Genomic DNA, 288,358 nt, shown 5'->3' on the forward strand with positions numbered 1-288,358 from the left:
TAGAACAGTATTAATTTACATTATTAGATTTTATCTTTTCATAAACTCCAATAATGTAAGAAATTGTTTAAGTCCTTTTTCAATGCGTACTGCATAATCCAAGGGTAGTTTCCAAAGATTAATAAAGACACTAGAGAGAAAATTAAAATACATATTTTATTGTTTTTGGTTTATCTTGAAGTGGAAGCTAATGGATACACTTTCTCAAATCCTCAGATGGGAGGTTGGAATCAAAGTAAACACCACTGGTAGAAACAGCTGCAATTTTCTCTTCAGCATGACTTTATCTGTGTAAGTGTGGCTGGAGGTTTTTGTTTTGTTTTTCTTCTTTAAAAAGAGTCTTGAAAAAATTTTTGAAGCAGTCCTATAGATCATATACAGATCAACTAAAACCTTTCTTTTTGCTGTTTATATGTTGCTTCAGTAGCTAATTTCAGAAAAGGAGTTTGCAGTTAAATTTGTTGGAGCACACTACATCTGCTCAATTTCAGTCAGAGTCCAATGGTGTTGCCAAAAGGCTGCATTGGAATTATAAGAGAATGTTCTCTAGACTCAAATAGATGTAGGACAGGCTCCATAATAGAAACTCTTGGGTCACCAAATCTGGCAAGAATGTGCCTGAAAGACTGTATCACAGAAAAAAATAACTGGATTTGGGTCCAAATATAACAAAATATCTCCAGAGTTTTTAAAGAAAACAACTTAATCTTAAATTCATTTGAAGAAAAAAAAGTTAATGGGATTACAAGGATGGTGATTTCTTTTAATAAAAAAAGTGAGTTGAAACTTTTGAGAATTTCAAGAAAGATCATGGAAATCCAGTACTTATTATAAGGATATTTAATAAATTTGAGATTAAAGTAGATTTGAATTAACAGAGTGATGTTCTTTGGGGTCATGACTTTGTTTGAGAATCTGATGAAAATTGTAAATTTTCTACCACAAAGTGTATACCACTACAGATACACAGAAATTTGGCATATATTTCCAGGGATTCAGCTATCCCCATGAATTCTTTCTTGAACTTGAAGTTAAATATATATCTATATCTATATCTATCTATATATATCTATCTATCTATATATCTATCTATATATCTATCTATATATATATATATATATATATATATATATATATATATATATATATATATATAACTTCTGCCATGGATAAGAAATATTAGGACTATTTCTAGGAACAAAAAGGAAGAAGAGAACTTTTCTACATGAATCAAGTTGTGACATTTCATTCTTTGAATGAATTGACCATGACATGAAGCTTCTTTGGGAGAGCTCTCTTAACTATTCTCTTTCAACATCATCTGCTAGCCCACTTTGCACCTGGAAAACACCCAATCACTCTTTATCACATAGATTTCTTTTATTTCCTTTACAGTAGTTGATACAAAAAGACTTCATTATTTTTTCTGCAGTCTGTTCCTACCAGAATGTAAACCAACAAAGACCTTTTATCTGATGACAGCTAGATTCCCAGCATCAAGAGCATTGGATAGAACATAGTTCTGCTTTGTAATTATTTTTCAAATAAATATTTCATCATTAAGTAGTTTTAAAATTGTAAACTACCCATTGGCAATATATACAAATTCATGTGAAGTCAGGATGGTCTAGACAAATGGCTGGCTAGATATGTATTACTGCAATATGATAAACTTCTACAGCATGCTTAAGCTTCAAATGACTAATGCTTCATTTAGCTAATTTCTTGCTCCCTTTTCAGACTTTTGTCATATATTTTGGGAAATGTCTGCTGATATGCAATATTTCCAAGTCTGAATTGTTGTAGGAAATGGCATATTGTAGCAATATTTTAGTCACAAAAATTGATGCAAGCTCTTTTGGGTAGAGTGTGACTTGGGTGGGAATGCAACTTGGTTTTGAACTGCATATGTGTATCTGATTTTATCAGCAAACTTCTTGCTGCTCTGAGATATTCCTAAGAACTCTTCCTCATTCATTCTGTTGCTTCAGATCTCCAGGAATAATGTTTCAAGTTTGTGAAACATTATAGTCATGACAGTGTGTACTCTTGACAAGGTGCAATTCTTTGTCTTCTTTTATATCATTTCATGTCATGTTTAACCATAATTAATATTCATGAAGCTCATTTGGCACTTAAAAACTGGGCTTCCAAGGGGATACATTTTATGACAACTAGTTTGACATTTTGGAGACCAGACAGACCCTAAACAAGATTAAAATTCTAAGCCTGATGAAGCAGATCAACTAAAAGGGATAAACTGCATAGCATAATTTCAAGATGTGAATCACATAAATCAATTTGGTCAATCCAGTTCAAAGGAGGATTTTCTTTCTATTCAACTAAATAGTAGAGTGAATAGTTTTCTATTATTTACTTAAGAGATTTTCATTAACTGAATTCATTATTTCTTAGAAAAATAATGAAAATGGTTTAGTGACATTGTTTTTTTCTTCCATATACTACAATTTTTCATTGTGTATTTTCTAGTACAATTTTTCAACAAAAAAACAAACTTTATTAAGCCCTAAGCCTTCTCTGAAGCCATTGATCATGACAAATTATTAGTTAATAGTTTTATGCTGAATAAGTTAAATTTTAGAAACCCAAACTATTCCACAAGCTTGAGTTCAGTGTTAGCTGAGACTGAAGGCTATTTAGTGACTGACTCTGGATCTTTTTAGGGATAACTCTTTCTTTCTAAGCTATAAGCAGTCAGTGATTTAGACTTTATATCCTCCTGTGGCACTCAAATTTGAATCCATGCTCTGTGACTCTATTACTGGCCTGGCCAGTTTATAGCAGTTGTTCTTGTGGTTCACTTGTGATGATGGAAAAGGTGAAGTAGACTTTATCTCAAAATGTTTGATAGTGTCACAGGAATTTAAATTGTGTATGTGGCAAAAGATATAATAGTAATACTTACCTTATCAAGTCAGCAACATGCCAGTTTTGATTCTATTTTCAAATATATTCTATTTCTAAAAGGCTTGGCTTTTAGAAACTCTAAAATGGCTTTATTTTTCACAATTGCTTTTACTTGAATGAATACGTTATATTTGCTGTCAGTTTCATTCAATTTAACATTTTTCAGAAAATTTGGTAAACCTAAGTGCTAAGAAGAGCAGATAAGTTTTTTTTTTAATCTATTCTTTAAGGAAAATAATGCTCAAGAATTATTACATGTAAAACTTACCTTAATAGGGGGATAGCTAGTTTTATTATGAAATGAACATTGAATAATTTTATGTAGTTACATTTTAAAAAATGATTATTTTGGCTGAAAATTTGTAGTTCTGACCTTGTTAATAATTCTCAAATAATACCTGTTTCTTCTTAGGAATAAGAATAAAAAAGAAGTTAACATAATTTGTGAAGAAAAGATTTCGTCAGAGATAATACTGTTAATTATAAAGGCAAGATGACTCTGAGTATAGAGATAGGAATCAGAGTTTTTGAATTTGTGATAAATCATAACTAATCACTCATTATTCTATGTGTATAATGCATCTGCTGTTATTTTCTCTTTTATTTCTACACATTTAGTGATGCACTGAAATAATATCATTTTCTGAACTTGTAGATATAAGTTTAGGTACAAGTAATAAGCATTGTGATTCAAGTGCCACAAATACAAATAACACACAAACACAATCAAACCATGAACAGATTATTATTTGAATGACATGGAAGTTTGTCAATGATTTGGTTAATTCAGAAAAATACCAGTTACACAGTTCACTTACGGTTAAGAGTTTCTGAGTTTGGATTTCTTTACATCTTGGATAATATGGATGATTTAAAAATACTTATTATTTCCCTCATAAAATTTATTTTATATGTTGGAGATTAAGAAAAAACAGTATCTAGATTAAGTTCTTATCTATTTCAGGCACAAAACGGATGATACTTTAAGAAAAATGTTTTCAAACTATAAATGTTTGATGCAAGTCCCATTTTTAAACTTGTTACCCGCTTCTAGTGACAATAAAGTTTGTGCTTGCTCCAGCAGCACATACACTATAAATTATCTATGGGGTGATAAAATCTTAGATAGGAAACAATAAGTTGCTTTACAAGCTTCACACGGCACAAATAAGCTGTGATTATCCATATTTTGCATGTACACGATACCATATAATTATTTAAAAAACAAATAATGAAGATATTCTATTAGCGGCCATCTACTTAAAAATTAATTCATTTCTGAAATCAATGTGATGTTCTTTCCTTATACAAACTCGATATACAAAGTATTGAGTTAGTATTTTTGTGGTATGTGTACTATGACAAGTTAAACTCCTAAATTTTCCAACACTCTTTTTAAAAGAGAAGACAACACTGCAAAGGACCCAAAGTGGTCATTAAATCATGCTAACATTATTGTAGGCAAAAAGAAAACAAAAAGAAATTCTTATTAAACCTTATCAGTTTCAAGATTGGATTTTTAAATCCTACAATTTTGAAAGGGAGATATTTGAGAAGGATGTTTTACTTGTGACATTTAAAATAAATAACATTTAAATATTAGCATTTCTTTATACAATGCTTTATTTGCAGTATTATGTCCTATTTTTAAAGAAAATGTGGAATGACATATGTGTTAAACTAAATATTTATGACTATTTAAGATATATAATATTTAATATAGAATATATTTTTAAAATTGCAAAATCAATCCATGTTAATTTCTATAAAGCTGCCTTAAGGAAATCTTTTTAATATAATGTATGGAAAGTTTATCCAAACTCAATGACATGTTTGATATATAGATATATGTTTGGTAGAATAATGAACAAAATATCACTAAAGTTTTCCTTTTTTTTGGATACATTATTTCTGCATGTACAATGAATCAGATAACAAGGGGTTACCTTCTCTCTCACTTTCTGAGTTCGTTATTTATACATTTGAAACCAAACAGACAAATCCCAAGTCTCTTCATCATTGTCTTTTGCATAAGCCCTGACAATAACTCTTCAGAACTCAAAGTCTAAATCTACAGGACATTATAGAAATTTTCTTTTTTTAAGAGTATTTATGTGCTTCATGTACTTTTAGATACAAGGAATTACATTATTGCAAGTTGTGTGTAAAATAAAATATATTTAATAAATAATATATTTCATTAATAAAGAACCAAAAATGTGTTTGGTGTATAATATATAAGTAATTCAACCCAAATTCAAAATTTGTGACTCATCTGCATCTTTTGCAAGCAACCATATGGACTGCTTTCTGTGAACAAAGAAACTTGACTGCATTGAATCAGTTGTTGCATTCAACGTCAGTGGTCCATTGAATTTGGGGTAAAATAAAAGCTCTTATGTAAGATAGCTGCTTTGATTTTCTTTTTAGTTTATGATTGTGTAAGGGGTAAGCCAAGAAGTCTCTTCTTTACTATTTCTTGAAAATTGACTCAAATAATTACTGAGATTAAATTTCAATCTATTTTATAAAAAATATTATGTACTTTCACAGAAGTGAAGAAATACAATTGCACAATGGTGGTTACAATGATAGAAATACATATTGCCAATAAAATGTTAGCAAGAGATTTAAAAATGACTGTACAGCACCGCATCAGAGAATTCTGTTAACAGCAAAATGATTAATACTATTTTTCTATACAAATGAAATCTTTTTTAGTAGTAAATGGGGAAAAAGCTTTTTTTTTTTTCCTTAACCCTAATTCCTACTAAAATATTTCCTGATGTGGAGCAACAGACAGTAAAAAAAAATGACAGTTTTTAAAAAAAGGAAATGACATTCATGCATGTAAGCCAACATTAGTCTCTGACTCTAATATAAGGCAGATCATTAATCTTTTGCAAAACTATGACTTTAGCCACTTAAGCTCTTTTTAGTGCTTTTCATGACAATGACATGATAGGCCTTGTAAATTCAGGGGTTAAGATGTGTTTTGAACACATTAATTTAGACACACTCAGCAGACTTTTGAAACACCAAATTTATAATAAAAAAATGTTCTGTTTTGGAGAAATGATGGAAAATTATAATAAAAAAACAGAAGGGCTCCTATTGAGTTTATCACAAATGACAGTGTTTAGATCAATGAAAATAAATCACATGTGCCTATGTGTCATCCTCAGTCTTAATGATGTGGAAAAGGGTGACATTGAACAAGACCTGGTGGCCATTGTTCCAGGCATAAAGAGCTCTATCTCTTGCATTGTAGTCAAGCATGGATATGTGAAAGTATTGGTTATGAAAGGGAATGTCTGTGTATTCATATGTGGAGGTTTTGGTGGAATATGAATAATACACCTTAGCTCCAGTTAAGTGGGAGTTGGTGACATACAGTGTCCCACAGATCATGAAAGATTCCCCTGCACTTCTCTTGGGGTAGCCAGTGCTCCAGCTCTTCATCACTTCCAAGGTATCTTGGTTAAGTTGGCTGATGACAATATTGCCTGCATTCTGGTTAGTGGCATACACAGCCCACAGCCCAATTTCATCAGCCATCAGGTCGATGTCAGAGAATCCACCCCAGGTGTAGGGGTAAACGTTGTGAAAACCAGCATATTCCAGGCTTCGTTGAGCCAGCACTCTCCCCAAATCGAAGCTATATTTGATGATAATATTACTCTGGTATTTGTTAAAATAGAGTGAGCCATTGTAGACAACATGGTTAGTTCCTGCCCACTTGAAAGGGAGGTTGTATGTTCTTGATTCAGCCCCACTGACAAAGTCTGCAATTGACTTGTACTCACGGACAATTTTATTGTTAGTATAACTGTCCATATACCAGACCTGAGAAGAAGGAAAAAAACAAAAGGAGTGACTCAATTTTCTACTTTTAAGATAATTCCAAAATAAAGACAGTCAGCACATATTAATATCATGATTCTTAGAATTGGAAAGTAAATCATTTACGAATGACCTGCAGCAATGTGATAGTATTACAAGGTTTTCTAAAAATATTGGATTTCTCTATGTGGAAAAGAAGCAACTGAGTTTACTGTCTTGGAGTTGATGTGCTTTTTGCTTTTTTTTTTTTTTTTTTTTTTTTTTTTTTTGGTCTTCTTTGCTTTATTTTTTGGCTATTTAAGCCATTATCACTCAGTGGACCAAGCATAGGTTAATGTAAATCAAATCACCTGATGGATCAATGTGATTACTGATAACTGACCAAAATACAATCTTCAGCAAATTATTTTTATTCCATCCCTTGCTTTGAAAAAAAATATGTTCTAATTTCATATTTCTAATTTCTACTCATTTCTACTTCATGGGTACCACAGAACTTTCTGGTAACTTTTGTTCACTGGATCAGCTTAAAGGTACAACTACCTTGTGACAAACTTATTAATGTACATATAAATAGTGCGAACATTGCCAACTTATGAAATGCCTCCCCAAAGTTTCAGTGTTATTTCTTTTAAAACTATCTCTAGATTCCAGGGGCATATTAGTTTATTTAGAAAACGGTCAGCTCTTGAGTCTTTTTTACTTAGTAATGTTGTTTTCAAACTAAAGAGCATGTTTTATAAACAATATATACAGAAATATACAGAAAACATTGTACACTAGAAATTAGCACATTTCAGCCATAAAACAAGACTAAAATCAATAAAACTTGGACTTTTTGTACTGGTGGCTTATGAGATAGAACATTTTACTAAAATAAACTTGGTGTGTATTTTTAGATAGTAGTAACAAATGGAAAATATTTGCAAGTGATGTTAACACTTTTCAAGTTGAAATTAATATCCCTGAAGAAAACAAATAACCCAGAAGAGAACAGTATAAATAAAATATAACTCTAAGCAAAGAAAGTTGTGGAAGCAACATACTCTATTATTTTTTTCAGATGCTAAAGGATCTGTCATCCAAGCGCCAAATCGAGTTCCAGATGTCTTGACTGTCACAGGGCCTGTGATTTTCATCAACTTGCCACATGCTGAAATTAGAAAAACATAAATATGTTGGGAAAACCCAGTAAATGATTCCAACAAACACATACACTCTTACCAGAAGCAAAGGAAGTGATCATAAAACAAGACAAATTTGTGGGATTAATATCCCATTTCCCAAATCAATGATCATTGGTATTGGTTGGCTATGAATACAACAATAAGTTGAACCATGGGTGGTTGCTTTTTCAATGCTCTAAATCAAAGTACGGAATTTTAAGTGGGCAATAATTTGAATAATTTGGAAAACCATTATCATTTTATCAATATGAAAGCTGTTTCTTTTAAGAAGTCAGAAAAATCAAATGAATTGCCCTCGGAACTGTGCACCTGATCACCAATATCCCCGGTCTCTCCTTCCAACACCCTGTGACCGCGGATAACTTATAGAAGCCAGAACAAACTTTACAAGCTGGTTTTTAATTTGTGTTCATGAAGCTCCCATGAAGAAATTCTAATGCAGTATAACAATAAAAAAATTCCACCAGTCTTCCAGAAAGAAGTAGAGTTTTGAAGAACAAATGTATAGGTTACAGGACCTGATAAACATCCAAAGAATGAAACTTCAAAATCTCAAGCCCTAAACCCCAAAGTCACATATAATAAAAGATGTAGAAATGAAATAAATAATGAAAAATATTATTTTCTTGAAAAAAATATAATATTTTTTAACATCTTAGCAATGATAACTTCCAAAATATCAAAACCCCACCAAACAGAAACCCAGAAATTTTTGTGAGATTTTTAATTTTTTACCATGAGAATTTGTTTATTTTGCAAGTGATTTTTAATTCTTCCACCATAATTTCCTCATGTTTTTAGATTACCATATCTGTTTTCTAGACTTTTAAGACATTGAATAGAATTTGTCTTAAATAAAAAGGGAAAAAACATTCTTTCTGCTGAATCATATCACATTTAACTTAAAAATTATGAATGTTTTGAATATTAAGAATTGAAGCTCCTGGAATCAAGGTCACATTTATCTGTAGGTACCAATCTAGCCCTGAGGTCTAAATAGGAAAATGTCTCTTATAAACCATAACAAAACTCTCACCTCAAAATAAAGCATTCTGAAATGTATACAATTATTTCCATATTCAATAGCTTTATAGTATCCAGAAAGCCAGGGTTTATAGAAATGATAAACAAAGTAGTCTACATTCAGAAACAGGTTCTAATACCCATTTATACCAAAATAATAAAACTTGAAACCCAGTACCCTGTGCAGAAATCTGTTCTATTCCTAGCCCATATAAAACCACCATTTTTAAAAACACAGATCCTGAGACTTCCAGTAAATGCTAGCCAGAGCTATCATCTGAACAAAGAAAACTCCAGTAAGATTAGCTTTAACACTTTATTTGAATGGAGGATATGATTCAAACTGAATCAACAAGGGCTCCTGGGGTTGCTGGTACCATTTCTGGGAGTATGGTAACACGCACTTGGTTTCCATCGAGTGCGTAGCCATAGTTGTGTGATTCAAATCAGCTTTGACTTAGGCAGAGGGAGATCTCAGACCCAGCCAAAGTGGCTCTGTTAAACAGCAAAATTTTAAAGTGCACATTTTGAAAGGAAATCTTACTGCCGATAAATGTTGACGATTGGTCTCAATCAAGGAATAGTCTTTCCGGTTTATCCCATGTTTCTTTTCTTTTTTTTTTCCCTTTCATTCTTTTTTCACTGTTTTGGGGTTGTTTGTTCTGTTTCTTTTATCCTCCTTTGTCAATTAATAGAACTGATAAATTTCTAGTTTCTGTTGGCTCCTACCTGTCCTGATTAGGGAAGAACAAATATTCTAAGCCAAATCAAGGACAAAAGTAATTCTAGCTAAAACTTATTTTGGCCCATTTTTCTATATATTTTCCTCCTAAGAATGATTTGTAACTGGCAGGATACAGAGCTGTGCAGTTAAGAAAATGATGCATGGTGACATATTTTGTACCATTACTTTAGTAATACTACAAATTTAGTCATTTCTAGCATTTCAAGAAATCTGAATAGAAAATATTTTCCCCCTTTGTGAAAAGAAAATTAAATGTGATGGCATTGTTATATAGTGAATGGCTTCATAATTTCATCAGACCTGATAAACCAGGCTAATTATTCAGAAGAACTTATGACATTATCTATATTAAATAGTAAGACCCTCCAGGATAAAACCTATTTGGAATATATCAGTTAAATTTGCTATAAACACATTAAAAATATATAAATAAATCACTATCAATTTGAACTAGAAAAAAGTTAATGGAACTAGTTGAGCATATGATCATAATATATAAGAAGTGAAGGTAATATGATAATTAATGTGATCCTACCTAAATATTTCTAAGTAAACATGATTAGAGCATGAAAATTTCAAGTGTTAGTAGATTGAGATAAATTGAAACGCATATGACTCCTTTCCTCCAAATACCACACAACTTAATTTTTTCTTACACATGAGAAAGTAATTCTGACTTAAAATGTTGGACTAATATGTGCCTTTATCTACTTGATCTTTTATGATCATTAAAATAATAATAAAACATGAAAAAAAAACTAAGAAAATAGTATGAGAGCCATAAGTGGAGAAAAAGTTTTACCAAATTTCTAGAAGGTAGAGGTGATGGAGGGGTCATTTGGGTATAAGATGTAATAACATTCATTAGTCTATGCAAAGGAGAGGACAGCTGAGGAGAGAGAGGCCCTGCCTTGAAGACAGGTTACAGTAAGAGACTCAAAAAATGGGTAAAAAGTGCTGGGAGTAAGATAGAGCCCTAGAAACAAGGACAGCACTGAAAACTAGTCTTAAAATCTATTGACTCTACTGGGTATGGTGACCCACACCTGTAATTTCAGCCACTCAGGAAGCTGAGATAGGAGGAGGGTAAGTTCAAGGTCAGCCTCAGCCATTCAGCAAGTCCTTGTCTTAGAATAAAATATAAAATGGGCTAGGTCTGTGGCTCAATGGTTAAGCCCCCTTCTTGGTTCATTTCTTGGTACCAAAAATAAATGAATAAATAAATAAAAAAATCTACTGATTCCATATTCACCCCTACATACCAAATTGCAGAAGTCAGGTTAAAAAAGAAAGTAGAAAATTGTGTCAATTACTTGGGAAGACTTTGAGTAACTAACATAAGTATGAGAGGCCCAGAACACAGGTTCCTGTGTCATGACAATGGTCATCTCCCTACCTACCAACGGTGGGGAGAAGTGTCAACCCTACCTAAATACATGGAATTTCCATGGAGATTATCATTCAGATTTTAAAAATTTAATGGTTAACATAGGTGCCGAGGTAGCTTCAAAAAGTTAAAATGAGACTGATCAAGGTAAATATGCAAAAAAAAAAAAAAAAAAAAAACAGGGTCCCAATGAAAGAGCCTAACAGAGCAGAAGAGCCCCTGGCATCTTCAGAGACATGTGTACATTGTGTACTGTGGACTGGGATAAAAAAGCACAGAACAGGTACTGAAAACTAAAAATATAGCTAAATTAAAAAAAATGGTTTGTAGAAGATAAAATGAGGTATCCAAAAACATTAAAATTAAAAAGAAAAAAATGAAAATAAGAAAAAAAACTTGGAGGCATATAGGTGGGATTTATAAGCTCCAACATCTGAAGAATAAGTATTCAAGAATAAAAGGGAAGAGGGAAACAAAAAAAAATTGTTAAAGAAATTCTACAGGGAATTTATTTAGTTATGAAATCTAGATATTCAAGTTAAAAGGGCATATCATATAAATTTTAAAAGATCTACTCTTAACAGAATTTCTGTGAAATGATAGAAGATTCAGAATAAATTCTAAGCCAACAAGAATTAGACTGAAATTGTTTCTTATCACCCATATTGGATGCCAAGAGATACGGATCAGAGCCCTTATATTTAGGAAGAAAAAACAGATAAAGATAAAACAAGGGTTATTCATCTATTAATTTATTTATTTTGGAACTGGGTACTGAACCTAGGGGCACTTAATGACTGAACTACTTCCCCAATCCTTTTTACCTTGTCTGACCTCAAACTTGAGATTCTCCTGCATCAGTGTTTTCAATTGCTGAGAATACAGGCAGGCTTTTCTGTCATGCAAACTTTCAAAAAGTTCATCTACACTACACTCATTTTTTTTTTTTTTAGATGTTACTTAATGAAAGGGCTGCAGATGTAGCTCAGTGGTAAAGACCTTGTCTTGGTATGCTTGCCTTGGATTCAATCCTAAGCACCACAAAAAGGGGGAAGGGGCAAAAAAAAAAAAGATGAAAACACTTAGTTACTTTAGGAGCTACTGCAGCAAAATAACTGAATAAACCCAAACAGAGGAAGACAAGATCAGGGAAACAGTGACTTCCTGTCCAAAATGGCAGCTGTGTAATAGGCCTTGAGAACATTTGATCCAGAATGGAAACAGATCTGAGAGGGAGGTTTCAGCAATGGTTGTGGAGATATAAATCACCTCGACCATTATGGAAAACAGTATGAATGCTACTAAAAAAATTAAAAATAAAACTAACATATGATCCAATAATCCCACTACTGGCTATCCAACCAAAGGAAATGAAATCTGTATGACAAATAGACCTCTGTTCTCCCATATTCATTGCACCACTATTCACAATAGCCAAGAGATGAAAACAACCTAATGTCCATCAACTGATGAATGGATAGAGAAAATGAGGTATGGATATACCATGAAATACCATCAGCCATAAGAAGAATGAAATCCTATTATTTGCACAATGCAGCTAGACTGTAGATCTTTAAGTAAGCCAAGCACAATAAGCCTTGTTTCACTCATGTGGCATCTAAAAAAGCTAATTGCACAGAAATTGAGAGTGCACTGGTGTTTATCAGAGATTGGCAGAGTGGGGAGAGGGAGAAATGGAGAAAAGTTGATAGTTAATTCCTAAGTTATAGTTACATAAGAGTAAGAAATTCTGGTGTACTATTGCACAGTAGGGTGATAATAGGTAACAGTAATGTACTGAGAACTTCAAAAAGAAGGGTTTTGAAAGCTTTCCCTATAAAGAAATGATAAATGTTTGAGAAGCTTGATATATTTAACCTAATTTAAACATATACAATATGTAAATGTGTCAAAACATCATGTTACTCTCATCACATATAATTTTTATATTTTATGGTTTATATACCAGTTGAGAAATAAATCAACTTTAAGTAAATGTGATATAAGTGGAATTCATCTACAGATAGACTGTAGGAAAAACTGGATATGGTACCAGCAAATTGATGCCAGGTGCAGTGGCACAGGCCTATAATTCCAGCAGCTTGAGGGACTGAGGCAGGAAGATCAAAATTCAAAGCCAGCCTCAGTAACAGTGAGGAGCTAAGCAACTCAGTGAAACCCTGCCTTTAAATAAAATACAAAATAGGGCTGGGGATGTGGCTCAGTGGTTGAGTGTCCCTGAGTTTAATACCCAGCACACACACACACACACAAAATTGATGCATATAAAAATATGTCATCTTAATTTAACTCTAGTATTGGTTACTTTGAATGGCACATATGTTATTGGACTTAGGCATAAACATCATCATCATAATGTAAACATGCATGTTCAACTTGTAGAGTCAATCCATTAACTCACTGCAGAATAACTGAGAGACCGTTCACCCACTCTGTGATTATATAAAAGACAATGTTTCAATAATATGAAATATATTGTTAGGAAACTGTATATATATGATATTATAAACTGAAATATATAATATTTCAATATATTGTTAGGAAACTGTAGATTGTGAGAAGAGATGGGAAGGCAAGAGCCTTCATATTTAAAACACATGGTTGTAAGGCATTTTTCCTATTTTCATTTGATGAAAATAATGAAGTTACAAATATGAATCTTGAAATTACAAAATTGATATAGGTCAGACTATGAATAGTTAATAACACATATTTTAAAAAGACATGAAAAAGAAAGTAGGATTGCCTAAGTTATCAAAATCTTCATTTTGCAGAATAAAAAGTTGGTAACAATGTCTAAAAATGATTTTAAAAGTAGAAAAATCAACATATTATAAGAAATATACATTTTAAAACTTGGGCCCTTAAAATTAACCTGTTAAATGTGATTACCTTTGGGGAACAGAGCTGAAGGTGATTACTACTTTTCATTCCAAGCCTTTTTTATTGTAAACATACAATTTTCTAGCCATGTGTACAATATTTAAATTATAATTTAAAAGGCTGAAATAACTACCAAAATTTCATAGCTGTTAAATTTTAAAAGTAAAATAATAACATTTACATACTGTCTGTTGAAAAATAATTTCCAAGTTTCATGTGCCATGCTTCCTCACAGGGATAAGAAGAAGGTAGAAATGGGATGTAAATAGTCTGCAGAAATGGAAGCTACAAATAGCCTTCGTTTTAATTTGGTTTCCATCCTGTAAGGATTAGACTGAAATTGTGTTTTTTAAACTTCCAGTTCTGTTTTAAAATTGACATAAAAATCTCTTTTTGAATTATTTCATTCTTAAAATTTTTTAAAAAACCTATGAATTATTACAATTTTCAGTTAATTTCATGTAGATGCTAATTTTTCTGTGAAAAATACATGTGAAGTCTTAGAAAGGACAAGTTGAATTGAGTTGTATTTCTCATTAGGTCTTATTGATTTGGTCCTGCATGTAAGTTATTGGTGGTTATCTTTTCTGTATAAAGGAAATTTATCCCTATAATCTAGTAAATCAATCTAATTTGCAAACTTTAACTCTGTGAGATTTTAGTGAGTGGACATATAAGTTAGATAAAAATCAATTTTCAAGGCTCCAAATACAGATATTTTATACCTAGGCTGTGGCCAGAGAAGATTCTATGAACATTTATGAAGTTTATGTCTTGCATTCTTCCATTCTTCTATGTTTAATCCTCTCTCCATTGTTTTCCTCTATGTATGGGATCAATTAGCTCTCTCCCATCTCCCCAGCAGCTTACAATATGCAACGCCATTATTTGTCTTCTTGGCATCACCCTGTATTTGACCTCAGTTCATCACAAATTTTCATCCTGGAGTCACATCCTTTGAATAATATTAATCTAAGAAGCACACTTGAAGTGATGAGCTAATGATGCAAAGTGTTCACAATTTAAAAATAATAACTGTATTTTAAAAGTGTCCTTCAGTTTCTTTATCTAAAATAGTATATTAAAAATTTTGGCCTCCATAGCAATTAAGTTGCTTAAAACCCCAAATAGATCCATGATAGCTATGTGTACAAATGTCCTTTGCTCTTTTCACTACATAGTGAACAAAAGTACATTTCATATAATTCTTCCACATTGGATGACCTTGGAGGTGTGGTCTTTTGGCTAATGGACTCTTTTCTATGTACCTGGTTTGGTAAAAGAAACCAATGTTTGTTCTAGACAACTGTACTTTAGAAAGTGAATCCTTAAGTGTTTAAAGAAAGGACTTTGGAATGTGACCTTCAAGTAAGGGTGTTTCATTCACTCATTTATTCATTCATCCAGCTAAGTTACTGAACAAGAAGTGATGTTCTAGACACTAACATTATAGTGATAAGCAAAACATGATACTTCTATCCTGAGGAATCTTAAATTTTGATGGACAGAGAAAATAAGTAAACAGACTAAACGTGTCATGTAAGAATATATTTAAAGCAGATATTTCAGTAGGGCAACTGGATGAAGTGATTGGAGAAGGCAGGGGCAAGACCTTAATCTGAGGTCTAATTGACAAGGAGTCAGCCACAGACTCACCAATTGAATGGAATACTCTTTAGGAATTTTGTTTATTTAACTAGTAAGTCACTTAGTGGATTTAGTAGATCATCTAGAGGAAGAAAGAATCTGAAAATGATGGGAAATACTAGTTAAAGGGTCCAACCGCTTGGATTTGGATCCTGATTCTATCTCCAACACTCTAAGGAACTTGAACAATTGCTTAACTTCTCAATGCTTCATGTGTAACAACAGTAATAAAATAAATCTCAAAATGCTATTGAGAAGATTAAGAAATGCTACGTGTTTAGAAGAGTGTTTGGGACATAGTCAAGTATGGAAAAAAAAATTGGCTATTATCAGTGCTCTTGGAAAAGCCCTAAATTGATGAAGATTGGAGACATGAATAGTCCACATCATGAGGCTTGTAGAATCAGAGTGAATATATGGTGTTATTTCAGATATGATTAAAAATGATAAAGACTTTACAAAAGGAGAGAGAGAAAATGACAGAATGTGAGGTGTATTAAGTAGATCCCTCTATTTACCATGTGGAAAATTAACTGTAGAGGGAAAGAGTATGGGAGAAAGCTCCAAGAAGAGGGTAGCACATTGGTTTAGGTGAGAGATATAGAAGCAGTGATGGACATACAGAAAAGTGTGTGAATTTGGGGTTTGTTTTTAAAGACATAGTTGATAAGATTAGTTATTTTTTTATTAGATGCAAGGATGGAGGCCAAAGGGGGGAATATAAAATCTCTTAAATAATCTAGGCTAACATTAAGAGTTTTGACTTGTTCCATTGGGCAGATTATAGTACCATTTACTCAGATGAAATGAGTGAGGGAGAAATGAATGTGGAAAGGTAAGATCAAGAGTCCAATGCAGATTATTTTACATTGTTCATGACTATTACACATGCCAGTGGGGATTGTGTACAAATCTAGGGAGTAGCCATCTTTTGAGACACAGTATTAACAGTCTGCAGCATGATGGTGACAGTGAAAGCCAGGACGGTTTGTTGCCTCAGAGATGTAGAACAGAGCTTTGCAAGTCACAATATTTATAGGCCCCAGCAAAGGAGCCCAAGAAACAGCTACAGGTAAGATACAAGAAATTCTATGATCAAAAAACACAGAAAGAAGAATGTGTTTTAAGAAGGGTGCAGTATTGACCTGTGGTGAAAATAACTGAAAAGATTATAACTAAAGAAGAAGCTTTAGTAATTTTTTTTTAAGGTAAAAGTAGGAAACAGGGGTGGGGGAACATGAGGTCATGGGAAGTTTTTAGTGCTGTACTGATGTCATTGTTGTTTCTAAAAGGATTTTTTTTTTTTTTGTCTCTAAAAATCTAGTAGAGGGGGAACAGCAAATGATGCAAAAGAATGTAATTCAATAAATGAAGGCCATGAGCAGGTGGTAACTCATGGTAGTAACCATGAGTAATCATGCCTGTGTCTTCTTTAGTGTGTGTGTGTGTGTGTGTGTGTGTGTGTGTGTGTGTGTGTCTGCATGTCTGCCTGCCTGTCTGACTTATTTCCATTAATTTTCCAAGAATGTTCTTTGTGAAGTACACTTCATCCACGTTATAACTCTGAGGCAAGAACTGGGAAATTGGATTTCTAATCTAGGCCACGCCATCCAATCATCATGTAATGTTGACAATGTGCTTTTTTTCTGGAGTGGAGTTTCCTTGTCTACAAAATGGAACTTCGGAAGCCTGACATTTTGTCATTTTAACTAAAGGAACAATGAGTCGATAGTGGATCAATAAAGTTTTATATGCTGGTGAGGAGAAAGTACTACATTTGTGATTGTGATCAGACAAACAAAAGAATCATCATCAGCATGAGGGAGACCACCATCACCATCATCATAAGTCTTTATCCTCAGGAAGCAAAATCGCACTAAGTGCTGTCATCGTTGATTTCTTCCCAGGAGAAACTCCCTTTACAACCAGTTATCAATTTATTAAGCCAAAATTCATCTTATCAAATGAAATTTGTAAAATTCAAGTTTTAGGAATTTATAAAACTGGCTGCTTTTCCAATTATAATTTTGTGGACCGTAGTGTCAAGAACACAGATATAAAATGTTCATAGTATTTAATCTGTGATTCTCCATTTTGGGAAATGAGGATAAGAAAATCAGAAATTAAAATCAGACTTAATTTCTCAAAATATAGCCTCAACTCTATCCATTGAAATCGTAAAAATAAAATAAGCAATAACATTTTTATTTCTCAGCTCCCCCAAACTTGCTTTTGTTCAAGTAAATCATTATCTTTTCTCATTTTATTCTCACTTTCTTGTGGACAAGGGAACTCAGACAAAAAGGATAATTTCCCCAAATGCCTGGAAGACAAAGGTTTCTGCAAAGGTAAACGGTGAAGAACGAAATTAGGAGTCTTGCTTCATTGGTTTTCTCTTGCTGTGCTTTTCTGTCTGCAGTGAGATGTTATGAAAATATTAGCTTTCATAATACATTGCATGTGTACATTTTGTATATTCAGAAAATGTACTGAATAGGTTACTGAGGAAAGTGACCATTTTATTTCTCTGATGATATTTATATATTACATTTTTTATGATGTTACAATCCATATTTATCAATCAGTAGCTGAGGAAAAGATATCATTTGGGATTCATCTGGAAGATCAGTTGTTTAGACCAATGAAGCATAAAAACCATCTGTCCTCTCCTTTGTTTTTTTCTTTAATATGTAAATAAAATATCCTAGATTAACAACTTCAGGATTTGAATCCTAAGGCTGTACCCATATAAGTAATTTAGTAGAGTAATAAATATGTTTTATGGACAGAATGGTTTCTGTATTTCTACTTATGACCATTGGAGAACTCATGCAGCAAGAAAGGGTATTATTTGATTTTTAAAGTCCATTAAAGCTATTTAAAATAAGTTTGTCTCCACCATATATTTTGGCATACTATAAAATCCTCTTACATCATTTATATTTTTATTTGTATGTCTAGACTTACCAATTACACTTTTGAGAAAAATATGAGGATAAGAATAAACAGAGCATTAGAATAATTTTCCAGTGGGTTTTTGGTGAATGAGATCAAGAATAATATGAATATGTCTAAATAACTCACTTTTTCCAAAATTAACACAATTTTATCCTTTTGCTTATTTAAAATATTGCCTCAAAAGTAAAATAAAACATTCACAGTATTTAATCTGTGATTCTCCATTTTAGGAACTGAGGATAAGAAAATCATAAATTAAAATCAAGCTTTATTTCTCACAATATTGCCTCAACCTCACCTCTTCCTTTTATCTTTTCTGGGATAAAACTTATGAGTATATCTTTAAGGAAAAGCTTACTAAATATCAAAACATAATGGAAAATTGTGTTATGAAATCCCAAATAATTTGGAAATTCATGTTTGCGTCTGGAAATACAAAATTATATCCTTAAAGCATTTAAAAATTATTTGTAATCTACAAATATTTAGGACATTTAAAAAGGAAGATTAATCAGTTTATGGTAAAATTTACAAATTACTCAAAGTGTGGTTAAAATAACTAGGGTTTAAGTTTTAAAAGAAAAAAAAAATCATCAAGTGCATGGACACAGGACAAAGTCCTATTCTATGCTACAGTTTAGAATTTGGGGTTGAGTAGGACCTAGTAGGTTGGGGTTGAGTAGGACTGTCTTTGGTACATGACTTGTTTGAAGTCCTTCTCAATTTACTTGAAGAAATATTCTTATCAAGTACCCCTATTGCATGTGAATTAAATCTCACTCATCTCCAACACAAGCACAATAGTTTGACTTTGCTTTTATTCCCGCTTTCAGTGAGACTTTCAGTGTGCCTTGCTTTAAGTGCTAGATAGAGCAAAATACCTGGAGTTTTGGAAAGCAATTCCTCATTGCCATAAGGGATGGAGCAGAGGACAGCAAACACAAAGGTGAAAAAATGCTGTGCTTTTGTTATCATCTTTCCCAAAAGCTTTTTGGTTTTGTATAAGGTATAATGATGTTTTATAGTTGACATGTGCTGATTTTTTGAAAGCAACTTCAAACTGTATATTTTAAAAATTAAATTTGCTCTTAAACACTTTGCAGACATTAATTTCTGCCTACTGTGTTTCAGGTGGATTGTTAGAGTCCCCAAGGATTCAGCAAGGATAGACCCTGACCTCTCAGTGCCCAATGTGCTTACAAGGGTGTAATACTTAAAAAAAAAAAAAAAAAGTATTTTTTTGTAAAATGTTTCTTGTAGAAGGTAAGTGCCTTGTCAGAGTGGGCTACAAGTCTCTGGGAGACCATTCCAGGGAAGACCAACCTTAGAGAGCAATCAGTGAAAGCCCCTCAGAAGAATTGGTGTCCTGTGTGTGTGTGTGTGTGTGTGTGTGTGTGTGTGTAAGAGGAAAAATGATTAGACTTTAGATAGGTAAAGGGAGGAGGGAAAATGTTCCATGAAAATGGAGAGAAAGTCCAATGTTCAGGAGAATGAAAATATGTACGATTGAAAAACTGACACACGGGAATGGCTGAAGCCACGCTGAGTGGCTGGTGAGAAGTTGGAAAGGGCCGGAGACACAGGCAGACACATTTCATCAAGACAAACCATGCAGAGGAATCTGGATTCAATTTTAAAAGCAAATCCTTTAAATACAGGTGTAATTTGACTAGATTTGTATTTGAGAAAGATTACACTAAATATTCAGTGTGGTGGAGAGGGATTCCCTTCAGCTAAACCTAGTGGGAGGCCATTGCAGTGATCCAATTGAAAAAAGAGGAGTGATGCTTCGCATCAGGGCAGTGCAAGTGGAAAAACAGACATAAGATGGCTTTCAGAGACAGGTGAGAAGGGCGTAAATGAGGTTGTGACTGCAGAGGGGAATGAGAACCCGGGGGAATCAAGAATGACTTTTGGCATTTTTTTTTTCTTTGCCACAATTGGGTGGATGGTGACTCCATCATTAAACTGAACTTATTAAGGTATCTACAGAATTTCCCATAAAAGGCATCATGGATGGAAAAGGAATTTGTCTGTGTGTCTTTGGAAGTTATAAATTATAATTTCTAACATAAATTTTCTGAGCATGCGTTTTCCTTAAATTGTCAATGCTAATGTCTAAACCAGAGTTCTTTCTGAGGTTAGAGCAAGCACATGTAAAACAGCTAGCACAGTGTCAAGCAGCAACCCCCTGGTGTTACCCTAGCTGTTTATTTAGGTTCTTGTCCCCACTAGATGGAGATGGTCTCCTGTTCATCTTTGGATCTGCAAATACCTAGCAAAGTCCAAAAGTATTTGTTGGATGTACATAGAAGATCATTGGCACACAGAAAATTTGTTTACCTATTTTAAAAACTATTTGGGCATCCGTGTAGCAAACACAGTTTTTCACCGTGACCTTGTTTCTAATGTTACTGGTATGTCTGTTAAATGTGAAGTCTCAAACTGTTGTTTAAATAGAAAGATACAATCAGTGCTTCACTAGATGGCACCAAATCATTGCCCTAAAATAGAACTAACAAGAGGGAATGGGGGGCAGAGGACCGGAAAGCTGAAAAGTCTGATTATAAACTACATTAAATATCTATTGGTGATCTCAGGGGGTGTGTAAGAGCTTTAACCATGCGTTTTCAGTCAAATTCTCACATGCATGTAATTATATTCCTCATGTCTAGGAATGTGATATGATTTAATTAAGCACAGGGGACTTTGTTCTATTCAGTCTCTCATAGGAGGAAATTAAGTACTTAGGAAAGAACATTTCTGCACCTCACTCAGGCCACAAAGGTGCATTGCTGTTGAAGCATTTTTTTTTTTTTTTCATTTCTATTTTCTCCCAACCTTTAATTCTCTGTTAGAAATAAACTAAATGGTGCCCTGGTGGTCTCAATGACTTGTGATTCCCACAGTGCCTTATTTACTATCTGGAAATAACTCAGACCTTGAAGGCAAGGAAGGTTTTTTAACCTCTTAAAATTCATGTGATGGACCCTATGACATTTTACTTGAAAGAAAATCTACTGAAAAAGTGAGGGGAAATGCATGCATCAATGTTGCAATTTTATTCTCTCTCTCAATACATTTCTACCCTCTGCTAATTGGCTGTGTGGGTTGAGAGGCTTCTGTGAAGAGTGAAGATGCCATTGATGAATGAGCCTTCTTGCTCTTGTTACTACATTGCTGATACTATAATTATCCAATGTCTCACTCTAGATCTCAGCTGCATAGCAACTGTACTTTAATCCTTTGAGAACCCTTGACATCTTTAAAAAAAAAAAAAAAAACTTTTTCCTATACTTTCTGTTAATGGTCCTGATGTTAATTAGTATTTGTTCTCTCTCTCTCAAGTCCTTTTTTGATATTTGGACATGTATAAAATAATGGACATGGAGTTAAAGGATTCTTACAGAAGAATTGATCCAACCTATTATCGATTGCCAGGAAATGTAAAGATTAGGTCGAGTTTTAATCAAATTATAATCTAATGCCACAGTAAAAATTATTTATGCATATATACACACATATATGTATATTTCTCATATATAGGTATATATATATATATATATATATATATATATATATATATATATATATATACATGCTTCAATGTTGCAATTTTATTCTATCAAAATACATTTCTACCCTCTGCTAATTGGCTGTGTGTGTTGAGAGGCATATATATATATATATATATATATATATATATATATAAAATGCACACACACAGACACACACATATATATATATATATTATGCACACACACAGATATATATATATATATATATATATATATATATATATATATATATATATATATCTTGAGATACCCTCTTTTAACTGAAGTTAGATACCCTCTTTTAACTTCTTTTTTAATGGGAAATATGAATTTATTCATTTTTATGGGACTCTATGACTCTGGAAATGTTTTCTTCACTGTACTTAACTGATAGGATCCTCTCTGCTCAGAGATGTTCAATAAATGATTATTTGGTACAAATATGGAAGGATGGACAAAACTACCCAGTTCTTCAGACAAAAAGCATAAAAGAGTTAGGTTTTCTGTCTGTGGTATGGGTGTCTCTGTTAAGTAAGTAGGTAGCTGGGCTGTGGATAATCAAGAGGATTTCAAAAAATATAAGAAATACAGTCAGGCCTTTGTATCCATAGGTTCTGCATCCTTATATTCAACAAACTTTAAATCAAAAATTACTTGGAAAAAAACAACTCCATCTACACTGAAAATGAACAGAGTTATTTTTTTGTCATTATTCCCTAAACTTCAGTATAACAGCTGTTTGCATAGTATTAACATTCTGTTAGGTTTTATAAGTAGTCTAGAGATGATTTAAAGTATATGGGATGATGGGCATAGGTTACGTGAAAATACTATGCTCTTTTATATAAGGAACTCGAGTAACTGCAGATTTGGGTATATGTAAGGTTCCTGGAACTAATTCCCCACAGGTGCTAAGAAACTACTCTATTTTCAATATTTTATAGGGGTATCTATAACTCAACTCAAACAGCAATCATCTCATTAAATGAGAAAGTTGAATACTGATTTTATTATTGCTTGATATTTGCATTATTATATTGACTACTAGAATTTTTATTTTAGATTAGTTAAAATCATAATTGTAGGCCCTTGGTTTAATCTGCAGCATTGTAAAATAAAATAATAAAAATATTGATAAATTCAGTTATTCAATTGTCTAAAACCTTGTCATCTATGGAGGAAATGAATAAAATGATGCATGATGATACATATATATAATAAATATATGTCATAAATAGCTAATAATGTGTGTGTGTATGAACAAATTCTAAGGCTTAGAGACACCATAGAAATATTATCATAGTTCAGTAAGAATAAGAAAGATGGATTTTACTCTACTTAGATTAAGCTTCTTTGTCTTAAATGTCATTTTCACTATTGAAGGATATTAAGCATACAGAATTATAAATGAATTGAAAGAAACAAATTGTTATAATTAGAATGAGATATACTCCATGTTTGTATAAATGTATCAAAATATACTCTCCTGCCATGTGGATCTAAAAAGAACAAATAAAATTTTTAAAAATTGTGGAAAGATAAAATAAAGCACCACCAACAAAAAAAAAAGAAAAGAAAAGAAAAGAAAAAAAGAGTGAGGGGTGTGTGGGATTATCTGTAATAGAGATGACTTCCAGCTCAGTATATTCAGAGAGAATAAATATAGAAGTAATGTTCGGGGTTGGGAATATGACTAAAGCGGTAGCGTGCTCGCCTGGCATGCATGCATGCGACCCGGGTTCGATCCTCAGCACCACATACAAACAAAGATGTTGTGTCCGCCAAAAAAAACTAAAAAATAAATATTAAAATTCTCTCTCTCCAAAAAAAAAATAAATAAATAAAAAAGAAGTAATGTTCATTTCTAAAGTTGAGCAAATCCCAAATTTTCCATGTTACTTATTCAAAAACATAACTGACATATTTAGGATACAAGGAGTTATTACCTAGCACAATTTTGTTGCCTGTCTTGGCTTTAGGAAAAGCTATTTGTACTTGGCAGGTGCCTGGTCTCGCATGCAATGCCTCTGTACTTGGGTTCATTGTAAGATGCTAGGGACAAAAGAGTGAATAGCTTCTCAGGGACTGATTTTTTTTTTTTTTAATTAATAACAAAGGGGCCTCTTTGAAAACAAGAAAAAGCTCAGACACCAACCCTGATGCTGTTATTTAGCAGAATTTCCTTAATCAGATTCTTTATTACCTGTTAAAATATGTATTTGGATTCTTCTTTGTAACCTCTTAAAGTGACACTAAGTTATTCTTGGTTTGAGGTGTTTATTTTTTTGTACTGGGGACTGAACCTAGGGGCACTTAACCACTGAGCCACATCCCCAGTCCTTTTTTATTTTTTATTTTGATGCAGGGATTCCCTAAATTGCTTAGGGCCTCCCTAATTTGCTGAGGCTGGCCTCAAACTTACAATTCTCCCGCCTCAGCCTCCTGAGTCATTGGGATTCCAAGCTTGTGCCACCAAGCCAGGCTGAGATTTTCTTATCTTACTTGATGGAGACATCATCTGATAAGCTAGCTAACTACTATGGCATTGGACTCAAGTTATTTCTTCATTTAAAAAGAATAGAATATAACAGTAGAGTTTCTTTATGTCAGCAATGTTTGCCTATTGCATATTAACCATAGACATTAAAATTTGAATTATAAAACCACAGCATATAGAAGAGAGATTTAATAGTTATATCAAATAAGCAATGTTTACCTATTGAATTATAAAACCACAGCATATAGAAGAGAGATTTAAGAGTTACATCAAATAGATAAATTTTCTCTGGTTTAGTCTTAATCACACCTATGCTATTTTGATTTAACTATCCTGGTTAAAAGGAAACTTTTCTTAAATTAACAAGTAAACTAAGTCATTCTTTGACACTTGAAATAGCTAATAATCTATATAAAAATTTAGGAATGATTCCTATGATGTCTTAAAGAATTGATTTATTCAGCAAATATTTATTAATTTTTCTTTGCCAGGAAATTTTCTAGGCATTGGGGCATACATGCAGAGTGAATATGATATACATTGTTGATGTTCTCTCAGAACAAAAGTCTACCAGAACATTAATTACACATGTGATAATAATAAAACATAGAAAACATAACTTTAACATTCTTATTAGGTGTATGTATAATATGTCAAAATACACTCTATTGTCATATGTATCTAAAAAAAATTATTTTTTTTAAGGAGAGCATAATTTTTAGTGAAATATAAGGGTCTGGGAGTGCCTATCAGGGACAGATGGGAAGATAATGACAGATTCTGCAACATAATACATTCAAACCTGAAGAAATAAATACGGGTTTATCACAGATGGGAGTGACAGAGAAAGGCTCAAAGGGGGAAGAGTACTTCGGGAGCAGGAACGCACAGAGTATAAGGCCCATGTGACCAGGATACAGTGTGCTAGGGGATAAATCTAGAAAAGGAGGGAGGACCACAATGGAGGGGCCTCAAAAGCCATGGACCATGTGCCAGAAACGTGGAATCCATGGGAGGTTTTTAGCAGAGCAAAATAATTGCACATTTGTACTTCAGAAAATCCTTTTGTCAATAGTGTGGACAATGGATTAGTGAGAGCAAGAACCAGAGTCATGAAATCACTGAAGTTGGCTTTTGGCAGCAATAGATGTAAAACTGGACATGGGCCAATGGGAAACTAAGGGCTGAGGATTCCCGTGCATGGGCTGTACTTCGGGTTTACCTTATTTTCTTGTGATTAGTTTTGTTATATTTTCTTAGAAATCCTGGGATGACTAATGTGTGGCCTTCGATGTGGAGATTCCCTACATTTTTTTGAGACTGTGATACCTGAATGCTACATTTTGTATTTTACCTTTTTTTTTCATCATTCAAAGCACTTTGCAAAATCATCCTCAAAGTGTTTTTACAAATCATGCAACTTTTATTTTAAATATTTATTCACTGAAGTCTTTTTTACCAGAAAGTAATTTTTTAAGTGTTTTCCTTCTTTTCCCCACTTAGTTCTATAACACTGGTTATTGAGAGCACACTGGTTACTGAGTTACCCTCCCTGTCATGTCACATCAAATCAACACCTAAACCCTAATTCTAAATGGACTCACAACCTCTCTCACGCAATTCATGACCACGTGTTAATTTTGCATTCAAGTCGCAGACTTGTCCCATGATGAATTCAATTAAACAACTACCTCATGAATGCAAGGGAAAAATTGAAAACCCAGAGCAGACAGAACCATACATTTTAAGAGGCAAGAATGAGAGTCCATAACCCATGCCACATGCTTGATCCTTGAGGAGTGGTACTATCTACGGAAGTAGGTGCTTCCTTTTTATTTATTTATTTTTTTATTAGATCAGCGCAGTAGTGGGTAATTCTGCCTAGTGGAGGAATTGTTTCATTTTGTTTTTATTTTTTTCTGTTTCACACTTATTTTCAGAGCACTTTCCTTCTTGCCAATCTATACTTTCTCCTCTACCAGAAATTCTTCCCCTCCCTCTAGCCAAGTAATGATTGACCATTATATTTTTAAAATAAAACAAAACTTATCTCCACTAGTGTAGCCAATGGAGTTGACTGCATTTGCCAGACTAATTATTTCAAGCCACAAATGGCAACATGATGCCCTACAATCAGAAGACCTGAGTACCTGGGAATGCTTAAGGCATTAAGGGACACCTAAAAGCAGTCACTGGCTTTCCTACAATTAGGTATTCTATGATTATCTGAAAAACATAAAGAGGAAGTGTTTTAAAACTACTTAAAAATACAACTTAGAAAAATCCAAGTATAACACTCACTCAGCTTTTTCATGCAGTCACGAAGTCTGGTTTCCAAGTTGAGCACCCTCTGATGTAGTTCCTCATAGTCATAGGCACCGATTTCTTCCTGGATCCCGGTGAGGACAGCAGACAGATTCCTAATTTCCTCCTTGAACTGAGTGATCAGCTTGGCATCTGTTTTGTACTGCTCCAGCACAGGAATCAAGGGCAAGAGCTCATCCATCTTCTCTTTCAACTCCTGTGGGAAGCAGCAATTGTTCCTGAGAATTGTTTAAAGCAGATCAAGCAGCTCCAGTCTTTTTATTATGAAACATAAAGGAGATTATTAAAACAGCTTCAAAATTCCTTAATGATTTCTGCTTGAAATTAGGTATTTTCTGAAAACCTAATTGGCTCCATGATCATTAGTAATAAATCCACTTATCTTGCATTTCTCACACAAAACAACTGCTCTTTAAATGGCTACATGCTCTTCTACAAAACAAATTGATACTTATCATAATTAGAAAAAAAAAAAAAAACTTCCTAAGGTAGCAATTATGGGTTTTTGTGTTATCTCACTCTCTGGTAGCATTTTATAAAGTAACAATGCATCATCTGATTAACAAATAGGAACAGGATCCTTTCTCTAATTATGCATGAAGTTTGAAGGAAATTATCAGTCAAATATCTTATTACTAAACTTATTTAAGATTAATTATCTACCTACTTAGTATCCATGATGTAGGAAGACAGCAGGAAATTTTGGATTCAGGATCAACTTTTTCCTCACACTTAGATTTTTTTCTAATCATGACTATTTATTTGTTCATCCTTCCATTGTTCTCAGGTATTCCTAGCTCATTTTATTTTATTTTATTTTATTTTTATTTATTTTATTTTTAAAGAGAGAGTGGGTGAGAGAGAGAGTGGGGGAGGGAGAAAGAGAGAGAGAGAATCTTTTTAATATTTATTTTTTAGTTCTCGGCGGACACAACATCTTTGTTTGTATGTGGTGCTGAGGATCGAACCCGGGGCGCATGCACGCCAGGCGAGCGCGCTACCGCTTGAGCCACATCCCCAGCCCCCTAGCTCATTTTAATATCCATCTTAGTACGACTTCATTAGGAAGGTAAGTTCAGCAAGTATAATAAATCATGGAAAGCTTCCCAAAGCTCAAAGAAATGTATGTTGCTATTTACCATTTTGAATTATTGCCTATTCTCTGACTCCATTTGTCTTAGCATAGATAATTTAGAGGTCTTCATGTAAGGTAGAATTGCCTACCCATGAAGTCATTAACTCTTTAAGGGACCATGGTACATAATTTATGTAACAGACAAGGAAGTTTCAGAGCTGGTAGAATTTTTTCTCTCTTTCACAAACATATACCATACCTGCATCTACCGCTGAGTTATATCCCCAGCCCTATTTTTTATTTTGGGGACTTACTAAGTTGTTGAGGTTGGCCTCAAATTTGCAATTCTCCTGCATCAGCCTCCCAAGGTAGCTGGGATTATAGGCATGTGCCAACAAGCCCAGTAAGTTGTTTAAAACTTAAGTTGAGGTTTTTCATTTATCTTTGTGGAGGCAGGGTCTTACTGTGTGGCCCAGGCTGGTCTCGAACTCATGGACATAAGCACTCCCCTTCCCACCGCCACTTCAGCCTCTGGAATAGCTGGGACTACAAATGGATGCCATCAGAACCAGTTTTAAGCATTGGTTTTTAACAAGAGAACAAGAAGTATATTGTCAAAGCTGTGTCCCTTATGCGTAGGCATCACAGGTGGGTAATTTCACCTGAAATTTCTAGAAGTGCCACCTTAACTTTTTCCCTTTAACTTGGTGGGTAGTAGTCAACAAAAATATTTCAGGAGTTTAATTCAATTGTGAATTTATTGCAAATGATATAATTTGTAAAAAGAGGTACCATTCATGATTGTTTGAAAATAATACATAGGGACTGTCAGAAACCATATTGTATACTAAGAAGCTGAAAATTGTATTTTAAAATAATTTAGAAATGTCACTATTATAAGTGCATTGAAATAGCAGGAGCTCCCATTGCTTCCCTGATTTATGGGCTTGTATTTCTTGTGTAGAAATTTCTACTCGTTCTATAAATTCAGAAATCTTTGATTTGTGTACATGTACATGCTAAGTGGTAGGGTAGAGAATCTTAGTAATGAGAAAAATGCATAAATATTACAGTCAAGAAGCAGAATCATGGCTTTTCTCATTTTAGTGGATCATTTTGAAATAAACTTATTAGTTCAAATGTTTTGTGGCAACCCTAAAGGGAGATACAATTGTTTCATTAGGCTTTTAATGATAAGAGTTCTGTTGGTACTATTTGCTACATATTATAAAACCTATTACAATCAGGTTTTACATCTTACTATGGGCATATTTAAAAGAGAGCAATTCAATGTTAAAATTTTGGTAGCTTTTATTCCCTCCTGAATTAAATAAGTATTTTTATATTTTCAAAACTTTATAATTAGGTTTTGGCAATCAACTTTGAAACTCTGGAAATTTATCAGAAAGCGGTAGAGTGTCCAACCAATGCACATATCAAATATATAAAAGATTAAATTATAGTACCCCTGATCTATGTTTGCTAATCCTATCTCAAATTTCACTTTCTAATACCTAGCTCTCACAGTAACAGAATATCTTGCCAAACAACAATCCTGTCCTATAGGAATGATAATGTCGTGTTTGAAGGCTAGCTCAAGCTTTTCATCCAGAAGACCACAGAAGGAAAAATCAACCTAGAAGTTTTGATAAGATGAAAGCGGTGCATCAGAGAAGGGGTTTTTTTTTTTTTTTTAAAGGTATTTTTCAAAGTTAATCTTGACTTTGGAACATTCATTTCTTCTTCTTAAATATGGTACCTCAACACCTAAGGCAAAATCTGACTCACAGTGGGACTTCCTGAATAAATTCAACAAGCATGTTGAACACTTGATTATTATTGTGATTTTCAATTTAGACAGCTCAAGTTTACTTGAAGAGATACTGTGCTATTAGCAGTAAGAGCCATGAACCTAGACTTTGTCAGTTCAAATCTTTATTCTGATATATGACCCTGAAAAAACCACTCAACTTCTTTATACAATATAACCAAATGGGAACAAAAATAGTGATTACTTTTCAGGATTATTGTGAGGACTAAATTAATTAATATATTTAACATGTTCTCGACTGTGTCTTGAATTGTATGATGGTTCAGAAAAACAAGTATTGCTTTTATTAATACTGCTATTGGGATTTTGAAATTTAATTTCAGCATATGTGTGGTTTATACAAACAAAAAAGTACAAGTCACTATATCACATAGCTATTTCTATTGGCAGCCTGGTTGCTGCTAGGCAAATTATATACTAAGAAAATTATTTTTATGAATTTCCCTCAGCTTTGCTCCTTTGTTACCAGTCTTCTCACCAAAGGTATAATATACTTTCTCACGCATCCCCAGTTTTGTCAACCCAGATACCTGAAATTGTCCCTTGGGTTCACAGTTCCCACTGCATCTCCATCGGTACCAGACCACCTGAGCTCCTCCTCTTCTGTGTGCTGCGCCTTTCTGGAACTGTGCCCTCTGCAGCTGAAGCACCAGCTTACCATTTCCTACTTTGTTAATGACCTCAGCTTTGGATTCCCATTATTGTTCTACTATGTATATCCTAACTCTGAGCGTCAAAAGTTGAAACTATAAATCATTTAATCTTCTTCATTCCCTTTATAATTTAAGATTTTTTTTTTTTTTTTTTGGTCTTGGGGTAGGGGTAGGGTCACTTCTACAACTGCTTTCTTGAATACTGCCAAATCTTAAAACTCTTCCCCAGATCTTCTCTAAACAAAATCATCCACTTTTCCCTTGTGCTCTAAAGTGATGCTGATGGCTCTATTAACCATCAGTTTCACTTGACTCTCAGCTATCTTTTGCTGAAGAGGGACCATGGATTACACATCCAACACAGAATCCAGCCCTACCTTGCACAGTGTGTGTGATCAATAAATTAGGGTTAAATTTTATTCTTTTGCTGCTTAGGCTTATATTCTTCTACTGACCAATTCTCATAAATTCTCTCTTCATCCAGTTCACACTTTTATTTCTTACAATCTTTAAATTTACTTTATCCCTTAGGTCTTGTTTGAACTTGTTCTAAGTTTTTAATCTTCTGAGTTTGCTTATTTCTTCAAAGTAAATCCCACAGTTCTTCACTTTAGTTTCAACTGTCAATAACCTCAATTTGCTTGCCCTCCTTTCTGTCTGCTGTGACTTAAAATTGGCTCAGTGTAAAACTTGTGTCATCTACACCTTTCCTTATAAAATCTCAGGAGGAAATTCCAGATCATGACAGTTTCTGCCACATGAAAATGTGCTCTGCAGGGACCCTGTTGTATGTTCCTGGCTAGTTCCCCACTGTTCTTTCCTTGACCATGTGCTGGAACTCAGTTCTACCCTCCTAGCATTGTCAGTGAATCTCACTTTCTAATGTGTAAGAAAAATTTAAGCTGTTACCTGGGCAACCACAATGTGTTGTATAAACTTTTATGCTATGCTTTCATAAGGTAGATTACTTATTTTTAATATAGGCTCAATGGCTTTATCAGATCCACTTTGTTTTTTAATTTAATGCTTAAAACACTCCTTTTCCCTTTTTCAGTATTCCTAGGTAATGACCAGTTAAAATCTAAAAAAAAAAAAAAAAAAAAAGACTTTGTATAAAACAATTCTCTTTTAATATGCTGGTTTGAATGAATGGTTTTATAATTTATCTCCTTTATATTTCTCCTCATATGAGCAAGGCATTAAAATCATCAGAAGAACTCTGATAATTTATTGATTTTCCTTAGGCTTTCCCCTTATCTTAGCTATTGAAGTGCCTGTAAATCTACCCAGAAACTCCCCCTAGCTCAAGAAGAATGAGGCTTTTATTTATACCAGCTAATGGTCAGTTTTAGTGAAGAGATGATTGACGTCCCCAGTAAATCTTTAACCTTGCACCTGTGGCCCAGCACACAATTATTTCTAGCTGAGTGCCACACTGGCTGTCTATGGCACTCGGTGTCTCTTTTGGATTGACAAGATTGCAGAAGTCAAACCTACTTGAAAATGCTTGGTCATTAGTGTCTTCCGATCATCTTCAATCTGCCGAAACTTGGCCTTCAGGCCTTTCATTTGGGTTTCCATTTTTAAAACATATTGGAAATCTCTCTGAGTTCTCAAGTTTAAGACTTCAATAGACTGGGACATATTCTGAACCTGTTGAACAAAAATATTGGTGTACATTATTGTCTGTTTGTAAGTATATACAATCACTACCCAACTACCCCAAACAGCATTAACCTAAAGAACTGGAAGTGTCAAGTTCATAATGGTGTGTCCACATGTCAAATTTTCAGAAAGTCCATCCTCCATGAAAAAAACATTCAAAGAATACAGTAAGAGAAAATTACAACTAGAAAGTATGTAAAAGACATTGATATTTTTTCATTAGAAATGACTGAATATAAATAAGTATTTAATATATTAGAAAATAAATTTTAAAAATGAATTTTCATTATGTGTTTTTTTTATAAGCTTTTAACAGCCCAACCTAATATATGGAAAATAAGTTGTTTCTGGCTAGATGCAATGGCACATGATTTTAATCCCAGTGACTTGGGAGGCTGAGGCAAGAGGATCACAAGTTACAAGCCAGCCTCAGCAATTTAGGCCCTAAGCCCCTTAGCAAGATCCTGTCTTAAAATAAAAATAAATAAATAAATAAATAAATAAATAGTGTTTCTGTATTAATTCTGACTTCTTAAATATCAGAGATGCTTAGCAATTATGGATGGTACTCAAGTTTCTAAAAGGCCTAAAATGCAATAATTCCAGTACAATTACTTCTGATGGATCTGAAGTACTCCCAGGGGTGAGACCAGAATTGACCAGACAATTGGTAGCAGTCCTGGACACCTTCTAAATTAGGTTAGCATACTGCTTAAGGCACCTGGAAAATAGCAACGACATCAATTGTTTGGTGGACTAGTAGTTAATACATGATAATCTGATGGCACCATCTTAAGTTCAAGGAGTTCCAGGTTCTAGAGAAGTAGAAATAGGTGACCCACAAAGCATGCAGAAGTGAGGAGGAAGAAAGGCTGCCCTAATTTTAGTAGCAGCAAAAACCTGAAAACAAAGGAAAAGCTTCAAAAAGCTTCAAATAGGAAGCTGTAAAGTGAATTGAGCAATAGAAAATGGATGAGCTATATCCTAAAGAATACAGTAGGTTTCTACACACGTCTTACTCAAGAGCATCATCTTCAGAACTACAACTTTGGCATCACCTGGGAGCTTGACCTATATGCAGAACCTTGAGGCCTATCCTAGAGCTACTGAGTTAGAATCTGCATTTTCTCAAAATTCCCAAGTGCAACTGTAAAGCTTGAGAAGCACTGCTCACTACTCATCCCAGAGGCATTTCCATGAGAAAAGCAAAGGTACAGATCTTCACATAATTTGATCCATTTATTCTAAATTGAATACACTTATAAAAGAAAATAGGCTATATAAGGAAAAAAATCGTGAAGAAACAGATAGAAGGATTAGAACAATATATGTTAGGTTATTAATATTAATTATTTGGGGAAAGGAAAGACAATAAATACAGAGAAAGATCTCTGGTTACACATATATGTACATAATACAGATATAAGTCCTTTGCCATAGAATTATAGATTTTATTTGCAAAAATGAATATATGAAATTATGGGCACAAAAAAAGAGATAGGATTTTAAGCAATTTTTACTTTGTTTCATATATTTGTATGTGGATTCACTTATTTTTTAATGAATATGCTTATTTAATCAGTAAAATGTGATTTTTTTAAAAAAACATACGTGAATTTCAAGTGAGTGATTTGTTCAGAGACATATTTTTCCATTAGATATAGTTGCCAAGCTCAGTGCACCAGCCTGCTGTAAAAAGCCCCTGGTTGATCCATTTCCTTACAATCACTATGGTCAGGAAAAGCAGTGAACTCTGTGCCTTGCCCTGTCTGGTTTCTTCCACTTTTCTATGTCAGACAAGTCAATTTTCCTTCTCTCTCTCTTCTGCTGTCTTGATTCATGGTCTTGCCCTATATGAATCCTGTCTCTTCAGGACATATCACAGTCTGGCTTATATTAAAACTGTGTAATGTGAGTCTGGGACCCAGCCAAGAAAGTGGTTCTTGCTCCGTGATCCCCTGAGGTTAGAAGCTGTGTTTTACCCATATCTTTTACTTCCAAGATGTTTCACAAAACCAGAGACAGAATAAAAGTGCTCAATAAATATCTATTGAGCAAAATTAATTTGGGTTTTCCATGGTAATAAAGGGTAATTAGGATCTTCATATTTTAAGGAGAGTCTCCCAGTCCCCCGGATCCCACCACTAGTTAGGCTACAGCAGTACCTTAAACTACAAAATCACTCTTCGTTCACTATAATTCTTACATTCAGAAAGCTTCAATTTTTTTTTTCTTTTAGTGCAGCACAAAATTACTGAGACAACAGTGAAAGCATGGCAACCCCATCATGGATAAATGTAGTGCTTTTAAAGTAATTTTCTAACTTCATTTATGGTTAAGCATGAATAAAGGAAAGCCATTTGTGGTAAGGAAACTGACTACCCATTTAAATACGACATTTGTCTGTGAAGATACCCATCATTAGTATAGCTCACATCCTCCTAAGAATTCTGTATACTTAGGCAGAGTACATGCAATTAGAAAATGATGGACAGCGAAGGCTTTCTGAATACGGTTCAAATAGCCTGTCTTTTATTTTACCTCAAGCTCACCTTATCAAGTTAATTTTCAATTTAATTTGTGTGGTGAGAAAAATGCATGGAGAGAGTTTTTATTGAAACTTGTAACTTTTGGTACTGCACAGTCATGTATAAGAGCTACATTTGAGACAGAGTTTAGAGATGGAACTGTCTAGTTGGACAATATTTGGTTGTCTTCACCTTTTCCTGTGGGCTGTACCCAGGATTAGTTTCCTACTGGTTATGAAGACCCACTGAGCATTAATTTTCTGGTGACACAGGACTAGATTCCCATTGGTCCACTTGTAGAAAGGAGACTGGTCTGCTGGGTTTCTTTTTCATTTGCTAGTCCCTGAAGTTGTTTTGTATTAACTTTCTGTACATGTCTCTATACTTACACCTTCTATACAAAGTTTGGCAAACCCATTGAGCCTTTCACAGATTATTCTTTTGAAATCTTTATCTTGATTCTTTGTATAAACAGAATATCTGAAGCTTTTCTGAACTTAAATGCAAATTAACTAACATTTTTACTCTAATTCATAATTAGCACCGAGGCCACTTGAAAAAAAAATATTCTGTGGATCAATATATTTGGAAAGCCTTAAGTGAAGAATAACAAGTCTTTTGATTGTGGAACTTCCCAGAAACTTTATTGTTAAATCATGTTTTGGAAATCTTCAAGGTGAAGTATAATATTCAGTGATTTTAATGGTGAGGATGTTGCCAACATCCTATTCCAAAATTCACACTTTTGAAAATACAAGCAAGACATCTTCAACTTTACAGAGAAAATTCATCACTAACGAATATTTTTTAAGTGAACAATTTTGGTCCTGGCATATTAAGAACTGAAATATCATGAAATTAATATTCAGAAATATACATGTTGCTTGACAGGGCATCACTTAATAAGTATGTAGACCACCAGCAGCATTCTGGGTGCTGCTAAGAAAATGAAACCGATCAAAAAACAAACTGGTTGACTTTTTAACCTCAAAAAACACAAGTTTCCTTTTTTATAAACTTGAAAAATAATTACCTCTTCTGTAAGAAGTAAATGAAGTAGATCAAAGTATAGTCTAAAACATAACAATAATGGTAACTATTACTATTAACATTAATCTGTTAACCAAAATTCCCTTTTGTTGACTAAATCCATTTTGTTGGTTAATGGTTGAACAGGCTCCTTAAAGGTCATGCTCTTGACCATAAATGAAAAAGAGAGTTCAGCAAAGGACTGGCTCAGTCTGAAAAATAACATGTTTTTCAGACATCTTTGGATCATGGCAGCGAACAAGTGCTCTGTCCCTTCTGCAGGCTACTGTAGGATAATGCACGCAATTAACTGATCCTCTTTTGGTAAAAAAACTTACCTTATGGTAAATCCAATCAATCTAGCTTGTGGTGACTTTGATTTTGTCAATCAATTTTGTGTAATTTCTGTTATTAAGGTATTGATAAAGTGAAGACATGGGTATCATTAAGTTATTGATGAGTGAAGCAATGATTTTCTAGAATTTCTTTAAAACTTTCAGATGGACTACTTATTAGATGACGTGGTTTACATTAATTTTCATGACTGTTTTCAACCAAACTCCCACTCCTGCTCTCTTGCCTTATTCATCCTTCACTAATTTCTAATTCTGTCATATCTCTGAAATACATTTCACTTTGGACCTGTAGAGAGAATTATTCACTTTCTGACATTCATACTTTATTTGAAAATTTTCAATGGATTTTTGAAGAGATGTTTGAGTCCATGTGTGACTATGTACATGCAGTGCTGTAGTGAATGATAGTAATACATAAGATGCTGAGAAACATTTTCTTAGGCACCATAACTTTCTCAGCATAGTTGATGTAGAAAGAAGATATTTCTGCCACACACTACAGTGCATGTATGTAACCCCCAGTGACTCAGAAGGCTGAGGTAGGAAGATTGAGAGCCTGAGGCCAGTTTGGTAAGATCCTGTTAGGTAAGATCCTGTCTCAAAAAATAAAAAGGACTGGATGTGTGACTACATGTAGAACCCATGGTTTCGATCCCCAGTATTGAGAGGGGGCTTGCTTGAAAGGAAAAAAAAACCAAAAAACAAATTTCTGTGTAGAAGAAAAGATTGGGATAGACTGTCAGTAATTTGAGTGAAAGTTTAATTTAATAAAAAACCAAAATTAGATTTGAGATGAAATCATTTTCTAACATTATTTTCTGGCTACCCAAGCAAAATAAAATATAATACTCAATTTTTTTCATAGGAAAAAAGAAAATCAAGATTGAAAAACGATGTCCCCAAATAATCATAATTTATTTGTCATGACTTCTAACCAGTAAGAGGCACATTCACTAGGTATTAATTTCAACAAAAATGACATGTTCTTGTCTAGGGACAGATACTGAAGAAGCAGGGAGAATGGGATCTTGTCTATAAAGGAGGCTTGAGAGGACAGAGTCAATAGGTGATGTTAGCTTCAAATTCAAGGGAAAGGGAAACAAACCAGGCTTTGTGTGAAAAACATGAAAAAACTCTTCTTAAAATCTTAGAACATTGGTAGAGTTTGAAATGATGTACACAGAGCTAGCTCATCATCACTGTGTGGCAGGTGGAAGAAAGTTACTGTACCTTGCCTTGAAGTAATGAAGCCTTATCTGTACACTAACAAGCTAGATGTGTTTCCCCCCCCAGCTTCTCTTAATTTTATATCAAAACAGTTCCTATTCAATGCCATAAATGTGTGTATGACCATGGAAATGATATTGCAGTGAATTGGTGAGCGTGATATCCTCTAAAACACATATTACCTAATCTATCTTAGTATCCCTGATGATATTTGAAATTCAAACATGTTGTCATCCTTGCCTCATTCTGACCACCCCAGCTGTCCTACTATATTCAGAGACCAGCACAGTGAAAGTCTGAATAGGGATAATTGAAAGAACCATTCATTGGGTTTTTCTCTCCCTAACTAAACATAAATAACCTTTCATGAGCTGACTTTTATCTGTAAAAGAGAATAAATCAAGGGCATTCTGCATTTGATTGTTATGGATCCGGTTTAAGTAAATTATGGAGAGAATGGTATTGAATGAAATTGAAGAGCTTAATGTTCAAAGGAATGACTTAGAGAATGATGACAAATACTCAGAATTATTCATTATCTCTCCAGATAGCTTGCATATTGCATTCCATTATTTTAACTTCCTTGCAAGATTGTTAATGGAATCCAAAAGTATGAGCTCAAAGAGTCTAGTGTGATCCTGAGAGTTAAGGCTGAATATCTGACAGTGACAAGACTTCCTGCTGCTTTTTTTTAAACCCCCCTTTAAAGAGAGACTTACAGGATATTAAGACATCATGGTAGAAAGCCTGTCTTATGAATGAGACATTCGGAATGGTAAAAAGTTATAGAAATAGAACAGTATAGAAGGAAGCTTGAGATAACCCTTTCAAAGAGCAGAAAAAGCTGATTTGAAACGACAAAAATCAGAAGGATCTTCCTCACCATTTTCCTTTTCAAAGAATGGTAGATTTTAATTAAAATATTCATAGGGGACAGAGGATACCTACCTTTTCCAGGAGCTGGCGGAGTTGCCGGCTTTTGGCATCCCGGGAACATAGATTTTGCTCTGGAGCAACCACTGTACAAATGCACCGCCCATCGGGATCCTGCGCTGAGCTGTACACTTGCCACCCTTCTTTGGGACTAATCTGAGTCTGAGAAAACCAATAGCAAACACACAAAACACAGACTACTGTTATAGGATAATGAGAAAGTGGGTTTGCAGCATCTTAAGCAAAACATTTGTTTTGAAGAAGTTTGTGTTTTCATCCTTTAAAGACAAGAGATTAAGCAATGTACACACACGCAATGCAGCCCGATTCAGTCATATCTGCCTTATCCATTTTAAAAGGTCTGTCTTCTTCAGTTTCCATATTATTACAGATCTCCCACCATTTCCTAAATGCCTTTTGTCATATTTTGACATATTAATGAAACTTTAGAAACATCTCTAATCACTTACTCATGTATGACTTGTCTTTCTACACTAGATCTGGTAGCTCAACCTTCTCAACAGTAATTGGCAATTCCTAAGGCATTTCTTTCTGATTAGTATCAATAAATGACATTCTGAAACAAAGCCCTGTCCTAAGGAACTTCTCACACATTAAAGACCTGATTATTGATAAAGTGGGAAAGATATCACATGATGACATAGGGTAAAATAAATCAGCACCATTTTGCAAAGATCTCAGAGGGTTTAAAGAGGTTTTTTCCTTACTTTTTAAATTTTCCTTTTGTTTCTTTTGCTGGGCAGAGTCTTCCAAATTAATCTTCTAATAACTTTAGTCAGTTATCACCTTGCCTCTCTAGCCTAAAGCAGTAGCATTCCCATTCTATTGCAGTGTGTCTCCTACTCATGTTTGTCATTTAACCTCCTGCCCAGTCCAACAGGACACTCCACGGCAGCCAGACTAGTCTGAGCATGAGGTTTAAGCTTCCATGTCCCCCCATGTCTCTGTGTGACATTGCTTATGTTGTTCCTCCTGTTTGGAATCTTCCCTTATGAACCATGAATTTATTCAGCCCTTGTGGTTTCCACCCATTTTGAAGAATTGTCTGTGCTATTCCTTGGGCATTTAAATGTATATTTACAGTATTGTTATTTGCCTTTCACCTGCCTATGAGCAGGTATTAGAAATGTGGATATTTTCTATCTACCCTATATATACTCCATCAAGTAAAAAAATAGCTGTCTTTACTTTTTGTCTAATTATTTATCAAGAATATCAGAAGATCCAAATAATGTAATATCCAGGCATGGTTATCAATTACCCAACCTCAAGTATTTTGTTACCACAACAGAAACCAGACTAAGACACTAAGTATGCAGTCCTCCAGAAACATTAATATCAATAATAACTATAAATTAGTTCTTACTGATGATCATTTTTCTAACTAAAGATTTGCCTGACATAATTAAGCCTAATTCCAAATCAAAACTCCTGTAGTTTAAGCAATGTACTGAAGTTGTGCTTTAAAAGAAACATTTAGGTTCATTCAGAATTAAAAACAATTTTTAGTCTTTAAACATCCACAGAAAGAAAACAAACTGGAATACCTGCTTACGAAAGGATATTTACTAGTGTCAGGGTTCTATATCTTTAATCTCAGCTACTTGGGAGGCTGAGGCAGGAGGATCACAGGTTCAAGGTTGGCCTGAGTAAAATTAGTAAGATCTTATCTCAAAATGAAATAAAAAGGGCTGGAGGTGTAGAATGCTCAGTAGTAGAGAGTTCATGTGCAACTCCCTTCGTTTAATCCCTGGTACCCCTTCCCCCAAAAAAGACCACCAATGAGCCTGTTTTCATTATGTCACTGGAAGAAAGTCACAATGAGTATATTTGAAACAGTGTAATCTGAAAGTGTCTGTATTAACAAATTTGAAGGTTCATTTTTGTAGTTGCTCTTAATTTTCTGCTAACAGTTTCCTTCATTAAGCTGGGAATATGTCTCTGTGGTAAAGCACTTGCCTAGCATGGGTGAGTCCCTAGGTTCTATTCCCAGCACTATAAAAAATAAATGAAGTCTATAAGAGGATGTGCATAGGTTCCATGCAAATATCATATTTTTTAAAAAATTCCTAGCATTGTACAACATAAGTTATTATAGATGCCCTGGTGCGGGACTCATTTCTATAACTGCTGGGAGTGACTCATTTCTCAGTTACTCAGTCTTTGGGGATTCCCTTGGCTGAAGAATGCTGCATCATTCAAGGTCAGGCTGCTTTCGAGGGGACAGCTCATTTCCATTCAGACCAAGAAGCAGTCAAATCAGCAAGAAATATTATTATTCCCATTTCACAGAAAATGCAATGAGTTAATTTTCCCGAGAACACACAGTCTGCATGTGGTGGCAATAGGATGTGAAGCCAGGTGGCACATTCCAGAGAGGCACCATACGAGAGAAATATAATGAGAACACATGTGTCACTGAAAATTTTCCAGTAACCACATTTTAAAAAGTCAAAAGAAACAAGTGAAACTAAATTTCAGTAACATATTTTAACTCAAGTGATCCAAAATGTCATGATTTTAACATGTAGTTTTACAAAAATTGTTCATGAGATAATTCATATTCTCTTTTTAAAAAAATATTGTAATAAGTCTTTCAATTGAGTGCATATCTTACACTTATGGTACATCTCAATTTGACTTGGCCACTTCTCAGGATTCCATAGTGATAGCGGCATGTGGCCTCCTTTATGGACAGTATATCAAATTCAAATTCCTTTAAATTCCTATGTTATATCCATATATATGGTGCTAAACATGCATATAGTTATTTTTAGAGATTAATCTTATGATTATTGAAAAAGTCACCTGCCAGCCACCTGCCAGATGTTATATAGACAAACCACCCATTTTGTGTCTGAATTTGTTTTTCCTATGGAAATATGAGATAAATCAGTGGTCCACCTTCTGGCTCAATTCTGACCTTACTTATACAGTCAGAATCAGAATTTTTTAGCCTTCTAGCTTTCCTTCTGTTTGCTGAAAGTGAGCAGATAGGAAGGTATTTCTCACACGCTCAGGCAAAGAGGGAGATGACTTCATTGTCTCATCTCCTGTTTTGTCCCAGCCCAGCTCATGACACACTAACTATAGAATGACACCCACGTCTTTTTCTTTTCAAGGCCTTTAATAACCATGACAGGGTGCTATTGGACATTCTAACAACAATGATAAATGAATATTGGGGAAGCCCTAAACTAAAAACTCAGGAAACTCACAAAGATATCATAATCTTTGTCCTTGATCTATTATGAAAAGCCAATATTGCCTGACCTATCTTATTAGTCTCCTCTGACTTCTTTATATTTAGTTCCTAGAAGTCTCGTATGCTTCCTTTTATTCCCAAGAGGTCAGACTCATTAACATAACCTCTTTTTTCATATCCTATTCACCGTTTTTTTCCCCTTAGCATTTTTGCCTGAACTTCCAGTTAGAATAGAAAGGTATTCTTAGAATTAAATATTGTTAAAATTAGATAAGATCTTAAAAATCCTTGGATTATTCTTTTTGTGTTACAGAAGAAGTCCAGAGATTATCTACATAATGGAGATAGAAGCACATTCGCAGAGTAGTTTCAATGATACAATTAAAGGTTTGACCCGAGTACCTGGGCAGAGACCCTGTGAGTTTCTCCTAGCATTGGACACAAAACTCAAATATGTCATAAAATTAAGACTTGTTACTAGAATAAATTTAGCTTTTGGATAAAGGGCAGGGGCCATCCAATTATAATATTAAAATATTTTAAAAGCAGTGCAAACACTGACTGTTAAGCCCAGCAGCATTAATATTGACATGTACTTGCCAAGTGTTTGGCTAACTTGGTGGAGCTTATCCTTACAGGGTTGGGTGTCAGTTGCTGTCTGGAATGAGGCTAGAGGGAAAGGTGAATAACGTTTGATGTTCATTTAGTTTCCTACCTGAAGATCAGCTTAATAAAAGTGGAGTCTTAAGACTTGTTTGTACTTCCAATTGTCTTCTTGTAAGAATCACTGAAAAGAGACATGACCTTCTCTACTCCAGTTAGTTTGAAACTGAACTATAAAAAGTCACCTTTTTGGCAAGAAAAAGGTAACTTGAAAGAGGAAAAATCTAATTTAAAAGACAAGTTCCTAACAGTCCTGTGGATTTTGATAGAGACCTCTATGTTGAGGTCAGCAATAAATAGAGGAAGCTTTATGAACATTTTGAATGCTCTGTTTTAGGTCACCCATGCTGACATTAAAAAAAAGAAGCAAAATAAAATCAAGACCTCAGATGGAAGGACGTACTTAGATGTTTTGTGGATACCTATGAGAAAAGATCTGCTCCAATTTTAACATATGAGAGCAATTATTCAGGGGTAAATAAAACTCATGTAATAGTGAGATTGACATTTTTGTAAAAATATCCATTTTTGGCAATTCACGCTTATTATTGCCTTAAATATCTTAATACTCCTGTGGACTAGTTGATGTTATTCTGTCCATTTTACTGCTGAAGAAACTGTAACATAGAGACAGGAAGAAACTTGCTTAAGGTCATAAAGGGGGTAGTCAGAAAAACTGGGGTTTGTGCTTTTATACAGTCTGAACCACCAATAATTTCAATTCACCTTAATTTAGGATGACATAGACCCTTAGACCAATTTCAATGCTATTGCGAAGCTCAATATTTGGAGGGTGCATATAGTTTATTACTTACTACAGCATTAAAAATCACAGTGATTACTGATGCAGCACTGTTTGAAACTTTTGTGTTAATTAGAAGAACTAAATGAACTATTTAGCAGTTTTTAATATCACAAAATTCATGAAATATTTAAGAATGTTCTAAATAGGAGAAGTAAAATGATAATTTTAACAATTGTATTTCAAGTCCATATGTTTTGCTTGTAATTTAATTACAAAGCTCTGCTTCATAAATCTAAAACAACCATGAGAGAGTTCTTCCAAAATTTCAGGGGGTTCATATCAGAGAAGAAGGTCCTGCCAGGCATTGGGGTACATGCCTATAATCCCAGCAATTTGTGAAGCTGAGGTGGGAGAATCTCAAGTTCAAGGCCATCCTCAACAATTTAATGAGAACCTGTCTCAAAAAATAAGAAGGGCTAGGGATGAGGCTCAGTGTGAAACATCCGCCAGTTCAATCCTCTGTATGAGGATGGGGATCTTGAGACCTAAAAGGTGAAAGTAAAAAGTAAATCAAATATCCTGCATTTCAGTAATTTTGTCCTACATTCCTTCTCTTATATTAGTCTCATTTCTTTTGAACCAACTACCCTTGGAAATAAGTAATATCTTGTTTCACTCATAAGGAAACTGAAACTCAAATATTTTGAGCATTTTTATTTGTTTATTTATTTATTTTTGTCCTGTTACTGACATATGTGAGACTTATGTCAGTTTCTCTAACTTTCAGCCCAGAGCAACCAAGCTCACCCTGTGCAGATAACTTCACCAAGGCCATAATCAGGGCTTTAGTTAAGACAGATCGCTCTGCAGTTGATGGAGGTGAAGCCCCCAGTGGAACACAGGGTTAAGTGAGTGTTAGAAGGGTTCTTGTCTCACCCAAAGAATGGAGTATGCAGATGCCTGAGGGTAAGAGTTTAATAGCAGATTTATTAGAAGCTAGGAAAACTCCCACAGCGTGAGAGGAGTCCCAAAGAGGATACTGTTGGTGGTTCTCTGTCTAGAAGTTTTTATACTGTTTTGATGAGGAACTAATCTTTCATTGAGAGCCCCCTTGATTGTTCTCTTTCTCTGACCCAATTAAAAGTGTACAATCTTAATTTCTTACTCCCCTAATGGGATGATTTAATATGCTTGTTAACCTGAGTTTGTCCTGTACTTGTTCCTTAAGACAAAAGAATTGCTAGGGTTCAAAACAACTCTTTGAGGTTGACTAATGTTAGAGTAGTTAAGGAAGCCTAGGCAACAACAATGTATGGGCGTCCAAGCTTGAGTGAGGCCTTCCAGTCAGGCAGTTAGAAACAAACAAACAAAATCAAACACAAGCTTTAGCCTAGGGTTTTCATCTGAGGTGGTGGTCCTGCTTCACCAGACAGGGAGAGGACATTGTCCAGTGTGGAAGCAAGTGACTCTCATCACCCCCAGAGGAACAGTTAGAGTCCTTACTCTAACTACTCAGCAAGAGGCAACCAGATATTCTGTAGAAGGTTCTATAATAACTTTCAAGGCCTAGATGGAGGGGCAGGCAAAGAGATCAATTCTGAACCTTTGAACAGGAAAAAAAAAAAAAAAGTAAACTGTTTGTATATTGTTAGATTTAATCTTTTATCCTGATTTTATGGGCATTTCACAAAATCTGAACTGAAGCAAGAGGGAATAAGGGATTAAGCTACCAAAAGTAGTGTACAGGGCTGGGATTCTGGCTCAGTGGTAGAGTGCTTGCTTAGCATGTGTGAGGCCCTGGGTTCTATTCTCAGCACCACATAAAAATAAATAAATAAAATAAAAGTCCATCAATGACTAATATATATATATATATATTATATAAGGTGGGACAAGTAATCCAAAAGAAACCCAATTATTAAAACCTAATTGAACCTGATACGGTGTCGAATGCCTGTAATCCCAGTGGTTTGGGAGGCTGAGACAGGAGAATCACGAGTTCAAAGCCAGACTTAGCAACTTCTAGGCACTAAGCAACTCAGTGAGACCCTGTCTCTAAAATACAAAATAGAGCTGGGGATGTGGCTCCCAGGTTGAGTACCCTGAGTTCAATCACCTATCCAAAACAAAAACAAAAACAACAAAAAAAAAAAACTACTTGATTTAGAGAGGAGATGTGCCTAAGTATCACCTATAAAAAAACAATAAAAAAAAAAAAAAACAACCTACTTGACTTAGAGAGGAGATGTGCCTAAGTAATGAAAACCCCTTATAAGCTTTCTGTCTAAGGGAACATTTAGTCTCAGAGCAAAATGTGGCATAGCATGCCAGTTGTTGGGTATGTGTGAGACTCCCTGCTGAAGTTAAGTTTCTGTCTCCCAAGAACATCACTTAATCCCTTAACCCTCCCCCTCCTCCCCAAAGGGCGCCAAATTCAAAAATTTTCTCGACCTGTCCGCTCACCTTTCCTGAGTCACCCTGCCAATCAGCACCCGCCATGTCACTTACACAACCCTTCTTAAGCCAAAGCTTGTAAATTCAAGCTCTCTGCCCTCCTCCTCTCTTCCTCTCTGCCCCTTCTTTCTCTCCTCTCTCTGCTCTCTTCCTCTCCCTCTCTGCCCTCCTCCTCTCCTCTCTCTGCCTCTCCTTTTCTTAACCTTTCTGGCAGCCCCCAATAAAATCTCTTGGTTGAATCTTCATCTGGGGTGAGTCATTCACCTTTCACCAATGGCTTCAGTTGTGGAGAGAAGTGAGAAAAGGAATTAGAGAGAGGTTGAAAGACCACACTAAAGGACACTATGTTCTGGAGGATGTGTCAATAACGATGTCACTGCACAGCAATTTTCTTGCCATTACTCATAAGAATACTTGGGACTAAAATAAATGAATATTTCTCACTAAAGACCTCTGGACTTTAAGGATGAAAAAACAATGAAAGACATTAAATTTAGGTTGTTCATCTCTGCTTATCTCCAGAAATCACAGTGAACTTCCCCTATATGTGTTCCTGTTCCCACTTGCCTACCCATTATTAGGATTTCATCATTCATAGGCAGCCACTTCCACAGGTGGAAAGCTAAGGAGTGTGATCTGGACTTCTCTCTAATTTTCCCTCTTTGGCTCTGCTTCTGCTTCAGGCATTTAATGATAAGTCTTTCCTCTCATCCTTTGAATGATTCATGTATAAAAATGCAATATATCACATTTTCTGTAGCTTTCAACATTTTCCTTTCTCTGAACCAATGCCCTTCCTTATTTTGCTAAGTTGCCCTATCACAAAGCAGACATCTCCTAATGATTTGGAGAGGAAAAACAGTTGTGTAAAAACATGAAAGTTGGCCAGGTGACGCAAGTTAAACTACTTGGGAAGCTGGGGCAGCAGGATGACAAGTTCAAGGCCTGCCTGGACAATTTAGGGAGACCCCATCTCAAAACAAAATATTAAAAAGAGCAGGGAATGTGGCTCAGTATTAGAGCACTTGCTTAGAATGTGTGAGACCCCAGATTCCATTCCCTTTACCAAAAACAAAACCAAACCCAGAAAAGTGAGACATTTTTTTTTTTCACTTAGGACTAAAACAACAGTGGTTAGTTGAAGATAAGAAACTTGAAGGGTATTGACAGTCTGTTTCAGGGTACTCTATTCATTTTACAGAACTTTAAGTTGACTAATTCAACAAAGTAGTTATTTATGAGGACAAGCCAGCTAGATGTTTGAAAATGTAGCAAAACAAATTGCTTCTGCCCACAGGCCCCTTGCAGGTCTTTTCCTACCACAGCCAGCGGTAGGGCTGACTGTTTGAGAACAGCTGGTGTCTGCCCAGGTCCTCTCTGCTTTAATTGCCCTTCTCCAGGTTCTTCCTGGTGTGGAGTCCACAGCAGGTGGCTTTTCTCAGAAGCTCAGTCTCCAGGGGAAGCTACTCTGCATCTGAGAGAAGCACCAGAGGGAGCCTGAGGCCAAGGAGGAACTTTCTCAGCTCAGACACCAGTTCAGTGGACAGTTTAGAGGGAAAACATAAAAAAGCAAAACAAAACAACCACCACCTAAATAATAAAGGAGAAAAACAGTATCAAACAAGAAAACAAGAAGAGTAAAGGAAGGTTTCAGGATTGGGAGGAAAAATAAGATGGAGTTTATCACCTAATAAGAGTTATCACCTAATAACTACCTACTGATAAAAACCATCTTGGAATTTTAAAACCTGTTTCAGCTTTTGAGACAATCAAATGTACACGTCCATTTCAAAGGCATCTCTGTCATAAACAAGTTTAAGTGCCATGCAATGATTCAGACTCTATCCTTCTTTTTCAGGTCATTTGAAACAACCATTTTTTGGGGGTGGTGGTGGTGAGTGGTGGTGAATTCACTATCCTCCTGCCTCAGCATTTTGATTAGCTGGGAATACAGACAGGTATGTGGGCCCATGCTGAGTTTTGAAACTATCATTTTAAAGAAAGACTATGTGAATATTTATATCACTCTTTTTCTTTTATTTTTGCCATCAATACATTTGCCATCAACACATCAATATAAATTTTAAGACCTATGCATGGTGAATACAAAATTGCAGACTCATCTCTTTCACACCATTTAAAGTTATATGGTGGGGCAGGAAACTTGAGAAGAGCTGGCTCAGTCCTTTGTAACTACACCTGCAGAGGCAAGAAACTATTCATCCTTTTAAGGGAAGACTCTTGCCAGCCCCCTGCATGGAAACAGTAGTAAGGTGCCTGGCGGAACTACTTGAGAGGCAGAGGGAATAACTCCCTGTCCAGAAAACCTCCTTCACTACTCTGCCACAAAGCCCTTTTCTTCTTTATAAATACAAAAACCTTGGGGATGTGTGGGACATGGTTGATTTTGTATCTTTTTCCTGACTCTGTGAGATCAAGGAGATGAGGAAAGCTATTTTAAAGGATGGGAGTGTTAGTGTGTAGGAGAGAGTGAAATCTGGGGACACAGAAAACAATCCAGCCAGCAGGAAGTACCCAGTTAGTCACTAGAGGCCAGGAGGGGTAAGGGACAGCAAAGGAGGTGGTGGGAGAGGGAACTACACTGGGCAGGGTTGTAGTCTTATTTATTTATGTGTTTTTTATTTTGTACTGGGGAACAGCACAAAATCCAGACATGCTTTTTTTTTTTTTTTTTTTTTTACTGAGCTATATCCCCAGTCCTTTTTTATTTATTTTGAGCTAGGGTTTCATTAAATTCTGGATAAATTTCTGAGGAGGGTTTCAAATTTGCAATCCTTTTGCCTCAGCCTCCTGAGTTTCTGGGGTTATAGTTGAGGGCCAAGGCATCCAGCTCAGGACTATAGACTTGTGACCTAATTCTACACTTGTTTTGCCATTAACCATCAGGGTGAAATCTGATTGGTTACTTTACACATTTTGAGTCAGTTTCCCCACTTGCAGAATGATGAGGTTGGGTTAGATTAATTATATTTCCAATTAAACTTCTGAGAGCTCTAAGGTTTCCAGGGATTGATTGTGTGGGAAGAAAGCAGATGGTAGAGACCCAGTAAATTCTTCCTCCCACCATCTATCATTTGACCCATGACCTGTTTTACATATTAGAGTTTCACTTCAAGTTCCATTGAGAAAATATTTATTCTGCACATATTATCTAAGATTTGTAAAACAAAACAAAACAACAACCACAAAAAAACTCTCTTGCTAAAGATAGTGTGAAAATTAGCAGCCCAGATAGTTTCTGAGATCCTTTCCCCTTTTCCAGCATCAATTTTTTTTAATATTTATTTTTTAGTTGTAGCTAGATACAATACCTTTATTTTATTTATTTATTCTTATGTGGTGCTGAGGTTTGAACCCAGGGCTTTGCATGTGCGAGGCGAGCTCTCTACCACTGAGCCCCAGCTCTAGCCCCCCAGCATCAATGTTTTATGCTCTTAATCTAATACAGATTTGTTCATGTTTTACCATGGAAATTCTAAGGTATAATTGGGAACAGATTATTCTTCTGTAAAGCATACCAAAGAGGGGGAAAAAAGGATAAAAAGCTTTTGCAATCTGGTTTACCATCACAAAGAATGCATTTTACTGAGTTACTATAACTAACCACAGTGAGAACTCTCCTGAATATTTTTTATTGTTGTTGTTTATTTGTTTGTTTGCAAAAGAAGGGAACCCAAAGTAAGAATTGATGTGTTATAATATGCATACACTAATTGTAGTGCTTTATGTTTTTCGACCAATGAATTTTCAACCAGAAACTAAAGAAAACTAATTTACTTTAAACTCATAAGGTAAAAGATGTTCTTAAAAAAGGTCATGTATAATTTTGGAAATTTGATTCTCTTTATTCTACAGCAATAGAAAATAAGCAACTTACCATTTATAAACAAAGATATACATCTCAGAACTAAGGTGTCAAGTTTGTAATACGACTTAGTCATTGGTTTCTTAGTTTAAAATCACATTTCTGAAAGAGTTAGTTCAACAACTATGCTGTTGGAAGCAATCAGGTACTTGGAAAAACTGGGATCAGTAAATATTAAATAATCTAAATCTCTTTGTGTTACTAATACATGTTGAGAGCATATCATACATTATTTGTAACTGTAAATCTCTTTTACATTCCTGCTTCCAGATCATGTCGTGCAGGTATGGAATTGATTCTCAATAATGGAGTCATGCAGGTACCATGAGGGACCAAGGGAAATAGAAATGTAAAAAGAAGTCAAAGTGTGCCTCACATTTACTCTTCTGATGCTTTCAGCACTGGGAGAAGCTGGAAAACTATGTAACTAATTAATCTGACTATACTCAGTTAATTACACATTAATTGATAGATTAATTATTAGTAGTAACTGCAAACAATTTTTAAAAATGACTGACTTTTTATGGTTCACTGGAGTAATCCCCATAAAGGTAAAAAAGACTCAAATCCTAATTGTTTCTGTACCTTTTATTTGACAGTAGAGAAATTTTTGTCCAGAATATTCCTTTATTTCTATTTTTAAATGATTATCTGAAAAAAACAATAGTTTTTATTCTTCTTTAAAATATCTCACAGTGCTACTAACCAACCTTACTTCAAACTATTAGAATAGATTTATTGAAATATGAACAGGATTTAAAAGCCATTAATTTTAGATGAATGTACACTATACTAGATAGACTTGTGATATGAAAAGTCTTTATAAAATATTAATCAAAACATGAAGATGTTTTTATCAGTAAGTTTTCTATTCATGTTTCTTGGTTCTCTTAAAGTTCTTTTTGGCAGGATTTAAATTGAGGTTTTTCTTCTTTTGCTTTTTTTTTATTATTCATTTATGCTTAAAAACTGTTGGTTTCTCTAGCTGAATTCATTACAAACACTCATAGGCATTGCATTCCAAGGAAAAGCCTGCTGTAGTAAATCTAAATTAGGCAGAAAATACTCTAACATCTCATTCTGTAGGAAAAATTATACAGATTTCACAAGTATTTCAAGAATCAAAATAATAAGGAACAAAACATAATTCTTTAAGAATCCTTCCAAATCTCAAATTAACATAGTTAAACCAAAGCTTTTAATTCTTAAGTATTTAATGTGTCAGTATTTTCTTTTAGTTTCTCAGGGTTTTTTTTACCCCCTGGGTGTAATTTTAAAGTACTCATAAATAAATATCCAAGACTAAAGTTACAATTATAAATAATATATCTTTGAAGTCAACCTATGAATAGAGAGCAAAATCTCAACCCTTACCATTCACAAAATTAATGCACTTACTTCGCAAGATGGCCAAACACCCCCGAGTGACTTACTAAGGTATCTGGTGTCCACAGCCTCGTGGTGTTCAGTCCTACCAAGGACGGGAGGGTTTGGGACATCCAGTTTGAGATCATTGCCATGGTACTAAGCACAGCGCCCAGCTTCAGCAGTGGAGGGCTCATTGCTGTGGAGCTAATGAGTTTTCATAGTGACTGCTAAGATCCCAGCCTGGCTCTGGTGGGAGGTGTGACTGCCGCAGCCACATCTACAGCATGAATAGAGATGACTTCCCCAGCCCTTTTCACCCAGGAAAGCTGACGGAACTCCTTCCCCACCCTCGTGGGAAATGCCCTGCCCTGCTTTTCCTCCCTTATTGGACAATTTGCTGGATCATCAAACAAAATATTCTTGATAGAGCTTCGTAATCATTAGAGCAGAGGTGGGAGGTCAGGGGAAACGTGAGCTTTTCCATCTCCACTGTACTCAGTCACCATCAACAGAGTCCATTTCCTCTGGGGTTTGTTTGAATATAATCAGCTGCTCTTTATCTTTCACAGAAAAAGACACGTCTAAATGGAGGTCTGCCAAAGTACACATTTCAGACACCAAACTTAATATCTACAGATTTCTCTGGATCAGGGGCAACCGGCTTTCAGGAGGAGCATAAAAACAAAGTCTGCAAATAATTTCCAAGATGATCAGATAGTGCAAGTAGGAAATCATTTTTTCAAACAGTAACCTAAAATTAGCATCCTTGCTTTAAAAGTACAGTTGAAGATTGATAGCTGTTGCCTGTGGCAAACATTCCTTTTAGGCACCTTACACCTGAACAGACAGAAAAGGCAGCCTTGGAGAACAACTTTTGTTAAAGAAATTGCATGTTTCACTTTTGCCCTTGAGAATGTAGGCTTTGCTTCTAGGTGCTCAGTCACACAGCAAGCTCAGTTAACTCTATTTTCACCTTGTGAGGAATGACAACAGATACCAAAAGGCTGTGTCTGGAGAGAATGTGTGATTTATTAAAGGAACTTGGAACTGGGAAGTCTGGGGGTCTGTTCATCCTCCTCTAGTTGGTTGAGACTGGCCAGTAACTGTAACTTCTTCATATGTAGTGTTTTCTTGCAATATAAGGCAGTTGACTCCATGCTCTCCAAGGCCACTTTCAGCTGTAGAAATCAATAATTTGTTCATTAGAACTCTTGGCAAATGTGGTATATTGAATCCAGGGCACATGAGTAATGTAATAATAATAATAATAACAACAACAACAATATTATTATTATTATTATTTTACAATTACTATAATTGCCCATATTCAAATCTTAGGTTGTGAGAGATAAATCAGAGGTTGACAGGATAAATCAGAGGCCATAGTCTTTTTCTATCTATCTACATGTGATGTGTAAATATATACATATATAGGTACACGTTTGTGTGTGTGTGTATATCTATCTATCTATATATATACTCACACATACATGTGTACATTTGTGCTGTATATATACATATAAATATATAAACACATATATGTGCACTATATATATACACCTATGTACATAAGCACTATATATAAGTATTATATATATAAGCATTTATATATAAGCACTAGATATATATTAATACCTACAGATATTTCAGGGTCAAGGCAACATGCTTTCAGAAAGAGCATGAAAACAAAGTCTGCAAGTAATTTCCAAGATGATTGATTACTGAGAATAGGAAACCTTTAGATATGTATGTATATAATATATAAGTGTATATATTAAAGTAAAATATATGGAGAGAAGACATGAATGGAAGCATGACTGAAGGAAAATCAAATGAAAAGGAAAAATATTACTTGATTTTTTAGGAGAATTTCGAAATTATTTGCATTTAGGGTTTTTAGCTAAAGAGATATATTTTTCTCAACAGTATTGGCAGGAAAAATAAAGAAACTGTCTTTAACAAAATTGAGAGAGATACATATTTATAGTTTGTATGTGTACTTTATTCTCAATAATAGCTTTAAACTAAGGTAGATGCTAAGAGACTCTTCAAATCGTCTTTGCATCTATTACCTTGGAATCTAGGCTATTATTTTTCTTTAAAATATATCTAAATAATTTTAGTTGGCCCTTGTTTTTTAACCATGGTGCCCAGAAAACCAATTACTATTTCTTTTTTATCTTTCAAATATTATGTCCTATGAGGACATATAAGGATTAAAACACAATAGCTTATGTGTTAAGCAATAGAAGAGTCATAGAAAGGACGTGAAAGTCTACACTACTGTTACAATGTGGTAGAGATGAAACACAAAGTGGATTTACAAATCAAAAGTTTTGAAAAATACACCTGGAATTCTCCCTGACTAAAAAGGAGGGGGTATCTTTCTAAAAGCTTAATTTCCGAAATTGCAAATTAATATACATGCAATTACTGGATAATTTTAGAAGCAATGTGGCAGGTGGTAATTATACTTATTAATGAACTATCAGTCAACAAAATAATAGCATCTTTAGAAGAATATAAGATTGAATGTCAGGGGAAAACAAGGCTGTTATTTCCAAATTAAAAAGAAAGAAAGAAAGAAAAACAATATAAATGGAATGCTTCTTTTAATTTCCCAGAGATGCAAATAACTATACTAAAGAATAGAAAGTGAACAATGGTGAAAGTTTATGAATTGATGATGTTTATGAAAACATAAAAGTTAAAATGTGTTGCTTTCAGAACAGGTTTAAATGGAATACATGGAAATAGTAAAGCTCCAATATAATGATTTTTAGTTGTGAGAAATAAAAATAACTACAATTTGAAAAAAGCTAAATAATTTTCAGTACTCTCATAATCTACCAAAGTGATTTTCATTATAAAAGTTAAGTCCTAGGTGGGACTTAAATGGTGACTCACACCTATTATTCCAGTGACTCAGGAGGCTGAGGTAGGATGATCACAAGATCAAGGTCAATCTTGACAATTTGGCAAGAACCTATCATCTCAAAATAAAGTTAAAAAGGACTAGGTATGTGGATCAGTGGTGCAGTGCTCCTGGTTTAATCCCCAGTACCATAGAAGAAAACAGCAAAAAAAGTGGCATCATAGTTTGCAGGTGGAGGAAGGGATGTTTCTTTATAAAAGTAGCAATCTGTGTTCAGGGAAAGAAGCCCAGTGATCGCAGAAGTTCTAGAGTGTAGAATAATGATCATGGAATAAGTGGCAAAAATTGAGGCTAAAACTGGCTGTCACCATCTGCGAGGCTTGAGGGCTACCCAAAAGTATTTAGACTAATTCTGGTATGTATTTCAAGGGTTTAACGCAAAGCAACAAGGTCATTAGTTTTATGTTGTGAATTATTACTTGGGCATTTTTATGATGCAAGTTACATAGGCATGGGCTTCAGGGAGAGCAACCCAAGTCAGAGACAGCAAGTTCACTTATTCTTATGGTGTAGGTGAGGAAAAGTTAGGTCTTAGAATGAGAAACTATTGGTGGAATTTAGAAGAATAAATCCACAAAGATTTGCAGAAGAATTGGCATCCTTGGTGATTAAATAGTGAGAGAGAAGTTACCTGGGTTAATTTCCAGGTTTGGGTTTGGGTGATGAGTGTCATTCATTAGGATAAGAAATACAAGTAGGAATACAACTTTAGGGAAAAAATAGAATTTCTTGTCACATACCCAGTATGAGTCACCTTTGGTACAGTGGGTCTATCAAAGGGGGATGTACCCACACCTGAAGTCTAGAAAAGAGTTAATTTACCTATAAGATTATTGGGCTAGTGATGATAATGTGAACACCGGAGATGACAAAAATATTTGGCTTACCACAGTCTTACAATACCTAAAGTTCTATTTTAGGCTTTAAGTCAAGACATCTCTAGGTTTATACAGTGTTTTTAAAAAATAACAACTAAAACAACCTTTTTGCTAGTCAAGAGTGAATGTATTTCTAAGTCTAGTAATTTAACAGAAAATGTGACCTGACTACACACTCACTTATTTTCTTTTTAGAATACCATAGTGAATCAATAACCATAAAACCTACAACCATGCATTATTGCTCATGGAATGCTGATAGATAGTGATTAATATATTTATTCATTAGATTTTTTATGGTAGCCTGTCTTTTTGATATCCAGAGAGTATTTCATGATAGACCTGCATAATAAATAATTAATAAGCAAATAAATATTAAGTGAGAAAGACTTATAGGTCACCTTATATAATATTGTCATGTTCTGTCATTGGATTTTTTTCTCCCTGATTTGTAGCACAAAAGCTTAATGTTGTTTTCATTCTCAATATATATTTCCTACTTTGAAGGCTATTTGTGTATTAGATGTTTATAGGTTTCTGGGGATCACAGCTTAGGCATATATGAAAATTTAAACATATTTTAAAAAAACATTCACCCAAAATATGGTAGACAATAATGAGTTAGTGAGAAGATTGTGGCCCAAAAGTTTGATTTTTTACAAAATAAGTTAAGGACTAAGATTAATTGCCAACCTGTAGAAATTTTGAGAAAGAACAGTCTATATGTACTTTATTTTTGTAATATTTTTTTTTAAATGTACAGATGATTTGAGGCAGAGGGGAAAGTGGCTGTTATGGTTTGGATGTGAGATGTTCCCACAAGCTCATGTGTGAGACAATGCAAGAAGGTTCAGAGGAGAAGTAATTGGGTTGTGAACTTCTTAACCCAATTAATAAATTAATACCCTGTAGGTATACCCCAACTGAGTATTAACAGAAGTTAGGGTGTGGCTGGAGGAGGTGGGAATTGGGACATGGCTTTGGGGTATATATATATTTATATCTGGCAAGTGGTCTCTGTTTCCTGATCATCATGTGATCACAAATTGAAAGAGACTAAAGAGACATTACAATTAAAGGGGGAAGGACTGTTGTACATTAAGATGGTCTACAACTTGAAAAGGATTGTGATTTTTCTAATGGTGATTTTCCCTCCTCCACACTCTTCTACCACGATGTTCTGCCTCACCTCAAGTCCCAAGGAATGGAGCCAGCCTTTTATGAACTAAGACCTCTGAAACCTTGAGGCCTCAAATAAACTTTTTCTCCTCTATAATCGTGCTGATCAGATCCTTTTAGTCACAACAATAAAAAGCTTATTAAAATAGTGGCTTATTAGATATAGTTGTCAAGATGCAACTACAGGAGTTAAAGGAACTATTGAAGAAGGAGCAAAAAGAGTAAAAAGAGAAAAGAATAACAGTATGAGATTTCTTGGAAAATTGGAAATGGAACCACCATTTGACCCAGCTATCCCTCTTCTCAGTCTACCCAAAGGACTTAAAAACAGCATATTACAGGGACACAGCCACATCAATGTTTATAGCAGCACAATTCACAATAGTTAAACTGTGGAACCAACCTAGATGCCCTTCGATAGATGAATGGATTAAAAAAATGTGGCCTATATACACAATGGAATATTACTCAGTAATAAAAGAGAGTAAAATCAAGGCATTTGCAGTAAATGGTTGAAGTTGGAGAAGATAATGCTAAGTGAAGTTAGCCAATCCCCCCAAAACAAATGCCAAAAGGTTTCCTTGATATAAGGAGGCTGATTCATAGTGGGATAGGGAGCGGGACCATGGGAGGAATGGACGAACTCTGGATAGGGCAGAGGGGTTGGAGGACAAGGGAGGGGGCATGGGGTTAGCAATGATGGTGAAATATGATGATCACTATTATCCAAAGTACATGTATGAAGACATGAATTGCTATGAATATACTTTGTATACAACCAGAGATATGAAAAACTATACTCTATATGTGTAATAAGAATTGTAATGCATTCTGCTGTCATATGTAAATTAAAAAAAGGTAGCTGAAAAACAACAACAACAACAACAAAAATAAAAATAAAGGAGGTAAGTGAGAACACTGCAAGATGGCTGTATTGAGTGACTGAAAACAGCTACACCAGAGTGATCTCTTGAAAAAACAGTGTGCTCTCGTTCGCAAGTTAAGTGGGAAAAGTAGAAAGAGTAGATAAAAATAGAAGAAGGTGGGAGACAGAGTGCTGTTGAAATCCCTTTAGGGATGTGATGTACACTGGGCAGGGTTATTGTAGGGAGTGACCTCATAAATAAACAGCTCTCCTGTGACTTAAAGGTGGTTTAGATTCTTCCACTTATTAGTGAGAGACATTGACTAAGTTAGTCTAAGTCTCCATTTTCCTCATCTGTAAAGTGGGAATGAAAGATCTATGTGAAACAATTATTTGGAAGATTGGGAGAGAAAGCATATTTGAAAGTGCTGGTAGCACATCAGACACTCAATAAATTGCAGTTCTGTCTTTGGTAACAAATGACCTAATGGGGGCAGGCAAAAAAGAGTAGAGCAGCTGTAGGAACAATTATGTCTTTAAAAGGTGGGAAGTTTTAAAACTTTGCAAGGGGTAGCTCAATCAAGTTTGAAGTATATACTGTCTTGCAAAGAAATCACTATGGGTGAAGAGAATAATGGGCATAACCCCCAAGTCACTTTGGTGTTGTAGGGCTAATAGTCCAACACCCTGTAGAGGAAAGTGATGATTGATGATCTTGATTTGTCCTTCACTGAGATGTTGCAGCAACTGAAAGACAACTTCCCTCAGGTTGGACTACCATAGCCACCTTCCTACCTCACCTTGTGCCCACATATTCTACCTTCTCTTCTGTTGCCAAAGATAAATTATTCATATTCCTAGGTTAGGCCTGATCTCCCTGCTGTGCACTAAATCAATGACTTTCAGATTATAGTGCATAAGAATTACCTAGAAGCTTATTAAGATTCATATCCTTGGGTTCCCTCCAGGAGACTATGACATAGCAAATAGCAAATAGGCAGCACAATTTGCATTTCTAACAAGCTCCCAAGTGATGCTGATGCTTCATTCCTGGTCCATGTTTTGAGTAGACCACCTGGATCACATTTCTCTCTTATTCAAAAGACAACTTTCTTGATTCTTTCCTCTTTTTTCCAATAGGAGTAAATTTTCTCTCTTTAAGGGTTCATCCCCAGAGGCATACAAGCTCCTATTTTAAGTACACATAAAGTTTTCTTACTTTCTTTTTTTAAAGTGCTGGTGTTGTGACCTAGGGTCTCACACCTGCTAAGTAAGTGTTCTAACCACTGTTCAAGTTTGCGTGTGAGGTATTCCCCCAAACTTCCTGTATTAATGCAGACGTTTTCAGAAGTGAATAATTGGATTGTGAGGTCTGTAATCTAAGCAGTCCATCCAAGCTTGAATGAAGGGCATTGTAACTGTATGCAGGTGGGTCATGGCTGGAGGAAGTGGGTATTCACTGGGGGACATGCCCTGAAAGGGTTTGTATTCCTTGCTGCCCCCTTTCCCCACTTCTATCTCTCTCTGCTTTCTGGATGCCATGAATAGAGCAGTGTCACTTCACTATGTCTTTCTCCCATGATGTTTGGCCTCAAGGTGGGCCAGAACAATGGAGTCTACCATGGATTTAAACCTCTGAAACCATGAGCAAAAATAAACTTTTCCTCTGGTAAATTTTCTTGTCAGATATTTTGGTCACAGTGATGAAAACCTGACTAACACAGTCCCTTTAAAGAAAAGTTTTGTGGCCCTACTTTCTCTCCAGATATCTATTTCTTAGCCTCCCTTTATAACAAACCTTATGAAAAGAGTTGTCTATAATCACTATGTAATTTCTCTCCTCCTACTCAGCTTTTTTCCCTCTCTCTCTTTCTTTCTTTCACAATATCGCTTTTATAAGGATATCAACAACCCTACATTACTTAATCTAGCAGTCAATTCTCAGACCTCAACTTCCTTGACCTATAGCCATTTCATCAGAGTTTTACTTTCTCCTCCTTGAAATAATTTCTCACTTGGCTTCCAGAATATGACACTCACCTAGTTTTCCTCCAACTTTCTGACCTCTCTTTATGTCTCCTTTGCTGGTTCTTCCTCATCTATATGCTAATGACTCCCAAATTCATTTCTTCCTCACAGACCTCTCCTATCAATTCAGACTTGCATATCCAATTATCTACTTGACATCTCCACTTCGATGTTTAATAGGCATCTTAAATTGAACATGTTAAAAAATGAACTCCTGATATGGCTTTCCCACCCCCAGCAAACAAAATAAAATAAAACCCAGACAAATAAACAAACAAACAAAAAACTTTTCCATGAAAGCCACTCCCTGTGATCTTCTCAGTTTCAGTTAATTGATAACTTCATTGTTGTCTAGGCAGAAATTTCGATTTCAACCTTTATCCCCTCACCCCTCACAAAACTTCTTGTCAATTCTATTAGTAAGTCTTTGAGTTTCTACTATCAAAATATATCTGGAATTCGTCTGTTTTACAACATTGCCATCGCTACCATACTCATTCAAGCCACCAGCATCTCTCACTTAGATTAATTCAAAAGCCACCTTGAACTTGTGCCACTTTATCCCATTTGTAACCTCCTAGCCTTAATGTTCCTGTTAAAAGGTAAGTCAGATTATTCTGATTGCTTAAAACTCTTTAATAGGTTTCCATCTTACTCTTGGTAAAAGTATTTAGATTAAACTCTAAAGTTGTATATAATCTGTTTTAGTCAGTTTTTTTTTTTTTTTCCACTGTTGTGACTGAAGGACCCAACCAGAACAACTGTAGAGAAAGAAAAGTTTATCTGGAGGCACATGGTTTCAGAAGTCATAGTCCATAGAAGGCTGGCTCCATTCCTTGGGGCTCAAGGTGAGGCAGGACATCAAGGCAGAAGAGTGTGGCAGAGGGAAACCGCTCACAGGATAATCAAAAGTAGAAAAAAAGTCAATTCTCCAGGTAGTATATCCCCCATTGTTATGCCCCCCAATGAACCACTTCCTCCAGCTACTCCCCACCAGCCTTCATTTATCACTCAGTTAATCCCATCAAGGATTAATTTTTCTGGTTAGGTTAAGGCTATAACCCTATCATTTTCCCTCCAAACTTTGCATTCTCTCACACATGAGCTTTTGGGGGACTTCTAAACCATAACATTAATCTGACCTCCTCCTGTATCTGTGATCCACTACCACTCTCCCCTTTTTTCATGCACTAACTGCTCCTTAAAGATGAAATTAATATTTTACCAGTGCATGGGGGGGCGGTGGTTGGGGGATGGAGGGGTGGCCGTTCCACCAGCTCTTTTCTGGTGAAATTTCAATCTCCCAAATATCATCTCACTTCCTTGTTTTTAAATTTCATTCAGAAGTCTCTTTTCCACAGATCTTTGTGAACACACCAGCTAAAATTTCTGCTCTTTTCATCTAATCGTTTCATATTGTCTTTTGCTGTTCTGCTTTCTCCTTAAAACTAGCTAGCATACTATATGTTTTATTTATTTACCCTAATTATTATCTTTTTTCTTTTTTTTTCCTCTAGAAACTAAGCTCATGAGAGCAGAGATGTTGTCTGTTCTGTTCACTGGGCTAGTCTTAATTTCTAAGACAGAGCATAGCATATAGTAGGTTCTCAATAATTTTTTTATTAAATACATGACTAAATGAATATATTTCCATTTCTTCCTGTCATGTTCTCACATTTAAAAATGTGACTGATTTTAGAGCAAATTGATAATAGAGCCTATTCTTGCAAAAACAAGTCAGTATGATGTATTCAGTCATTGCATGCTGCATGTATTTTTGCGTGCATGTGTTGGATGTATTTGTGAGTTATGGATAGTGCAGAGTATTGAAACATTATGCTGTTACAAATTTAGAAAGCAAACATTTTTGGTGTAAACCAAGAAGTCCTGGCCCCAATTCTTGTTCTGTCTTTTCTTGGTAAGACTCAAGGAACCTTTAGTATGAAAGTGATCTGTCTTCCTCTTGCCTTTGGCAAGTTGTGTTGGCCTGGAACACCACAGGAAAGACTGCAGACTATGGAAAGGATGGGGTTTATAAAAACCATTTCATTCTCTATACGTCTATCAAAATATCACCTTGTATACCTTAAATATGTATGATAAAATTTATATGAAAGAAAAAGCAGAATAAAAATGAATTAGAGAAGATAGACCTCTGAATGTTGAATCATCCATCTCTTCTTTACTTTGCCCTTGGCAGTCAATTAGGGACCACTCATGCTTCTAGAATTCAGGGCTCTGCCCTTTTTGCCTTGAGCTTTCAGCATTGGCTGTAAAGTGCTCACTAATGAATGAATGAATTTAGAGTAAAAAAAAAAAAAAAAAACATTAGCAGAGTTCTTTAAAGGAGGGATTTCTGTCTTCTCATCTTTGCCTTCATCTGTGAAGCTGACTGAAGCTCCGGAAGCCCTGGGGATCCTCGACTGGCAGCTGTTGTTGCTACTTCAAAGGAGAAAAAAATGGATGTGTGAGGGAGGGAGGAATATATTCAGGGCAAACATGTTTTCTTCTTCTTCTTCTTCTTTTTTTTCCCCCTGACTTTCTACTCAAAATTGAACAAGTGGGGAAAATATAAATCCAGGATTAAGCTAGAGGAATAAAAAAAAAGGAGGATGTAGGGTGTGTGGTGGAGAGAGAGAGAATCTGCTTAGTCACTGCCTGGTTCTGGGTTTTGGTTTTCAACTGGGAAATGAAGATATTAAACTGAATTTCCTTCCATCCCACAGAGCTGAAGCGCTCAGTCTGTCCCTGCTGTCATACGTAGATCTCGTGGCACCACCTGACTGCTGCCTCTGTGACCTCTCAGAGCCATGGTCATTCCATGTGTAGACTGGGGTAATTAGAGAAGCTAACTCTTTGGGGTTTTGTGAGGATAAAATAAATTGCCACACCTAATGTACTTGATGCATGATATGCTAAGGTTTGCCTTGATTGTTCCAAGGAAAAACATGTTTACATGTTTTTTCTTCATCTCCATGGAAGAAAGAATAAGGGCAGAAGTTGTTAGGGATAGAGAAAGGAAGGTCATCAAATATATGATAACACACCAATATAAAGGTTTGTCTTCAAGAGTTTTGAAAGCACAGAGCGTGGTGTAGCCATGGTATGATCCCAGCTATTTAGGAGGTTGAAGTGGGAGACTAACTTAAGCTCAGGAGTTTGAGACTAGCATAGGCTATATAGGGAGACCCCATCTTAAAATAATAATAATAATAAAATAAATTAAAAAAATAAAGTGCATAAAGATTCATCTTTTGCTCATGGGGCCTGATTCTTAGCCGCACTCTAGAAAATATCTAAAAAAAAGTTCCTCCCACAGGCCCTCACTCCAGGGGCTTCTTACTTAAGCCAAGAATTGTTCTAAGAATTTCACGCGAGTGCACTAATTAAATTCTCACCCAACCCTAGGGGGAGGATATTATTATAACAAGTTTACAGATGGGGAACCGAGCACTCAGAGGTTAAGTATATTAGCTGGGGTCACATGACTAATAAATGCCTAGCATGTGACCACTGGCCCCACTCTAGATGGTATGGTCTTTTTTATTACAGGTCTTACACACACAATACAAAACCCGAACTGGTTTCAAGTTTTGTGTTCTTCAAATAATTGGAATTGTCTGGGTGAAGCATTATAGCCTAGTCATTTTCATGGTCTTTGGAGATGATGGATAAAGCTGAATGCAAAAATTAAGAGGGCTCTGTTTGTGGCTCCGTGGTAGAGCACTGGCCTATCAGGTGTGAAGCACTGGGTTCCATTCTCAGAACCACACATATAAAAATGAATAAAATAAAGGTTCATTAACACCTAAAAAATATTTTTTTTTCTTTTCAGAAATTGAAAGGAACACATCTTCACTCACTGAGTCTGTCCTGACTGTGACAGAGCAGAGCTCTCACCAGAGAGATACTAGCTCAGGTGGAGCTTTCGTCCCTGCTCCCTTTTCATTGGAATCTATTTTCAGGTTGCCCTAATTCACCTGACTCACCAAGGCAGGCTGAGGTGTTAAATTATTGCCAAAAGCTTTTCTGGAAGAAATTGTTTAGGAAGAGAAATCTCAAAGAGGTTGGGAAATTGCCTGGTGATCAGAAAGCAGAGTGTTTCAGGGGTACCGTGAAAGAACAAAATTGGATCTTCAAATGTGCAATTTTCTGAAAAGTTGTTATAAGTTGTTTCATAAAGCTTATCTCCCTCATGGAATTTGAAATGTATAGTTAGCAGGAACCCCAAATCTGGTGGTAGTAAACAACTCCAAACATCAAAGTATAAAAGAAGATTACATTTGTAGCCTGCTCAACAAATCCACATACGTAGCCGACCTGCAGAGCTGCCTTTTATGTAGTAGCATTAGCTATCCTATTTTTCATTATTGTCCCCTCATCAGTATGTATAGTCAAGGTTGTTTTGTGATTTGAAAGCTCTAGGCAGAAAAACATCGTTGAATATAAACTCTGGAAATCTGGATTTGGAATAAAGTAGGCACACATTGTCGTTGAAAATCTTGTGAGATTTATGCAGTTTTGCAAAAGAAGTTCACAAAAACAGTTGAGACCACATGATTAAAACAACCACCACCTAGATAAAGCTGTAAAAACTCACCTTTAAATTTCTTTTTTTTTTATTTCAGTGCAATTACAAATATCAACCCTGCAAAAACAGTTTTAAAAGGATGTAACTGACTTGACTTAGATACCGCTCCTTTTGTGAGTAATTATCTAATAGGGCTTCAATGATGTACAGAACAGATAAGTAAGGAAAAGGTGTTGACAGCCAGGTGCAGTGGTGCTTATCTGCATTCCCAATTATTTGCTACTCTGGAGGCTGAAGCAGAAGGATTGAAAGTTCCAGGCCAAACTAAGCAATTTGGCAAAATTCTGCCTCAAAAACAAAAAATAAAATAAGATAAATAAATACAGGGCTGAGGATATAGCTCATTGATAACAGCACCTTGGTTTAATCCCTATTACCTAAAAAAAGAAAAAAAGATAACAAAGAAAAATTACTGACAAAGTTTGCCTCTTATTATTGGGGTTAAATAGTTGGTTTTTTTTTATTTTTAGTATATATTATCTCCACATTTCTAGCATACTTGTGCATTCTTTTATGTTTCCTAAAAAACATAAAACAAAAGTATATCATTACTTTTTCATTTTTCTGGTAAAGGTACTGATCTATTTAATATTTGTTGGGGCAAGAACCATAATATGCTGAAAATTACAAGATTGGTACCTCCTTTTTTTTCTAGCTTCCCTTTAATCACTGAATTTCAGTTTTTACAAATGATCTTAGGACAATTCAGGTCACTAAGGTTTTGTGGGAGGAATAGTTCTTGTACATGAAGAACAATTAGCTGCTTCATTTTTTGTAAATAACTATTGGCTGGATTAACAAACATTGTAACAAAGAGAAGTAAAGCCATAGATCACTGCATCTGTATTTACAAGAAGCCATAAACAAACGTGCATTTCTTCTTTATCAGGATGACTTTAGTAGATGTATGAACATTAAGGCAGTGATGATTCTTAAACAATGAAAATCTAAGTTAAGGCTTTATGAAACCCTTATTCATAGGCAACTGTGACCAAAGCAAACATATCTACTAGGTCTTATTCATTTGCTCAGAAATGTTATTAATCCATTACCAATTCTCTTTCAGACATATGGGATAAGCATTATTACAAACCATCAATTTACTTTAATGAATCATTAGTTTCCTTCTTCTTAAGTTCTGTTTTGAGTATTTAGCTTTCAGCAGCACAAGCATGTGCCATAGAAAGAACACAGCATTTTGGGGTAAACTTTGAGAACACACAGGCTGCACATGCCTGAGAGTTAGGCAACAATTAAGAATTCAGCCCAGCATGGTGGCACATACCTGTCGCTCAAGAGTCTGAGAATCTCAAGTTTAAAGCCAACTTGAGCAACTTAGCGAGGCCCTAAATAACTTATTTTGAGACTATGTCTCAAAATAAAAAGGGCTGAAGATGTCATTCAGTGGTTACGTGTCCATAGGTTTAATCCCCAGTACCAAGAAAAAAGAGAACAAACAAACAAACAAACAAAAACCAGGATGTGCTAACTAGAGAACCCCCAAAGCATACTTGATGGTGTTCTTGTCTCAAAGCAGAAAATATTCTTGATTACTGAAGCAATTTTGATACTTTAGATGAACTTATTCTGTAATTTCTAGCCTCAAGACACAAATGATATAATTGCTAGACCTGTGTTTCTTTATTCAAGGAAAAAATGGGTGGTGAATGGAAAGAAAAGTAACTTTAAAATAACCGCAGATTGCATTCTTGCCTTATCAAACTTAGAAGTGTCAAGTTTTGAAATATGGGGTTGGAGGGATATTGTCTTCTTTCCCTATATTTTTAACATTGAGGACAAAAGTCAGATGCAGCCTGTAGGTGCATGGTGGGAAACAGCTCCAGAGCCGCACTCTGGCTTGCTGTGGAGTACAAGAATTTTATACTTAAATGTTGATATTTGATAAGTTTATATGTAAATGTTGATATTTGATAAGTTTATATGTAAATTTTGAAAAGATATTTGATCTTTATCCCTAGTAGTAGAGGACTCAAAATCCTTGTCATCTCTAGCATTTTTTTTTTTTTTTGCATGCTAATGAGATCATTGGTAGCTGGCAGCCCCTATGTAGCTTTAGGATGGGGACTGGTCACAGACCAAGATATGATTAGAGGGGTGAGATATCTTCAGCCACACCCTGCCCTACCCCCTACCTTTTGGGAGGGAAAGAGGATGAAGGCTAAGTTGATCATGGCCAGTGAGTTGATCAATCATGCCCTTGAAGTTTCAATAAAGGCCCAAAGGACTGGGTTTAGCTGAAAATGTGGATGCCTGGAGATGGCCCTCCTGGCAAGGGCGTGGAAGCCAGTTCCTTCCCACATACTTCATCCTGTGCATTTCTTCATCTGAAAATTGGAATCTCTTTTTTTTGGGGGGGGATAATTTTCCACTCTGGAAATATTTGAGAGAGCAAGCGATTATGTATGTTAGAACCAAATAGTTTCAATCTTGCATGTAGAGAGAGAAGTAAAAGAAGGAATGCTTGGTGGGAAGAAGGCTTACTAAGATGTGGTGAAATGATCGGGAAGACTCCAATGGAAAAGATAATGTTTGAGCTGGTTTTACAGATTCAGCTGGTAATTCCTAACTCAGGGAAACTGACAATGAAATCTATTATGGGCCCTAAAATAAGAAAAAAACTTAGTCATAAGGGATTTTTGGTCCTATGCTCCAAATTATAGACATTTATGTACATATTTCATGGTTGAGAATGTAGCTCAGTGGGAGAGCCCTTGCCTGGTAGGTGTGTGGATGTGGGGTCAATCCCCAGCACAACACACACACCTCAGCCCACGCTTTGTCAATATACCATCTTTTACTCTAGTATTTTACATTTTGACCTCTCTTTCCATTAGTAAAATAAAATCAAGATGTTCATCTAGATCACAGTGTAGGACTACTGAGTGTAGAAAGTGAAACGGAAATGATCACTATGATGAAAATAGTCTTTTACTTGAGCAGGAAGGCAGACAAATAGAAATGTCAGAGACCTTGAAAGTCCTTGCATTATCAAGAAAATAGTTTTACAAATACATGGAAATGTCAACAAGAATTAGTTGGAATTCTGATACTTTACATATAATGAGCCACAAAATACAGTGCTAAATTTTTAATTCTTATAAATTAAATTCTAAATTTTTAATTCTTCTTGTCAAATCTCTACAAAAGGTAAACAGACATATATGACGATGAGGGTGGAGAGGCCTGACAGTGTTGAGAGTAGACTGCTTTGCTAAGTTCTCTCTTTCTCTCACACACATGCCCTCCCTTCCCTCTTTCCCCTATTCTCTCCTTCCTTCCTTAAGCCCCATCTTCTTTTATCCTTATTTTCTTCCTCCCTTTCTCCCTCTCCTCTTTTTTTTCCATTTTCCAGGTGCCTTATATTGGAGTAGGATTGAATAGAGTTTGAGGTGAATTTGGTGTCCTCCCTATGTTTTTGTTTTGTTTGTGTGGGGCTGGAGATTGAACTCAAGGCCTCTGGCAAGCTAGTGAATTGTTCAGCCACTAAGCAACACAGTTAGCCTGTGCTCCCTACTTTTAAACATATCCTAGAATGTATAGATACAATTTACACATAGGTAATTCTACATTTGTACTTCATATTTGGAAGTTTTGTTTTACTTCTCCACTCATTCAGCACCATTAAAAAACAAACAAACAAACAAAAGATCAAACATGCATGGTTAGACTATAATTGACCTTAAGTGCAATCTGTAGGATTTTTATACAGTTATTGAATTTAAAACTGGAGACTACTTATAAATGGTATTTGATAATGTTAGTTTGCCATTCATGTGAACATCATTAATGTTTTCTTCTTCCAAAAGTGATTAATAAATATGTCAATGATAAAAATGTTTCCTCTTATGTGTATTCCCTGTGAATAGTATATTCGTTAATATACATCAAAATATACATTTGTAGGCTGGGGACTTAGCTCAGTGGCAGAGACCTTGCCTAGCATGAATCTAAACCGAAGCTTTAGAATCTAAACCTAAGCCTTGGTTTAGGTTCCCAGCACTACAAAGAGAGAGAGAGAGAGAGAGAGAGAGAAGAAGAAGAAGAAGAAGAAGAAGAAGAAGAAGAAGAAGAAGAAGAAGAAGAAAGAGAGTGAGACACACATGTAAGTCAATATTTTTCTACAAAATTATATTTAGAATTATTTGAGGAGCAAGTTTTAATTCATGGTGAATCATTTATGCATTCAACAGACATTTATTGATCATCCTCTCTATATGCTTGACAGTAAATGCTACAAATCAAAGACTAACAAAATTCACCTTCATTCAAAATCTCACATTCTTGTGGGAGCAATATAGGAACAAGGGAATCACATACCTGTGACAGTAATTTCAATGTAATGATGTGTAGTGGGCACAGAGCTCATTTGGTCATGGGCACACCACGACATGTAAGTAATTGAATTCTGATTGGGGGAGATGAAAAAGGTTTCAGAGGACAGTCAGATTGGAGACACTCCACAGGATTTCCCAGGTAGATCTCAACAGCCTGTGAGAATGCTCCACTGAAGGATATTATTTAGGAGATCTGAGTAGCTTGGAGTGGGGAGAGGGAAAGAGTACCTGCTAAGGTAAAAAGAGGGAAGAGATTTGGAGAGGGAGTAGGTACTTGTGGCTGTCTAAGGAGAAGATTAGTCATTTCTCCAACTATGTCTTTGAAAAATTGTAGGGGAATGCTATGGCTTCAAAATAGATAGTGTCCCCCAAAGGTACATATGTGAAAGGCTTGGACCCAGGGTAATAGTACTGGGAGAAAGTGGGGCATAGTGAGAGATTATCAGCTCATTTCGAGCATGCCCGGAAGGACACTGTGGGACCCTGACCCAACCTGTCTTTTTTTTCTCTTCCTGGATCATGATGTCAATGATTTGATTCACCATCTGCTCCCCACCATTCTCTTTTAATACACCCACCAGAGGCTTATAGCTGTGGGCCCACTGGATCTTAGACTGGAAACTCCAGAACTGAAAGCTAAATCATCTTTTCTCTTTATAAGTTACTTGCTTCAGATACTTTTTCTTAGTAACACAAACCTGGCTAATACAGGGAATGGATACAAAATTAATCTGTTAGAGGAAGATTGTTTAGCAGCACTGCAATAAATTCTAGAGGATGAGTAAAAGGTGAGAATGACAGAAAGGAGAACCGTTAGGGAGCTATTTCAGTGCCAAGGTAAGAGTTAAGAGAAACAAAGATGAAGGATACAGCATGGTCTAGCACTGCTATGGTTTAGGTAAGTATCTCTCAAAGGCCCATGTTACAGACTTAGCCCACAGTTTGGACCATGGGAAGGTGGTGGAAACTTCACAGGGGAAGCCCAGTGGGAGGGCATCAAAGAATTGGGGCATGCCCTTGATTCAGATTGTGGCCCAATCTCTTCTGTTTTCTCTCTTTGCTTCCTGGCCATGAGGTGAATGGTTTTGCTCTGTCACACACATCCACCATGATGTTCTGCCTCTTCACAGGCTCAAAATAATAGAGTCAATCAATGTTTGGCTGAAACATCCAAAACTGACCAAAATAACCCTTTTCTCTTTATAAGTTCAGTACCCCAGTTATGTGCTTGGTGATGGAGAGCTGCCAACATAGACATGTTACATAGTATTCTGTGGAAGCAAAAAGAGAGAAGAAGACAAGGGTGTTCTCTGGGAACTATGTAGAACAGTGCTTCTTAAACATTCAGGAGCATATGAATCTTGGGGATCTGGTAAAAAATGTAGAGTTTGTTTCAGAAGCAAGAAGGCTCCTCTGAGTGATGCATTTCAGTGTGCTCCAAGGTGGTGCTGAAGGAGCTGCCAATAGATCATGCTTTAAGTAGAAGGTCTTGGAGGTGCATTTCAGTGTGCTCCAAGGTGGTGCTGAAGGAGCTGCTCAATAGATCATGCTTTAAGTAGAAGGTCTTGGAAGCCATCCCAAAGAGGGTGGTTCCAAGCAGAGCACTGATATGCAGGGTTAACATGAAGGAGGCACTGTCAAAAGTCATGGTGGGGGAGTCACCTCTACACGGGAAGTCACGATAAGGATTGTCTAAGCAGGCACATGCTTCTTACCAAGAAAGGGGTTCAGGAGTTTTTACCATCGAATGATAATTGTTAACAGAATCAGACCTTTATAGTAATTTAGCATGAATAAAGAATAAATGAAGTCTTAATTTGTATGTATGCATTTATGTTATTTTTTAAAAAAACTCATCATTTGGTTTTACAGTAAAATTCATAAAGAAGTTCATTTTTGCAAAGCTCTTCAAGGACTTTCTTAATTTTGAGGGTCCTCTTTTATTCTTTTGATATTCAAATAACTTTCTTTTGAACCATCTATCCCATAATTTTTCCTCTTCAATTATTGAAGAGTATAGATTTCCATCTGCTCTTTAGTAATTCCTTTGCATTTGGTCAGACAAGTTCTCTTACAATACTTTCATCAATTTCATTAAAATCAAGTGTCTGTTACATGATAACAATTTACTTCTATTACATTTCCATTGACTAACATTTTGGATAATTATAGCATCCAACAGTCAGTGGCTCAAGATAGATTCTACTGCTAGATGGCAATATCTTAGTGGTATTTAGAGGTGATTCATTAAATACAATAGCATATAATTAAACTCTGAGTATTTCTGAGTTGTGACAGACTTTTCTGCCTTGTGTAGTTTCATGGTGGCAGGACCCGGGTGACACATCCTTGAATAACTGCAATTCAGGGTAGGTAGAGGTTTAGACAGGGTAGATAACCACTGATGTACTCTGATTTGGGGATAGAGATGGAAAAGAAAAAGAAGATTGGTGTTTTCCCATAATCCACTCATTTTAGGGAAGGGCTCTAGGACTATAAGTAGAAGGGTTAAATCACATTTTCGGCAGATATTTAAATTTAAAATGCTGTTGACTTGGCTGTTGTTCCATTGGTCAGGAGAGGATGATCAGGAAAGATCTGGAGTGTCAGGTGCTGCCTACAGGTTACTAGTGTTAGCATCTAAGTATAGGCTCTAGGTATTCAGAAAGCCCCATGAAACACTGAGTCTGCAGAAGGGGTAGGCAAAAAGGCAAGCTTGAAAAGATGCCAGTTAGCAGTTGAACAGGATAAAACTGTACCTATGTGACAGTGAATACAGAGGTCAGGAAGCCTGTATTCTTGTCCTAATTCCCCATTCAAAATTAGTAGCATGACATGCCTTAGTTTCCTTTGAATCTCCAACATCATCAACTTCTGTGCATAATGTTAAGATCATGGACTTTAACATCATATGGGCCTGGGTTGCAAGTTCATTTTTATTACTTCCTGGGGGATTCTTAGTAAGTTAAGTATTTTTCTGAACCTCATTTTACCTTTCTTTAAATTAATGATTGAATTATCTACTAATGGAGTTTATGTGATAATGAATGCTAAGGCCATACCCACAGTTCAACAATGTTATTTTTTTTTTTTTTACCTTGTCACATTAAGGAATATTGCACAGAAGAAGCACCATTGAGCCTCTAATCAAAGAAAGAAAGAAACAGTGTAGAGCTAAAAGACAGGACTGGTGAAAGGATGGAGTTTAGGCATTGTTTAAGTAATGCAATCTTGATAGCGCCAAAAATGAGCAATGCTCTATGTGAAGAGTTTAACATCAGTCCTGAGTTGAGAAGTGGACTCTGGTTTCTGTTTCCTTGGAAACTACAAAGTTAAGATAAATGTTGAGTATTGTGTCTGAAAACCCTTATCTGAAGCTTTGCACCTGGGTTGAAAATTGAGGTTGCTTCTCAGTGTCAAAGTGACTGAAATCCTCCAGGCAAGAGTGGGTTATTCCATTTTTACTGATCTGATTTCAAAAGGCAAAGTTTCTAATAGTCTGTGATTTTAGAGAACAAAGTGTCTCAGCACTACATCTCTTGGTAAAGTAACTAAAGCACTATTAACAGGCCAACCCCATAGGCTTGTAAAAGAAAGCAGACAATGTATTATGAAGTACTAATACAGTGTCTGTCTTGTAAGCAAGAGTTATTCTTATTATTGTTATTGCTGCTCAGCTGTCCTTTCACAAATAAACCTCCCGTAATAAAATTGGCTGCTGAGTTGAAGTGTTCAACTTTAGTCACTGAAAACTATAATTTCAAAAACCTAATCAGTTGGTAAAGGGATGGACTTCAAGAACCCTGCTTCAAACAGTGGTCTGGATTCAGAACAATGACCTATTGCTTTTGTACTAGAGATTTCCTGTCCCCATTTCACCAGACGTGCTATTCGATTAAGAGGTTTGGAGTAAAGTGTGCATTTGCACTTTTCAAAAGCTCCTGATTTTGATGTGCAACCACATTTCAGAAACACTCATGTAACTGAATGAGCATGCCGAAACATCCTAGTGTACATGCTGTTCCCAAATGATTAGGAGTAGCTTTGAGCATCAGACAATATGGCTTAAATGTTATCTAGCCTAGATTTCACTCAATATTGGAATGCCCTTTCCCACATCTTTGATACATTAATTTTTCAACTTGAATACTTTTAGTGTTATCAAAATCAATCCTATGCAGCTAACTGCTTCCATGTTAAGTACTGCTACTCATTAGTAAGCCCTCATTACACTCATGCTCTATTCAGAGTACTAATTCTGCTTTCTGATGAACCAAATTAGAGGTCTAATTCTGTTACCTATTGGTTCTTCTTATATCAAGTTCCCTAAACTTGTCTGCTTCTGGGAAGAATATTTTCAGACTTCTGATCATTTATCTTGCAAGATGCTTTAAGAATGTTCATCCCCTGTTCATTCTCATGTGGGCACACTTGTTGGGCGATACTGCTATGATCAAAAGGGAATGACATAATCTGATGCACTCCAGGTTGATGTGATGAGCCTAAATCAGAGAAGTAAAGACGCTCATTTATAAAAAATGGCAATATATTTTTCCTCTTGTAAAACGAATAAAAATGATCACAATATAAATATATTATCCTTTCCATAAGGAATTATAATTATAACTGACACATGGAAACCCTTCTATTCTATCCCACAAATGTTATTTGTTAATGTGAAATCCAGTTGGAGAAAATATGGCAATTTTGCACTTATGATAATATATGTTTTAGTGATGGATCACATTTAAATTTTCTCATTACTACACACAATGATTTAAAGTACATGACATTTTTATATCCCATTAAAGATTTGCTAGGCCAGGATTTCTGTAGACATCTAGAGAATTTCAGAGTCTTACAGTATTGATCTCCTGCAACTTTCTGCTTCAGAAGTGGGCTGAAACTCAGTAGGGAGGATGGTATATAGGCCATGAGTGTTTTTTCTTCTGTTTTGGGACTTTGAAATTTAGTTTCAATTTTAGCCTTTGCCCCTTTCTCCTTATGCTCCTTATGATCTCAAGCATATTTAATTGGCTCATATGCAATTGGTTAATTAGGGGGAAAATGCCAGTATGATGCAAATATATATTGGTGTATACATAATTTTTTCAAATTTAGCATTTTGTACCAAAAAAACAGAGGCAAGGTGTACTATCAGCTGAAAGCAGCAAACTGCGGAGTTATAGGATTCTTGAAATGATGATAATTAAGCTAACATTATTTCCTCTCATGATTTGGACATGTACTTTGTCTGTTTTGCTTGTACAAACAGACTTCCTGATTGCTTGCATCTTGGCACTGAACTCTGTAGCTCTGCTGTCTCAATCTACCCTTCCATTCCTTTTCATCAGGTGATCTTCAGCTTTTCCTGAAATATTTTCTTATTTGTTAGAAATTTAAGGTTTTTTAAAAATTGTGGCATGAGAATACAGTTATTGTTTTTGTTAGTTCCCTCAGGAAATCACATAGGATTTGAGTTGTGATCTATTTTCTTATAGCCTTTCTTATAGGAAGACCACATGAGGTTTTCTTCAGGAATGATTATTTTGCATTTTTCTTGATCAGGTTTCTCCCAGCCAGCAGAGACAGTGCAGTGGAGAGGGTTTTGTGATGCTGAGGTCCTCTGAAACTCCCTCTGAAGCCTTCACCTTCTCCCTCTCAAACATTTATAGTCAACCTCAATATTAGTGCTCATATGTCTCACCAAAAGAAAAATCATTGGCTGAATATATGAGACCTTTATCTCTTAGTCCAGGACCCATAAGCTGCTTCATACCATCATATACAGAGATTGGCCCATAAAAATATTTTTTTTCATGATCTCCCCATTTCTATCCCCAGCTCAATGACCTCTAACCTATTTCACTCAGCTTTATCCAAGATGATTTTGCTTGGCTCCCATTTTTGACTTAGAGCCCCAATGTTCTCAGTATTTATGTCCTTTTTTTTTACGTAGAATTCACTTGGACTCTCCTCAAGTCTTTGCATCATGAGCTTTTTATGTATTTTCTCATTTATTCTGTCTTTCTTGCTCCGATTCTGAGGACTATAGCCCTCTTCCAGGCTGATTTGTCAGCAGTGTCTCTGGTTCAAATAACCTTGGCCAATCCTCAAGTCAAAGCTGATTTAGAAAGACTGTCATGGGAGAACATAATGCCACCTTTGATCCTGCAGGCTCACTTTCAAAGTCACTCTGCTTTCCAATAAATCTATGCTTATTCAATCTTTACATTTGTAAAAAACAATCTATGTATTAACAGAAGCACAGAGTAGAATTAAATCTACAACCTCAGGCCCTCTAGGCTTTTGCTTCTTGAATAATGTTTTTAAATATTATTCTATATTCTGGTATGTTATCCAAGTTGATGGTATTATGTTGCAAGTGGGAGAATGCTAGTATAGAAGGTCAAGGCCCATTAATTCCTTCAGATCAGTGACAGGTCATTCAGGAGTATTTTGTGCCAATGTACTATATGACAACTTTTTACTTTAAAATTATTAATATTCATCCTACCATTTCCAACAGCCCTATAAAATCAGAGTCCAGACAAATCCTGGGAGATACTGGCTGTGGTGCCATGAGTCCAGGGCTGTTAATGCCCATGTTGACTCAGAATAGGCAAAGTTCAAAGACGTCTAGGTTGAAATTATATAACCTAAAATTATTACACAACATTTAACTGAACTAGATTTGATTTTAAAAGAAAATAGAGAGGTTTTATTAACATCTTGAAGAACTCACACAACATTTCTATTTGGTGTGATTTTTATTTTATCTGGTCAGAATCTTTCTCAAAGAGAAAGTTAGTCCAGTGATTTGCTATTATATACAACAAAGCTGTTTGCTTCTCCAAAAACACACAAAAAGAAAACAGCAATCATATTTCACTAGCTGAAGGAATCTGTCATATGTAAAGCACTAATGACCATTCATTTTGCATTTAAAATACAGCCGAGACAAAATATCTCTAATTTTCAGAAAGTTGTTTCCTCAGCCAAAAGTATTTAAAGAAACATTAGTAAATAAGAATAAATATGGTATAATTATTTCTACTTTTTTTTAAAAATGTAATTGCTCTGCTGTATTAGAAGATCACTACTTTTTATCCTTGTCAGTAAATTCATTTTGGACAATAATGTATTTTTATGATGATATTAAATTAAATAAAACTGCTTTAAATATATTTATCATATTTTTAGTTTGCCCAAATAAAGTACTTAAAATATTATTGCCCAAATACTATAATTTATATGTTGAATCAATGTATAATAAAATTTAAAAGTACATAATATCACATCTTTTTTAGTTTATAGTGATTAGTACCTTAATTTAAATGCTTGCCTTCATAAAATTATGAATAGTTTGTTAAATGTCAGAGTACATTAGGAATGCAATCTGCAGTTTAAAATCTGGTTAATGTTAATTGGAAAAACAGCTATAAAAGAACATGCAAAATTAAATAACATTTAATAGTACTTAATGTAGACTTAGTAAATTATGCAAATAAGTATTCATCTATTCATATTAATGTTTATTATATATGCATTCTACATGAAAAAAATTTCAAGTTAGGTAAAATTGAAATTCAATATGTAATGATCACTTATTATTTATTCAAATATTTGAAGTTGTTTTATAAATAATAAGCATGGCTCAGTAATGGGATGCAGTTTTACTAATTTCAAATTTTGAGTGTGTGTGTGATTTAAAATATTTATTTGATTTTACTATATGTTGTGCCTGAGAGGAAAACAAGCATGAGATATTACATTTTAATGGAGTTAAAGGGTATTGCCATTCTTAAAAATTCAAGCATTCAGCTCATGGCAGGCATGGACAATGATGAGTTACTGGTCTGCACTTTCATGCAATCAATGGGATAGCATTGCAACAGAACATTATAACATAACTCTAATTTACAAGACTGTATGGGTAGCTGTATTGCCTACATCTTAAACAGACTTTTGTGATCAATTTAAATTGTTATACTGTTAGGGATGAGTAAATAGAGGCCAAGATAAGTTAAAAACAAGATCACTCACACAGAAATAGTTGATTCTTTGATTTACCAAAGCTAGGGATTATCATTATTGGTAATTTTATTATTTGTAATCTTCTATGACTAAAGCATCTTGCTGTTAGAACCTCTTTACTAACCTGCAATTGACTGTCACTGAGACATTACAAGAGTGTCATGTTCTTAATGTCTTAACTGTTGTTAGTATGGAGCATTCCTTGGCAGAACCTCATTATGTCTATAAAACAAATCTAAACTTGAATGTAATTTTCCCTAATCCAGCTGTTCTCATATATGGTAGATGTGGTCACGAAAGCAGGTGAGGTCATAGTTATTTACCCCACCAGGTCAGTGTAACTCAAGGATGCAGAGTTTGTAACCTAGTCTCTGAGACTTGGGTGAAAATTCTGGCTGTGCTACCTAATAATAGGTAAACTATTAGAAGATAATTTCATCAATAAATATCTCAGTTACCTAAAGTTATCATGGAGGTTGTTATGGAATAATTGTCAAGCCAAAATTCTTATGGTAGTGTCTGAAATATACTAATATTAAAAAATATTAGCTATCACCAACACTAACATCCCTAACACATTTTTTTGATAAATATTCCTAATAAATAGCATGCAGTCAATGAATAATTGTGAAAATTTACTTGGTAATTACAAAACAATTACTTTGCCTACCTCACACAGTGTGGATATGATCTCTGCACCTGAAAATTTAAAAGTTCTCTGAGACATGAGTAGCTCTGGGGATGTTGTAAATACCTTAAATGCCTTCTATAATTCACCAGCAGCATCATGTTCACCTTTGTCCTTCACAATGAGCCCAAGCAGGGGCTTAGCTATCATTTACAACACTGATGGCTAGTGTCATATTTTTTCCCATCAATAACATTGAGATTAGTGAAAATGAAATTATCCACCCATGAATTCGCTACAGATCCACAGCTGCCTCATGGTCCTAGTATGAGATTCCCAGATTTTTATGAAGCATAAGTAATCTCTAGCTTTTCAACTGCTTATTGTATCACCTCACACATCACAATGTATGTCTTGCCCTAATTACTAAGTTTCTGATGTCTTTATGCCCTTACATATGTTTTCTTCTTAGAGAATGCTAGTAGGATACTAACCCATTAAAATTCAACTCAAAGTGTATTTCCTATCTGAAGATTTTCACAACTCCTAGCCTTAAGCAAAATCAGGAGAGAGCAGGGGTCTTCTCTTTCTTACAGCAGGTCCCTGTGGAGGTAGAAAGGTCAGAATTACTGCAGGAGATTTTTTAAATTCACATGTTCTGGGGGCTTTCCTTCTTCCAAATGTTGTGAGACTGAATCAAAAAATGTACAATACAAAATTTTTCTCAGGTACCTTTATTAAAGAATCTACTATTTCCATTTCCTATGATCTGGTACAGAAGCACACATTCTTGGTTTACTCTTACTTACTCCTGGCTATATAGTCACCTTATTTTATACTTTTTTACTCCTACATTTTTACTCATGCTGAATATCTTGAGAACAGGAACCTTTCACCCACTTAAATCCCAAGAAAGTATAATATTAAACACCTGAAGGAACTCATTCAGTGTGTTTTCATATTGATGTAAGAATGAATATATTCTAGGATCATATTCTTTATTTTATTGTCACTAAACCACAAGCCTCAAATAGGATAACAAAAGACACATTTTTTTTTAAAAGCTCAAATGGAGAAAACAATCTAAGCATTAAAGTTCTAATACTTTGTTTCATAAACAAGCCTCCAGGTCATCGTTTGTTTATTTATTTTTTGTATACAGAATTATAATAAGATTGGTTTCCTGGTATTCTTACAATAAATTAAGAAAACTGTGTGGTATTAGTTGACATCCTCTGCAGAAAGATGCACTATCAGCAGTAAGAATTGATTGCCTGACAGGCTATCAATAGACACAAACCCTGAAATAGACACAAATCTTAAAACAGCTGAGAAGTTTGGTGTATTTTAATTCAATAGCAAACATCTCCCTAGACATGTCACCCAGGCACAACTGAAACAGCAGAGCAATGGGGTTGTGTAGGCACAACATAATGAGACAAATGCTGTCACAGAAGACGAATAATTACTGTGGGATCACAAAGGGAGCTCCTCACTTTGAGTTGAAGAGTTATGAAACCTATGAGAGATACGACAGTTAAGCTGAGTCTTAAAGAACAGGTAGCAGGGATGAAAGCAGAAGTTTAACAAAGACCCCAGAGTGTTTGGAGGGGAGTGAGAAATTCAGTGTCCTTCAGTGTAGGCACATGAAAATTAGAGATGAGTTGGGAGAAGCTGAAGAGTAGGCCATCCTAGGATATCTGAACTCACATGACTGGCAACATGTGGTATGTAATGATTTTACTGAGATAGTGGCATGACTGAATTTACTTCTTAGTTTTAGAAAAACACAGAGGATGAGTAGAGAGCCAATTTGGTAGGTTACTAGTTATATGGATCATGAATAAAAGTATTTTTAAAGGTCTGAAAAAAAAGGCTTGAGACAAAAGATGTACTAAAAAGATATTTAGGATTGACTAGATTGAAAAAAAAAAAAAAAGGAACGAATGAAAACCCTCAAGGATGATGCCCATATAAAGATAGGAAAATCAAGATGCAACCCAGGGTTGGCAGAAAGCAATGCCTGCAGCTTTGAGCATGCAGAGAATGGATGGAATGCAGTGGGCCATACCAGTGGAACTGTGAGGAAACAGAAATATGAGCTAGAGATTTGGAAAGTTGTTGGAGCCGGAGCTTCATATCTGATCACTATTACTCAGGAGAGGAGATGCTCTCCACCAAGAAACAGTTACAGAGAGGAAACAAAAATCACAACCACAGACGGAACACTAAGAGAGAGCATCACTTCAGAGATAAGCAGAGAGACAGGATGACCAAGTGCAAAAAGAAATGCTAGGAAAAGTCAGAAGAGAAGTAGGGGAGAGGTTCGCCCTGTGTGCAAGCAGAGTGTTAAGGTATCAGTGGTGTCACACGTCCTGGTAGCAAAACAATTACTGCATCAAAAAGTGTCAGATCGACTCATTAGTTTGGTTTCTTTGGAGGACTGGAAGAGCTGTTCATAAAAAGAATGCCGAAAAAAGGCTGATGTGAGCCTTAGTATGTAAACAGCAATATCAAGTGCTATTTGGTGATGTTTATGGGAAAAGTCAGATGATGTTGAATTATATATGGGAGTTTTTCTTTGTATATATGGGAGTTTTGAGTGATTCTGAAAGGAGAAGTTTTTCAATAAAATTTATTATCCTGGACACCATTCAGCTTTAATAAGCATATGTCTGCCACCTGAAGTTAAGTCTTACACTTTTCCTTAGAGGGAACTGTTTTTTTTTAAATTAATTAATTAGTTTTAATTAGGTATTTATGGCAGCAGAATGAATTTTGGTTCATGTACACAATTGCAGCACAACTTTACATTTCTATGGTTGTCCACAATGTAGTGTGGCACATGCATTCTCCCTCGCCTCCCTTCCCTTTGTCCAATCAGGATTCTTCCATTTTCCTCCATGCCTCCTCCCTCCCCATTATGGATAGGGAACTAGTTTTTACAAAGGAAAATTGCAACTTTTCATCTTTTAAAAATAGTAAAAGCTATTTATGTGTTTTCCCTAGAAAGATTTCAGTTGTTCTGGTTTAATCTCATTTCTTCAGAAGTTTGACTTTCCAACTTAAATGATGATTACTGATAATTATTCTGTAATGAAACCTCAACATGGTGTCAACAATCTAGGCAACATGGAATGCGAATAAAACTCTGGTATCTGATTACTATGATTTACTAATGAAGATGAACACGTTGCTGTTTCCAAAGCCTTGTTCTATTGCTTTTACTTTTGTTGCTTATTCTCTAACTTAAAAAGTAAAAGCCAAAACATAAATAAGTTCTGGAAAAAGTATTGATTTTTCAGAATATTTTTAAAAAATTAAACTGATTTTAATTGCCACAGAGTCATAGGCTCTGTAGCTGAATGAGCACATGGGTTACGTGGTAGGTAGTAGGATGCTCAAAGCCTATTATGAACAGTTATGCTTCAATGGATACTTACAATTTTAGAAAATAAAATTTATATTTTCATGAGCAAATAGAATTGATAAAATTTGAGTAAGTCTATCAAAATGCCACTATAAAATATAGTTCTTTTAGTATAAATAAACCTGAAGTAGGGCGATTGGTCTCATAGAACGTGCTAATAAAAACATGAGGACCCTGTGTCCTTTTACATCTCTTGAAAGCTTCCATCAGTTGCTCAACTGCAACTATGAATTCATTTACAGGGGCATAAGGAGGAAAGAGGCTCAAGAAAATTCCCAAAGTAACTTAACTTTGTATTCCCACCGTTTGGTACACTTCAATGTATTTTGTATGGGGAAATTGTCTTTTGATATGTAAAGTTCAGGCGTGTAAAATAATAGGCTAATAAGGATATAAGATTTATATTAAAAATAAAAGAAAAACATAAATATTATAATATAATCATGTAAGTCATTTGTAGCAATTTTATTCTGCACCACAGGAAGATATTTTAATGATGAATGCCAAATTGGAAACTTTCCAGGCTTTTTATCTATTTATGTATTCAAAAGGATTAAATCTTAGAGGCAATTACACACACACACACAAAAAAAAAAAAAAAAAAAAACCCTCTGCCCACACATGCCCACAAAAGGGCATGTACACAGATGCAGTTCACGATACTTTCCATCCAGCATGTTATACTTTAAAACACAGACACGTGTCAGACTAGCCCAGAGGGAAACCAGAAGTTCTGCAGCACCACATGGGGTCCCTGATTGAAAAATAGTAATTTTAATGCCTTCACTTCATCTTAGAGCCTTCAAAGTTCTTCCGTTTGATCCTCAGAGTAGCCTTGAAAAATCTATACTCTCTTAATCTAAAGAAAAGGCAAGTGGCTCAGGTGGTTTGCAACTGTTTTAAATTCAATTCTTTCAATTCCTGGTGTGTTTCTTCCCTATTTTGATATAACAGTTAAGTATAGGGTCTGTATAACCAGATGGATTGCGTTCAAATCATGTTTCTGCTGTTTAGCTTAGTCACAATACCAGTGGACCTTTCTCAGTTTTCTCTGATGTTGGATGAAGAAAATAATGGTACTAAGGTTATGGTGTGGGCTACATTTTGTAATATCTGTGTAGCATTTAAATGTTGCCAGATTAATTAAACACTCATAAATTATCACTATTCCCAAATAATTTATATTGTGTTTATTAAAATGAGTTTCCTCTAACTTTATGCTCTAGCAGAGAAAGTATCTTGACTATTAAAATGTAATATGTCTTCTCCAATATTTAGTGGTTTTTCTTCTTTTCACTTACAGTGATTATTATTATTTTGTTTTTGCAGGCTGAAAACAGGCATAATCTCCATACCTTTGTAGTCCTTAAATTCTATGAGTTTGAAAAAGAGATCTGGAACTTTTTCAATACAGTTTTCCATCAATGGTGGTTTTTGAAACTGCTTTTTCCCCCCTCCCTGTTGACCATGTGGTTTTCAAGATTAATTATATTTTGAATTATATTCACTATTAGATAAGTAAATAGATGCCCATCAGACTGACACAGAGGAATATCAGGAGAAATTACAATAAATTTCTGTTGAGTGGAATGTTGTCTCCACCACTATTTCATTAAATCATGTTGGCTGTAGAGTTAACGCTCTTCATGTTTAGGATGGAAATTCTGATATATCTCTTGGATTTTTATTTGAACTGCAGGCAGCTGTTGCAAATGGAAAATTTCTTTCTTTCTTGTATCTGAACTATGTAATAAAATTCTAGTAATGCTATACTAATAATGATGATTACGAAAGTGACAAATATTCATTGAACATCTGTTAAATGTCAGACACGATGTTAATAATTTTGATATATACCAAGTAAGTCGATCACTGCAAAAATTAAACAAAGCAAGTGTTATTTTTATATTTTCAGCTGAAGAATTTGAGGTTCACTAATCTTTTTTTTAAATACGATTTTAGTTGTAGATGGACACAATATCTTTATTTTTTTTTTATGTAGTGCTGAGGATAGAACCTAGTGCCTTACACTTGTAAGACAAGTGCTCTACCACTGAGCCACAACCTTATCCCTGGTTCACCAATATTAAAAACCTTACCCAGGGTCACATAGCATATCTGGTAATACTCCCCCCACCAATACTACAGATTAAACTCAGAGGCATTCTACAACTGAAACTTTATATATCCCCAAGCTCCTTTTACACACACACACACACACACACACACACACAGGCATATGTGTGTGTGTGTATATTTTTTTCCAAATTCAAATTTTGAGAAAGGGTCTTGCCCAGACTGACCTTGAATTGCCTCATCCTCCACTATGCTTGGCTATAACTAGTAATATTTTATTTCCAATGCTGTAAATGTTGTCCTGTTTTGTGATATTGTATGAATTATTGAATAGGAGAACAGATTTTCTGCAAGTCTACCTTTAAGAAATAAGAACAAGGATCTACACTCACCTTCCCCAACTGCTTAAGTAGTTTCCAAATGGTCAGTTGGAATCTTTTTCATGCTGAGTTAAATAAAAGCAGAAATTATACTGACGGTTATTATAGAGCTATAAATGCCAACTTTTCTTATTTATTGATTAAACTTTCTGACTTACAATGACTGAATCTGCTCATGACTAAGATTTTTGTTAAGTAGAATTATTTCTGACCTCAAAGTCCTGAGTTAAATCTATTTAAAAAAGTAAGTTTATGAAACAACGTAATTAAATTCACTCTAAATGGAGAAAAAATAGAATAACTGTATACAATGGAATTTTTAAAAGATAATTTCATTTAGATTGGGAGAAAGGGTACTCAGATGATAATGAGTAATTAGAAAAAGCAATTAGAATACTTTTTCTATTTGAATAGGGAAACTATTGTGTATGATACTAGAAGGGTGGATATATGTCATTGTATTTTTGTAAAATGTACACAGACTTTACAACACAAATAGTGGACTTTAAAGTAAACTATGAATTTGAGTTAATAATAATGTATCAATATTGGCTAGTTAGTATTAACATGTATGTGAGGTGGCAGGAATATATGAGAACACTACTTTCTAAAGAATTTTCCTGCAAGCCTAAAACAACTCTAAAATATAGTCTACTAATCTTAAAAATCAAAATACAAATTTTAAGACAGAATGAATATGAATTGTGTATAAAAATTGTGACATATAGTCCCCATACTAAATTTTGTAAAACCATATTTACTACAAGGTCATTTGTCCCCATGTTGAAGCCATTACAAGAACCCAAAAATATTTCTATAGAAATGAATTGGAAGATATCATCTATTCTTATAACTAACTTCCAGTCATCTAGCCAGAATGACCTTGCCTATTTTGAAACAACTATAGGGAAAGACCTCACCATCATTTAAGTAAGTGCTACAATCTAGATTTCAGTTAAATAACAAAATGATTTAATTTCTCTTGAAAAACAATTTGGGCAAAAATGAGAAAACTATTTACGTAAATGGCTGGTTTGCTCATGCTAAAAGACAATTTATCAGAATTCTCTGGCAGATTCAGTTTTGCTCTCTTAATTTATTTACCATGCTTCAGATTAAAGGATTTCAGAAATAACACAAGAGGATTGTAAATATTTAAAAGATGGTACCTTAGATCAGCAATTCCTAAGATTCTCTGGGTTTAAAATTTATTTCCCCTTATACTTAAAATGAAGATTGGGATGGCTCATAAATATTCATTTCATGAATATCTTTCCATGACTCTTTTCCTACAGCAGGAGCCACCTGCTCTGAGGAGCCTTGGAGTGCAAAGTATATTAGAGGGAATTGGCAAATGCCAGAGGACAGTGGTGCCAAAGATCCGATGGCTTCTGGAGCTCCCTGCTCCACATAGCAAGTCCCAGAGCACCCAGGCATGGAACACTGACAGAAGTGATAGTTTCTGGGCCACGACATAAAGGCATGCTCTCCAAGATGACATAGAGAGAATTTATGTATTTCTGGATGAAGAATTGCTAAAATAATAAATGTTACATCCAGAGGTTTAGGATGATCAGTTAAATAGCTCAAGCTCTGTGCTTAGTTTGTAATTGTTGGTTTTAGGATGGAAGTGAATTTAAGCCTGGCCAAAGCAAGGACATGATTTTAACATTAAAACTCCAAGTTAAACCCTGTTTTTCATTTAGTTTATAAGTGCTTTTATATTTAACTTACTCATTTTTTTCCAAAACAATTATCCTTCCTTAATTCTCTGTGTTAAAATATTGCAGAAAGCTATGTTGTGTGTCTCAGGGTTTCAGTATGAGATTCAAGAAATCATTGAGTCACATAATTGTGTTCAGAATGCCTTGAAAGTAGGTAGCAGTGTCCTTCAGAGCGATGGATGATGCAAGGTGAAAATTACCATATCTAGATTCTTTATCTAGCTCTGTGACTCTTAGATTAAAATTTTGGTTTTTCAACTAGAAAAGTAAAACATCGTCAATTTATACACTATCTGAAACATATACTCATTAGTGAATGGATCCTTCATCAAGCTGTTTTCAACAAGAAAGAAAGTTTCTTTGTGAATAAAATAGTAGCATGAAAACATCAGTCACTAAATATGCATATAGTTGCAATTTTTCACTGCTGATCAATGCTACAAGTCATGATTAGTTTTAATTTGTTGTTAATTTGGAAGAGCCTAGAGGTGAGCCAAAACCTTAAAAATTTCAAAGTTTCTGTTCATTTAAGATAAACCTCTAAGAATGACCTCATCAGTATTCTATGGGGAAAACCAGATTTCTTCTTCTATCTGATTCCTTCTCATTCCTGTAGGACTTCTTGACTCTGATTATTGTCCTTTGACTTCAATTTTATAAACTGGAGATGAGGAGACAAAAATAGAGAACAAGTATTTTGTTCTGATTACAGATGCTCAAATTCCATCAATAACAGTAAAACATAGTAGAAACCATTTTTTTTTAAGTGCTCTGTTTTCAAAAAACATTACTACACAAAATAAAGAGCATAGCAGGAGTTACCTTTGGATATTTGCATATTTTGAAAAAATGTAGAAAAATCATTTTGGACTATAAGAAGGAGAATAAATAAATAGGCAAAACCTATCCTGGACTTTTGGATTTCAATGCTACTTTTGATACTTGCCTATTTTTTAAATTAAATGCCAACAATAAATTTTTTTGTGTGTGTATGTATTCTCACTAAAAAATGATCTTAGTTTAAATATTTTAAAGGAAATGTGTTGGTTAAATGGCATTTAAATATTTAACTTTATTAAAATACATATTTTTCATATTTTAATTAAAGCATTTTTATTAAAGTTTAGTTGTAAGTTTAATAACATTGTGATAAAGTATTATTAACATATTCTCAGAGTTTGCTGGATACTTTCTTTTCTATTTGATAATTGTGAAACTGTGTTAGGGTACATATGACTGGGGTCATGGCTTTAGTTAGACTTAGGAAGGGAGAGGACTTTGTAAGCATCCTATCGGAGCACAGTGGCATTCAATTGTCCCAGAGAAGCTACACCTGGGCACCAAGGCTTTTATTTCAGTGCATAACTCATGAGTCTAGGGAAAGACCAAAAGTGTGATTTTATATTTTAGAAAGAAGCACCCATCAGGGAAGTCTAGGTAATAATTTTAATTAAACAAGTGATGCAAAGTTTTTATTCCATGTGGGTATATTAATTAGCCTAGGCTTCACTTTGGGGTATTGAGTGGTAGGTGCTGATGGTGCAGCATACCTGAGGTAACTTCTCCAGGCTATTCTGTATGGAAATGGTAAGTGCTGGAGGAAGCAGACGTAAACTTTCCATGAAGAGCTCACAAGGCATTCAAATATGTTGGGTCAGCCCATTGAACTATTGCACCAAAGGGAAATTGACTCCTAAAAACGGATAAATTTGTATTTATGTCTACTACAAAGATGAATGATGGTACTATGTGTAGCACTGATGCTCTTACACTGACTTGAGATTGGTGATTAGAGGTAATAGCAGGGGTGAAAAAAATAAAGTCAAGTTTCCAGCATCAAACTTGACTCTTGCCAGAAGCCATTACTTGTAAGCTAGCAGCATCTTTGGTAGCCATGCATCCTCTGGGTTCATCTTTTGAGTGAAGGCAGCAAAGTTTTAGGAAACAGGCTCAAGATGGTAGTCAAAAACTCTTACTGTAGATCTTTAGAGAACAAAGGCAACTACAGACTCTGAAAACTGATTCAGAATTGGCTTTGGTACAAATTTGGTTTTGCACATCAGGATCAGCTGTAGTTCAATTAGCAGAAACCAGAACTTTAATCAATCAGTAATTTTTGTCCCTCAGAGAAATTGTATGAGCTGCAACATATACTAAGACTGAACCACATTTGTTGAAATATAGACCACTAATGTTTGTGAAAAGGGGATAAGCTAAATTATCAGTTCAGTGTTAAGACTCTAATAATAAAGCTAAAAGAAAACTACAACTTCTTCAGAGAATGTCATGAAGTCCCTGTGGATTATGGTACCATTCTTTTGTCAAAGATTAATTAGATTCCACTTTTGTCAAAAACACAGAAAATATGGCTTACAATTTTTCAAATAATCACTATACTTTCCTTACAGTGTTAGGTTTATAGCATTTTTGAGTGTACAACATAGTTTGAATAGTGATTTCCAAATTTATTCACAGTTCTTCCTATCCTTGATATCTCCATCTCATATAAAGGAAAAAATTCTCAAAATTAAGCCTCTTTCAGTTCAATATTTTAATGGCTTTCCTATATTGTACATTATTTGGCACCATGCTCTGTCATTTCAGCTTCTCTTTATGAAATACATTGTCTGATTTTGTTAGATAGTTCACATTTCTTACTTGAATTTGATGAGCTGTTTTGCTTTTAGATGTAATATATTGGGTCTGGATCCCAAGTCCTTTTTATTTTTTCCTTATGTCGAACATGACTGAAATATTACTAATACACATAATAAAAGTAGGTTTATAAAAAAGCCTAGATTTATCTATGGATTGATTGAATGCCTTTTTAATAAATACAGTTCTGAGTAGCAAATATCCAAATATCTTCTATTCTGTATTCAGAAAAAAATCGAAGAACAGTGGAGACAAAGATTACTTGGTAAATGTAATTTTTGAGTTTCTTAAGTATTCAGTCAGCAGTTACTTCTCTATGAATTTGTAAAAATAAAAAGAAAAAGCCCTAAAAATTTTCTAAATATTTAATGTCATATATAGCATTTTGATGAAAACATGTACAAGTTATTAACTACTTGCTCATTGATTACAAGTTTAGTCATAAACCTCAGGAAAATTCATGCCAGTTAATATAGTTTTACTAGGCTTATATACTGAGCAGGAAAAGTTAGTTATAGTAGCATATACAGTTATATTTTATGTATTTATATTTAGCACATTTATCAGATCTTAAAATATCATGGAGTATAAGATGTAACATTAAGATTAACAATGCCAATGGGAGAATATTATATTAAACATAAATATTGATTGTATAATAATCTAATTTTCAGAAATGTTATGTCTAAAACTGTGTATATGTTAAAATCAGCAAAATATTAGCTCTAGTAATATTTTATAATAATCAGCACTATATTATTTCTACTATGAATATTGGTATAGATAGATAGATAGATAGATAGATGATAGATAGATAGATAGATAGATAGATAGATTAGAGATGCTCCGTCAGTTCTAAGAGTGCTATGTAAACCCCTCTTTGTGTTCTTGCAAACCCCAGTCAGCAGTCAGCACAGCCTTTCCATCCTGCAACTGTGGCTGTCTATGAGACAGCCCTGATTTGGTACCATGAGAGCTCTAGGACCTGGAGAACGTCTTTATCTACTAGGACAACTCTGATATAATTCTGGCAAGGCATAAGGAGATGCAGTGAGAGATGTTGGCTATGAACATAACATCTGTTTCATTTGGGAGAGAAGGTAACAATCTAGACTCTCTGGACCATGCTGGATGACATTGTCCAAATACTAGGAGTGAATACCCTTTGAAGGCCTGACCAATCTCAATCAAGCAAGGACAGCTGCCAAGGATGGTGAAGTGCTGGAAAATACCTGCCAATTCTTTGGAATCAGTCTCCTGGGAAGAAGTCTGATCTCTCTTCTGCAGAAACAGCAGAGAGGATCTACTAAGACATAGATCATGCTGAAGATCAGCTCCCCTTCTGTGAGTGTCTAAATAGCACTGTTGCCTGGTCTTGCCCTTTTAGGATGAGTAAATAGTTCACAGGTCAGGAAGGTGAAACATGTACTGATTGCAGGCTAAGACAGAAGTCCAAAGGGAGTTGTAAATATCTGGAGTGTCTCTCTCTAGAAACCATCATGAGCCTAAGATTACTAATTGGTATACCAATTGTGTGTGAGTCAGAAAAGAACTTGAAATCCACCAACGTAAGCATTTCCTTGGGGACCAAGTGACTGAGTGCACAGCCATATATGGTTCTAAACTAGTATATGGTTCTAAGCTAGCTGCTTAGAACCATATAAAAAAAGAGTAGGGATCAGACAGCTACGAACACATAGTTTTCCTTGCCCACAAACATATTCCTGTTATACATCTTTTTTCACATGTGACACTACTGATATGTCAGAATCTCAAATTGTAGCTGCAGATGGAAGAATGAAGTATCCATTATTGTTTCTCTCCCATTTTGAAATGTTGTCTTATATGTTTAATTCCCTTAATAAATCTGCTCATAATGCTCCAGGACATGTTTCCTTAGTTCAAGACTCTTGGTAGTGTTTTCTTTACTTGGAGCCTGCTTGTGTAGACAGGAAGGACCTAAGACATGATTAATGAAGATAGGGCCCATTATTCCTAGTGGTCAATATTTTGGTATGGTGTCTCAGGAGGCCATTGTCATTCCAGTGGACTAGAGGATGAATGCAACCTGTACTGTAACTAAAGAACAATAACAACAAACAATCAAACAATCAAATAAAAAAGAACAACCAACCTAACCCATGTTTCCACCTTGCCCCCCAAAAGCCTTGTTAGGTCAAACTTGAACGTTGTTTTGCTGTACTTCTGGTTTCGTTTTTTAAAAAATCTATGTGTGTAATTAAAAAAAATGGAAATTCTTTTAGATTTCTGACAGATAAAATATGTAGCCTTAAAAAATTCAAGCTATTCTTTACTCCATCATGGTATGAATTTGATATATGGGCACAAGAGGGTACATATAAATTGGGAAGGTATTCTATTTTTCCTTCTTTGTGCATACAAAAATGGGAAGGGCTCCCTCACCACCTGATACTTGCAACGTGTCAGAAAGGTGAGGGAGAAGAAAATGTTCAAGGCATGAGAAAGAAAGAGAAAAGCAAAGAGACTTAAACTAAAGGAAAATTAATACTTGGGTTTGTTTGTTTTCTAGAACTGAAGCACAACTTTGGGCTCAAATAATGATGTATAAATCTTGGAGACAGAAGAGGCTGACCAGTAGTTAAGTTGGGGGTGGAAAATTTTGTAAATACACCAAATAAAAAGCTGACGTTTCACATCTGGTTGAGTCCCAGAGCAGAAAAATATTGAAATTCACCTGGAGATGTTAGAAAGTAGGCTTAAGGGCATGAACAGTGAGTTGAGGGAGCCAGTCACTGGCTATGGCAATCACGCCTGCTGGGACATCAGACATGCAAGTGGAGAAGCATCGTGGATGACCCCAGGAGCCATGTGACTGCAACTATATGAAAGATCTGATGTGAAATCACAGAGCTCAGGCCCATCAGCTCACAGAGCTAGAGAGAAAATAAATCATTGTGTGAAGCCACTTAATTTGGAGTGGTTTGTTACACAGAGAAAATTGGAGCACACTTCTTTATCAGATTAATATTAAGACCATATTTTTCTCTTTTTTATCATTTTCAATTTATTCAGCAAGCGTTTATTAAATGCCATGTACTGGGACAGGCTCTCAGTATAAATGAAGTAAATAAAATACCACACTGTATCATTTTTATCCAGTGGATTACATACAATGTACCCTCAATTATATGATTTCTTGTCTTAAGAAACCCTGAGAATAGAAATTAGTGAATAGTTTAGTATTTGTTATTTTCACAGCTAACTACTCTAATACAATGAATTAATTTAGAGTAATTTTTCAAATAATCTATGGGATTGGGGGGTCATTTAAAAATAAAAAATGATTCATTAGAATAATATAGTTATGATTCAAATTTCATATAACCTCTTCAAATATATTGCATAACCTCTTTTGGGTGAGGCTTTAATAATTGAGACTGTGAAATCAAGAAATTTGAAGATTCAACCTTATAAAAAAATTTTATTGTGGAATAAAGCACAATAAACAGAATAAAACAATAAATTGTACATTAGGAGAAAATAAAATAATTATACATCTATAACAGAAAATGCTAAAAATTTTTAATATTCAAATACATCTGTTTTTTATAGTAAAATCTCAAAATCCAGTAGAAAAATAGATAAGAAATATGGAAATATAATTCATGGAATAAGAAATGAAAATGGGAAGAAAATGTGATAATATATTTAAACTTAAGATTGAAAAACAAAAGTTTGAAAAAATCTCGGATTATTAACATGATACCTCAAGAGTGAGATAGTTAAATTGTAGAAACAGGCAATGTCCTACATAGTTTGGTTGGCAGTGCCTATTAAAATTCTATCAATCCCACAGTTGAGTTGATTATAAAGGAAAAACTGTCAGCACATAAAGATGTATCTGTCATGTTTACTGCTGCATTATTTGAAGTAACACAAATGCCAATTACAAAATAATAATTAAATAAATTGTCACTTCCATATCGTGTTGTGGTTTACAGCTATTAATATTTGTGGGATTTTTTTTTCACAATCATTGACTTGGAAAAATATTTATATTACATTAAATGGGAAAACCAAATTGTAAGGAAATTATGGTATGATTCATTTTTTACTGGTTTAAAAATAAAGAGAACTACAGAGATATGAAAATACACCCATAATTTATATATTTTGTATACTGATCTAGCATAGAAAATTTACATAGTATAGAAATTAAATATAAATCTGTTAGTATTAATTAAGTGTAAGAGATTAGAGGGAGGAAATTTTTTTTTCTATAATAATCTGTAATATTTAAATATATTATTTAAAAAGCTCCAGTAGCTTATCATTTCAGATTATTTGAACCTACAATTACACTTCTCAGAAGCCATCCTAAGAAAAAAAATGAAAAGCCAGGACAAACAATTGTAAAGTAAATATCATCATCTGTATATAATACAATAACTAAATAAAAAGCATCCTAAGATGTAAATCACAGGGAACTGATTAAATGAATCATATTGCAGTCTTATATATTAATAGATATTAATCCTTGATTTTGAAGAGCTTTCAATGAAAAATAATTAGGATGCAATATTAAGTATGAATAGAAGTATAATCATTGCACACAAGTAATAATGTTAACAATGCTTAAAATAAATGTGACAATTATACAATTATACTGGTAAGCACACTCAGTCACGTATAGAAAGGAAAACAATTTGGAAGGAAATATTGTGATGCACTCTTGTTAGTATTAAGAGTCACCTTAAATGCTTTTGTGCAAGTTCTTAAATTGTTATGATAAGTATCTACTGAGTTAATAAATATCCAAAAGAATATATCACAGACAATGTGAAAATATTATAATGATTCAGGAACTTTGTGAATTGTTTAAATGGAAGTTAGTTGATTATTCTTACAAACAAGATAAAACTTTGTTTCTGATATCTTTATAAAACAGTTAATTATTACATATTTATCCAAAAAGACTTACTCTGCAGAAAATGAAACCAACCAACCAAATAAACAGCAACAACAACAAAACTCTTTTGAAATTTGACTTCAGTTATATAGAAAACATGGAAAATCCTGAATTCTAAAACTCAATAAAAAAAGAACTCAAGAAATAATTTGGGAAGATTCAATTTCTATACTAATAAAAAGACATCATGATTAAATAAATTCAAGACAAGGGAACAGATTAACACTGTTAAAACAAATCAATCTTCAATCGGTAAATACTTCCACTTTCAGTTAATACATGGATCTTTCAAGTCTTGTGTAATACAGCATAATTTCAGCCTAACCAAATATTTGAACAATCTGAGAACTTGATTTAATAAAACAGTCTTTTCCAATAAGCTATGAGTAATACTTTAGTTTTCAGAGAAATTTAACAAATTTATGTTCATAATTAGTCTGGTTGAACTAATGTCAGCACCCTGCAGATAGTTCTTTGTAGGAGAGTATTACTCCTATCCAGCCCTCAAAGTTTAGAAGGATTTATCCAGAGATTTTAAATTTGTACTAGTTAATCCATCCCATGAATCATTAATTTAGCATGTAAAATGTATGGTGCTTTTTTGGTTGGGTAAGGCATAGCAATTTACATCCTTTGGAGAAATGTAAAGGGGAAATTTTAAAAAAAAATCATTAGTTTTGGAAGAAATAATATAATCTTATCAAGTATTCCTTATAAAAAGATAGACATTATATGAGTAACATGCCAGTTGTTACTAGATGAATATTAAAATAAAGGTAATAAAAATAAAATGCTTGCAACAGAACAAAATAACAAAAATATTCATGAGTTGTTGATTACTTACAGTTATCACAGTAATTTATTTTTTCTAGTTTGTCAGTTTCTCATATAGGATCCCCATTTTAAGTGAATGTCTTTTTAAGTTAAGTCATAAGCCCACACTCAATGTTTTCATGATGTGATAAATAATAAAGACCACTATTTATATGCATTAGCTCATCTACATTAATGCCGATTTCATTTTTGTAAAGCCAAGCATGGTGCTTATATATATATTAAAGAAAATAGGTGGCAGTGGCTAAATTTCTGATGAGTTTATGCAAAGCTACTTAAATTTAATATTCATTACTACTGTTTAGAATTCCAGGTTTGGCATGCACTTTATTTTCTACAAAAATCATGAAATGCAGTTACATTTTAGTGTGTATTAGAACCATATGAAATTTCTATTTTTTAATCATATAAAGGTAGAATGTGATCAATTTGAATGGTTTGACCTAGTACTTATTTCTCTCACATCTCAATTTTGCACTTTCATGCAGTACAAATGGTAGAATCAGACACATGCTTTTTATTTTTTTAGTAAATAATTAATTTTAATCATGTAAAGCAAGATTTTTGTTCCATATTAGCTCAAATTATTCATATTTTGCATGGCTCTACTGAACAAGAATGATGTTGTACACTCAATGAGACTCTATTAATTCCGAAAATAAACCATTCTGCAATTTATTTTTCGTACCCAAACTATACAGGTGTGGTGAGCCAGAGAGGTAAGGGTCTGGCCCCAGTTCTGCACTAGGATACCTACAGCAGCTTGAAAATATGCTAAAACTTTTGTATTCCCTACAAATCCTACTAATGGGATGGTGAATATACAAATTGTAGCAGATAAAACTGATCACATTTATGGATCTATTAAGACTTAATCTATAGAAATTTAGAAGCCTCAACTACTAACCAGAAGTCTGCAAACTGAAAGTTTCACATTTATAGAACAGTTTCATGTTTTTCTGGTGTTTTTTCCAACCTTTATAGAAAAGAATGATCCTTTTTTACTCTAGAATTGGAAAATTTTTCTCTTCTCTCCTTTCTCTTCATTTCAATGACTAAGATTATTGAAAGAAAGAAATTTTCCTTACTCATACTTTAAAAATGGTAAAAATTTTATATTGCATGCAAAACATAACCTCTATTTTGACTGCCATTCAAATCTTCCTAGTACCCATGAGTTGCTCTGAGCATTATCAAAGGTGATAATAGTTCTTTACCAAGGGCAGAATCTGCTTAGAAGAAAATATTTGTCTTCCCTACAACCTTTAGTTATTTAATAATCAAAGGTAATTGTATTCAGAACCTGCTATCCTTTCATCAATATTTTTGGTTAATGTTAGAATTAGTTAGGATTAGAGTTTTTCTAAGTAGGTGGGCAATATGGTAGAATTTACATTAATTTTTATTCATTCATTCTGTTGATGAATCTCAATCCTAAGTCTTTGATCGCTTGTGTAGGTGAAATCATCCTTAAAGATCTATATAAACCAATTTTGTGTTTCTAAGAAAGCTGTCAAACTGAACAAGTTGAACATGGCCAAGAATGCTCTCTTCATTTTTGATATTGAAAGATTTTAAATGTGGTTTTCAGGGCATGTGTTTAGAGATATATCACAGTCAGCCAAAAATATAAACTAAGTACAAGGGAGATGACTATTTCCAATTGTTATTTAGTACTTAAAAAAATTTATTTTGAAATATTTACAATTAATGCTGAGACAAATAAAATGCTCGGCATATAAATCATGTGGTTTATTAAATCTGTTATGATATTTAGTAATTTAAACTCTCAGAATAATTTTTATGGTAGATTAACTTTAATTCACTTTATCCTATATAAACTCTAAGAGAACTGTAATTTCTCAGACTGTGTTATTTAATATTTCCAATTTTAAGGAGAAATAGAGTTTATAGAATAATGAATATAAATTTTAGTACTTGTTTTCATAGCATATGCAAATTTTCCTCTTAGTATTTATTTTAAATATGTTTCACAGTCCAGTAGCTGTAACCATAATAAAAACTATAACAGTATTTCAACAACTTGAGCTATTTGTTCATAACCATGTAACTTCAAGTTTCTTTAACACAGATCAGGTGTACTAAAATGACAGTATCCTTCTTTTTTTAAAAAATTTTGATTACAATTCATATTACACATATAGAGCACAATTTTTCATGTCTTTGGTTGTACACAAAGCAGAGTCACATCCTTCGTGTCTTCTTACATGTACTTAGGGTAGTGATGACCATCACATTCCACCATCTTTCTATCCCTATGCCCCTCTGTTTCCCTCCCTCCCCTTTTCCCCTTTATCCTATCTAGAGTTCATTTAATCCTCCCATCCTCCCTCCCCACAGCATATTATGGATCAGCAACCTTAAATCAGAGAAATCATTCAGCATTTGTTTTTTGGGGACCGGCTAATTTCACTTATCATTATATTCTCCAGCTTCATCTATTTACCTGCAAATGCCATGATTTTATTCTCTTTTAATGCTGAATAATATTCCATTGTGTATATATGCCACATTTTCTGTATCTATTTATCTACTGAAGGGCATCTGGTATGGTTAAGCTTGCTATCCACACACTTGAGAACATGTTATGCAAAAGGAACTGAAAATATATACATCGTCTAGAAATACTTGAGAGATTTCTTTGTTGTTCTATAAGAATATAGAAGAAAGTACCATAGTATTGAGCCATTCACCTTTCCCAGAGAGAATAAATATGAATACCAATAGATGTAAACACCAGGCTTACCTTCAACTCAGCTCGGGGTGGAGAGACTAAATATGATCAATGGACTCAGGTTCTTAACCTCATTATTTTAAATCCTCTCATGAGTGTCATTATGTCCTTGCACATGCTGCATAACCTTTATTTCCAACCTCAATTAATGAGTTTTACTTCTTGATCAGTTTTACCATGGCTCTGAACTAAATTCCTTTTTGTTTACTTATTGGAAATTGATTGGCCTTTGACATAAAAGTTTTTAAAAACACATACTATTACCAACACAAGACAGGAAATATGATGTGCTCATAACAAAATGTTCTTTCTAAATGAAATATGTGAAATGTTTCATTTCACATTTTCTAAGAATTTTTATTAATCTCATACACACACAAGAGTTTTTAATGTATTTTGTCTTTCTGTTATAAGCGGACTTTCTCCTATGGAGTCCAATTTAGACCTTTGACCCATGTCAAGACACTTTTTGAAGGCTGCTGAGTATTTTGGAAAGTCCCCGGGGCCATGGTTTATCAATTATATGGTTTCACTATTATTAGGTTGTTAAATCAATTTAATGAATCTTGAATAGGTTTTGACATTGAAATGGAATAGAATACAATAGATCAGATTAAATTTCAAAATTCATTATAAATGTAAGAATTGTAAAAATTTTTGTGTGTTATGGTTTAGATGTGAGGTATCCTATAAAAACTCATGTGTCAAACAATGCAAGACCATTCAGAGGGGAAATGATTGGGTTATAAGAGCCTCAACCCAGTCAGTGAATTAATCCCCTGATAATAGGGATCAACTGAATGGTAATTGAAGGTGGGTAGGATATGGTTGGAAGAGGTTTGTCATTAGGAGTTTGCACATATATATATATATATATATATATATATATATATATATAGAGAGAGAGAGAGAGAGAGAGAGAGAGCGCTGAATTTAGTTCTTTCTGCTCTCTGATCATCATGTTAACTGCTTCCCTCCACATACTCCTCTACCATGATGTTCAGCTTCAACTTCATCCCCAAGAAATGGAGTTGACTGATATGAACTTAGATCTCTAAAACAGTGAGACTCCAATTAACTTTCCTCCTTAAAACTGTTCTTGTCAGGCCTTTTAGTCACAATAGTGAATAAGCTTACTAAAATAGTGCATGTTGTCCTAAAATATATTGACTTTATAAAAATTTTTAAAAAATACATACCATTACCAACACAAGACAGCAGTAATTAGGATGTACTCATAACAAAATGTTCCTTCTAAAACTTATTAAAGTTTCAATAATTTGTATTTTTATATGTTCACATAAACTTTGTTAAATGGCTAAACATCACTCAATGGTAGAATACTGAATTACAATGCTAAAAGTAAACTCTATTTCCCAATTTCAGTTTCGAATGCCAAATTATAATATCCTCACTAACTCTTTTAACTAGTTTCTAGAATAGTCCTCAAGTGAACATGAACATTAAAACCAGTTGAAAGTTCATGGAATTAAAGTGTATATTTTTATTGGTTCTTTTTATTGATACATAACATTAAATTCATTTTGATACAATTATAATTGTGTGGAATATAATTTACTCTAGTTTAGTCCCCAGTACTTTCACTTTACCTCCCTCCTACCTCCCCCTGTTCCCTTCTCTCTATTTTACTGATATTTCTGCTATTTACTTAGTTTTTTTTTTTTAAATTAGTGCCTAGTGGATAAACATAAAGGTAAAATTCATTGTAGTATATTCATATATGTACGTGGGCAAGTTAGGTCAGATTCATTCCACTGTTTTTCTCTTATTATGTTCCTCCTCTCTCCCATCAAACCCATTCTACTCCACTGATCTTCCTTTTATTTTGATAGAATCCCCCCACCTTTTTTTAAAGTGTGTATTTTTAATAATCAGTTTGTAACTGTAGAATTCCATAGAGGTAGTCAGTAGATCAAGTAACATTGTGCTGAAGCTTTAAATGGTATAATATTAGACATAGTTACATATTCATCAACCTTTAGAAAACCAAAGAAAATCTTCTCTATTAAAACATTAAATTAATCAGTAATTGATTTGTTCTGGAATATATAGCTAAAGATACAGATTAATGTAATTCAAGCAACCCATCTGATACAAGTAGGAAAATAGTTATTTCTAGAGTAAATACAGTTGTTAAGATTATGATTAGAAATATGGTTTGTAAGATCATAAGAAGGAAAAAACCCTCCTGTTTCTAATACAAGTTTCTGAGATTTCTTATAAATTATATTATCAATTAATGTATTTCAATTGAGCATTGATGACTAGCTTGAGAAACTGAAATGGATCTGAGAACAATATTTCTTTTCTTTTTTTATTCTAGGCATTTATTTGTTAGATTTTTTTATGTAAGAAAAATTTCCAAAGAAACAATTTACCTTCTACTAATATTTATCTAGACTAGAACTATCTTTAGTTTATTAAATAAATAAATACACCCTCCCCTCAGTTTTAGAGAAGTTGAGGAGTTATCTCATATTTTTAGTTTTAGAGGATGATTTTTAAATATTTAATATTTTGAACATGCTTTATGGAAACAGTATCCCATGAAACATCCTGTTTCCTTCTGCAGAATTTTTAATACTGTGCTTTACTGCATCACAGCATTAATGTAATTCTACTTGGAAAAGAGCAAGTTTATTTCACAAGTAGAATTTTTCTCAATAAGGTTTTAATTTATAAATAAGAAACTTATGTCAAGAAGAAATATTTCTATTTTTTTTGGGGGGGGTGATACCAGGGATTGAACTCAGGGGTACTCAATCATTGAGCCACACCCCCCACCTTAGTTTGTATTTTATTTAGAGACAGGGTCTTACTGAGTTGCTTAGCATCTCAATTTTTGCTGAGGCTGCTATTGAACTCGCAATCCTCCTGCCTTGGTCTCCCAAGCTCCTGAAATTACAGGTGTGTGCCACAGCTCTTGGTACAAGATAAAAATATTTCTTGATTATATAATGGTTCTTAACCATGTTAGGATATAGGAGAAGTTAAAAAGTAGTTGCTTGGCCTTTTCAAACTGCATCACAATTTCAAATGACCCCCAAAAGCAAGGATTTGATGGATAAGGACATTTAAGTCGAGAAAATTGATGGCAATTCTATGTGCTTTGGCATTTCCACATGCCAGACAAGAGAAAGAAAAAAAAATTTTCTCTATATTAAAGCTTTAAAGACCATAAAGAAACATGAATAAGATATTTAAAAATGAGTGATTTTAAAATCTTTCATGGCAAGTCAACATCTGTGTTCTTATCTAAGGTATAGATGATTCATAGGTGATTTTTTTTTTTCCCAAATGGAGTAGGTATGACCTGTGCCAGGTACACCTCAGAGTGCAGATTGATTTGATAATGCAGTCTAGTTCTTAGGGTTTGAAAAGGAGATATTTTTTTCCAAAACGTCTAATTGAGGCCTAATTATAATAGCTATATTTTTGCTCACCATTGGTCAAATCTTGTGCCAGTTGCTTTAAAATATTGTTGAAGTTAATCTTCAAAAAACCTTTGAAGTTGGGTAATGCAATCTCCTTTTGATAGATGAGAAAACAGGAGATGTAATCAGTGTAAGCAACTCACCTAAGGTCATATTCCTAGTAAACTGCAGATCCAGGATTTGATATTTGACTGATTATGAACACATGCAACAACAGCAGTTTTATTTGTGAAACCATTAAAAGTTTTTCAATTACAGAGAGTAATTCAATGTAATTCTAAATGGTGTTCAAACTTGACTTTTCTGTGTTTAGGTGATTATACTGAGTAATTTGAGGAATTTTACACCAGCAAGTACATATTTATAATAAAAAAAGGAATAGTACCAGTAGAAAATCCTAAACCTGTAGTTAATTCATCCATTCAACAAACACTTATATCGGTATTATAAATATACAAAGGGAAAGGAAATTAGATTAGGTACCTATTGCTGTGACAAAACAATTAAACTCCTGATATACAGTAGGTTCCTTTCTAGACCACTGCAATAAAGTAAATATAACACAATAAAGTGACTTGTATTGCTTTTCTTGGTTTTCCAGGGTACATAAAGCTCATGATTACATTATACTGTAGTGTATTAAGTATGTTATTGCATTTTTTTCTTTTTTTGGTACCAGAGATTGAACCCAGGGGTGATTAACTACTGAGTCACATCCCTGGCCCATTTAGTATTTATTTAGAGACAGGGTCTCACAGAGTTGCTTAGGGCATTGCTAAGTTGCTGAGGCTAGCTTTGAACTCATAGTCCTCCTGCCTCAGCCTCCCAAGCTGCTGGGATTACAGGCATGTGTCACTGCGCCCTGCTGTTATTGTAGTCTTTATTTTAAGATAGTAATGAATACCTTAATTAAAAATACTTTATTGCTAAAAATGCTAATGATCATATGAGTCTTCAGTGAGTTGTAATCTTTGTTGGAGAAGCATCTTGTCCTGAGGTTGACGGAGCACAGTGATGGTTGCTAAAGGGAGTGGTGACTGTGGCACTTTCTTAAAATAACATGACAATGAGATTTACAACACTGATTGATGTTCCCCAGAAAGATTTCTCTGTAGCATTCAGCACTATTTGATAGCATTTTATCTACATTAGAACTTCTTTCAAAATTGGAATCCATCCTTTTAATCCCTGTCCATGCTTTATCAACGAAATATATCTAATACTCTAAATCCCCTGTTGTTATTTGTGCATAACATCTTCAGGAGAAGCAGATTCTTGTTAATAAAACCCTTTTTGCTCATCCATTAGCAGTAACTCCTTATCCCTTAAAGTTTTATCATGTCACATCTTCAAGCTCCTTTTTAATTCTGGTTTTCTTGTTCTTTCCATCCTGTCTGCGGTTAGTTCCTCCACTGAAGTCTTAAATTTCTCAAAGTCATGCATGAGGGTTGGAGTCAACTTCTTCCAAATTTCTGTTAATTTTGGAAGTTTGATGTCCTTTCATGAATTATGAATGTTCTGGATGTCATCCAGAATCCTTTCCAGAAGGTTTTTAATTAACTTTTCATATATATCAGAAGAATCACTATCTTTGGTATCTATATACTTACAAATGTATTTCTTAAATATTTAGGCTTGATAGCAAAAATTACTTCTTGATTCCTGGGCTACAGAGTGGATGTTGTGTTTGCAAGCATGAAAACAACATTAATCTCATTTTACATCTCCATCAGAGCTCTTGGATGACCAGGTGCATTGTGAATGAGGATCAATATTTTGAAAGGAACCTTCTCTGAGTTATAGTTTCCAACAGTTGGCTTAAAATACTTGGTAAACCATGTTGTAAGCAGATGCTCTATCATCCAGGGTTTCTTTTCTCTTTTGTAGTGTATTAGTAGAGTAAGTTTACTATAATTTTTAATGTCACTAGGACTTCTAGAAGGATAAATGAGCATTGATATTGACAGCTGCATTAGCCCCTAACAAGAGAGACACCCTGACCTTTGAGGCTTTGAAACCAGGCATTGATTTCTCCTCTCTAGCCATGAAAGTCCTACTTGGCATCTTCATACAATATAAGGCTGTTTTGTTTACATTAAAAGCCTTCTTATCCCGATAGCCACACTCATTATTCTTCTAAGCCAGATCTTCTGCATACCTTGCTGCTGCTTCTACTATAATATTTGCTTCTTCACTTTCACTTTTGTGTTATGTCACTGGTTTCTTTCTTTAAAACTCATAAACTAACTTCTGCTAGCTTCAAACATTTATTTTGCAGCTTCATTACCTCTCTTAACCTTCATAGAATTACAGAGAGCTAGAGATTTATTCTGGATTATGCTTTGGCTTAAGGAAATATATTAGCTGGTTTGATTTTCTATCCATACTACAAAAAATTTCTGTATATCAGTAACAAGTTTTTTTTTCTCCCTTTGTTATCACTCATGGTTCACTGAGCTCCATTTTTAATTTCCTTTAAGGACTTTTCTTTGCATTCACAGTTATGCTCGCTGCTTGGCACAGGAAGCCTAGACTTTAGTCTCTCAGCTTTCTTCCTTACTCAGCTTAATCACTTTTAACTTTTGATTTTCAGAAGGGAACATTCAATTCTTCCTTTTGCTGGAGATTTGAGGCCATTTCAGGGTTTTAAATTGTACTAAATTTAGTGTTTTAGTGTATTAGAAATAAGAGAGCCCAAGAAAAGGGAGATAGGTGACCAGCTAGTCAATGGAGCAGTCAGAGCCGCATAACATTTTATAATTTCATGTTTTATATGGGCATGGTTCCAAAACAATTGCAATAATAATATCAAATATAACTGATCGTATATTATCATGGCAGATACAGCAATCATTAAAGACTTTGAAATATATTAAGAATGACCAACATGTGTCACAAAGCCATGTACTAAGCATATGTTGTTGGAAAAACATGAGCACTAATTGACATGCTCTATAAAGGAGTGCCACAATAAAACCAGAGTATCCAGAGAATCTAAGAAGCATAATAAGGTGAAGCATAATAAAATAAAATATGGATTTCCAAACCTAATTGCTTAAACAACAGACATTTATTATCCCACATTTTCTGTGACAGGAGCCTAGGCACAGCTCAGGAGATAAAGGTCTCTCACAAGGCTACAATTAAGGCTGAGAGTGTGACCCTATCTGAAGGCAGAGTGGAGGAAAAGACCTTCTTCTAAGGTCATTCACGTGATTGTTTGCAGGATCAGGTCCTAGCAGGTTTCTGGATTGAAGACAATGTTTCTTTGCTATCTATTGGCCAGAGGTGGACCTCATATCCTTGCTGTACAGGCTCTCTAGCAAGCTTAAAACACTAAAGCTGGTTTCCCCCTGGAAAGCAAATGATAGAATAAGAGCAGGTTAAAAAGAATAAAGAGGGAAAAGAATGCTTCCAAGTCTTTTTGCCATGCTACCACATCTGCATCTGAGAGTTCATAAAAAGAAGACATTGGATGAACTTCCATATTAAAGCAGGTTGAATCATTCAAAGGCAGACATTCTTACCAGGAGGCAGAAATCTTTATGGGGACAATGGAGAAGATGCCTATCACAGCAGATAGTTCCTGGTAAGTATTTTGCATACAATAAAGAATCTTACAAATTACCATGTATTTTATCTCATGGATTTAATCTATAGGAATCACCCCAAAGCAAATAAATGAAAGATTTTTTTTTCTGAACACACTTATTGAGGAATAAATCACAAGAAATATAAATCTGAAATTTCAATAAAAATGAATTAAATAAATTGTAGGTTTAGTATGTAAATAAGTAACTTATACTTGGAAATTATATTTTATTTAACATTTAAGATTGAATATTTTATTTACTAACTTGGTTTTGGTATTTAATATTGGCTCATTAAAGAAGAGTTTCTTATAACATGACCTTAGAATTTACAGTTAGATAGTAGAAGTTCACACTTGGCAAGAACTTTTATAAGGCTCATTTGAAATAGAATATTACCTTCATCTGCTTAACTTTTTCCTGTTATTTTTATAGCTTCACATTATATTACCCATGAATTTCCATATGTGTTTGATGTCTCCCTAACTAGAATGCTAGTTTCAGCATGGCAGGAAGTTTGTTTGTTTTGTTTATTTCTGTGTACCAATCATAGATATAGACTTCAGGAATATTAACTGAAGAAATGGATAAAATGTGTGCACAAGTTTCTTTGGGTTCATACCTAACCAGCCTGCAAGTGTTTGGCATATTTGACCAAGAACATTTTTCCAGAGAATGCAAATGCTTGAGCTAAGGACAAGCTGGAGTTAGAGAAAGGCCAGGCCTCTGGATTGTCAGAGATATATGTCTAAATGTATATTCGATCTTGCATAGCAGCTTGAGATCTGAGTACTAGGAAGAAGGTACTCAGTGGGTTTCAATTTGATTTTGGGAGATAAAAGATGAGGAGTCAAGATGATTGAATACAAAGGCAGTCAAGTGCTCAACATGGGCAAATCATGGGGCAGAGATAGATAAAGGAAGAAGTGAAGCCAGGAAAGATTGATAACAATAAAGAAAATATTAGAGTTAGTGGCTTGGAAAACTCAATGATATCAAAGAATAGATAAGAGAGTCAGAATTTGGAGATTATGATTGAGATGAGGAGCACATTTGTGCTGACAAGAATATATTTTTTCGTTGATGTAGATGGCTAAAGTGTGTTGGGGATGAAGGTTAATGGAATCTATTTTGAGAACATTCTAAAGTATTGATTGTATAGATTTCGTGAAATTTTAGAAAATATTTTCAGAGGTGGTTGTCAATACTTAAACAAATTACTAAACTTACTTCAAAAATTAGGTGAAATGCAATAGTTGGTAATGGCAGTTCTGGCTTTTCTATTCCCTCTACTTCTATTTATCTTTGGTTATATTCTTGCACAGGAGTTCACTTACAAAATTTGAACTCATATTATTTCTTAGATCCTGTTATGTGGCATGAAAGAATACAAACACAAACCTGAGGCTATTTCTTCATTTAATAAACTGATTAAGGCTAATACTGGGCACGATAAGCACATAACATTATAAGAAGTTTACACTGTTTGCAAAACAGCCAGTTGCCACACCAGATGAAAAGATCAAGAAGACTTGAGTAGAATTATATTTGATTTGACTCTTGAAGTATACATAAAATTTTATCAATCACATAAGATGAAAGTGAAATTTTAGAAGGATGCAAAAACTTGTGGGAAACCAGTGCAGAAGGTATTTTGGAACGATTGAATCATCTACATATTTATAAGATGTAGAGATGTGGCTCAGGAAAAGTAAGATAGGTAGATAATCAGGCAGGCTAGCAATAAAGGCTGGGCTTAGTTACCGAACACTCTAAAGATGGTCAATGACTTGATTAGCAAAATGTAAAATGATAATTAAGCAGAATAGAAACAGCAACACTAACCAGTAGTCTATTGCAACAGTCCCAGAAAGGACTAATAAGAGCCCCAACTAGAATAATGGAAGTATGAGTAACAGAGGTTGTGGATGAAGAAAAGTGGTGATTTGTAGATCTGATAAATATGTGGCTATGGGGCATTCAGAGAGAAGGATGTTAAAAATTAGTCTCATTTGAATCTGTAAAATAGTGGTACTTTAACAGAAATAGGAAAGTCAGGGGAAAAGTCATAGGCATTTATGCTTTCTGGTGTAATTGGAATGCTAAAGCTAAATCAACATAAGGAGGTACAATATTCAATTTAAATTTTAAGCTAGGAACTCAGGAGTGAGGTCATAATTACGGTTTCAGATTCAGGAATCATCTTCATAGAGACAACAGTCAAAACTTTCAGGATGAATAAAATTATCAATTAGTAGAGAGCAGAGAGCTAAAAACAGAGCACATCTGAGACAAGAGACATTGCTATTGGAAGATTGAAGAAGGAAGAGGAGCTGGTGCTAGAAACAGAAGTAAAGCTAAGAAGGAAAAAGGGGAAATGATAATGGAATTGTGGGGCGAGGAGACAGTGCAAGAAGGAGGTGGGATTGGTGATTGGGAGGTCTATGGTAGTTTGGAGAAAATCATTTCAATGTAATGTTAGAAATAGCTTCAATACAATATTCAATAGACCTTGTTAATAGAATAAACCCACACCAAGTCCGGACTATGAGGGTTAAATTTGAGGAGTAAGTAATTCTGAGAAAGTGGAGGCATCAAGATATGATCTATTTCTATAAGTTTGGCAGCAAGGCAAGAGGACAGATGGTGTGGGAGCTTGAAATAGTAGCAGTAGAAGGAAGAAATGAAAAAAATGAGTATGTTTGTCATCCAAAAGGGAAGGAACTATGTAGTAGAGAGGGAAAGATTGAAAATAGATCTGTAACCAAGAGGAAATAGAAAATTTAGAATAGGAAAGGCTATCAGCACAGATTAAAAGAGAAATATTTGCAAGAAAGAAGGTACCTGTTATTCAATATACAGAAAGAGAAATGGGAATTCCAGAAATAATTGATGTTTTAGGAAACATCAGTTGGTTGGTTCTAGTTACAGTAATAAATTAAAAAATAGCTACTATTTGTTTAAGGATTAGTATTTGCCAGGAACCATGCTTAACGGTTTACATGTATTAACTCATTCAATCATTTCAGCAGATTTGGAATATGTATCATAACATCCCCATTTTAAATGTAGAAAAATGAACCGTTAGGGAATGTAACTTGTTCAAGGCTCTCAGTGAGAAGCAGTCCTCTGAATCGAACCTGACTCTGGCTCCAAAGCTTAGACTCTTGGCCACCATGGTGAATGAGTGGGATTAGAATATATGAAGAATGGAAACATGAACTCCCCACTGAACGGCAGTTAAAAGAATTTGCCAGAAACAGCGGCAGTCCACCCAACAGCATGGCTTTGTGATATGTTGTGTTTAGTATGTTTTTGTGATTTGCAGCAGAATTTTATAGAGAAGATAGTGAAGAATTTCAGGAGTTATTATGCAAGTATTGCAGAAGAACAGTGAGAAGAAAATTCTAAGGTAAGAGTTGACATCTGTTTGAAATGATTGATATTAGAGTCCAATCTGGAGTGGAAAAGAAGGGAAGTTTACAGAAAGCAACTAATGGAAGCACAGGAAATAAGCAACATTCTGAGCTTCACAAGAACAACAAAGGCAGAATATTGGGTATGAGAGAATGAAAAACTGTGTTAAGAGACAAGTTTTATTCTTTCTAAAAATACTTGTGTGCCAAATAGTTGGCACTGTGATAAGCCCTGCATACGCAAAGGTTAATTAGACATAGTTCTGCTTGAGAGAAAAGGTTTAATATGATTGAAATAGAATGGAAATGGGGGTCACTGTAGTCATGGAGCTAACGAACATGAGGCCAAAGATAGACAGGGATTTCAGTCAGTGCATAATGTTAACTCTTGAGTTGGAAAGGCAGATAAAATTGACTTTAGAATGATTATGTGCTATGTATTTTTGTTTTATTTTATGCCTTGCTTGTGATTAGTGGTGCCTAAAGACTGCTTGCTGATGACTTCTGTGAAAGTCTCTGATTTCTTGCCTGCCCTGTCAAGGAAAATTTAGCTTTGAAAAGATTTTGCAAACATATAGTTTTATAATTTCATTATATGCTCTTCTTAACAGAATTTGAATCTGAAAAAAACCCTTTGAAACAAAACTTTGTAATTAAAAAAAATTTCCACTATAATAATGCTTATAAATTATTATAAATTTTAGCTACTTTGAAATATGATAGGAAGTACGATTATAATAAAGAAATAAAGATCTAATTATAATAAAGATACATGATTACTTTATTTGTTATGATTCTGGACATCTCTCCACTTTGTTCCATTTTTTTCCCACATTTAGAGTTCTTTTGTTATTCAGAAGGCTTTGGATATAGAATAAAGATATTTCCTTATTTCAAAACAGCCAAATTTTCAAACATTCCCCTTTCAACCATTATTTTCTAGGAAGGGTAGACAATTGTGGAATTATTTTTCTGCTGACTCAGTCATCATTATAGTTTGCCAAGTTATAGTTCTTCCTATTGTATAGTCTACCATCACACACTTACTTGTGAAAACTATTTAGGATCATCAAAAAATAAATGGAAGAAGCCAAAAGGCAATGCTTTTGAGTGATTGAAGATGGGAAAAGATATGGCTGGGGTAAATTGGAATAGAACTTTAAAACTAACCATGTCAGGCAGGAGGAGGAAAAAAAGTCGACTTTATTTTAGAAACTAGTCAGAAGTTATTTGTAACATTTAGCAGGGAGGGGAAAGAGAGGGAAGTTCCATTTTTCATTTCTGAAGATGCAGCTGCTATCTGCAAGTCCTAGCCTGACACATGGCCCACAGTTCTACAGAAAGAACAGATGAAGATGAGTATGTCAATTCCTAACTTTTCAGTAACCTGGAATATATTATTTATTCTTTCATATGTGGAGGAAAGCTGAATCTCCTTCAACACTTGAAAAAATGGTTGATAAATACATGAAAACTGCAATGCACCAAAGTGTGAACCGAATTGCAAAAAGCTGGCGACCAGAACTACAATTCAATGATGACAAATGGTTGTTTCCCAAAGATATTTCTTTCTTGGAAGGTAAAAATTAATGGCAAAAAAAAATGAAGGCAAGCAACTTTCTCCCTGTCACAGAAAATATCTCCTAAAATTATAGAAAGCAGCTACCCAGAAAAAATAAATAAATAAAGCTGCTGACATCAATTTTCCCCCACCTGTTTACCTGTACTTTCCACACTCAGAGCAACAGCACCAGCACCCAGCTATTGGGTCCAATCACTCCCTTTATCATGCAGTGGATGCAGATAAAACCTTGTGGTCTTTGAATAGAATAGGAGGTAGAAAGTAAAAAGTCCTGAAGTGGTATTTGTCAAAAGTTCTTGCTCTAAGGTAAAATAAAAGGAAACTTTCTAAATATTTCCAAAATAGGTTTTGGTACTGAGGTTGTGGCAGCTAGGGATTTGATGGATGTGCATTGTCAGGACATCTATTTTGCATGTTTCTGGGTTATCACTAGTAAACCTTTAAACAGTTTTTCTTATTCCTGTGCATCTTCTTGAGCTTCCATTCCATGCCCTTTCTGCATTGCGAAACTCTAATTCAACCATGGAAGAAAACACCTCCCCCAGTTTTGAAACAATGAGAGTGGATGTGAAGACAGGAAGCATTCATTGGATTGCAATTGACTCAACTAAACTTCCTGGAACATCAAAATCTCATTAAAAGCAGCCATTAAATAAAAATATCACTTAAGATACACTCAATGATGGATTCAGGCCAAATGTAATTTAATACTCTATATCGAGACTGGGTATGGAAAACTGTTAACTCATGCCTATGTTCTATTGCCAAAAGAGTTATTTTACTTTAGATCTATTTACTTTTTGAAAGAAGCCTGCAATTTGCTCTGTCAGGGTTCCCCTGTAGATTTAAGAAAGTTATAGAGTAAACTTCTCAGCAGGGAGTGATCATTGAGCTAACAGTTGGTTTCCTGGGAATAAATAAAACCTGTGAAACTGAGATGACTATATTGCAAGGAGAAAGTGCTGTGGAAATTGTGATCCCTGGCTTTCAGAATTGTGACTGGCCACTAATGCATGAAACCACAGCGATGGCCTGTATTCTCACGACAGAGTTACTGGCAGCAGAGAGATCTGTGAAAATCCTCAACAGTTGGTCCAAACCAACCTTTAAGCTTTGATGCATAATTCAGAATCAGGAGTAATCTGCCTGTAACTTGAAGCAGAGGACCACAATTCTCAGCAGAGCAACCAGGGAATGATCTACACTCATCACATTAACTTTGTATGGGTTTTCTTTCCCTTTACTGTCTGGTTAAATCATCAGTAGCCAGTGAGGACCAAGAAAAACTCATTCTCCCACATCTCTTCTATTTTCTAAGTAGAGCAGAAAAAGGTCTGAATTTAGAACTCTTTCTTGAAGAGTCAGGGGAGAAATAATTAACTCTTCTCCATGAACTGGATCTAAATCAACTGGACTAGTAATTCAGCTCTGTAGAAACCAGTGTTGAGATTCTCTTGAGGACATGACTTTTATCATCACATGTCCTTTTAATTCTTTGCTGTTGAATGTACTTATAAAATACATGCGATTTTTATATCATTGCTAAATTATTGAATTGAAATAACATACATATACAAATGACATAGATCTCAGTTTAAATCAAATTTTACCAAAAGTGGGAAATGTCTGAATTCAAATGGTGTCTCCATATTTCCAACTATATATTACTTAGCATTTTTATATTTAGTCTCATGCTTTTATATTACCATTATGCATGTAAGAAAACTGAAGTACAATGAACTTAAATACATTTCCATGGTTAGAAAGATAATAAATGAAAACTGGGTCTATAATTAGAATCCTTTGATTAATGTTTTTAAAATCATAAGTGAGTCCTACCATTTTTTAAATCCAAACAATGAAATCATGAACAAACTTGAGATCTTTCAGGACCCACAAAGCTAGAGCAAGAATGAATCTCTTAACCTAAGCAATGGCAACTCACAGATAGAAATTACACAATTTCTTGACAAAAGTGAAGTTTTTGACAGGCGAAATGGATATGTACCTGTCAGCTTGGTACATTTGACAGCTAGACACATTCACTTGACTTCTAATGATCTGCATTACCTTCGGTGACCAGATTTGAATATGACCTACATATGTAGTCATGCTCCATATGTTAAGAGTCAATGATGAACAGGATATACTGGGATGGTCCTATAGGGTATATTGGAGCTGAAAAATTCCTATTGCCTAGTGGCATCATAGTTGTTGTAATGTTGTTTGTTAGTGGTGCTGGAGTAAACCTGTGCTACATCATAAAAAAGTATAGCATGCATAATTATATGCAGTACATGGTACTCGATTATGACAGTTAATTATATTTCTGGCTTATTTATCTATTATTCTATAATTTTATCATTATTTTAGAATGTTCTTCTACTTATTCAAAAGATGTTTACTATTAAACAGTATGCTATGTAATGTTGGCAGCAGCCTCATGCATCTCTTGATAACTTCATTTTCTCTTGTGCTTGCTTTGATCTTACATTGTTTCGTTCATCATTGTTCCAGGAACTATAACCTATGATACATATAAACATGCATGTACACATGTGTACACATATGTGTGTTTTATATCAACTATATAAACTAGGTGAGTACTCTACTATACCATTTAGATTTGTGTAACTGCATTCCTCCATCTTGGCATAAGGATGAAATTGTCAAACAATGTACTTCTCAGTTTGTATTTTGATCCTTAAGTGACATATCAATATGTATGGTTTATGCATATCAATTTAGAATAAGATATATAAAAACACATGCACACATATGCAAACGTGCATAGATATGTTGTTTTCAAACCAAATTAGCAGAAGTTTTCCATTAGGATACTTATCCATTATTTTTCATATCTACTTTAATATTTTTCATATTTAAGATCTTAATTTTGAAAGTTTTCTGTGGCAAATTTTTAAAAAAGGATTAAAATTAAAGATAAGTTTAACTTTCTGATATGTGAGCTTAGACTAGGTTCCCATTTATATTAGCAATTGAAACTTCTAACATGTCTTTAAAAAAATTTGCCTTTGGGGCTGGGAATGTACCTCAGTGGTAGAGTACTTGCCTAGCATACACAAGATCCTAGGCTCAACGCCCAGTACTGCAAGAAGAAACAAACAAACAAAACCTTTGGCATAGGATTATGATAAAATCAGAAATTGATTGAGATATCTCCTAAATACAAAGTCATTTAGTGACAGGGCCGTCACCTGCCTAGGTGCCATCACCTGCACAGAATGGGATGCTGGCTTTAAAATCTCTCTATTTCTGCTTGACCACACTTTATCTCATCTGTGCAAAGCATAGAGGAAAATAACTTGGGTCTCTCTGACTTTGATATTTATTTGTGTGGTTTTAATTAGCAGAATTGTAGCAGGAACAAGGTCACTAATCAGGGATATCAAAAGTGGGGGTATCTCACAGTCAGTTCCAAATCACCCATTTCTAAACATTTATGCATTTTCAAAGTTTCTTTTTACATTATATATAATTGAAATTAACACAACATCAAAGTTCTTTTGGACACTGTCTGCTGTCAGGCTAACTTCTAATAGAGGCAAAAGTGCCTGATCCATCTGGGATGTTGCATGGATACCTATTTTAAGTTGAGAATATTCTTTTTGAAAAAGAAATAAAGTACTTTACTTTAGTAAACTAAAATATTTGTAATTTTTTCTATGTCAAATTAAACTTTGTACATATCCATCAGTTTCTACTCATTTACTATTATTTTCTTTATATGCAACCCACGAATATATTATGAGAAAATATAATATTCAGTATTTATAAAATCAATCTACTTAGAATTTTTTTCTTCATGAAATATGTCAATACAATTCAAAATCTAATACTCTGATACAGTTTAATTTTTACATGGTGTTCTACTCATTATAAATGGATTTTCCTCCTTAATTTTATTTAATCATAGTCCATGCCTGTGAGGAATAAATTTTGATCTTTGTTTATAGATGTGACAGATGAATTAGAGTGTAAGTGATATGATAAAACACACCAACAGAATTAAATCCTCTCTCAATATCTTTATTGTTCTTGATTATGCTCTATTAATTAACACCAGATAAACAGCTATAATTAAAAAAAAAATAAAGAGAAAGTGTTACTCAGAATAGTCCAGTCTAAATCAATGAGTAGCAGAGAGAGTAAATGATATGTAATAGGACTTCTTGAGTATCTTTGAACCTTCTGTTGGAAGGAGAGAAAGTGGATAGAAATCATCTAGGCCAGGTGATTATCAATGATGTGACACTGCACACATACTTGTACTTTTAGTATTTATAGGGTATTTATGAATAGCACAATGAGCTATTAGCGAACCAGAGCCAGGAGTAAAAATGGGTTGTTCAGGTTGAGTAGTGGTCTCCAAAAAGACATGTCCATGAGAGGTTTATTAGACCATTTCTGTGTCCTATTTCCACCGTTACCTTTCCCTCTTTGACTCTTGTTATGGATTTGTTTCTTCCATTTTGCTTTATGTGGCATCACACTCTGTCTTGGGCTTCTCGGTTGCCACTGTGAGACACCTGTGGACCCCACTCTGTCATCTGATTGCTTTGGGAGGCTTACCAAAAGCAAGGCCACAGGTCTTACAGGTATAAGGACAGTTCTATACAGTAATAATAATTTTTAAATCTTCTAGGTCCCTCAAGACTTTTTAATGTTTCATAGATAGGTAAGCAAACACACTGTTCTTAATTGGTTTTAGGAATAATGCTATTTTTATATAGTGGCATCATAGTTAATAGATAATCTTTAATAGATAATCTTTCAGCATCCATTGAGTTTCCCAGGAATATTTTCACATATAAATGGAGAAAAGATTATATTTTATTTGTTTTGGAACTTTACCAAGACTAGTTCACTATTTTTAATGTTGCCCAGTGACTAATCAAGTGTGTTTTGTTGGCAACAATATGTGAATTACCCATACACACATGATTAATCTTTCTTTGTTAACCGTCCTATGTATAGTCATCCTGATGTAAGTGCGAGTACCTGATTACTTAATTATACATTTTTAATACTGAAACACACTTGATTTCATTATAATTATCTTATAGATCTTAGTTATATTACAATTAGATAGTTATATAGGATTTTGAAATGTTGATGCTGGCAGGTTATGTTATTTGTTTTGTAGTTTGATGATTTTTTTTTTCAAATGATTGCTTTGGAACATTAAGAAAATTTGCAATAAAAAGAGTGGATATTGATTTGAAAAACCTCCTGAGTTAGATGATGTAAAGGTACACTTGATGTCTAAGTAAACTACAGTATCATCCAATAATATTCTTTGTACCATAGAAGCATAACCAGGCCCTGTCTGATCATTATGCATAAGATTTTCTTCTTCCTCCATTCCGCCTTTCTTTAACAGGATTTTCTCATCTTATTCTCTCCTCTTTCTCTTCTCTTCTTCCTGTCTTGAAGATGCTTCATCTCTACTGTTAAATAATCCTGTTCACCATCAGTAGATGTTTATTGAGTATCTATCTGTAAAAGGTACATTCTGAATGAACTAAAAAGATATAAGTTCAACATTTTGTTCTCAAAACTTTAGCAGAAACACGAACTGCACAACATAACAAACAGACTTAACATCATAGTTAATTGTGTCAATTTCCTGACTTTCTCCTTTGGTTAGTCTTTTTTGCATGTCTTTTTAATTTTTTTTCTTGTTCGTGTTTTCTTAGATTGTGTAGTCCTGAGGGATTGGGATCGTATTTAAATAATTCTCTTTCTACAGATCTTAAAATAGCACAATGCAGAATTAGTACTTGAAAATTCTTTTTGATGAGTGAGTGAAGTTATGTATGCCTAAATCTCTGATAGAAATCACCACTATTTCCAAATTACATAAAGGCTATATTTAAAGCTTCTGAAATGGAGCAATTAGTAAGATTCAGTGATGCCTTTGGGGAATTCAGAATTCTAGTGAACATTTTTTTTTATTACAATCCAGAAAAGATGGTCACTCCACAAAGTATTGACATTGTAGTGTTAAAACTATTTGAAAGGAAAACATGACAATGTCATAGCGACTCATGGTGATATTTTATGAATCTCATTATTTTTTCATGCATAGCTGCCCTGTGAGTGCAGGCATTATAAATCAAGTCAATGATTTACTGGGGACTCAGTGGGTATCCTTTGAACAAAGTGAAGTAAATATCTGATAGGACAAAGGCATCATCTCCTGCAAATTAAAATAAATGTGGTTATATTTGAAAAATGATAACAGAAGATAGGAGGAAAGAAGAGTAGAATATTAGAATGAAATTTTTAATTTAAAGATAGAACATAGTATATTTTTAAAAAATAATAATCAGATCCAGAAGAGCAGCACTCAAGTCTTGACTATGCTTTCAGTTTCACTATAAAGTTAGGGTCTGTGGTAAAAGATAGAAATGTTTGGAGCTTTATGGACCCTTATTTGCTGTTGGCAGGAAGAAATGGTATTTACATTAAAGACTCTGATGATGTGGCTATTTAATAATGATACCAAGGGAAAAAAAGGAAGTGAAATTACATGTTTTGGATTTCCAGTTTCATATTACCCAATTTCAACCATGCAGCAGTCTTCTGAGGTTGTCAGCAGGTTAGCAAATACCTTGGAGCACTAATGATTAAAAAAAATAAAAGAATAAGCTGTACACACATGGTTACTGTTTTAAGGAATTCATATACACACAGAGGTAACTGCCCAACATTTATTTATTTATTTTTTTTAAGCAGTCTTACCACATTGCCTAAGCTGGCTTTGAAGTCAAAATTCCCCAGTAGCTAGGATTACAGGTACGTGCCACTACACTCTATCTCTTGCTGAACCCTTGAGAGAAGGAAATCCAGGCTAAGTCAGATTTAAAAGCTAGCATGAAACCATCAGTCTGTGAGTTGCAGAGGAAAGACTTTTGAGTCTAGACTTTATTTGAGTGTTCACATTCACCTAAACTTGTAAGATTTCAAATTACTTCATTGAATTCTGATACCTTTAATTTCTAACCTTAACTAGATTTCAAAGGTGTTTTGTTTAAAAATGTGACTTGTGTTGCTATTTTTCATTCTGAGTAATAAGTTATTAATACTGCAAATGCCATAAGCAGTGATGTTTGGCAATGAGTCATGTAGACCCTCTGCCAGGAGAAGGAGTTTACCAGACACCTCCCAGCTCTGGCTGACATTCTCTTGGCCCACATGTTTATAGTAATTGCTCTGGCAATGAGCTATGCAGTCATAATCTGAAAGCCTCTTTTCTTGGCTGTATCACATGACTTTTAGGGTTTCTCTGCTTCAGGAATTCCCTGCTGCTATCTTTTGTAATGCCTCTGGGAACCCACAAGGACATATGCACTCATGTACATGTAAACCAGGAAGTTAAATCTATGGCTTAACTCACAAATCTTAACCAAGGAGAAACTTGAGACAGAACATGACTTCTCAGAGGATTGTCAGGACTGAGCCCCATTTGTCATTACTGAACCTTTACAGCAGTCCTATGAGGTAAATTTTAAGGATGAAAAAACTGAAATTTAGGGATATAAAGCAAAATGCTCAAAGTTGCAGTTTTTTATTGGACAACTACCAGCTTGAACTACACTTTTATGCAATGTAAGAAATGCAGCAAGGCTGAATGTGTTGGCTAAAGAGGCATGCAGGGCAGGGGTTGAGAAGACTATAGGGATGCCAACAGAGAGATGGGTATACCCGAGGTACCTCAAATCCAGTGTCTTTCAAGTTGATATGATTTGCTTCTACCAGATGATGTCTCTACCCACAATCTCTCATCATCCACCTTACATGCTAACATATTTTTCTGCATTGGATATTTATTAGGTCTTCAGGATGTGTTCAAATATAAATACCTTCTGGAAAATCATTATAAATTAAACTGTAAAAAGTGCTATGTTTCAGCTGTCTGAAAGCAATAGTTTTCAAAGTATAAAATCAAGTACCATGATACTAAAAACACAGGGAAGAAATGGAACTAAAAGAGGTAAAGGAGCTACAAAGTCAAAATTTCACTTTCATTTATTTTCTTAAGGTTTGTCCTAATAGTAACTCTAAGGAGTATGAAATTTTAAAGCAAAGAAGACTAATTAGTAGGAAAACCTTCTTGTTTGAACAGTCTTGCAAGTGTTTAAGGAGCAAAGCAATTTCTAAAGCAGTGCTCCAAGTTTAGCTTTCTAACTTTAGTTAGGATATAAAGAAATAATTATATATCTGGCTTAGTCATAATTGCACCATCTTCTCTCTCATGAAAGGCTACAGATTATGTAACTGCAGCTATTGATTTGCCACATCAGACATTTTAATTGAAAGGTTAAGAGGAAGCTGGATCAGCAAAGTTTGAGGTTACTAATTCTGCATTAAATAATTTGATACTTAAAGTTCCTTAACAGATAAGACACCAAGAATTTTATAAGAAAGCTTTCATCTCTAAGAAGAGGAATATTACTACTACCAGTCAAGAGAAGATATTTAAAATCTGTACTGAAATGACATCAACTTTATATAACCTTAGCTTATGAGTAGGATTGTTTTGTCATTATTTATCATTATTTGTTTTTGAAGATTGCTTGTGTTACAGATAGCACAAGACCCCACTGCCACTTTAGAGTTGACATTATTTTAATTGGCATTGACATTTGGGATATGTAGTTGAAAGTAATGTCAAGATAATCATCAGTAGATATTGGCATCCAGAGGTTAAAAGTTCAGCCCTTAATCCTAAAAGTCCTCCTGAACAAAAGATCAATACCCACTATTCAACTGTCAAAACCACTGATATCGTCAAGACCATTAAGTAGCCAAGAAAGTAATACCTCTCATCACCATTAGGATTGGAAATAATCTAAAAATGTTGTCACCAGCGTAAATGATTTAAATACTTCAAGGGAAAAAAAAAAGGAATTAGATAAAAAAATGTGAAATAAAAGGGACTAGAAAAGATACAATGTGGCTTGTTCATAGAACTCATTTTGAAACTCCAAATATAATCCCTGCATATTGAATTAACTAATTGTCCGCTGGAAGCACAAAACTGAACATCAATCATATAAAACTAAATATTTACAGTGATGCTGATAAAAATCTGTTTTTGGCAATATTTTCCAAGTAGGCTGCATGTTCCTTATATTATTCCTTTTCCAGAAAGAATTGGAACACATGTAATTAGTTAAATAAACTTTGAGCTGCCAGTGTCACATGACAGGGCACCAACATCTGCTGGTTCTTGGTCATCCTCCCACTTTGCCTTGCAGAAAACATTGTCATGTAGCCATCATCTAAATCAGGCTCTCCATCTCTTTGCTCCCAAGCACAGTGCCCCTACTTGATTCCTGAGGATTTACCACATGTTTTGGATATTTTTTTTAAATTTAAATACCCAGTAGATTGGGTACATTACTAAGGATAAGGCTGGTGTCCTGTACAACCTGGTAACTCACTGCTGTTCCACAATTATTTGTTGGGTGACAGTGCCTGGACTGGACTGAGTCACAAATTCAGAACTTAACCTGACAGACTCTCCACCCCTGACCATTCAGCTTTTAGAACACTATTCTATAGAATTGGATTAGCTCACTGCTTTGGGGTGAGGTTGCAGTGCCCTTTGCCACCATGGCTATCATTTCCAATAACACTGTGATGCTAGAAATTGCTCAGGAAAGAACATGATAAAATGGGAATCAAGTGGCAGGCATTTAAACTCTACAGGCACAGATAAAGGGTGAAGAGACTGCCTGGGGCTTCTCCAGCCTTTCATCTATTGTAGTGGTCAAAATAATAAAAGAATTTTTGATAGTCTGAAGCAAAGTAGTTGAAATTTATAAATACATATACTCCCGATGTACAGTTATGAAAGCATATTTGACAGAAAGAAGTTGGGAAATCTTTTTGTAGAGCAGTAATTTAAATGTTGACAGTTTGGCTAATGTTTATATTATTCATCACTTGGTGTTTGAAGAGGATACTTTTTTAAAATTTTGATTTCACTACTCATTTGGTTGATTAGAGTATGTATATTGCAGATAAAGTCAGAAAATGCTAATCATTCCAGAACTCCCCCAAACCAGGCACATTCCAACATTATGTGAACTAGGTTCACACTACACAGTGAATTGAGTACATTGGGTGTTCACCATGCTTGTTGCCCAGGACTTCATAGTATATGTTAGGATACAAAGTTGTATAAAATAGATCAGTTTGATTTTTTTTTTTTTTTTTTTTTTGGTACTGGAGATTTAACTCAGGCATGCTTTACCACTGAGCTACATCCCCAATCCTTTTTGTTTTATTTCGAGACAGGATCTCACTAGATTGCATAGGATCTCACTAAGCTGCTGAGGCTGACTTTGAACTCGAAATCCTCCTTCCTCAGCCTCCTGAGTTGTGGAATTATAGGCATGTATCACCTCACCTGGCTGGTCCATTTGATTTTTAAGTGACAAGTTATATAGGAAAATATCAATGTTTTGTGGTAACTGGGGCATCATGCTATCAGAAAATACTAGAATTTTTTAGTGTTTTTCATTTAACCAGCTTGAATTATTATTTATGAAACAATGTTTGGTTTGGCTTTTTGAAAATTGACTGTAAATAATTTTTATGCAGTTATTCTCTTAGGATTTTATCTGTTTAAAGAAAACATTTTTCAAACAAAGACACAAAGAGGGTTCTGTTATTTAGAAGTAAATAAGGAAGCATGCTATTGAAACAATAAAGCACTTTATCCTAAAATTTATGCTTATTTTTTTAAAAAAACTGTTTTCTAAAGGCTTAAGGATAATGATTTGCTAGAGCTAAAAGTACAATAAATAGTTCTTCTCTTTTGACTAGAACTAGTTCAAATTCCCTTCTATAAAATAAGTTGACAAGTGCCCTAAACAGGGAGCAACTGATGAATGTTAAAATAAAATAATAATCATCTTTGCAAGGTGGAATGGTTTCCCATCCTATAGCTGGAAACCACACAAAGTTGAGGATATTCCAGCTTTGGCATCTTTTCAGATGTCTATTTCTATATACTCGCCAATTCACTGGGAACTTTCTATCCTGAAAATAGATCATTGTAATGTCCTCAGTAAAAAGGCCCATTGTTGAATTAATGCCAGATTTATCTGTGCTTTTAAAATTATTATGAGTGTTAGCACAGCTATTAATAACAGCTCTTTGTAATTTTCAAAGAGCCTCATTTAATTCTTTCAGCAACTGGGAGATGTTTAAAGATGTGTGATTGTTCTCATTGTACATGTAGAAACTAAGTCTTAAAGATGGAATTGACCCAACCAGTTACATGACTGGACACTGGGATCCACATGTCAGAAATCTTGTCAATTGAAAAAACAATGAAATATTTATTAAACAGTTACTTAATATTGATAAACATTTGTCACTTTCAGTTTAAAAACAGTTATTGTTTTCTATGAGTTTAATTTGTGTCAGGTAGTTTAACTACCCTGTATTTGAAAGTCCAAACCAAATTTCAAAAGTAGAGAGGTGAAATGATGAATTTTCAACTCAGGTCTGACTTCTAAGTTCAAGGTAATCCTCACACTCTCTGTAGCAGATACAGTGTCTCCCCTTTCTCATAATTCTGAAGATGATATATCACAAGGAAAGACTGATTGGAGAACTGACACTCTGGATGGCCCATTTTCCAATTGTCATGATTATAGACAATAATTTTGAAATATGTGGTTAAATTTCCTATCACACTAAAGAGAGTACTTTGGAGTTCTTTGTTGAAAATGGTTTCCTTTCAATACCACAGTACTATTATTTTTATTCTTACTTGGCATACTCTTTATATAGATAGTAAAGAAAGAAGATTGATTAGAATTTATGCTGAGTGAATGTTATCTTTAAAAATAAGTCATTAGCTGGTGAGGTGGTACACACCTGTGATCCCAGTGGCTCTGAAGGCTGAGGCAGAATGTTCAAAGTCAAGTTCAAGGCTAACTTCCACAACTTAGTGAGACCCTGTCTCAAAATAGAAAATTAAAAAAGGGTTGGAGATTGGCCTAGTGGTTAAGAACCCTGAGTTTAATCCCTGGTACCACAAAAATTTAATGTAATTAATGTCAAAGAGCTTTTAAAGTTATTTGAGAGATCTGGGTAATTGGTTTATTATTATGCATCTACTGTAAGCCAGATGTTATGCTACATACTGAGTATACCTTTGGCAAAGAGGAAAGCACATTAGCAAATGAAATATGTATGTTAGATTTCACAATACTTGGAGCACCACAACATTATGAAAAAGATCAAATTAGATCTTTAATACATGTTAAGTTTATATGAGTAAAAATGTTTCACTGAGCTAAGAAGAATTAGATCATATGTGTAAAGGAACCAAAACCAGGAAACCAATTCAGTAGATGAACATTCTTTAATATAAAACAATCATTTGGATAATTTTATGATGTATTATTTATTCATGTTAATAATTTATTTGAGATTACAATATTGTTATGTGTATCAAGAGTAGAAGTTAATGCATTTTAGAGCTAAATCAAGGGTTAAGATAGCATTGAATTTTAATACTACTTCCAAATTGAAAGGTCATATGTTATGGTGACAAGATTTCACCAAAGAGCTAAAGTGGAATACATCATGGTTTATGAAAGTAGCTGAAGATTTTGTGGCATGTGATAGGGAAATTATTTTCAATAACACTATTTTTTAATTAATTGTTTTTACTCTTCTTTATTTGACACTACACTAAAAAATTTAAAAATAAAAACAGCAGTAAATACCATAGTTTACAAATCACAGTTTATTATTATTGCAAAAGAAATGATAAATTACTTTATAACTTTCCTCATGATTAAAAATATATTAGACTTGTGTTAATCAAATAATGTATTTCTTCTTGTGTTCAGGCATCATAAGTAGCATTTTCTTCATCAGTAGGATCATATAATTTATAATTACTCAAGGTATCTTTCATTTATGTTGATAAATTAATTTAGTCTGGAAAGAATGGATGATAAATACCACATTACACCCTTCTTCCCTTTAGAAATTACTTCTGTACATTCAGTTTTATAATTACCACTCTAGTTTTAATATACTATATAAATATTAATCAATTTGCCCAAAGAAAGTCAATAATCATTTATTGAGCAACTACAATAGTTATTTTGGGATTTCTAAAATATAGAGATGATCAAAAGCAGAGACTGTCTTCAAGGAGTGTACAATTTACTGAGGAATCTAGAAAAATATAGCACAAATATGATAATAACAATGATATATATCTCATACTGACACTCCTGACTCTTATTTTTTAATTCTTTTTTTTTTTTTTAATTTTCTTGGTACTGAGACTTGAATCCCTGGGGCACTTTACTGCTGACCTATATCCCCCAACCCTCTTATATTTATTTTGAGACAGGATCTCTATATAAGTTACTTAGGGCCTCAATAATTTCCTGAAGTGGACCCTGAACTTGCAATCCTCCTGCATCAGCTTCCTGAGTTTCTGAGATTATAGGTATGTACCACTGTGCCTCCTGGCCTTTTCACTCATAAAGAACCTGTTATTGTGGTAGGCATACCAAGACTATCCAAGATAATCATCCCATCTTAAAAATCCTTAATTTAATCACATCTGCAAATTCTTCTTCTTTTTCCATGTAAGGAAACACATTCACAGGTTATGGGGATTAGGTTGTGGACTTTTTATTTTTCTTTTGTGTGTGTGTGTGTGTGTGTGTGTGTGTGTGTGTAAATGAGCACATTATTCTGCCTACCATACTTGGCTAAGTATGGTGAAGGGATTCGTACTTGTGATGTTAGATGTATACATTGACACACCTCAAAATTCACCAGTTTGTCTTAATCTATTGACATTACAATCATTTAAATAATAAGTAGGCAGATTATAAGGCCCAAATTTCACATAGTCAGTGAAATAAGCAAGGAAAATTTCCCATCCTATTTCAGGTTTCAAAAGAAGGAAGCAAATATTTTGTCAATGTATGGAGTAAGTCTTAGTTAATAGATTTACATATAATGTTTCCTATTCAATCATGCCAACCACCTAAATGGTGAACCTCTGCCCTTATCTGCTTGATCTCATCAATATCTGATGCCAGTGATCATTCTCTTCTCCTTGAAACATGTTCTTAATGTGACATTCAAAAACTTGGACTTTCTTGATTTTCCTACTATCTCACCAACTATTTGCTTCTCTTTCTTAACTCCCTGACCTGTGATGACAGATTACACAGGATCAATTTTTGGATTTTTTTTCTTCTCTACTCATATCAAAGTGAGATTATCTATTCTCAGATTGTAATATTATCCATATGTCACCTGTCCCTTCTATAGTTTAGATCTGGCCTGTCCTCAGAAGCTTCTTGTGCTGAAGGCTTGGTATCCAGCTGGGAGCACTATCAGGAGGTAGTAGAAATGAATTGGAGGAAGTAGGCTGATTGGCTGAGGGGAGGACGCCTTAGAAGAGTATATCTTGTCCTAGGCCCTTCTGCTCTTTCTCTTTGTTTCCCTTCTACCATTATGTGAGCAGCCTCTACTGCCATGTGCTTCTACCTCCATGATAGTCTGCCTTACTTCAGGCCCAAAGCAATGGAACCAGCTGACCTTGAACTGAACCTTCTGAAACTACTAACCAAAATAAATCTTTATTCCTTTAAGTTGATTTTCTCAGGTACTTTGTCACAGTGAAAGAAAGCTAACCCAGCTCCTAACATTTATTTCCAATCCAGAACTCTTCCGGTGCTCCCAATCTGTGTACCTAAAATCCCTATTTAATATCTATAGTTGGATCTCCACAGGCATAATGCACTCAGCACCTCTGAAACTACATTGTTTATCCCCTGACCTCCCACCACCCCAAAAAAATGGCACCACGAATCTTCCCTATATCATCAGTGTTACGGTTTAGATATGAGGTATCTCCCAAAAAGTTCATGTGTGAGACAGTTCAAGAGAGTTTAGAGGTGAAATGATTGGGTTTTGAGGGCCTTAACCTAGTCAGTGCATTAGTCTACTTGAATGAATTAACTAGGTAATAACTGTAGGCAGGTAAGGTGTAGCTGGAGGAGTTGGGTCATTGGGTGGTGGATGACTTTGGGGTATATATTTAGTCCTTGGTGAGGAAAGCAGCTCTCTCTGCTTCTTGATTTGTCTTTCCCTGAGCTACCTTCCTCCTCCACGGGAGCAATGGAGTTGGCTCTCCATGGACTGAGACTTCTGAAACCCTGAGCACCAAATAAACTCTTCTTCCTCTAAAATTATTCTTGTCAGGTCTTTGAGTCACAGGGATGGAAAAAAGCTGACTAAAGCACTCAGTAAATGGCAACTCTGTTCTTTCATATGCGCAGGTCAAAGTCAGTATAAGCAACTTCACTCCTTCCTTTCTCTTACTCTTCCTGTTCAACCCATGAGCAAATCCTGCTGACTCTGCTTTAATCACAGTTCCAGAGTAGAGACACTGCTCACTGCAGCCATCACCACCACCTCTCCTTCACTTGGATTATTTCCATAGCTCCCTAAATGATCTCCCTACTTCTATTACCTCTCTGTCTCGTATTTTCCAACCCACCAGGCATACAAATCAAGTAAAAATTTGAGTTAAATAATTTATTTAATCTGTGCACAACCTTTCAAATGTACTTGACTCATTCAGAGTGAAGTCCAAAGTGGATAGTGGCCTATAAATTCCTATGTTTTCTAGGTCTCCATTACCTACCTGAGTTTATCATACAGCTTTTCACATGTTCTTCCTCCTTCCGGAATATTCATTTTTTTTAGATGTTTCTATGGCTTGTTCCCTAACATTTTTAATCCCTTTCTCAAATGCCAATCTCAATATTAGATCTACCCTTATAATAGCTACCTTTTCCTTCATTAATCTAGAATGTCCTATTCTAGGCTTTATTGTCTTTTTCAGAGCAACTAATACAATATAGCATTCTACATCTACTGCATTTACTTATTTATTATTTACTGTACCCTTCTTCTCTCTAGAAGGTAAACCCCATGATGGAAGTGGGTATTTGTCTGTTTATGGCTCCATTTCAGGAACAGACTCTGGCAAAGCAAAGGTATTTGTTAAGTGGGAGAATATATCTACTCCTAGACTTAATGTGAAGGGCAGGGGGTTTATTTTTCTTGCTTGCATTTAATATCAGATATCAAAGGAATTTGCAGGCTGGATAATGGTAAGTTGCTGGTGACTTGACAATTTGGGTTCACTTGAGAGGCACAAGAGGTGTGAGATTAAGTATGTTTCTGCTTCTGTCTGTGGTGCCTTAGTAAACAACAGAGCCCTCAACAGTCCTTTCCTCACTGTCAGTTGGGCTACTGCTAACAGCAACTAGGTGGGTCCTGTTTTTTTGTGTAGTCTTTTCTTTTTTCCTGTGTGCATTTAATTTTTAAACATCCCAAACATAGCAATTTATTTGTGAATTATTTTCAAAAGTTTGTATTTTCTTTATGTCTCTATTATTTCCACTATCAAATACATAGCATTCTTTTATTTGTTTGTACCATTTTTTTTCTCCTGTGCCCATTGAGAATTCTCCATACATGCAAATAAAAAAGCTTGAGTGCTTTTCTTATTCCCACCTTGACTCTTAGCATTCTAAAGATGCTTCATGTTGAGTGGAAACTATAAGATAATAATTGATAGTAAAATATACTAAGATGTCTGAAAAATCTCTGAAGTTAGATATCTGATAATTAAATCATATCATAAATTACTGACAGCAATCTATCATTAGTAAGTTAAATTATGTATATAACAATGTTCCTTTTGTTTCATCAGCCCCTCCTGAGGGAGGTGGTCACCATGATCCTTTGGCCAAGAACAAGCTTCTTACAGCAGAAAAATATAAAGAAAATCTGAACCTGGATAGAGAGGAGACATATTTGGAAGAGCAGAGGCTCTTGCAATCTTCATGTCCTCTGAAAGTCAGCTTTACTGGGCTGGAGAGACAGGAACCAGAGTCAAGAAATATAGTTAAAACTGGCATCTGTGAGAAGAGGCTTGCCTTATGCCCCACATGAGGAGAAGTTATGCCAAAATCCTTGGAGAAGCCTGGGGAGCAGAGGGCACCTGGGCTCCTTTACATCTGGGATCTGTGAGTCCAAAACGCTTCGTGTTCTACCATCAAACCAAGTCAGGTGAATCCTTCTTAAGGAGTGTTGTCAGACAGCACAAACTGTTGGGCATGATAAATGTTTTAAAGACACTACTGGATTTAATCTCTATGAGAACTCTGTATGAACTGATGAGGAGACAGATTCAGAGACTTAAAGAAACCTTCCTAAAATTGTACTGCAAGAAGGGACATGGTCTCCACATTCAGACCACTTGCTGGGGAAATCCAGACTGCATTTCCCATCAGTACTGCACCTTGGGAAAGACACTTAGTGCCTCTCTGCCTTGTTTTTTCATCTCTGATGCCAGCATTCATATCTGTTTGAGAAGGATTCTTTTTTAAAGAATTAAATGAGTTTACATATGTAAAGTATTTGAGTCTTAGGTGTACTTAATAAATGTTGACTCAAATGTTATTTTGCAGCAGAGTTAGGATTATGCTGAGGCTTATTTGACTCCAGTCTGTGAACACTGTGCCTACAGTTCCCCGTTGATCTTCTTAATGTAAGGATTGAAGAAGAATGCAACAGGGTGACCTTCAAGGGTAGCGCTAAGCAGGGCTGGTGAGGCAGAACTCACAGGGCAGTCTTTCCTTTCGTAAGGATTTTTCTCTGTTTGCCTTTACCTTCTTTTTTCTTCATCCTTCTACGGAAGAAAACATTTAGAAATAACTTCAGTGGATTCTTATATATGTCTTCCATGGAGGAAGATTTATAAAAATTCCTATAATGAAATGAAAGCCCCCACCCTGCCTAACAGTATGATGTTTCCTGGAATAGTCGCTCCTCAGCGATGTCAACTGTTCTATGGATATATAAACAAGTTTTTAAAATCAATACTTGTAAATGAGAAGATTAACTTGTAAAATTAAATAATAAAATAAAATTAAAAGTAATAGCTAACTTATTTTATCTTATGATGAGGGAAGCACTGTCCTAAGTAGCTGATATTCAATATAATTCTTTTAGTCCTTACAGAAATCCTATGAAGTCTGTGAACACTACAGGTATGATTTCTTAGAGACAACAAAACTGCAGCTCAGAAGGTAAACAGCCCAAATTAGTGAAGTTGTGAACCCTGAATATCATCCAGGCAATCTGACTACAGGGCCCTTTGGCTTAAGCAGGAACCTCAGAGGATTCTATACACGCATTTTCTGGGTACCAGGTGGTCTTAAGTATCAGGCAATGCCCTTTATTTCTTAGGCGTATTTCTGTAGACTGACTGACTTTAACCTGATTGCCCCAATGAATGCTAATTTTAAAATTTACACAAGGAAATGCTCCTTCCTGTATGAATATTCCTTTGGAAATTTGGTAGAATGTATAAATATTTTACAATTCTCCTGTGGCCATGTCCTTTAAAATTTGTATATTTATAATCTCAACTCAATTACTTATTTGTACTTTGCATTTTTTTTTGCATCAAATTCTGCGGGGGAATTTGAAAACACACCCATATTTTCTGAATTCTGAAAAGCCAGGAAATAGTGATGTCTCAAATATATTCTTAGCCTCATCTTGTCAGTGAAGTAATTAAAGCTTGGATAAAATCTGTTTAAAGTTTCATGTAATTAGCAAAGCTTGGGGGGAAAGTCCTATGTAAATCTAACAAATGAAATAATGAAGTGTGTGTGTATGTGTGTGTGTGTGTGTGTATTACTAAGGACAAAAAGTGAAAAGAAATGTTGATTAAATTATCAGAAAGATAAACTTTTTATTTAATTTTCCAGATCCTCCCTACTTAGAATCCTCTTGACAGTTTCTTTGATTTCCTAATTCGGTTTCTATAGATAAGAATAGCACTTATGCAGCTACAGCTACACTAGTTTCCCTTTAATGTAATTTGGGATTGTGTTACTTTGTGGTTTTATACTGAAATATTTTATTTATTAGACTTTTCATGCATATTTTAAAAAATCTTCAAATTTGTTCTTTCTTTTCTTTATCTCAAAATAAAACTGCAATAACAGGAATTTTGAAAAATAATAGTTGTGTTTAATTTATTGAGAATCAAATCTTCCCATATAATCTCTAGAATGTTAACAATACCTGTTAGGCCTGAATATAGCCCCAGGTGCAGTAAAGACTTGTTCAGAACTGAAAATTACTTCTATTTGAAAAAAAAAAATGTGTCAGAGATAAATCATAAGCCTTGGGTCCACAAATTTGGCTAAAATTTTTATTATGAATATTTGGCTTAGAAAATCAACCAAATTTGTTGAACAAAAACATAAAAGGATATGGCCCTATTAATTTTGCACTGTTTACAAAAATTTTTATACAGAAGTTTTGCAAAATGTTTGATAGAGAGTGCCTTTGTAGCCTTTTCAGTATATTTAGAGAAAAGTAAAAAAGTCTGCTCTCAATACCAGAGAAGAATTCACAATTTCTGTAGCTTTCATTTCTATTATTGATTCTGTGGAATCAAGTAGATTACTTTTTTTTTTTAACATTCAATCAGTACTAACAAAGAAATGTTGAAGCAAGAATGATACGAAGCTTACTTTGAATCTAAGCTGTGTTATTCATGTTTAATATAACATTAATGAAGTTTGTGTTCTGGAAAATTAACTGCATTTTATCAGATTTAATTTGCATGATGCAATATTGCATATCTTTACAAAATATACTTACTTTCATTATTAATTCTTATGTATCTTCTTTTACATTCTATGTAACACTGGCCTTCACAGTAAATCCAGGAAAATATATTCTCTTGCACCTTCCAAGCCACACCCAATGGACTCCTTCTCAAGCATCTAAATAATCTTCCTATGATGGTATATTTTAAACTCTTTATTTGTTTCAGCATTAAAGCCCTGTAAATGTAGTATCTTCAATCAGATCAAAGCTCCTCAAGATAGGAGTCAGTTATTCTAATTTAATAAATCTAATCTAGTTCCTGGTATAGGTCAAATAATGAAGCAAGGAAAAGGAAATTCAAAGTTGAATAAGAAACTCAAGCAATTGGAAGTCAATTTCTGTACTGGAACATGAGAAGCACTGTAGCATGGATGTATACAGAGTGCTGTTGATCACAGGAGAAGGAATAAACATCTTGGGATAGAATGAAGTTAGGAGATACGAAATGGATATAACACATGCAATTTGTGCTTCAATGGATGAGTAGATGCATTTCTGATAAGGAAGGGAGAGGAAACAGGGAATAAGACTAGGTTATGCGATAACATAAAACCTGGACTTGCTTGGAAAGGAATATAAAATGGTAGTATATGGCTATAGCATGCAAGAGAGGAGATGGTGGCAGATAATATTAGACAGATGGGATGTACTCATGATGTGAAGGGCCTCAATATTTATTTTTTATTTTTACTTAAATATTAATATTTACCGGCAAGATATGGAAAGATATTGATCTATATTAAATTGGAGTCTTTAAAGCTACATATCACCAGCTTTGGAAGTCTTACCATATCTTCCACCTCAAAATCAGGTTCATTCTCATATATTCCCATATTACATAAGGTTCAGTACAGTGATCTCCAGACAGATTTTAAAGTATTCCTTTCTCTGTTATCCTTTCAGTATCAAGGTTAGTATATGTTTGATGAATATATTAATCAAATTTTAGGATAATATTTCTGCATTAGAATTTAGAGAAGTAAGGGGGAAAAGTGGCCGAAGAATGTGACCAAGACTGGATTTAATCCTGGGATTTTTTAAAAGTGTGTTGTCCTGACTCTTCTGTGTTCTTGCTCATAAGGAATAGCTTAACATTTAGAGCCTTAGGTTAGCTTAATTGAACTGGACTATTAATATAGCCTTAAACCAAGTAAGCCACATTCAACCATATTGAACCACGTGGTCATCAATCTTCTTCCTATGGCAACAGAGGTGGTACTAAATTAAGGATGATATCTAATACTATATCAAGTAGAGTAGTTTAATCAAAGACAAAATCATGTTTTTCATACCTTGAAACCCTTAGCTTTGACAGTATGATTGAATACTCCAAGCACATTTTCTGCATTTAGGCTGCCTCAGTATTCATGTAAGGCTTTGATACGCCCATGGTACAGGGCAGCCTGGTATAGCAGGAAAAGCCTTGTGCTGAGATACAATCTTTCAGCAAAAGTCACAGCTTGTGATTAACTTGCCTCATGACTTTGGGCAAGTCATTATAGTCTAGAGCTAATGTCTCTGATGTCAAGTTGGTTATCAGATATAAATGGATTAAAGAATACAAAGCATCTAGGAAAATAACTGGCCCAATGGAGGGGACACCTCTCTGGTTACTTCTCTGAGTTTCTTCAATTACTGATGTGTAAGAATTTGTCGTGATTGTTTCTGATGTCTTCATAGGTGTATGATTCTAAAAGGATAGACGATGAAAACCATTTGTCTACATTCCATATAAAATAGAAACTGTACCAATTTTCTTACATTGGATTGAATAGTTTACTTTTGATGCATTTTTAAAAAGAAGTGCTTTAATAGTAGCATTGCCTGATGAAAAACAACAGTAATAATAAGAGAGAATGAATCACTTTTGTTTATTTGGTAAATGAATGGAGCAGTATATCCTGAGACTGAAGAGCATCTGAGAGCCAAACTTAGATGAAAAGCTTTTTAAAAAAATTTTTAGGCTTATTTCTAAGGAAGAGTACTTTTATTTTTTCCATATAACCACTTTCACTTTTTATAAAAATAGAGAAAAGGGACTGAAAATGACTGTCTTCTCTAACCCTATGTTATAAAGGACTACAGGGGAATTGTGAAAAAAGAAGCAAAAACGGCCTGAAATGGTTTGATATAAAATGGGTTTTTTTTTTCTAAAATGATTCTGGCTTGTCTTTCAAAGTTTTTTGAATGAAACAGAAAAGAACCAACTTCCTATTAATCTAGAATGATTTTTTTTATGCTTCTTTGAAAAATAATCCATTCAAACATTTTTTTTTTCTGGCAATATGGGGGAAGACTTTTCATGTCACTCAAATTTTTCTTTAAGAAGCCTGTCTGATGCAGTCAGTCCCTCTTTTAAGATTTGGAGAATAATGAGTGTCCAGTAAAAGAACAATCAGGTTAAAGCTAGCAGCAGCTCTGTGGAAATTTTTCTTTCATGAGTTTATAGGAGCTATTTGGCTTTTCTAAAGCCTAAGATCTTTTCCTAACCCCATTTTCTTTATTTTATCCTTTTAAAATTTATTTTATCAACCAACACATAAAACTGTACATATTTATTAGTTATGATGTGATGTTTACATACATGTATACATTGTATATGTTTAAATGAGGATAATCATATTTATCTTCTCAAATATTTATCATTTGTGGTGTGTGGTGAATATATTTGAAATTCTTCTAGAATTCTTGACATGTAGAGTATATTGTCATTATGTGTAATCACCCTGCTGTGCAATAGCACACCAGAACTTATTTATCTAATCTGACTATAACTTAATATCCCTAGATGAACTTTCAATTCAAATTTAATTCAAAGCCTAAAAACTTTTTGTTGTTGTTATTGTCTCTTGGTACTCTGGTTTGAACCCAAGGACTCTTAATCACTGAGCTATATCCCCAGCCCTTTTATATTTCTTACATTGAGATAGGGTCTTGTTAATTTTCTCACGACCTTGATAAATTGCTGAGGCTATCTTTGAATCTGTGATCTTCTTGCCTCAGCCTCCTGAGCTGCTGGGATTACAGGTGTGTGCTACCATTCCCAGTGCCTGAAAACATCTTAAAAAGGAAATAAATTGAATAAGTACTATAATCCATTAAGCTAAATATTAATAAATTTATTACAAAACATTTGCAAAAGTAATTGTATATAATTATATAGTACTTATATAATTATGTGTATATATATGTGTGTATATATATAACTCTATCTATATCTATATGTAGAAAATGCTATATGTATAGTGGAAAAACACATCAGATTTTGGTAGTTTCCAAGAGAAAAAGATGATAGAAGAAGTCTTCCTCTATGCTTTACGTTTTGAATTTTATATGGAATTTTACATGGAATTTTACATGTCCTTAGTAATTAGAAAAATATGTTAATAAAAAATTAGTAGTAAGCCAACATTAAAAGAGAATAAGATGTGAGTGTATAAACCCCATAAAGGGAGCCTCTGTCTCATTCTTGTGTTTCACAGTGCCTGCTTCACAGAAGACATTTAATAAATATTTTTTTGAATGAATGAATGAAAACTAAAGAAAATGCCACACCAAATTAGAGGCTGTCTTTGGAGATCACATGAAATATTTAGTTTATATGAGAACATTTGTATTATTCAACCAGGATAATATATCTTTGGCCATTGTCATGGGAAATAAACTCGTTCAAAATACTTACAGGTGCATGCCTTCTGAAATGTAATCATTAGGTGGGGAAAAACAAACAAAAGTCAGGTTCATTATGTTTGCTATAATGGCTTCTTTTGTGTGATTTTAGAGGTTTATTGTGCATGACTTAGCACAGATTGAACTTGGTAAATCTGTGGAGAGGAACATATCCTGACTCTTACTATCTCCTGGTGTCTTCTCTCGGAGAATGTTTTATTGGAAAATCTTACCAGTAACACTTGCTCAAGATCTATGTTTTCTTTTACTTAAATTCATTAACATTTTGTCCCTTTACAATACAGACAACCGAAAAAATATATTGAGTTGTAGTATTTTATAGTTTTCCCTTCTGGCACAGGGACTCTAAGGGTATGATAAGAGATTAATTAGTACTTGGCTTGGATGGATCTACAACAACTATAGAGATAGTAGTTACTATTCTGTTTTAAAAAGAATATTATGTGCTTGGCATTATATACAAATTCTAATTTAATTCTTCTAAAAACCCAATAAGGTAAGTATTTTTTACACTTTTTTTCCCCATGTTGCTTAGAATTGAACTCAAGGTAGCCAAGTACTCTTTCACTGAGCTAGAACTACACAGTATTTAGATGATGAAATTCAGGCCAAGAAACATTAAATTTGCTAAAACAAGGTCAGGAAATGACCGACCTAAGATTGAAATTCTGGTTGGTATGGATCTAGTGATGTTTGCTGTTGTTGCTGTACTGCTTTGCAAATTTACTACATCCTATTGTTCTAATGGCTTCACTTGCCAGCTTCAGCTTCTATATAAAGAGTGTGCACACTCTGGGAAATTCTGATGGAAATTAGAGTACAACCCTGAAATGCCAGGACTTGGATTGTACTCAAACTGTCACATGCTTTCTAGCTATGATATATGGGCTTGAACTCATTAGTGATGGATTCCTAGCAGCAGCAACTGCACAGGTAAAACTTCTTAACTAAGCAGATATTCAATCATTCTGGCACCGTAAAATGTCATAAGTGCTCCCAGTATAACCATCTTTTCATTTATTTGCTACATTTGGATGGATAAAATCAGGACCCTCTAGAATGATGCCAAGTCCTAACAAAACCATAGGCTAAAGACAGAGGCATTTTGGGAAACCCATGTGTGTGTGTGTGTGTGTGTGTGTGTGTGTGTGTGTGTGTGTGTTTGTTGTGTATTACACTAAACTTTCTTGGATCCTGGTTATTTAGTGTCAAAAAAGCTAGCCGAATTATGGTCTTATTCATTTGAAAGCAGAAGGGTAAATGGGCTCAGCTCTTGGTAGAAGAATACCTTTATTTCTTTTCTCTCCACTTTGGTTATCCCTCATTTATCTCTACCCCTCAGGCTCCAAGAACTTGGCACTTTGCCACCCAGTCAGCTCTTGAGACAGTGTAATAAAAGTTAATGGACCTCCGATTCAGGTAATTCACATGAATTAAAAATAACTTAGGAAGCCATTTAGGGTTCCATCAAATCAAATTTAAAATACTATGTGCAGAGGTCATAATAGTTCAGATCAAACATTCTATCACACAAAATAAATAAAATTTATTTTAAATATCCAAAAATTGAAAGTCATCAAGAATAGAACATTTTCCCAAGTTTTTTGCAAGGCAAGTAATCCCAATAATATTCTCTTCCTTGGCTGGTTCTAAATCTTGTAAGATCTTATTTGAAGACTGTTTTAAAAATGTATATAAATACAGAAAAGATCTTCACCATGTGATACACTTGTGAAAAATTATTTCATTATTTCTAACACTTTGATGAAAATTATGACACAGTATAAAATAGACTATGAAGAAGAAAAGCTGGTATTTGCTCAGGAGCCAAATAAAATTCTTTGTTGGATATAAGAAAATGAAGGAACTTTGAATTTGCTGTAGAAGAGACCATCTTGCTACTGAAAGCCACTTAATTTTTTCTTGTCACAGAGAGAGATGCAGTTAAACTACCCCGGAGGCACTGTTGGCATCTCTTTAGAAAAATGAATTTCTCAATTCTACAAATATTTATTAATTAGGCATTATGAATTCAAATACAAAGGTCAGTAATGTGTGAGCCTGTCCTCAAGTAATCTACAATTTAGTTAATGGATAAGGTAAGTACTGGTGTCTCACAGTGCAAGAAAGAATTATAACTGTGGCCACAGGCACAGCACAAAATGCTCTGTGAGTGTTCTGAAGGGAAACTACATCACACTGAAGTCTGCATGGCAGAGTAAGAAGATGTACAACTGAGGTTTAAATCCTGGCCTTTCCATCCTCTAGTTTTGGGTCCTAGACAAGTTTTTTTAACCTTTGGGAATTTTCACTTTCTTTTCTATAAAAAGTAATAATAGAATGTATTTTATAGGTGTTTTGCACATGATTTTCTCATTTATCAGTTCCTAATTTCATACACAAGTGTCTCCTGTTTGCCTGGTCGTCCATCTGTACAGTGTGTAATGTAGACGAGAAGCAGAACTTAGGGTAGAGGCTACATTAACAAGGATGTGCAGATTGCAGCTGGGCTTTAAAGAAGAGTGTGGTCAATACAATTCAACAGAGATTCAGAACCTCTTAAAAGGAGGCTGCCAGCTCAAGCCTTACTTTACAGATGAAAAAATGAAAGCTAAGAACCTTTGAGTAATTGTCCCAGTGGGGTATAATTAGTAAGTGGCTGAGCCAGGAGCCAAGGTTCCTGCATTTTTATATGAGACAATCAATTCTGTTTTAGCTTTGAAAGGAATTATCAAAATAGTAGGACCTAAAGGAATCATTTATTATATCAATGGGAATGAGCACATTGTAATAGCTCAGAAGGTTTTAGACATGTTGATATGTTGTTTGCAATTACTTTTTGTAATTCATGATGATATATATTAATTCCAATAACTGCCATGCAAAACAGGATTTTAAATAGAATGTAGAAACATGTAGAGGTCATGTAATTTCAGATTGTTTTCAAAAAGTTTCTGTTTCCAAAATATCTCAATGTTGATAAAAAAAAAATTCTGTATTTCAATAAGAAGCTCTCATGTCCTTCACGAAACTCACATTTTTATCCTATATAAAGACATTATGCTCCTATAAAAATGCATAAGGCCAAAAATATTCTATATCTTTTTCTCCATTGCTCAGGATATTCATACAAATCAGTCCTCCCAGTAGGGAGAAATCTACCCTCCTATATGTTCTCTTTACCCTTTCTCATTGTCCTTACAGTTCAGAAACTGCTAATGACACTGGTGGATGGCAGAGCCGCTGAGGAACTGCTAGGATTGATCTTACATTAAGCATTCCTCAGAGGGTGTCCCTGTCCTGTCTCCCTCCCTTTGCCTCTGTTGTCCACATGGTAATGGTATCGCTACACTAGCAAGAAAAATAGAATACACAGTAGAGTCAAAGTTAGACTACAGAGAAAGTGAGATAAAGGTGTCCATGCACATATTGAGCAGATACCCAGTTTTTAATGAGAAGTGGAAAAAGATTGGAGGCTACTCATGCTCTTCAGAATCCACAGGTGTTTTGACTTGTGCCCCAAATATAACTTGTGCAGAAGCTCATCAGTAGCCTCTCCTGACAGTCCACTGGGATTGTCTCACGGAAGCAGACACAGGAATCTTTCTGTAGCTTTAGAGGCATCCGGATAGATAGAATAAAAATACCGGTGGCAATTTATCCCTTCCACAAAGCAACAAGGCAGCCCATCACCTAGGAACAAGCTCATCCTCTTGTTCTCACATGGTCAACAAAGAGTGACCCATAATAAGGGAACAGTTGTTTTTCATAGGTCATGAACGTATTAAAGCACTTTGGGGAATCTTAAAGCACAACCTGACTGGCTCTAGATTATTTTTCTTATGATGAATATGAAAAAAAGAGAGAGTGATATTTTTCTCCTGTAAATCTTAAAAATAAGAAAACCCTACAATTTTTAATTTTATCCTGTGGAAATTTGATATTTCCTTTGTTGACAAGTTACTGTTGTTTTCAAACTTTGCTGTTGATGAAAACCTCCTGAAATTGTGTTTAAATTGGAGATTGCTGGGCCCAGCTTCAGACATTCTGATTTAGTAAGACTGCTGTGAGACGCAGGAGAATGAATTTTAAAAAAGGATCTGGAGACAGAGGTACCAGTTTGACTGCAAGCATTACCATTGCAGCTAACATGTAGTGACTTAGAAAATAAACACCATGTTCCAATCAGATTGTGAGAACTTTACATGTGTATCTCCCTTATGATTATCTGATGTTGGTAATCTTGCAATTCTATTAGATGGGTGAGGAAACAAACACATAGAGGTTTATTAATTCTTCTAATGTCACATAACAGTGTCATGGAAAATTGGAATCCAAAGTTTGGTAATCAGACTCCAGAGCTAGAGTTTTTATTTACTGTTTGATATTGATTTAAATGACAAAATGAATGTGACTATTGCAAGCCCTATACAAATATAATAAATTATGTATAGTTTGCATATACAGTGAGTATATGTGCCTCTATTTGTTGATTAGACCTAATAGCAAATATTTAAATACATTGTTTCAGTTACTTTGGTTGGGAAATAGATTTTTCCTGGAATTTAGTGACTTCTATAGCCACACCATGTATTAATTTTAATAGTTGCCAGAAGGCAGGAATTGAGACAATTTATAGGGAGGAGAGATTGTCCATCTCCTTCAAAGATGTTGTGTATCTCAGCTAGAAGACTCAAAAAGTAGGTAATGTCATTGTCCATGGCTTCTGCATTCATGTGGAGGTTGATTTGGATTTTTTTACTGGGAGCCTGGCTGGAGCTATTTGTTGGAACAACCTTAGGTGTTCTTTTCATGTGCTTTATGCTTTCTTATAGTACAGTGATATATTCATTCCAAAGGCATGAATGTCTTTTGAGTGTCTTTAAAGAAAAAGAGAAACAGATAGATGCTCTATTGCTTTTTATAACTTAGCCTTTGAGACAGAAAATATTCTTTTTACTACATTCTGTTAGTCAAGGCAGTTAAAATTTCCACCCAAATTCAAAGAAGGAAGCATAGACCCCACCTCTTGGTGGAGGAATATTAATGTTCCTTTATAAGAGAAATACATAGGATAGGAGAAAGATTGGGCTTGACCATTTCTGGAAACTACACTGTGTAACAAACATATTCAATATAGGTAGGTTAATTCTTTAAAGAAAATTAAAATTGGTTTGTTTTGTTGGGGTTGAAAACAAGGCAAAATGAGAACATCCCAGACCACCCTAAGGCAGTCATGGTATTCATAAATTTCAACAATTTTGCATGCTAATGGATAAAATTATATAGAGATATCTTCTTCTTCTTCTCATGACCTATTTCTCTAAAATGAGACTCCTTGAAACAAAGCCAGAACTCTTTTTATGAAATTGCCTCCTTCTCACCTCACATCTTGGCTGCAACCATATATCCAGAAGCAAAAAGTAAGGAGTTCTTGTTTTTTTGTTTTTTTTAAATTGGGGATTGATAATCTAATATTAACTCTCAAATCTAATCATTTCACCAAAAAACATTACTTCAATAACATAAGATTTTTTAGAGACACCTCGTAATGAAACCATAAAAATTTTAAGACATTTACTTCTAAAAAACATTATAAATGAACTTTCTTGTATAGAAAGCAACAGGTGGTTAGACAGGGCACTTGGCCACTGAACCACATCCCCAGCCCTATTTTGTATTTTTTTTAAAGACAGAGTCTCACTGAGTTGCTTGGTGATCCTTGCTTTTGCTGAGGCTGGCTTTGAACTTACAATCTTCCTGCCTCAGCCACTGGAGCCACAGGGATAACAAGCTTGTGCCACTGCGCCTGGCTTACAAAAACAGGAGTTCTAACCACCTGTCTGCTTTCTACACTAGAAAGTAATTTATAATATTTTTTAGAAGTAAGTGTTCTAAAATTTTTATGGTTTTATTATGATGTGTCTCCTGAAAGGTCTTATGTTATTGAAGAAATGTTTGGAGGTGAAATGATTAGATTATGAGAGCTGTAACCTAATTGATCCATCCTAGTTTGAACAGGTTCATTGGATGGTGACTGGAGGCAGTTGGGGCATGACTTGAGGAGGTGGGTCACTGGGGACATGTCCTAGAAGAATACATCTTACCTGTGGTTCCTTCCCTTTCCCTGTTTCCTGACTTCTATGGTGGAGGAGCTTCCCTTCATAAACTCCTCCTACCATGATGTTGTTCCTCATTTCAAGTCCAAAACAACGACCTCAGGCAACCATAGACAGAACCTTTGAAACCATGAGCCAAGATAAACTTTGCCTCTGTTAAGTTGTTATTCTCAGGTATTTTAGTTACAGCAATGAAAATCTGGTGAGAACTCAGAAAATGCAATTCCTAGAGGAATGCAGACATTAAAGACTATGCTTCTGAGGTTTCAGAGGGGAATGGGGGTCTCTATTAGAAATTGAAATAGAGGTCATTGATATTACATTCTTGCAAAGAACTTGTCTATATTTTGCCCAGGTATTGAGACTTTGTGTGAAACTGAATTTGAAGGTGATGAATTAATTAGTCTGGTGGAAGAAATTTCAAGACAGCACAGCATTTAAGCAGTGGCATGAATTTTGATGGTGATTTTTATGCAAGTTTACTGTAGGAATAAGGAGCAAACAATTGAAGGATTTTAAAAATACAGTTTGGCTACAAAAGGAGATATTAAGTACTTTGCACAGACACAATGGAAAAGATGACTTGAGGGCATTTCAGGAATTTGCAAGACCATACCCATTGCAGGTTCAAGGGCATTAAAGAAAAAATTTCTTTGAGATTTTAGGGGCACTCTGATTTCATAGGGAGACCTAAGAACTTGCTTTTACATGATCAATTGCCCAGGCCTTCAGAGGCCACTTACAATGATGTTCTTAGGGATCCCAGCTGTTGGGTGGGCTGATGGCAGACCTTGGCATCATCCATGTGGTATTGTAGGAATGTGGGATGTTAGAGTTAGGGGATCATGGAAGTTTCCATCAAATTTTCAAAAGAAGGCTTGGGAGGCCAGTACCTGTGTGCTACACCTAAGAGGGTGATATGTGCTACACCTAGAAGAGCCAAAGCTAGAATGTAGACAGAAGGAATTAAGAGATGCCAGTAACATAAACTTTCTGCTGAGAAAAGCTAAGAGCTTCATAGAGAGCCAGGCTAAAAGGGAGGCCATGTGCACTTCAACTAGCAAAAACAAAGAAGAGAGAATACCTTTGCCCTTTAGCCAGGTGTCCTGGATGCTGTACACAAAGTTATGTGACCTCTTTGTACAACTGGGGTGTACAATTGCCTTGTTTGGGTCCCATTCCTTATTTTTATACCCCTATTCCTCCATTTTGGAATGGGAGTATTTACTATGATACTTGATTTTGATCCTTATGGGAGATCATAGCCAAGAGTTTTCTTGAATCTCAGATGAGACCTTGGACTTGGAGTTTTGGGCAATGCTGGAAGTGTTGAGACAATGGAGATTCTTGGAGTTCATTTTGCAGTGCAAGATGGACAGGAGGTTTTGGGACCAGGTATGAAATGAAATGTTATGATATGGATATGAGGTGTCCTCCAAAAGCTATTATGTTAAGGAAGGCATGCTCAGAGGTGAAATAATTGGATTTAAAGAGATGTAAAATAATCCGCTCATCCTAGTTTGAATGGACTGACTGAGTGGTAACTGTAGGATGGTGGGTTGTGATTAGAGGGAGTTGGGTCACTGGGGCATGCCCTGAGAGGATTCATCTTCCCAATGGCCCTTCCCCTTTCTCTCTCTGCTTTGTAATTGCCATGAGCAGAGAAGTTTAGCTATACGACACCTGTTTTAGGCAGATTTTTCATTACAATAACCAAAAGACCTAACAAGAACTATTTAGAGAAAGAAAAGTTTATTTGGTGCTCAGAGTTGCAGTGGTCTCAGTCCACAGATAGCCAACTCTATTGCTCTATGCTTGAGGTGAGGCAGAATGTCATGAAGGAAGGGTGTGGCCGAGGGAAGCTGCTGAGGACCTGACAGTGAGGAAACAGAGTTCTGCTCACGAGGGACAAAACATAAACTCCAAAAGCACACCTCCAGCAACCTACTTCCTATACCCTACTTGCCTACAGTCACCACCCACTTAATCCATATAAGTGGATTAATGCACTGATGAGGTGAACACTCTCATGACCCAATCACTTCACTTCTATCCTTTCTTGTGTTGTCTCACACATGAGATTTTAGTGGGCACCACATATCTAAACCCATAACACCCTTCTGTCATGATGATCTGCCTTCGTTATGGCCCAGAATAATGAGGTTGGCTGACCATGAACTAAACTTTTGAAACCATGAGCCAAAATAAATATTTTCTTCTGGAAGTTGATCTTATCAGATATTTTGATTAAATGATGAAAACTGACAGAGACATATTTTAGACTGTTTCCCTATAACTTAAAAACACAACTATAACATTTTTGTGGTTATAAATGTGTGGAGAAAACGACCACCAATCACTTTGAGACTTTCTGGAAATGCTGTAGATGAAGCTAAATACATGTAGTGAAGACTGTACAGTTTGCAAATATATGCCTCTGATATATTTTTCCAACTGAGCATGCTTATTACCAGCACTCTGGCCAAAAAGAACATTGCCAGCACCCACAAAGTCTCCCTCAAGACATCTTCACTTTATTTTCACATCCCCCACAACACAAGGATAACCAATATAGTAACTTGTAACTGAAGACCAATTTTGTCTGATTTTGACAGACAAATAAATCATGTAGTATGCACTCTCTTAAGTTCTTTCTCTTCAGTAGAAAGTGTAGATGGTAAGTTTTTTTTTTTTTAACCAAGGACTGAACTCAGTGACATTCAACCACCGAGACACATCCCAAGCCATATTTTGTATTTTAGAGACAAGGTCTCACCAAGTTTCTCAGTGCCTCACTGTTGCTAAGGCTGGCTTTGAACTCAAGATTCTCCTGCCTCAGTCTCCTGAGCTGCTGGGATTACAGGCGTGTGCCACTGCACCCAGCAAGTAAATTTGATGAGCCTTTGCTAGATCTGTTTTCTTCACTGTGATATCATACTGCTTCACACTGTGCATGAAGATATAATGGCATGCAACAAATATTTGCAGAGCAAATAAAACAAAAATTAAGCAGAAAAAAAAATTTGTGCTTTCAATTAGGTCACCTTGGGACAAACTGCTTTTGAGGTTTCTTAAGAAAATTACTCAAGATTTTTGAAATGTAAGTGTTCTTTTTCCTTAAGTAAAATGGAAATAATAATCAACACACACTGTGATGAGTACCCAGTGTGTTAAGATGCTTAGATTGCTGAAAATGACTAACAAAGTTTTTTTTTCACCCTTCACTTTGCTCTTAAATTAGGTTTCTTGTTATTTCTTTTTCCACAACTAATAACTACAGATCACCAGAAGATGTTTTCCTCATAAAATTTCTCTTTTACATGCAAAATACATTGATCAGTTGCAGACTACTACTTTACAACCCATATAGCACAAAACATGTAAAAATTTGCTTGTAAAACCACTCCAGGACAGATGATTTCAGCTCTTAAATCTACTTACGTCTTGAGGGCTACAATGAAGTATGGTATAAGAGAAATTCCCAAACATTTCAATTCACTGTGCAAATAATATAGAAATAAAATAATCCAGTGCTTTAAGGTGCATTGTTTTCTAAGTCTTTTTCTATATAGAACCTATATTTAAAAATTCTGAATATACTTACATTCTATTTTTTTTCCATAAAAGAAATAGGAATCATGTTTTAGTAAGCTGTTTGGATCAAGTATAGCCTACAAAATCTTCTATGTTTTCATTTGTTTCTGGATCTTTACTCCATGGTATAACCACATTATTTTTCTTCAAAGTAATCTGTATTTATCTCCCCAAATAATTCAAATACGATTACATTCTTGAATATATGCTCAGAGACTCATCCTCTCTCCTTCAAGTTAAGAACATGGGGGGCAGGGGTGTACCTCAGATCCAAAGGAAGAACATGAAAAACGACAATTCCTCCCCACCCCCAGAAGAGGATTTAGAGGAGAATAAGAATTTAGATGATAATAGCTGATTGTCTGATGTTGTATTTTTTGTTTGTTTGTTTTGTGTGATACAAAGTACATACTCTGTTACCTTTACCCCTGCCTGGAATCAACACAGTTATGTTTTGTGTTGCCTAGAGTAACTGAAGGTAGTAGGAATCTGTTCTCTGTGTGGCACAAAGTGGGGAATGCAGTAATGGAGATACAACATAAAGGGCTACAGATTTGAGCTACAATGGGAAATTAAATACTAAACATGCTAGGTAATTTGCAGAATGTCAGAGAAGTTATCGGGATTGGTAATCCTCAGGGAGTCCTCTTGAGCCATGTTGTTAATTAAAACCGAGTCTCTTCCCATATGCCTGGAAGACTGGGGAAAAGGGGACTTATACAACTATCCAATAGACATTTTTGTAAATTTTCATATGGTAGTGGGACTACATGGTGAATGTTCTTAAGTTTTATTTTTTGTTTGTATCTCATTGGTACAATAGAAATCATAGACCTGATGCTACCTTCCAGACTCTCTCTCTTGACCTGTTCCCCTCATCTGCCTCCTATTTTCTCAAACCCTTCTCCCATGCCACTTGGATTTAGGTGATAACACCCAAATTTTTATCAGATTTCTAGGTTGGGAATTATTTTTCTTTGTTTAGTTTTATTCTAAACAATTATGTCTCAGTCTGTAAAGTGGGAGATTTAAAGGAAAAAAATCATGTTTCTTTTATTTCAGTAAAGCTTATTTTAACAGTAATTGTCACATGACATCTATTCAAATGTGAATAAATGGATGGATGGATGGATGGATAAATGAATGAATGGGTATAAACTTCCTTATTTTTCCATTATGTACAATTTTAATGGAATATTTTATCATTTTTATTCAGCTTAGTCCCATAATGGAAGATTTGTGTTGTTTCAATTTTATATTAGATAATGATTGGTAATATTTATTGAGAGTCCATAAAATGCACACTCTTTAAATGTTTTCATAAATGCCATAAAACAATGTCACAGGTGCTATTATTAATACAATGGACACATAGGAAAAGGAAGAACAGAGAGGTTATGTTCTTTTTCAGTATCACTCAGCTAGAAAGCAGTAGAGGATTCAAATTTATCAAATCTGATTCTGGAAACCATATTTATAATCTCACATACCTATTTCACACATGGATTCTCACACCTATTTCTTACTTGCATTTTCATGTTAGAAATAGTTGTGATCATTTTTAAAATTGTTGATTTTTCAGAAGAAAAAGTCATTTCCACTTACCCTAATGTTTTAAATTACTTTACCATATTTTCTTGTGTTTGTTGAAATTAGTTGGTCTTATATGATAATTGATAATTAGTGATTTTTTTTTTCTGCTTGCATGTTTCTTTTTCCATGTCATCTAAGTAATTAGCACAGAGTAGACACGGAGAGACCCTCCTGAACTAAAATCCCTGAAATGTCATATGGGAACAAGAGCTTTCTGTGTTGTCTTTTCATCCCTAGCACCTAGAAATCATAAGTAGATTTCCAACAAATACATTTTAACTCAATGCACACTATTTCTTTTTGTGTTAATCATCTGTTATGGGGTCTCAAAATATTTTATTTGAACTTGAAAATTCTATATTATTATTTATGACTCTTCTTATATTTGATGAAACCACTTTGCACATTTTATCTTAATAGCCTCTCTAGAGGAGACATTTACCATTCTTGCCAAAACTAAGTCATGATTGATTATATTATTCCGAAGGTAAGAAAGAGATGATTTTCCCAAGATTAATAAAGGCATTCTTCTGTTTTACCAGTTTTTTCTCTGACTGTATATGTATATTTAAGTGTCTCCTCTCATTAGATTTGTTTGACTTGTATTTCATTTATAAGACACTATTGTTTCTTTGTTCTTCCTTACTGGCCACTCCTTTTCAGTCACAAGCTTCTGTACTTAGCCATCCCACTCAGAATATTCCCCAGAGTCCTTAAAGGGTCTGCAAGAACTATATACTTTTCCCCCGACACATTATACATACTGACTGGATTACTTACTGTTTGGACCCTGAATTTGGCCATTCCAAGTAAAATAGCTTCTTTACTGTTCAAAAAATACAGAAACACTCCCATCTTGGGGCTGTTGCTCTTTCTCTTTTTCTGTGCTTAAAAGGCTGCATTACTCAGATTTTCATTACTGTTACAAATATTTGAGGAAAACAACTTAGCGGAGGAAAATTTATTTTAGCTCTCATTTTCAGAGATATCAGTCCATGGATGGTTGACCCCATTGTTTTGCACCCAAGGTAAGCCAGATCATCATGATGGAAGGGCATGGCAGAGTAAAGTATCTCAGCTTATGGCAGCTGGGAAGCACAGAGAAAGAGGAAGGAAGGAGCAAAGTACAATAAATACCCTTCCAAAGCATGCTTCAGTGACCTACTTCCTTCAACTAGTCCCATACCTACAGTTTCCATCACCTCCCCATAGTCCATTGAAATTATTAGTCCACTGACAAAATAGAGCTCTCATGGTCCATTCATTTCCTAAATGCTTCACCTCTGAACATAACTACATTTGGTACAAAAGTCTCTTAGGGACACTTCATATCCAAACCATAATAAATGCTCTATTGAGATAAACCAGATTCAGTTTTATATCTCCATCACATTTTAAATATTTTCTTATCAGACATTCTTCTGATCTCCCTGTACCCAAGCAATATCTGGTTGTGCTTAATTGCATTATCTTTCTGCTAGCATTTACTAATGTTTTACATATTATAGATTTCACTTGTTTATTTATTTATTGGCTGCTTCTCTCCATTAGATTGTAAACTCCTCAAGGACAAGATTTCATGAGTTCTATTTACTGTTGTCCCCTGAGCATCTTAAACACTACTTGGCACTTGGCAATTGTTAACTAATTATTCATGGTATGAGTGAATAAAATAGAGGATTGTGTTTTGTTTTGTTTCCTTTCATGAGAGGTAGCAAGAAATTGAATTTCTGTTTCCATCAAAAAATTGTTAACAAGTTACTCCAACACTCTTTAGTAAATCATATTTTATTTTTTCACTATTTGGATAGCATACTTTTATCAGACATGCTTTTTAAAACAAGTAGGCCTCTTGTTAGTTTTTTTATTTCACTGAATTCTCTCTCTGTTCACTGATACTTATGTAATTCTTACCATTAAGCAGTTCTGGCATAAACACCAACATAAACTAAAACAGTCCTTTGGTTCTGAGTCTCTACTCACGTGAATCATTTGGCATCCACCATGTTTTCCTATTCCCCCTAAAGTGGATGAGTCCGTAGGTGACCATTATCATGTCCTCCACTTTATCCATTTTTGCTTCTCTTCACTTTGTCTCCTGATGACCTGCCTAGTGACTCAGACTTTATCTGGCCACAAGGTGGTGACTCAACTATTCCTCTTCCCATCAAGATCATCAACACCAATGTTCCTTAAGAGTGGGTACATCATAGCCCAAGCTGATTTTTGTCACAGAGGGTAGCTTTGTCCCACTTGTGCTAAAGGTCACAGGAGTTGCTGCTGAGTTTTCTCATTCATTCCATTTTGTATTTCTCCTTAGCACATATTACGGGGAATCTCTTAAAAGGCCCATTCTCTTGGTTTCTTACAATTGCCTCTTTCATGATATTTATAACATATTCCCCTGAGGCTGAAGGAATTGGAGTGTCTCTATCAAGTATTCACTCAAATTATCCTCCCATGCTGAGAATCAACATGTTTGCAGGAAAATTCCAGATGGTTTGTCTCTATTTTTTATCCAGGATAATTTTCCACCCATCCGGAGTCTTTGTCCAGAGACTGGAGAGGGGGTAGTTCTTCCTATTCTTGTTGTTCCATAGTCCTAATTTCAGTTTTTTTTTTTTTTTTATAAATTACAGTACCAAGATTAGCTTCATTTTAAAAGAATCCTACAGTGCTAAAGGGAAAAAAAACCACACCTTCTTTACAAAATAAGTAATTTCCCAACTAACACAAATACCAAATACCAACTAGTACTATGTACAGGTAAAGAGAAAGATTGCAGCTTATGTACTAGATCTCATAATTTTTAATACCAAGAAACTAACTTCATTTGTTTTTTGTCTGTTTAGAGACTTTTTTAGAAACTAAAATTAATGACTAAATGATATTTTGTGGAGAAGCAAATGGCTAAATGTCTATATTAGAAGGACATTTGGAAAGCGAATTGTTCATTCATGTGTTTATCCCACAAATGTGTCATTGCTCATAAGCAGTCAGACATGTTAAGATCAAGAGCTGAACACAGAGTCTGTGTCCGCAAGGACTCACAGTAGTAGAGCCATAAACCTTAAATCACACATTTTGAAAGGCATATTGGCAAACGTGAGTGTCTCCTCTTAAATATGATGACATTGGTGAAACTTTGTGGAACAATTAAGGAAGAAGATAAAACTCCGTAGGTATAGGTTATCAGTCTCCAAGTATTTGAAAGACTATCATGTGAAGAAAAAAGAGTAGACTCAGTGTTCTTTTTCACAATCAGGACCATTGAGAAGAAGATACATCAAGTACACTATTAAGAAAAGATGGATTTCCTCAAGAAGAAGAAGGTCCCCACTGGAGCAAGTTTTCAAGCAAGGCTGAGATGGAAGTCTTGGTATTGGTGCTTATGTATTATAGCAAAAGAGTGCACTTACATTACTTTTAGGCTATTTTAGATGATAAAATTTTATGACAATCATATGTTGTCATAGCCCCTGTACAGTGCTTATCTTCACTGTTATCTCATTTTCATCTAACATGTAGTCATAAAAGAAATTAATTTATAATCTATAAGATTATGACAAAGTTAATAAGAATCAAACAATCAAATCTGTAAAAATATATAATCTGCTTCACATTTTAATTTCATTTTGATTTTAGACTTGATGACATCTACTCATGGGTGTGGAAATTTATATGGACCAAAAGACTATAGTAAAGATAGTGAGTATATTTGTGTTAGGTAAATGCATACATTTCTCTAATATTTCTGAATAAGACGTTATGGGAAAACATTATATTTTTGGCACTGCACTCAGCTTCTTCTCATATCTCTCTGTTTTTGAACATTGAAAAAATCTGGGTCTAATTTTTAAAAATATTTCTCTCTCTCTCTCTTTCTCTTTCTCCTGTCTCTCTTTCTCTCTTTTTCTCTTTCTCTCTCTCTCCTTCTCTTTGTCTTTCTCTTTCTCTCTTTCTCTCACCATTTCCCCAATTAGCTATTTACCCATCATCTATCGAGTTTCATGCAACAGCAGTCCCAGTTAAGTTGGAGGCAAGTGTAGATATGTTTGGTGGGTAGAGTCAGGTGGCACAAGGATTAAGATCCTTGACATTCCCCAAACTCCAGTAACTACCAGGGATAGGTAAATGCAAAGAGCTGCTGTCTCATTATGTTCCTTGAGGTTCAAGGAGTTTTTCCATGTGAACATTTTCCATGGGAATACTTTCCATGTGAACATTGTATTAGAAGGAAGTGATATGTTTCCCATTCCACTTCATGGAAAACTGAGCAGTATGAAATCACTAGCAGATTGAGAACTCTGGTCTCTAAGAGTTTGACAGGGTTCTATTTCCATCAAAGAAATTAAAATCAGTCACACCAATGGCAGAATTGTTGGCAGAATGGTGGCTGTGGACATGTAGGCAGACCCCTAACCACAGCATCACACAAGGAAAGTGAAAAGCAGCAGTGAGATAGAGTGGAAGAGTGGCCCAGCATGTGACCAGTACAGAGTAAAGAAGCAGTTGGTTTTCTAGGTGTAATTGCTGAATTTAAGATTCTCATTGGGAATTCCTGGCAATATGCCAGAAAGGAGAAAATTTTTTCCATATTTTTTATTGGTGCATTATAATTATACATAATGTTGGTGCATATTTATATATAAACACAATATAACCATATAATTTGGCAATATCACTCCCAAGTATTTCCCCTTTCTCACCCCTCCTCTGGCCCCTCTCTTATATTCTACTGGTCTCTCAGAAGGGAAAGAATTTTAAAAGTAAAGCTGATAGTTGGTAGTCATAGTGTTTAGGGATAACAAATCATGAATGGAAACTCATTCATGTGAACTCATTTGTGCCCATGAATAAAGTTGTTGAGGCCACTATAACTTTAAGTTATTCTATTATTTCATTTATATTTGTAATGGCCTAATGGTGAGATAATAAATCAGAAAACTCAGAAGCAATGAAAAATTAAAATTATAGGAGTATTCCAAAAACTTTTAAGAAGTGTTTATTTCTGAAGTTATAGTCTACTAAAAAATAAAGAAATATTGAAGTTAAAACAGAAGCAACATTTGTTGAAAGGGAACACACCATTTAGCTTCAACTGTGGGGCACTGATACCTCACTTACTATTGTATTTCCAGATGTGGAGTTGAAGAACAATGGTGTTCTCCTTTACCCTTAAATGATACCAATACTACATGAAACACTTTGAAATCTACAAAGTATACCCATATTTGCTGTGTCATCTGTTATTCACAATAGTCCTTTCAGAAAATATTTTATCATGATTTTATAGATGCAGAAACAAGGTGCAGAGAGATGCAAACATACTCTATATCACAGGGACTTTGAACCCAAGTATTAAGATCCAATGACAGCTTCCTAGCTATACATAAGACCAAAGTTCATCTTAATCATTTGAGAGTGATATATTATTTGAGTCTAGAGAAAGTGTTAATCCCTCTGTCCACATATATAAAATTAGAATATTCTTTCAGTACCACTCCTGAGGCATAATAAGTGATACCCTACATGTCTTCTGACCCCAGAGCAGAAAACATGGGCAGAGAATTAGTGGTACATTGAGGTGCTATCACAATTAGGTTTATTTAATGGAGAGTTTATATGAAAAAAGCTAAACAAAAACCTTAAGATATTTAATTCTGTAATTGCAGTCTTGTATCTTGACTTCTAAGGTGACATTACTGTCTTCTCCAAATGTAACTTATATATTTACATCAGAAAAGTGGGTTTTCTATATGTTTTTTTTTATATGTCCCTAAGATGCATCTACGTTTCTATTCCTGTAGCAGTAATCCACATCATCGCTATATGAAACAATTTTTTACAGTTCCATTATTTTATGGGCCTGCTATGATATTTTCAATTACTACTAGACAATTACCTGTCATAATTGGTAGCCATAGGGTGAACTGTTCTTTGATGCATGTGGTACAATATAAGGACTTTTAAATTATTTTCCTTCCACAGTTAATGAATAAATTACTGGAGAGTGATCTTTGAATAACAGCATTGCATTACAAAAAAAAAAAAAAACAAACCTCTGTTCTTGCTTTGTTCTTATAAAAACAGAGCGGGAAATGATCAAGAATGAACTTTTAGCCTTTCAGCAATTAGATCACAATTTCCTTTTTGGTTAATCACAGTGACTGCTGCAAGCAACCACTCACAACTCTCACTGTTTTTAGAGTACCTTAAAGTGAAATGATCTATGAATGACTGAACTTAGAATTGCAGCAAACTGGAAAAATCCTCATCTTTCTAGCCCCCATGGCCTCTCAAAAAGCACTGGGGCATGGGAATGATTTTTTAAATGTGTCAACTTGGCTAGGTTACTGCCCCAAGTTACGCAGTCAAATATGAATCTAGATTGTGTTGTAAACGTATTTTGAAGATACGTTTATAGTTCATAATCAATTGACTTCAAGTAAGGGAGACTATCCGAGCTAATCTGAATGAATGTGAATCCATTGGTTGAAGAACCTTAAAAACAGAAATGATGCTTGGGCTGTGAGTTTCAGCCTGCCCTGCAAAATTTCAGACTTGACTAACTATCCTCACAATTTTGTAAGACAATTCTTTGCAATAAATCCTTATATTCCTCCTGTTGGTTCTGCTTCTCCATTTGAACACTTACTGATGTAAGCATGTATGCAAATATCAATCGAAGCAGAGCTATATGTTCAGGTATCTTTAAATTCCTTAGAGAGTCTACAAACTCAACACAAGGTGTGACCCTGAGTTGGAGAGCAAAATGATGATTCTAAAACATTAAATCAGTCTGAATCAGAAAGTTGCTATTCTAGATATGGTATTACCTATTATTCTAAATTAACTCACACATATACTATTTACAGGTATTATCTGGAATATCTTCTTAAGTAAAAATGCATAAATGTATTTGCCTATCTATTTCTAGTTCATCTATCATATGTCTATATTTAAAGACTTTCAGTATTCATTTGTGCAAGAATATAAAAAGAATTACTGCTATTATTGTGTATTGATCAATCTTAAAACACCATGTCTGGTTAAATTAATAAAAAATATATAAATGTGTAAATATAAATATAAACATATATATATATATATAATTAATAAAATTCTTTATCTATTATTACTATTCTAAATTTCTGATTAAAATAAAATGTTTTCTTCTTTCAGTATTGCCTACTATTTGTGGCAAAGTAACCACAGCTCAATATTTCATTGAAAGTTATCCACTACTCTTATTTATAAGGTAGATGATTGATGTGGATTTAAATAGTCAATGACTACTTCTATTTTATATTTTATTATTGCATGTGAATTATATGTAATTGTTATTAATATACAGGAAAACAATCTCTCAAAATCATACATTTGGATCAACCTATCATGGATTGAAACATGTACATAAAAATCCATGCATAAAATATCATTATCCTAAAAGAATTTGGTATAAATTTATTTTGATTCTACATGTGAATTTACTCAGTTTTCTCTCACCCTGAGATACCTCAACCTACCATTAACTCCACCTGGAGCATGTGCTATTGATCCCAAATTGAAGTACATGCTACTCAATTGTTACTGTTTTGGTCATCATGCAAAGATATTTATATGCATTATCAATGCATTATCACCACATGATAAATATTATTATTTTAATTTTGCAATTAAACATGTAGATTCAGAGCAATGAAATGACTTGATTAAGATCACATAGCTGACAGATTGACAGCTAACAGCTGGCATTGGAAACTTTGTCTGAATCCAATGTTCATATGAAAAGTTACAAGACACACAACTATGCAAGTTCATTTATATTATAGGATCTAATAAAGTTTGAATGATATCAAAATCATAATGTGCTGATTAAAATTTAAAACAAAAGGATACACATTTTATTACTTCATTTATATAAAATTATAGAAAATACAGCTATAATTTCAGGAAACTGATCAATGGTTTCTGCAGAAGAGGGATATGGGAGAATGGGATGAATGGTGCAGGTATAAAAACGCTTACAGTTTTGTGGTAATTGCTCCAAATGAGATGATGTAGTGCCTTGGTTCAAATCTCAGTGTTGTCACTTCATAAGTGTATGATTTGGGGTGAGTTATTTAACTCTCTATGCTTCTTTCCATAGCATGCAGATAATAATAGTTGCTAACTCAGTATTGTCTAGAGGATTAACTAGGTTTCTTTTTGTAGGTCTTAGAACAGTACTCAGTACAAGTAAGGGCTCTATGCTATCTATGATTTAGGGGAAGAGAAGACCGTAGAGCCAAAGTCTCCATGTGTACATTGGGATGTTGTAGAGACACTGGAGTTATCACAATAAGTCTAAAAATTCATATGAAAACTAAACAATAGCTAAAGCCTAAAAAGTATGACTGAAGTTATTCAAATATGGAGTATACAATTTTTTTGACATTAAAACATTTCAATGAAATACCAAGAGAGCAAAAAAAGTAAGAATGGAATAAACTAGCACTGACTTCTTTTTGTTGTTGTTGTTATTACTTAAGATATAATAAAGAAGATTACCCAATTTTTGCTTATGGCCATATCCTGAATTATAGGCTTTATAACTCCAAATAAAGTTCTTCTAGGTACTTAATTAGGACTTAGTATCTAAATAACAAAATAACTTTCCAAATAAATAGAGGAAGGAAGCCCTACACTTACAGTATTAAAGACCCAGCTAATCATTCTTGTTCTAAAGCAGTAACTACTTCAAGCATCAATTAAGCTTAGTAAGTGTATGGAGAACTCCAGTCTCATGAGTTGCTTTCTGTGCTTTCCAAAAATATCTCTTGGGAGGTAACACAAAGTGCATATCCTCACAAGAGTAATTCTATTAAATTAGTTGCTTTATAAAACATTACAGATTTAATTGTTAACATAACAATTTACCAAACTGTAGTTATCTGGCATGGGTTTGCTGAGCAACTAGCATGGATTGCTAGTTCTCTCTGCTGTCTCTGAGACTGATAATAAATCATTTACAGCCTTTTGGCATTGTTTCCTTACCTATGAAATTATGTTTGCTGCTTAAATAGTGGTAATGCACACAAAGATTTTTACAAACTGAGTCCTTCCCATTCTCTCTTCAACCTTTTCTTCCTAAAGCAATTATCAGGGAAGGTCTAATGGAGTAGGCCAGACTTGTGTTAAGACATTTGGGAGTTACTTGGTTTTGTTTTAGCTACCCAACTTAGGGCTTGAGTCAAATTTGCTTCGGTAGATTTATTTTTGTCAACTATTTCTTAGTTTTGTGCTAACTGTTGATTCTTCACATTATTCGTGGTTCTATTTAATTTTCACTGTTCCAATTCACTTTAGAATTTTCTACTTCTTTGTTTAAATAAATTTCATTGAAATGCGTCTGTGAGCACACATCTCCCCTCTTGGTTGCATCAAGTTGACTTCAAAGAAAACTGTCACAAGAGTTGTTTCTTTTTTCCCACTTCTGTATAAATACTGATTTCATATCCCTAGTTACCTTAGTTTACAGAAAATCTGTCTTTCATCTCAGCAGTCATGTGAGAAGAAAGTATATATATATATATATATATATATATATATATATACACACACACACACACATATATACATGTATATATATATATACATGTATATATATATATACACACACACACACATACATATATATATATGTATTCACATACACACACATACATAAAACACAACAGATAAGAAAAAAATAAAGCCTAGTGTTTTAATACCAATCATGTAGGAAAGAAGAAGGGGAGAAAAAGTGAATTCTAATCACTCTTTTTTAATTAATTAATTTATTTTGATTAGGTATATATGACAGCAGAATGCAATTTGATTCATTGTACACAATTGCGGCACAACTTTACATTTCTATGGTTATACACGATGTAGCATCACACTATATGTGCAGTCTTACATGTGTCTAGGGTAATGATGTCCATCTCATTCCACAATCTTTTCTGTCCCCGTATTCCATATTTTTAAAAACTTCTATATTTTATAGTTGAATTATCTCTCATACGTTGTGTTTCATTTTACAATATGTAATAACACTTTCAAAATTATATCTGAATCATGAGATTCATGGTAAACTTCCAGAATTCCGTCCTAAAATACTTCCATTGTGGGGTTTCCAAGCCACTACTCTCTTGTTCCTTTGCTGTTCCACTGCCCATGCTTCCTCAGCCTCTTTCTTATTCTTCCTCATCTTGACATTTAAATGTTGCATGCTCATTCCTTAGGCCAAGGAAGGCAGACAGACAGACATTTCTCAGTTGCTTATACTCATTCCCCAGAAGAGTCTACTTAATTCTCATAGAGGGTATTCAAAAGATTTTTGCACACACATCTTTTTGTATTACCTTTGCCCATGGTTTTAAATACATAGTGCGTAAAAGGTTCAGAAGGACTGCAGAACTCAGGGAGATATCAGGAGAAGGGGAGAAAGAACAGAAGACTTAAATTAACAATTGACATTACCAAGTACTGGGTTTTTTTGGTGGGGGGGTTACTGGGATTGAACTCAGGGGCACTCGACCACTGAGCCATATCCCCAGCCCTATTTTGTATTTAATTTAGAGAAAGGGTCTTACTGAGTTGCTTAGCATCTCACATTTGCTGAGGCTGGCTTTGACTCTCCTGCCACAGCCTCCTGAGCTGGTATTACAGATGTGTGCCACTGCAGCTGGCCCAAGTCCTTTTAAATAAAAATTTATGCTGTTGTAATTGAATGAAGTATTAGTTTCATGAAACAGGAATAATTTTTTTTCCTAAACAAACAATATTTGTATGCTGAAGTATTCCCAAATTGTCTCATCCTGTGATAGGTCAGAAAAAGAGATTGGTGGTGCTTTTGAAGTCAGAATGCTTCCCACAGTTGGACTGCTATTTACCTACAAAAATCCACATTAATGTATATTTCTATTTTGACCCCCACATTCCCGTCTTATTCTATTCCCTATGAAGTAGAAAGGGTAATCTTTTTAGAACAAGAGTTTTGATCAAGTCACTCTTCTGTTGGATGCAACAGATGCACTCTTCTGAGGGTTGCAAATTTTACTGATTTCATGTCAAATATATTTCTAATACTTATGAATTTTGTTCTAGAGAACATCCTAATATCATCACTGATCATTCTTTCATCTTCTTCAAGCATGCTAGCATCTTTACGTATTCCCTGAACATGCCAGCAAGCTTCATCACCAACCGCTTTCACTCTTGTGCACCTTGGGACACACACTTTTTTATTTCCTTCACATTTCTGCTCATGAGTCATTTTAAGAGAGACCAGAGTATAAATAGAAGACCAACTGAATTCTTCCTCCTTTATCCCTGCACATGGATGGATTACTCCACTTACCAACATATGCTAGGCATAAATTTATTTGAATTTTTTAAAATTGACTACCATCCTCTATAAGAACAAGAGCATGTTTTGCTTCATTCACTGTTGTAACCCTTAGAAAAGTGCAAAAGTTCTGGGGTTGGGGCTATAGCTCAGTTGGTAGAGTGCTTGGCTTGCATGTACAAGGCCCTAGGTTCAATCCCTTAGCACCACAAAAAAAAAAAGAGTAATTCAATAAATATTCATTGATTTAACAAAATAAATAAATCCAGACCTTCCATTTAGTTCAAACTTGGGCAAATTATGTAAACCCTCAATGTCCCAGTTTCTTTATTTGATCAGACAAGAAAGAAAGAAAATCTAACTTGCAGGATCTACTTAAGGTTAAGTGATATGACATGCTTTGGGGACATTTTAGCATACAATTAAGTTTTTAGAAATGATTTCTATTGCTATGACAATCTAAATAGAAACTATTTTGATTATAACAATTTTTAGCACCTTAATTTTTAATTAAAATTTGCTTGTAAAATAATTTTACCTCATAAATAACAATGAATTCAAGTATATGTTTTGGAAGATCAAATAAGTTAACAACTTTTGAATTTGTAATTGTGAATATTGTATGAGGATTTATAACTTTTCTTTCACTTATGTTTTTTCATGCAACAGGATATAAGGGAAAACAAGGTAATTAACCTACCTTTTGGCAAAATATTTTAAAGGAAACACAATGGTCTCTCTTATATCTCAATATTCCAGGTGTATGCAGCTTAGACTTCATAATAACCTGGACTCACTTAATGTATCATTCATGATTAGTTTTTTAAATTTATTTTTTGACTAATCATCAGAATGATCATACATTGCCAAGTGTTCTTGCAATAAAAGAAAATTATCTACTGCCTGGAAATGCTTCAGAATTCTGAAGTTTCTTAGCTGCTTCTTCTCTCTTCTCCCTCTCAACACTTAGTTATTCTGTAGCCATTTATCTCCAAGAAGCCAAAAAAGGAAAGGTCAGCCAGATTCAAGATTTCAGAGTGTCATTTCTTCAGCAAACATGCTCTATTCTTGATAGATTTTGAAATACTCTGCATCCATAAATGTTTCATTCAGAATCATAAGTTATAAGCTCTTCCAATCCTGAAAATAGCGACATGTTTTGGGATTGAATCAACAAAAATGATTCAAACTCAACTTTTCTGTGTCCCAAAGAGTGAAGGATTGCCTTTGCTGCGAAGGGGACTTAAATTTTGTGGGGACAATGGTCTTCCATTTTTTTCTCCTTAGAAGGCACATTATAAATTCAGAAGTACTACTTTGGATTATTTCTTTTAAATAAAACTAAAATTGGCAAATATTTGAATTTCTTCAGAGGACCAAAAATGACTCAAAAGAACCAAATTTAGCTTGTTGAATTTTTTTTCTTATTTTCTTTCCAGTAGTCTTCATTATGAGTCATTATTTGAATAGTTTCCTGGTTTGCTATTTATCAACATAAACAATCTATCTCTAAGAAACACCTTCCCTACTTTCAGGAATTGACTCAAGAAAGATTGCTTTTCCAAAGAAGACAATGATGAAATGATTTCTTCCTCCTTTATGGACTCACTTGTATGTGTATCAGGTTTTTTTGACTAATTTATAAAGTCCTTCCTTATTTTAGTTCCATAATGTTCACAACAGTTAGTTCTATATTAGGTTTTGACTTTTTAAAAAAAATGCTTTTAGTGAATAGATGATAAACATATTGACAAAAAATGTTCAGATGACTTATTTTAAAGTTATTTAAAAATTTCCTGAGGATTAGATGGTGATTATAATGACTATTATGTTCAATAGTATTTAATAAATTGTTTTCGAGCACATCTATTGAAACAAGAAGAAAAGGAGTGTAGGAAAATCATAGGATTATAACAACATGAAATTAAAGCCAATTTTCTCAAAACTCTTTGTCTGAAAATAATGAAAACACTAAACCAAATAAGATATATAGACCTAGGAACAATCCCTCTCTTACCAGTTAGCATTCATACCATTGTTTATGCATGCATTTATTTATTCATACTTTAGGTTAGACTTTTTGAAGCTCTAATAATAAGAACTTCCTATCTTGAGAAAAGCATTACAACTAAAAATCCTAAGGACACTGGCTGCTCTCATAATATCGTTTATGGTCTAGAGTTTCAGAATTCAATGTGATAACCACTACTCAGTGGTGGCTATTCAGGTCTTGAAATGCATTATGTCTTAATTGAGAGGTGTTGTAAGTGTAGGATGCACACTTGAAAACACCAGGTTTCCAAGACTTTGTATTTTAGAAGAATGTGAAAACTTCTCAATAATTTGTTATTAATGACATTTTGAAATGATAGTACATTGAACATATTGAATTATATAAAATATAGTCAAAGAAGACTAATTATTTTTAACTTTTATGTGGCTAGTAGAAAATTGCAAATCACTTATGTGGCTCACTTTAATGTTACACTTCTAATGAACATAGTAATCTAGGACAGAAATTGGCAAACTTCCTTTTTTTTTTTTTCATTTTTGGGGATTGAACCTAATGGCATTCTACCACTGGACTACATCCCCAGCACTTTTTTAAATCTTATTTTGAGACATGTTCTCACTAAATTACCCAGTGTAGACTTGAAATTGCAATCTTCCTGCCTCAACCTCCAGAGTAGCTGGGATTACAGGCATGAGCCATCATGCCTGGACAGCCCACTGATTGTTTTTATAAATAAAATATTTATTGGAAGATAGCCACTCGTCTGTTTACATGTTCATGCCTGGGTTTTTGCTATAATAGCAGAAGTGAAGAGTTGTAATAATGCATAGCCTAGAAGGCTTAAAATCTTCATTATCTGAGTTTTTGCAGAAAAAGTTTGAAGACCCTTACTCTAGACAGATGTTCTCATGATATCTCTGCTTCTCCTTGTATGCCTGTCTTGCCACTTCTTGCTATGAAATAAACAAAACACTTTACACTGTGAACTGTAGAAAAAAAAAACTGACTTGTTGACTTATCTAGTTACTATTGATCCTATGTGGTCAGACCATTTTTTTTCTGGCCATCCCACTTCATTCTCTAGATTAAATATTCAATTCAGTCCAATATGTGACTAGCACTGGGAAAAAAATCTAATATATATATTTTTTAACTTCATAGACTTCTGTGAGCAAATGGAGCAGGTTGCTGGGCCCAGCAGGTACTGTGACCCATGTGTCCAACACATTTAGTCTTATTCTACTTTCGTGGTAGAAAAGATAGGAAATAAAGGAAGACAGGAAGAGGAAAGGTTGATCAATGTGTACTAAGGTAGTTAGACAGTATGATCTGCAATTTCACAACAGAGTGACTATGGGTTGCAATGGTGCACTGCACATTTCAAAAATCTAGAAGAAACGATTTTGAATATTTCCACTAGAGTAAAGCATAAATGTTTGAGGAGAAAATGCCTAGCCTGATTTAAACATTAAGTTTTTATTCATGTACTTATATATTACAGGTTACCCCATTAATACGTAATGTTTTTATGCATCACTTAAAATAAATTTAATTTAAATTAAAAAATATAAAAGAGTCACAAACACAGATACAAATAACAGGAAAGAACAGACAGATTCTGGATTAAAAGACAGAGTCTTAAAGGGAAAGATTTGAGGGGAGGTTGACAGATAAGAAAGTACGGGAAATGATTTGGTTTTCTGGCTTTTTCCAACTTTGATCTTCATGAATTATAATGTTAGTATTTTATTTAAAATGAACTTTATTCCTAGAATACACTCATATTTGAGTACATGTATTAAAATATATACTGTAACATAAATTTTAAATGCCCTTTAGACTCTCCATTTAAAATTATTTTACTGATCTGGCTATTTCTTCAATAATTAAGAACTGACCAAATTGCTCATCCATTTGAATAGAATTATTGCCAAAAGGTAAATTGCTTTTATATCTTATGCTACAGAATTAAATAAATTAACTTGATGACTTTCATTGTAAGATTTACTTCAAATTTAGATGTAGGAATGTATAATTTCTTCTACCTGTAATATTTATTTTAGAAATAACAAGAGTGAAGGTTCAAGATTTTATAGTACAGATGGATATATATGAATACATTATTGTGGAATCAAAGTGAATTTCATTCCATTTCTGGAGATAGGACATATTGTTTTCTATTTTAATGAGTATATAACCTAAAACATGTTTTAATTTAATTTAAACATCTCTTGGTAATTTTATAGTTTCCCTAAGAAGAGCTCTTATCTTATCTTGGGTGTCAACAATGACTTTACTTAAAAGCCGCAACTCTAGACATGTAAAGCAAGATGTGACCCCTAAACGTAAAGATGAACTAAATTAAAAGTTAAATGACCCTGCATCAAAATTTTAATTAGTAGATTCTTTTTCTTGATGGGTAGGGTGGTGCAGGATTATAATTCCAGAAGCTCAGGAGGCTGAGACTGGAGGATCATAAGGTCAAAGCCAGCCTCAGCAACTAAGCGAGGCACTAAGTAACTTAGACCCTGTCTCAAAACAAAAAATAAAACAGGATGGGGATGTGGCTCAGTGGTTAGGTATCCCTGGGTTCAATCCCTGGTACCAGAAAAAAAAAAAAAATTAGATTCCCTTTTCTCAATAAGAAAGCTCATACTTTTATTTTAATGCAAAGGAATGGTGATCTAGGTAGTCCAGATTTAAAGTACTTGATAAGCTGGAAGCACATCTCCCCACCTCTCTGGTGCGCTCCACACAGGGCAGGTGGGGACCCATGCAACGGAGCCTCACCAGCTCCACATTGAGGGCAAGGCCCCCCAACAGTCTCACCAGTGGATGCTGCTGGGAGTTTTAGACGGAGTCTGTTGGTGAATGAGGCCAGAGGGAAGCCATGGCCCTGGAGCCTTGTGTACAGGGCAGTGAGTCGGAGGGGATGGGGGTTGGGAAACACATCAGGTGGGGCCTGGGCGTGGGGAAGCGGGCACTTGGCTTCTCCAGGGCCTCAGAAATCTTTAAAATGTAATTATTTCAAAAAAAAAAAAAAACCTTTAGTAAAGGTAAAACCATTAGTGGAAGCCTCTCTCTCAAACTTCACCAGAACTCGCATACTGGTGAGAGACCTTATGAATACAGTGACTGTAGCAAAGCTTTCCAACAGATCTCTCCTTTTTCGTCAGAGTTTACAATGGAAAGAAAAACCGTGAATGTGATAAGTCTGGGGAAAGTTTCAATAAAAAATATAACCCTTTTATACACTGGAAAATTCATAATGAAAAGGAAATGTTTAACAGGGGGAGGGCCTTGAGTTTATGCCCACCTCTCAGTATACATCACAGCATTCATATTGTCCAGAGAGTCTACTGGTGCAGAAAATGTGGGAAAGCCTTCACAGTTGGATGCCATTCCTCTTCGTTCATAAAAATTATTCAAAGTCGAAAGAAAATATCTAAATCCAATAAATGTGGGAGGGACTTCAAAAACAAGCCTTTGTTATATATAAAAGAATTCATATTAAAGAGAGAACCCATGAAAGCCTAAAGTCAGAGTCTGCCACAGAGAAACCACCATTTAGAGAATGCTTTTACATGCAGATAATGTGGGAAATCCTTTAGTAGGATTTCACCCCTTCTGCTTCATTGGAGAATTTACACTTCAGGGAAACCCTACAAATGTGATAAGGTGAAAAGGACTTTAGGTGACTTTGAACCATTATTCTGCATCTTAGGGTTCATAAAGGAGAGCAGTTGTATAGATGCAATAAACGTGAGAAAGTCTGTAATCAGCATTCATCCCTTATTCAACATCAGAAAGTTCATAAAAGGTGAAAGAAACTCTTTGAGTGTAAGAAATATAGAAAGATGTTTTCTGGAACTGTAAACCTTAAAATACATCAGAACATTCATTCTGAAAGAACCCTTTCAAGTGCAATAAATGTAGCAAAGTTTTTAGCCTCCAGTCGTGTCTTATTGAACATCAGAGAATTCATACTGATGATAGACCCTATGAATGTGATCAGTGTGGGAAGGCCTTCAGCCAGAGGGCACATCTTGCCCAGCATGAAAGAATTCTCACTGGAGAGAAGCCATCTACATACAAAACACGTGGGAAGGCCTTTAGTCAGTGCATATCCCTTATCCTACATGAAAGAAGTCTTGCCAAAGAGAAACCCTGTGAGTGTGGGAAGGCAGTGGCTCACACTTTATTCGACATCAGAAAAGTCATTCTTCAGAGAAACCCAATGTATATAGCGGGTATGGGAAGGCATATAGTAGGAGCTTGTCCCTGATTCAACAGCAGAATACATGTAGAAGAAAAGGTCTAATGTTGTTTTAAACCTATAAAAGGTAAGAGTAAGTTTATTGAAGAAGCAATCAGAAGCATGGAGAAAATGTACAGATGTTCATTAGGATGGGGTTGTGTCCTGATAAACTCATAAGTTGAAAATATCATAAATAACACACCTAACCTATAGAACATCATAGCTTAGCAACAGAGCACAATGTAAAGAATTGGTCACTCACCCTTGTGATTGCATGGTTGACTGAGAGCTGTGGCCCACTGCTGCCCAGCTCCATGAGGCTAACATGATGCCTATGGCTAGCCTAGGAAAAGATCATGATTTGAAGTACAGTTTCTACAAACAGATTTATTCCACCATTGTAAAGCCAGTTAAACCTTAGTGAATCAATAACTATCTGTATTGATCTAGAGCATAAATTTTTATATTATATAGGTATCATTTGATAATGTGTTCCTATTTGAAAGCCAAAGAGCAAAAGTCAACTGGTGTTTCTTGACCTCTGGATTTGAAATCAACTGAGGCAAGTTCATGAGATTAGATCAGTCTGAATGAAGGCTATTTTTCATTTGATATTTTCCTTCTAGAGTAGTTCACTGGCCACATATAACAAAATGGAGTTGTGAAGTCTGTTTTTATAGGTGAGGCTTTGAGCCTGATTAGAGTTCACATGAAGAAAGAGTTTGGATCTGTTCCTTTGAACCAGAACTATCATATATAAGGGACTTCCTGGCAAAATAGGATGGCACTCTCACCTGATGCCGAGTCTTTAGATGGATAAAGGTAGCACTCATAATGGTGTGCACCAGAAGTTGTCACCATACTGTCTTCATGGATATGAGAATATGGTGTGAAAATTTAACATAGCTATGACGGAAGCAGGAAATTCTGACAAAATAAGGAACTTTAGAGCAGGGAGAATAATATTTGTATTTGAAAATAAGTTGTCTATATTTATATGAATAAACATTGGTATTTTCATGTACTACTTGTATGCAATAAGTGACTCATGAAATGTGTTACACTTTGAATGTCTTGTGTCATCCCCCAAATCACATGCTGAAGCTCTAACCCTCGATGTGATGGTATTTGGAAATGGGGCATCTGGGATACATTTAGCATGAGATTGGGGTGAGGTCAACATGATGGGTCATTGCTCTCATGAGAAGAGAGACCAGAGAACTTACTCTGCACTATGTAAGAACACAGGAATGCATGTCTGAAAACCAAGAAAAGAACCCTCACTGGAACTTGACCAGGATGATATCAGGATCTCAGACTTCCAGTCTTCAGGACTGAGAGAAGTTAATTTCTATTGTTTAAGTCACCCAGTCTATGGCATTTTGTTATGTCAGCCCAAGTAGACTAAGACATTGGGGAACCTCTAGGTGTCTATCCTGAGCTCCTTTCATTTAAGCTGTTTGCCATACATAATAGCTAAAATCCCCTATTTGCAGAGTGTGTAAAATATGTAAGAAATAAAATTAGAGTTCTGTTTTATAGATAAAATTTTTTAAAAAACAGTTTATTAACTACTGTGTTAATAACATGACCTGTTCAATTGTCCCCAGGGAGCTATGTATGACTGTTTTCAAAATTGTTCCTTTCTGGAAGTCACCCTCCTCCCAGCGCATGGCTCTGGGACAGAATACATTGTACTGCAGGGATGTGTAACTCTTTTGAATATCATGCTCAGTTTCAATGCTGGAGGTGGGTGAGGCTGACCAACTTATCACCTGTTTAATTATGAAACTGTTTCATAGACAAATTATTATATAAATTCTACATATGGTCCATTTTGCATGCTAAAATTCTGAGGTTTAAAATGAAAATGTCAAATTGCTTTTCTCCTGTGGTATCTATATATCCATTGGGAACCCAAAGTGGAAAGAAGTGGTTGGATTAAGGCAGGATTCAGTCATCCCTAGGTTTGCCAAGTATCATTATGATGCTGCCTCAGCTGTTCTAGGATTGAGAGACAGAGATTAATCTATTTAGAAAATATAATCTCTCTTATTCAAAACCTACAACTATGGGTTATTTATTATGCAAACTATGATACTATCTCTTAATTCCTTGTACCTGTAAGTCTAATGAATTATCACACCAACTGTACATTTATTCTTTATTGAACTCAGCTCTGTTGCATTATGGAAACAATTTCAAGTTTCAAATAAACTTATGATTGTCATATTTGATAACCAGTTTTCAGCACCATTTGATTTTCATGCATTGTTTTGACTACTATGGTCCATCCTTGACTCCAACAATTTTTGTCACTCTTAGTTTCTCAGAGAATACTCTCATCTGAGTGTTTTTTTTCCTCACTTTTTGACCCTTAATGTTCAGTTTCTATTGCCAAAGGCTTCTCTCTACCTGCTGAAAGTTCACAAATTTGATAATACCATTTATCTATGCTTTCTGCTTCCTTCAATGTGCTGATACCTCTCAAGTCAATATTTTCAGTCTTAAGCTGAATGCATACTTACCTCTAATTGCTTCTTTAACATAATTCAGGTTACTCAAATGCTGAGCTACCAATTTGAATTTTCACGGTTTCCTATTGTCAGCACATCCAAGGTCTATTCCTATCCTTCTATTCTTTAACAAACTTAATGGCATTACCATCCACTGTCAAACTAATCAAGCAGTCTCCCACTGAGCAACATCCCCAGCCCTGCCATCATCAGACTAAAAACTCACAGAGCTACTAATCTTTTATATTTTTCAGTTCACACCTTGCCAGTCATCAGTTTCTGTCAATTATGGTTCATGAGCCTTTCTCCCATCTGCACGTCTCAATTCAACACAATCACTCTTTTTAAAAATACCTTTTCAGAATTTTCTAAGAATTTCCTTTCTTCTCTGTTACTAGTCTTCTTCCATTCTAGTCTAAACATCACAGTGCTACCATAGTAATCTTACTAAAAACAAAATCTGCTTAAAATCCTCGGTTAGCTCTTTGATTACAAGATGAAATTAAAACTCTCTAATATGCCATATAAAGCCCTTCACAATCTGGTCCTGATTTACTGAGTTAGTTCAATCTCATCCTCATCACTCACTCTGATCCTTAGAACCATTTGCCTTTAGTTCCAACTACTCTACACTTTCCTCTCAATCCTCAAACACCAGCTGTTTTAAAACACCATGCCTTTTTCTATTTTATTTACTTGATTATGATACTCTACTGCCAGTTGCTTTTCTTAGGAAACATCTATTTGCCTTCAGATATTCTAACACTATTATTCCCTTTCGTGCTTTTGCCAAACCTTTACCTTTTTTGTTAATAAATCCATTGAACATAAAATATAAATTTGACTTTGAAATTTTTGACTCAGCAGGCAGTACCTTATTTATTCCACCTAGACTAAATAATATTAGTGAAAAACTCTGATATTTTAAATGACCTTTAGTAGTTCTTCAAATGTCTATTTTGTTCATAATAGTGAAAAGAATATGTGACTGCAATTGTACATTTCTCCAGATACCATTTATAAGAAATGGAGGGAAGAGACAAGATATTTTCTTTTTTTTTGTTTTGTTTTGTTTTGTTTATTACATGTCTTCGAGTATCTTAACTCCTTGTTCACACATAATCTTTTCAGGGAATGAAATAGCTGTACTTTATTCCTCTCTGGTCTCCCCTGGAGAGTGAGCTCCTCTAAGATACAGACTATCCATCCTGGGACCTCTGACTAATAAAGGAAATGCTCAGATCAGATCACAAATAAGATAACTTGATGATTATCAAAAAAAAAAAAAAACTTTTTAGAGAAAAACTAAGGAATGCTCAAGTATGATCTTCCTTTTAGTATCACAAAACCTCTCCTGCCATGATGCTCAAGGGCATCTCTGCCCCACTATAAACAATTGTCCATACCACATTTGGTGTTCATTGTTTATTGATAGGCTATATAAAGCCAGTCACATAACTATTAGTCTAAAGATATTTTGGGGGAGGGATATTAATAAAGAAATGGTCTTAGAGACCAGTCTCATATCTTGATAGGTTACTCCTAATGGGTGGAGCTTTTGGGATAACTTAACCTCCCATTCTATTGCAGTTTTCTTTATCGCCTAAAACTCTGAAAGTCTATTCATGTTTTACTTGGCTTTAGTTATCACCTTAATTCACTATGCTTTAAAACACTTGTGGTGCTGGTGTTTTAGATTAGGGTGGAGTGGGGGAAATGGAAAGAAACTGAAAAGCCTCAACATATTTAGAAAGCAAAATTGAAGGATAGAAATAACATGGGAAGGGAGATGGTAAAGGTGAATGTTGAAAGACTGACTTTGAGGTTTCTGGTTTGCACAACTGTATGAATGATAAGATTCATGAGTACAGAACACATTAGCCCAAATACATGTTAGGGACTGGAAACCCATTAGTTTACATTTGTGCATATTAAATTTGAGGTATTTTGGAAACATTTATAAAGAGATGTCAAATAGCTCTTGTAAATATTGGCTTATGGCTCAGAGTAGGATCAGTAAGTATAACTAATTAGCTAGCCAGCTAACTAGTTAAATAGCATTTTTAGATTTGACTTAATTTTTTGATAAATATTGCAAATTTATGAAACTTAACCAGTATTGGGGGTACAAAGATGGCAAAAACAGCTCTTTCCAAGAGCTTACACTATTGAGACACATAGGTGCATAAACATGGAAAAGACACAGATATTTCTTATCCAAACCATAAGTGCCCTACTAGAGATAGAAACCAAATGTCCCAAAATTATTTAGAAGGAAGCACATAATTCTTTTGAGTGGGTGAGTCTAGAATCTAAGGAAGATAAAATAAAGCAAATTATAAAATTTTCACCAGCTCTTGAAAACATATTGAAATATGTGGTTCCTAATTGAACAGAATGAGTAAATTCTCAGAGGCAGTATTCTTCAGAAAGCACTTCAGACTAGCAAATAGTCCTCTGTAAGAAAAATACTGTCAGATAAGTGAAACTTTTCTTGCATCTCTAACTTCTGGGAAGAGGAATTTTTGAAAGCACTCCCCATCAATTCTTCTCTTTCTGATAATCTCACATTTTGGAATTCAACAAATTCTTTCCTGATAACAAAATTATGTAAGCTTCTAGACTCAATTATGTCCTTTCACGTCTGTGCACTGTCTTTGTAAATAGTCAGTTGTGTTAGGCAGCCTGATTATATCCGATCAAACGCACAATCTGTGCTTGGGGAGCCTTGTTGTCATAGTACATGTTTCCAATGGGATCCATGTACTCCAGATAATATAAAATGTGCATGTATGCATTCAAAAGAGTGGTTCCAGAATTAATTGTCGCCTGATAAGAACAAGATCATTTTCAAGTGTTGCTCTGACTTGGGGGTGGTCTCTGAGTTTCCACTCAAAATGTAGTGAACCATATCTTTTTATTTGGTGATTTGATGGCTGAAAAATAAAAGATGTTTGAGGAACAGTTAAACTGAAAGTTCATATCATGCACTCCATCAGAGTGCCAGAGAAAAAGAAAAGAACAAAAGGCATGCAAATTATGAAACAGCAAAGGCACTTCATAAAAGCTTTTCAGCAATCTGAATACAATCAAAAAGTATTCTTACCTTCATAACACGTCACACAGAGGAATTCAGATTAAAAATAAATAATACTGCACAATGTTTTGTTTAGACATAACCTAAAATTTTAATTGTTAGTAATTGGCTAACAATTAGCCAATTTCAGCCAAACATGGCTGAAATCATAACATGTGTGATCTGCTATTACACCGAGGAATGGTTACAGAAATAAAATAACAGCTAATAAGTTACACATGCTTTCACTTTCTTCCTTGAAATTTAAGAAAATTATAGACTGTGCTACATAAATTAGGTCTCTCTGGGAAGAAGCTGAATAATTAGGAAGTGAAAGGATAACATTGTGGGTTCTTAAAAGGTTAGAGACTATTAAAATTGACAAATCACCAGTTCCAAGCATCATATATCAAGGAATGGTAGGAAGTGAGAATGGAAATTAGAGAAACTTTAGATGTTACTTTCTTCCTAAGTGTGTTTAATTCAGGAAATACCCCAGAGGATGGGGAGGATGGTAACATAATGCTTGCATTTAAGTGACAACCAGAGCAAAATGTGAGTGCACAGCAGGAAGGGATACAGCAACATCAGGACTGTGCAATGATTTATGTAGCTAAATGAATGAATTGTGGAAATGCCATCACATTTAGGAGATGACATGGGCAGGTGAGTGGTTCAGATGACCTATTCTGCCTCTAATTGCTGAGCTTATAGTTGTCAACCCCTGAAACACTGTAACTTTAAAAATTATGGCTGGAAAAGTAAACTATATGCTTTGCTTACTACTAAAAGTTCATTCTGCATATTAATTGTGTCTACTGAATTTTTGGTTGTTTGTTTAGCTTGGACATTATTATTAAATTTCTCATTCAAAATCATTACAATTTTTGAGTGATTATAGAAATTTTGTGGGGTTTTTTTTGTACTGCATCATAAATTTTTCAGGCAATTCTCATTTCTCTGGTTCTTTTCTATACTGTGAGATATAGGCATGATTGAAGCTAGTGATACTGTGCTTTTTGCTTTTTGTAGAAATCTCTACTAGTTTTCTCAAATTCATACAATTTATTAATATTAAAATCCACATTATTCTACCAACTCAGAATTCTTTTTTAAAATTTTTTAGTTATAGATGGATACAATATCTTTATTTAATTATTTATTTATTTTTATGTGGTGCTGAAGATCAAACCCAGTGCCTCATGCATGCTAGGCAAGCACTCAACCACTGAGCCACAACCCCAACCCCTTGGAATTCTTTCTGTAATGCTACATTGCAGAGTTAGACACCAGCAGATAATAAAGGTTTGCTACATCTTTAAGGTTTTTTTCAGGACTTATAAGCTTGTCTTCATCATTGTTTAAAAATATGACTGTATTTGCTACTTCCAAGTAGGTGACAAGGGATAGATACATAGAAAACACAAGAAGAATTGCTTAACTAAAATGAAATGAAACCAAGGAAGTGGATTCTTAAAGAAAGAGATTTTCTTTCTTGGATAGAATAGTCATAGTTTTTCAAATGAGTTTTTAAGAATAACATTTATTTTTGATTGAGGAATAAAAGCTTATATAGATATATATGGTATACTATATGATTTTTCATATATATATATATATATATATATATATATATATATATATAGTGAAGAGATTAAATCTAGGTAACTGACATATCCATCACCTCACATACTTACCTTTTTTTAATAGTGAGAATATTTAAAATCTATTGAATTAGCAATTCTTTAAAATCTATTGAATTAGCAATTCTCAAATATATAAGACATTATTAATTATAGTCACTGGGCTGAAAGTTAATCTCCAGAATTTATTCCTCCTAACTGAAATTTTGTAGCTTCTAACCAGTGTCTTTCCATGCTCCCCAAACCCTGGACCCAGTCCTAGTATTAGAATACAATTGTAGATAAAATAGTTATAAAGTATTCTTCTGAGAAGACAGCCCTAAGAGATGTTCTGGATTTCCTAAGAATGGCACATGAAGTAAAAATGCAGGCCTATCATTTATTTTATTTTAAATAAAGTTTATTTATTTGAGAGAGAGAGAGAGAGAGAGAGAGAGAGAATTTTAATATTATTTTTTTTAGTTTTTGGCAGACACAACATCTTTGTTTGTATGTGGTGCTGCAGGTTGAACCCAGGCCGCACGCATGCCAGGCGAGCGCACTACCGCTTGAGCCACATCACCAGCCCAACAGGCCTGTCATTTATGCTGCTTTCTTTTTCAGAATAATTTCTCTTTATGGGAAATATAAGGCTAAACCAGATAGATACTAGATTCCACCCAAAACAAAAATTTCTAGAATACTAATACTGTCTGCCTCTCATTTTTATGTACTTTGCAAAACTCTATTGAATTTGTAGACATAAACATAGAAATGCCTGGCCCAACTGATGTGTAAACTTCATTAATCACTTCTACATGACAAGTATTTAGTGAAGCTTATGACATATTCACAACAATCCTATGCAATAGGTACATAAGTAGCATCATTTCTTAATGCAGAAAGTTAATCATAGAGAGGCTAATGATTTATCCAGAGTTGGGTTATGTCCTAGATTTGTTTCTACCAGATTACAATACAGAGTATATACATATTTTTAAAGAGTACATGATACATGATAAAAAGAAGTCTTAGTCTTCAATAAGAGTAACAGATGCTAAGTCAACACCTCACAAATGACATTCATTTCTCTTAATTCCTTGAACTTCAGAGTTTGTTAGTGACTGGACTTGATTGAACTATGGGTTGCTGATACATGTCAAGCACATGCACAAGAGATTGACATACATAATAAAATGCAAATTTGTAATTTCCCAAAGGAATTGAACCAATGGATTGGATATTTGCATTGAACTGACTCGTGATTATTAGAAAAGGGGGTCAGTTCAAGAATATGTCATTATATAATTTACTTAACAGTGTCTGTCTCCTTAAGTTTCTCTCCATAGGGTACAAGTATTTCTGTTGCAACATGATACTTGGATTCTTGAAAAACCCTGTATTCTGCAAAAATGTGTACTAAAATTACAATAACATTGTTTATGGGAGGAATAGGGATGGGAAAAACACCCAAAACTGAAATATCTGTGAACCTAGAGTGCTAACAAAAACAATGATTGGTACCTGTAAAGATAACTTTAATAACTTTGGAGAGATAGCTCAAGATAGCCATGAAATGTGTAAAAGTGGAAAGTAATTGGGTGGAAATGCTGACTGTTGGGCCCTGGGGCAATGTAGAAAGGAGCTAAATTCAGTCATTATGGCTGTTGTTTTTTGAGGGACTGGGCAGTAAGTGTCAGGTACCAAGAGTCCAAAGCAAGGCTGCAAGCACAATTTATAGGAAGGCTGACTGGGTTAAAGGTTTACAATTTTACTCTCACTATTTGTAATGGTTTGGATATGAGGTGTCTCCAAAATGCTCATGTATTAGGCAATGCACAAATGTTCAGAGGTGAAATGATTGGATAATGAGAGCTGTAACCTCATCAGCAGATTAATCCATTTGATATATTAATAATTTGAATGGACTACTAGGTAGTAATTGTAGGCAGGTCAGATACGTGGCTAGAGGAAGTGAGTCATTAGGCATGTGATTTTGGAGATTATATCCTATCCCTGGCTTCCACTGCCCCTGCTTCCCAGTTTCATGGCCTGAACAGCTTTCCTCTGCAACATCCTACTTCCATGTTCTTCTGACTCACCTTAGGCCAGAGTAACAGTCAGCTGACCATAATCCAAAATCTTGAGCCCCAAATAAGTTTTTCCTCCTCTAAGTTGTTCTTGTCAGGTCTTTTTGTCAGAGCAATGAAAAACAAATACATTACTCCATCCATTTACCTACAAGAAATCATTGAAAAGCCAACAAAATATTTTTGTTTTATTAACAATTGTCAATGATATAAGCTACTTGGTGTTACAGAAGATGTGGTTAAATAAAATAGTCTGCCTGGGCTGGCCAAACAGTGCACCCTTTCTCCAGGTAAGCATTGCCCTATTGCCTCAATGATTTTCATTTGATATTTATATATGTCTGACCAACTCTCCACATTGTTAAGCCACGTGTATTTTCAGTCAAGATCTTTCATTATCACCTTAGGTGAATAAAAAAGATTAGAGTTTACTAGAATTGTAGGTCCCTGCTTGTCCAGCTTAAGAAATCTCAGAATAATATCCATAGTCCTGTCCAACCAATGTTTGCTTGAATTCTTATCTTATAGAAATGGGGAATATATTGACTCTTAGGATGGCCTATCTCTTATCTACTTATAAATATAGCATTTATAAGGATATATATATAGTCACTTATAATGATGTATATCATATATATAAATGCTACATATATAGTATTTATAATGATATATATATATATATATATATATATATATATATATATATATATAAAACATAATGACATTTCTAATATTTTGAGTGTTTGAAGAAGACACAATATGTTAACTTGAGTCAGTAGTTTAAGAATACATTGAATAGAAAGAAAATTCTGATTCAAATTATTAAGACAGTAGGTTAAGGTTTATTTGCATAATACACATAGAACATTCAATGACTCCAGGAGACTTCCTAGTGCATATGACAGCTTACCATAAGAAAGCTCATCAATAGAACTGGCTAAGAGAGATGGTGAGGGCAATAAAATTTTCTCTGAATTGTAGTTGCATAAGATTCATGACTCCTCAAGCACTTAATAATATATTCTTGTATGAGGAAGCTAAAAGAGAACCTAATTTATAATTACATATAATTTTACATCTGATTTTTAAGTTGAGAAATTTAAATACAGGAAACCAGATGAGCTGTCTTTTGTAGGTTATAGTAACATACTTAAAGTGGATACTCCATTTAGCAATCTATTACGTTTGCATACTATGCTTGATTCCTAGGACCTAATATTGTACCATGTGCCAGAACTCCTTTGTTAGTGAAAAGAGTGGAGCTATAAGCAATCCTTTCTCTTAAAATTAGACAACATATCTTCTGAAAAAGAAATGATTTTTAAAGGTTTAAATTCAGCAAGTAAAATGAAGTTAGAAATAGAGGAAAACACCCATAGAAGTCCTTTTCTTAATGATACTGGCCTCCTAGCTATATTGGGTACCCTAAGTGGACTCACTCTTGATTGAAGCTTAATATCTATTGTAAAACGTTTGGGGGATCTTCCCAAGGTCCCTGGGGTACTCCCTTTTTTATATTTGACCACTGTATTAGATAACCATGTGCAGAGTAGAGCTCCTTTCTCATCCCTGGGCTGCTGGTGGTAAGCCAACAGGATCTTTCTATTGAAGTCTCTTTGTGCTTTTGGTCTCTACTACCGGCAGGACTCAAAAACCTATAATGCATTTCTTCCCTTTTGACACATATGTATGGAAAATTCTCATATATCTTTTCCTTATGAACTCTAGAACAGATAAATTCCATATTTATTCTCCTTGACCTGCTTTCAGAGCAAGTAGTTAGCTTGTTTCTTGCCCTCTAGAACTTTGTCAGGTAAAGTCAACCACAATCCATGGTTGACTTCAACTAGGTTTGCAACCAGTTTTCTGGGTCTAACTGCAGAGAATCCACCTCTCAGTTTTATATGTGGTCCTCTTGAAGCCCTCTCTAGTAGGGATGGTATTAGAAGGGGGGATCACAGGCATCTGGAGAGGAGGCAGAGGCACTAAGCCTGGCTTACCTCTCTCAGAAGAAATCTCTATACCAGCTTTGCCTTTTCATTCTTTTTTTATGTTCAATATTCTCTCTCAGACAGCTTTCATGTGCTTGAGTTAAGGGAGAGGTCCAGAGCTGTAAATAAGTTTCTTTGTATTCCACTGAAAATTCTTTTATCTTTCTTGTATCCTTGACTTTGATAAGAGGGTCAGAAAATGAGAGGGATTTTAATTTGTTCTTTCTGTAAATTCCTTATATGCAGTTGGAAGTCTACCCTGTCATCTCTCTCACTGTTTTCTCTATTGAAATAGAGGAAAGGAAGGGTTTTATTTGAGTATTCTTTTATACTGTCAGCCTAACAATTATTAAATATGTTGTAAATATTAATTTACAAATGAATTTATTACAACAAGGATATCCATGTTCTGGAGGTCATTAACTCTTCTAATTCATATTTATGTTTCCAGTATCTAGTATAGATCCTGCGATGAATGTATTTTCAATAAATAATAATAAAAACCAACACTTTTGAAGAATTGTAAGTGGGAAACATGTTAATTAAAAATAGAATGTATTTTCATGAATTTATAAATGAAGGACTTAAAGTAGAAACTTCATTAACTAAAAGTTCAATGTGTTTTGAAACATTCATTAATAAAATCCTCATATTTCTGTTGATACAAAATTTTGAATGGCCCTTCACCAATATGAAGCAATAGTGATGTTCTGGCCTTACATTTTAGAAAAAAAAAAAAATTGAAATCGTTGCTTGAACAATGGCAGCTGTTGGTATTTTCACTTCATAATCATAAAGAAAGGGACCTGAAAATTCTGCTCTTCATTCCTTGAAGGGTTTTCTTTCTTTAAGCATTGATTTAACTCTTAGGATTGGAAAGGAAGCGCAGCTTAGCATAGGAACATCAGCATGCCAGTGATAGGCGAAATGCATTTTTATTTTAAAGAAGTTGGCAGAAACTAAAGGAAAAAAAGTAGAAACTGAAAAGGATGAAAGGCAAAACTGTGAGGGGACTGGCAATCTGCAGTGTCCCTTCTCATTTATGTGAGGGGTATGCCCTGTAGTCAAGTATAAAGAGGCATTTCTGAGACAGCGCATTAGACAGTACAAGATGCTCCAATCTGTGTTCTGATTCAAAGTGGGAAGATAATTCAAAGCCTCTTTAAATTGGGATGAAGTTTAAAGATTGAGAAAACCGCACCGACAGCCACTCTTAGGAGAGAGCATCAGCTGTTGAAAGATCATTAAAGGACCCAAGGAAAATAGAGTTGGAGTTCCCTCAGTCCTCGGGAAACAGTGCTTTTGTTATTTGTGGCCAAAAGTATCTACAGTTTCCCTGAATGAATGCAGAAGAGCATGTACACACCCAGGGTATTGGGAGATGCCTCTTTCTTTGGGACAGAAAAGATTCAAAAGTGGGTAAATATTTAAAAAATAGACTGGTGAAAAAAGGCAAAGACTTCAAAGGAAGGAAGAAAATGACATTTCTGGAGAATTAGCTATCCAATCATGCACATTTATTATAGCCAGACTTGGCAATCACGCCACTGCTGGTAAAAGTATGTCAGAGGTTTCAATATAAAACTCCTATTAGAAGCAGTTATTGTGTAAAATTAGCTATCCAGATCTTTGAGCATCCCACACCATCTGGCAGACACATACAAGCCCAGATGTCCTGTGTCTTTACACAGCGTTGAGAGTCATTGGATTTCAAACCAAGAACCATAAATGTCTCATTCTGGGGAAAAGCTAAGATATTGTTTATAGGTTCAATTTAATTTATCATCAGTTCAAATAACACAACATTGAAGGCAGGAGGAAAGTTAAATTCATGTATTTATTCCCTTGACTTTTTGCGTGAACTTTACTGAAAGTCCCGGTGTACTTTGGGTGAGCCTCTCCCATAGGTAGCTGCCTCAGAGCAGGGAGCAGTCAACTCTTGTTCTCCCTGTAGCCTTGGGGTAATAACTGCTCTCTCTGCTTCTAGTCCCATGTTGCTGTACTGCTTCCTCCTTGTTGATTTTCCTTAACCTTCTCCTACTTTGATAAATGAATTCTTCATTAAAATTCCTTGTCTGAATTTGTCATTTGTACCTTTTCAGTACTGTTACTGATAGATATACACTTTCCAGAAGGTAAAGGCTTAGCTTGTTGGGGAAATATCTTTCATGTGATGTGCTGATTAGTGTGGGGAAATGTACAAGATGACAGAAAACCAATTAGAGCGAGGGAACAGAGTAGGCCTGACATTCTGTTTTGTACTTAAAGCATCTGGAGGTCTTTATTAAGATGTTGGCTTGGCGTTCTCCTATTTCCAGTTAATGTACTGACAGGGGAACTTAGTTGTGGAAGGTGAGTTTATGAAATTTGAGGAATCCACCGATACTCCTAATACCTTTCTTTTTTATTAACTTTGTTTGAGTTTAATACAGTTCATACACCTGATACTTCATATGTAAAAATAAGTAAAATAAAAGTTTTCCAAAGTGAAATGTTTTGAATTTGTACTGTGGAAACATGGGCAAATATAGGGTGGCTTTTTATTTCTCTGGCTCTCTGGCTGTGTTTTCTTTGCCATGTGTGCTCATTAACCTCCACCAGCTGCTGTTCACATTCGGAGCTCCTCCACCCTGTATAACTTCCTTCATCTTTTTGTCCTCCATACCACCTCTTTTGGGATCTAATGCACACCCCGGACTTCAACAATCACCTCATTCAAACTCCTTCTTATTTTGAATATTTTATGTTTCTGAGTTGTTTACCTGTCTATTACTAAATGTCTTCTTCATTTAAAATTCTAACAGTTTCTCATTTCATTTTTACAAATACCCTGAGATAGATGGGTGTGGTGGTGTATGCCTATAATTCCAGTGACTGAGTAAGCTGAAGCAGGAAGATTGCAAGTTCAAAGTCAGTCTTAGCAACAGAGGGGAGCCCTAAACAACTTAGCAAGGTCCTGTCTCAAAACAGAAAATAAAAAGGACTGGGGATGTGGCTCAGTGGTTAAAGGACCCTGGGTTCAATCCCTGGTCCCAACAACAAACAAACAAAAAAGCAAAAACCCTGAAACCATTACTGCTAAAGCATTATTTGCTTTCTATTTTCCTTTGCTGGAATATGATTTAAGCAGCTGTAGCAGAAAAAGAAAAAATAAATTTTTAAAACAATCATATAAGCCAGAATGTTGATTATTTCTCCCTTTTAGAGCAGCCAAAAAAATCAGTTGTCTAGTTCTAGTGACAGAGGGCTCTGCTGACAACTTCAGCATCACTTTCTCTTGGGATCTGAAATGCCTGCTCAAGATTGTGTCTTACATTCTAATCAGTGGTGAAAGGAAAATGGGAAGACAAGAGTGCACACCAGGTACTTTAGGGACATGCCTAGGAATGGGATAACTTATCATCAGGAAGAGTGGTCTGGGAATCTGTTGTAACAGGTACACTGATGGAGGTCCAAGGCCCCTCCCTACCTTAGACTGTTTCTTTATCCTGATGGATCCTGAGTAACAGGAATGATATATTTCTAACTATTTTTCCTTTAGAAGAGCTTGGGTGGGTGCTTGTCACATCCATTCTTCAGCTCCTAGGTTCTGTTCTTATTCTCTCACCTTTGACCACAGATTCTTTTCTCTAAAGTTTGGTTGCCTCTAAAGTTGATTTTGAAGTGAGCATATTGGGAGAGCCCTAACTTCTCCACTAGGTAGTTGGTTTATTTGTTTATTTTTGTTGGTGGTAGTACTGGGGGACAGAACCCTGGGCCTCACTAATGCTAAGCATATCTAGTTCTGAGCTATACCCCAACCTGTTATTTTGTTCATTTGTTAGTAGTTCCAAGAGACCTTGGTTTCAATCAAATGACAAAGTTAAAAAAAAAAAAAAAGAAAGAAAACACATGAGTCATTATCCTACTTGTCATGATGAGCTTGTGTACAGGAAAGGATGGAATATGGCTTTGTGCAATTTTCCATCTAATAGAAACTTATCCCTATGAGTTCACAGTTTATCTATACATGTGGCATAGGTTTGAATGGGTGTATAATATTCTATTTGCAATTACTTTAGTCTTACAGAGAAGAACTCCACATCATAAAGAATTATGTTTTAAGATATGTCCAAGTCAGTTTTCATATAAATAATGTTACACAGCGAATTATATTAATCGGTAGCATAGATAATGTGTAGCACTAACTTCAATTCTGGATCTTAGGAGTAGGTGTCATTAAGTAGAAGAAACTAATGAGATAAAAGAGGATTTCCTTTCTTATATTTTTTAAGGGGGGCAGTTTTAGAATTCCTTCCATAGCTCCACACATATCCCACAGGAATTCTATAAACTCCTGCTATTTTGAGACCACTTACATGGAAAAGGCAAAATTAAGACTAACTCATACCCCACTAGGAAGTTCTTATAGTCTTCACAAACTAGCTACTCTCACTACATCAAATGGGCTCAATTTCTCAGTGACTTCAGCCTACAGTGAAGAATGTCAAAGGATTGAGTAAACTCCACCAGTATGTGATGAAAAAACAAGAGCACCTTCACATTATCAGAGATGATTGTAGTTTTTGAAGGATAATGACTTATCAAACCTTTCTTTGATTAGTAGAATTTTAATAAAGGTAATAAGACCATTAAGTGAAATCAGGAAGCACACAGACCAGAAGCTCAGCATGGGAACGCTCCTGCTTGCCAAGGCTCTTCTGAGCCCTCCTTGTACTTTTGTTGCTTCTTCTGTGTCAACTTCAAAGCTTATAAATTCTCTGAACCTTTCAATTGTTCTCTTGGCAATAGCATTATCAGGCAAGAGGGACCCGCCTTTGCACAGCCAGATTATTTGCTTAGCTGGACTGTAAACTAGCTAAACCATGATTTATGTTTCTTTTTATTCTCATAAAAGTCCAATGCATAATGACTTATACAAGGAGGTACTCAATAAAGGTTTATAGAATTATTAGGCACAGGTACATAGGCTCCCCCTACTTCATTTGAAAAATCCATTGCCTTTTTTAAAAACTTTGTTATATATGATAGCAGAATGTATTACAATTCAGAATATATTACACATATATTCATACAATTATTCATATCTCTGGTTGTACACAAAGTAGAGTCACACCATTCTTGTCTTCATACATGTACTTAGGGTCATGATGTCTACCTCATTCCACCGTCTTTCTTATTCCCCTGCCCCTTCCCTTCCTCTCCATTCCCTTCGCCCTATCTAGAGTTCATCCAATCCTCCCATGCCCCCATCCACATTATGAATCAGCATCCTTAAATCCGAGAAAACATTCAGCATTTGTTTTGCGGGGGATTGGCTAATTTCACTTGGCATTATATTCTCCAACTTTATCCATTTACCTGCAAATGCCATGATGTTATTCTCTTTTAGTGTGAATAATATTCCATTGTGTATAGATATTACATTTTCTTTATCCATTCATCTACTGAATGATATCTAGATTGCTTCCATAGTTTAGCTATTTTGAATTGTGCTGCTATAAACATTGATGTAGCTGTGTCCTTGTAGTATGCTATTTTTTAAGTCCTTTGGGTATAGACTGAAGAGTGGGGTAGCTTGGTCAAATGGTGGTTCCATACCCAGCTTTCCAAGAATTCTCCACACTTGGAAGCTCTCTTGTCTCCAGTGCATGTTTTTGGCATCTTGTCTGCTTTCAATATTGGCTGCATCAATTTGCAGTCCCACCAGCAATGTATGAGTGTACCTTTTTTCCCACATCCTCGCCAACACTTATTGTTGTTTGTATTATTGATAGCTGCCATTCTTACTGGAGTGAGATGAAATCTTAGAGTAGTTTTGATTTGCCTTTCTTTAATTGCTAGAGATGTTGAACATTTTTCATTTATTTGTTTATTGATTTTATATCTTCTTCTGAGAAGTGTCTATTCAGTTCCTTGGCCCATTTATTGATTGGATTATTTTATTTTATTTTTTGGTGTTAAGATTTTTGAGTTCTTTATATACCCTAGTGATTGTGCTCTATCTGATGTGTGTGTAGTAAAAATTTATTCCCAAACTGTAGGCTCTCTATTCACCTCACTGATTATTTCTATATCTATTTCCTTACTGTGTATTTAGACTTCAATAATATTCAGCCAATTCTGACATACTAGTTGGGATTTGTTACTTATAGGGTTAGCATCTGTGATACCATCCTTGAACACAAATATTTTCTGGATATGCCTTCTTACTGATGTTTTTCCTTTTTTGGACGGCTTTCTCTTTGTTCCATTACTATGAAATGTCTCTACAGATATTGGCAAAAGAGAAGTCAATATCAGAAATATGGTGAAAGTGAGTCAAGGCTGAGAAGGTACTGGAGCTGGAATGAAAGAAGAGGTATTTCTGAATGGATATTTAAATATAAATGAAGGTTTTTTAGTTCTATATATACCCTAGAGATTAGTGCTCTATCTGATGTGTGAGGGGTAAAGATTTGCTCCCAAGATGTAGGTGCTCTATTCACCACACAGATTGTTCCTTTTGCCAAGAAGAAGCTTTGTAGTTTGAATCCATCTCATTTATTGATTCTTGATTTTAATTCTTATGCCAAAGAAGTCTTATTAAGGAATTTGGGGCCTAATCCCACATGATGGAGATTAAGGCCTACTTTTTCTTCTATTAGACGCAGGGTCTCTGGTTTAATTCCTAGGTCCTTGATACATTTTGAGTTGAGTTTTGTGCATGGTGGGAGATAGGGGTTTAATTTCATTTTGTTGCATATGGATTTCCAGTTTACCCAGCACTATTTTTTGTATAAGCTATCTTTTCTCCAATGGATGTTTTTGGTATCTTGCCTAATATAAGATAAATGTGGTTATGTGGGTTATTTTCTGTGTCCTCTATTCTGTACCATTGGTCTACCAGTCTTTTTTGGTGGCAATACCAGGCTGTTTTTGTTACTATTGCTCTGTAGTATAGTTTTAGGTCTGGTATAGTGATGCCACCTGTTTCACTCGTTCTGCTAAGGATTGCTTTAGCTATTCTGGGTCTCTTATTGTTCCAGATGATTTTCATGACTGCTTTTTCTATTTCTATGAGAAATGTCATTAGGATTTTGATCAGAATTACATTAAATCTATAGAGTGCTTTTGGTAGTATGGTCATTTTGATAATATTAATTCTGCCTATCCAAGAGAAAGGTAGATCTTTCTATCTTCTAAGGTCTTCCTTGATTTCTTTCTTTAGAATTTTGTGATATTCATTATATAGATCTTTCACCTCTTTTGTTAAGTTGATTTCCAAGTATTTTATTCTTTTTTTGGAGGCTATTGTAAATGGAGTAGTTTTCCTCATTTCCAAGAATTCAAAAAGCTAAGTACCAAAAAACCAAATAACCCAATCAATAAATGAGCCAAGGAACTAAACAGACACTTCTCAGAAGATGATATACAATCAATCAACAAATATATGAAAAAGTGTTCATCATCTCTAACAATTAGAGAAATGCAAATCAAAACCATTCTACAATTTCATCTTACTCCAGTCAGAATGGCAGCTATTATGAAGACAAACAACAATAAATATTGGTGAGGATGTGGAGAAAAAGGTATACTCATACATTGCTGGTGGGACTGCAAATTGGTGCAGTTAGTATGGAAAGCAGTATGAAGATTCATTGGAAAACAGGGAATGGAACCACCATTTGATCCAACTATCACTCTCCTCAGTGTATACCCAAAGGACTTAAAAACAGCATACTACCAGGACACGGCCACATCAATGTTTATAGCAGCACAATTCACAATAGCTAAACTGTGGAACCAACTTAAATGCCCTTCAATAGATGAATGGATAAAAAATGTGGCATATATACATAATGGAATATTACTCAGCAATAAATGAGAATAGCATCATGACATTTACAGGTAAATGGATGGAGTTAGAGAAGATAATGCTAATTGAAGTTATCCAATCCCCCAAAAAACAAATATCGAATGTTTTCTCTTATATAAGGAGGCTGATTAATAGTGGGGTAGGGAGGAGGAGTATGAGAGAAATAGATGAACTCTAGATAGGGAAGAGGGGACAGAAAGGAAGGGAGGTGGCATGGGGTTAGAAATGATGGTGGAATGTGATGGACATTATTACCCTAAGTACATGTATGAAGACAGGAATTGGTGTGCATACATTTTGTATATAACCAGAGATATGAAAAATTGTGTTCTATATGAGTAATAAGAATTGTAATGCATTCTTCTGTCATATAAAAATAAATAAATACAAATGAAAACTTCTTATCCCCACCAGCAAGTCAGTGGGGCATTTGGCAACAATAATTGTCACATGAGGTCCTTTTATGTCCCCTCATGCACTCTGGAGGCTGCATTGCCATTTTGTAATAATATATATTTTTTTAATTTTAAGATTTTTATTACTATTTATTGAAGATATCACTATGAAAAAAATATATGAGATGGGGCTAGGGAGAAGTGGTTTTGGACAGAGTGGTTTGTCTAAACACTACTCTCTGCTAAAGAATTGTTTTGCTTTTTTTCTCTCTCCTGTCCATCATACCCTCCTTTGTTTTCACATTTCCCTCTTCTTTTCTCCCTGTCTTCCTTTCTTCTTGAGCAAATATTTAATAAGCACTTTCTTCCCGTTAGGCATTCTTTTTCGCTCTGTGGACATAAATAATGAAGACAGAGCTCTAATACTCATCTTTAAGATTTTCACATTCTAGCAGGGAAAAAAATACAAGTATAATTAAAAATATCATAATAAAACTAGCTTTTGCAATGATTTTTCCAAATACGAAGGAAGAAAGAATACCCTCCCCCCAAGTTTTCCCCTGGAATAAACTTCACACAAGCGGAACAGTTTGAGCTGAAGCATAGGTGGGAATTGGGAAGGCCAAATAATAGGAAGAAGGATATTCCCATCATTAGGAGTAATATGCATGTGATATAAGGTACAAGACAAAGAATTTATGTTTTATATTCTAAAACATTGCTGGCTTTAAATCGTGGGGAGGCTGAGTGATGAGAGATGAACAATGTACAGTTTATGAAGGTTTTATAAGCCATATAAAGGAGTTTAGATTTTGTTCAGAGATAATGAAAATGTTCTGAAGACTTCTGATTCTGAAATAACTGCACCTTTAGTCATTGTTGGAAAAAGTATGCTTATAGCAGTGGTGACACTGTACAGATGCTACTTGGCTTAGAATGGAATTACATCCCTAAAAACCCACTGTTAAGTTGAAAATACCCTTATATACCTGAACCTAGCAAACATCATAGCTTAGCAACACAGCACACCATAGAGATTGCTTGGCCTGTTATTGCATATCTGACTGGGAGCTGTGGCTTTCTGTCACTCCCTGCTGTCACTAGGGAGTATCATCTTGCTAGTCCCAGAAAAGGACCACAATTCAAAGTTTAAAGCATGGCTTTAACTGAATGCATATTACTTTCATACTATTGTGAACTCAAAAGATCCTAAGAGGAACTGTTTGGAATTGAAGACTATCTGTACTTTGAAAATATAGTACAGGAGACAAGTAGGCATTAATTATTCTGGCCTGGTAAGAAATGAGTTTCAATGCCAGGGCAGTAGCAAGCAACAACAATAAGAAAAAACTGCAGAGGAAGTGCAGATTTAAGTCAGATTAATGTTGCAGATGTAGGATTTGGTAATTGCTTGGATGTGGTTTTAGGGAAAAGAAGGGATTTGGAATAACTCTTACTTTATCATTTCATACTTTTTTCATTGCAACTATTTTCTATCCAATGTGAAACTGCAATTTACATGAAAAATATTTGTAAAGATTTCAGAATGCTAGAACTCCATTTTCAAGTCTTTTGGTAAAATTATTTTCTTTCTGCAATTTGGAGAATAGCCCCACAGGTCAATAGATCTTGGAAGGTCAGAATCCATTTTTAATGGCTTACAGTGACACACAAATTCCAAAATAATGTTCAGAAAACATGTTCAATTGAAATGAATAAGTGACTTAATTGGAGCATAAAGTATTATTTTCAATATGAAAGCTATGATTCAAATCCCAGCCAGACCATTCTATAGCATATCCTAACCATAGTTCAAGAACTATAGCTGACAGAAAAAAATCTCAATTTGGTCAGATTATTTTGTTTTACATATTATCATCATGTTGATAGAAGTTCTAAGTTGTTAGAAGTTTGGGGTATATTCCAAGGAAAAATAAAAGGATATCTTTCCATCAAGTACGTTATGTGCCAATAGAGTCATACTTTAATTTTGCATTAAGTATTTTAAGATGTATGTATATATTTTGTATATACATAATATACATAAATCATACATATATGCATGCAATATAGAACTATTATATACATAAATATGAATATATGTATAAGCTTGACTTTAAGATAACCTTTTAAACATCAATTTTTGAGTTAATAGTTTATTATTTTTTTTAATTAGATTTTTCTCTCTTTGCTAATCTATAACTGTGGCATAACCAGTATTTTTTTTAACCGGTATTTTTAAGAGTTTACTACTGAGGTTATTTCAAGTTCCTGACATTTAACTTTACTGCTTTCAACTTTCTTTGAGAAAATAATGATGCTGTGGCACCTACTGCTTCCCAGGCAGATCGAGTGTCCATCCCAATAGAGAACAGCCTTGTGATATTTCCAAAAGGATATTAAAATTCTCACTTTATGTTAGAAATTGTACCTTTGTGAATACTTAATGTCTTTATGATAATGCTGTAGGCTCTGCTATTTTTCATACCTTTCAGTGGCAAAAAACGAAAAATTAGAGCATTGATCTCAACATTAAAAATGCATCTCTTTCTCTACTTGATCAATAGTATTTTCCAGTGGATTATATTGTCTGGCTCAAATGCCTGCTTTCTTTCACTGACTAATTTGAGATTAGGCTTTAGGATATTAGCCTGAAAAGCAAACTGGAAGTGATTGAGTGTGTCCAACCTCTTCAATTTTCTGATGAAGACCTGAAAATCCAAAGAGCTCAGTGAGGATAATTGTCCTAAACAATATTGTGGTCTTCCAGCTAGAATTCCAGTGTTTTTTCCCAGTTGGGTCCTTAATAGAAAATGTTTGCAACTATAAGAAACAAGGATTTTAAAAATTTATTGTTTTAAGGCATATATTCATTCAATCTTATTAACCCATTTTGTAAAACCATTTCTATGCTCAAAGTTAGATTCTTATCACTTGAAGAGAAAGCTGCATGATGTATTAAAATTGAGGTATGTCCCACAAAAAGTGAGTTTACAGATCCATTGGCTTCAATTCCTCCAATAATCACTTATTGAGTAGGAGCTACTTTGTGTCTCCTTTGGGGAAGTTGCCAAAATAAAGAGGATTGAATTTCTGATCTTGAGTTCATGAGGGAATCAGACATGTGTGCAAACAGCTCTAAAAGATTAGGCTGTTTAACTGTTTTAGCAGAAATAAAAACAAAGTGCTATGGGACTTACTACTTAAGATTCTCCAGAGAAACAGAGCCAATAGGAGGCAGATAGATGATAGATAGATAGAAGAAACAGAGATATATAAATATTGATGTATGAGAGAAGATTTACTGTGGGAATTGGCTCACATAATTTTGGAGACCAGTAAGTCCCACAATGTGCCATCTGCAAGTTGGAGAACAAGAGAAGCCAGTGATAAAATTCAGTCTGAGGCTGAAGTCCTTAGAAACTAAGGGGTATTGTTTTAAGTCCTAGAGTATGAAAAAAATTGAATTGGACAGGAGCTCTAATGACCAATAGGTAAGGGCTGGAGAAGACAGATAGTACTATTTAAGAAGAGACGGTGAATCTGCCCTTCTTGCATTCTGTTCTACCTAAGCCCTCAATGGATCTGATGATTCCCACCCACACTGGTGAGAGTAGATCTTTCTTACTCAGTCTATTGATACAAATAAAAATGTCTTGCCAAAACACCCTTTCAGACATATCCAGAAAAAAATGTTATACCAATGCTCTGAGTGTTCTTGAGTTCAATCAAGTTGACATGTTAAGTAATAGACAAAGGGGCCATGGAAGGAAAAGTTAATTATGCTTGGGGAAGGAAGAAAGGGCTGAGTGAAACCATGAAAGATCATGAAGCTTTGAGAATTAAAGAGTAGGAAGATTGGCCTTCTCAGCAAAATAAATAGCAGAAGGCAAAAAAGTACTCCAAAGGCATAGAATAGATGTTTGAAAATGCTGTATCTTTTAATAGAGCTTCAGTGCAAACAGGAAACTTAGTAAGAGAGATGCAGTCACAATGTGAAGAATTTTATATGGAATGCTACATATTTCTTCACATCTTCCTTCCTTTCTTTTTTTTTTTTTTTTTTTTTTGGTACTGGGGATTGAACCCCAAAGTGCTTAACAACTGAGTCATATCCCCAGCCCTTTTATATTTTATTTAGAGACAGAGTCTTGCTAAGTTGCATAGGGCCTCACTAAATTGCTGAAGCTGGCCTTGATCCTTCTGCCTCAGCCTCCTGAGCCTCTGGGATTACAGGTGTATGCCATGGAGCCTGGCTGGAATGCTACAGATTTCTGAGGAAATCTTCTGATATTGAAGTTTTTGATAGAAAGAGCAGATGGAAAATAAACTTTTAAATTTGTTCTACTCTTTCCCCAGGCATTTTGAAATCATATAGGCTGGACTATCCACTTGCACAAGATCACTAAAATCTAAGGGATTTTGTCCACTTGCCTAATTCCTTTCTGTTCAGTTTCAAGATCTAGTTTATGTGGCAAATGTGTTGTTGTTTTTTTAACTTTCCCAGAGTCAGTTCTTATTACTTCCATATCTTATAGAAGTTCTGTTTCACTAATAAAACACTTATTGACTGGAACATGGTAGGCCTCAAAAATATTTGATAAAATTAACCATTATTATTCAGATAGTTCTACCTACCACTTAGTCTGTATTTTATGTTTCTTTGCCAATGACTAGCATTTTATTCATTCATGGTTCATGGAATAAATGAAAAATAAATGAATTATTTCAAAGTGGGTGACTGGGTTTTCTAGAGCTTTGAGTATTTCCACACAAAATGCATTTCTTTAAATCACCTTAGTCATGGCTAACTAATTTTGGAGCCATAAGTGGACGATCAATATCTGGCCTGGTATCATCTCTCAGCTTGATAATTATATAGTTACCAAGGTAGAGCCTCGAGGGTTCACATTCATGAACTGTACCCACATTCTCTCACTTTTCTTTAGTTTTGGCCATTGCAACCATGGTTCTCCTTTCATAATTTTGTATCTCTGCAGAGATGTTATAAATGCCCTCTTATTCACATAATAAGAGCGTATAATGTCCTGGCTATTCATTATTCTGCTGCTATTAGGGTTCTTGATGCAAGGCCCTGCTTTAATCTGATTCCTGATAGATTCATGCTATATAACCTTACTCTACTCACGCTTCTGCTCTGGACCAGTCACTTGACAGATAATTTGCAAAGACTGCACTGTTTGACTCTTCATGTATCTAGTGTTTGACTTGTTTCTGGGTCCACACTTGTTAGAGTCTGTAAACAAGTCAGGATGGCACCTGGCATTTTGCCAGGGAAATGTTAGAGTCTGTAAACAAGTCTGGATGGAGCCTGACAAAATGCCAGAGGGAGTGGTTTGTGAAGTAACAAAAGTGAGCCATTAAGTGTGGAGATTCCTTATTGGTTGACTGCTGTATCTATTTTATGTTAATTAGATAAGCTGTGTGGAATGTATAAATACCTCTCCTGTCCTACAATAAATGCTTCCACTCCTGCTGTATCAATCCACACAAGTTGTTCGTCCCCCCCTGTTATTTTGCCCAGCCAGCCGTGCTGTGGTACACACTAGAAGTCCTCCTGAAGTAGGACTGTTCCTGATATGCTTTTGGACCATGTTCTCTACAAGAAGGGATAAGTTAAACAGGAAAAGCAAAGTAATACTGCTGCTGTTCTTTGAGGTCCTTAATCCTACTATTCACAATAGAGGAGATTTAACAGAACTTCTTCTTCTTCTTTTTTTTTTTTTTGCTATTATTTGTGTGGTTAATGCTGCTGCTGACAATGTCGGAAAAATTCTTGTTCAATCACCATTTATCATGAACTTGCCTTATGAGGTGATTACGATTTTCACTCAACAAACAGGAAGTTAAAATGAAGTCATATTCTTTGGAGGGATGTGCTTTCCAGGTATAATTAAACCACGTAATTCTCTCCACTGAACAGGAAACAAATTATTTTCATCATCTGAAATTAACTCTACGTCCAGGTTTCTCCCAGGCAGACAGTTGCTGTTTGGGGTCAGTGGTGTGATATTGTCGGATAACATTGAGATAACATGTAATATGACACACGGCATTGAGATAACATGTAATATGACACACGGCAACACACCTACATAGTCCCACGGATAGAAAGTAATTATCTAACTGAATCACACACATGCTTTCCATTTTAAAAATTAAGCTAAGGTTATTATTTGTACATTTACATCTTTACAATACAAGCGACATCCTGTCAATATTAAAATATTAATAGTAAAAACATGAAAACCAAGATTTTTTTCAGTTATTGAAATATGTAATTTTATGCTGTTGGTTGAGGAATCTGCAGAATTTGTGAAATAGTATTTTCTGGTGGTTTTTTGGACTCACAGCCAGTCCTCTTGTTAAAATATCAATATTTTCTTGAAGATAAAAATAATCTTATTCAAGCCAGGAAAACATTATTTACAAATGTAAATGACCACTGCCATAGAATTAATATTAAGTGATGACTTATTATTAATCCTTACAACGTGATAAATAATATGATGATTTCATCAGAAATTGTTGTTTTTATATAGATCAAAGCTATCAGGAAAAGACAGCAAAGTAAAAGGAGGGCAGCAGAATGTAGCTCGTCCCACAGAGGATACTTCAGGAAAGAATATTTAGGGGACATAGAGAGAAGGAGTCCTACATATATATACACATGGAGTTGAAAAAATAATTTGTAAAAATGAGAGAAAACATAAAATGAAGCAAAGTTAGAAGGAAAGTATAGGAAGGGGGAAAAAAAGCAAGTTTTTAAAGATTTGCTACAAGTTAATAGGAGCATATCTGTAGTTAAATAAACATTAAATTCCAGTGAGACATTTTCAGCTCTTTGAAAAATTAAAAAGGAGAGAAGAGAAAAATAACATAACATTATTGCATAGACATCCCCAAAATGCTAAGACACAACACAATCAATTTGTAATTAGTGCTTTGTGTTTCTCTTTTTCATTAGTCTTTTAACATAAATGTAGTTAATATATAATTAGATAATTTTAAATTACTCCATTTTTTGTTGAAGTGCCACTTAAGGAACTCTGACCTGGCATTATTTACAGGAGCATCACATGTATCCAGGTGGACTGTGGTGACCATCTGGTCACTGGACGGATGCCCAGGACGAGACAAATATGCTGCATTTTAGTTGTACCCACGCCTTTTCCACCAACTGGAGAGGGCTTATATAATTGGTAACCTACAAAAAGACGATTACACACAGAAACACACTAATACCAGTAATAGAGCTAGTGATTGGGCTATAATTAGTATTAGTGTTTGTAATTTTCTCTGTCTTGCTGTGTTCCAGACTCTGCCAAAAAATATTGTCTCATATACTTTTCATAGAAATCTGATGAGATAGTTTTCATGTTTCCCATAATTTATATGTAAGTATACTAAGGCTTATAGAAGTTAATAATTTATCGAGATTCTACACTTAAGTAGACATGAAATAAAATTTAGCTTCATAGTATAAGGTTTGAGCCATGTTATACTCTTTATACATACTGTATTCTCTATATTTAAAAACAAATGAAGACTTTACCATATCAGAGACTTCAAGAATGATAACTTTTCCATTCTTTCCTTCATATTAAGTTTCCGAAAATAATAGAGCCACTGGTAAATTTACTAAAACTTTAGGAAGAATAACACAGGGTAGAAGGCAGGGGGACCTTGTAGTTTGTATCCCTTTGTCTCATGGACATCTTATTTGACACATCGATACACTCAAATCCCTCCCTGGATAAGTTGCTCTTAACCATGTTTTCAATAAAAAAATGGGTAATTGTAAAACTGACATATTACTTTCTGGACATCTGAATGGTAATTATAAACAAATTATGAGTTTTAACAATTGAACAAGAGATAGAGTGAACATTCTTCACCAAAAAAGAATAGTCTAAAAGAACTTGTAATTACATCATATTAATTTAGGCATTGCAATCAATCATTTACTCATTCTGAACATATTCCCTTTTTATCAGTAAGGAAAATTCTTAGATAATCTAGAAACTGATTACATGGTATTCTGGCTATTTTAATTAATTACTGTGAGTTCTTTGAGTTATTCTACTTGGCTTAGCAACTGGACCAAAGTCCACTGAAATGAAGATCTGTTGTATGTCTGTTTTCCTCAAACACTTGCTATGATTCTGGATAAATACCAAATGGGCTCTGAGTACAGAAAAAGTATAGAGAGTGGAAACAATCTAAAACTATAGCTTGTGGGAGAGCTGAATTGAACGTATGCTAAGCAGAGATTTGTCAAATTGAAATATATTTGGAACTGGGAAGGACCTGAGAGTTCAACTGTGAGTCCAGCTCTCTCCTACCTTATGCAAATGAGAAACAATGTTCAAGAGATCAGAGAGCATTTGTGAGTAAAGAAAGAACATTTAAATCTGTCTCCTTTTACTCCTCATGGTCAACTCTCTTGGGAAATCATTGGTTACCTATTTTTTTTCTCTTAATTATTTTTATGCTCTTGATTTATTCCTACAGATTTTTTTTTCTGATTAAAAGGATCTTTGGGAGTTGTTTTTCTCTTTTCATCCATAAATATAAACACTTTGATACTATTTTTTCAAAAGCTAATCTTAAAACATTATTAGAAGGGGCTAGAAATGGAAAAGGTTTTTGAAAAAAAATATGCCTTTACTTTGTTCTTTTCACATTATATGTATTGAGACACATAAACTTATATAAAATAAACTGAATAACTAATGCCAGTTACCGATTTGGCAGCACATATATCAAAAGCAATATCTTTTGACTCCTAACTTACTGAAACATAAGTTACTATTTACTTAGGAATTACTAAATGCTAGTCAGTGGAACTAGAACTTCAAAATGTTATTTAACCTTCCTGGAGTTCCATGAGCAATGTACTATTTTCTGCCTTATATGTCTCAGAAATGTGTGATGCAGAGAGAAGTAACATGCTTTAAGTGAGAAAAGTTATTTACTGCAGTCTCAAAAAAGACGTTACATATTGCAATTTCTTGTCATTTGGATCATAACTGTGACAGAGGTTAAAATGACATTTTATTTGCATAAAAGGAAGAAAGGAAGCAAAAAAGGAAGGATACAGCTTTCTCAGTGTAAATAAAATGTTCACATATAATTTAAATCACATGAGAAAATAATTTTAAATCACCCATTTTTTAATGAATCAGTAGGTTCTAATTTATAGTAAGTTCTAAACATCTCTATTAAGGCAAAAACTCAAATAAAAATTTTAGAAATGACTTAGGTTATTGTATGATAGGAAAGTAATCAAGCTGCATTTAAAACTTTTTCTGTAATTTTTACTGTTCACATACTTTTTTCTAGAATCAACACCGTTTTGATTGAAGTCTTACTTTGTGGAAATTGCCAGAGCAAATTCTCACTCTTGCACATTAAACATATATTTGTACACACAGCCACGCACTTTAATTTTTCCATTTCCAGATTCTTAGTTCCATAACATTGTATTACCTTCTGTAGACCTATTACTCGATTCTACTGTCATTCCATAACAAGGGAAATGAAAAGATTGCCACATGGATCTTTTTTTCCCCTGGCTTTAGTCATAGAAAACTAAACTTAACAATTAGAGCCATATGTGAGCCATCTCTCCTTTGGCATAGAACAGAAATAAATTGCTAAATATAATGAACCTCAAATTTATTTCCATTAATATAATACATTGAAGTTGGATTGTAGTTTTGGTCTCAGGGTTTATGGGAGAAATGAAAGTGAGCCCAATTCTCTCATCTATTTGATGGGGTGGAGACAGTAAATTCTCCTTGTCGCGGGATTATTGATATTTGGAACACCCACCCACATCAATCTATAGCACTTTAAAATTTAAAATTGCTTTAAAGTTTTTCAGTGGGAACTTTCAAGGTGGGGTTGAATCAGTAAGGTTGTCAGCTATGTCCTTCTTTCCTACTTACATAATATACCCTTGAAGACTCAGTGGATGGGGCTTCCCTGAGTGTGGTGTGGCCTTCTAGGATAAATGTGACCCAGAGGAAGAAGGAAAGAAGTGAGACATCTTTCCACCTTCTGTGAAAATCTCTGTTGGATGCCTCCCAACTAGTTTATGGCTTTGTACATTCTCCACATCAGGAGAGAATTGGGCTGGCTGTAGCTTTTCACAGGATCAGTGAAAAAATAACTAGTTCCCGGGGAAATCTATGGCTTGTCTTTCAATATACATGAAAGTTTTGATATTGATTTAATGCAGACTGCAACATGTAAGAAATTCAACAAAATCAATCATTAGTGACATTTTCTCGTGTCTACTCAGCTCTCTGAATATTTCTTTTACCTTTTTACTTTTTGTGGCAACCTGGTTCTCCCCTGAGTATACAGCTGCCCCAAAGGACGCTGAAGCACTTTGGCACCCTCCTCTGTTAGTGAGCCAGGCAGTGGAGAAGCTGTCCATCTTCTTGCTCCTAATTTCAAGTCTTGGCACGTTATTCTTTTATTATCTTTAATGATAGCCCATTCTCACTCTCAGCTGCTGCACATGCTGCTTGTTTTACTGAGAAAAGGAGAAAAACATAACTTCCTATTGCTCACACTCCCTGCTCACACTCTATTCTGATCATTTGTCCCTATCACACGACAGGTCACTGTCTCTCATTCTTCTCTACAGGATTGACTTGATCAAAAGAGCCACCATCATTTCTTTAGTATATTTTGTCTCCTCTCCTGTCCTCAGAGAGGAAGTCTCTGCATTCCTATTTGAGACAGATCTCTCACATTCATTCCATTGACATTATAACATGTCCTCATTTATCCCACTTCAGATGTCCACAAAACAAGTGTGTCTCATACTTTATTTTTCTCTGGATATATAGCACTTCTCCTCACAGCAAAACTCTTCCCAAGTTTTGTTCTTAGCTATTGTCTCCAATTGCTTCTCTTGCATAATTTATTTTTTTTAAAAAACTATTATATTATACCATTAGACTATTTAAACCACATAATAATGTCACCACTGATTTCCATTTTTAAAGATACTGATAAATTTTCATTTTTCTTGACCCTTATGGAACATGTGAAAAATTAATAGTTTTAATGACTCATTCTCCTCAAGACATTTTGTTCATATTATTGTCAGGACCATATCTTCTTCTAGTTTTCCCCCTACTTTATGGATTTCTTGGTCTCTGTGACATATTTCTCTCTAGCTTTTTACCTCTAAATATTTGTAGCATAGTCTTTGGCTCCTTCTCTTGGTGGTCCTTCTAGTTCCATGGGTTTAACTATTGTCCGTATGTTGATGATTTTCAAACTGATATAGTCAGCCCAGACTTATCCCTTGAACTATAAATAACAAGTTCCTCCACTATAATTCCACTTGGATGCCTAAAATATTTCAAACTTACATGTCCAAAACCAAACTCCTATCTCCTATGTTAATATTTCCGTTCTCAAGAAACATATTTCCTTCCTGTCCATTCAAGCTAGAAAGCTAAGGATGCTCCATAGTGACTCTCTTTTATTTCCAACTTCTGATTCATAGCCAAATTTTGTTAGCTAACATTAACATTAACCTGGTTATTTTATACCACCAGCTGGCCTCTCTAATTCTTCTCTTATCACCATAATTAAACTCTATACACAGAAGCAAAGATGCTCCTTTTAAGATACAAATCATATTATAGCTCTGCTCAAAATCCCATAGTAACTTCCCATCTCACTCAGAAGCCTTAAAATTACTTACAGGATTGACTTGATTTGACCTCTTCTAAATCACTATTAGCCTCCTTCTTGTTCATTCTAATTGATGTTCACTAGCTCCCTGGTATCTTCCTAAAGATGCCACATTGCTCTTGCTTTATTTATTTATTTTAAAGAATTTTTTTGTAGTTGTAGAGGACAGAATGCCTTTATTTTATTTGTATGTGGTGCCGAGGATCAAACCCAGTACCTCACACATGCTAGGCAAGCACTCTGCCACTGAGCTACAGCCCCAGCCCTGCTCTTGCTTTATTAAGAAATAAAAATTTTCCCTCTTGGATTTTTTTCTCCCATATAGTTATATGATACTCCATCAACTTCTTCATGTCTTTGCTCAAGTATCACATTTACTGGGGGGGGGGGGTCTATTCTGATCATTTGTCCCTATCACACAGCAGGTCACTGTAGGGAGCCAGCGACCACACCCTAAAAATGGCGTCGGTCTCCTTCTTCCGCTTTCTTGGCAGTTGGAGTTGTTGAAGTAAACAACTTCTTGTAAGGCTGTAGAGCTGAGCTCTGACTTGTTTCCGCTTTCGTGTACCAATCAGTTTTTCCCACGTGGCACAAGTGCGTTGGCTGGGCGAGGGATTTAAGCTAGTGCAGACTGGGAGAGAGAGAGTTTTTTCGCCATGCTTCAAGGGTCCTGAATAAACTGCTGAAAGAAGAATCCTGTGTCGTGTCTTCCTTGCTGGCGAGGGGACATGACAGGTCACTGTCTCTCATTCTTCTCTGTCTTATTTACTCCCATGTAAGGTATTAAGATCTTCCACTTATCATTTGTTTTTAACTACTCTTTAATCTTTATCAGGGTAGGAATCTGTGTCTTCTTGATTACTGCTATGTCTTAGGTAGTGCCAGATACATGGCATATATCCTAAAAATACATTGAAACATTTTGACTGCTAAGTCCCTGCAATGCAGTTATGGTATTGACCATTGGCTCTAAGCTTTTACCCAAGTCATTTTACTGTGATTTCTAAACTTATTTTACATGCTTTGAACTTTTGAGTTAAATTTCAACATTACAGTGGAATTTTGTTGTATTTTAAAAGGAATAGAAGAAAAAAGTAAATGATGAAGGAAGAAAGGAAAGAAGAAAGGCAAAAGAAATAAATTTCTCTTAGACCAAGATAGATAAACTTGGAATCATGAAAAATATTGGTCAATAGGATCTGAAACTAACATATCACCTGATTAAAAGTTTTAGGCAATGCCAAGTTGAATGCCAGTTTAACCAAGGCAGAAATATCTTGTAACCAGATAAAATATAATAGAAGATTCTTTATTTAGGGTAAGCCACCCTGAAAATAGACTTGGTACAAAAGGATTTAAAATACTTTTAATAATCAAATCATATAATAATTTTCATACATGGCAGTGTTTGTGTGAAACAATGCAAATAATTTTCAGTTACAGGTATCATGTACAAGGCAGACATAAGTAATCATGATGGAATCATAGGGATCTTGAGGTGTATAGGTAATTTTCTTTGCTGATTAAAATAAATAGATGGTTATAAACTTACCCTGCCAGGTATATATGAACAAATTAGATATAAAAATAGGTAATAAAGAGGCACTTTTTTCCTATAGCTATATAGATAAATTTTATGTTACTATTGTGTTTTATATTATTACTGTGTATATAATGATTTTTATGTGTTCACTTGACTGAGATATGTAGTGCCCAGATATTTGGTGAAATCTTAATCTGAGTGTGTCTCTCAGGGTGTTTCTAGATGAGATGAACATTTGAATTAGTGACTGAGTAGAGCAGATTGTCCTTCCTAATGTGGAAGAAATTCATCCAATCTTTCAAAAACTTGAATAGAATTTTTTAAAAAAAAGCCAAGGAAGAGAGAATTTTTAACTTTCTATCTGCTTTTGAACTGAATCATGTGCTTTCCTACTTTCAAACTTGAACTGAAACATTATCTGTTCCTGGGTTTCAAACCTGCAGGACTTTGTATAGAACTGCACCATTAACTCTCCCCAGTCCACGTATGACCAGCTGTAGATCTTGTACCTTGTTGGCCTCCATAATCACACAAACCAGTTCTTTTTAATAAATCCCCTTTGACTCTGTCTCTATCTCCTTTCCCTGACTCTCAGTCTCTCTCATTTATAGGCACACATTTATATATTGTTTTTGTTTCTCTAGAGACTTGGAATGATACAACTAAATTATGTCTTGTTTATTTGATTTATTATTTTGGTGTTTTTGTTAAGAAAAGAAATACTTTTAACCTGATAAAATAGGTCAAGTCTTGTACTCTTTGGGTAATAATTTCTTTTCCATTTTTAATGCCATCAGTGCTTCTGTTTGTTTTCTATCTGCATCAACTTATCCTGCTCCTTACATAATTTGAAATGATACAACTCAAGTCACATAAGAAACTCTTTTGTACTTTGTGTGCTGTTTTACATCTCTGTGACTTCATTCATACTGCTGTATTTTAATAAAATACAATTTCCTCCCTTCATTGATTAACTAATTATTCTTCCTCCAGGATATTTTTTCCTGTACTCCATTTTGATATAAATACGCACCTTCCATCCTCTACCATATGTGATACAAATCTCTGCCATGAGACATATTAGTAGTAGTGGCTATATTAGTACTATAATTATCAAGAAACTTAAATGGATCCTCCAGGAGAAAATATGAAGGACTTTTTTTAGGGTAGAAACTTTGCCTTTTCAAAAATTATTTTATTTCTAATTCCTATACTAGTAACAGTCACGAGTGTTTGTTTAAAAAATTATGACAATATGAATATCAATGTGGTATGCTACCTATGTGATAATTCAAATCATTGAGAAGAATTCATTTCTAAACTAATTGCTTTCTTCACTTTACATGTTTTCTTAATGCCAAAAACCAAAATTGTATTATTTGAGGTTAAATAAGCAAACTCAACAGCACATTTTTTCCCCCTTCACCTTTGTATTAAAAAGGGCACCTGCTGTAGTATTGTGGAATATCACTGCATAGTCATGGGGTGCTCAATTGTGCCTAATACACATACTAGTTCTCTAAACAAAATTACTTTCATCTTAAGACTTGTCAAATGCCTCTGGTAATTCAAATTCTGAACGCTGGAAATGAAGAAAGAGGAGAAGAATAAGCATTAGTCATTGTACTGAATAATAGGCCAACTATTTATTTATTTGTCTTTTCACTGCCAAAGAAGGTAGATTTCAAAACCAATGTAAATAATGTAAATCAGGTGCTTTCAAAAGTCCTATAGTAGTGAAAAAAATTAAATGACAATCAGTTAATTCGTAGGTTATAAATGAAATTCTATGGGCAGACAACAGCAACAAAATTTAAATTGCATAATATAAATGTCAACTAGGGAAAACAAAAACCTATTCTGTAGTTCAATTAAATTTATTTGTGATCTACTTAAGGTTTTTTTTCAAAAAGCAGAATTTTCATTTCTATATTATCTAGCCTACAAAATTTTTTTAAAACCTATACTGTAATTTCACATCTATGGTCTTCTTAATCTTATCATAAGTATATACCATCAGCATTATTTACAAGATTACATTTTGCTTTTATACATCATTTATTTCTACAATTTGAATCTTGAATGTTTCCCAAAGGCAAATGCGTTAAAGGTTTGAAAGACTGCTTGATGCGATTGAGGGGTGGTGGAAACCTCTTGGTGTGACTCTAGTGAAAGGTTACTGCCAATGTGTCCTTAAAGTCAATCATGGGGCGTTAGTCTCTTCTTTTTTTCATATCTAGGCCATGAGGTGAGCAGCTGTGCTTGTCCGGTGCTCCTGCCATGATGTGCTTCCTTTCCATAGACCCAAGAACAACAAGACCAAAAGATCATGGATTGCAACTTCCAAACTATGAGTCAAAGTAAAAGTTTCCTCTTTATAACTTTATTATCTCAAGTAACTTTTTACAGTAATAGAAAGCTGACTAACACAATCACTAGTATAGTTACTAATTATTGATAATACATGTAGATCTATGTATTCATTTTCTATTGCTATTATTATGAATTTACAACAAACTTAATCATTTAAAACAACACAAATTTATTATTTTATAGCTCTGGCATTAAAAAAGTCAGGAGATAATCTCATGATCTTAAAATCAATGTGTCTGCAGAGCTACATTCCTTTCTGAGGGTTCTTTGGAAGAATTCATTTTATTGGCTCTCCAGTTTTTAAAGGCAGTCTGAATTCATCAGCTTGTGTGGCCCTTTTCTTTATTTTGACAGTGTATTTCTCCCATCTCTCCCTCTGTCATCCCCTCATCATTTTCTGATTCTAAGCCTCCAGTCTTCCTATGAGAACCATTTTGATTACTTTAAATCCATTAAGAAAATCCATCATGATCTTCTTATCTCAAGTTCCTTAATTTAGGCACAACTTTGGCTGTCTAAGGTAATTTATGCATGGGTTTTGGGAATTAGAATGTAGACAAGTTTGGGAGAATATTTTTTCAACTAAATTCATAATTTTTAAGAATTATATTTAGCCAAGAGAATAATTATAGTAGTAGAAAATAGCTTCACTTAAAAAAACATTACATAATTATTTCTGATTAAAAACAAATTAAATACTTTGATTATTCCTACTTCCTAATATCAGAAACATGTAGAAAGAAGCTAGTTAAGCATTCATCAGTTATGTTATTAAGATAATTTCTTGTTTTTTCCTTCAGAATTGAAAGAGATGATCTATTCTCTTGTAACTCTATCAGTCTCTTTTGTTTTGATGTTTGTAAAATAGAAACAGTAGAAATATGATTCCACTTACTAGCTTATCTTTCAATTAAATTTACAAAAGCTAAAAAAGGAATACATAAAAATGTTAAATGTAGTATAATCTTTGAGATTTGGGTGTATATGAGTGTAAGCATACATATGTAATCAAATTGCAAGTATTTTATACGTGACATTAACTTTGATTTTCAGCAAAATAAAATAGGCCTAGATTTTTACCTTCAATTTAAATAATTTGGAAGCCATGAGCAGAAGAATATGGAGGGAAAGGATAATGAACTACGTTTTGAGAAATAAATGGACACCATTTTAGGAAGATTCACCAAAATAAAAGAGCATTTGGTGGCTTAAAATGCTCACTTTGTACATGAGAAAACAAAAACCACCGACTTTAGTAAGTTACCCAAATCCATACTATTAGATAGCTGCAGATCTGACACTAAGTTCCAGCCTTCCTAACTCTTAATTTAATATTCTCTCTGCAATAACATGAGGTTTCCAATTTCCTACTTACTGTATGATATTCTCTGACTTGATATGGTTTCTTTCTTCTAATATCTTCATTTTATATGCTAAATTAATATTATTTAGGTTGACTCTCTTGAGAGAGGAAAAACCGGTGTCTTTTCCAATATGATTATGTACAAATATACAAAATGCAATCAAGTTTCTATTGCTTCTCTCTCTGCAAATTAAGATGCAAAAAACGGAAAGGAAAAGGAGCTTAATAATATTTTCTTGCCTTTTTCTCCCTCTATTACATTGTACTAAGAAAGTATAGTTGAACTATGAAGACTTTCTTTCAAAAGTGAGTGCTGATAGTTACTTACAGGTCTCAGATTAATTAATGCAATAATTGTGTGTGTGTGCATGTGTGTGTGTGTGGGTGGGTGTTGGTAGAGGGTAATAAACGTCATTGAAATGTTACATATAAGCAAGCATATATTCCATGTTTAAGAGTTTCAAACCACCCTCAATGTATAAACAAATACCTCCCCTCAACTCCTCTTTCTTTTAACTATATTTGATTTTTAACCTTCAAGCTACACATAAACTAATTTATAATTGTTCCACTTTGTAGAGTCTTATTTTTGTTTTAGAAGAAAAATATTTGGACTTGGAATCTTTTCTTCTTTGACAGGGAAGTCACTGTGCTCTTACACGAATGGAAGGAACCATCAATGAAGTTTCAATTCATTCCATTCACTTGATTCCATCCTCTCAAATATCTTCTGCCCAGTTTGATTCATTATATTACAATAGCTACAACTTGGTATGAGCTCTGTAACTCTCTACACATGTTTTCCTGCTTATCCCTTCAGTGAGTGCTTTAAGGTACATGGCAAAGTAGAGTTATTTTATTCTTTGTCTAGCATTCAAATTGTAAAGAGCAGAATATACATGTAGCACTATAAATAACAAATACAATAAAATATTCAGTGAGTCTGGTGCCAGAAAATATTTTTTTTTAACTACAACAATATGTAGAAAGATGTAATCAGTACCCAGTAAATATACTATGTAAAAAATACTACTGATACTAATTCCAGTGTAAGCAGTTCCCTACACAGGCATGGACATAGATCATTCCCAGAAGTGATGGTTTCTTTTGTAAGGCAATATTTCACTGGTGACATTTTGGTGCCAGTGAATCAACATTTCCAATCCTTATTTTCTATTTGAAGAAATCCTGACATCTGGAATTGGTCCCCCTAGTAATGCTATTTAAACCATCATGGGATAATGCTTCTTAATCATCTTCAACTTAGTTGGAAAAATTAAAAGGATTGTCTATTCAATTTATGCCCACTCCTTGGGGTTATCTAGATAGCTGTTTGCTTGTACTGTTTAAACAATGTTATTACTGACATTTCTTTTCAGAACTTTAACCCACCAAGTGAATTATAAAACTTTTAAATCTCTGAGAACGTTTAGAAGTTATAATTTAGGTAAATGTACCTTCACTACACTTATATTTGTTTTTAGTCATTCAAATTCTTGTGTATGGTGATGTTATGCACAAATTGTAATGTCATAGAAATATTAAAGCAATAATGTCTGTCTTTATGTGGCACTAGTATAAGAATATGGAGTAAGGGAAGACTTTCAATAAAACACTTTGGATCCTTAAAGAAATAACTCAGTTGTTAAAGAGAGATGGAAAGGTACAGATAGTATACTGACTTACCCAATGAAGCCAAGGCATTACATAAAATAAAGGTATTAAAATTTATTCTTGCATATTTACACTATGTTTAGACTTATAAATTTATATATGTACACAAAACTTTGTAATAAGTGGATATAATAGCTAAGAAATAGAAGAATAGGCTAACTTGCCAGTGAACCTCATGAAACATCAAGTTGTTCACTTGAGTATTTTAGGTTGTTCAAGGTCAGAGCACTACCACAAATCAAACGTAGCACTAAGGATGGTAATGTGGAGCAGGAAATTAATACAAAACTTAAAAAAGAGACTTTTTTTCACATTAGTCAAGATAAATAACTTGATATAAAAGTTTTAAGCCCTTGAAAATCAGGTTATTAAAGTCATCCTAATTTCTCTGTACTTAAAATCTAGTCTGTTTGTAAGACTGAATTAAAAACTGAGATTATCATCCTATGCCATTTATCCAAGGATTGAAAGATTTTTAGGTGTTCATTAACCTATTTGTTTTTTTTTCTTTATTTGTTATTCATCGAATATTTATTAAATATCTTATCTGAATAAAATCTTGCACTAGTTGTTATATAAAAAAGGACAAGATAATGACCAAGACACAAAGCCTGTCCTTAGAAGTTAGCATGAGAGAGAGACAATGCAATAAATATTTTATGATTTAGCAGGGAAGATAAAACAAAATAAACACCAATTAAAAAAGAAAGTAGTAAGTGTATAATAAATTTCCTTTTTTTTCTTTTCAAAAAAGAGTGATTGGAAAGTATCAATAGCTATAGATTCAAAGATAAGTAATACCCAATTCTTTTCTTACTAGAGTTTTAGTTTATCAGGGTTGGCTTTCTCGAAGTGAAAGAAGTGTCAGGGAAAGCTTTATAGAAGAAGTGATTCTTGAATTTTATCTTAAAATATAGGTAAAAAATTTAACATATGGGCAAAAGAGAGAGCTTTCCAGGGAGAGGTAAAATCATGAATACAACAGCATCTGTGTTCTTCTCTCTGAATTTATTTTTATTCTTCTGAAGGTTTGGTATGGAAATGACAGAAGGCATAGCTATGTAGTATATGTTTTATCATACATTGTTTTTCATGCCATAAAAAGATAAATATTCTTAGGAAACTATTTTTCAAGATTACTTCAAAAACCTCTTGAATATAATTATTAGTGTAGTTAAAGTTACATGGCAGAGTTGATCTTAAATTATTTCTTTCTCTTAGATACCCCAAATTATCTGTAACCTCTTACAGCAAGAAACAGAGATAAATGAAACTTCATTATGGTTTGGTGTACAAGTATATTTGAACTTATACATTTTTAGCATATTAGTCGCTCATGAGTAGAGTCTACCTGAGATATTACATAGTTCATAGCATGTTTTTCTACCCTTTGTATTATCTATAAGGGTTGAATTGAGAAAATATCCAACTCTTAAGTTACTCAGGTGAATTTGCTATTGGATTACCAACTTCAGCAGAAGTGGTATTACTGTGGGTAATACACCTGAGGGTCAAGACCATCTCAAGGGCTTTATAGAAGTCTCTATTGAGAGAAGAAAGGTATAAACAAAGGGACTGAGGGAGAGCATTTCAAGAAATAAAGAGTGAAAAAAAAAAACTATAACCTACAATGTGGTTCTTTCTCCATGCCACTTTGCCTTGAACATTTTGAGTTACTTGAGAAAATCCATTTTCTTACATTCTTTCTTAAAGATTATATTTGAATCCCCACAAGAATTTAAACTACTTTATAATTGGTATACTTTGAAAGACACAAAAAGCCCATAATTTGCACATTGGGCAGAAAAGCAGTTTTATCTCTTGGTAGATTATTTTGTTAAATATATGACTGTCTATGATTAGTCTAAAAACTCTATTTTTCTTGGTGTGATTTAACTTTGATATTATGGAACCATTCTTTGGGTCTTGCATTATTTCTTAAGAGATTTGTAAGAAGTGCCCCCATTTGATATAAGTATGGCATAAATTTTAAGGTAAAAAATTTAAACTAGAGATTTGGATAAATTATAGGCTAGTTCTGGGAGGCTGTGCTGATAAGTTTATTTGACATTCACTTTTCTGAAAGTTGAGAAGAGGTAAGAACAAGAACGAAGCACCTTTTACTGTCATGTATCTTTAATATATACTATAGCTTTATGGTTTAAAATACAAATTTTCACATATATTAATATCATCAATAATTGTGTAGTTCCATTCCCATTATACAATTCCTTAGTTATGAAAATAGAGCTTCAGACAGATTAACTATTGAAAAGTTGGACTGTTGTACTTAAAGCCAATTTGAAAGCCTCTGCTTTTTTACTAGTTCATGAATATAATTTTAAAAAATTGTTTTTTTAAAAAAAATGTCATGATGATGTAACTTCATAAAAAAATACTTTGCAGTTTTAATTGGTAAGTGGCATAGATTGAGCAAATTGAGGACCATTTTAGACTAAAATGTTTAAGGACTACTATTGGAAGATCATACTTTAGATTTAAACCAGGGCATTGAGTGTTTAAATACTTTCAATATTACCTTAATACTTTAATGCCACAAGGAAACAGTTTTATTTACATGTATATACTTACACAGATAACACCAGTGTCTCCTTGTAATCTCACTTTACCAACTGAGACAACATTTTGATTTCATTTCTTCTTTATTAAATTCTCTACAGCCAACTGAGTTTTATTTTTCAATAAAATTATGGATAATTAATCATTCAGGCAGGGCATAGTGGTTCACGCCTGTAATTCTTGTGGCTTGGGGGGCAGAGGCAGGAGGATCACAAGTTCAAGTACAGTCTCAACACCTTAGTGAGGGAGGCCCTAAGCAACTTAGCAAGACCCTGTCTCTAAATAAAATATTAAAAGGGCTGAGAATGTTAAGCCGTTAAGCACCCCGGGGTTCAGTACTCTCTAGGCCGCAGCTTTACCCAGTCTCATTTTGTTCCCAGTACAAAAATAAAGGATTTTCTAATAATTTTAATTATAAAAAACATCTGCAAGAATGTGCTTGCTTAGGAAGAGTCCATGAAAGAATATGTACTGCTTTTTATAAGTAGCCCTTCTTAATACCTCCTATATCTCTTCAGAATAATACCCAGCAAATCCTTCAATATGGGAAATAGCTTTTTGCTTTACTTTTCACTGGAGAACTTTTAAGTAACTAGCAGACTTATAACTGATGTAGAAAATGTTGGCTTTCAGTATTAGATTGATAAATAATTTTTTCAAGTATGTGGATAAGGAAATAAGAAGGGTGGTAGGAAGTAGGAAATTTCAGGCTCTGAATGCCAAACATAAAAAAATAAAACTTCATGATATTTAGGAGGTTCATTCTCAAGTCTCTTACCTATGATCTTACTGAGTAAGAACTCATTAATCTCTGGTTAATGGATCAAATATTATTAATTATTAAACAGAGTCATTCTAGGGTTTAATAAGAAAGGTTTTAAGATGATCCAGACTCCTGATTTTATGGATGGAGTCCTAAGATCACAGATTCCCCAAAGTCATATGTCATCACTTGCAAAGTAGGGATTAGAAATGAGGGACCCTGCATGTTGCCTGGTGTGTCAACAACACACTTATCAACACAATAGTCAGTTTCAGAGATACAGAGAATAAGATACAGAGAATAAGAAGACAAAGGAAGGAAAGCTTCACCATTTTAACCTTTTCAACCTGCCTGGAGAAAGAGTGAGAAAAACTAAATATTTTTTCCAAAATAAAAGTTTAATTAGATTAAGGAGGGAGGGTGAGATAAAATGAGAGTAGGAAGTTTCTGCTTTTTCAAAACATAGAAGGGCTGCCTTGATCTTTCCAGTTTTTATCATATCAGGGTCTACCAGTGCATAATTGTAGGTCTTGCTAAATGCCACTGATCCATATTCTCTGTTCTAATTTGGTTTGATCCTATCCTGTAGAGAATGGCTCAAGCACACAGAAGACTCAGGGGAAAATGGAGTTTTAAGGTAGATTTCAAAAGAAATTAGAATCATCTCAGTATATATCTTGTTTTTTTGTGTGTTTTTTTCAATTTCATTTAAAAATTGTGAGAGAAGGAACTTTAACAAGATTCATGTATGAAAGCAACCTCTAGGCAACTTAAATATTTTATTATTGTCTTAAGCAATACCAAAAAATACAGACATTTATGGTGTATTGTATTATAAAACATTTAACAACACAATTATTAATGTTATAGTAGTCCCCATCATATTTATATGATTTTTTAGCAACTTTCTTATTTAAGGCAAGAGTTCTAATTGCCTAGGTTGTTTTGGATAGAAAAAGCAGCTTGGTTTTGGACATTATTGCTGAATCATTGTTATATTTTATGCCTTTAGTGTGAGTATCATGGTGAGAAGTTTAATATTTCTAGGTGAGAAGATAGTGAATGCTTCCTCAGTATAGCATAAGTCCCCTGGTAAGGCATTTTGCAATATTTTTAGCACACGATTACGACTATTTTAAAGTCCCACAGTCACTATGATATGTGGATATACCCATGTCACCACCTTTTTTTAACTGTTCCCCGTGTGTCTGACTCCAAAGTATGTGTTCTGATTGAAACCTGCACGGCCATGTTTACATCTTCCTTTTTTCATAGTTCAGTTCTGCAAAGCAGAGAAATTCATGGCTGATTCTCAGGAATTATTGTTTAGTTCCAATGTTCAAATAACAGCCTGCTAAAAATCTTGTAAAAGAAAAAAGGAGTCCACTCTCCTACTATCAAGGTCATTACTGAACTCAATGCCTTCAGTTTAAAAGCACAGAGATGCCATCTAGCAGCCAACATCAGGAATTTCCTGCCCTGCAATAGCCTTTTCCCTATGAAACCGAACAATAAACAAATTCCTGCAAGTTTTCAGTTTATAAAATTTTACTTATTGAATGGTGATTTGGCGTATTGCCTATAACTCAAACACTCATTACAAAGGAAATTAATTGACAGCTCTTAAAATAGGCAAAGTGATATACCCATGAGTTTTTCTACAAGGAACTGGAAACTTGTTAATCAGACTTTAATTAAGAAAACATAATTGAAATAATTTTCCTAAGAGAAAAATCAATAATATGTCTACACAAAAATACAAATAATTAATTAGCAGTGAATTGCTTTCCTTTGCTGGAAGAAAATATTAATCTTGCTAATTTTCTGATGTACTAAATGACATAAAAGGAAGTATGTACACACTGAAAGTAAGTTCATGAATATAGATGCTTTGTCATTTCTTTTGAATTTAAAAATAAAATTGACTTTCAAGCTAACCATAAGATGGCGATACCTAAGCACTTAACAAAACTGTCATATAAGATCTATAAGCTTCAACCACAGGGAAAAAAAAAAAAACATTATAAATGCAAATATTATGTGATCTTCCATAGATAAAGTTGGTATTGTTCTTAGTGAACTATTTTTTTTCAGTATATTAAATACAAAAGGTACTTATTAAGATTTTGAATATTTGATATGTATGGAATCCTATACTTAAAAAAAAACAAACTGCTCAATTTTAAGAGCTGTCCTAGTTTATCAGTTTGTGATTATCCATGTGTGATTATCCATATGTTTATAACAATCATAAAAATAAGAATTATATTTAAAGAAAAATGAATATATTTTTGAAATTCTACAATAACAAATAATAGTCTTAAGATAAGAGTATGCATAAAAGCAGCTGTTTAGAATTTCTGTTTATTTAAGTGCCATTGCTTAAATTATTGCTTATTTGCCTCAGAAATGTGATTTTCCGTGGTATTATGTTGTTGGGTTTTTAAATTTAATTTGACATAATTTTTGTATGAATTCCAACTTGTTAAATAAATAAATTTCAATTTTTTTAAAATCTAAGCCCTTAAGAACAATAGTAAATAAAATCTGAGAAAATATGTAGTTAATAACCAAATTGAAAATTAGTTTGGGAACACAATAATGAAATTTGTAATTCATTTTGAGGAGGACTATATAGTTTGGTAACCAAATATGGTTTGATAAAATACAAAAATAGCATTTTCATTCTTTTTTTTTTTGGTATTTCATTGTTTTTTTTAAATTTATTATTATTTTTTATTGGTTATTCAAAACATTACAAAGATTGCAGAATTACATTCTTTGAAAAGTAATATTTTGTCTACAAACCCTCAAAATTTTGATACCATTAAAATTAAATATTGTTATTTACATTTTAATATTCCCAATAATTTGATATGTGGTATTCAACAAGATATCATATTTTGTTCTTTGTGTACTGTGTTGAAGTATCTAGAAGCTTAGAAGGACAGTTTGAAAAGTTAATGTATTACTTTCCTTCCCTGGATTTCTTAGGTCAGTTGTGCCAAACATTCACAAAATTAGAAAGTTTTGTATCACTTAATATGCAGAAATAAACTCATCAAAACTCAAAAAGATCATATTTATGAAGAATGGGTTATCTATTCGGGGAATTCTCCATATTTACAAAAGTTTGTATATATACATATACATATAATCTTGGAAACATTGAAGGCAAGCAATGAAGATATGTATGCACTCAAGATATCAGACAAATAAGATCATACATTCAATTGTTAATGAAGTTCTACATAGGTGAATTTTTAGTGCATTATAGTTATACATAATAGTGGGATTAATATTGACACATTTACAAATGCATATTTCTGTTCCCACTACTATTCTCTCCCCTCCCCTCCTCTTTCCCTCTGATGCCCTTCCATTGCTCTGTTAGTCTTCCACATATTTGAATTTTCAAAGAATAACAATATTTATTTTAAGTGATTTTTCTGTGTGAACTCAGTCATTAATTTCGATTTTTAAAAAATTTATCAATAATGTTTCAAGCAAGCTATATTATGGAATGTGTTCAAAAGTTTTAACCAAAAATCATTCAAGATTGGCAGTGAAATATGCCACTACACATGCAGAGGCAAAAAGAAATGATTTAAAAGTATGAAAACAGAATCAACACTATAACATCCAAGTAGAATGCCTTAGAACCACATCTTAATATACAAAACATGCCATTAAGATTATTAAGATAGAAATCACGCTCCATGTGAAGCTTTCACAATGAAAGTGTAGTACAACCTTAGCTTTGAAATAAAATGATTTTATTTTCATCAGATATCTCTAAATATGAAACTACACAGAAATAATTGTGAGTACATATGACATGATTCTAAGTTTTCACTATCTACTATGTTAGGCCTAGAAATAGAACGACCACAGTATTATATTTTGGTTGGCAAAATCTTAGTTCTATTCAGTTATGAAAGGAAAGAATTTCTCTAACACTACACAGATGATGTAAAGCTTCAAAAACAACTTTACAATATTTCAAAATACAGCTTTAGATAGTTTTTATAAATAGCATCCTTTTCCCAAGATTGTCAAATTGCTTTTGAACCGTTAAATAAGTAAAATAATAAAAATAATTGGCTCTCTCATTCTTTTCCCCAGATGCTTCCAACTTATTCTAGGTAATTATGATTTTCTTAGAATGCTGAAGTCTTGAAATTACCACACTTGACTTTTCTCATATATCTCTGAAAATATTTTTTTTTCCCCATATTTTCCTGACTTTCTAGCAAAGGAGCTTAGTGATCACTTTAATTGCCAGTACTGGACTATTTTCAGAGTTCAACAGCTAGGAGAGGACTCATCCTTCTTATTGCCCTCCTTAGTTTGATAGGGTTCTCACTTCCTGTTTCACTGATAAATCAGAACTTCCTCAGTGTTTCCTAATTTCCTTAATGAAAAGAAAGAAGCAAACACAAGCCCCTTTCACAGACGCCTCTTAGCCATGGCAGAGAGTATATCTCTGCTGTTTTGCCGTGTGTTACAAGCAGCATCCCAAATGTTTTGGACACAAACCGCAGCACGTCTGCGATGGGAGTATTATTGACCAGCATCAGCTGGAAAACGCTTCCCTGCTTTCAACAAAGAAACGGTTCACCATCTCCTAATGTTTATAAATGGCATTGTTTCAATTGCAAACTCCTTTGCATTACCCGTCCGACTTCAGGAGAGAACATTAAGCAGTTGGACACGGAATAAGCTAAATTCCCCGGAGAGCCGCATTGCCCGCTGCCCATACACATTATATTCGCTCCTGGTCCCTCCCCCCACTCACACCAGGACTCTACCTTGAGGAGCTATTCCTCCGGTAGTTCACCTTGTTATCTTCCAAGCAGTGGGGATGCGCCAGACACCACAAGGTAGCTGAAAGCTGTCTCCTCTGCTGGTTTTGGCATATTTATTTGCATTTTGGTCGGTTTATTACATATTGCACATTTATTTCAAACAAGAGTCAAAATATTGTCCATACCTTGGAAGGATCTAATCCAGCAAGCAAATACAGCAGCAGGAGGTTGAGAAGGTTGGACGTCGCCTGCATTCTGATCTGGGTTTTTGCCCCCTCTTTACTCTCTTTTATGTAGCCACTCCACTCACTGCAGAGACCTTTCCCCCGTCAGTTGCACTTTCTGCCTGCCAGTCAGAGCGGAGTGGAGGCAGAGGCGGTGGCAGCAGCAGGAGCAGGAACAGCAGCAGCGGTAGCAGTAGCGGCAGCAGCGGCAGCCGCCCTGGGGGGCGATCATTCCGCAGGCATTCTCAGAGCAGGGAGTCGGGGAGCTCAAGTGGGTGGGTTGGGCTGCAGTGGGCGCTGGCCGAGGTGCTGAAGCTCCTCCAACCGGCGCGCCCCAGTCTATCCTCTCCCCGGCTGCTGCTAGAGAGCCAGCCCACCTCAAAAGTTTTGACCCAAGAAAAAGATAAAGGGAGTAACTGCTGAGGGAGGTGTGGAGACCTGGACAACGGATATGACATCACTATTGCTCCTGGGGGTTTGGGGGGGATATTTTTCGGGAAATTTGTTAACCAAACAAAGATTGACTCTCATGCTCCAGTTCAGCATTTGCTGGCAACTTGAGCTGCAGAGAAGTAGAGTCAGCTAGAGACAGGGTTATGAAACAAATAGTTCACTGGAACCTTCTGTTGTCATTGACAGAGGACTTGATATCCTATCTAGTGCTTTAAACAAAAGTTTTGCGGTGCAGACTGTCAATGTATATTTTCTAGTCAAAGCCCACATTTTAAAAACTATTATAGATGTGTGAAGATGTTTATGTCATTTATAGATGTGTATGATCCCATTTATGAATACCTTATTGAAATAGTTTTGGTTAGATATTGTTTATTTATCGAATTAGGGCTTTCTTTTTAAATCTGAAAACATATGCAGAAATAAATGAAAAGGGGTTATTTTTCTTTTAATGGAAGTGGCATATTCCATTAGTGTCTTCCCAAACTGAAGTATGCTCCCCCCATACACATCCAGACCTAGAAATAAAAATTCCCTCTTGACTTATGATTTTATGTGGGAAAAAAAAAAAACAGTGATGACCGATTGATTGAAAGTGTCTTTCTTTCTTTCTTTCTTTTTTTTAGAGCTTTTTTTTAAAAAAAGAAAGAATAGCTGCCTCACAAGAGGTAAAAAATGTCAATTGGCAAACTAACTCTCTCATTCACTTTGCATCATTTAACTATATTCAAACATCATCTCTTTGAAGCCCCAAGGTGTTCTAAGATCAAAAGGTGGTGTGGATTGGCCACCACCCTGAAACACCACTGGCATGCGATGTAACTTTAGTTCTCTTAGCTTTTGTTGATTTTTCTAGTAATGATGCTCCCTGAGAATTAAGATATGCAATCTAGAACTATACATAGACAGAGCTTCCCTTTACTTTCACATAAAAATGAAGAGAAATTGCTCACACAGTATACAAAATTTCCACCAACCTTTCACAGAAAATAACCCATTTTTAAAAGACAAGAAACATAATTAGGATTGAAATACTTTTGAAGTTAGAATCCCCAAAGAATTACCTCATATTACAACTATTTTTATCCCCAAACTACAAATATTTATTCATATGTGAATGATTACTTGAGTTGTTTTTTTTCTACAAACCATAGAAGACATGAAGTACATTAAATCTGCAAATTCCTTTTGAAAAGGTGGATTATGCATAATAAGTAAATTGCAGAACAATAGAAAGAAGGTGGAATTACTTATGGTGCCATTCATTTAATGATAACCCTAGCAACCATAACCATATTTAGAATTTCCCATTATTTTCTAGCAGAAATAGAAAAAAAAGTTTTCATGGAAGGTTTTAGGTAAAATTGCAGAGTTATGCCTGACAATCTTTGGGATAACTTCCTGGAGCATATTTGGAGCTCTGTTTTATTTACTCTTTTTACATCTCTTCTTTATATATCTTTTTCTATCTTTTTAAAAATTTATCTATGTACAAAAAACACCCTACTTTTTCAGTTATTTATACTGAAAAAATTCTTGGAAGTTTTATTTTGCACCACTTTAAAATCTTCTACATGACTGCACAGTTAGAAAATGAATTTACAGTATGTGGCAGCTGAATAATATAAATGTGCATTTTTATTGCCTATTCTTTAAATATGACTTTTTATTTTCTTTGCATTTACATGATTTTTTCTATTTCCAAAGTATCTTCTACCATGTTTTCTTACATTTATACCTCTCAGTTATTAAGCAGTGCAACAAACTTGAGTATAAAAAGTTATATTTAACAGACATACAAAATAGTAATACAAAAACATAATAATATCAATTTTATCACTTCAAATTCAACAGGTATTTATTCTTGCAATAGTAATAATGTTTTTTTTTCTGGAAATAAAATATTCTGATGTCATACATGGTATTTGCAACAAGACTTTTATGTGGGCACACATTTTCCCTTTAACTCTATTTTTCTACATTTTATGGCACTGGAATATCATTTGTAACAGGAGATAATAAGAAGACAAATTTTATGAAACTTTGCCAGGAAACATGTGATAGAAGAGGACAATAATATTTAGAGATCTAAAGTAAGTAATGTATTGTAATTATGATACAAATGAAAACAGATGATCTTAGCATACTTACAACATACTTGCCATAAGAAAAGCTGAGTCATTTGTAGAGAACAATCAAGCTCAGTAATAAATCAAAGCTGTATTAAACATGGCTCTGAAAAATAAAAGCTGTAAACTAAACAACACAAATTCAGCATTACCCTGCTACTCCCTTTGCCTTTGAAAACAAAGTCATAAAATTGCTTCGTTTTTCTTAAATATAATTCAAACTATTCCTTTTAGTCATTTGTTTTGGATTAAAGCCCTCTTACGTTGTCTTATAGTCAATTTGATGACAGTGCAGGTCATATTATGCAATGTATCTGTGCACAGCAATCTAGAAAGCATTTCTCCTTGCAAGGAAGAAAATCCATGAAGCTCTTTGTATCTCCTATCTTACATTAGTTAGTCAGGAGTTTCCATTTTATGGGAAAGATACACTTATAGTATACCTATTTTTGTTTTCCCTGTTATTTCAGGTTGATGACTGTAGCTAATTTAAAACAAGTTATAAAATGTGGCATATGACATAGATTTAGAAATCTTGCATTTTTCAATGCACATACAAGAAAATTGATATTTCTGTGTTTAGTCAGCCTTTTGTGGCTACAATGGGCACAAAATTTCCCTTTGCTCTGAAACTTATGTAACATTACAAAAACTTCAGCTAATACTATCTACAAAATTGAGTAAACACAAACATTTGTGAATTGTGTGTATACATGACACTTACAACAAAAAATGCATTAAAAATGTCCAAGATTATAAATGTAAGCTTTCAATTATGTAGTGGATTCTAGTGTTAGTTGACTGTTTTATATGTTTTCATCTTCTTTTGGTAAAAGATTTTATGATATACTTCTTTCATATATTTTGCAGTGCCTCAGCATTTCAGAGAGGTTGTATTATGTTAAAAAATGCTGTTACTATTTTGGTTTCATCTTTTACCAAACATTAAAAGACTTTGTTATTTTAAAATAAAATTAAGAATTATCCATCAGGTAATATAAACCCTTAGGCATTTTTTCACCATTCATTATATAAATGGAAATTGCCATTAATTTATTTCCTAATGTCCGTGACCTGTCAGAGTACTGCCACACTTTTATTTTTTGCCTTTGGCTCTTTTCTGTTTCTTGAGAATAACTTCTCTTCCCTGATATCTTTTAAAACATTTTCATCTAGATCCCTTACCTCTCCTACCTACTTTGTCTAAATTCACAGGCCATTTTTATCTGTTTACTATTTGTTTATATGCTATTAATTTTCTATTTTTCTCCCTTATTGGAATATATTCTACCAATGGTCTTTGTCTGCTTGGTGTCCTACTCTAATTTAAGAATTTAGAATAGGGCCTGACAACAGACAGTCACTTCTTAACCGTTTAGAAAAAGTGAACAAATGAGTGACTTTTCCAATTTTAATTAATTCATGCATGATATTCAAGTTTTTGCTAGATGTCACTACTTAATTTTGTATAGATATTTCAAATTCAATATTTCAAACCAATATCTTTCCCATGTTATATGAGTTTGGACATGATTTTTTTTCCCTATTATGAAGTAAAAAGCATGGAAGTCATACCTGATTTCTTCCTCTTCTTTGACCTTAAATTCAATACATCACAAATCTAATTTTAATTTTCTCTAAAATATCTCTAAATCCATCTCACTTCTCCATATATAATTAAGTGAGGACCTCCTTCTTTATCCTCTGAATTATTACAATGGTTTCTTTCCCATGCCTTAACCCCAATTTTTCTTTTCTTCTCTCTTCAATTGCAGTTTATAGATGATTTATTTAAAGACCATTTTGGCAATGCTGCCTCTCAGATTAGAGTAGCTTCCTATCATCTACACTGTCAACTGTGGACTCCTTAAGCTGGTTTATGGAGGACTTTTTATGATACAGCCCCTAGCTGCCAATGCAGTCTAATTTTCAGTCATTGTTTCCCAATAATTTGAATATATCATAACTTTAATACTTTTAGTTTCCTTAATGCTATTCTGGTTTTCTTTTACCTGAATAATTTTTACTCTGCCTGTAAGTTTTACTTTAAATACCAACTCAGGTAGAAAGCCTTTACTAGATCCCTAGTATCTTCTCGAAAGTTGTCTCTTAGTATGTTTTATAATTCCTTGTGTATAATTTCATCATTGTATTTACAACACTTGGTCATTAGACTATAGTTTTGTGTTTTCTTCACTGGATAATAAAGCTTTTGAGGACATATTGATTATCAGTTGTTGCTAAACTGACCTTTACCAAAATTTAGTAGCTAAAAAAATGTATTAACTGTCATAGATCTGTGACAATTCTTTTTTAAGAATTACAATTGGTGTCAGATGTCATTTTGAGATTAAACTTGGCTGTATATCCAAGATGGTTCATTTCCATGGCTGCAGTTGATGCCAGTTCTCAGCTCAGTTGAGAAGGTTCTACACAATATCCCAGGGGCTAATAACTTCTATGGAGAAATCCCAGGATTCATAGGTATTGCACTTTTGTTGAAGCAAGGAACTAAAACCAGCTCAGATTTAGGGGTTGGATATTTAGGCTTCATTTCTCAATGTAAAGCATGGCATGTGAAAAGAAGGAGGGAAGAGATTGATGGCAGCCATATTGAAATTATATAACAAAGGGATTATTTTAAACACTCATTTAAAAATCCGCATGGTATTCTTACAATTACTAATCTACTGGGCTTGCATTTTGAAGGTGGGCTTTACATTGCATATGATTTCCAAGGCATAAGGGGAATACTTTACATAAGAAATAATTTTATATTTAAAAATAATAAAATACAGGATTTATGCCTCTAGTATGCAAGACTAGATCATTTGGACCTGGTCTCTCACTGGAAAAATCAGAATAAATATAAATACAACTTCTTTAACACACTGGAACACCACTGATCTACTATTTATCCTATTGACATCATAATAACATATGGAAAAGAAATAAAAAGATATGGGAAGTAAATCCCTAACAGTTAAGGCCACTTTTCCACTTAGAGCATTTGCTATCTTCAGAAGAAACTACTCAGAGAGTAAAGAACGTGAGTTCCTGACAGCCTCACAGGTCTAGAGAAGCATAAATTGGGATTCAAGGTTTTGCGGCCAATGTAGGAGCCCTACTACCCTGTCCCTATCCTAGTTTGTGTTGAGATGTTGGGATAGAACAGTCTTCATAGGAACTTTTATGACCAGCTCCTGATTATCTCCATTCTTGACATTACTGAAAGATGGTCTGGAATTACTTGTAAACCTAGACCTCTCGCAGAGGTAATTTAATTTTTTTAATTTTCATTTTCAACATAGATATTTCTTTCTATATCTTTTTTAAGAATAACTTGGCCAAAGTTTGTACCTGATTAGTTAGTGGCTTATTATAGCACAACTGAGATGTAAGTCTTGGAAACAAAGGGATGGATCTGTAATAAAAATAATAAAACCATAAAGCAAATCTGTTGTGTGGTTTTATTTTTTTTCTTTTGAGAAAGCAGGCAAAATATTTGTTGGTTTTAATTAGGTTGAATTTAAATTAGTTGAAGGACATGGAGTCAGCAATATCTACGTTTGAATTTGAAATGTAAAATCTGTGGAAAAGCATGTGGAGTACATATACATACAGACAAATTCTGTAATGTATGACTTGGCACAGTCAATTTATACAGCCAAAAGCATTCTTCCTTCTGATTATAACTTTCCACTTACATTATTTAAAATCTACATACTTTTTATTAAATTGGAGTAGTAGAAGCAGTTTGTTTTACTACATACTTTGATTTAAAAAAGATATTCAACCTCACTAATAACAGATAAGTGAAAATTAAAACAAAGATGAAATTCAGGGCTGAGAGTATGGTTCAGCAGTGGAGCACTTGCCTAGCAACCAGGAGGCTCTGGGTTTGATCCTGCATCAAAAAAAAAAAAAAAAAAAAAAATGTTCTTGCAAGGTGACACATTCCTGCAATCTCAGTGATTCTGTAGGTGATAAGTGGAAGAAAGGTCCCAAATTTGAGGCCAGCCTCATCAATTTATTGAGACCCTGTCTCAGTTAAAAATATATATATATATATATATATATTAAAAGGACTGAGGATACAGCTCAGTGGTAATGCATCACTGGGTTCAATACCAAAGAAAGAAAGAGAAAGAATTTTATATCCCTAATTTAAGAAAAAATTAAAAGTTCTGAAAATATTAAATATTGACTGAGATCTGCAAAAATGTGGTGCTTGTGTATTATGAATGGGAAAATCCATAAATAAATCAGAAATATAACTAAAGTTAAAAGTATACATAGCCTGTGATTTAGATCTTTTTTTCTTTAGGTATTATACAGCATCTGTCACACATGTATGTAAGAAGAACCACTCAGTTACCCTATGCATAAAATAGGAAAACAGGAAATTATCTAAATGCTTCTCAATAGAAAAGGAAGAAATAAAATAACAGGTTGAGGGTGCAGCTCAGTGGCAGAGCACTAGCATACCACATGCAAAGCCCTGGATTTAATTCTCAGAATCACAATAAATGTGTATGTGTGTGTGTGTTGGAGGGGGGTGTGGTGGGATGGGGGTGGGGGGGAATTAATTTCTAAAATAAATGAAGTTGAATAAAATATATTGACAATAGAGAGGATAAAAATATTGAAAAACATGTCAAGTATGATGTAATTTATGAAAATAAAACATGCAAAAACATTACCAATATTTAAATACAAATAAATATAAAAATATAATTAAGTATTTTATTAAAAAAATTATTCATGATTGTAGGTGCCCCAAGGAATGGGATGAGGAAATGGGGATTTCATCATGATTAATAACTTTTTATTTCTTTTATATATATTAGACATCTATATACTCCTCAATCGTAATATATTAGAAAGCTAGTACTGGGTATATTATTCTGTCTACTGCTCTGTGTGTGTGTGTGTGTGTGTGTGTGTGTGAGATTGTGTGTGTGTGTAAGTTAATGCACACACACAAACAAAACATGTATAGCATTTAAAAACCAGGTGGCACATGTCTGTAATCTGAGAGACTGAAGAGGCTGAGGCAGGAGGATCACATCTGAAGCCAACCTCAGCAATTTAGCAAACCCTTAGAAACTTAGCAAGACACTATCTGAAAAATTAAAAAGAGCTGGGCATGTAGGCCAGTGTAAATTGCCCTTGGGTTCAATCAACAGTACCAAAATAAATAAATTAATAAATAAAAATAAAATTAAAAATAAATGTGTGGAGAAATAAACATTAAAAGTTGTATGAACCAAATAAAGGCTAATGACTTAGGCCTTAGGGTAGATCTTAAAAATTGTATAAAATATTTGCAACTAAAATCAAGATAGCAATTTCCTAATTTAAAAGTACTTAAAACTTTCAAACATTATATTTGTCAGTTTTCCATTTTATAAACACATTTTAACTGTGTTAGAATCTCAGGTCATCCAAGGTTGATGGAGGAGGGTATTATGGTAATAGCACAGTGATAAGCCACCATATATAAATAAGTACCTGAGGGAAAGTGCATCCTTCCTTCTTTCTGCTCTCTGAAGACCTGTTTTCAGGCTGCAGTGGGAAGACCAGGCATCCTCTCAGCCCAGTCATTGAACCTGCAATACAGGCAAGGCCTTCTTTGTCTGGGAGTTACATTATATCCACATTTGCATTTCATGTCGATATTGCATCAACTGATGAGCTCTACCAGTATACTTGTTGCTCATTTACTAGTGAACATTAATCATCCCCCTCACTCCCATCTCTTTGCATTACTGTCTGTAAAGACTTCTCTACAAACCATGTTTATCCTTTCTCTTACCCTTCCCTTACCCACTTATCTCCATGAGAAGATGAATGAATTATCTGATTTTTGTGATTAGGAGATATGATTCATCATGAGTATTTTAAACCTCCCTCTTCTTTTTAAGATCTGCCTCATGCCTATTTCTCTTATTTGGTTTATACTCAGATGTTTTAAAGATTTAAGCACAAAGGGTCCACTGAGAAGCAATATGCAGTCTATACATCTGTCTGTAGGGTGTGCTGGTACATTTATGGGTTTTTGTAATACTGAAAATATTTAATAGAGTTACATAGCTCAGCTCAAGGAAACACACACACAGACACACACACACACACACACACACACACACACACACACTTTTAGCCCTGAGTATAGTGAGAAGATAATCTTCTGATGTCATAACACAACTTTGACAGAACAGAGGGAGAGATGACAGTGGCTAGGATATGCGGGGATCTGCAATGGTAAGAGCAATTTTCCTATATCATAGTAAACCAGAGCTGTTTATTTAAAAGATTATGTTGGAAGAAAGCAATAGGCAAACATTTTGCCTTATAAAATTTAAACAGAATAAATCTAAAAAAATGGAGAATAATTTGAAATGAACTCTGAGAATAATTTGAAATGAATGATTTGAAATAATACAAGGAGAGCTTCTTTAAATGTGCTGTTTTTTTTTTTTTTTCTATTTGAGGAACTGGGGTTGAAGCCAGGATGTTCTACCACTGAGCCACAGCCCCAGCACTTTTTATTTTTTATTTTGAAACAGAGTCTTGCTAAATTGCCACAGCTAGCTGTTGACTTGTATCCTCCTGCCTTAGCTTCCTGAGTCCTTGGAATTGTTTGCTTTTTTGTTTGTTGAGACAGAGTCTTGGATTCCTTCTAGGTTGCCCAGGGAGGTCCCCACACCTGGGTTCTACTGATCGTCCTGACTCAACTTCCCAGGTAGCTGGGAGTACAAGTGAGCTCCACAGCACCCATCTTTAAGGATGTTTTAAATGCATATTCACATGAGATTAGAGCCTCGGGAAATGCTACAAGGATGATATACAAAGAAAAAAGAAGAGGAAACCCCATTCAAATAAACTTTTAAGCATATCTTATATATATCAGGCACAGTGCTAAAATCTTTAGAAGGATTATCTCGTATGATCCTCACAAAAACCCATGGCAAGAGATTCTATTTTATTTTCCATTTGGTGAATGAAGTATCTGAGGCACTAGAAAAAGTTTTGACTTAACCAAAGTCACACATTTAGTAAATGAAGGAATCAATGTTGAAGTTAACCAATCTGACCCCATTAAGTACACTTTTCCATTCTCATTAGATTGTATTTGATTCTCATTTAAATGAAATGATGACAGCTCTCTTTCTTTCAATATCTCTTAAAGTTTAGTCTCGACTGTACCATCAACAGAATTATACAAAACATGGTTTTTAAAAGAACAGATTCCTTAGCTGCACCTAAGTCCTCTGACTTGAAAACCCTCCTTCTAACAAGCTAATCATTTGTTGATCATGTACACCAACAACAGAAAAAATTTAAGTGAATTCTGGTTAAAGTATTCAATGTATCCAGTTAAAGCTCATGTTAGATTTCTAAGGCATATTATAAATATTTTAAGGACTAATTATGCTTAAGTGTACCAAACAGAATTGTGTTATCATGAAAATGAGCTCAGAGACTTTCATGTAATCCTAGTTTGTTTTCAAAGGGCTCAGGATAGAGAACTATACATATTATACATAACTATTTGGGATTCACGGGATAACTATAGAAATATTGGGGACTTGAAATGGAAGGTTTAAGAAAATAAAATATTTTTAGCACATAAGCATAAGACTTCTGCTGATTTTACTACATTTTACACTCATACCTGTGCACACACACACACACAAAGCTCCTTTGAAGTCTTTTAATTTATTTTACTGTACATTTTCTAAGGATACAAATACTGAGAAAAATTTTGTTCTATTCCCCTTGAGAGACTTGTCCTTTGGAAGTCTACAGGGAAAGAAAATATTACACAGGTAATAATGAATTGTCTTTTCACAAAAAAAGTAATATGTATAAAAGCTCTATATTTTAGAAAAAAGAAACAGTGCCAAATACTTCATCACACATGTGGAGGTGAGGAAAATTTGGAAGCTCTGCTTGGGAAGGGATTAACAGAATAGAAAATGTTTTGAAATTCAGTCTTTATTAGGCCTTCCAGTACTGAAGTTCTCTTCTTGACCAAAATCATTCAGACTTTTGAACCTCTTCCTAGCCCCATCTGTTCACTTCCTTGAAAAGTGTGATTTTAGCAAAGAGCCCTATGAAAAATCACTTTAGCAAGGCCCTTGATATATGATCAGTCTTGGTATCTGATCAGGTTGTTCCTCCTCCACCATTCCTCAGACGATGTCCCATCTCTCACCTGTCTTAGCAAGAATATTTCAGAATATTTTCTTGCCTCTAATGTTTCCTCTCAATAATTTTCCAGACAATGACTGTTCCTCTCCTTCTGGCTTTAAATTCTCACTTGTTCATAATATATTTGGAGTTGAGCCCAATCTCTCTCTCCCACTGTAAAATTCCATTTCAGTGGTCCCTATAGCAATCATGATAGTGCTGAATACAATTTTTCTTGCCTTAGTTTACTAAGTATCATTGAATAATGTTTTCTTTAACAGTACCCGACTCTGTCTCTCATTTGAAAATCTCTCTACAATCTCACTAGAATATTTTTTTCTTTTCTGTTTCTTTTCCTATCACTGCTAGTTCTGCTTTAAAAGTTCTATCACTCTGATTAGCCTTAGACAACAATGGGAAAGAGATAACTTGAGTGGGGGGAGCTATGGCAATCCTCATCACTAAGAAGATTAAGAAAAGGGACAAGGAAGAAAAAAAATTCTCTCCCATGGTAGGTGGCTAACATATATCTTAACAAAGAAAGCAAATGAGAATGAGAATTAAGAAAAACATCTGTCGTTACTTTCCTGGCTCTTTCAGGAAGCACATGGTGAAAACTAATTGAGGATTTTAAACATGCTACAACAATGAAAGTCCTTTAAATTAAATAATATGGAATCAGACATTGGAAGTTGGTGAACAAATAGTGCAAAGTTGTTTGCATTGAATAGAAGATGAGGATAGGCAGTTCTTACTTTACAGAGAAGCAAATAAGGGTACAAAATGATAGGCAAGCTTCACCTGTTCAAAGCAACCTAATAATCAGTACAGAAAATTATAATTATTCTTTCATCTTAACCACTTTTATCAAAACATGAAAACCATCTTACTTCTGTCTATATATGAATAGGGAAATAGAATAATGAATCTAATGTTTCCAGTGCCCTGTAATTAAAAATATAAGTGATAAGAATTTGATTGGTTTATGTTTGTAAAGAACTCATCAAAAGAACTTGAGGTCTGGGGGTGCACCTCAGGGCCAGAGTGCTTGCCTAGTATGTGTACCCTAGGTCCGATCCCCAGCACACTCCCACGGAGGTATTTGGAGACTTGCTTGTCTTTTTCTTGTGTTAAAATATAATAGAAAATGAGCATCTCTTTTATGCCTAAGAGGACTATTATACTCCATTCTATCTTTCAAACACTGACCAAAATTTCTCTTAGACTTTACAACTTTCAGTATCCTGAAATATCTTTCAGAATATCTTTAATGTGCCGGTTTTCTTTTTCTTATATACTTTGCCCCTTTTGTAATCCTGTCAGTTCTCAGCAACCTCTTTCCCTGACATCACAAGGACTTCCTTAGTTTATGTCTTCAAGCTCACCTTCATTAAGTTCCTCTGGCTGCTCTCTTGGAGTCTCTTGAGCAGAGGCAGTGTCCACATTTTGGGTCGAGCTGTCTCTTCCCTCACTTCCTATACTCTGGATTTAAATTTCACTTCCAGCATTATTGTTAGGATCCTAGGCCAAAGTAACTGCATTTTGAAAATCAGAACCTGCTCACCCAGGCAGGCCCACCCTGAAAGAGTACCTAAGGACCCAAACCATAGCAAAGATGTCAAGTAACCATCACAGAACCAGACAGGTTCTTTTTTAATTACTCCATGGTACTTGACTATAGACTTAAGAAGTTTTTCCAGCAGGCTGCTGCACCTGGCAGAAGGGCAGCCTGGCAGATTTTCTCTGTCAATAATCCTTTGCTTGAACTCAGAGCGGTGTCTCTCCAGGATACTTGTGCCAGCTATCCTAACAATTATCACTTTCATTTCTTTGTTTCACTCTCTTCTTTGTTGGTGAGCTCCTGCATTTGAGTAGCCATTTTGTTAAGTTTCTCACTGGAAGAAAAGCAGTCAACACAACAGATGCTCCATAATTGACCATTGAAAGATTTTGAAAGAAGGAATGTCATGGATCCAGGATCAGAGCACACATCTATTATCTACACAGTGATTTGTAGATTGAAGATTCAGATAAAAATGTGCTTTAGGGCTAGGGTGGTAGCTCAGTTGATAGAGCACTTGCCTAGGATGTGTGAGGCACTGGGCTTGATCCTCAGCACTGCATAAAAATAAATAAGTAAAATAAAGTTATTGTGTCTGTCTACAACTAAAAAAAATATTTTTAGAAAGTGAGTTACACAATTTCTTAGACCTATTACAACATGGAAGCTGAAATTTGAGCAATATGATTAGGGGACTGATGTTATTTAAATGAACCATATTATTAGAAAATTTGTGCACATAGAACTAACTGTATTGAGCCAATTCCTTGATACTAAAAATCTGTAAATAAACATTCAACTTTTTTAATGTTTAAACATATGATTTTTAAAAATTATAGTGAGAGAATAAAGACATGACAACATTGAAAGACAGCACTTTTCCTCTTTTATTTATTTATTTGTTGGTTTTGTGACAGTGCCTCATGCATGCTAGGCAAGTGCTCTACCACTGAGCCACAACCTCAGCCCTGAAAAATGTTTTTACTAAATAAAAGGAGAGGATTTTATTATAATTATCCAATTTAAACTTTGATAAAAATTTCATTATCCTCATATACACTCCACTTGTAAAAAAGTTAAATGCTTATCTCCTGAAACTGACATTACCAACAACCTTAATGCCCACATTTTTAATACAGGTGCTCTTGCCCTCAAGAAGATGAAACTTGGCTTTGGATGGGAGAGAAAATTGCAGGTATTACAATATTTTGTGACCCTCTGAAGTTCAATCTTATATAACAAAATCTTATTACTTAGTACTTGAATTCTTTAAGGAGAATTTAAATTCAATTTAATTTTTTCTCCTAGGGAGAAGCAAACTGAAGAATTTGAGATATAAAGCTCACAGTCGAACTCAGAACCCAAAAGGATCTTGCAAGATTTTGAGGACCAGAATGGGAACAAGCCAAAGTGAATTTTAGAAAGTCTAAACTGACCTAAAGAAAAGCAGGACAGGAAGGTGTCTCTGGGCACCTCTTTAGCTCCACTCCACATAAACTTGTTGGGAAGAAGAAAAAAGTATTGTACAATTTTTTAAGTTCTGAGTACTTCTTTGATAGTTAATAGAAATCCTGATTTAATTTTTTTATATGAAAATACTTGGATGCTTTTTGAGATATCACAGGCTCTAATTAAGTTTGTGAATCAAATTCTTACTTATTTTAATTTCTACTCAGTAGGAAAACCATATGTTGTAGATAATACAAAGCCCCCAGTGGTTCATAAGTGTTATGAAAACAAGTATTAATATATAAAAAATTAAATAATATACAAAGAAAAATATGTCTACAGCTGTTCAAGAACAATTATTCAAAAAAATTGTTGACTTATAAGGGGTCTGAATTCAGAATATTATTTTTTTCAAATTGATTTTGAAAATATTTGATTTTGCATTTAAAAGATAAATAGGATATGAATAAGAAGTTTTAAATGCTATTGAGAAAATGTTAAAATGACTCAATTCTTAAAAACATCTTATTTTCTTCTTGCCCGGGATGGTGGCATACACCTGTAATCCCACTGACTCCAGAGGCTAAGGGCAGGGAGGATTGAAAGTTCTAGACCAGCCTCAGCAACTTAGCAAGACCCTATCTCAAAATTTAAAATAAATAAATAATAAAATAAACAGTGCTGGGGATATAACTTGGTGGTAAAGTGCCCTTGGATCAAATTCCCAATTCAACACCCTACCCCCAAATTATGCTATTTCTTTAAAAAAAAATCACCTTATTTTTAAAATTTATTTTCATGGTATACAGGCTGTTCAAAGATATTTTTTAAATTTTCAAAATCATGTAATATAGAAATACAAAATAATATTTGTCCAAGATTTTATTTGATTCATTAACTAACAATGAAACCAAGGAAGTATTATTATTGATTTGGAGAAAAATTCACAAAGTGGACATATTTCTAGGCCATTAGAAGTCCTCACATTAATTTAGATACAAAACTACATCTTCCTCCTTTCCTTCCTTCGTCTTCCTTCTTCTCATCTACTTACCTATCTACTTCTCTCTCTTTCTTTCCCTTCCTTCTTCCTTCCTCCTCTCCAACCTCCTACCCCCTTCCCTTCCCTTCCCCTTTCTTTTCTTTTCCCAAGGCTTTGTGCAAGCTATGCAAGCACTCTACCACTGAGCTACCCTGCAATCCCAAACTAGACTCTGTCATTGGGGAAATCAAATCAATCGAAACTTTACTGGACAGACTTTCCCTTTCTATTATTTGCCTAGCTATCAATTTTCTAAAAGTTAATATCTCTCTTCAGAATTGTAAAATAGGTTAGCTAAAACATAAAAGGCAAAGATAATTTTATAAGGTTGCTGAGAGATCTGTCTTAATATTACTTAACAAGATAATTAAGATGTTGCCTTTTAAATTTATAAGGCTTGATCTAAATAGTAAGTGACTTGCAGTTTATGAACTAATTTTTAATTTAAAAATATTAGACACTGAAATGCATTTTAGAATATACATTCCCAGACATTTTGAGGAAAAGTTAACAGTTTGCTGAACTTTCTTACATTTGAACATAACATTTGTGAATGTTCACATTTTAGCAATTTGAAATATTTTCTCAAGAGAGGGCATATTGATATTCTAAAGGCAAAAACAACCAAAAGAATATTTTTTTAGTATCACTTATACTGGAAAATTACAAAAGCTTTTGTTTCCAGTGTTCTCCTTGTTATCTATTGTAAGTGCTGCTTTTAGATTTTGAGATTAGATTTTCATATTCAGAGACACAAATTTATATTTGGGGTCCCCAGACAGGGCAAGGTGATACATTCTGTTAATAATAAAACAAATATTTCTATAGAGAAGTTAAAGCTTATCTTTTCCTTTTATGGACTCAATTTACTAATTTACTAGTATCTATAAATTGTATTCAGACTTTAGGGTTTATAATCTCAGTTGAGTTTTGAGTTAGGAAATGGAACAAACTTTAGTCACTTGGAACAATAACTTAATGCATTACTTTTACTAAAAATAAATAACATTGAAACACATTTTTTTAAAAAAAGAAGTTTCTGTACTTTCACCAAATATTGTTATATAATGGCAGAATATCTTGAAATGCATTTTAAGGCAATAATTTAATATTTTCTAATATCCTTTGCCATTTGCTTTGAAATTATTTTCCATCTTTGATTGTCATACACTGTGAGCCAGAAGTTCATAAAACTGCAATAACAATTACAACAAGGAATTCTGGAAATCTGAATTGATTAACCAAAAGCAAATGGCAAAAGAAACAAGAAGAACAAACATATATTCATGAATGTTAAAAATGTGTTCTTTCAATAAATAAATTAAAGGGTAATTTGAAGTAGAGGGTAATGGTTGGTGTTCTCACATTTGACTGATGTCAAAAGTATTCAAAAATTTGCTGGGCATAGTGGCATGTACCTGTAATCCCAATTACTCAGGAGGCTGAGGCAGAACAATCCCAAATCCAGGTCCAGCCTTAGCAAATTAGCAAGGCCCTAAGCAACTCAGAACTTATCTCTAAATAAATAAATAAATAACAAGCAATAAAAATAAGATAAATAAATAAATTTTTTAAAAAAAGTCCTGGGAATATACTTCAGTGGTAAAGCACCCCTGGGAAGGAGGAGGAGCTGTTGAACTGTTACTATTTCATTTGTAAATATTAATTTTAGCAAGTAAAATTCATCTGGAACCAGGCAATCACATGTGTGATTAGAGACATTCTTTCTTAATACAGAAATTACTCCTCCCAAATAATCTAAATGCTCTCAGTTATAGGAATCTTAATGTTAGGCATTTCAAGATCCTTAAATTCTTTTGCTATTACCTTTAAGTATTAATTGCATATTATTACAATACTTTTTTTTATCACTAAATAAAAAAGACAAAAGAAAACACATATATTTTTTTTTCTTTCTAGAGGTAGACTTTTTAAAACTTTTGAGGTTATAGAATTAAAATTATTTGGGTATTTCTTTTATTGTACTTTAAAAAAAAATTTGACTATAGTTGTACATAAGGTAGGATTTGTTGTTACATATTCACACACACACACACACACACACACACACGCACACATACTATAACAATGTAACTTGGCCAATATCACTCAGAATTTCATTTTTAACTTAATGTTTAAAAAATACAGGAACAAACCACTAATGAACTTTGATAAAATCTTGTAGATCCCAGAGACCAGATAATGATCATCATTGTTGTGTGCAAAGCAAACTTGTAAGGTCAATTTAATTTTATCTAAGAAAAAAAAGTCTGGATTTAGTAAGGACTTTGATTTGGGCTTTGGAAATCAAGTCATCAACTTAAAACAGATAAACAAATTTAGGCAGATTGCAGAAAAATAAATACATGAACCCACTTCAAAACTTTTTATGTACTCACTTTAATCTATCCAACATTTAGGAACTCTACCAACCTGTGTTAGCCTCTTGATACAGATTTTCATGAAGACACTCACAGCTTGGTATTTTGGAAATACTGAAAGAAGATAAAATGCTCTGAAGTCTGGCGTAGATCATGTAGGTTGCCATAGGAAAAGCATGAAAATTCATTGACTTTTAATGGTTCATAGAGCTTAATGTCTAGTCCTTTAGTATTTAGTCAGACATGACAGAACTGTGACTTGTAAATTTTTAGGCTAATGAGGCTGTGCCATCAGTCCTTTTACTAATTACCTTTAATCTTTTACAAATCCATGAATTCAGGTTCAGCAAAGAGATTATCACTTATATAATCATGACTGAGTATTTAATAAGAATGTGAAGATCCTTTCAAAATGCAAATCTGATCCTTCCAAAAATCCTTTAGAGATTCATTCACTTGATGACAAAAATATAAATCCCTTAGCATGGCACATAAAGGTTTGAACATTTGGACCCACACTCTCTAGAATCCACTCTCCCAATTGTTGAATGAAAATACTCTAGTTGTATTAATTCACTTCCAAAATGCCATGTTCTATGCACAGCAGGCATTGCTACAAATAGCACCTTCTACCTTACATTTCTTTTCCGAATTCTGTGTTTAGTTTCACATCTCAATTCCTTTCTCTCTTTTCCCCTCTAGGCATTCTGGCAGGCTTTTTTTTTATGTATTTCTATTACATCTTAAGCTTGTTCCTGCCATGGCATTTATCACATTAAATTGTGATCATGTGTCTACACCTCTGTTTTCCTCATTAGGCACTGAACACTTGCAGACATGGAACTATAGCTTTCTTTACATTTATTTTCCCTACATCATTCAGACTTGTACTCAAAGTATGTACTAAGTGAAAGATGAATGATTAAATCATTTTGCATTTATACCTCATAACAACCCTTCAGGGCAGGTGGATTTAATCCTTATGTTACATTTGAAGAATGATAAATTCAAAAAGTAGTATTTTTTCCTACTCATGACATAGCCAATGAGTGACAGAATCAGAACATAGCACAGCATTCTAAATTTAAATAGTACCACCACTCCAAGTGCTCAAATAAAAGAGGTATGTGCAAACTTCTCATTATTCAGCTTTTGCCATTCAAGGAGCATTGACTATTAAAAAATAATATCACTGTATTTGATGAGTAAAACCTTTATTGGAAAAAAATTGTTTTTCCCTTATAAATATCACCAACATCGATCAAATCTCAAGCAGAGCTTCACAATTATATATTAATTATTTTCTCTAATTGTATCTTATTTGTTTTCTCCATAAATGCTGTTTCAAACATCGGCTTCCATGTGAACAATTATTCAAGAAAATAGCAGAAGAATAAATTATTCTTTTGTTTGGGTTATTATTAGTCATTTTGATTAAGAAACATAGGGTCCAGGTTATATATAAAAGAGTAGGAGGAATTTTATGGTTTTTACCTAGGGACTCAGAATGAGTGCACTGGTCAGAGATAGGGAAAGAAAAATTTAGGATAAAGGATGATGAAAAAATAATTTTCTTCAGATAAAGTAAAGAGAAATTCAGAAACATGCCATAGGACAAGATCTAGGAAACTATGAACATAGAGGAATATTTATGGAGTGAAGGTGAATAGACTCAAATAATTTAATATTAAATACTGTGTTATAGAACATTTTAAAACAAGCATATAAATATTTATGTTCATTAAGAAGAAATTAAGTGTCATAATTTTACTCTATGATACCTCAATCATTGGTAAAATATCTATTACACTGTACAGAAGTACAGCAATACAGCACTTTATTAATGAGACATTGGTATTGAGAATTCAGTTTTTGTATATTGTATTTTTAATGTTTTTTGGGACAAGTTGACGAGAGGAAACAGCAAGCATGATCATGGGCATCTAATAATAGAAGATAAAAATTGGGCCAAGAGAGCAAGGGTTTAAAGAAGTGCTAGGTAGATAGAAGAAGAGTAAAAAAACACCCTTCACCTGATCCCACTTGTAACTTACACCTAGTGATTTATAGATATTTTGGGAAGAGTACTGAATGCATTAAAATTTTGCTTGGGTGTAGTGGAGTTAGTGATTTTCTCTTCATGTTAAACAGATTTTAGGTAGGATGAAATTATTCATAGCAGACAAACATACCCACTGACACAATTTAGAAAGTTTTGATGAACTTACCTGAGAGTTGTATTTAAAGACTAGTTGATGACTTAACAGCTCTTTCTCCTTGGATACATTTGTCAATTGTGAGAGCTAAGAATCTGAGATGGGACTGATATATTTCTACCAGAAAAATCAGAAGAGCTTTTGGCAGTCAGAGGAAGTTTGAGCGACAAAATAGATTTCAGTAGAATCAACAAATACCTAATTTCCCCTGCTAGACATTTGCCCAATTCCAAAGCTCTGCAAGGTGGTTAGATAATCAGATAAACTGAAGACTTATGAAAAACAAACTGGAATTTCTTGCAGCCTAAGGGGTTTCAAGAGGCAAAGATATCCTGATATATTGGTATTCAGGGGCCTAGTGAAAATTCCAGTTGAAAGAATGAAGGACTTTCTAAGAACATCTAAAAATGGAAGAAGTAGGGCTGTTCCAAAATCTAACAAAGCTGCAATCTGGACTCAACTCAACTCTGTCTCTATTTTGACTAAGATGCAACCAACTCATCAATTCATCTGTTTAGCAGGAGTGTGACTATCTGATGGAAGACAAATCTATTAGGGACCTCTAGTTTATATATATATAATGCCCAGCATTTGGTCAAAATGATTAGGCATGCCCAAAGTAAAAACAACAACAACAAAAAAGTAGACAATAAACAGATGTATCTGATTAATATTAGAAAAAGTAGATAGGGACCTTTAAATAACTTTTATTACAAATAAACTAAACAAAATAGAAAACAAAAAGATGATGGACAAAACAAATGATACAAAATTTGAACAATAAAATAAAATCTATAAAAATCAAATGGACATTCTCAAAAATCAAAGTCATGATGCCTAAAATTAGGATATCATTATAGAGATTAAGAACAGACTGAAAACAGCAGAAATTAGGCTAGTAAATTTAAAAGTAGTTCAATGGGAAATATACATTCTTTGGTAGAAAACAAGAATAAAAAGATTAGAAAAACCAATGAGATCATAAGTTATCTGTGACACTGTAAACTATACATGTATTTGGAGGCTCTAACATATATATTACTAGAATATTATATCATTGAGGAGTAGAAAATAAACAAATGTGACCAATAATAAAGCCATTATTCAAGAAATAATAACAAAGATTATATATACCTGAAAGACAATAGACTCAAGAACTTTAATGAATCTAAATGACAGTAAAATTACAGACTGCCAAGGATAAGGAGAAGGATCTTAAAGCTGGCCAAAGAGGATAAATTAATCTCAGAGGAGAAACAGCATTTCTCAACACTAAAGTTAGAAGCCACGTGGAAGTTAAATGACATCTTTAAAATGCTAAGAGACTATTCAAGTCAAATTACCCTGGTAAATCTATATAGAAGGCTCCTTATAACACTAGCTATAAGAAGGCTTATGTAGCTACACTGGTATGAGACATAGCTGAATTTAAGACACACTAGTAAAAATCCATAGGATTTTTTTTTACTCATTCATTAGTCTATTTAAAAGGGAAATAAATCAATTTCACTCCATATTATCCAATAAAATAGCTTTAAACATATAAAGCAACAGATGACAAAGAAAAATTATAGATGAAATCATGATCAGAGTGAGAACATTTATTGTGACTTTATAAGTTGATGACAAAAGAAAATGACAAAAATAGTTTTCTGAGAATCTAAAGAACATCATTTAAAAACTGATCTGACACATTTAGAAACTGTTTCCAACAATGAAAGCCATATTATTTTCAAATCTATGTGTAATTTTACCAAAATTGATTATATTCTGAATCATAAAGGACTTAAGAATTCAGAGTTTATTTTCTGACCTTAGAGAAATGAGCTATAAATCAATACGTAGGTTCCTCACTTCTTGGAAATTTACTTCCAGTTTACTTCTAAGTAACCCTTGAATCAAAAGAGTATAACAATGGAGATTAGAGAATACTTTGAACTTAATAATAATGGAGCCTTATATAAAATTTAGGCACACAAACAAAACATTTTCAAGAATGAAATGAACATACTGGAAAAATAAGTGACTCAGCGGTAGCACACTTGCCTGGCATGTGTGAGGCACTGGGTTTGATTCTCAGCATCACATATAAATAAATAAAAATAAAAGTCTATCAACAACTAATAAAACAAAATAAATAAAATGTTTATAAAACCCCCAGTGGTCTCAATTTCTATCCTCAGAAGCTAGAAAAAAAGTGGCAAGTCAAATGCAGGGAAAGTAAAATAAAACATGAGCAGAAATGTCATGGAGTATGGATGTCTTAATAGAGAACATTCCCAAACTCCATATATTCTTTCGAACAGTTAATACGTTTATAAATTCTTGTAAGACCCATCATGCAAAAGTAAAAAAAAAAATAAAGCACAAAACAATTAAATATTGGAAAGAGAAAAACTAGAACAGTGTCTTCAGTGGTGAAAAATGCTGCTTTGAAGATAGAATGAAAAACTTTAAAAAAATAAATGAAATAGACAATGTCATCAAAAACAAAAGTTTTCCGGTATGGAGACAAGAAAGAAAAAAACATGATTAGCCTCTTATCTATTAAAACAATAAAAAGTCTTAATAACATTAACACAAAAGAAATTCCACACTTAAGTGCCTTCTCCAGTGATTTCTTACCTTAAGAATAGGAACAGCACCAGTTAAGTAAAGAAGAGCACCCATCTTACACAGTCTTCCTTACAATGTAGAGGAGAAAACTCCTAAATCATTATAGAATCCAACAATATATAGAAATCATAGTACATAGTGAACAAGAGGAATTTATTTCTGTAATGCCAGAGTGGTTTTCAATGAACACCATCACCACCACTATCACCACCCAGTCAATGCAATTCAGAACAGTAGTAAAGAAAAGGTGACCTCTCAGAAAGTTTGTAAGTTTGAAGATGCTTAGGTTATTTATAGAACATGTAAAAACATTCCCTAAAGTTACTTATGGTTATTTAAGCAGAACTTTACCACACCATAATGGTGAGCACTATTAAGAAAGGACATGAAGGAGCTGTGCAAGTTTGTGTTTCCTAGAAAAATTCTATTATTATTAATTCTTGCTTGAACCAAACTTATCATGTTAAGAAATCTGAAATTGAGAATTTTTCATCCTTATATGTACCATTATCTCAAATTTCATTCAGTCTGCTCAGTGTCCTTTAGCATTCTATGTGGTCAAGTCTGCTGGCTCAAAATTCTCTGGACTTCTGCTTTTCTAAAAGTGAATATTTATCTTCATATTTCATGTTTTGCTGGACATAGCGTATACATTGACAATTCTTTTTTTTCCAGTCAGCACTTCAAAATATTTTTAATTTGTGTAAATTTCATTCTGATGTGAAATTTGAGTTCTTTCTTATCTGTGTTGCCCTCTCCTATCTCTTTCCTCTTTGTTTTTTGCCTCCAACCATGCACATCAGAGTTCTTGACATCATTCTGCAGGACACTGTGGTGCTGTGTTCATAAGCTTACCTAGTGATTATTTCAAACATACTATTTTTTTGGCTCTGGATATTCTCTTTTTATGTCTGTATGGCCCTCTTAATTGCTTATGCTTTTAAGTATTTGGATAAGTGAAAATGCATCTCTTTTAAGTCCTTGACTACTTATTCCATCTTCTTTGCCATTTTCAGTCTGTTTATATTGAATAATTTTTCCCTAGTTAATGAGTCACATTTTCCTGCTTCTTCACATGGCTTGTAATTTTTATTAGATGAAGGACATTTTGAATGTAATATTGTTGAGTGTCTGGATTTTATGGTGTTCCTGTAAAGCGTGTTATGTTTTGTTAAAGCAATTAATTGATTTGCTTGTGAATCAGCTGTGTCTTTTAAGGAGGTGGTGGAAATGTAAGAGATGGGGCCTGGTTAGAAGAGGGGGACGACTGGGAGCGTGACTTTGAAGGGTATATTTTTTTCCTGGACTCCTGGACTCTTGCATTCTCTCTCTCTTTTCTCCTTCCCTCCCCCCATTTCTTCAACTCACTCCCTCCCCTCTCCCTCCTTCCCAACTTCCATGAGATGAGAAGCTCTGTTCTAGTACATCCTCCCTGACATGATTGGCTGCCTCACCACAGCCCTCATAATCCACACAGCCAAGTGACCATGGACTGAAACCTCTGAAAATAATAATAGTGATAATAATAAATCTTTCCTCCTCTAACTTGATTTATCAGGTATTTTGTCAAATCAATAAAAAGCTGACTACTACAGATGGCTCTGGGAATATTCTATTATTTTGACCCTTATGTCTAAACACTCTCGACTTTGGATTCTCAGTGGCTTCATGATTTCATACCTATTCCAGGTTTCTTTCAGAAACCTAATGATGGATTAGCATTGAATCTTCTCATTTATCCACCTGAAAACTTAACAGAGCCATGAAGATTCAAGTATCTCACACATTTTTTTTCTGTTAGCATTATTTTTTAAATAGGATACATATATCCACTTACAGTAATTTGGGTTTCTTGAAGTAATCTTGGGTTATATATAGGACATCAGAAGAGAACAAAAGGAGGGAGACAAGAACGTCCCATGTCGTAGGAAGAAACTTTTTAAAGATTAATTGAATCATGTCCAAATGATATGGGGAGACTACAAATAGGCTGTCCCTGGGCAAACTTAGAACACTTAGAGAAATTTAAATATACAATAACTGAATAAAAATGTTGAATAAATAAAAAATCAAATTGTCCTCGAGGCTACTTAAAAAACAAAAAGCACCCATCCCTAAACTAAAGAGAGAAAACAAAATAAAAAAGTTGTACTAACTATTACTATTAGAACTTCAAGAAGAATTGAAATGTTATGGATGTTTTTGTTTTCCTACATAAATTAATATAATTTGCTATCTAAAGCTATATAACTTTTAAATTATTTTCCATAACTTCAGGGACATTAAAATGAAACTTTTAATTAACTTCAAATAGTACAGTCAGCATCTTACAGATTTTATATTCAGATTTATTATCCTTTATCAACAGACTACACACATAATTTGTCAGTGTATACAAATTTATCACAATAAAATGCTATGCTGTATTTTTTCTTTAAGACTGAGTTTTTGTTCCCAGGTGCAGTGCCATATGCAGATAATCCTACTAATTTAGGAAGCTGAGGCAGGAAGATGACAAAATCGAGGGCCACCATGGGCAACTTAGCAAGACCCTGTCTTAAAAGAAAATTTAAAAAGGATTGGGATATAACTCTGTGCACCCCTGGACTCAATGTTGAGAAACACACAAACACACGTACACCTAATCACATTTTTTTGTTTTTATTACATGAAGGGTTATTTTAAAATTTTCATTGTATTTTCTTTATATTAACAAAATCCAGAATACATCATGTATTCATATTTCTCAAATTAAATAAATAATTCAGTGTCATTACCTTAGTATTTCTTTGCCATAATTAAAAAGTAAACTAGCGCTTCTGTAAAATTTCAGAAACAATAGAGAACCACCAATGTCCTATTATAATTTAATTTAATTTGAAGATATGATCAAATTCAATGCAGTTGTAATTTTGAATTTAAATTAAATTATAATGGCCGTGTTCAATATATAAGCTAACACAATTTTATTGTAACATATGATATTGCAGTGAAAATCAAAAAGCTGCAAAAATTGTTAAAAGCCACATCCAAATGGAAGAAACATAATATACATTTGTCAAATGAGTGACAAATACAAACTGAAAGACTATAAAACCTGTGTTTTTGAAATAAGTAGAACCTTCCTGAAACCAAATCAGTAGAAAAAATAGAGGGAGCACAAATCATGGTGAGAAGTAAGTAATGAAAAAGTCAAAACAAAATACTAGACATGCTAACGGTGTTTTTGAAATGAAAAGTAAACCTGATTTTTTTTTTTTCACAAAATGTTATGCCAGCAGAGAGGGGTGAAAAGAGTGTAGTCTGAAATAGGACAAGATCAATGTATGGAAGACTACATATTGCACATTAAGAAATCTGGGAGTTATCTTACAGGTGATAGAAAGCTCTAAACATTATAAAGCATGTATAAAAGCTTTCTGACAGAAAGGACAGTCATAGGAAGCGTGTAGGCAGAAATAGGTCTAGCTAAATGTGTGCTGATTTTGTTTATCTTTTCCAAGAACTAACTCTGTTTTATTGATCTTTTGTATTGTTACTTTAGTTTCTATTTTGTTTACTTTTGATAAATGTGTGGGCTCTCTCTCATCCAGCAAAGAGGTCCACAGAACAGGGTAGAGGAGAGTGTGACTGCAGAGTTGCTAATCAAAACCTCTGAAGACCAAGCAGGAAGCAGGTCTGATTTTATTGAGCAGTTACCATGTATATATACTCAGTAGCTAAGCGGATTACAGGCAGCCACCAATGAAATTTCTGCTGATTGCCCTTGCAGCCACCAATCAAGGAGTGGGCGGTGGAGCAAGCACAGGGACTGCAACTCATTGCCTCATGCCCAGGGCTGTGCCTATGGGATAAGTGGTTTGCCACTAACAGCATAGCACCGAAGCAGGGAGAGGGGGAATGGTCTGCCCCTCAGATACCCTTAAAGTATGCCACGTATGCCGTACTCCATGCACCTGTCGCCACAGAAAAGGTCTTTAGTGTTTCCTTCTACTACTTTTGAGTTTGATTTGTTCTTGCTTTTTTTGTTTGTTTGTTTGTTTGTTTCCTTGAGAGGCAATGTTACGCCATTTATTTGAAAATTTTCTATTTTTTTGATATATGGAAAAAGTGCTAAAAATTCCTTCTTAGTTTTCCTTTTAGTTCTTCTTACATTTTTTGATATGTGATATTTCCATTTTCATTAGTTTTTAGAAATTTTTAAAATTTCCCTTCTGACTTCTTTTATAACCTCCTCTATGTCCAAAAGTGTGTTAGTTAAGTCTCCATGTATTTGTATAGTTTTGATGTTTATTTTGCTGTTGACTTTTATTTTTATTCCACTGTCATCAGAAAAGATTCAGGTTATGATATCAGTTTTCATGAATTTGTTAAGACTTGTTTTGTGGCCTGAGTATGGTCTATCCTAGATAAAGTTACATGCACTGATGAGCAGAATGTATAATCTGAGGCTGTTAGATGGAATTATTTGTTCTGGTCTGTTAAGTGCACTTGTTCTATAGTAAAACTCTGATGTTTGCTTGATTTTTTTGTCTAGATGATCTATTCACTAATGAGAGTGAGGTATTGAAATCTTCCCCTTACATTGTTTTGGAAACTGTATCATGCTTAATCTAAGAGTGTTAGTCTTATAAACCTCGGTGCTGAGACATTAAGTGCATCTTGATTTATATCATTATATCCTCTTGTTGACTGAATGCCTTGATCATTGTATAGTAACCTTTGTCTGTTCTTCCAATTTTTGTCTTAAGTCTATTCTGTTAGATATAAGTACAGCTACTCCTGCTCCCTTTAGATTTTCATTTGCTTAGAATATAATTTTTCATTCTTTCATTTTCAGGCACTGTGTGTCTTTAATTGTGGATTGAGTTTCTTATAGACAGATTATTTTTGGGACTTTTTTTCTTCTTATTCAGTTAGTCAGTAAATATATTTAATTGGCAAATATAGGCCATTTGCATTCAAGAATATTATTGAAAGGTAAGAGCTTATTCCTGTCATTTTGTTGATTTTCATCAAGCTGTCTTGAATATTATTTGTTCTTCCTCTTATATTCATTTTTTGTGGTTTGATGGTTTATTGTATTGATATTTGATTCTTTCATATTTCTCTTGTGTGTCTAGTATATTATTGTGATTTTTACTTTTATGTGCTATGAAAATGATAGTCATCTTTCTTTCATTTCTGGATATAAGTCTTTTTTTAACATATTTTGTAAGACTGGTCTGCTATTCATGAATTCCCTCATATTTTGCTTGTATTAAAAATTTTTATTTTTCCTTTGCTTATAAAAGACAGCCTTCTGTATTGGCAGTTACTTTCTGTCAGAGTTGAAATACATCATTCTTTTCTCTCATGACCCATACTATTTCTGCAAAGAAATCTTCTGTTAATCTAATGGGTCTACCCGATATAGCTTGGTACTTTTCTCTTGCAGATTTAAAATTATTTTCCTATACTTTTGACAGTGTGACTATAATGTGTTATAGTGCAGATCTTTTCTTGCCATGTCTATTTTGCATTCTGTAAGTCTTCTGTATGTGGATGTCCTTGTTTATCCTAAAATTAAGGAAATTTTCTGCTATTATTTCATCAAATAGGTTTTTTATACACTTTATGTTTATCTCTTTAGATATTCCAAAGATGTTGATACTTATTCATTGAATGTATCCCACAGATCTTGAATATTCTCATTCTTCTTTCCTCCTTTCTTTTTCTGAATGAAATACTTCAAAAAAAATTTGTGAAGTTCTTCCACTTTATCTAATCTGCTGTTGAGACATTAAATTGAATCCTTTGATTAATTAAAGCCTTTATATCCAAGGCTTCTTATTCTTTTTTAGACTTTTTTTATCTTTACTAAATTTCTCATTCACACCTGTGTGTCTTGTTAATTTCATTTAACTATTTATCTGAATTCTCTTGGATGTCATTAAACTTTTTTTCCTAGTTATTTCATTTGTTTATTTATGGTACCAGGGATTGAACCCAGGGATGCTTAACCTCTAAGCTATATAACCAGCTCATTTTATCTTTATTTTAAGACAGTGTCTCACTAAGTTACTTAAGGACTTGCTAACTTGTTGAGGCTGGCTTCGAACTTGTGAAACTCCTGCCACAGCTTCCCAAGTTACTAAGATTACAGGTGTACAACATTGCTCTCAGCTCTTTAAATGTTTCAACAGGTGTATTAGTCAACTTTCAATCTCTGAGAACAAAACATCCAAAAAGTTTATTTTAAGCTCACAGTTTCTGAGGAGTCAGCCCATGATCAGCTGATTCCATTACCCTGGGCCTGCAATGATGCAGAATATCATTATGGAAGGGCCTGGCAGAGAAAAGCTATTTATTTTATGGAAGAATTTTAAAATCTGTAAGGAAAGAGAGGGAGCAAGTAAATGAGTGACAAATGAGGTACAATCACCAAGGACACACCTCCAGTGGCCTACTTCTTTCAGCTATGCCCCACCTACCCACAGTTACCATTCAGAACTCCATTAAATGATTAATCTCTCAAAAGGATTATTCCACTGATGAGGTTCCAGCTCTCATCATTGCCTAAAATGCCACCCTTGAATTTTGCTGTATTAGGGACTATGTTTTCAAAGCATGAATATATGGGGGGACACCTCATATCCACACTATAGCATCAGGCATTTTACCTGTTTTCAGTTTTCGAAACCTGTTGGTAGAGAGTTATCATCTTTTACAGGGATCATATTATCATGTTGTTTCCCCCATCTTTTAAAAAATGCCTTGTGTTTCTGTTAAGATTTGCAAATGTGATAGATCAAATGTATCAATGTAGAGTGGACTCTTTATTAAGTGACTTTCTCTTCAAAATGTGTCCTGTAGTGTGGGTTTATTCTAGCTGTGTATCATATTATCATCTGTACTGTCTCTGGCTGTGCATATTGAGTTTGGATGCATCAGACACCATTTCACAGTCCAAGATGACCCCCTGACCCTGAAGGCTGTGCAAGGATGTAGACAGCCAGGGGTATGGTGGGTGCTCATTGGGTGACTACTTCTGTAATGGAAGTGGTGGCTCTGTCAGGCGATGTGGGTTTCCTCAGGTACTATGAATGTTTGTGCTTTTACTTGCAAGGGCCTCTGATTCTGGCAACCCTAGTAGTTATGAGGGATATGAAGTAATTTTCCTTCAGTCAGTGGTACAGGTACAAATGCTTTACAAATAAAGGTGATGACATTCACACTTAGTCTTGAAAACAGTGTGCTCAGAAAAGTTGTGGCCATGGTCATTAATGGGAATTGTGCAGCTGTGGTATTCTTCTCTACTGCTACTATGGGAGTGCCTGCCCAGGACAGGACCTTAGCCCTGTTAACTTCTGCATGCATGAGGTCAGGACAATGGCTGGGACTTATTTCACTTATTTCCATCAGTAAATTGTGCACCCATGAGTGAGTGGAAGAAGGACATAACCAGAACTGGGTGAAGTCTGCTGTGCCACCCTTGCCCATGTACCCTAGAGATGGTGTGACAGTTGGAACCACGGCATTGCACAAGACCACCTCATATGTCCCCATGGGTGGAGCAGAAACAGAATATTTCCTGACTCTCTTAGTATCAGGCATTTATGCTCACTGACAGGGAAGGGTGGTGAGGACCATGTGGGCATCTTTTTCAGAACTTTCACTTGCCACTACAAATCCACTAGATGCACCCCTGGTCTCACAGTTTTTGAAAATGGTGTCTTATGCTTTCCTCATGTCAGAACACCCATTCCCCCACAGCAGCACAGAGCAACCAGGTTTGTGTCAGAGTCACTCTGCTGGGCCAGTTTTGCAAACCAGCTCCTTTGTCATCCAGAGCAGTGAGTTCTCATAGATGGAAATAGAAAGAAGTTTCTGACTCACAGAACAGTGCAAATTCAGACAATAGATGATTTCTCAAGATGTCTTCTGGCTATGGTACCTTGGGGGTTCATTAGGAGATGATGTGTGATCCTATTCCATAATAAGACTACTACAAGGATTTTGGGTTACTAATCAAAGTGGGCTGCAATCCTGTGAGGACTGTGAAACTGTATAGTAGTTAGGGTTTTCAACATCCATGCTGATAGAGTTTGCTCAGATTCTTTCTTCTACCCTTAACCCCTGATATGGTTTGGATTCTAAATAAAGGTGTCCAAAACTCACCTTCTCCTCTATACCTCCTCCCCTATTTATTAAAAACTAGGTCACCCACCTGTTGCACCATTTAGGGGTGGTGTAAGCTTTAGGAGGTAGGGCTTAGAGAAAGAAAGTTAGGTCATTGGGGCTTATCCTTGAAAGTAATATGAATCTAACCCTTTCTTGTGTCATGTATTCCTACCATGTGGCAGTGTTTCATCAAAGACCTGATGCGACTGGGCCTAGGTAATATCATAAGACAATATAAATCTTTTCTCCTTTTGAGTTAGTTGGTTGTTTAGGGTATTTTTTCACAGTAATAGGAAGCTGACTAAACCACCTCTGCAAAGGAGCAACTCCCTCTTCTCTGGCTGAGGACCAAGTGTGACATTTGTCAGGAAATTTTGTTTTTCTTATTATGTCATTGTTCCAGGTCTCTGAATCCTAAGTTTCCAGTCTCTCTTGCAATATTCTCCCATGGCCACCTCAAAATGCAGTTATATACCTGTTGTTTTGGTTCTTTTGTTGTAGAGAAGGGGATGAGTTCTGGATACCTCTATTCAGCTATTTTGAAAATTCTACATTTCTTAAAGTTAAGCGATGTCTCCTCAACTTCATGTCAAATAAATGAACTCACAGTTTAAGACTTTATTTTGTGATCTACAAGTCTTCAAACAAAAATAAATGTTTAGTTTTTTTCTGTTACTTTTGAAAAGTGTTAGTTAGCAATATGTACTTCTCTAGTACTGAAGTCACCAAAGAGCAAAAAGAACAATGTTTTATTTACCCTTCAACATTTAAAAGAGTATTATTAAACAGGTTAGTCTCTATATTCATTGACATCTGGCAGTCTATGATAAGACATCACTATAAAGCAAATTATTAGATTATATGATAAACAGATTATTAGATTATATGATAAATTTTATTTACTAACTAAACAAAATCAAATTAATGTATGTTCAAAGATTATTGATTACAAAACTTAAACTTTAAAATGTAAATATTTTAACACTTTCATAAGTGTTAAATTTTCTAAGTGTTTTACAAATACTAGTTAATGAAACTTTGAAATAAGCCTGTTAGGAAGGATATGATTTTCTATAATTTTCTGCATTTATGTGTAAAGAAACTGAGGCATTAGAAAGTTAAGTAACTTTACCAATGAGACAGAGCTTATAAGTGGCAGAACTGTTATTTCAATCAGGCAATGGTCCTCGGGAATTGTTACTCTAATCCAAATGATATTTTGTTATCTTTAATTAGTCCAAAATATATAAAATGTGAAGATCAATCACTCAGCAAAGTTTCATAAATCAGGGAAAAAAGAGTAAGCACATGTTGAAAATGTTGAAGAAGAAATATCCTTATTCATCTGTTTAGTGCTGGATTTAAGACTGAGATGAATTTCTGACTTTAAGTTTAATGTTCGTCCATCAGTCCTTTATGGATGATACTGTATTTACTTGTTATCATCTATTTTCTGTTTTCTATAATAAGGGAATTGTTAACATTGATTTGGTTTGTTTTAAAGAGACAAGTATAAGTGATCTAAAATATAACAGAATATAAAATTTCTAATCCATATGGACATCAAAATCTACACTCCGAATTTCAATTGTGAAAATATCTATATGCTACAATTGAATCTTTACTCTTGACAGAGGTAAATTTTTATCTGATACAGAAGCTTTCATAGGACAGAAAAATAATTGAGTGTCTTGAAATTTTATTTGCTTCATTGGGAAGGCATTCTCAAATATCTGACTGGTTCATGAAATACTGTGAGCCTCTTTTGTAAATGCAATTCGAATAACAATAAAATCACTTGAATTTTACCAACCAAGGCACCAATATCTTAATGACTTTATGATTCCGGATTTTATATTATTTCCTTACTGTCACAATCATATGAACTTGGTCTCCCATGGCATAAAAAAGCAATTAACAGAAGAATTAAACTGGCAGAAAAGCAGTATTTTCTCTCTCCTTTGGAGAACACTTAGTTTGCAAATTAAAAAAGTTTTAAATCATCTTTGAATTCTGCTACAGTTTGACCTAATTCTCATTAACCAAATAATTGAAAATAAATTATGCAGAGTGCCTGAAAGAGTTAAAAAGGTGTACTAGAGGATAGGAAAGGTAGCAGAATACAACAGTTACTAGTATGGCATTATGTAAAAATGTGGATGTGTAACCCATGTGATTCTGCAATCTGTATTTGGGGTAAAAATGGGAGTTCATAACTCACTTGAAGCTAATGTATGCTAATGTATGAAATATGATATGTCAAGAGCTTTGTAAGGTTTTGAACAACCAATAAAAAAGGTGTACTACAAAAATATTCTAATACATATTGTATTGAAAAGTCTTATTTTAATGTAGTTTAAGATTGATAGAATTAAATTCATTGGTCTTCAAAAGCTTGAAAATTTCAATTTTTCTTTTAACAAATGTGTTCTTTAAAACAGGAGTACCTAAAGGGCTCATGTGAATATTTTGTTGAATTTTTAAAATTTTAAATTTTTTCCACTTCTTCTAAATGACCATTTACTTACTGGTAGGTAAACATAGCCTTTACCTCTTCGTACTAAATGCCAATGAATATGTCAAATGGCAAAAGTGATGTTGCTGATGGAAATAAGTCCCTAAAAACTGTCTTTAAAATAAAACAAGGAGAGAATCCTTCATTATTATATGGACCTTTAAAAATGAGAAAAGAAAGTAGAACAACCAGAGAAGACATGGAAGAAGAAAAGAAAGGATAAGGTAGAAAGACTTCTTCCACTGTTGTTGATTTCTAAGGGAAAGGGGGTCATGAGACAAGGAAAGAACACAGCACTCTCTAGAAGCTGAGACTTATCTAGAACTGCAGCCAGTGAGAAAACAGAGAAACACACCTATAACCTATAGGTGTATGATACACTTATAAACCATAGCTGTATGGAATGGAAATCTACCAACAACATACATGAACCTGGAAGGGGATTCCTCCTCAGAACTTCCAATAAGAAACAGCCTTCCAGACACCTTGGTTTATGCCTTATGAGTCTCATATTTAAATTTGACCTCAAGAACCGTACAACAATAAATGTGTATTGTTTAAAACTAGCAAGTCTATAGTAATTTGTTATCATACCAATAAAAATTTGCCTACTTTATTGAAGATAATTTATTTGAGTTATACAATTATCTTCAGGAAAGCTAATATGGAAATAACTTACATTTTCTGGAACTATTTCAGAAATGTAGAGATTATAAGGAAGCCCTAATGATAAATTCATTGACATAGCTATTATTCTTATTTTGTTGTAGAGAGAGAAGAGAAGATCTATTGAGACCACCTGGAAGTGCATAGAAATTACAAAATAACAGGGAGATTGAATGAAGGCAGAAATACAGTATAAACTTTGAAGTATGTAGAGAATTACTGAGAAATATCATGGTGTGTCATACATTATTAGTTATTATGGAATTTGGCAACTTGATACTATACAAACAAGCCAAGATTTGTCATTAAAGTGAGAAAATGATGCTTATCATTCAATAAATCATTATATACACATAACACTTATTAAATTTATTTAATACTTTTATATATGCTTTTATATATAATTTGATCCTTACAACAATCCAAGTAAGCAGATATTTTCATTGTCATACACCTATAAAAATATCTCCAGCATTTGAATTCAGGTTATATATCTCCAAATATTCACTTCAACATATATCTCAAAATATGCACTTCAACAAATACCATAGAATTGTGCCTATTCTGTTGCCTTTTCTCTTAAGAGGATTCTGGGGCTAGAGACAGAGACTATGAACATAATTATTAATTTTAGTTTTAATTTTAATATTAAAAAGGAAAATACTACTATTATTGGTTAAACAGTTCTGAGGGAAATTATTTTATTATTGTTAGATATGAATAATGTAGGTATCAAAGGTTTCAATTTCCTATGTTTCCTCAAAAAAAGACTTAATTCAGAAAATTAATTTGAGAGAACTACATCCTATTTCAACATCCACTATAAATATTTACACTTAGGTTATGATTTCATTCAGGTTTTGCTTTGGTGTATCTTATTTATCTATGAGATTTGTTGAGTATTCAGACCAAAATCAATTTATTTGAAATGTAGGTACATGTCTAAAATTAAAACAGAATATCATCTTTTTTTCAGGTGAAATCTTTTCTTGTCATTTGGACATATTAAGCTACTAGGTATTTTATAAACTTGGTTGGGATAGATACTCTTGGAAAAAAACAAAACAAGAAAGAAATGATTTGAATCAATGATTGAAGAAACTAGAAAAAAATATTCTTAATATCTCTTATGTAGGTTAAGCTACATAATAAAAAGCAATTATTAAAAGTTGCTAATTCGTGTGGTCATCTCTCTATTAATTTAACCAAAAGTAAAAAGAAATAATACAAAACAGGAATTATTAAAAATATTGTTTGAATTTGATGCTTTTTTCCCCCTCTCTCTGTGTGTGTTTACATAGGAAAATAATTATTGAGCCTACTTCAAGATCACAGACAGAACATATGTGTTTGATTCTCCCTGTAAAGATCCTCTTAAATATACAGGATACTTCTTTTGTTTCTTTTAACATTGTTGTATAAAGGGACACAGAGATATCAAAGGAAAGGAAGTCTCAATAAAATTGTGCAAGAATAGAGTTACATAAAAGATTTTTCATGGGGGAAAGTAGAGGAGAGAGAGAGAGAAAAGAGAGCCTAAAAGAGAAGGCACCACAAACATTCTGAATGTTGGCGGAGGGAGCTCTTCCTGTTGCTCCTCTAGCAGTAGGTAAGGACGAGGGGATTAATTAAAGATCTGTGCAGAGAATAGCCTGTTTCCTATTCCTCTCACATATCCCTGGCCCACTGAGCAAAGGAGCTTGATGATTACCCTCAGGATAAAAACACACACACAAAAAGGATGTTCTCTTATACATAGAAAAGACACCTTGGGAGAAAGAGGGAAGTTAACATGAGTCTTGGCAAAACAATTAAAGTCTCCTCAGGTTAGCCCCTCGAAGTTAGGACGCGCACACCAGACTCAGCTGCCCACTTCATCAGTCAAGGGGCATTACTCATACATAAAACTCTTACTTTTACTCTTTCTTCAGTATTTCTTAAGAAGATTTTATTTTAATGGAATATCTGATGTATATGAAAAAGTACAGTGCAGATAAATAACATAAAACAAAAACACAAGCTTAATATGCAGAGTTGGATAGCAAATTATGGTTTGTGCATTTTCCCATATTCTGCTCCTTTCTAACCCAAGGGTAATCACAATTCCAAATTTTGCGTTGTTTATGTTCTGCTTTTCACAATTCTTTTGCTATCTTAAGAGTAAAACAACATATTCAGAATTTCTCTTATCTTATGTCACTGGCATCACAGTGCACATATTTTTTTGCTACTGTGTTTGCTTATCATTATTATACTTTTGAGATTCAACTATATTAATGTGTGGTCCTGTAATTATTCTTTTATTGGATTACCATTACACGAATAGATCATGAGTTATCATTCATCTCTGATGGACATTTATATTATTTAAAGTTCTTGTTATTTTGATGATGCTATTGAACACTTTTGTATATGTTTTGTGGAGAATTTGTACAAGTATAAGATACATAAAATTATTGTATTTTGTGGGATAATTATTGACAACTATGCCATGTAGTGTCAAAATGTACTGATACAAGTTTCATTCCATTGTTTATACATATTTTAAGGTCACATTTCTAAAGCATGAACTACCTGCTAGCCACTTCTACCAATTAGTGAGCAAAACAAACCAAATAACCAGAACTTTGTGGAACAAAGGTCCACATCAGTCTGTAAAAGTTCCTATTATTATGGTGCTCCATATATTTATTGTTTTTTGCCAATCTGGTTAGTATAAAATAGAATGCTATTTTGTGTTTTAAATAACAGAATACATTGTGTTTTTAAAATAATCTTTTAGCGTAGCTTAATTCAGAAACAATTCACATATATTTAATTGTGCATATTAAAATGTACCATCTTATGCTTGAAAATAAGCATATGTCATCACCACAAATAAGATAATGGCATTATATATCACTCCTCAAATTTTAATCGTGTTCATTTGGAATCCCTTCAGGCTACTTTTATTCACATAAAGCTATTTATAAACTTCATTAAGTATTAGTTTGCATATCTTCTTAGTTTATATAAATAGAATATGGAATATAAATATTTTGGTCTATATCCTTTCACTCAACAAGTTTCATACAAGTTGTGCTACATGTCAATATTTCATGACCTTTTGTTGCTGAATAGTAGTCTATTGTATGGAATATTTTATTTATTTAACCTGTTGATAGACATTTGAGTGGTTACGTGTGTGTGTGTGTGTGTGTGTGTGTGTGTGTGTGTGTGTGAGAGAGAGAGAGAGAGAGAGAGAGAGAGAGAGAGATAGATAGATAGATACTGGGAATTGAACCCAGGGATGCTTTACCACTGAGCTCACTGAGCTACATCCCTAATCCTTTTTATTTTTTTATTTGGAGACACGATCTTGCTCAGGTGCTTAGGGCCTCACTTAATTTCTGAGGCTGTCCTTTAAACTTATGATCCTCCTGCCTCAGCCTCTAGAGTCACTGAGATTATAGACATGCACCACTGCACCCGGCTGTGGTTAACTTAATGAAACTGCCAAACTCTTTTCCACAAGTGTTGTACCATATGTTCTCCCATATTCTCAGAAACACTTGATGTGGTCAGATATTTTCATTATTATATTCTACTAAATGCATAATGGTATATTACCATGATTTTAATTCATATAAATAATTATGTCAAGAATTGTTTGCAATGTCTATCTTTCACTGAAGTTTCCAAATTTGGCCATTTTTATGAGTCAACTATTGTCTTATTGAGTTTTGAGTGTTCTTTATGAACTGCATTCTAGATACACACTTTAAAATTTTTATTGTTTTAATGTTTTACACTTTTTTAAATCATGTATGTTAGTAACATTTTCTTCTGATCTTTAGCTTTTTTTTTCATTTTCTTAGCTATGTTTACAACAGAGCAGATTCTTAAATTTTTGATGAAATGTCATATATGTTTGTTCTTGTAAGGATCATTCTTTTGCTCTTAAGAGATCTTTGTCTAACTTTTATGCTCTCCTACACTTTCTTTTGGGGATTTTAGCGTTTTAAATTTGGGCTCATGTACTACTTTGAGTTAAATTTTAAATTAACTGTGTATCATGATGCCTGGATTTTTCTTCCTTCCTTTTATTTTCCCTCCTCCTTTTGTGTGTGTGTGTGTGTGTGTGTGTGTGTGTGTGTGTGTGTGTTTGTAGATATGCAATAATTCCAGAATCATTTATTTGAAAGACTGTGTTCTTGCTCTAACTTTGTACCTCTGTCGAAAGTCAGTTTCCGTGTACCGGGGGTCTATTTCTGGCAACCCCTTCTGGTTCAGCTCTTTTCTGTTCTGTCCATGTACCATGCTACCTTGATTACTGAAGCTTTAAAATAGATCTTGAAAGCAGATAGTGTCACTCCTCCAACTTTTTTTCCCCCCCAGGTATTTTTTTAATCTATTTTAGGTCTTTTGTATTTCCACAAAGTTACAATTACCTTCTAAATTTCTGCAAAGAAAGATTGTTGTGATTTTCATTGAGGTGCATTGCATGTATAGATAAATTTGGAAATAAATAAAACCTTAAGATTATTAAGAGACATGAACGATGTATATCCATTTCTTTACATAATCTTTAAATCTCTCAGCAACATTTTGTAAATGGCAGTGTACATTTCTTTCACATTATTTGTCAGATATATTTTTAAGTAGTGCATATGTTAGAACGTATTTTAGAGGCTATTTTTTTTTCTAATTTTCAATGTACAGTTGTTCACTACCAGTGCATAGATATATAATTGATATATAATTGATGTTTCTTTATTGGTACTTTATACAGCAAACTTGCTATGTTATTATTAGTTCTTAGTTCTGGTAGCTTTTGTGAAGGTTTTAACATTTTTTTTTCTTTTTTTTTTGCAGAGGCAATGATGTCAATTAACAATAAAACCAATTTTGATTCTTCCTTTCCGGTTTATGTGCTTTTAGTTTCTTTTTCTTTTTTGAGTGCACTGTCTTGACCCTTTGGTTCAGTGCTGCATACAAGGGAAGTGAGCAAACAATTCTGATTTGCTCTTTATTTTAGGAGCAAATAATTCAGTGTTTCACCACTAAATATGTCATTAGATCTAAGATTTTCCTAGATGCTGTTTACTAGACTAGAGAAGTTTTCTTCTTCTATTCTCGCTTTAAAAATAATAGGAATATAAGTTAGATTTTCTTGAATCCTTTTTGTGTGTCTGTTAATATGATCACAAAATATGCTAATCATGGGATCATGAATGTGTCAAAATGTCATACACATCATTAGGACATGTCACATAGTGAAAAGAATCTTGCAGACACTGATGTTGAGCTAGTAAAAAGAGAACATGGACCTAAACTAATTACCTATTCTTTTTTTTTTTTTTTTGGTACCAGGGTTTGAACCCAGAAGTGCTTAACCAACAAGCCATGTTCCTAGCCCTTTTGTTGTTGTTGTTGTTGTTTTACTTTTGTTTAGAGACAGGATCTCACTAAGTTGCTGAGGCTGACTGAACTTGCAATCTTCCTGCCTCAGCCTCCAATGATCCTTTCTGAGGCAAAAGTTTTCTTTAGCTGATAGGAGGGAAAATCTGAAAAAGTAAAGCATAAGTGAGAATCAAAGTGCCACTTCTGGGTTGAAGATGTATGGGGCCATGTATTAGGAACCATATATTGGATCAGAGATGAAACCTTCTCACTGTGTCCACACATGGTACAAGGAACAAATAAGCTTTGGGACTCTTCTGTAAGGACACTGATCCCATTCATGAAGTTTCCACCCTCATGACACAGTCCTCTTTCAAAGGCTCCATCTCTTAAAACTGTCACATAATTATTTCAGGAGTACACATTCAAACCATAGTAAGTAGTTTTTGGCTCTTAATAAATTTGTCCATTTCATCTAAGTTGTTAATTGTGTTAGTATAAATTTCTTTATGATAGTCTTTCTTATAATTTTTCATCTATAATTTTTCTTCTCATTTCTGATATTGATAATTATGTATTTTCTCTTTTTTCCTGGTCTATTTAGATGTGATAGAATGCCTTTAATATAACTCCTTTGATTGACACCTCCTCTTTAAACACCTTTGTTTAATTATCTTCATGAAGTCAAGGGTGGCCTGTTTCTAATTAATATGGTGTAGGTTATGAGATGTCACATCTAAGATTAGGTTAACAAAAAAGAAAAAAAATTGTCTTTCAATTTTTTCTTCCTCTCTTGCCATCTCTCTTTCTTTCTCTTTTTCTCTCTCTCTCTTGCTTCACTTTAAGGGAAGCAAGAATGGCCCTGGAAGAGGCCACATGAAAATGAACTGATGTATCTGGTCAACGACCAAAGAGGATCTGAGGCCTGGTAACAGCCATGTTAGTTACCTTAGCAGCACATTCTATACACAAGTCTTGAGAAGACTGTAGTTCTAGCCAACATATAGACAGAAACCTTACGATATATATAGAGAGACACTCCAAGCCAGAGGATTTTTGCTATGCTTTGCCTGGTGTTTTTACCCATGCCAACTATTGATAATAATATTTGTTATATCAAGCCATTAATATTGAACAACTTTTTATAGATAAATAATACATAATACATAATAATGTGCTTAGAGTGGAGTGGCCTAGAAAGAGGGCAGTAGATGGAGGCTGGAAGCGACTTTGAGCGAGTGAAAAAGAGACCCTAAATAGTCTCGGAGAGACTGTTATTAAGAATATGGAAGGCAAGAAACTCACCAGAAAGGATTTGAAAGGTAATGAAAAGAAAGATGTTATTGGAAACTAGAGGAAAAGATATCCTTGTTATGAAGAGGCAGAAAAATAGCAAGAATGTCTACTTCAGAAAGACAAAAGTAAGAAATGTACCTAATCAATTGGGTGATATAGCAAAGGAAATTTTCAAGTAAAATTTGGAGATGAATGTTGATAGTCTCAATATCACCCTAAGGTTTAGTATTTCACAAGCAAGTCTCATGATACTCATTAAATACTGTTATACCCATAGTTATAGTATTTTAGAATGCAAGAATACAGATTAAGATCAACAAAGAGAAAACGCATATAGAAAAAAAAAGAGGTAAGGTTCAGAAGAAACTATGCATCAATTTCCATATATCCTCTCCCCATGGTGTAATATAAATGTGCCTAACAGCTCCTTGAAGGCTTAGAAGTGATAATCAAGAATACATACCCACAACTAAATCTGATTTAAATGATGAGACTCTTGATTTGAGCTGATGCTATAATGACATGAGATTTGAGGGGATTATATAGAGTAGTAAACTTTGTACAAGGGGAGGATTGAGTCCTTAAAAGAGTGAGGCAGGATGGTAGTAGACAACCTGCAAAATGGCCAACATTGATCTTCATTTGATGGTATGCACAGCTGGATGTAGTCTCTTTACCACATGCCTAGCTGGGCCTTGTGACTTGATAGAAGTCAGTAGAATATGATAAAAGTGATGAGGTATTGCTTTAGAAATCCATGTTCAAAAATATTCTGACCTCCTTTTTCTCTTGCTATCACTCTCCTTTCTCTCTCTGAACTTCTGCTGGAGAAACAACAGTGTGATAAATGTAATTCAGAAGACCACTTGCAAAGTGAGCACAAACTTGGGGACACCAATTCTGTAGTATAGGGTTTCTCTATATAAGGACTATTGACATTTAAAGCCAAGTAATTCTTTGTCTTCAGGGGTGTCACATGCATTGTAGGATGTTTAGCAACATCTCTGACTTTTACCCTTTCATGCTAGTGTGATTTTGCAAGAGTGACAACCAAATGTGCCTTCAAATTTGTTCAAATGCCCCTGGCAGGGGCAAAATATCATTTTTGTTAAAACTACTGATTTCTTCAAATATGCAAAAACAACAAATTTAAAGATTTGGAACAGCCAGATTCATCTTAGAAATCTTAAATAAGAAACAGCTAAGGTGAGAATTCCTCTATTATATTTTAAGATATATTTTGAGCATGAGGATTAAAACTTTGTGATATTAATGTGGGAGTAAACAAACTGATCAATTGAATAAAATATACTACTTATAAACACACCCATACACACAAAGGAAGTTCATTTTTGGCAGAAGAGGCTTTTAATGTTATTGGAGAAATACAAGTTTTTTAAGAAATGGGATAAGATCATTCATTGATAATTTATATACTGAAACAAAAATAAAAGGTAGCCATTACTCTATTATATATCATAAAACATCATTAAATAAAGTGCTAAATTTTACAGTTTTTAGAAAGCAATATTTTATTGCTTAAATTATTTAGGTGAGGGTTTTCTCTGCTTTTCATACTAATAAAAATATCTATCATTGGTTTTGTACCTTTATAAAACATTGGTTATGTACCAAGCACTTTATATATTGTCTACAGTCTTCCAAAAATTATGTGAAGAAGGAATTTTTATCCTCATTTGATGATCAGAAAATTGAGTTCCAGTTAAATAAAGTCCTAATCATCACACTCCTGGTAATAATCTAGCAATGATTTGACATCATGAATGTTTGTTTAGAAGTTCATGCTCATGGGGGCCATAATCTTACCAGATTTAGTGCTACCTTTAAATGTGTTTATCTTTTACTTCTACCTTCAGACCCTTGTCTAAACTTTGTGGTTTACACTTGCTTCAACAGATAAAGTAGTATAAAATCATTGGTTGTATCAAAACCTTGACTAAGAAAAGAAGTATTCTTCCACATTTGTTCCTAGTATGGATACCTAAATTATTTTCTTATTATCTGATAATAATATTCCATTTTAGTTTCTGACATTATTATCCTTCCTTCTTGCTCCCTATGTTGCTTCTAGTACCATTATTTTTTCTTCCTTTAATTTTTAAATGCTTTTTGAAAAAAGTTATGATTACATGTGGAAAATGTATTATTATTATTATTATTATTATTATTATTATTATTATTTATTTTTGTGCCAGAGCTTGAATTCAGGGACACTCAACCCTAAGCCACAACCCCAGCACTATTATGTATTTTGTTTAGAGACAGAGTCTCGCTAAGTTGCTTTGCCACTTACTAAATTGCTGAGGTTGACTTTGAACTCACGATCTCCTGCCTCTACCTCCCAAGCGACTGGGATTACAGGCGTGTGCCACCGTGCCCGGTTTATTGTTGTTATTTTTGAGGCAGTGTCTTGCTGTTTCCTCTGCTCAAGGGATCTTCCCATCTTAGTCTCCCCAGTAGCTGGAACTACAGGGCCGCCCAGCTCCATTTTCTCAATGTTCTTAAAGTCTGCTCTATTCCTCTTGCTATTCACCCATGGGTGTACTGTCTACTGGTCATATGTTTTGTCAGTGTAAGACTTTGTCTTGTCCACCACCCAGTTGTGCCAGGGAAGTGGGGCAGGTTGCAGACAGGGCTAAGAAAGTGCCCAAAGACATCACTGGAGATATGTAGTTTATTGGGGAAAATTTACAAGAGATCAGTGAGTGCTTTGAGAAGACTTCAGTGGCAGGCTGACAGCAACTCGATTCCTCACGGTGCTTGGCCAAGAAGTGCCTCATGTCACTCCCAAATAAGTATCCCATATTCATTTCTCTATGCCTTCAGTTCTATGCCCCTCCCAACTCAGAGAGGGATTTTATTGCCTAGTTAGCTTGTATGATGAGCCTCCCAAGGAACAACTGTCCTGGCATTCATGCAAGAAAGTAGCTTTCTATAAATATATAGAACTTGCCATAGTTCCTAGTCTGAGTAAGGAAAAGCTAGTGTCCTCCAAACTAATGTGTATCTGGACTTTGAAGCTCAGTCTTGCTCTCATTCTTCCTTAAATTGGCTAAGTTTGGGGAAACAAAAAGGGAGCATTCAGGGACGTGGCATTTACTATCACCCTTTTCTTTAGCGATGATAGAAACTCTTATATGTGGTTCTCTTCTTCTGTGTTCACTACTGTCAGGTGCCCTGCTCTCTGTAGACTTCCAGATACCTACTGAATTCCCATCCATTATGCAAGATTTGCCTTGACCTTTTTGTTTGGTTTTGTTCCATAACTGCTTTCTGTCAGCATCCTTGTTGTTGGACTCTTAGACATTTCTCTCCTTCCTTTTCCACAGCAGTGTTGATAGTTAAACACTAAAGAAATTAAAAAAATATATATGAACTAACTTTATCTCAGAACAAGTCCATATTGAAAAGCATAATAATTAAAAGAGCAAAAGATGTTACTTTTTTCCTCAGTGTTGGGCATGGAACCCAGGGTCTTGAGTATGCTAGACAAGCACTCTACCATAAGGTCCAACCCTACCTCACAAGCAATGTTACTGATTTACCAAAAGAGAGTGCTCTGTTTGAAAGATATGATCTATTAGGTGATATGTGTATAGTGCATTAGGAGTGAGAGTTCATGTAGAGATAGCAGCGGCAGGAAATAGTAGTCTTCTGACCCTAGAAAATTTTAAACAGCATTATTCTTGAATTATCACTTCAAGGATCTTATGAATTGTACGAATTCTAATTCTAAGTAGCATTAACCTTTGGTTTGGTTATGTGTGCTACATAAATTGTACAAGGATTAAAATAAAAAGAAAATAACCTACAACATGTAATATCTGTTATTGGTTTCCCATACTGAAATCATTTTTTACAACTTGTCATTCTGACAATTAAATACCATTATAAAATTTTTGCTTGTGCCTACTGATACTGAAATTATGATGGTTATTTATTGACAGTGGGCAGGATAATTACAGTGAATAATCTGGCCATGGGCTAGTTAACTTGCAAGAAGCAGATACAGTTGAGGTTCAAAGTCTCAAAAATGACCTTTGAAATAGCTATATAAAATGACAAAGATCAGGAAAGAAGAAATTCTTTGCCAAAAAAGAATAACAAAGGGCTCATCTTACTATTTAAAAGTGTTAAATGTAACCAGTTATTTTATACCTGAATTCCTCTTCCATTTGTGCTTATTTTTATTTAAGTGAAGTTTTTCAATAGTGACAAGTGGAATATTATATCACTATAGTCATGTGGCTATTATATATTTTAGGTAGGGAGAGATACACACACATAAATAGTAAAATAAGAAAATATGAGAACATCAAATTATTTCTCTATTATTTTTATTAGAAGTATACCAGCATGATTCAAATTGTGATTGGTATAACTTCTAGATCTAATTTGTGATTGAGCTATACAATCAAAACATTCCTGGTGACACAGTTTGACTGATTTAGAAGTAGAAGTTGTCCACAAAAATGTTCACACATTTATATTTTATTTAATCTTAAATAACAATTAAAAACTTTTTAGAAATATGATTGGTCAACAAATATACCAAAAAAAATGTTTACCACATCTAGTGATTGGAGAAATGCAAATAAAAGATAAACTGAGATTCTGTCTCACTTCAGTCAGAATGGCAATTATCAAGAATACAAGAAACAAATTCCTGTTCATACTGAGGGAGGACAATATTGAGATAGTATTACCAACTCAAAATTTTAACAAAGTTCAAAATATATGTTTCTTCTTAAAAAACACAAAAGTCAATACAAGTTAACAATAAATATTGGTGAGGAAGTGGGGAAAATGGTACACTCATACATTGCTGGTAGGACTACAAATTGGTACAACTACTTTGGAAAGCAGTATGGAGATTCCTCAGGAAACTTGGAATGGAACCACCATTTGACCCAGTTATTCCACTCCTCCTTTTATACCCAAAGGACTTAAAATCAGCATACTGTAGTGATTATCAATCTTTATAGCAGCTCAATTAACAATAGTAAATCTATAGAACCAACCTAGGTGCCTTTCAACAGATGAATAGATAAAGAAAATGTGTTTTATGTACAAAATGGAATATTACTTATTCAAGAAGAAGAATGAAATTTTGGTATTTGCCAGTAAATGGATGGAACTGGAGATTATCATGCTAAATGAAATAAGCCAGTCTCCAAAAAACCAAAGGCTGAATGTTTTCTGTGATATTCAGATGGTAACACACAGTAAGCGGGGGCAGGTGGAGAAGAGAAGTCATTGTATTAGACAACTGGGAATAAAGGAAGGAGAGCAGGTATGGGAATATGAAAGACAGTAGAATGAATCGGACATTAATTTCTTATAATTATATATGAATACATGATCAGTGTAACACCACATCATGTACACCCACAAGTTTGAGAAAGCTATACTCCATGTATGTATAGTATGTCACAATACTCCCTCTCTCTCTCTCTCTCTCTCTCTCTCTCTCTCTCTCTATATATATATATATATATATATATATATATATATATATATAGATGGATAGATAACATTATGTATATATAATAACATTATGTATATATATAATTTATATATATACATAATGTTAAAAAAAGAAAGAAAGAAAAAAAACTTACTTTTATTTCCAGTACTGAGGATTAAACACCCTGGGCTTCCTGCCTGTTTGGCAAGCAGGCATTCCAACTCTAAGCTACATCCCAATCCCAAAAGTTACTGATATTTTTTTTTTATCAGAAGAAAAAGACTAAATATAGGAAATCTAGCAAAGTCATAAGGCAGAGAACAAAAATCTTACTGTCAAAATATTATTAGTTTTAATAAAGTACAATTGTTTTATTTGTAAGTCCCATTCATATCAGACAGACTTAAGTGACCTTATTTTATTAATAAAGAGCTAGCATTAATGAATGACTCTTCATCAAGCTATAGTCACTTTATAGGTGTTATTATGGCATTCATGGTTCAAAACAGTTCATTGAAGTAGATCATATTATTTTTCCTATTTTACAGATAAGAAACCTGAGGTACAGAGAAGTATAGTCACTCATACACACAATTTCACCAAACCAACTACTGGTAATTGAGATTAGGATCCTGTTCCAGAGCTTATTTAGAGCTGCCATTTAAATTACATTATATTGTCTCCTATTTAAAAAAAAATAAAGTATTTTTCTAAATACATACAATATGTTTAGTTTAATATATTAAGATAAATATGATATAGTTTACCTAATCATAACTTTATTATCAAATATTTAGGCTATTTTCAGTATAGAACATTATAAAAAATATTTAAACAAAAATTATGAAAAAATTTTAGCATTTTTGCATTGCTTTTTAGAATAAATTAATAAAAGTAGATTTAAAGGGTGAAAAGCTCTAAGAATGCTTTGAATTTTTAAAACCTGTTGCTAAATTGCTTTCTAAATTCACCCTGTTTCCCTGCAGTTTTACCAATATTGCAGCACAATTTTAAGGAAGGCAGAGATTTCTCTTTCTGCTTTGCAGTGAGAAGGCTTGGGTTTTTACTGTTTCATACATCTTCATTTGCTCCCCCCACACTCACCAAAAAATAAAAATTAGAAAAAGAAAGGGCATGCAAAGCACTTGGGTAGAAGTGTTTTCTATTTAGGGAAATGTCAACTGGATGGGAAAGAGTCTATTTTTATTTAAACAAATTCTGACTTGCAGAAAATAGAGAATCATGTTAATTTGTTCTTATCCCACAATACTCATTACTCTGATATATATTGTGAGATTAGCAAGGGAAATTAGTAATCAGTGATGAGAAGGCATATTGTTTTATGAGATGACTTTGTTTCTAACACTTTTCCCAGTGGAAATGTTGGTGACTGAATTGTACAAAACATAGTAATGGTGAAAGATTATAATCAGAGAAAATCACAATGGGTTACTTTTGTATTTCTTTAGAAGTTTAAGAGTTGCATGCCCTGCAATAAGCCAGCGTGTATAGTGAGGTTCAGAAGAGTGAACAATCTTGACCCCCCTCAACAAACAACACCCCATATTCTGACTATCACCCCCCTAATAATTACTGAGGAGTTATGAAACTGAAATTGAGGATTCCAGCCCTTGCATATCCACTGGTTTTTGCAGCTATGAATATATCATAAAAATTCAGTACATTTTTGAGGATTTTACAAGTTGCTATTCATTTTCCCCTTGAAAGACTTCTCCTGGCAAAATCTTTCAATGTATTTGAGAGAGAAGTTGGACTAAAGAAAGGTGGAATTCTTTTTTTAAATAAAAAGAAGTAATAAAAACAAATTACAATTTTTATGAAATAATATTTGTTGAAAATTGTTTTCACAAATAGTATTTGGCCAGAGTTTTTTTATAGAGGAGTTAATAGTAATCACCACACATAGTGCCACATGTATGTCATATTCATCATCTCCTGTTATTATTTTTATGATCATGGTAGATATTACACATAGCAAAAATGTAGAAGCCCAGATTGAGGATGGTGAGTGACTGACAAGAGGTCAAATGCGTAGCAAGTGACATGGTAGCGATTCACATTTTTTTAAAATTTTATTTATTTATATTTTTTAATTTCATACATGTAAACACTCAAACTTCCCCACAAGGGAAGACATTATGTACAGTGCAACTAGCTGTATTTTAGTTTTTTGAGTTGACATATTTTCAAATTGGATTGAGTATGCAATAAATGTATTTTATTAAATACATTTTTAAAGGGGTGGTTAAAATCTCCCAAAGGCTTAAGTGAAAAAGAAAATTAATGATCTCGCCCCTTGTATTTCTTCTTTTGTTGAAATAACTTATATGTCCTCTTTATTTCATGTGCAAGTTTTTCTTACTTCAAGCATCTGATTTCAATTTTATTATATGAAAATCATTTTCAATCTCAGGCAAACCACGTCTTGCTCATCTTGCATTTTCTGTGTGGGAGACTCGTGGTTACACTCATAGCATTATTTAGTTACATCTCTGAGTGAACAATCAAAGGTTGCACATGCCTGTTTATTTCCCTATTGCTCTTGTTCAAAATGAAATTTACTTAAGTTGTCATTTCTTATTAAAAATAGTAAAACGTGAAATAAGATGAAATATTTTTAACTTTCTGTTCATCTCTCTTGGTGGTCCCTCTTTCAACCTGTCAGTCCACTGTCCTATCCACTTGATCAAGCAGCTAACCTCTTTATTTCACATTTTTATTCACATTCTTATAATCTGAACTAAAAATAATTGTGTTTACACACCAGAGTAATGATGGAAATTATGTTTTTAACTATGTTAGTTAAATTAGGTGCTATATAAGGGTCCAACTACATAATTCAAGAAAGCCAAGAATGCAACGATTTTGTAGTACTACATACACATTTTAATTGGTATAAAACAACAGTAGAATTACCTTTCTCTTCTTGAACGGTAATATAGTGAAAAAGCACTTATATGTTTTAGAGGCTCAGCATCATAAAGTATAGAGGATGTTCTTCTCCTGAAGAGTTGTGTCTTGTTTATTCATTTTTAAATATCTTATTTTATTTAGAGATGTTGTGGTTTAGAATGACCTATTAAAGACTGAATTGAACTGTATTAAATGCAATCAGTGGACAAAACATCATTCATAGTACTGTGACTCCAGGTTGGATTTTAAGCAATATCTCAAAGGGTGTGTTTGAGGAGCTAACTTATACACTTGTCTGAAAATCAATACTGAGTACTATGGGAAGATATAAAAAGAATTCTTTTGAAACTTTGTTCAAATTCAGTTTGTGGATGGCTTACTGAACTAATCATCATAACATAGGCCCTTGGCAAAAAGTTTTGATATCAAATCCTCTTGAGCTGTTTATTTCATTCTTCCTCTACACATGCAGAATTATTTTATTAATGTGAGAATATTGAATAATTAGTCTCAGTCAGAGCCCTATGGTGTCTGGAAAAATATGTACCTTTATGTTACTTATTTAATAGTTTGTGCAAAAAATACTCCAATTATTTGGAATTTAAATGAAGCAACTTATGAGTTCAATATTTCTAGCAGAACAATTGTAAATTGATGTTTTATTTTAGCATTACATATTTTAAATACATTTTTGTGTAATATATTGAAATACATAGGCTATATTTTATGCATTTACCTTATTATAAATATTTGTATTCACAGAATGTTACAATTTTCAGACATAGAAGTCTTATTTTTTATTTTAAAGCATCCTTTACAAACGTACAATTATTTGTCTTTGTTGCTGTAATCTAGTTTGAAATTAAACCATACGTATGATGATGTATGTTATTGTTTATGGTCATTGTAGTAGTTTGTGGAGTTCTGGTGTCATTTCTAAAATGTTTTTTTTATTCACTTTGCTTTATTTCTTTCTGTGATGTTTGAGGTTTTGAAAGAGAAATAGAGTTATGGTTGGGCTTTGACAAGTGATAAGGCTGTCATCTAGAGAACTTAAGCAGAAAGAAATATGCTCATAAATTATAAACTATAGAGAAAATAGGAGGTCAGTAACTTCTCTGGATTTGTTTTGTTTACCATTAATTTGACAGACTCATAACTATTGTATATCTAAAGATCTTAAAGCCTCAAAACCTCAAAAAACATATACACAAACATTCAGTTTACTGTAACAGCAGCAAAATAAAACTTGCTTCCCGTAGATCAGGCTTTTTCTTTTCTCTTTACTTTTTCCCTCTTAAAACCTTGATGAAAGCAATGAGGATAAAATGAAGACATTTTATGAACTCGTAAACTTTCTTTTCTGTCTGAAAATTGTTCTTTTTGACAAATTTCCAATCAAGTGTCCCTCTACCTTCTTGCTCAGGTTTCCAAATCTAGTTTTCCTTTCAGGTAGTCATGCAATGTATCTCTCATGGGAAATTTAATCCAAAGCATTCTGTTACTTTAAGGGTAAGATAATGCCAAATCAATACATTAGATATTCAACTCACCATATTTCCACAACCAATTATTTAAGTAAACTAGTCACACCAGAGATATTTTATGGAATTACTTTGTGTAATATGCTGCGGTGGGAATTTCTACTTCAGGTTATGGTGGAACATGAAGATTTGCATTTACTCTTCCACTTACATTAAGCAGTAGTTCTCAGGTACTGGGTAGGAGGCAGCTCAGAATTTTGTTAAGGGTGCCAAATGAAGTAAGCCTATGATTATCTCAACTTCCTGCCTAAAAATAGTTTTCAGTCAAAAGTGCAGTGATCCCGAACATAAGTCTTGGGGATCACACTGATTGAAAAAGACAGAATCAGAGTTTTTGGAGCTGGATCTCACAGAGGAAGGAATTACAGAAAACTCTGAAGATCTGCAGAGGATCTGCTGGAATCCTGGGCTGAGAACTATCTATATGAGAAGATCCTAATCAAGGAAAGATAAAGTACCACCACAAAGCAATAGGTTAAAACTTTCCAGGGCTCCAGTTAAGACTGGGGATACTTTGTTTCCTGCTCATCCATGTATATAAGGACCTCATAATGCCCAGGCCTCAGGTGGAATATTCTGAAGACTATTACTTATACATTGGGGCACAATAAGCTATACTCATGCTCTAGTAAAGCTCAAAATCAAGCCTAGAAGGACTCAAACTGATTTCAAGCAATCTAACTGTGGTCCGAAAAGAAATCCTACCGATATTTAAATGAATGAAACATTGTCCAACATTGTCAAGTTTATAACATCTGGAAGCCAAATAAAACAACATACCAATCATGGGACAAAATAAAATTTACAATTTAGTGTAAAAAACAATAGAAGTGAACACAGAAGTGAGAAAGATGATGGTAATAGCAGATAAGAATGTTAAAACAGATATTGTAAATACGTTCCATGTACTGTGAAAAATGAGCACATAAGTAAGATGAGGAAAGGAATAGAATATATTTTTTTAAAACGAGAGGCAATGGAATTCTAGGGATGAACAAATAAAATACCTGAATTAAAAATTTATACGATGAGATTAAGAGATTCTACATAGTTTAAAAAAAAGTAAATTTGAAGATATAGCTATATAAAATATTCAAAATCAAACACTGAGAAGACTGAAAAAGATGAACATCAGTGAATTGTAGAAACATATGAACCTTAAAAGTAGTCAGAGAATTTTGATTGGAATTTCATTAAATCTATAATGCTTTTGGTAGTATGGTCATTTTGACAATATTAATTCTGCCCATCCAAGAACATGGGAGATCTTTCCATCTTCTACAGTCTTCTTTAATTTCTTTCTTTAGTGTTCTGTAGTTTTTGTTGTAGAGGCCTTTCACCTCTTTTGTTAGGTTGATTCCGAAGTATTTTATATTTTTTTGAGGTTATTTTAAATGAGGTAGTTTTCCTCATTTCCCTTTCAGAGGATTTGTCACTGATATACAGAAATGCCTTTGATTTATGAGTGTTGATTTGTATCCTACTTTGCTGAATTAATTTACTAGTTCTAGAAGTTTTCTGGTGGAATTTTTTGGGGTCTTCTATGTATAGAATCATATTATCAGCAAATAGTGCTAATTTGAGTTCTAGCTGTATCTCTTTAATTTCTTTTGTTGGTCTAATTGCTCTGGCCAGTGTTTCAAGAACTCTGTTGAATAGAAGTGGTGAAAGAGGACATCCCTGTCTTGTTCCTGTTTTTAGAGGTAATTCTTTCAATTTTTCTCCATTTAGAGTGATGTTGGTGTTGGCTTAGCATAGATAGCTTTTACAATGTTGAGATGTTCCTGTTATCCCTTGTTTTTCTAGTGTTTTGAACATGAAGGGTGCTGTAATTTGTTGAAAGCCTTTTTTTTTTTTGCATCTATTGAGATGATCATATGGTTCTTATCTTTAAGCCTGCTGAGGTGATGAATTACATTTACTAATTTCCATAGGTGGAACCCACCTTGCATCCCTGGGATGAACCCCACTAGAACATGGTGCACTATCTTTCTAATATATTTTTGTATTCTACTTGCCAGAATTTTATTGATAAATTTGTATCTATATTCTTTAGAGATATTGGTCTGAAGCTTTTGTTCTTTGATGTTCCTTTGTCTGGTTTTGGAATCAGGGTGACGTTGGCCTCCTATGATGAGTTTGGAAGTGCTGCCTCTTTTTTTTATTTCCTGAAATAAATTGAAGAGTATTGGTATTTAGTTCTTCTTTAAAGGTCTTGTAGAACTTTGTTATGCATTCATCCAGTCCTAGGCTTTTACATTCCTCATAGAAATAGAAAAATCAGTTATGAAATTCATCTGGAAAAATAAGAGACCCAGAATAGCTAAAGCAAGCCTTAGAAAGAAGAGTGAAGCAGGAGGCATCACTATACCAGACCTTTAACTATACTTTAGATAAATAGTAATAAAAACAGCATGGTATTGGCACCAAAACAGACTGCTAGACCAATGGTACAGAATAGAAAACACAGAGACTAACCCACAAAACTACATTTATCTTATATTAGACAAATGTGCCAAAAACATACATTGGAAAAAAGACAGCCTCTTCAGCAAATGACGCTGATAAAACTGGAAATCCATATGCAACAAAATGAAATTAAGCCCCTGTCTTTCACCATGCACAAAACTAACTCAAAGTGGATCAAGGACCTAGGAATTAAACTAGAGACCTTGCATCTAATAGAAGAAAAAGTAAGCCTTAATCTCCATCATATAGGATTAGTCCCCTGCTTCCTTAATTAGACTCCGATAGCACAATAATTAAGAGCAAGAATTAATAAATGGGATGGATTCAAACTAAAAAGCTTCTTCTCAGCAAAAGAAACTATCAACCTACAGTTTGGAAGCAAATTTTTTCCACTTACACATCAGATAGAGCACTAATCTCTAGAGTATATAAAGAACTCAAAAAGCTAAACACCAGAAAAAAAACAAACAACCCAATTAATAAATGGGCCAAGGAACTGAACATACACTTCTCAGAAGAGAATATACAATCACTCAAAAAATATATGAAAAAATGTTTAACATCTCTAGGAATTAGAGAAATGCAAATCAAAACTACTCTAAGAATTCATCTCACTTCAGTCAGAATGGCAGCTACTAAGAATACATACAACAATAAATGTTGGCAATGATGTGGAGTAAAAGGCACTCTCATACACTGCTGCTGGGTCTGCAAAATGATGCAGCTAATATGGAAAGAAGTATGGAGATTCATTGGAAAACTGGGAATGGTACCACATTTTGACCCAGGTATCCCACTCCTCAGTGTATACAAAAGGACCTAAAAAACAGCATATTACAGGGACATAGCCACATAAATGTTTATTGCAGCACATTCACAATAGCTAAACTGTAGAACCAACCTAGATGCCCTTCAGTAGATAAATGGATAAAGAAAATGTGATATCTATACACATTGGAATGTTACTCAGCAAGAAAAGAGAATAAAAACATGGCATTTGCAGGTAAATGGATGGAGTTAGCCAGTGAATTTAGCCAATCACCCCCCAAAAAAACAAATGCTGAATGTTTTCTCTGATATAAGGAGGCTGATTCATAGTGGGGTTGGGAGTGGGAATATGGGAGGATTAGAGGAACTCTAGATTGGGCAAAGGGGTGGGAAGGGAGGGAGGGGGCATTGGGGTAGGAAAGACAGTGGAATGAGATAGACATCATTACCCTAAGTACATGTATGAAGACACGAATGGTGTGGATATACTTTGTATACAACCAGAGACACAAAAAATTGTGCTCTATATGTGTAATATGAATTGTAGTGCATTCTGCTGTCATATATAATGAATTTGAATTAAAAGAAAAAAGTAGTCAGAGAAAAACCCTAGGCACTGGGCTTCTCCTAAATTCTACATCTATACTCAGAACATCACATATATTTCTTCTCTCATTTGTCACTATGAGGTAGGTGGTATGGTTGTCCAGGGTTTTATGTGAAGAAGGTGTGGAACCACCACAATGAATGATTTTAAACATATTCAATTTTAAAATTTCATCTTTTTTAATAAAGCACTTTCATTTTTTTCAAATATTTTATTTTCATGTTCTAAATTCAAAGAATATCTTTTGAAGCTCAAAATGGAATTGAGCTTCAAATTGGATATTAAGCTGGATAGTATTAATTACTATGGTTAAATATTTCTCTTAAGATCATATAGTAAAAAGGATCAAAACTTGAAATGAGATGCCCCAATTCTCATTTGATGTTCCGTTTTACTAATCCTACCAGTTTCATAGCAGGTCAAGAAGGAAGAAAGACTTGAAAAGCTTCTTCCTTCTTAAACTTTTCTGACTGAAGTCAGGAAAATCTCACAGATAAAGTCAGATAAGGACTCAGTTTCAAAACACCAGCCAGAGATCCACAAGCAGAGTTCCACAAGGCACTGCAGGCAGAAAGAACATTGAGAAATGGCACAAGGGAGGAAGCTTCCAGAGACACTTAAGAAGCAATAGGTACCCTGAGTCAGTTGAAACAAGATTCCACAGAGGGACATATTCAAAGTAAGCCAGAATAATATGCTGAAACAAAGTCACTGCAAAACCTCCATGTCACAATTTCAGTATGAATGTATGCGCATGTAAATCTCAACTATCAGAAATCTGTCTTAGAGGACTTTTAGGCCCCATGCAGAACTCTATCATTATAAAACTCAGAGATAATTGACCTTAATTAGGAAGATTTTATTTGTGTCTGATAGCTCTGATGACCATATAAAAATGAATGCTATTTCACAGAGTATAAGTCGAACTATTTTGTCCATAAACCAGTAAAACTGGGAAAAGTTATACTGGTTAGAGATAAGCATGATTTGAAGAGCTCAAGGGGTGTTTAAGCAATCATGGCATTCACAGAAGCTACTTTAGCATTAGCATTGTTTAGAAATTGATAGAAACCATAATAAGAACCATGCTGACAGCTGAAAAGACTACTTGTACAGGGACAGGCAGTAGAAGAGATATGGTAGAAAACCTCAATGGCACAAATTCAGTATCAATGTACATGCATGTAAATCTCAACTATCTGAAATGGATACACTTTATACATTTAAAAATTCTTCATTGTGATATTAAGTAAAACGTATAGAAGTGCCATAGCACACCAATTTCTTTTGCATCCATAAAAACACAATAGAGAGTTGTCTCTTCCCCAATTTATATCCAAGAAAGGTCATATTTAGAAAAGATTTCTTACAGATAGGCAATTTAATACTCAGGCTTTCATTCTGATCACTTAGAGGCTACATACACTGATCACATTACGTGGCTCCTAGCACAGCTCCTTTTAGTGCAAATTATTTGGTAATTTTATACTTGTGGGCTTTATTTCTTGAAGTCACAGTTATTGGTGGACCCTTATGATCTCATTTCTATTTATTCCTCAAAAAAGTTCACTGTTATTCAGCATTGAAGTCATAGTTTTGAGGTACTACTTTTACCCACTTCTTCTCTCTCTCTTGACTCACTCTTCTGCTTAGGAGTGATTATCAGATTCATAAACTGGAAAGAGTCTACATTTTGTTGCTGTTGTTTTAAGTTCTTTAAGTTCTCAAAGCAGCCTGTAGATCTTCCAATATGCAAAGGTTAAATTCAAGGGTCCAGGCAATGCAATAGTGGGGAATACCTACAGTGGTCCAGCTGCTGGGTAGTAGTGTCAAGGCCCTTCATCTCACCTGAAGTTCTCATCCTTCTTCAGCTTCCAACTATAGCTATGTAATATTCACTACTGCATTTGCTATCCAAACATGCAGGACTCAATTCTTTGTGTTATCCAACCAGAATCTCCAATTTGAGTCTCATTCCTGAGATAAATTTATAATTTTATACTGAAAAAATTGTCTCTCATGAGCAAATGGTATGCTACTTCATTCTGTTTTGCAAAAAAGAACAAAAAAAATGATACAATAAATTACATTTCTTTGGGGGATCCCCCAAAATAATGAATACAAATTTGAAACTTAACACAACACCTATGTTGATATGTAATTTAATAGTTAATGTCTTCCTTATTTTGGTTTTATTTTTGCATTTTATTTTTGCATTTATTTTGCATTTCTATTTTGTTATTCCATTGTTATTATGTCTATTATTATTCTATTAACTTCAAATCCTTTGTGGAGTGGTGGAGGCGATCCCCCACTCACTGTCTTGACAGGGTCACAGTGAGAAAAAGTGTTGGCAAAGCCGCTCTCCCACTGTCTTGACAGGGTCACAGTGAGGATGAATGCTGGCAAAGCCACGCTGGTTGGTGGGTAACCGAAACCATGAGACCCTTTTTTATGTAATTGGGACTTTGCATTTTCATGCTTATGTTTCTCACAGGAGTCATGAGTATGTTAAATGCCAAACAAATTAAATTTCAGATGGCTAGAACAGAACAGGTAGTTCAAGCCTTGGAGGCCGTTCTACCCACCCCTCAGCATATCAAGGACAAAGTAAAAGGCTATTCTTCTATCTCAGTACATTGTGGACAAACCTAATAATGGACAACAATCATCCTCTGAAAAATAAATTCTTTGAGAACTAGTGCACCTTGACTGAGAAACAAACTCTTTGAGAACTAGTGTACCTTGACTGAGAAACAAAGAAACTCTTCGAGAAAGCAGCTCAACCAGTTTTATGAGAATAAATTTAGGAATCAATTAAAATAGGTTTATAAGACACAGTTTTAAAATAATGTTAGAAATATTATTTTATTTAGATTCTTAAGTTTAGATTTTCTTAAGTCTTTAGTTGTATAGGTTTCTGATATGTTTTAAGGATGATTCATAAACTTTAGGATATTTTAAATATAAGATTTAAAGGGACTTTTTTAGATGGGAATTTTGAATTAGAAATAAAGTACAAGTGTACTTTAGGTTAATGATTGGCTAGGAGACTTAGAGTCTGGTTACGTAGTTTGGCATCAGTTAATAAGGAAATAACATATCTTGGGAAAAATAGTAAATCTTGGGAAAATCTGAAGGATGTAAATTGGTGACATGTTTTATTAATGATTCTGTACTTTGATGATTGTATGGCTGGGGGTCATATCCTAGAAGAATGTAGATCGGTGTGCTCTCAATCATGGTTAAGGAAATGTCATGTCTTGGCAAAGTTTTAAATTATATAATCAATGACGTATTGTGAATCTATAATGATGAGAAAAATTGTAATAAAAAGGGGACCCAGAGAAAGCTGCTTTAGCTCTCTCTCTGGAGATTGCTCAAACGGAACGACTCCTGTCTCATCATTTCGCCGACGCCACTCCTCCTTCAGGACTCCCTGGACCCCGCTGGGGCTGGACCCCGGCAGTGGAGAAGTCAGGGTGGACAACAATGTGGTTACAATTCTAGTTACCTCAAGTAACTTATGAAAAGATAGCAGAGTTATTAGAGAGGATACTTACCCAGCTTTTTCAATTGTGTGTGTGTATTTGTGTTCAATGATTCTACCATATGTGAGCTTCTAAGGAGGATCAAAAACACATTGTAGCTGGGTGCAGTGGTACATGCCTGTAATTCCAGAGGCTCGGGAGAATGAGGCAGAAGGATAGAGAGTTCAAAGCCAGCCTCAGCAAAAACCAGGCACTAAGCAACTAAGTGAGACCTTGTCTCTAAATAAAATACACAATAGCTGGAAAGGAGGCTTAGTGGTTGAGTGCCACTGAGTTCAATCCTCAGTATCTACACCCCTCCCCCAAAATTGTGTATTTGTATTTTGTCATTGTTGAATACTCATTAATGGTAGGAGATGTTGGAGACTGGGTTATCAAGTATAAGATAATTGAGAATAATAAGAATCTGAATGAAACAAATGGGTAAAGTAAGAAATAAGAAGGATATGAAAAGTGGGATTTTATAAGCTTTAAATGGAAAGGATCTGGTGTTTGAGGAAAAAAATATTTATATCCCTGTATCAATGAAGGGCCACTTTTTTTTCTGAACTTAAATTAGAAGTAAAACTTATAGAATAAATAATATTACTTACTACTATGATTTGAATATGCCTGCTCCAAAGTTCATGTGTTGCCAATATAAGAGGCTTTATGCAGTTCATACAGCATTCGAGGAGCTTGCTTTTCTGACTTTTGCTATGTGAAGATACATTGTCCCTTCTCTCTGAAAGACCCAATATCATGGCTCCAATTTGGAGGCAGAGAACAGCACTTACTAGACAACTGAATCTACCAACACTCTGATCTTGAACTTCCCAGCCTCAGAATTAGGAGAAAATAATTTCCTGTTCTTCATAAATGTCTAGCCTTAGGCATTTTGTTATAGTAGCACAAAACGGACTAAGACACCTAGTAGCAGATGTACAGAAATGTTTCTGTCTGATAATAGTAGAAACTTTGGATCACATTTTATCAAGAAAATTTATCATAAATTCTTAAAATAATGAAGTTATCACTGTTTCACTATAATCAAACATGGTTTTAAGTGATCTAAAATGGTGGGCGTGGGCTCATAAGAAGAAGCTTATTTTCTGTGTGTGTTGCATTAGTCAGATGCTATTTTAAATGCCAGAAACTTTAACATATAAGAAAGCCACTTTTTAGAAAAATGACACACACATAAACACATAAAATATCCTACTGTGCTAAAAAGATAAAACCTTAGGAATTCCTGAGATTGCACATTCTTCAATCAACTCTGAAGACAGAAATGACAAAAATTATATAATTTGACATTTTTTTTCTCTTTTTTTTAATTGGTTATTCAAAACATTACAAAGATTGCAGAATCACATCGGTTACACATCCACATTTTTACATAATACCATAGCTATTATTGCAGTTGCTAGACTTTTAGATCCATGTACACCACCATTTCCAATTAAAACTTACCCAGTGCTCCACTGGAATGCACAAGAATGACAAGTTAATGAAGACAGTGAATCATAAAGTAAAAGCTATATCATGTTATTTGAACTCCTTTTAGAGTCCTCCCTTGGATTTCCTTTCAGAAAGAAATGTATAGTGGATTTTGCCATGATTTCTCCTTAGTGTTTCAGGTGAGTCATTAATGAAAGATTTTGCATTGCCAACATTTTACTTCAAATTTTATTTAATTACTTAATTCACTTTTAGTCACCAGATACTAACTCATTAGCTTTTTAGATTGGTGCTTGTCCTTTTCATAGCTGGAAGCGGAATCTATGTTGAATTGCTCTATCATTTTATCTGTATCTCTCTAATGGTACACACCAGTGTAATCTTAGAATTTTAATTATTTTTCTTCATGTCTCACTCTATTTTAAACTATTATATATTTAAAGAAAAGATTTTTGTTTTTTCTAGGTGTACTTATATAGTACTTAATGCATGTTGTTTAGTATGTAAAAAAGAAAAAAAATATCTGTTAAATAATTTTTACTGTAGAGATAGTATTATTATCATTATTTTACAGACTTGTATTAATCCTATGTATTATCTATAGACTTGAAAATTTTCAAGTTTCACCCAATCAGCAGAGTGTCAATATAATTTAACTAATTATTTAAATATAATTAGGTTCCTTTTTTACAAGTGTAATGTGTCCATTTGAAAATATTGCAGATTTATATTCAAATTTTTTATCAAAGGTTTGAACTTTTAACATGCATTTGAATTAAGTTTTTTCCATGATAAACAAATACATAATTTAGTTTAATAGAATAAGATATTTGATCCTCTTGCAATGAATCAATGGAGTTATATAAGTGAATCAGTTAGTAAATATATTGAGATGCAATGTTTCTATTTAAAACCTACTAATCAAAGTACCCTTTCAACTGATAAAAGAGGTCATTTTTTATTAGTTCATTTATTATAATTATACATAACACTGGGATTCATTATGTCACATTCACACAAGGACATAACATAATTTGTTCAGTCTCTTTTCCCAATACCTTCCCTTACCCTTTCTTCCTCCTTCCTCCTAATTCACTTACCCTACTTAAAAGTATTCAATTTAAGATGATACCGTTTCACCAAATTTGATGTTAATCTGTATTCTATTTTTCTATTTGATTTTTTCGTCCTACTCATTCAATCTGTGAAATTCCTAAAGTAACAGAACCGTAAACTCAAAGTAATTTACCATTCTCCATCTTTACAGATTGTAAGTATGGATCTAGACAGTTTTTATTTTATTTTATAATTTTTCATCCTCAGGGATCTCCATCTAAGGTTAGAGTTCCCTTGGAGATCAGTGGGAGCCCTATATCCAGATGAACTGAATGAGGAAAGGCAGATTGTGTAAGCTCTAGTGATCTATTTTTCAAACAATGGGATGACTTTCTTCCTACCTCCTGCCAAACTGATAAATTGAGCATTGATAGTCCCAGAGTAGTTCTCCTTTCCTTCAGTATGATTGCTCATTAAGGTGTCATCTTTCACTAAAAGCTAAAATCTGTTGGTTCAACTATGAAGCGTGAGTCTTTCTCTTCTGTTGATGGATCAGTTTAACTATCACCATTGAGGACCTGACAGCTAGACAGCTTTCACTGGGCTCCAGTGGCCACAGAGCTGCCTGGTGGTTTGAACAATTTGCGTTAGAAAGATGGTGATTTAATTTACAATTCTTAGATTTTCCTTATTCAATTTTCATATCTTCAAAGTAAGTGTAAGTTCCCTATCCTACCAAAATTGAGGTCACTTACCTCGTGCTTTTCAATTCCATGCTTTCTAGAGTCCTGTGGTTAAGCAAGAGAGTTGTAAAGGGCTCTAGTTCAAGCTGAGTCTCAGCCACTTTTGTCACATTTGCATACCTGATCTCTTAAAAGGAAGTGCAATTTGAGAGAGGAAAAACACCTGGTTTGGAGACAGTAGACATATTTTCAAATGTCAACTCTTTCCCTTAACAGTTTGCCTTGAACCTTTCACTTAACCTATTTTGAACTTCAATTTCCTCATCTAGAGAAGGGTGGTGAATTTTAAAGGGAATATGTTAAAAAATAAATATAATGAACCTTTTCTTATTTCAATTCTTTGAATTGTGTTGGTCCATTATCTTTTTTTAATTAGTGCATTATACATAGTATTGGGATTAATTTTTACATAATTATATAAGCATAGGATATAGATTGCTCCAATTCAGTTCCTACTACGTCCCTTCCTCCTCCTCCCACTCCTGTTCCCTTTCCTTTACTCTACTGGTCTTTTATTTATTTATAATTTATTTTAAATTAGCGCTTTACACGTATACATACAGATGAAATTCACTGTGGTATATTTTTATGTGTACAAAGATAATTTGGTTAGTTTCACTCCATCATTCCTTCCATTTCTCATCCCTCCTCCCTCCCCATCAACCCCCTTCCTCTGATCCACTCTCTACTATTTTCATTGGGATACCCACCACCTTCTGCTCTTTTCCCTTTATTTTGATCTAGTTTCCACATATGAGAGAAAACATTCAATCCTTTCCAGACTCATATCCCTTATCTTAAAAGTCAAGTGAACTCTATGAAAAAATCAAGGTAGGCTTAGCTTCCAAATATATCCATTATTAGACCACTTCTTACTCCCTACACACTACTATCTTGATCTAAGACTCTAACTTTTCTTAGTAGATTACTATAATAGCCTCAAATACATTTCTTTGGATTCAGCTCTTTCCTATGCACAATCTGTTCTGTATGTGGAAATCAAAAGTCAGGACACATATCCCCTCACCGTTTTTTTTTTTTTTTTTTTTTTTTTTGTACTAGAGATTGAACCCAGTGGTGATTTACCAGTAAGCTACATCCCCAACCTCATTATAATTATTTTGTCATTATTATTTGTTTTGAGACAGCGTCTTGCTGTTGCTTAGGGTCTTGCTAAGTTGCTGAGGTTGGCCTTGAACTTGCTATCCTTCTGCTTCAGCCTGCCAAATCTCTGGAATTACAGGTGTGTTCCACTTCACAGAGCCCCACATCTCTTTTATAAATAATATCTTCTATTTTCCCCCTTAAAAGGATTCTTGGTATGTTGCCCAGGCTAGCCTCAATCTTCTGAGCTCAAACAATCCTTCTGACTCAAACTCCAAGGTAGCTGGGATTATAAGCACTTCCATTGTGACAATAACATCTTTCATTTCAATTCCTTAAGATAGAACTCATCCCAATGGCTCAGGAATCTGAGGCAGGAGGATTGTGGGTTCAAAGTCAGCCTCAGCAAAATTGAGGTACTAACCAACCCAGTGAGATCCTGCCTCTAAATAAAATACAAAATAGAGCTGGGGATATAGCTCAGTGGTCAAGTCTCCCTGGTTCAATTCCTGGTCTCCTCCCCCCCCCCCCAAAAAAAAACATGGAACTCAGGGACCTACATAATTTGACCACAGTTTTCTTATCTGACCTACCCTTATCATATTATTTAATATTTACTTGCCCTTTTCTGTTCTCAGTATATTCCTTTCTTCCTACACATTTTCCATACATTTATCACAATGTACCTCAGAGAACCTTTCATTAATTCACTTTTTGTTTATAATTATCCCTATCAAACACTTCCTGTATACCATGTCAGGTCTGCTCAATCTCCTAAATCTTTTGTTCAAGTCACTACTGTAGTGTTTAGTTCTACAGGACCTCCAAATGGTTTTACCCAGAAACCACTTGTTAGTTTCTTTTCTCAGACCTCAATTCATTAATCTCTGGTTTTTTTGTTTCTTATATTTGCTGCTATGGACAGAGGACATGTGGAACTCACGAGTGTGCAATTAGAAAGTGGAAATTCAATACTCAGTGGAATGACCAATGAAGAATGAGAGGCAACAGATAAATTTCTGTTTTATCCATTCTTCATTATGGTGTACTATTCTAGGACACATTTTTAAGACTCTGTGTGATTGATCAACTAATTATGCATAATCAAAGCCTATTTAATGTAGCCTTCTTGTATTGCTTCTCCCTTTCTTTAGATTTTTTCCCCATCCCTCACTTTTGCTTCCTAGATTTTCTTCCCTAATAAACTTATTAAATTTGACTTTTCATTTGAGTTTTTGCTTTGTTGGAAAAAATCATGTAAAACAATGTACTTTGTGTTCCCTAGAAAGCTGAAATTTGGGAGTTGGATCACTAATCAGACCTATGGCAATAAGAAAATATTCCGATGTTAAATGGAATGTTGGAAAACTCTAGGATGACAAGTTTCATGATTTCTTTTTTTAAAAATTTTTTAAGTTATACATGACAGTAAAGTCTATTTTGACATATTTATACAAACATGGAGTACATCTTATTCTAATTTGAATTTCAGTCCTGTGGTTGTATGTGTGAAAATTCACTGTGCTGAATTTGTGTATAATACAAATTTGTATAATATATAATTTGTATATAATACCTGTGTGAAAAAACAGAAAATCCTGTATTTTTAGAATAAATCATTTAGCTTTAAATATGAAATGACTGGGGATATAAGAAAGGTAGCTGGAGGAGAGCAGAATGAAAAGTTACAAGAAGCTAACACTGGGATGTAAAAATTCACAGCCCCTTGACAAAGAGAAGATTGAGAAGAAAGCCTCCCTCACCCACCTGACCAAAAGAGATAAACTGTGTATATGCCAAAAGACACTCAATCTAAGGGAACTTTCATGCCACAAGAAAACACAGGGAGATGGGGAGCACAAAAGATATATTTTCAAAAAATAAACCAATTGGAGTTTCCATTCCAAGTTTTCTAAGGGATCTCCATTCTGCTTTCCATAGTGGTTGCACCAAATTACAGTGCCACCAGCAATGTATGAGTGTAACTTTTTCTCCACATCCTCACCAACATTTATTATTGCTTATATTCCTATTAATTGCCATTCTGACTGGAGTGAGCTAAAATTTTAAGGTAGTTTTGATTTGTATTTCTCTAATTACTAGGGAAGTTGAACATTTTTCAGAAATGCATTCTACTATCATGTATAACTAATTAGAAAGAAAAAAAAAACCCAAAACAACAACAACAACAAAATAACCCTGAAACTTAAGGGCTCACAAATCAGAATTTATGTTTTGCTCATTCCACTGGACCCACACTGTCCAGTGGGTGTTGAGGAAGCACACATTGGCAGGAAGCTCTGCTTTTGACTGAAACCAGTAAGGTCTTTATGATTTCAACAGTAGGACCTGAAGTTTCCCACATTAGGAGAAGAGATACGTGTGTGGAACCCCAGTCCAAATGTAAATGTTCTATGTCCTAACCCCATGTATCTATCACAGCCTACTGGTCAGACATGGCCTCACAGGGCTGTCCATCTGCCATGGGTAGAGTCCTATAACCCCTCGAGATTTTCCCCTGGACAGCAGGGTTGGCATGGGTGAGCATTAGATTGTCTAACACTATGAGGAGCAGCTGGCTATTTGTTTTGGCCTGTATTACATTTTGACTAAAAGAGCCACAATAGACCCTTAAAAAATAAATAAACCAATAGAAGACAGTAAAACCTTGGTGAGTCATAGTACTCAACCGGTGAAGAACCCAGGGGAGAGATCTTGCAATCTAGGGGATAAAACACAGGTTTATCCAAATTGGGGGTTCCTGACCAAAGTCACTTGATCTTGCAAGACTGTCATTAAGGTCAAATCTCACTTTTTACTGTCCTTTGTGGTTTCTTAGTCTCTTCTTTGGGCTTGAACAGGCAAGCATGTTTCTCAAACCTGTGAGAGATTGGGATGAGGTGTATGTAGAATGCAAAATCTTATGCTATATTGTGACTGTGACATCTAGAAAGTATAGAGGCAATAGTATCACATAAATTATGGAGAGGCTAGCATGAAAATTATAGAATAAATCATATAATATTCAACTGAAGCCTAGCAGGTATCCATCGACGTTTAAGGAGAACTTCATCTCCCATAGTCTGAAGACAAATTGTGTTGAATGTCAGACCAGTGTCAAGGAGGCAGAATTATGAGGAAGACTGATCCACAGCTTTTTTTTTTCTTTCTTGTCTTGTTTAAGATCTTGATAGAATAAGCTATGGAGAATAGAATAGGGGCATTTTGATTAATGATTCTGCAGAACTTGAACCGCAAATTTCCCTCAGCTTTCCAAGTGTTACACAAAGTCCTCTCCCGCCTCCTTGATAGATGAATAATATCTCCAATGCCTGGAGATCCCTTTAACACCTCAATTGAATTAGTACCTTTCCAATGTAATGGTTGAGCTTGCCACCCTTCACTTCTGCCCCTCTTCATGCGAATCATCCAAACCATGCTTTAGCACAATACTGAGAAATAACAATCTGTGCTTCTGGATTAAAATGATATATCAAATGCATCATAGGTTCTGGCTGCTATCCATCAGGAGGGGAAGACATGCACTGAAGTGGTTCTTGAGGTGTTTGAGCAAGAAGGTAGGGATATTAACCTTAGTCTAGAGAGTTTTTTTGTTTTAATACAGAATTTTGAAGCTCCACTTTCCATAAATGATTTATTAAATTTATTTAATAAATAAATTTATTTCCATAAATGATTTATTAATTTTACAAACTTTGCCTTGGTAATATTAATGATTAACCAGATTTGGGTTACATAGAGCTGAGTCTCTTAAATTATAGTCCTGCCTCATTCTTTTTTTTTTTTTTTTGTATCAGGGATTGAACTCAGGAGCATTCGACCACTAATCCACATCCCCAGCCCTATTTTGTATTTTATTTAGAGATAGCATCTCACTGAATTGCTTAGCACCTCACTTTTGCTGAGGCTGGCTTTGAACTCCAGATCCTCCTAACTCAGCCTCCTGAGCCCCTGGGATTATAGGCATGTGCCACCGTGCCTGGCCTACCTCATTCTTGAAAGAATATATCTCACTCTATTTTCCTTATATCTGTTCTGGACACTTCTGAAAACTGATTGGGTAAATTGGTCAAGATCAGCTTCTAACCCTCCAAAACAATACGTAGACCTACTTCTTGGGACACACAACCTTCTAGTTGTTTATGTATATCTATCTAACTACATTTGTGAGTTACAGAGTAAGAAACCCCATAATAGTTACTGCATGAGTTAATCATGCATTGTTTTAGTGTTTTCTTATTATGAAGTGCACTCTATAAATTTGTCTCATTTTGATCTCATAACAACTAAATATTGAGTATTACTAATGACTAATTAAAGGGAATAAAAAAGTGCACAAAAGTCATTGACTTAGATATTCTTTTAAATAGACCAGATTTATTTTCTCTCAGGGTGATCATATCATACAGACTTCTAGATTGATATATAGTGTTCAAAATGCATTCTTTCATTTGATCTTACAATAATCCTAGGGGGTATGTAAAATTAACTGCATTTTACAAAATGGAGAAGTGTAAGCTTTGAGAAAACTGACTTGAACTGTGTCAACTGCCAAGAGAATGACAGCTGTGGGAAGCTTGTTGAAAAACTTTCAATGCTTTTACACATTTGATGTTCCACATAACTCTTCTTTTTTCCTGAAAATAGTCAACTCTTCACATATAAACATAAATGTAGTTATGTTTATACATCTTTCTCAACAAATTGACAAGGTCAATCGAGCAGAGACATTTATATGCAAATGGCAAATTCATCATGATATTCTTTATTTCAGTAACATTGACAAATAATATTTTCTGCAGGATTATGCCACTTTTCATTCTTGTGAAACATTTACAAATTTTATTATGAGAAAATTAAACTTAATTAAGGAAATTTGAAGTGAATACCATATTAATTCTACAATTGAAATATTATCATATGTTTACTGCATATTTATCCATCTCTACATTCCTCTGTTAACTGCACCCATTTTCCTTGAATAGTTATAATTGCCTTGAATTTTTTTCTTATAATTCCAATATTTGGTTCTCTATTGCATTGAATTATTTTTCTCTCAAGAATATTTGGTATCCTCTTGTTTCTTTGGATGACATGAAGTTTTAGATGGTGTATTGAGCATTGTGAATTCCATATTATAGAACATTTTATTATGTCATTAAGTTAGGAATCCTTTTCTCTGCATTTTTATTGGTCATTATAATTATGCATAGTTGTAGGATTTGTTGTTACTATTCACACATGCATACGATATAACAGTAGAATTTGGTTAATAACACAAAAAAGTACTTTAAGTTTTAAAGTTAATTTTTAACTTTGATAAAGTAATTTGTAATCTTCAGCTCCACTGTTATGTTTCAGGATGAATTTGAGTTTAATTTTTCAGACTTAACTGCTGACTTACAGTCTGCCCTACAAATGAGTGATTCAATGATCAGTCAGATATTTGGCTATTACCCTAATCTGAGCTTCTCTTTCTTTGGCTTTCTCTTCAAATGACAGAGTTGCATCTTTTTCATTTTCTAGTGGTTTTGGTGCCTTGAACACTGTCCTCTAATTCTTCCAGTTAGCATGACCTTATTTTTTCCATCAGATTTTTAGCCAACTCACACACAAGTGGAGGACTACCTCTTGGCTACAAATAAAAACAATAAGAAGCTCTTCAGCTATATTCACATCATCCAGTCTCCACTTTTCTTCACTTATGCCTAAAATAGTTTGCTCTCTAGTGCCTTCAGGTAGTTGAATCCCCCTTAGGTACTTTGTTCAAAGTTAATAGTGACTATATGCTGCATGGTTGTTCTATTGGGAGGTACTTAGCCAAATGTAGGACAGAACTCTGTAGTCACCTTGTAATTCTCTGCATTACTGTACTTGAAAACATTTTTGGATTTATAATAATAGGTGCAGAAGTTTTTAATTTAAAGCATGCAACTTATTATAAATAAAACTTTTAAGCGTTTTTAACCCTCTTAAACTTGTCCTCTAATAAAACAAGTTTGATATAAACATAATGTTACATCAAGAGTTATTCTCATATTTTATCTGCAGTCTATGGAAAATGCCAATTAAAATATTCATAGAAGTTGCAGATAAAAAACAAACAAAAACAAAACAAACTTTACATAGCATCTAACCAGAGTAAGCCTTGTATCATCAGACTGTGTAAGAGTTTAAGGAAGATCATGTTGTTAATGGCTGCAGCAATAATATTGAAAAAGTAACACTCAATATTAACCTGGTATTTTTTTCATTTGCCACACTTTTTAAAGATGAAATAAATGGTATTAAATTCCCAATAGTTGTGACACCCTAAAAAGGGTGGTAACTTAAAATATAGTCAGTTTGGTCAAAGAAGTCATTTGTTGATTTTCCGTCATCTCCTTCAGTGATACCCGTTGATATTATGCCTCTTATTTTTGTTATAGGCTTCTTTTGTATATCCAAAATTCAATAAAGCTATAGAAAATAGGAATGATCAATTAGATTGTCTTCATTGGCTATATTTTATGCTAATATTTTCCATACAGAATCAGAAAGCTAATGTAGCTTGGTTCTCTAAAATTAAGCAACATATTATTTAAATCTTATATAAAGACTCAATTTTAATCATTTCAAGGCAACTTAATTTACCATCCTTTATGGTGTTCAATTTTATAATAGAAGTTCAATATTTTAACATGAAATATTTGAAGGATTACCAGAAAAATGAAACCGTCTCTGCTGTCATATCAGGTGAAAGGATTTATAGAGATTGTGCCTGGGAACAGCAATATGCTTAGCAGCCTAGTGCTTAAGTGTATCCTCATGGCTATTTGAAAACTAGTTCACAGACATGTTTTCTGATGATTGCAAATCTTGGGCATGGTTTTATTTTAGCATGTTTCTAATAGTAACAGCCACCCTGCAGAAAACAATTTTGTGTTGTCACCAGTTCACTAATCAAATGTCAGCCTCTTCTAGAGATCTCATGTCTGATCAACAAAGGCTTAAATATATTATAGTTGCAAATGCTCATCATACTGGGCATCTGCTTGTCTCAGACTTATAACCAGCTGTCATGGAGCAAAGCATATCTTTTCTACTAAAAATTCAGGTGACAATGCAGTTTCTGAAAAAAAAATTTACCTGAGACACACCCCATTTGAGAACAAAGATTTCCATGTCTACAATTTAATGGAAATAGTGTTTGCAGTTTGCAGTTCAGATCTCATGTAGATACTGAATCTTGGTGTGTATGGACATCTTATCCTTTAGGGAAAAGTGTGGACCATAGACCAAAATTCTATTCTTCTAAAATATGATTTGCCTTTTGACCTTAGAAATAGGGAAAAATGTCTTTAAACTTTGTCTATGCTTTACAAATAGTGATATTATGGCAAGAAGTGAGGTTTTGTGAATGAATGACTTTTAACTCTTTTCTATCATTTCAAAAATTTAAGGGTCAATTTCACTGAAAATTGATTGTCTTCCTGTATGCAATAAAACATACATGCAAAAATTTTCAAACACTTTGAATTCTTGGAATATATTTTTGAATTATATATTTGAATAAATTCAAACCATGAATTTCTATGATATACTTAAAATTTACATAAGCATTGGCATATAGTTTTATTTGCCTCAAGAGAATTTCTGGTTGACACAATGAAATAATGATTTTTAGAAGATACCTATGTTTGTATCAAATTCAAACTTGTGAATGCCCTTGAATTGCTTAATAGCTAAAGCTACCATCCTTGAATATATAGAAACCCCTAGGTAAAATGGAACAAAGCTAAGCACAGAAAACACGTTTTATCTTAAACATTATGATCAAAGTACTACAAAACAGTAGCTGGGTCTATTACTGTTTTGTGTAAGTTAATTAACCACTTGGAAGTAGGTACATCTTTTCCTCCCAACTTCTTTTGTATTAGTATGTAAGGAAATATAGGAAATGTATTTCTATTTTGGTTAAAAGAAACATGCAAGGAACTTAGAAGCTAGGTCATGCTGCGTTGATGTCAAGCAATATCAGATGTCTGAATTAATATATATTCTATTTGGAAGCAGTGTGGGTATAACAGTACATAATAATAGATCTCTCTACTTTTATATTTTATAGTTGATGTGGAATTTGCTGCAAACCATAGTAATTCTGTAGAGAAGGCGTTGTGCTCTTAAATCATATGAAATTTTCATTGCCTGTCTTGCCTAATATTTCTTTTGCTCTCAAAACACTATCAGCTTAAAAACAAGAAAAGAAATTTTCTGCACATTTCTGCCACTGTTGAAATCGAACATGGATTCAACTAAGGGTTATAATTTTACCTACACTAGAGGAATTTCATAGGTAACTATAGTTGAAAGAAGGGAAATGTGCAAAGAAAATCTTTAAAATCATTAAATGGAAGTATCTTTCAGAACTAAAATTGAATAGATTGGCCTGAGGAATAAATTAAGGGAAAATGAAATTAACATCAGTAGCATATAGGAGAGAAAAACAGAATTAACACATGCAATCAGAAAGGAGAATGCCCTCAATCTTTTTGTTGTATTAATAAACAGGCATATGTCTTAGTGGTTTGCCCCTGAAGAATGACTAGCTACTTTGGTCACTCTCTGCACAGAAGACTCAAGAAGATTGCAAATTTACACACCTAGACCAAATTTTCTTATTGTAGAATGGCTGAATAGGTGTTATCAGAGGAGATCTGAGATGTAAATAGTGCCTTTGGACAAGAAATTTATTTATAGTTGCTCTGACAGTCTTTATTATGTATTCAGCACCTTTAAGGATTCCCCAACCTACATTAAGGATGGAAATAAGAACAGAAAACAATGTCTTAAAGACCTTTCTACACCAGAAAACTTTCAAAATAGATTTTTTCTCTGTGCAAACAAGCATATTATTTTAGAGTATAGTCCATCAAGTCTAAGATTTTATCTTTTGCAATAAATACAACCTAATCTTAATGGGAAGGCTTACTGAATTTTTTCTCATATGGTCAATGTCAGAAGGAGGACCCGTAGACATTGTAAATTTGGTTAATAGGTACTAGGACTATAATCTATAAATTAGGCCTAACTCCTAACCCCATTTTGTTTAATGAATCATGACAATGGTTTTAATTGTATCCAGTATAGTAAGAATGATTTTTTATATTTTGTTAAAACAGATCAACAATATTGACAACTAACTGTTTGTTTTGTCTTCCAACAAAATTTTTATAAAGGACTTTTCTTGTTCTTTCTTACAAGAGACATTTCTGGACCATTGGGTTTTGGAATTGATTTACAAGTATGTTGTCCAATTTTTCTATATCCTAGGTTTATATACACTTTAATGTAAAGAGATATGTCATAACTAGGGGATGATTATAAATGACATTCTCTTGCTTACTTATGTAGAAAAGTCACTGTGGTTCTGAAATCATATTAGATAAAACATTAAAGTATTAATAATTATGAAAATAATTTCAATTTCATTGTATGAAGAAATATGGATTTAGGTAGGGCAGAAGCATATTTAGGAAAAGAAGCTTTTATTTTTCTAATAGTATCAGGTCTATAAATTGTGTTTATTGTAGAATATTTATTTATGTACAAAATTATGACTCATTATTTCTTATTATCTAGCCAATGTCATAAAAGACCTAGTTCCATTAATCTAGGGCACTAATGGCCTTTAAAATGTCCTTTGAAGGGTGCTTATTCTGTACATCCAATATTATAAGGATGATTTTATCTATCTTTCCATGCAAAATATTTCTTACCCTGTGAAGTTTTACAAATTTTAGTTCAAAGGAAAAAGATACCTATCCCAAAGCAAAAAACATACCTATCTCATAGAAGCATGGAATATACCAGAGTCATATGACCATGATGTCAGACTCTAATAAGCCAAATCTTGCATATATATTAAATTTATGCTTTTTAAAATTAAACTTGTTCATTGTTACAGAAAAACAGCCAACATAATTCTGGTTATCAGGCATGTCTATCTAGTGTCTCAAAATGGCAGAAACTCTTATAGTTAAATCACTCTCATTGACTATAAAACAATGAATTTATATGGTAGTGATGAATAAGAGTCAACACACAACTGTTCTATTTATACTTAAGGTATGCTACCACAAAATATGTAAAGCTATTTTGGTATTTATTCTTTGTCCTTCTACTAAAGCACTTTAGTTTTAAAATACTGTGGAGATGGAGTTCTTATTGCTCTTTAAAAGCATCCGATGAAATATGCATATAACACATAATAATACCTGTCCTAAAAGGAAGAGCTCAGTAATACTGGCTGTGTATCATTAAAAACCTCTTTCTCATTAATTCAATTTTCTTTTGCAAAAATGTTCCTAACACTGCTAGACTAATCGACCTTTCAGATTTATGAGCTATTTTTATGTGAGTATTGTCTTAAAAGATAAAACACCTTGATCAATTGCCAGGTAACACTTCCAGTCTCCTTTCAACACCCTGTTAATCCAGCACATTAAATTATTTTTAATTAAGTAATCATATTATCATGAATCTCTTTTTTATGAAAAAAAAGAAAAAATTTATGATATCTTCTAAAAGTATAGACAAGGGAAGCTATATGGGTAGGAGTACTACACTAACTCCGACATTTTGAAGTACGGCCTTCAATTCAGAAGTAGGGCCTTCAATTCATAAAAAGGTTGAACATGATGGTCCTTTCGCAAAGACTGCAAAGTGGTAACGTCCCAAGCAGAAACTATTAAAGAATACAGTTAAAAGTTCAACTTCAGAGAGAAGTAATAATATATATGTTCTCTAGTTTCCAGTGGTGTGTCAATATTCTCTGGTTAAAAAGCAAAGCAGACTAAACCAAACCAAACCAAAACCTCTTGCTTAATGATCTGTGATCAATAAGACAATTCTTGTTGCTATTAAAATTTAAAATAAGAAAATAAAATGAAAAATTGTAGTTTTTGAAATTCTGAAATGGAAAAATATTCTAGGTTAAGTTCTGAAATTGAAAAAAAAAAGAAACATGATTATTATTATTTTTTTCATTGTTGAAGTAATCAATCCCTTGTCTCTGAGAAAATAAAATAATAGCAGCAGTATGGGAAAAAAAGACAAAAATAAAATACCACCAATTTTTCAAGAAAACTAAGTAAATTTAGTATTTTCTTAGTTATTGCAATAGTTATGAGTGGTGCTTGCCTATAATCCCAGCACAGGAGGGTGAGGCAGGAGGACCATGAGGTCAGACATAGCAACTTTTAGACCATGTCTCAAAATAAAACAAAAAGGGCTGGAGCTACAATTCAGTGGAAAAGTGTTTGTACAGCATGTGCAAGGCCCTCAGTTCAACTTCCAGTATTACAAGACAAATACATGAATGAGTAATAGAATAAAAGTGTAATTTTGGAAGTAAGAAAAAATAAAGTGAGTGAAGGGTCAAGAAAATTATCAACATTTTTTAAAATGTAAAATAGAGAATATCCTGAAAGAGAGTATTGAAATATCCAATATTTCTTCATGAAACATCCCCTCTTCGCTCAGACTGATTCCATAGAGCTCACTTGACAAATTAAAAAAAAAAAAACCCAATGTTTAAATTCAAAATATTTGAATTAAAAATGTTACAAGTTATTTTGGATTTCTCCTCTTTTCCTCTGGAAGAGTTGCTTATGTTATAAGATTTCTTTCAATAAAATAAGCATCAACAAATTTATAAAACATCATACTACCAGGGAAGGAAAATCTACAATTGGCAAAAATTCAATCAAATAATTGGTTATACTTAAGAGTATATGCACATGAACCAAATATCAATCAATCTATATGGTAGATTATTCTATTTTAATCTATAGGATGAAGACTACACACACACACACACACAGACACACACACACACACACACATTTCAATAGGAAGATCTTTAAAAATCACTTTATATGATGTGTTGAAATAATTATTTTAAAAATAAATGTGGTTGACTTTACCTGATTTTTAACATGTTATCAAATTTAGCTGACTTCAAATATAGCCAAATAAATGAAAGTCTGCTTATTCTAATGGGTAACATTTTAGAAGTAGAAAACATTATTTCAAAATATCAGTCCAAAAGGTCACAGGTAAAACAATGCTTAAGGGAACAAAAGATGAGAAAGTATTTTTGAATAGCATTCTTCTCATTAAGAAACAAAGAAAATAACCAGGAATTAAATTTTCCAAGCTTGTTCTATTATTCCAAAGAGGCAATTCTGGTGAAACTCTGCTTGACACTGCTTTCAACCAAACTAAAAGTGTCAGAAATCCTAATTATTGGAGCTTCACTTGCCTTTTTCATTGAATTTCATTTTCCTCAAATGCACAGGACATCTTTTGTTAAAAATTTAATTAGGGGCAAATCTGGAAAGAAATATGGTCACTACAATCATTGTTCTAACCATGTGTAACATTTGTAGTTTGAATATATATAGAACATTGAGGCTCAAGTTCCCTAGGTGAAAGGAAATGCCCTTTGGGTACACAATTATTTTTTTTCCTCCAGCAAATTCTTTTCTGTTAAAATCCTATATATGCTTCAAAATTGAGGTTTTGAGCATTTTAAGAAATGTTATTTGTTAAATATCTCTCTTATTTCTCTTAAGACTAGAAGCTAGAAATAGATCATGGATATTCATACCGTGAAAATCTTTTTAGCTGTTAAAACTAATAATCTGGGGCTATATGAATGAACATGATTATCTTCAAAATTATAATTTTGAGTTAAATAAAGCCAGATTATCAAGAAAATAAAAATAACATTACATATAGTATGTATTAATTATTATTTATTTCACCTAATATTTACCATACTGTCATTGTTTAAACACTAAACACCTATAGTAAAAGTATGAAATGTGCATCATACTTTTGAACACCAAATATCAGTTGTAAGTTACCTCTAGAAAGGAAGAAATGGTACTGAGTGGAAAAAGAAGAGAAATGAAGGATTTCTACTATGCATGCAATAATTTTATCAATGGTTAAACATTATTGGAAGTTAATATGATCTGAAGTCAAGATTGTCAGTTCATTCATAGATGAACATTTATAATCATGTATCCTGGGATTATTTATTGTTCAAAGTACAGCACAATGAAAAGGTATGTGTTACAGGAACATAAAATGTATATTGGAAAATTAATAGTAAAGCAACTTAATAGATGCAAATAATGCACTATTATCAATGTATATTAAGACAGACAATATTTAATAATTAATATAGCAAGATGAATTCAACAAGAACAGTGCAATTTAAAAATCAGAATTCTTCTTCTTATATGTGTGGAGGTGGGTAATGTAGGTTGAACCTAGAAGTGTTTTACCACTGAGCAACATCTCTACCTCCTCTCCTTTTTTATTTTGAGATGGGGTCTCACTAAGTTATGGAGACTGTCCTTGAATTTGCGATCCTCCTGCCTCAACCTCCTGCGTCACTGGGAATACATGTATATGCCACTGCATATGGTAAAGAATTAATATTATCCTTAAAGAACGATCATTAAAATATAAAACACAAACCCTTTATTTTTTATTACCATAATTTTGCTTTATGGTCAAAGTGTTGATTAACACAATATCATAAAATGCATCATTAAAATGCACCCATAAATCATATATAATATTGCTTTTATTCTTTAATTTTTAATGAAGTACATAATATTGTACATAATTAGAAAGCTGATTTTAATACTATGTATTTGTAAAATATATTTATATCTTTATACTGATTAATAGAGATAAATTTTACATATTTAAACTTCTGCATTATGCATTGAATGTCTACTTTGTTGAAAAATTAAATCATAGGCTACTTATTTATTTTCTCTAAAGAGGGACTTGTCTCTTATTTTTCCTATCCTGGAACAGAATATGACAGAAATTCCCTGACTTTGTTTTGGCCATTATAAGTATACTTTTGTATACGCTTAAATTTTCCTAGATGTGGTGCAGTCATTGATTTTCACTCTGGCTAGCTCTACTTAAGAGTTTCTCTTCCCATATGAAATCCAACATGAATATTATTAACTTTTATAATTTCTACTAATCTGATGGCTGGAAAAGTTTGTTAATTTAATATAAGTCCCACTGATTAATAAGAATCCTCAGTAGTTTTTAAAGGATTTTCATTTCTCCTATCATGCATAATCTCTTAAAGAAATTTGTCTCTAATTCCAACATAATAAATGTATTTTTTAGAAGGTAATAAAGATGTTGTATTTTTTCTGCCTGAGTTTTAATACTCAGCCATATAAAAGCTAGGGCAGCCTTAGAAAGAACATCATTTCAATGGTCTAATATATAAAATGAGAATTGTGTTGTCAATACCATAAAGTGAAAGTTGTTAGAAATAAAATGGATAATGTATGAAAAGCCTTATAGCAGTTACAGGATTGATAAATGTTTTCTTTTACTATAATCACTATATCACTATATTATCATTTTCAATTTCTTATGTTTTTTTTCTTGAAATACATTATTATGCAAATTAATGTGTGTATCCATGTGTGCACAGATTGTGAAAAGTGAACCAAAAATTCTCAATAATTTTAATAGTTTTCAAGTGAAAAAAATTACGTTCTGTAATTATAGTTGAATTAAATTATGAATAAACACCAAAAATGATAGATGACATAAACTCTATTTTTGGCTATATAGACTTTATATTGTTAAAATATCTATTATTTTCAAGCAAATTTCTGGATTACAAGCAACATCTATGAAATGATCACCAGTTCATATTTTTTGTAGAACTTGATAAAATTCATACAGAAATGTAATGAACTGAATACTGCAACAATGCTAGAAATAAATAAACACACTTTGAGCAAGCATGAGTAAAGTTGGGGGACTTACATTACCTGAGCTCAGTACATATTTAGGTCTAGAGATGTAGCTCAGTGGTAGAACCCTTGTCTAATAGCCACAATGTCCTTAATTTGATCCCCAGGACTGTAAACAGACACACAAATAAATAATATTAAGTGACATTGCAACAGTATGATTGGTGTAAAGATAGACAAATGATTAAGGAAAAAGAATGAAGAATCCAGAAAGAAACCCCCACATGTCAAGACAACTGATTTTCATCAAATTTGTAAATGCAATCTAATAAGGAAACAATTTCCTTTCAAAAAATAGTGGTAAGATAAAATGCATATTTATATGCACTAAAATGAACATTGATACATTTTTTGTACCATGTATAAAAATAAATTCAAAATAATTCCTAAATACAATGTAAAAACTAAAAACTGTGGAACATCCAGAAAGAAATATTGGAGGAAACCTTAGTAATCTTTGGTTAATCAAACATTTCTTAGGTATGATAATAAATTACAATACACAGGAAAAATACTGATAATAATTCAACCACAATACACAGAAAGAAAACAAACTGATAATATGGACTTTATTAAAAACTTCTCCTTTTAATAATCACTAGTAAGAAAATTGAGAGATATGTTATAGACTGGGAAAATATATTTCATGTTATCTATGATGAAGGATTTGTTTATAGAAGATGTAAATATTTCTTACAACACAATAGTATGGAAATAAATGAAGGAAACTGAAAAACTCAGAGTGTAGGAAAGTGATTGACTTACGTTGTGTAGATCTTGTATTATGCTATTTTGCTGTATTTGTTGATCAGCTCTAGAAATCTTCTGATGGAGTTTCTTTTTTTGGGGGGGGGTGTTCTAAATATAGTATCATGTTATCAGTTACAGAGATCATTTGATTTCTTCTTTTCCTATTTGTATCATTTCAATCCTCCTCTTTCCTAATTGCTCTGCCTAGAATTTCAGGGTCTATGTCGAATAGCAGTGGTTAGAGTGGACATCCTTGTTTCTGATTTTAGATGAAATGCTTTCAGTTTTTCTCTTTCAGTAAGCAATTGGACTTGGATTTGTCATATACGGCCTTTACAATGTGGAGGTGAGTTCCTTCTTTGACTAGTTTTCCAAAACTGTAACATAAATTGGTGCTGGAATTTGTCAAATGTTTTTCTTCATCTTTTGAGATGTCCAAGTGATTCTTTTCCTTAACTCTCTTTATGTGTTGAATTACATTTATTAATTGTTGTAGGTTGAGCCAACATTGTATCCCTGGGATGAAACACACTTGAGAAGATAGTGTAGTATTTTCTTAATGTGTCCAACGTGGTTTTCCAATAGTTTATTAAGGATTTTTGCATCTGTGTTCATCAGGGATATTGGTCTGAAGTTTCCTTTCTTTGATATGTTTGTGTCTGGTTTTGGTATCAGGGTGATACTGACTTTATAGAATGAATTTGGCAGTGTTCCCTCCTTTTCTATTTCATGGAATAATTTGAAGAGAATTGGTATTAATTCTTCTGTAAAGGTCTGGTAGAACTCAGCTGAAAATCCATTTGATCTTGGACTTTTCTTTATTAGAAGGCATTTAATTGTCACTTCAATTTCATTACGTAGTATTCACTTGTTTAAAATTTGTATATCCTCCTAGTTTAATTTGAGTAGGTCATGTATGTCTAAAATTTGTCAATACCTTCTACATTTTCTAGATTATGGGAGTATAAATGTTCAAAAGAGTTTCTAATGATCTTCTAGATTTCACAGAATTGTCCGAGATGATATTTCCTTTTCCATCTCTAATTTTGAATTTATTTAACCCTTTCTTTTGATTAATTTAGCTAAGGGTCTATCAATTACTTTAGCTAAGGGTCTATCTTTGTCTCATGATTCTTTTTATTGTTTCTGTATTGTCAACTTTATTAATTTTAGTTCTGACATTATTTTCTGTCTTCTACTGATTTTGGAATTAGTTTGTTCTTATTCTACAGCCCTGAGGTGTAATGATAGGATACTTACTTGGAACCTAATTTTCTAATATATAAACTCTGTGCTATAAACTTTCCTCTTAGAACTGCCCTCATGCTGTCCCACTGTCCCAGAGATTTTTGATATGTTGTATCTGTATTCTCACTTTTTTCTAAGTATTTTTTAAAATTTTACCACTGACTTGCTCTCTAACCTATTCTTCATTCAAAATTATATTATTTAATCTCCAGGTGTTGAAATGGTTTCTGTCTTTTATCTTCTTGTTGATTTCTGATTCTATTCTATTATGATCTGATAGGACATGAGAAACTCTCTCTCTGTTTTGTATTTGCTAAGACTTGTTTTGTGGCCTAAGATATGATCTGTTTTAGAGAAATTTTAATGCTCCACAGAGAAGAAAGTCAATTAAGTTGTCAATGGATGAAATATGCTATAGATGTCTGTTAGATATATTTGATTTATAGTATTTTTTACTTCCTAAGAGTTTTTACTTAGTATATGTCTAGATGATCTATCTAACAGTGAGACAGATGTGTCAAAATCACCTAATGTTATTGCGTTGTGTTCTATTTCATTTTTTATATTGAGAATATAAATTATTGCACCAATAATTATTGGGGTATAAATATAAATATAAATTATTGCACCAGTAATTATTGCACCAATGTTTGGGGTATAAATATTTACAATCATTTTATATTGTTGTTGGATGATACCTTTAACTGGTATGAAGTGATTTTCTTTGTTTCTTCTGATAAATTTATTCATTTATTTATTTTATGTATGGGTACCTGTAAATTTAATTCAGGAGTGCTTAGCCACTGAACCATATCCCCAACTCCTTAAAAAAAAAAAAAGGAAGCTGGCTGTGGTGGCACACACTTGTAATCCCAGCAGTTTGGGAGGCTGAGGCAGAAGGATCATGAGTTCAAAGACAGACAGCCTCAGCAATTTAACAAGGCACTAAGCAATTCAGCAAGACCCTCTCTCTAAATTAAAAAAAAAAAAAAGGTCTGGGGGTGTGGCTCAGTGGATGAGTGCCCTGGATTCAATCCCCAGTACCAAAAAACAAAAACAAAAACAACAACAACAACAAAAAATCAACAACAACAAAAATCTTTGAGACAGTGTTTCACTGAGTTGCTTAGGACCTCACTAAATTTACAATCCTCCTTCCTCAGCCTCTTGAGTCAATGGGATTATAAGCATGCTGGCTCTTCTGATTAATTTTTACTTAAAGTCTACTTCAACTGATATGAGAGTAGCTACTCTTGCTTGCTTTGGGTCTCCAATGCCATGCTATATTTTAATCCTTTCCAATTTAGTCTGTGGATCTCTTCACCTGTAAAGTGAGTCTCTTATAAACAACATTTGGCTGAATCTTTGTTTTTAATCGATTCTTCCAACTAGGTATTTTGATTGGAGGATCTAGAATTTAATAGTCTGTGTTATTATAGAAGGTGATTTTTATTTCTTGCCATTTTGATTTATTTCCAATGCTTATTTCAGACTTGAGTCTCATTTACTTGACTATTCTTTGTGTGAGAATCATTTCTATGCTGGTTCAAATTTGTAGTTTTCATTTATTCTGCCTGAAATATTTCATTGAGCATAATTTTTAATGCAGGCTTAGTTGTTATAAATTCTTTTTGTTTCTGCCTATAATGGAAGGTTTTCATTTTATTTTGCTGTATATAGTTACATTGGTTGGCACCCATTTTCTTTTTCTTTTTTTTTTTCTTTTTTAAGGACTTGGTATATATTATTTTGAGTCCTCCTAGCCTTTAGGGTCTAGATTGAGATGTCAGTTAAAATCTTCGTTGACCCACAACTAAATGAGACCTGCCATTTTTCTGTAGCAGCTTTTACGATTCTATCCTTTTTCTGTGCATTAGGCATTGAATTATGTCTTGGAGAGAATCTTTTTTGATTTTGCCTATTTTGAGTTCTAATTTCCTCATGTGTTTGGATTTTAATCTCATTCCTAAGGTTTGAGAAACTTTCTGTTTATTATTCAATTGAAAAGTTTGTGCTTTTCTTTAGTTTTTCTTTTGGTGCCTTCATCTATGCCAATATTATCAAAATGGCTATCTTGTCAAATTGTTACATAAATTCCATTTACTTCAAAATACAAGTAATATTCTTCACATAACAAGGTAAAACACTCCTAAAACTCATTTAGAAGAATAAGAGACCCATAATAGCCAAAGAAATCCTGAACAAGAACAGTGATGCAAGAGGCAGCACAATTTATGATCTCAAATTATACTACAGACATGGAGTAACAAAACAGCATGGGATTGACACCAAAACAGACATGAGGACCAATGGAATGGAATAGAAGACAAGAACAAATCCACATAGATACAGTCATCTGATACTTGACAAAGGTCCAAAAAACATATTGGATAGAAGGTAACCTTTTACATAAACAGTAAAAGGAACACTTAGTATCTATATGTAGAAGAATGAAACTAGAACACTATTTTCACCTTGCACAAAAGACAAATCAAGAAGTATCAAAGGGATTATATCAGGAACTTTGCAACTGCTAGAAGAAAAGAGACTCAATATCCCAACATACTAAGTCAGGTACTGATTTCATTAACAAGACTCCTAAAAATGCAAGAAATAAAATAAAAAATCAACAAGTGGTATGGCATTAAATTAAAAAGCTTCTGAACTACTCTGAAAAAGAGCACAAAGAAAGAACCTATAGAATGGGAGAAGCTCTTCACCAACTCCTCCTCAATTATTAAGGATTAATATCCAGAATATATTAAAAAAATTCAAAAATATTGACACCAAAGAAACAACTTAATTAACAAATGGGCAGAAGAACTAAACAGACTCTTCTCAAAGGAATAAATATGAATGTTTAATATTTTTATTAAAAAAATGTGGAACATCTATAGCAAACATAGAAATGCAAAGCCAAATTTCATCAAGATTTTTTCCCACCTCAATTCGAATGTCAGTTATCAAGAATACATATGTCAAGATCATTGTAATGTTTTGAGCAACCAATAAAAAAAAAGAATACAAATAGTAAGTGCTGGTAAGGCTGTGGGGGAAAAGGTGCATTCATATTTGGTAGAACTAAAAATTAATCCCACTATGGAGATTTCTCAAAAACTAGGAATAGAACCTTCATATGATTCAGGTATCTTACTCGTTGGTATTTATCCAAAAGAACCAAATTCCACATACTACTCTGATCTAGTCACATCAATGTTTATAGCAGTGTAACTCATAATGGCCAAGTTACAGAACCATCTTAGGTGCCCATCAAAAAATAAATGGACAAGGAAATTGGTATGCATACACAGTGAAGTTTTACTCAGTCATAGAGAAGAAAGAAACTATGGCATTTGCTGGTAAACTAGAGAACATCATGATAAATGAGATAAGCCAGACTCAGAAAGTCAAAGGTGGAAAGTTCTGAAATTCAATCTTCACTGTGCTTTTTATTTTTGACAATATGGATGAATCTGGAGGACATTTTTCTAAGAGTATTAGACCACTCACAGAAGGACAAATATTACATGATTCCACTTACCTGAAGTGTCTTAAATAGTCAAGCTTATAAAAGCATAAAATAGAATTGTGGTTTCTAGAGGTATGGGGGAGGAAGAAATGTGGATGTGATAGGATAAGTTTTTAGTTATGCAAGATGAATTAAT

The 288,358-nt window shown here is 34.1% G+C and overlaps 1 protein-coding gene and 1 pseudogene across 1 annotated transcript; one reads left to right on the forward strand and one right to left on the reverse strand.

Moving 5' to 3' along the window:
- Positions 1 to 5,302: 5,302 nt before the first annotated feature.
- On the reverse strand, positions 5,303 to 206,191 carry Olfm3 (olfactomedin 3). The gene is made up of 6 exons (XM_076861705.1): positions 206,009 to 206,191; positions 38,314 to 38,460; positions 32,058 to 32,213; positions 26,978 to 27,197; positions 7,818 to 7,924; positions 5,303 to 6,774 (listed from the first exon to the last, which is right to left on the reverse strand). The coding sequence occupies exons 1-6, from the start codon at positions 206,075 to 206,077 to the stop codon at positions 6,097 to 6,099; spliced, it is 1,377 nt and encodes a 458-aa protein (XP_076717820.1). The 5' UTR covers positions 206,078 to 206,191; the 3' UTR covers positions 5,303 to 6,096.
- Positions 158,059 to 159,500, forward strand: LOC143403404 (uncharacterized; annotated as a pseudogene).
- Positions 206,192 to 288,358: the final 82,167 nt, after the last annotated feature.

The sequence above is a fragment of the Callospermophilus lateralis genome, chromosome 7 (genome assembly GCF_048772815.1).
Source record: "Callospermophilus lateralis isolate mCalLat2 chromosome 7, mCalLat2.hap1, whole genome shotgun sequence".
Lineage (NCBI taxonomy): Eukaryota > Metazoa > Chordata > Mammalia > Rodentia > Sciuridae > Callospermophilus > Callospermophilus lateralis.

Bases quoted from the DNA above. Each gene is read 5' to 3' on its own strand.
- Olfm3 (XM_076861705.1), bottom strand. From the start codon at position 206,077: ATGCAGGCGACGTCCAACCTTCTCAACCTCCTGCTGCTGTATTTGCTT. The intron at 32,214-38,313 runs GTAGGTATCCTC...TTTGTTCAACAG, and splicing joins TCCGCCAGCTCCTGGAAAAG to GTTCAGAATATGTCCCAGTC. The intron at 6,775-7,817 runs GTATGTTGCTTC...CCTTCTTCTCAG, and splicing joins CATCTGAAAAAAATAATAGA to GTCTGGTATATGGACAGTTA.